General features: G+C 39.6%; 2 protein-coding genes and 2 pseudogenes across 11 annotated transcripts; 3 read left to right on the top strand and 1 right to left on the bottom strand.

The window, feature by feature from the left end:
• Positions 1–21,305: 21,305 nt before the first annotated feature.
• LOC699192 (insulin-like growth factor 2 mRNA-binding protein 2 pseudogene) lies at positions 21,306–22,669 on the bottom strand (annotated as a pseudogene).
• Positions 22,670–70,816: 48,147 nt separating this feature from the next.
• On the top strand, positions 70,817–149,416 carry YAF2 (YY1 associated factor 2). 9 transcript variants are annotated; one of them, XM_077952495.1, is made up of 6 exons: positions 73,235–73,621; positions 92,755–92,788; positions 93,986–94,062; positions 95,913–95,984; positions 146,695–146,847; positions 147,631–149,416. In XM_077952495.1, the coding sequence occupies exons 3-6, from the start codon at positions 94,055–94,057 to the stop codon at positions 147,866–147,868; spliced, it is 471 nt and encodes a 156-aa protein (XP_077808621.1). In that variant the 5' UTR covers positions 73,235–73,621; positions 92,755–92,788; positions 93,986–94,054; the 3' UTR covers positions 147,869–149,416.
• Positions 149,417–163,384: 13,968 nt separating this feature from the next.
• GXYLT1 (glucoside xylosyltransferase 1) lies at positions 163,385–223,638 on the top strand. 2 transcript variants are annotated; one of them, NM_001193857.2, is given in 8 exon segments: positions 163,421–163,874; positions 182,403–182,495; positions 193,803–193,974; positions 197,172–197,297; positions 201,125–201,376; positions 209,149–209,272; positions 209,567–209,739; positions 218,927–219,629. In NM_001193857.2, coding segments are annotated over 8 exon segments (1,323 nt in total). In that variant the 5' UTR covers positions 163,421–163,653; the 3' UTR covers positions 219,089–219,629.
• An 8,489-nt stretch (positions 223,639–232,127) lies between these two features.
• LOC100429744 (ATP synthase subunit C lysine N-methyltransferase pseudogene) lies at positions 232,128–237,049 on the top strand (annotated as a pseudogene).
• The last annotated feature ends 35,052 nt before the right edge of the window (positions 237,050–272,101 follow it).

Here is a 272,101-nt window from a genome sequence, read left to right as displayed (position 1 = left end):
AGATACTCTGTCAGTTTGAGCATTCTTCCTCCTGGTTTGTTTTCCTCCCTCCCGTCCTCCTTCCCTCCTCCCTCACTCCTTCACTCTTCCTTCCCTCCTTCCCTCCTCCCTTCCTCCTTCTTTCCTCCTTCTTTCCTCCTTTCTTCCTTCCGCCTTCCTCCTTCCTTCCCCACCATGCCCCACTATCCTGTACCCATATAAACCCCAAACCCTAGAATCGGATGAGGAGATGACAGGACAACCAGATGAACAGCAGAACGACATGGCAGAGAAAGAGAAGAGAAGGAACATCTGAATGACAAGAGGAGTTCTGCTGGGGGTGGTTGGACAGGAGTTCAGCAGCTGGACAGCCAAACTCCAGTGGGAGATCATCGTCCCACTCCATCCCCACTTCTGGCTCCCCATCCATCCCACTGAGAGCCACCTCCACTGCTCAATAAAACCCCTGCATTCAGGGGTGTTCATGTGTGACCTGATTCTTCTGGGATGCTGGACAAGAGCCTGGGATATAGAGAGCTGTCACACTGGCCCTGTGCCCTTGCAGAAAGGCAGAGGATCCACTGAGCTGGTTAACACTGAAGTTGTCCACGGACCGCAAGGCCAAAAGGGCACACTGTAACACACACCCACTTGGGCTCCTGCACCTGTCTGTGTGCTCCCTTTCCTATAAAGGGTTTAGCCATGGCAGTGACTGAACAGATGAGCCACACCCCTGTCGCATGTCCTGTGAGGGGGGTCAGATAATTCTCCAGTTTCATCTGGGGGCTTGTCCAGGATACAATTGAAGAATGGTGAGCTGAAATGTGATACTAGGCTGGCCACAGTGGCTCACACCTTTAATCCCAGCACTTTGGGAGCCTAGGTGGGCGGATCACGAGGTCAGGAGATTGAGACCATCCTGGCTAACATGGTGAAACCCCATCTCTACCAAAAATACAAAAAAATTAGCCAGGATTGATGGCGGGTGCCTATAGTCGCAGCTACTCCAGAGGCGGAGGTAAGAGAATGGCGCGAACCTGGGAGGCGGAGCTTGCAGTGAGCCGAGATCGCACCACTGCACTCCAGCCTGGGGCACAGAGGGAGACTCTGTCTCCAAAAAAAAAAAAAAAAAAAAAAGTGAAACTGTCAGATCTGCCTCTTTTCCAAGACCCTGCCACCCCTGTCTTTCCTGCTCTGTTTCCCTCCACGGAGGTCTAGTTGCCTAGTTGACACATGGGACTGGAGTAAAGCTCTAGGGCAACCGAAGGCATTTTTGCTGGAAGATCCCAAGACTTAACTCCAGTGGCCAGGACCTCCAGACTTCACTTGGTATCTTTTCTTCTCTCACAGTTTGAAATGGCTCTTATCTCTTCCTTTATAATGTTAAGGTTTTGCTACAGACTGCAGCAATGATATTAAATAGAATGAGTGTTTGGCTCAGTCATCAAAGGTGCAATTCAGAACAATGTGGTTTCCATTTATTCTTAGAGTTGCCATCCTCACCCTTACCCCGACAGCCACAGGCGCATGCGGCACACACCTCCTCTCCTTACCCACTCCCCTCCTGGCTCAGACGTGTGGCATGTCCACAGCATGCAAAAGCCATACCCGACCGCCCGGAGAAAACCATGGCTGCCACTGGGACCCTGCGCGGCCCTACGCGGCGGACTGGCTGTTGCTTCCCACCCACTGAACCAACACCAACTTTTCCTCCCCTGGCCAAGGAGTTCAGCCCTGTCGGAACCAGGGGAAGGATACACTTATGAAAGGAATCCATTTGCACTGAGCAAGGGGTTCTTCCCGTAGGACCTCCCCCTTGCGTTCCTTAAGCTGTGTTTTCTGTTTTTCCTTTTCTAAATAAGGGTGTTCTGTGGCCAGCACTCTGCTTATGATAGGGAAAATAACAGAGGAGTGGCCCTGCTGGCTGATAACTGCAAATTCGGCAGGGCTCATTTGAGACTTAATCTAAACAGATACAGACAGCCCCTGCAAAACTTTTTTTTTTTTTTTTTGTCTCAAACTTGATTCCAAGTTTCAGGCTGAAGCCCTAGAAAGGAAAACCAGGTCTGCTGGATCCAAAGCTAGGCAATAGGCACAATGTAAATGGACAGGACCAATTCCTGCCAACTAAACCCCCCACCTCATGGAAAGAGGTCATGCTCCATGGCATAAATGAGGCCCAGGGAGCCCAAAGGTTGCCAGCAGTAGGGAGGAGGGAGGCATAGGTGAGTGTGGATAAATCCTATTCTCTAGGCCTTTCCTGCCTCATGGGTGCATGCCACGTTGGCACCCATGGGTGGCACCTGCCAAGGTCACTGGGACTTGGGGATAAGACAGAAGAAAACAGGGGGACACTCATTTTCCCTCTCACACCCCAAGCTGTCACTGAAAGAAGGAAGGGAAATGAAGGACACCTCTATTCTCTGTCTTTCAGAATGGGCAACCAGCTCTCTTCACCACCCCCAGCTTATACTCCTCAGGAGCGTATCCTGAACCACTGAGGCTGCTTTGACACTCAGAATCTGGAGGGAAAATGCCTTATAGCCCACTGCACAAAGGTTTGGCCAAATTGGGAAGGACTGGCTTGGCCTCAGGAAGGAACTACTCATTTCAATGCCATCCCGGCAGTTGGAGCTTTTCTGTAGATGTGAGGACAGATGGTCTGAGGTCCCATAGAAACAGGCAGGACAATCCAGACCTTTGCTGACAGTGTAGGATTGATCCAGCCCTCCTGTTTTGCCATCTCAGGAAAAGCTGCAAGGGGCAAGCCCAGGGAACTAAAGAATCTCAGAGGCACCCCCAGCAGAGAAGCCAGCTCTCTCTGGCCCTGCTCCTCCAGGTCCATCCCAACCTCCCTATCCAGCTTCAGCCTCTCACTTGTCCCCTCCTACAAAATCCTCACACTAGACAAGCCTCAGTCTCACTCTTGCCCCTCCAACAGACACCTGGTGAATCTGGCCCCAGTAAGATCCAGGTCCCCTTCTCTCTACAGGACTTAAGGCAAGTTAAGGGGGATCTTGGTAAGTTTTCAGATGACCCTAACAGATATATAGAGGCTTTCCAGAATTTTACCCAAGTATTTGAACTGTCCTGGAGAGACATTATGTTACTCTTGAACCAGACACTGATGGACACTGAGAAGCAAGCTGCTCTGCAAGTGGCAGAGAGATTTGGGGATGAGCTTTGTATCACATACAGTGTCAGGGAAAGGGAGAACTTTATCCAACTGTAAGAGAAGCAGTACCAATGGGTGACCCTAAATGGGACCCCAGTGACAAGCTGACAAGTACAGTTAGTACTTTAGAGAACCTCCTGAAAGTAGCCATGTCGGTTCTTTTTTTTTTTTTTTTTTTTTTTTTGAGACGGAGTCTCACGCTGTTGCCCAGGCTGGAGTGCAGTGGCGCCATCTCGGCTCACTGCAAGCTCCGCCTCCCGGGTTCACGCCATTCTCCTGCCTCAGCCTCCTGAGTAGCTGGGACTACAGGCGCCCGCCACCGCGCCCGGCTAATTTTTTTTTGTATTTTTAGTAGAGACGGGGTTTCACTGTGGTCTCGATCTCCTGACCTTGTGATCCGCCCGCCTCGGCCTCCCAAAGTGCTGGGATTACAGGCTTGAGCCACCGCGCCCGGCCTTGTCGGTTCTTTTATACCAGAGATAGGGAGGCCCAGGAGAGAGAGAGGAAATACAGGAAAGAGACAGAGGCTTTAACGGCCACCAGACAAGCCCACAAAGTCCAGAATTCCCAGGGTACACCTGTTAACTGCTAGAAGTGTGGCAAGCCATGGCATTTCAAGAAGGATTGCCCAGGCAGCATGAGGAAGCCATCTCAACCCTGACCGTATTTTCAAGAATTTGTCAGAAGCATAGCTGTTTCCTTTTAATACCGCCTGGATTTCTGGAAACTCAAAAAAGTTCTAAATTAACATTAGACTATTAGGAAAGACCACAGAATGGTTGTATGGGTACTTGAGGTATAGTTTCTACTGAATATGTATCACTTTTGCACCATCATAAAGTCAAAACATTGTTAAGTTGAACCATTGTAAATTGGTGACCATGTGTAGTTAAATAAGCTGGAGCAGACTTACCAGCTTGGTTCACAACCTAATCTTTGTCTCATTCCCCAAGGAAAAAAATGGAAAAATACTATGCTAAATGCTGTTCATAGTGACAAATAATTCAAATTACAAAGGCAGAAGTGTGGTCAGGATATATAGAAGTTGCACGATCACTGTTCTATATTCAGGTTGTAGTTATGGGGAAAAGTCTGTATACTAAGTTTCCACATGGAGAAAACATACAATTAGAAGCAGAGTGTTACTAACTTTATAGGCAGAATATGAGGTTTGAGATTCAAGCCAAGTGCAAAGAAACTGATCATATCCAGAGGGGAAACGGTTCTGGATCCAAACTAGAGGGATGAGGTCACACAGTAATATAAGCCTGGACTAATACACCTGTCCACTGCTCTCTTAGTAGTTTAATAGGTTGAACAGATTAATCCTAGTGAGTGTAAATTACTCCTTAGAACAGAACATGTTTCAGGAGATGTCATCTGATGTATTTGTTTGTTTGAGACAGGGTCTGTCTCTGTCACCCTGGCTGGAGTGCCGTGACATGATCACAGCTCACTGTAGCCTTGGATACCTGGGCTCAGGTGATCCTCCCACCTCACCCTCCTGAGTAGCTGAGATTATAGATGCATGCGACTATGCCCAGCTTCTTTTTTAATTTTTTGTAAAGACAGGGTCCCACTTCATTGCCCAGGCTGGTCTCAAACTCCTGGCCTCAAGCAATGCTCCCGCCTTGGTTTCCCAAAGTGTTGGGTTTACAGGCGTGAGCCACTGCACACAGCCTTATGTGTATTTTATTTTATTTGTATTTATTTATATATGTATTATTTATTTATTTTTTAGATGGAGTCTCACTCTGTCACCCAGGCTGGAGTGCAGTGGCATGATCTCTGCTCACTGCAGCCTCCACCTCCTGGGTTCAAGCAATTCTCATGCCCCAGTCTCCCTAGTGGCTAGGATTACAGGCATGAGCCACCATGCCTGGCTAATTTTTGTATTTTTAGTGGAGATGGGGTCTTGCCATGTTGTCCAGGTTGGTCTTGAGCTCCTGACCTCAGGTGATTCGCCCGCCTCAGTCTCCCAAAGTGCTGGGATTACAAGCATGAGCCACCGCACCCAGCCTATTTATTTATTTTTTTTTAGACAGCGTTTCACTCTTGTTGCCCAGGCTGGAGTGCAATGGTGCGATCTCAGCTCACTGCAACCTCTGCCTTCTGGATTCACGCAATTCTCATGCCTCAGCCTCCAGAGTAACTGGGGTTATAGGCGCCTGCCACCACTCCCGGCTAATTTTTTGTATTTTTAGTTTCACCATGTTGGCCAGGCGGGTCTTGAATTCCTGACCTCAGATGATCAGCCCACTTTGGCCTCCCAAAGTGCTGGGATTACAGGCATGAACCACTGTCCCTGGCCATATATTTTAAAAAGAAGTAATGAGGATCCTTTAAAAAAATGTTTTATCACTTATTCTCTTTATCTCTAATAATACTGAAAATAAGAATTCAGAGGTTTCTTCTAAATTAGGGCTTTGTATGTGTGAAAACTACTTACCAGATAACTACAAGATGACTCAGAAATACAAATACACATACAGAGCGCGCGCGCGCACACACACACACACACACACACACACACACACACCACAGAGAGAGAGAGACAGAGAGAGAGAGAGAGAAAGAGAGAGAGATACACAGAATTTCCATATGACTCAGGGCCTCTTGCAGACAGATCCTAGCAGAAAAACAACCAGCAAAGAAATGTGGTTTGCAGAATCCCGGAACCAACATCACAAAACAGGTCTAAAGGTGAAAGACAATAGCTTAATAACCAGCATGCTTTAATCCCTATACTTTTTGCTATCCACTGAATGTTTCTGTCCCCCACCCCAAAATTCATACGTTGAAGCCCCCACCCAATGTGATGGTATTTGAGGTGGGGCCTTTGGGAGGTGATTAGGGTTAGATGAGGTTATGAGGATAAAGCCCCCATCACAAGGTTTGTACCCTTAGAAGGAACCTGCGCTTGCTCTCTCTGTCTCCACTACGTGTGGATATAGTAAGAAGGCAGCTGTCTGTGAACCACTGGGAGGGCCCTTACCATGTTGGCACCCTCATCTCAGACTTCCAGCCACCAGAACTGTGAGAAACAAATATTTGTTGTTTAAGCCACCCAGTCTATGAGTTTTTTTGTTTTGTTTTGTTTTGTTTGTTTTTTCTGAGATGGAGTCTTGCTCTGTCCCCCAGGCTGGAGTGCAGTGGCATGATCTTAGCTCACTGCAACCTCCACCTCCCGGGTTCAGGCAATTCTCCTGCCTCAGCCTTCTGAGTAGCTGGGATTACAGGTGCGCGCCACCACACCTGGCAAATTTTTGTGTTTTTAGTAGAGTCGAGGTTTCACCATGTTGGCCAGGCTGGTCTCAAACTCCTGACCTTGTGATCCACTCCTGACCTTGTGATCCGCCTGCCTCGGCCTCCCAAAGTGATGGGATTACAGGCGTGAGCCACTGTGCCTGGCCCAGTCTATGGTATTTTATTACAGAATTCTGTCTGGCACTATGACAGCATTTTTTTTTTTTTGGTGGGGTTGGGGGGGGCTTGTTTTACTGCTCTCACTAGAGCCACCACAACACTAAACAGAAGTAGCAATAGGTAACTTTGTCTTACTGCTGAGATTAAAAGGAAAGGTTTCACCATTTCACCATTAACTATGTTGCTTACTGTTCATTTTTGGTTGGTTATGAAGATTCCTGGGCTGGGCATGGTGGCTCACACCTTTAATCTCAGTACTTTAGGAGGCCGAAGTGGGTTGATCGCTTGAGCCCAGGAGTTCGATGGAGGTCAGCCTGGGGAACATAGCAAGACCCTGTCTCTACTAAAAAATAAAAAAATAATCAGGCATGGTGGCACACATCTGTAGTTCCAGCTACTCAGGAGGCTGAGGCAGGAAGATCCCTCAAGCCCAGAAGTTCAAGGCTATAGTGAGCTATGATCACTCCACTGCACTCCAGCCTGGTGACACCAGTGACAGACCCTGTCGCAAAAAAAAAAAAAAAAAAAAAGAAAGAAAGAAATTTCCCTTACATTCCTAGTTTTCTAAGAAATGTTAAGTTTTATCAACTAATGGATACTGAATAGCATCATATGCTATTTTTGTGCCTCTGTTGAAAGGATCCTATACTCTTTTATTCTGATAATGTGTGAATTACACTGCATTCCTTGAATAAATCCCACTTGATGTAATGTTGGTCATGATGTAATGTTATGGATTGAATGTGCACCTGCAAAATTTATTCTTATGTTCGAGGCCAGCCTGGGGAACATACAAGACCCTGTCTCTACTAGAAAATAAAAATAAAAATAAATTAGGCACGGTGGTACACACCTGTAGTTTGTTAATATTATCATTATTAGTATATGTACAAACCCTAATCTTCAAGGCAGCTGTATTTGGAAATGGGGCCTCTTAGGAAGTAGTAAAGGGTAAATGAGGTCATAAGGATGGGTAGGGGTAATCCCATAATATTACAGTCCTTATAAGACGAGACATCACAGGCCAGGCACAGTGGCTCACGCCTGTAATCCGAGCACTTTGGGAGGCCGAGGCAGGTGGATCACCTGAGGTCAGGAGTTGGAGACCAGCCTGGCCAATATGGAGAAACCCCATCTCTACTAAAAATACAAAAATTAGCCAGGCATGGTGGCAGGTGCCTGTAATCCCAGCTACTCAGGAGGCTGAAACAGGAGAATCGCTTGAACCCGGGAGGTGGAGGTTGCAGTGAGCTGAGATCTTGCCATTGCACTCCAGCCTGGGGGACAAGAGCGAGACTTCCTCTCAAAAAAAAAAAAAAAAGAAGAGACATCATCTCTCTTGTGCTTTCTGTCTTCCCACATGCTTGCTCTCAGAGAAGAGGCCTTGTGAGGATAAAGCCTCCATCTACAAACCAGGAAGAAAGTTATCACCAAAAACCAAACCCTGCTGGAACCTTTCCCTTGAACTTTGTAGCCTCCAGAACTCTGAGAAAATAAATTTCTGTTTTTTAAGCCACAGAGTCTCTCTGGTATTTTGCTATGGCAGCCTGAGCAGACTAATATAATGTATTATCTTATTTATGTCTTGCTGAGTTTGGTTTGTGAATATTTTGTTTAGGCGGCTGGATCGCCTGAGGTCGGGAGTTTGAGACCACCTGGCCAACATGGCAAAACCCCATCTCTACTAAAAATAACAAAAATATGCTGGGCGTGATGGCAGGCACCTGTAATCCCAGCGACTCCGGAGGCTGAGGCAGGAGAATCGCTTGAACCCAGGAGGCAGAAGCTGCAGTGAGCTGAGGTCACGCCATTGCACTCTAGCCTGGGCAACAAGAGCGAAACTCCATCTAAAAAAAAAAAATTTCTTCACCTACTTTCTGAAAGGATTTTAGTTTCTCATAATAGTCTTGCCATTTTCATTTCTCATTATATTCTTGCTGAGTTTTGGTGTCAAGGTTATTACATTGGTCTTGTATCCTGTAATACAGATTTTTTTTTAATTGGCATTATTTCTTTCTTAAATGTTGCATGAAAGTATACAGGACTTGACTTGAAGCTTTTTTCTGTGGCAATTAATTATGGGCTTAATTTGTTTAACAGCTATAAGGTTATTTTGATTATCTAGTTTTCTTTTCTTTCTTTCTTTTCTTTTTTTTAGACAGAGTCTTGCTACAGTGCAGTGGCACGAACATGGCTCATGGCAGCCATGACCTCCCGAATTGAAGTGATCCTCCCACCTCAGCCACCCTAGTAGATGGGACTACAGGCATGTGCCACCACACAGAGAGATGGGATCTCATCATGTTGCCCAAACTGGTCTTGAATTCCTGGGCTTAAGCAATCGGCCTGCCTCAGTCTCCCAAAGTGTTGTGATTACAGGTGTGACCCACCATGCCTGGCCTGATTATCTAGTTTTCTTGTATCATAGTAGATAAGTTATATTTTTCTAGGAATTTGATCATTTTTTCTAACATTCCAAAATTGTTAGTATAAATTGTTCATAATTGCCTCAGCGACTTTTTAAAAGCTTAGAACAAACGGTTATTTGTGTCTTCTCTTTGTTTTTATTTATCAGTTTCACCAGAAGTTTATGAATTGAATTTTAGCTGTGTCGATCTTTTCAACTCTATGGGTTTTTTTATTTTGTTAATTTCTACTCTTATCTGCATTTTTTCCTACTCTGACCTTTTGGGGTTTATTTTGTCGTATTTTTCCCTACCTTCCTGAAATGAATGAATAGATTCATTTCCTGTTTCATAATATACACATTCAGCTTAGAAATTAACTTCTAACTACTCTTTAGCTGCATCACACAGCCTTTTAATAAGCTATATTTTTATTATCATTCAGTTCAAAATATTATTTAATTTCCACTGTGATTTCTTCTTTGATCTATGAGTTATTTGGTAATGTATTTCTAAATTTCCAAACATATTAATATTTTCTATTATCTTGTATAATAAATTGCTAGATTAGGTTAATTTTGGTCAGAAAATGTACTATACATCACTTCAATCCTTTGAAATGTGTTTAGGCACTACTGCACCACACATAGTCAGCTTTTATAAATGATCTTTTTATCTTTGAAAAAAATGTGAGGGCCGAGTGTGGTGGCTCATGCCTGTAATCCCAGCACTTTGGGAGGCAGAGGCGGATGGATCATTTGAGGTCAGGAGTTCAAGACCAGCCTGGCCAACATGGTGAAACCCCGTCTCTACTAAAAATACACAAATTAGCTGGGCGTGGTGGCCAGCACCTGTAATCTCAGCTACTCAGGAGGCTGAGGCAGGAGAATCACTTGAACCTGGGAGACAGAGGCTGCAGTGAGCCCAGATCATGCCACTGCACTCCAGCCTGGGCAACAGAGTGAGACTCCATCTCAAAAAAAAAAAAAAAAAAAAGAAAGAAAAAGAAAAAATGTGAATTCCACAAGCAATTAAAGCAAGTAATAAAAGCAAGTTTGTTAATTATATTTTTTGAATCTAGGAACTGATTTTCTTTTCTGTTTATCAATTACTGAGAGAGGAGTATTAAGATCTTCCATTATGATTAAGGATTTATCTATTTATTCTTATGGTTCTGTCCATATTTGCTATATATTTTGTTAAGGCCATGTTACTAGTCACCATAGAAATTCAGAATTTTTTATACCTTCCTGTAAATTGAACCTTTTTATCATTATAAAGTGCTCCTCTTTATAATGGTAGTTACTTTCGCTTAACAGCTGGAACAGCTTCTTTCGGTCAGCCATTTTGTAGTATATATTTTTCCATATTTTTACTCCCAATCCTTCTGTATCATTATGTTTCAGCTATGCCTCTTGTATGCAAAATACATCTGGGTATTTTTTTAATTGGGTCTGAAATTTTCTGTCTTTAATTAGAACATTTTAGTCCATGTATCTGTCTAGGTCCAATCAAGAGTCAGAGACCACGATGGTAATTTGAAGAGGAAGTATAATATAAAGAAGTATTAAATAAAATGGGCGACAGAGCCGACCCTGTCCCAAAATAATAATACTATTAAATGTTATTTAATGGTACTAAATAAAGTTGAGGTAATAGGGGTGGATTAGTAAGAAGCAAAGATAATTCTAATAAATATAGCAGGTAAAAGGAATAACCAAGGCCAGGTTCCGTGGCTCACTCCTGTAATCCCAGCACTTTGGGAGGCTGAGGCAGGCGGATCACTTCAGGTCAGGAGTTCAAGACCAGCCTGGCCAACACGTGTCATTGCACTACACCCTAGGCAAAAGAGCGAGACTCTGACTCAAAGAGGAAAAAAAAAGGAACAGCCACTACTCTAGACCCCGAGGTAGAACGTCCAAGGAAAAGTACACTTCACACCCCTGCCACTCTAGGGCAAAGAGATCATGACCATGGCTCACCAGATTGCAAAAAAAAAAAAAAGCAAGTCTCTCTGGTACCAGATGAGTGGAACTTTCTAGAAATCCACCCTCTGTAACTTACCAGAATTCCTCACACCAGGGTGCCAGGGAAAGGGAAAGCTGTTTGCAGGAGGCATTTGACATGAGCCATTCTGCCTCAAAGGCACACACGAAAGACGACTCTGCCTGCCACGGTACACTGCGGGAACCTGGCGCCGGAGAAGCGGCCAGGGCATCACTCTGGGGAGGTCATGTATGCCGCAGAAGCTGGATGCTAGGAACGGGCGCATGCTGCAGGAGCCTCAGGATGGAGTGTAGCAGCCCCAGGAAGTAAAAACGTTTTCTTTTTGCAATGTCTGTCTAGCGCCCTCTACTGATAGTTTCTGTGCCGTCTGGCAAGAGAAAACTTAAAAGGCCCAGAATCATTTTCCCAGAGCAGAAAACAGGGTGAATTTGGAGCTGAGAGACCATAGATAAATAACACACAGTCCATTTATATTTTAACATTATTACTAATATATTTGATCTTAAATCTATGTGTTTTGTATTTGTCCTACTTGTTTTATGTTCCTTTTTGTCCCCTTTCTTGCCCTTTTTTTTTTTTTTTTTTTTTTTTTTGATACAGAGTCTCGCTCTGTCCCCCAGGCTGGAGTGCAGTGGTGTGATCTTAGCTAATTGTATCCTCTTCCTCCCAGGTTCAAGCGATTCTCCTGCCTCAGCCTGCCGAGTAGCTGGGACTACAGGTGCCTGCCACCACACCTGGCTAATTTTTCTATTTTTAGTAGAGATGGGGTTTCACCGTGGATGGTCTCCATCTCCTAACCTCGCGATCTGCCCACCTTGGCCTCCCAAAGTTTTGGGATTACAAGCATGAGCCACCGCACCTGGCCGTCTTTTTAAAAAAACTTATTTTTGTAGGCTGGACTCGGTGGCTCACGCCTGTAAACCCAGCACTTCGGGAGGTGGAAGCAGGTGGATTACCTGAGCTCAAGAGTTCAAGACCAGTCTGGGCAACGTGACAAAACCTTGTCTCTACAAAAAATACAAAAATTAGCTGGTTGTGATGGTGTACAACAGTAGTTACAGCAACTTGGGAGGCTGAGGTGGGAAGATCGCTTAAGCCTAGGAGATGGAGGTTGCAGTGGGCAGAGATCAGCCACAACACTCCAGCCTGGGCAACAGAGTTAGACTCTGTCTCAAAAATAGTAGAAGTAAATAAATATAAAACAAAAATTACTTTTGTAATTCTATTTCCGTTCCTCTATTAGTCTGGAAAATATGCATTATTTTGCTTCTGTTTTAGATATTATCCTCTAGAGTATAGAATAATTATTTTCCTTAAAAATTTTTAACAGCCTTATTGATTTTGTGTGTTTGTTTTGAGACAAGGTCTTGCTCTGTCGCCCAGGTAGGAATGCAGTGGCACAATCTTGGTCCACTGCAGCCTGGAACTCCCAGGCTCAAGCCATCCTCCCAAGTGGCTGGGACTACAGGCCTGTGCCAGAACGCCTGGCTACTTATTTAAAATTTTCTGCAGAGAGGAGGTCTCCCTATGTTGCCCAGACTTCTCTTGAACTCCTGGACTCAACGGATCCTTCTGTTTTGGGCTCCAAAAGTGGTGGGATTATGAGTGTGAGACACTGTGCTGGGTATTAACAGCTTTATTGAAGTAAAATATACATATCATAAAATTCACTCATTTTGGCGGGTGTGGTGTAGTGTAAAATGGTGTGATCACTTTACAAAACCGTTTTGCAGTTTCTTAAAATATCAAACATAGATAGATTTATATGTTTTATCAAATTTTGATATCAAATCTAGATTTATCTTTGACCCAGCAGATTTACTGCTACATATTTACCCCCAAAATAAAAATGTATGTCCACTCAGAGTCTTGTACATAAATGGTCATAGAAACATTATTCATAGTGGCTGAAAAAGTGGAAGCAATCCAAATATGATTTTTTCACAACTCTGTAAAATCACTAAGAAATTATTCAATTGTACAGTTAAGATGAGTGAATTTTTCTTTTCTTTCTTTCTTTTTTTTTTTTTGCTGGAGTCTTGCTCTGTTACCAGACTGCAATCGTGCAATGGCACGATCTCAGCTCACTGCAACGTCCTGCTCACTGCAATGTCCGACTCCCTGATTCAAGTGATTTTCCTGCCTCAGCCTTCCGAGTAGCTGGGATTACAGGCACGCGCCACCACGCCCAGCTAATTTTTGTATTATTAGTAGAGACGGGGTTTCACGATGTTGGCCAGGATGTTCTCGATCTCCTGACCTCGTGATCTGCCCGCCTTGTCCTCCCAAAGTGCTGGGATTACAGGCGTGAGCCACCACGCCCAGCCTATTTGTCTTCTTATCACTGAGGTGTAAGAGTTCTTTATATATTCTGGTTATGAGTCCCTTCTTAGTTATATGATTTACAAATATTTCTCCAGATTTGTGGCTTTTCACTTCCTTACTGTGTCCTTTGAAGGACGAAAGTTTTTAATTTTGAAGTTCAGTTTATTAATATTTTTATCTTATTATTTGTGCTTTTGATGTTTTGCCTTAACTCAAGCCCATGAAAATTTACTTCTATGTTTTCTTTTTTTTTTACTTCTATATTTTCTTGCAGAATTTTCATAGTTCTAGCTCTTACATTTATGTTTATGATCCATTTTGAGTTTATTTATTTATTTATTTTGAGACAGGGTCTCACTCTGTTACCCAGGAGTGCAGTGGAGCAATCTCGGCTCACTGCAACCTCTGTCTCATAGGCTCAAGCCATTCTCCCACCTCAGTCTCCCAAGTAGCTGGGACTACAGGTGGGTGCCACCAAGCCCAGCTAATTTTTTTGTGTTTTTAGTAGAGACGGGGTTTCACCATTTGGCCAGGCTGGTCACGAACTCCTGACCTCAGGTGATCCTCCCACCTCGGCCTTTCAAAGGACTGGGATTACAGGCGTGAACTATTGCGCCCGACCATTTTGAATTTATTTTTGTGTATGGTATGAGGCAAAGGTCTAAATTCATTGTCTTGCATGTGGGTATCCAATTGTTCCAGCATCATTTGTTGATTAAAAACTATCCTATTCTGCGGGGCGCGGTGGCTCACTCCTGTAATCCCAGCACTTTGGGAGGCAGAGGTGGGCGGATCACCTGAGGCCTGCAGTTGGAGACCAGCTTGGCAAACACGGTGAAAACTCCGACTCTACTAATAATACAAAAATTACCCCGGCGTGGTGGCAGGTGCCTCTAATCCCAGCTATTCAGGAGGCTGAGGCAGGAGAATTGCTTGAACCCAGGAGGGGTTCAGTGGAGGGGTTCAGAATTGCTGGAACCCAGAGGTTGCAGTGAGCCGAGATCACGCCACTGCACCACTCCAGACTGGGAAACAGAGCTAGACTCTGTCTCAAACAAACAAACAAACAAAAACAAAAACAAAAAAAAACTATCATTTCCCTTATTGAATCACCTCAGCACTTTTGTTGAAAATCAATTTACAGTAAGTATAAGGGCTTCTATCTGGACTTGAAAAATGACATATTATATTCTAATGGTAATTAGTACTTTATTTACCTTTTATTTTATTTGTTTGTTTGGTTGGTTTTGGTTTTTGGGGTTTTTTTTGTTTGAGACTCCATGTCTCGCTCTGTCGCCCAGGCTGGAGTGCAGTGGCACAATCTCGGCTCACCGCAACTTCTGCCTCCTGGGTTCAAGTGATTCTCCTACCTCAGCTTCCCTAGTGGGAAGGGAAAGGATTTTTTTGGCTGGGATTACAGGCATGCAGTCACCATTCCCGGCTAATTTTGTATTTTTAGTAGAGACGGGATTCCTCCATGTTGCTCAGGCTGGTCTTGAACTGACCTCAGGTGATCTGCCCACCTCGGCCTCCCAAACCTGCCTTGTTTATACGCTAGTGTTATCATGGATTTCCATTTCTGCATATTGTTTCTTGTAAGTCCAATAAATGAGGAAAGAAATTTGTATCATTGTTTTATATAGTCCATGTTTATATTTAGATCTACCCATACCTTTACCACTTTTGTGCTCTTCATTCCTTCTTGCACCTGGGAACTTTCTATCTAGGATCATTTTCTTTTTTGCCTACAGAATATCCTTTAGTACTTCCTTTAATTTGGGTCTGCTGGTGATAGACTATGTTAATTTTTGTTTGTGTAAAACATTCTTGAAGAATATTTTCACTGGTCATAAAATGTTATATTGACAATTATTACTATTATTATTATTATTAGTTCATTGAAAAAATTATTTCATTCTTTTCTGGTTTCTATCATTTTAAAATTTTTATTTTTTCTTTTTTGAGACAGAGTCTGGCTCTGCTGCCCAAGCTGGAGTGCAGTGATATGATCTCCACTCACTGCAACCTCTGCCTCCTGGGTTCAAGCAATTCTCCTGCCTCAGCCTCCCCAGTAGCTAGGACTACAGGCACCCACCACCATGCCTGGCTAATGTTTTGTATTTTTAGTAGAGACAGGAATTTTACCATGTTGGCCAGGCTGGTCTTGAACTCCTGACTTTAAGTGATCTGCCTGCCAATGTGCTGAGACTACAGGCATGAGCTACCGCAGCCAGCCAAAAAAAAAAAAAAAAAAAATTTTTAAGCTTTGGGATGTTATATTCCGGGAGCTCAGCCTTCAACTTTGTCAAAAATTCCATGAAACTCATGCACTGAGTGCCTAATTTTGATTATAATGATGTTCATTTCTAGAGATTTTTTTTTTTTCATATTTGCAGTTGATTAAGGATAGCTGCAAACTCTTTGTCACTCTTCCAGTTGAGAGATGGGGTCCAACTGCTCCATGAACCTGGGCTGACTTTAGTGATTTGCTTGACCAATAGAATGCATTGGAAATGATGTTCTGTGATTTCCGAGGCTAGATCATAAAAAGTTTTATGATTTCTACCTGAGCTTTTTGAAATGCTTGTTGTGGAAATTCCAGCACTTAAGACGCTCTCTTTGGGATCCCAGCCATCTTGCTATAAAAGGCAAGAAACATGTAGGCACTTGAAAGTTCTAGCTGAGCTCCCAGCAGCCAGCCAACACTACTACGTGAAGCCATGCAAATGAATTATTTTGTATATCTAATCCATTTACATTGTCAGATAACTGTCACCCCAGCAGACAATTCCAAGGTTTGTAGTCAGACAGGAGAGCAGATTAGGATCGGTACTGGGTTGTACTCAGTGCTTTTCTTTCTACTCTGTTTTATGCCATCATTTTCCCATCTCATTTTTTTTTTCTTATTAATCCCCACAGTTTTGGAAATCCCATTTTTCTACCCCTTTTGCTGCTTTTTTTTTTTTTTTTTTTTTAAAGACAGGGTCTTGCTTTGTCACCCAGGCTGGAGTGTAGTGACACAATCATAGCTCACTGCAGCCTCAACCTCTCGGGCTCAAGTGATTCTCCCACCTCAGCCTCCCAGGTAGCTGGGACTACACGTGCATGCCACCACACCTAGCTAATGTTTTCATTTTTTCTAGACCTGGGGGTCTTGCTATGTTGCTCAGGCTGGTCTCAATCTCCTGGGCTAAGGCAATCCTCCCACCTTGGTCTCTCAAAGTCCTGGGATTACAGGCACAAACCACTGCACCCAGCAAGCTGCCACTCTTATTCTTCTCTCTCTGGACATGAAAACATCCATTTTAAACTCTAAAGAGAGGATAAGAAATGGGGCTGAATGCATATTAATACAGTTGGAATTAATGAGAGAAAACAATGTATGCAGGATGGACAAAAGACCATGTTTTAAGACTAAAATTTATGAAGTTATCCTGCAGAGTTAATAATAAATCACCAGGTACAGTGACTTATGCCCATAATTCCAGCACTTTGGGAGGCCAAGGCAGAAGGATTTCTTGAGGACAAGTGTTCAAGATCAGCCTGGGCAATATATTGAGACCCCATCTCTACAAAAGATAAAAACATTCGCCAGATGTGGTGGTGAGTGCTTGTAGTTCCAGCTACTCTGGAGGCTAAGGCAGGAGGATCTCTTAAGCATAGGAGTTTGAGATTACAATGAGCTATGATCACACCACTGCACTCCAGCTTGAATGACAGAGTGAGACTCTGTCTCTTAAAATTTTTTTTTCAGAATGATTAATAACTTATGCAAGTCTGGAAAAATAATTATGCCCATTATACTGCTATAGTTTTTTGGAAATTATTTGTCTTACCAAATATAAAAGTATATGAAAATCCTGGTGTTGGAGAGGATGATCAATACCTCTTTTAGCCTAACACTGTAATATTTTAGTATTTGTTTTTCAGGGAAATGTTATTTGACCCATTGCTTAAAGTAATAAATCAGTGAGATACAATGATAAGCAGTACTTTATGAATTATGTATAACATCTTAAGTTTTTTTTTTTGTTTTCTATGCTTAATGGGCATTAATTATACATTACTGAATATTCACTAAATGTTAATCATGCATTGGGTATTTTTCAGAAATTTTATTTTGTTGATTAGGAAATATAACATCGTTCCTTCAAATTTTGGGTGGCTAAATTATAAAACAATATGCCCTTTGTTTACTTTCATATAACTACATATTAAGCCATTATTTTCCATATAAGCCATTATTTCCATATTATTGCTACTTACAACACATATCCTACATTGAATGCTTACAGTGTGCCAAGAACCATTCTCAGCACTTTATTTTTTTTCTTGTTAGCTGGATATATTTCTTTTTCTTTTTCTTTTTGTGACAGCACACTGTTTGCAGTGGAGGAAACTGGCATTGCAGTCTGGTGGTATAATGGCTTGTTCACATAAACCAGGACACGTTCATCTTTTAGCACAAAAAGCCCTAATGGCGCATATCCTATTAAAATTCAGGACATCTCCAATATTCTCTCTCTCTGTTTTTCTTTGTCATCTTTTTTTTTTTTAAAATAAACATTGTCAAGGTTTGTCCAAAAGAATGCCATGTAGGTTCTTGGCTAGCGGAAGACAATTCAGAACAGCTGTTGCACATTTGGACTGTCACCTTCTCCAGGCTGGCAGTTGATATCTTCTTTTTTTTTCAACTCATTTTTATTAAAAAACATTTTAAAAGTGCTCCAACTATCAGTTTTGCAAAATCTCTAAGGGAAACACAAGAGTAAGGTGCTGAGGTAAAAAACAACTGAGGTAGCTTTATTTCTGTGTGTTTTTCTTGTTAAAAAAAATCTGTAAATTTAATGCTACAATAAACATACGTATGCATGTGTCTTTATAGTAGCATGATTTATAATCCTTTGGATATATACCCAGTAATGGTATGGCTGGATCAAATGGTATTTCTAGTTCTAGATCCTTGAGGAATCACCACACTGTCTTCCACAATGGTTGAACTAGTTTACAGTCGGACCAACGGTGTAAAAATGTTCCTATTTCTCCACATCCTCTCCAGCACCTGTTGTTTCCTGACTTTTTAATGATCGCCATTCTAACTGGTGTGAGATGGTATCTCATTGTGGTTTTGATTTGCATTTCTCTGATGACCAGTGATGATGAGCATTTTTTCATGTGTCTGTTGGCTGCATAAATGTCTTCTTTTGAGAAGTGTCTGTTCATATCCTTTGCCCACTTTTTGATGGAGTTGTTTGTTTTCTGCTTGTAAATTTGTTTGAGTTCTTTGTAGATTCTGTATATTAGCCATTTGTCAGATGAGTAGAGGGCAAAAATTTTCTCCCATTCTGTAGGTTGCCTGTTCACTCTGATGGTAGTTTCTTTTGCTGTGCAGAAGCTCTTTAGTTTAATTAGATCCCATTTGTCAATTTTGGCTTTTGTTGCCATTGCTTTTGGTGTTTTAGACATGAAGTCCTTGCCCATGCCTATGTCCTGAATGGTATTGCCTAGGTTTTCTTCTAGGGTTTTTATGGTTTTAGGTCTAACATTTAAGTCTTTGATCAATCTTGAATTTATTTTTGTATAAGGTGTAAGGAAGGGATCCAGTTTATTGCAGCACTATTCACAATAGCAATGACTTGGAACAAACCCAAATGTCCATCATTGATGGAGAAATGTGGCACATACACAAGAAAGTGTGGCACATATACACCATGGAATACTATGCAGCCATAAAAAAAGGATGAATTCATGTCCTTTGTAGGGACATGGATGAAGCTGGAAACCATCATTCTCAGCAAACTATCGCAAGGACAGAAAACCAAACACTGCATGTTCTCACTCATAGGTGGGAATTGAACAATGAGAACACTTGGTCACAGGAAGGGGAACATCACACACCGGGGCCTGTTGTGAGGTGGAGGGAGTGGGGAGGGATAGCATTAGGAGATATACCTACTGTAAATGATGAGTTAATGGGTGCAGCACACCAACATGGCGCATGTATACATATATACCAAACATGCACGTTGTGCACATGTACCCTAGAACTTAAAGTATAATAATAAAAAAAAATCTGTAAATTTAATGCCCTGGGCCAACAACCTTGTATAAATTTCTACTTTCCTCCACATTTTTTTTAAAGAAAGAAATCATTTTGCTGAATATTGATGGTTTATACACCAAAATGCAAAAGACAAAATACATTCTTTCATTGTGGAATTTTTTCTTTGTTTGGTTGATTGGTTGGTTTGATGGGTTCCTGTTTTCCTCTTCCAAAACGCTAGGACAAGTACCATTGACTCTTGTTCTTTTGAGTAACCAAGTGTAAGTTGAGGCTCGTTTGTGCGTTTTGGTTTTGTTCCTTTTGTGTGATATGATACTCAGAGCACTGCTTTGCCTGGCAGGGGGTGTGTTGGGGGTGGGTGGGGGGGTGAGGGGGGTGAATAGATATGGGATTGAGATTGAGGGATAAGGGAGTTCAAAAGAATGGAGATGGAGAAGAAGGAGAGGGGAGGGATAAACAGAGAGAGACAGATAATTATATAGCAGTATACAAAAAACCAGTTTAAAACCTGTGAAGCACTCCTGTAATCCCAGCACTTTGGGAGGCTGAGGCGGGGGGATCACGAGGTCCGGAGATCGAGAGCATCCTGGCTAACACGGTGAAACCCTGTCTCTACTAAACACACACACACACACACACACACACACACACACACACACACACACAAAGCCGGGCATGGTGGCAGGCGCCTGTAGTCCCTGCTACTAGGGAGGCTGAGGCAGGAGAATGGCGCGAACCCAGGAGGCGGAGCTTGTAGTGAGCCGAGATCGCGCCACTGCACTCCAGCCTGGGAGACAGAGCGAGACTCCGTTTAAAAAACAAACAAACAAACAAACAAAAAACAAAAAAACCCTGGGAGAAATGGGTGTATGAGCTAGACACTCAGGAGGAGTGTCTCCTTCAAGGAGACGGCGGTATCCCTTCTGTTGATGTACACAGGTGATCCAGAACTGCTGTGAGTGTCCTTTCGACGAGATTTCCCTCTGGGTGAATTTTGTGTGGGTGGCCTCGAAGCTCTCTACACCGTGAGACCTTCCAAAGACTTTATTCTTTAAAGTCTAGAAAAGCCTGCTTTGTCTTTAAAAAGAAAAAAAAAGTAATAAATGGGCCCGGCGCGGTGGCTCAAGCCTGTAATCCCAGCACTTTGGGAGGCCAAGACGGGCGGATCACGAGGTCAGGAGTTGGAGACCATCCTGGCTAACACGGTGAAACCCCGTCTCTACTAAAAAAAAATACGAAAAACTAGGCGGGCGCCTGTAGTCCAAGCTACTCCGGAGGCTGAGGCAGCGTAAACCCGAGAGGCGGAGTTTGCAGTGAGCTGAGATCTGGCCACTGCACTCCAGCCCGGGCGACAGAGCGAGTCTCCGTCTCAAAAAAAATAAAATAAAATAAAATAAGTAATAAATGACTAAAAATTGGAGTTAGTTGAGTTCTTTGATATATTATTTCTAAAATATATGACCACTGCAGGCACCCTGTGTAACCTGGAGGACACATGTCTTAACATCTTCCCCTTCTAATATGTATACACATGTACAGAGACTATTTGCCACAAAAAAGGGCGTGCATTTTGCTTGGCTTTGAACACGTTCACCTTTGTTAGTTCAACCAAAAGGGATAGCGTCGTGGGAGTTAAGGAGAGATCCGAGTGGATGGTGAAGTGGATGGTGAAGCCTGCAGAAGCCCTGCGGGGCGGGAGGCGGCCGGGTGGTTCTGGCAAACCTGACTGACCCTACCCAACCCTTCTCGGCCCCTGGGATTGTCAGGGCCTCTGCAGAGTCCCTGGCCGCCTCTGCAGACTTCTCATTCCTCAGATGGTCTTTGGTTTGCTCTTGATCTGGCTGGCTGTGTTTGGTCCCATTCTGTCAGGTGTTGGAAGGGCTCCATTCATCCGTTGTTTTGCTGGTGCCTGTGTGTGGGACCCTCACTTGCTGCTCTGTGAGGCGACTCCCTGAGGGTATTTCTGCTCCTGCTGCTTCACCTGTTGTACAGTTCCCCTGATCTTGCGCTGTGCAGTCTGGCACAGAAGCGCCCGATAATTCTGATGATCACTTCCTCATTTTCATCTGGCCTTTGGTCAGGAGGCAAGATGACTTCTGCACTGGTTAAGTTCTGCAGTTCACTCACAGTCTTGCCACCTTTGCCAATCACCCGGCCAGCTGTGGAAGAGGGCACTCTGACATGGGCTTCCAGCTTCACTTCTTCCTTGGGGTTAAAAAAGTTTTCTTCTTTCACTTTCCCAAAGATCCATCCCTCGCCCTGAACTGGGCTTCCGGTGGCCCGGTGATGATGACGATCCTTTCGCTGATGTCTGGGCCTTCCACAGGGGCGACCTTGATGGAGGCTCCAGCGAATCTCGCCAGCTGTTTGATGTGTGCCCCTTTCTTCCCGATGATGGTGCCCACACTTTGGGTTGGGATGAAGAGATTCACAATCTCCTGCTCTGGATAAGAGTGATGATGCGGGAACAGGCCAAACTGGTGAGGAGGGTACAGGTGGAGAAGTATCCGGAGTGGGTATTAACAGCCAGCATATCATTTTCGAAGGCCTCACGCAACTTCTTCACAATCTCTATCTCAGCACTGGCACAGGCCTCAAATGTGCCCTTCACAGTGACGGTTCCGGGTTGTATATGCTCAAATCCTGCAAAGATGAGATTGTTATCTTGGTCCCTGTTTCATGTTCCTTTTTCTTCCAATTTCAGCCTTCTTTTCCAATCAGTCTTCCAACCAAGCCATTGTGGGCCGAGATTTTCTTCAGCTAGTTTGGCCTCATCTGCCTCTTTCTGCATGATTTCAAGAATCACACGGCCTGCTTCAGAAGTCCCCCCTGGGGTAGCACGGATGGTGACAGGCTTCTCTGCAGCTCTAGAGCTCTCTTTTCTATAGATGTCTACCTGGGACTGGGTCTACTTAGTGATGTTCTTTATGGTCAAGCCCTCCTTTCCGATGACGGCACCAACACACTTTGTGGGGACCAGGATCCGCAGCGGGAAATCGATCTGTCTGGCCTAAGAAGAGCCCCCAGGGGCGTGGCCTTGCTCCCAGGAAGAGAGGTCCCCAGGCTTGGCTCGCTGAGGCGGCGAAGGGGAGCTCACCTCTTCATCCGGGAAGTAGGAAATCTTGAAGGAGGAGTTCTCAAACTGATGCCTGCTTAGCTTCTCCATGGCTATTTTTGCTTCTTCTCTTGTTGCAAATGTGACGTTGACAACGGCGGTTTCTGTGTCTGTGTTGACTTGTTCCACATTCTCCACCGTCCCATATTGAGCCAAAAGTCCATCCAACACCTCCCACTTCGGGAGAGGAGGGATATTTCGAATCTGAATGTTCCTGCTCCTTAGCTTTTTAGAGACTGAATAATCAACTTCCATGATTTTCCCATGCAATTACACTTGAGCCGAGAGAGTCTCGATGGCGCGGATGGCCCAGGTCTGGTCCGGGTAGTCTACGAAGGTGTAGCCGGACTTGAGCAGGACCTGTCCCGCCAGGGGCAGCTTCCTGTACCCAAAGAGCTGCAGGAGGTCGTCGGCGGTGACGGCGGGGCTCGGGTTCCCGATGAAAACTTGTTCATCATCCGTCTCTTCCCCCAGAGCCCGCGGCTCCCCCGGCCCGGTACCCGGCGCTCCTCGCCCCCTCCGCTGCCCTGGTCTCTCCTCCTCCTCCTCCGCCCCGCCTCCCCGCCCTCCGCCCTCCGCCCTCCCGCCACCCACCCCCACCCTCAGCCTGGCTCCCCGCTCAAAGCACTTTAAATGTGTTTTCTACTTTAATCTTTACAAGAATTGAATGAGGTATGTCCATTTTACAAATGAGGAAACAAAGTCACAAAGACGTTAAGTCATCTACATGTTTTATGGCTGCAAAATCAGATGACGCTTAAGTTTATGCAGAATCAGTCTAAATAACTCACCTTATTTAAACTGTATGAATTAGATTTATCTTACTAGTCTCTTTTTCTATTTTTTTTTTTTTAATTAAGGGAATCACAATTAACTTCAGTACAATGCCAGATGCTGTTACTCAGAGGTGATGATAACTTTAAAGATTAAAGATTAAATTGGCAGGGCGCGGTGGCTCACGCCTGTAATCCCAACACTTTGGGAGGCCGAGACGGGCGGATCACGAGGTCAGAAGATCGAGACCATCTTGGCTAACACGGTGAAACCCCGTTTCTACTAAAAATACAAAAAATTAGCCAGGCGTGGTGGCGGGCGCCTGTAGTCCCAGCTAGTCGGGAGGCTGAGGCAGGAGAATGGCGTGAACCCGGGAGGCGGAGCTTTCAGTGAGCCGAGATCGCACCACTGCACTCCAGCCTGGGCGACAGAGCGAGACTCTGTCTCAAAAAAAAAAAAAAAAAAAAAAAAAAGATTAAATTGATTTACTGTGAAAGTTTAGCCAACCAAAAATTCCAGAATAAATGAAAAAATATCTAGTAACCCTGATACAATCTTACTGGACTAATCTTTTAAAACCTGTATTTTCATCTTCAACACAAACATCAGGACTTCTAAAGTTGGACTTAAATGTCTTATGCCTGCAGTATTAGATGATGATCTCAGAATAAGTTTTCCCAACATTCTGTACTTGTCTTATACTGTCAAAAACATGATAATTCATTTTAAAAATCTTTGCTCATAAAGATATCTATCTATATTTTCTTTCATAACCATGTTTATATAGAACATAAAAATGCAGATAGTTTGGCCAAACTACCTGTATTTGAGTTTTGGTCAAACTATTTGTATTTTTATGTTCTATATTGTCTAAATGATAGCTTAGCCTGGAAAAATGTCAAGCCATTACCTTTGCCTCCTTATATTTCATTTTATTTATTTATTTATTCATTCATTCATTCATTCATTTTGAGTCAGAGTCTTGCTTTGTTACCCAGGCTGGAGTGCAATCATAGCTCACTGCAGCCTCGAACTCCTGGGCTCAAGTGATGCTTTTGCCTCAGCCTCCCAAATAGCTCGGACTACAGGCGTGCGCCACCATGCCCAACTGATTTTTTTTTTTTTTTAATATAGAGATGGGAGTCTGGCTAGGTTGCCACAGCTGGTCTTGAACCCTTGGCTTCAAGCAATCCTCCAGCCTTGGCCTCCTAAAGTGCTGCAATTACAGGCATGAGCCACCATGTCTGGCCTGACTCCTTTTAAATAGAAAATATATATATATGTATTTGCATGCCTTCACTTAGTTCTCATCTGATAAACCCAAAAATGTGCTTTAGATAAGGTATGTTCTCTCTACCATACCGCTTGAAATCAAAGACTCAAATTGCAGAAACACATATACATCAAATTATGAACTGTGTTTGTCTTTAAAATATCCTTTGGAAAAAATCTTTACTTGAAGAGGCTAGAGATATGATGATTCATGCTATAATTTTATCTCATGAAACTATAGCAAATTTCTTTGGCTAACATCCCAGTCAAATTCTAAATATGACTTAATTCTACATGGAACATAGCTGTCAAACTCTGTATTCGTTTTAAGTTTCTTAAATCTATACCCAAGTACTGTATTTGACCACCCCTAGCCACCAATTTCAGAGAAAACAGTTTAAAATCACTCTTAAAATTTTAAGTTCTAAGTAGTCAATCACTTTTTGCTACAGTTCTGGGAGATAAAATTATTATATCAAGCACTATATAAATTTCACTTTTCATTCAATTTTGTACATTTCTGTGTCTAGCATACAGATTTTTCTTTCATAATAGCAAAACAAAGAAAAATAACCAATTTGAGAGCCTACTATGTGCCATGTACATTACATACATTATTGTCAATCAGCTTCACAATCTTGGAAGACAGTTGTTGCCCATGGGCAAAGGTAGTACTCTTTGTTCTATTCCTTTGTCCTTTGACTCAATCTGCAAGGAGCAGTTTTCTACGGTTTGATTTGGTTTGGTTAATGAACATTTCATGATCTGCAGCTAGCAGCTTGGTGCATGGCCATTTATCAAATGCCCTAAGAAGACTGGTATGGCAATAAGAGCTAGTGCTATATTTTCAAAACTGAATTTGGCTCTTTCCCTTCTTTTCAATTCTGTACCCATGTGGATATGGAAGGAACACTTAGGACTTGGTAGAAGTCTAAACCACTTCCCTTTTCTCTGTTCTCTCTCTCTCTTTTTTTTTTCCCCCTCACAAACCTAGTGTCTTGCCCTGACACAGGAAGGTCACTTTTTGCTCATATTTGTCCCTTGTTCTCTAGATCTGGCAGATGTTCTTTTCATACCACTGGAAAGGCAAATTTCAAAACTTGAGGGTGAATGAGGTGATGAGGCAGGAAGGAGAGACTAGATGTGCCATTTGACTTGCTTTGGGTGTTGGCGTTTGTAGCCTCCAACCTAAGGAAGTGGAATTCTACACTTCTTCTGGACCAGCTCTCTGGAGTTTTGCATTAGGGTTTGGAGCCAAAGATACAACTAGCAATGAAATATGACTTTGTCTTGATTTGCCCCATTGTGCAATAGCTTCCTCAACACTGTCACAGAAAGGAGTGACAGGCCCAAGACTAATTCAGACATTCCTGGCCAAATACCATTCAGCACCATCTTGATGCTAATCCATTTTTATAATTTTAACATATAATAGCAAAGATCAGCCGGTTGCTGTGGTTCATGTCTGCAATCCCAGCATTGAGGGAGGCCAAGGTAGGAGGATAACTTGAGCCCAGGAGTTTGAGACCAGCCTGGGCAACATAGTGAGATCCCGTCTCTACAAAAAATTAAAAAAATTAGTCAAATGTGGTGGTGTGCACCTGTAGTTCCAGCTACTCAGGAGGCTGAGGTAGGAGGATCAATTGAGCCTGGGAGGTTGAGGATGCAGTGAGTCATGACAGTGCCATTGCACTCCAGCCTGGGCAACAAAGCGAGACCTAGTCTCAAAAAAAATTGCAGGCTGGGTGCAGTGATTCACGCCTATAATCCCAGCTCTTTGGGAGGCTGAGGCGGCAGATCACTTGAGGTCAGGTGTTCAAGACCAGCCTGGCCAACATGGTGAAACCTCATCTCTACTAAACATACAAAAATTAGTCAGGCATGCTGGCAGATGCCTGTAATCCCAGCTACTCAGGAGGCTGAGGTATGAGAATCACTTGAATCTGGGAAGCGGAGTTTGCAGTGAGCTGAGATTGCCCCATTGTACTCCAGTCTGGGTAACAGAGTGAGACTCCGCCTCAAAAAAAAAATTGCAAAAGCATGTACTATGTGCTAGGCTCTGTTGTGACTGCTTTAATAATGCCACAACAAACACATTGAAATTAACACCGGAAAAAAAACTGTGCTGAATGTTGGCAGTAATGAAAGAGTTAAAATATATGAAATTTTATAATTTCCCTGTAAGGGTACAGGTCTCCTTAGTGCTGCTATGAACAGTTTTAGCTCTTAGCTGAGACCAAATCTGCAAATTATAGAAATGACTTAGCTTCACATATGGTGTCATTAATTACTTGAAGAAAAAATATTGAGACTTTTTTCTCCTGAATTTCTGTCTTTTAATTAATGGGTCTATCATTCCACATTTGTTTTTATGAAATAACAACTTCAAATTATTTGAAAAAGGCTGCTTCAGCTTGCATTCGTTTAGTAAATTAAACACTATCTTCCATGGATATTCAGCGTTCATGGTAAAAAATGTGAAGGATGGGAACTGAGTGAAGAAACATTACTTTCTATCCAATCCCATAGCAAGATTCTTACTTGAAGGTCATAATACAAGGTTGTCAGCCAGCTTCAACTAACAAGCCTACAAATAAAATCATTTTTAGAAGATGGGAGGTCAGAGGGGCTGATAAACCAGCTGACAGTGTTCTAACGTGGCTCCCCTTATCTTGTGCTACATGATGAATCAAAGTCTCTGCAGACTGTTAGGGAAGAGCCAAAACAAAAGCAGGACAAATGTTGAAACCAGATTCAGAGGAGGGTACAAGCAGGTCAATGAGACCTAGTAAAATAAAGCAAAAGCAGAATCAGAGATTGGGCAAGGACAGAAGCCAAGTTGCACAACGACACAGTAAAAACTAGTGGAGATAAATAGAAAAGGCAGAGTCCTTAAAGATAATTAAGATTTAGATCAGCTTGAGCTAAAAGAAGTAAATCAAGGGAGAGCCGAATAGAGGTCTCTATGAAATCCAACAAAGATGTGCTATGTAGCAGGCCCAGTTTTGGTACATAAAGCCTTATAGATGTTCCTCCACTAATTTGAAAGGTTGCAGACATGGCATTTGACAGAAGCTAAGGTCACGTCACTTGGTTTTGTTCTCAAAATATGAACATCACCCTTCTGTCTCTTAAGTGCATTCAGGTGGTTGCAAAAGGCACTGAGCCAGAAAGCATAAGAATGGATGTAAATCTGTCTCCGCTAATATGAAACAATTCAAGGTACGTGACAAACCGCATTAAATCAGCAAAGCTTTATTTGTATCCTGATACTAAGAGCAGGAATTGGCCCATTTGCAAAGGTTCTGCTAATTGGCTTCTTTTTTTTTTTTTTTTTTTTGAGACGGAGTTTTGCTCATTGCCCAGGCTGGAGTGCAATGGTGCAATCTCGGCTCACAGCAACCTCCACCTCCCAGGTTCAAATGATTCTCCTGCCTCAGCCTCCTGAGTAGCTAGGATTACAGGCATGTACCACCACCCCCGGCTAATTTTCTATTTTTAGTAGAGACAGGGTTTCTCCATGTTGGTCAGGCTGGTCTCGAACTCCTGACCTCACATGATCCGCCTGCCTCGGCCTCCCAAAGTGCTGGGATTACAGGCGCGAGCCACTGCGCCAGCCTTAATTGGCTGTTTTTAAATGTGGAAAAACAGTTATCATCATCCTGGGATCATTGGGATTATTGGTTCTGCCTTCAGATAAGCAGAATAAACACGCCTCAGTTCCGATGGAAAGTACTTGTGTTGCATTCTTCCACACTAGGCTCTCACAGCCAATTCTAATTGGTTATTTGCTTTTCTCCTGTGTCTGTATCTTCACATCTACCTAGGCCAGTGGACAGCTCCTGAGAATATTGTCACTTAAAATGTTTCCAAAAACTATTTGCCCTATGTTAGCAGAGCTCATCAGCTCACTTGCAGATAGGGTTGTCCGTTGGATTTAGTTTTTGCTTTCATTTCAGGAAGGGGTCAAGTAGCTTGTGATAGACCTTTTAAAAAGTATAAGTGATATATCTACTTAAATATATTCCTACTTCAGTAAACTTAATATCAGGGGTAGGAGGGACAAGTACATACCAAGCCCACTGATTTCACATGATCTTGCCACTAAATATTATTATATAGGAAAGTAAAGGCATTATACTTAATCTTTTTTATTTATTTTTTGAGATACAATCATAGCTTACTGCAGCCTCGACCCCCCAGGCTCAAGTGATCCTCACACTTCAGCCTCCCTAGTAGCTGGGACTATAGGCATGTACCACCACACCCAGCTGCATTACACTTTGTCTAGTCTTCTCTTTAACGGTTATATACATTGACCTGCGCCCACCATTTTATTCTTGAGATTGCAGTGATAGGAAAGTAGGATAAAAAAGGACTGGGGATAAACTGAGAAATGGAATGAATGAGAGAGTCATTCATAACTTACTCAGATTTAAGTATTGGGTTATTGATTTATATATAGTCTAGTTCTCCCACATAGAAACTATAGCCTTAGCTGACATAAATAATTTTTATTGCTGTATGTGATTATACTTCACTTGTCTAAAAGACATTGGTCCAACAACTTCTCTTCTCTATAATATGACCAAGAAGTAGGAAATAAGGGGGGTCACTGTGATAAATGAGAAGTAATATTTCTGCACTAATACTCATGAACTTGGCCGAAAAGACAGCCCTTTGGATTTCCAGTCAGTCCCTGTTTTCCCTGCCTGTAGAAGCAACATGGAAGTAACAGATTTGAAAGGAGGACAAGGCAGGTGGTAGCAAGCACGATGGTAGCATAAGAAGTGGCAGTGGATGGCCAGGCATAGTGGCTCATGCCTGTAATCCCAGCACTTTGGGAGGCTGAAGTGGATGGACTACTTGAGTCAAGAATTCAAGACCAGCCTAACATGGTGAAACCCCATCTCTACTAAAAATACAAAAATTAGCCAGGTGTGGCCATGCACATCTGCAATCCCAGCTACTCAGGAGGCTGAGGCAGGAGAATCGCTTGGACCCGGGAGGTGGAGGTTGCAGTGAGCCGAGATTGCACCACTGCACTCTAGCTTGAGTGACAGAGTGAGACTCCGTCTCAAAAAAAAAAAAAAAAAGTGGCAGTGGACAACTGGACAATGAAGGAAGTAACAGAGAAAATGTAAAAGCAGATTGAAGACCTTACAAAATTTAGGCTTCTGGGCCTATCTGTTATATGGACAAGCACATCTACATATTCAAATAAATGGAATATCTTTTACAGGCTACTAAGGAGTTTGGATAAATAATTAGAAATTATTAAGGACATCTAAGCACTAGCATAGCACTAAATTTTAGTTTTGAGCAGCCAGACAAGAAATATTTAGAAAGAACCGTATCACCTGGGTCAGTGCCAGGGCTATGGAAGTTAACAAGGTACATTCCCCATCCTCCTGGGATTTATAATGTGGAGGAGACATTACTGAGGGAGTAAAAAATGATAGAACAGGCAGAAGAATGACTAGAATACAAAAGGAATGAAAGTGACCAGACCTAGGGCCTCACTGGATGTGGATGGTGACAGAAAGTCAAGATTCTGAGATGAATCTTGATTTCCCACACGAGCAGTTGGGTAGGTCGTTGTTGTTAACCAGGAAACAAAAAGCAAGAAGACAAATATATTAGAGAGAAAGGAGGAGTTCACTTTTGAGACGTTTGTGGGATAGCCAGAAGTCAGAAATATGTTTGTAACTTTTGGCTGTCCCACAAACATCTCAAAAGTGAAAATTATTTGGCATTCTAATGTATTTGTGATAATGGAAGCTGTAGGTGAAGATGAGAATACTGTATAAAGATCAAGAAGAATAAGAACTATAGGAACTTAAAAACCATCTACTTTTAAAATATGGGTAGATTAAGAGGAGCTAGGAAAGAGTATGGAAAAGGATTTGATCTGAGGAATAGGAATAAAATCAGGAGAGAGTGCTGTTATGAAAGCTAAGTAAAGGGTCGAATAAGGTGAGTAGTGACAAGTGATTTTTGGATCTGACAATAAGAGCATCTGTAGTAATTGTTGAAAGGGGAAAACAAAATCTAAAGGTTTGAAAAGTGGGGAGTGTTTATTTAGGGAAAGTTGAATCTCTGGGTTAAAGAGAAAAGAAAAGTGAAGAAAGTTGACAGAATGGAGAGAGCAAGCATAGATTTTTTTCGAGAGGCCTGGCCTTGAAGGCATGGTAGACAGCCTTTAGGATGGCTCCCAGTGATCCCTGCCACCTGGTTTTCATGCCTTTGTGCAATATCCTCCCGTTGAGTGTGGGCTGGACTTAGTGACTTGCTTCTAAAGAATAGACTACAGGCCGGGCGCGGTGGCTTACACCTGTAATCCCAGCACTTTGGGAGGCTGAGGCGGGCGGATCACGAGATCAGGAGATCGAGACCATCCTGACTAACACAGTGAAACCCCGTCTCTACTAAAAACACAAAAATTAGCTGTGTATGGTGGCGGGCACCTGTAGTCTCAGCTACTCAGGAGGCTGAGGCAGGAGAATGGTGTGAACCCGGGAGGCAGAGGGTGCAGTGAGCCGAGATCGAGTCACTGCACTCCAGCCTGGGTGACAGAGCGAGACTCCGTCTCAAAAAAAAAAAAAAAAAAAAAAAAAAGAATAGACGAATAGACTACAGCAAAGTGATAGGATGTCACTTCCGAGGGTTACAGAAGACTAGATTCCATCTTGCTTGCCCTTTCATACAGTCTCTGCTCACTCAGATGGAAGCCAGCTGCCACATTGCGAGCTGCCCTAGAGAGACCCACATGGCAAAGAAGTGATGGAAAATTCCAGTTAATAGCCAGTAAGGAACTAAGGCCCTCAGTTCAACAACCTGCAAGGAATTGAGTTCTGCCAACAACCAGATGAATGAGTTCAGAAATGGTTCCTCCCTCAGACAAATTTGAAATGACTATACCCCCAGCTGACATCCTGATTGTAGTCTTGTAAGAGACTCCAAGGTGGAGTACCTAGCTAAGGCACACCCAGAATCTTTTTTTTTTTTCAGCTTCCATCTTTTTAGACATGTTTTATTTATTTATTTTCTATTTTATTTATTTTTTTGAGACAGTCTCATTCCGTTGCCCAGGCTGGAGTACAGTGGCGCAATCTTGGCTCACTGCCACCTCCTCCATCCCCTGGGTTCAAATGATTTTCACACCTCAGGCTTTGGAGTAGCTGGGATTACAGGCATGCACCATCTCATCCGGCTGATTTTTGTATTTTTGGTAGAAACATGGTTCGCTGTGTTGGCCATAATAGTCTCAACCTTTTGACCTCAAGTGATCCCCCTGCCTTGGCCTCCCAGAGTGCTGGGATTACAGGTGTGAGCCCGCACCCAGCTGACACCAGATTCTTGATCTACAGAAACTTATTTTCAGCTAAGCTTCAGGGTAATTTGTAATGCAGCAATGGATAAATTGAAAATGCAGCTATGAAAGTGAATGGAGGCGGGAACTGAATCCAAATGGTAAGGTATGAGACTGGGTGATGACTTTAGAAAATGTTTTGGAGAAAGGCTTTTTTTTTTTTTTAATTATACTTTAAGTTGTGAGATGTATGTGCAGAATGTGGAGGTTTGTTACATAGGTATACATGTGTCATGGTGGTTTGCTGCACCCATCATCCCATCACCTAGGTTTTAAGCCCCTCATGCATTAGGTATTTGTCCTAATGCTCTCCCTCCCCTTGCCCCGCACCCCCGACAGGCCCCAGTGTGTGACATTCCCTTCCCTGTGTCCATGTGTTCTCATTGTTCAACTCCTACTTACGAGTAAGAACATGTGGTGTTTGGTTTTCTGTTCCTGTATTAGTTTGCTGAGAATGATGCTTTCCAGCTTCATCCATGTCCCTGCAAAGGACATTAACTCATTCTTTGTTTATGGCTGCATAGTGTTCTGTGGTGTATATGTGCCACATTTTCTTTATCCAGTCTATCATTGATGGGCATTTGGGTTGGTTCAAAGTCTTTGCTATTGTGAATAGTGCTGCAATAAACACAGATGTGCATGTGTCTTTATAGTAGAATGATTCATAATCCTTTGGGTATATACCCAGTAATGGGAGGGCTGGGTCAAATGGTATTTCTGGTTCTAGATCCTTGAGGAATCGCCACACTGTCTTCCACAATGGTTGAAGTAATTTACACTCCCATCAACAGTGTAAAAGTGTTCCTATTTTGGAGAAAGACTTTTTAAGATAAGACAAATTCAAACATTTTATATCCTGAAAAGCCATTAGAGAATTTGAAAATAAAGCAAGGAGAAAGGATAATTGGTAGAGCAAAAGGAGATAAGGGAATGTCAAATAACAGCCTTTCTACTCTAAATGTGGTCTATGAACCACTAGCATCAGCATCATGTGTTGGAAATGCACAATCTCAGGCCCCACCCTAGACCTACTGAATCAAAATCTGCATTTTAATAAGAACCACTAGTAATGCCTGCAGACTGACTCAGAACACAAGTGAACAGAATAGATTCATCCAGGAGGAAATAATCTCTACGCGAGGCAAGAGGGAATAGGGAAGGAGATGGAGATATTAATACATTTGTAGATAGAACTGAGAAGGAGAGAACTTGGTGACAAAAACTGCTTCCCTCCCTCCCTCCCTCCCTCCCTCCTGCCCTCCCTCCCTTCCTTCCTTCCTCTCTTTCTCTCTTTCTTTCTTTTTTTTTTTGACAGGGTCTTGCTCTGTTGCCCAGGTGGGAGTGCAGTGGCGCAATCATGAGTCACTACAGCCTCAGCCTCCCAGGCTCAAGATTCTCCCACCTAAGCCTCCCAAATAGCTTGGACTACAGGCACACACTACTATGCCAGGCTAGGTTTTTGGATTTTTTTTTGTAGAGACAGGGTTTTTTCACGTTGCTCAGGCTGGTCTTGAATTTCTGGTCTCAAGCGATCTGCCTGTGTCAGACTCTCAAAGTGCTGGGATTATAGGCATGAGCCACTGTGCCCAGCCACTTCAGTGCTTTCTATGAAGTACAAATTCATTCAGGGCACAGAGCTTGAAATGAGTGGGAAAAAATTACAATAGCTATGAAAGTGAATGGAGGAGGGAACAGATTCAATAATATATATAAATGTCTGCAAATAATTACTAGGAGTACAGCTGAGTTTGGAGACTAGGAATTTGCCAGGTGTGGGATTAAATAATTTTTTTTTCTTTTAGTGTTGTACAGCAGCCCGCATGTAGACTAGAAAAGGCAGATTGCAGAATTAATGCAAGGATGAGATACAGTGAATTCTGGAAATGGGATAGTAAGTCAAAATGCACTAGAGCATCTTGGATAGAAAAGAAAGAAGTTGAGTCCAAGTTGAGGAAAAACAGATTTATTAGGCTGGCAGATAAGAAGTAAAAATGGGGAAAGGGTAAGAATCCTGGAAAATTAGGAAGGCATTTTCAGAAATCAGAGTAAAATAAGATTTCAGAGGTAAAAAGGTTATTTAAATCCTCCAGCATCTCCTTCGTTTTTTTAAAAACACATCTCATGAGCAGTAACATCCTCCATTTTTAAATCTCTAGAAATAACAACAGATACGGAAATTGTAACCATATTATTTAACATGCTCAACCCAAGGGTTGTAATTGATGAACTAGCTTTATGTGGTTTACCACTATCCCTTTAACATTTATTAAATGAGGACAGTAGTTTTGCTGCCCCCTTGAGAGCTCCAAGAGGCCCCCAGGACTTTTTAGGTATCCCTTAGAAAATAGACAGTTTTATGCTCACTTTAAGTTGCAAAACACAGTCCAAATATGGAAATTAGCATCTCCAGTTTTTTGGTAAGCATTATAATCTAAAGTTGATTTAGAATGAAATCTTCACTCTTACTGTTAGAATCAACTTCAGGCCAGCCTCCCCTACACCTGGAAGAGGAGATGTGATGAGTTTCTTTTCTCTCTTTGTTTCTTCTCCCTCAGCTTGATACTCATAGCTTCTGGCCCCTTGAGAGTTGAGGCATAAGGAGAGATGAAAGGAGAGGGGGTGCGGAGAGTTCTTATGTGACTGATACCACTCTAGGATGACAGTATGCTCTCTAGGCTTGCAAGTATTTAAAGCAGATTCTCTTGCAGGTGTGTTTTTAGGTTCTTAGGTTTATGTTTACTCAACTGCCTGTGCTATGATGAAATCGTTTTCCTCAGTGGCCATTGCTGCTTCTGTAAATTCTCAGTCCACTCACACAGACCATCTCTTGGGGCTGGGGGAGAACCTCCTTTACCTTTGACAGAAGCCCTCCCAGGCCAGAACACTTTTTCTTTTGTTTGTTTTTTTTTTTTTGTTTTATTTGGCGGAGTCTTGTTCTGTCACCCAGGCTGGAGTGCAGTGGTGCGATCTCGGCTCACTGCAACCTCCGCCTCCCGAGTTCAATCTATCCTCCTGCCTCAGCCTCCCGAGTAGCTGTTCACCACCATGCTCGGCTAATTTTTGTATTTTTAGTAGAGACAAGGTTTCACCATGTTGGTTGCGAACTCCTGACCTCAAGTGATCTGCCCACCTTGGCCTCCCAAAGTGCTGGAATTACAGGTGTGAGCCACCGTGCCCGGCCACCAGAGCACTTTTTAAGTGACCCTCGGCTGATAATTCTCCCAAGGGCTCCACACCTCATCCCTGATAGTCATGCACCTTTGGCTTCTGTCAGAGGGGAATGTAGTTACTTCTCCAAGCAGAAGCATCTCTTTTGCATCTCTGCCCTGCCTCCTCAGCCAGTTGCTATAGGTTCTCATCTTTCAATTCCTCAGGCCTATCAAACACCAAGCCACCATTTAGTGTTGTTATAAAGGAACCTGAGGCTGGGTAAAGAAAAAGAGTTTATTTGGTTCACAGTTCTGCTGGCTAGAAGACTGGGCATCCAGCAAAAGCCTCAGGCCACTTCCACTCATGGCAGAAGGTGAAGGGGAGCTGGCACTGTAGAGATCACATAGAGAGAGAAGGAAGAGAGAGGGCAGGGTGAGGAGGGAGTGGGGTGCGGTGCCAGTTCATTTTAACAACCGGTTCTTGCTGGAACTAATACAATGAGAACTCACTCATTACCACAAGGATGACACCAAGACATTCATGAGGGATCCTTCCCTGTGACCAAAACACTGTACATTAGGCCCCATCTCTAACACTGAGGATAAAATTTCAGTATGAGGTTTGGGGGGGACAAATATCCAAACTATAGCGACATTCATAGCAACATTATTCATAATAGCCAAGAATTGGGAAAAAATCCAAATATCCATCAGTTGATGAATAAACAAGAATGGTATATCCATACTGAATCCTATTCAGCAATAAACAGGAGTGAATGACTGATATAGCCAATGACATGGATGAGCCTCAAATGACTATGCTAAGGCCAGACGTGTGGCTCACGCCTGTAATCTCAGCACTTTGGGAGGCCGAGGCAGGTGGGCCAACTGGGGTCAGGAGTTCGAGACCAGCCTGATCAAAATGGTGAAACCCCGTCTCTACTAAAAATGCAAAAAATTAGCCAGACGCGGTGGCATGTGCCTGTAATCCCAGCTACTTTAGAGGCAGAAGCAGGAGAATTGCTTGAACCGGGGAGGCAGAGGTTGCAGTAAGCTGAGATTGCACCATTGCACTCCAGCCTGGGCAACAAGAGCGAAACTCTGTCTCAAAAAAAAAAAAAAATTATTATGCTAAATGAGAGAAGCTAGATACAAATGAGTATACGTCGTATGACTGCACTTATGTGAAATTACTAGAAAAAGCAAAACTGTAGAAATGGAAAGAAAATCAGTGTGTGCTTAAGATTGAGCAGAGGGCAGATTGAACATGAACACAAAGAAACTTCAGAGGACAATGGAAGAGTTCTAAAAGTGAATTGTAGTGATGGTTGTGCAACTGTATAAACGTAGTAAAAATCATCAAAGAATAATCCACTTACAATGAGTAAATCATACAACATATAATTATACCTCAATAAAACTGTGAAGAAAAACCTTATTGGTTACTACTAAAACAGAAATAGAATCTATAACCCCTAAACAGTTAAAATAAAAATCAAATTAATAGATTTAACTACTCTAACAAAAAGCAAAATAGGGAGAAAAACAATAAAAGAAAAACACACATAGTAAATGCAAAATAAAGTGGTAAGCCTGGGCGCAGTGGCTCACGCCTGTAACCTCAGCACTTCAGGAGGCCAAGGCAGGCAGATCACTTGAGGCCAGGAGTTTGAGACCAGCGTGGCCTCATCTCTACTAATGGCAAAAACCCATCTCTACTAATAATACAAAAATTAGCAGGCATGGTGGCACACGCCTGTAATCCCAGCTACTCAGAAGACTGAGGCAGGAGAATCCCCTGAACCCAGGAGGTGGAGGTTGCAGTGAGCCAAGATCGCGCTATTGTACTCCAGCCTGGGTGACAGATCATAACTCCATCTCAAAATAAATAAAGTGGTAAGATTTGTCCACACCTATCATAACTGCAAACATTGTAAATAAATATTTGCTGATTTTTAAAAATCTTTAAAAAATTAACTTTATACTGAATTTCTAAGATATATCTTTATTTTAAAAACATCACAGATTGGAGCTCAAGGAGATGGCACAGCCCAGAATGTGGCTTTGAGAACGGGCTGTTGGAATGATTGAAGGAAGTCAAGAAACTTCAAGATCAAGACTGAATATCAGGCCGGGCGTGATGGCTCACACCTGTAATCCCAACACTTTGGGAGGCCTGGGCAGGAGGGTTCCTTGAGTCCAGAGTTCAAGACCAGCCTGGGCAACCTGGCAAAAACCCATCTCTACAAAAAATTAAAAAATTAGCTGGGTGTAGTGGCTTGTGCCTGTAGTTCCAGCTACTCATGGGGCTGAGGCAGGAAGACTGATTGAGCTTGCGGGAGGTCAAGGCTGTAGTGAGCCAGATCATGCCACTGCACTCCAGCCAGAGCGACAGAGACAGACCCTGTCTCAAACAAGGAAGGAATGAAGGAATGAAGGAAGGAAGGAAGGAAGGAAGGAAGGAAGGAAAGAAAGAAGGAAGGAAGAAGGGAGGGAGGGAGAAGCCGGGTGTGGTGGCTCACACCTGTAATCCTAGCACTTTGGGAGGCTGAGGCAGGTGGATCACCTGAGGTCAAGAGTTTGAGACCAGCCTGGCCAACCATGTTGGCGAAACCCCGTCTCTACTAAAGATACAAAAAATTAGCCGGGTGTGGTGGTAGATGCCTGTAATCCCAGCAACTCAGGAGGCTGAGGCAGGAGAATCGCTCGAACCCAGGAGGCAGAGGTTGCAGTGAGCCGAGATCGTGCCACCGCACTCCAGCCCGGGCAACAGAGCAAAAACCTTAATCTCAAACAAAAATAAAAACAAAAACAAAAAACCACACACACACAAAAGAAAGGAAGGAAGGGAGGAAGGGAGGAAGGGAGGAAGGAAGGAAGGAAGGAAGGAAGGAAGGAAGGAAGGAAGGAAGGAAGGAGAAGGAAGGAGAAAAAAGAAAAAAAGATTGAATATCAATATTGAAACTATCTAGAATGATTATGAAATTATGGATAGAGAGTAAGATTGAGGAGCATATCCTGAGAGGTCGGGTAATGACAATGCTGCTGAGTGTTGGAGGATGAAAACAATGGTGTGAACCTTGAAGAAGAAAGTGATTTTACATAGGAGAGGCAGAATAAAAGTCTAAAATTGACAAAATAAAAAAAAAAGGAAGATTGATGACCCTTCTCCGTGGCATTTGTTTCATAGGGTGTGAGAGGATGAACAACGTATTCTCAATGGGTTGTAGACAAAGTGTGGTAAGAGGGCAGCCAGTGAAGTCAAGAGCAGGGCGAGGCACATTCAGGGGAAAATTGAGATAGAGAATATGTAAGAGTTAGGTTTGTATCTGGTTGTATGTAATAGAGTCATGACCTAGAGTGAATTAACCAAATAGGGAGTTTCCTGACCTTATGAAATAAAAAGTCTAAGAATAAGCATTTCAGGGTTGGCACTGCAGTTTCCTGAGATCATCAGGGAAGCATACTGCTTGCTTCCTGTGATACTATTCTTAGCATGTGGCTTTCAATTTTATGGTACCAAGATGCTTTCTGTAAAGCCAAGCATCATGTTCTCGATATGGACAGGAAGAAGAGGTGGAGAAAAGGGCAAAGCGTGTGCCTACTTGACTCTGCCTCCCTCCCCGTCCTCCCCACCTCCAGCTTTTTTTTTTTTTTTTTTTTTTTTTTTTTTTTTGAGACAGAGCTGTTGCCCAGGCTAGAGTGCAGTGGTGCGATCTCAGCTCACTGCAACCTCCGCTTCCCGGGTTCAAATGATTCTCCTGCCTCAGCCTCCCAAGTGACGGGACTACAGGAACACAGCATCACACTCGGCTAATTTTTGTAATTTTAGTCGAGATAGGTTTCACCATGTTGGCCAGGCTGGTCTTGAACTCCTGACCTCAAGTGATCTACCTGCCTCAACCTCCCAAAGTGCTGGAATTACAGGAATGAGCCACCACACCCAGCCTGACTCTGCCCCCTTTTAATAGTAAAACAATAGTTTTTCTGGAAACTCTGAAGTAGACTTCTGTTTATATCTCATTGGCTAAAATCATGTCAACTACGACCACTCCCAACTTTATGTTTGATTTAGGGCACATTGATCAAAATAAATGAGCAAAATCAGTGTTACATTAGTAAAGAAAGAGAGATGACTGGGCACGGTAGCTCATGCTTGTAATCCCAGCACTTTGGGAGGCCAAGACGGATGGATCACTTGAGGCCAGGAGTTTGAGACCAGGCTGGCAAACATGGTGAAACCCTGTCTGTACTAAAAATACAAAAAAATTAACTGGGTGTGGTGGCAGGCACCTGTAGTACCAGTTACTGGGGAGGCTGAAGCAAGAGAATTGCTGGAACTCAGGAGGCAGAGGTTGCAGTGAGCTGAGTTTGTGCCACTGCACTCCAGCCTGGATGACAGAGAGAGGCTCTGTCTCAAAAAAAAAAAAAAAAAAAAAAAAGAAAGAAAGAAAGAAAAGAAAAGAAAAGGAAAAGGAAAAGAAAAAGAAAAGTAAAAAGAAAAAGAAAGAAAGCAAGTTTATATATATCAACAGAAATTGATTTGTCACAGTTCTGGAGGCCAGAAGTCCAGGATCAAGGAACCTGCATACTCAGTGTCTGGTGGGGGCCTGTTTTCTGGTTTGCAGATGGCATCTTTTCACTGTGTTCTCACATAGTGGAGATGGTTAGCTATCTAGCTCTCTGGGGGTTATTTTTTTTATTTATTTATTTTTACTTTAGATTCAGGGTGTACGTGTGCTGGCTTGTTACACAGGTATATTGCATGCTACCAAGGTTTGGGCTTCTAATGATCTCATCACCCAAGTAGTGAACATAGCATCTGATAGTTAGCTTTTTAACCCTTGCACCCCTCCATCCCTACTCTTTTTTGGAGCCCCCCGTGTCTATTGTTTCCATCTTTGTGTCTATGTATACCATCCAGTGTTTATCTCCCATTTATAGGTGAGAACATGTGGTATTTGCTTTTCTGTTTCTGCATTAACTCCCTTAGGATAATGGCCTCTAGCTGCATCCATGTTGCTTCAAAGGACATGATTTCATTTTTTTCTTATGGCTGCAAGATTTTGTATAGACAATTAGCAGCCAGTGCCAGAGTATTCATTCATTATAATCTCGTGTTGTTCTAAAAGGTACTAAGGAGGTTTTACAAATACGTTAACACAGTAAAGTTTTGTTTTGTTTTTTTAAGTATTAGAGACAAAGCAAAGAAGGGAGAATAAGATTATAAGACAAAGAAGAAAGTGAAATTTATTCACAAAATTGGCCCTGAGCTTTCTAGCAGGCAATTCAAAGAGTAAAACACTCTAAAGGAAATGCAATGTTCTTGAGAAAATAGTTTGTGTTTGTTTGTTTGTTTGTGGAGAGTGCTCCAAAAGGCATAGTAAAAAGGGATGACGTGGGTGGACAGCCACTACTGGGAGAGGGAATTATTGAGGAGAAAGTACAAAGAGGTACTTTAAAATATAGGATAGGCTGGATACCATGGCTCACACCTGTAATCCCAGCACATTGGGAGGCCAAGGCAGGAGAATCCCTCAAGTCCAGGAGTTTGAGGCCAGCCTGGGCAGGGTGAAACCCTGTCTCTACAGAAAATACAAAAATTAGCTGGACATGATGGCAAAGTGCTGGGATTACAGGCATAAGCCACCATGCCCAGCCTTCATAAACTTTTAAAAACAGCATTCTGGTAAATTCTGAATGAGGCCATAAAATGGTTATTAAAGAAATTGTTAATTTTTTTTAAAACCTGGTACAAAACCTTCCCTTTCTAGGGCTAAGGAATTTGCAATATTAGCTTTTCTTTTTGCATACTAATAAAATTACATTTAAAAAATTCTGGCCAGGCGCAGCAGCTCTTGACTGTAATCTCAGCACTTTGGGAGGCCAAGGTGGGTGGATCACCTAAGATCAAGAGTTCGAGACCAGCCTGGCCAACCATATTGGTGAAACCCCATCTCTACTAAAAATACAACAATTAGCTGGGCGTGGTGGCATGCACCTGTAGTCCCAGCTACTTGGGAAGCTGAGGCAGGAGAATTGCTTGAACCCAGCAGGCAAAGGTTGCAGTGAGCCGAGACTGCATCATTGCACTCCAGCCTGGGCAACAGAGCGAGACACCGTCTAAAAAAATAAATAAATAAAAAATAAACTCAGATGCTGACTATATCTCTCACATTAATAGAATTTTAGAAAGCAAATAATGGTTCTGTGAACATACTGCAGCTCCAGTAGTGGTGTAAGTGATGGCAGCAGTGGCTCATCTGTAGCAGCCACTGCAAAGACACAGGCTGCAGTGGGGGAGGTGTGGTCAGGGCTGTATGCTCTGTGAAGCCAGTGAGAGCTGGAAACTCTCACAGCCACAGCTGCGGACCCAGGCATCCCGTGCTCTCGGGGACCAGGAAGCCCCCTGCCCCCACAGGCTCAAAAGTGCCTGCTCCCGCTGCCTGGCCTCTCCCTGTCCCTGGCGCCTGCTCCGATTTCAGAGCAAAGTTGAGGCCAGGCCCAGGAGCTGACATACCAGTACCCTGCCACCACAGCCCCCTCCAGACTTGGGGTGCCAACAAGCATGGGAGGGAGGCCAAGGGGGGCTGAGGGTGACTCAGTGTGGGTCCAAACATCCTGGGTGCCATGGGTGACATTTAGATGGTGGCAGGAGGCAGACAGGCTCCTGGGCAGAAAGGGATGGGTCCCCAGTGAAGCCCCACCCTCAAGCCAGGGACAGTCTGAAGCCTAGGGGCCAGACTGTCAGTTTAGCGTGGAGTCCACAGCCGGGAGTGAGAACTTCTGGTCCTTTTTCCAGGCCTACTCATGGACCAATCAGCATGCACTTCCTCTCTTCTGAACCCATTAAAAGCCCTGGACTCAGCCAAACTCAGGGAAATGTCTAGACGACCTGCCTGTGGATAGGCTGTTAGAATCTACCCATATGCCGATAGGATCTACCCACTCTGGGTCTCCTCTCCGCTGAGAGCTGCACTCATTGGATGACCTGCCTGTGGAAAGGAGCTACCCACTTGAGGTCTCCTGAGACCTGTGTACTGTCATTCAATAAAGCACCTCTTTGCCTTGCTCCCCCTCCAGTTATCCCCGTACCTCATTCTTCCTAGACACAGGACAAGAACTTCGGGCCTGCTGAATGGTGGGACTGAAAGTGCTGTAACACAAACAGGGCTGTAACACGCCCCCTCACCTCCCACTGGCCACATTGTGGGCGACAAGGAGAGAAGAGCTGCAGCCCTTCTGCGAGCCCAGACCTAGGGGCTCCCCGAGCCAGGGCTGTGACACCCTCTTTGGAGCTCTGTGGTTTCTGGCATCTCCAAGCTTTTGGGCGCCACCGTGTTCCCTCGTACGGCGGAAGGTGCTTGTGGTGTATCAGATCCAGCTGCAGGCTTGCACCCAGTGGGCACCTGTGCTGCTTCCTGGAGCTGCCTGCCCCACTGCAGCAGCCAGCGTGCCTGGCTGTGAGCAGTAGCCAGACCCCGTGCTCACTCGCTCGTGCACCCTCCCTGCTCTGTGCCTGGCTCGCTTTTGGCAGGCATGGGATCTGGGCTGGTAGCATGAGACGAGCTCAGCCTGCCAGGCCAAATGGGTGGAATGAGCTCAGCAGGCTTGAGCAAAACTCAGGTAAGGGCACCACCTGCCACAGAGGCTTCCTGCTGGAAGAGTGACATTCCAATGATCCTATGACATAAGTGCAAGACGTTCGAATTCCTTCCTTGAAGAGTATCTCCTTTATATTTTTCTTGACTTTCCCCACTGTCTACAATATCATTCACTAACGTCTAAAATTCATTTCCTTTTCTACATACTACTCATAAATCTGACAATAACATAAAAAGCAATGTTAAACAAGTAGATCAAATAAGACTTTAGCTCATTAGTATGGCAGTTCCTCAAAGGATGAAACATAGGGCCAGGTGCGGTGGCTCATGGCTGTAATCCCAGCACCTTGGGAGGCTGAGGCGGGCAGATCACTGGAGGCCAGGAGTTTGAGACCAGCCTGGGCAACAGGGTGAAACCCCATCTCTACTAAAAATACAAAAATTAGCCAAGCGTGGTGGTGCCCACCTGGAGTCCCAGATACTCCCAAGGCTGAAGCAGGAGAATCATTTGAACCAGGGAGGCAGAGGTTGCAGTGAGCCAAGACGGCACCACCGCACTCCAGCCTGGGTGACAGAGCAAGACTCTGTCTCAAAAAAAATATATATATATATACACATTAAACAAAGAATTATGATATGATCTAGCAATTCTACTTTGTGGAATGCAAAGAATTGAAAGCAGGAACTGAAAAGCTGTGTATATACACCAGTGTTCATAGCAGTATTGTTCCCAATAGCCAAAAGGTGAAAGTAATCCCAAGCGTCCATGGATCCATGGACAGATCAATAGCTAAACAAAATGTAGTGTGTACATATAATGGAATATTATTCAGCCTTAAAAAGGAAGGACATTCTGACACATGCTACAATATATATGAACCTCGAAGACATGCTAACTGAAATAAGCCAGTCACAGACGGATAAATATGGTGTGACTCCACTGATATGAGGTACTTGGAGTAGTCTAATTCATAGGGATAGAAAGTGGAATGGTGGTTACCAGGGACTGAGGGAAATTGGGAGTTATTGTTTAACTGGTACAGAGTTTCAGTCTGGGGAGATGAAAAAAGTTCTGGAGATAGATGGTGGTGATGGTTGTGCAACAATGTGAATATACTTAATGCCACTGAATTTTACACTTAACAGTTAAAACGGTAACTTGTAATGTGTATTTTACCACAACAAATAAATAGATAACAACTTAAGCTCATGTAAAGATCTAAATGGTTCCAAAACAAAAAAGAGCATCATCATTTAAATAATAATGATATAACTAAATCAATAAATTAAAAATGACTATAGCTTTCTATCACTAAAACTTAGTAGCTAAAAATAATTCATTACAACACAAATCACCTGCATACAACTCAACTGATACAGAAAGAAATTGATTTCAAATACCTGTATTAGGTTCATTAAGACAAAACAATATCATGTTTTATTTAGTAGAAGTGAAGGATTTATTGCAGAAATTTTGAATCAGATAGTTGCATCCAAAAATAATCACAATGCTAAAATCAGTTCTCACCAAGTTCATCTATGTATTCACCCCAACCTCAATCCCAGCCTCAGCAGGATTTCCTATAGATATCAACAAGGTGATTCTAGAATTTATTTGTAAAGGCGAAGGAAATAGAATAGTCGAAACAATTTTGAAAAAGAAGGGAGTTGAAGGACTCACACTATCTGATGTCAAGATTTACTGTAAATCTACAGTAAATCAAGACAGTGTGGTTTTGGCAAAAGAATAGACACATAGATCAATAGAATATAGTAGAGAGTCTAGCAATAAATCCTCAAAAATATAGTCAATTGATTTTTTACTAGGAAATTCAATGGAGAAAAGTTAATGTTTCCAACAATTTGTTCTGGAACAATTTGATCCACATGTAAAACATAAGCCCAATCCATACCTTAAATTTTATATAAAAATTGGCTCAAAATGGATCAGGGACCTAAATGTAGAACTTTAAAACTTTAGAAGAAAACACAGAAAATCTTTTTGATATTGGATTAGGCAAGGAGTTCTTAAATATGACATCAAAGTCATAGTCCTTAAAAGGAAAAAAATTGATACATTGGACTTCATAAAAATTAAAATTTTTTGCCTCTTTGAAAAACTCCAAAGAAAATAATAAGACAAGGCCAGGCGCGGTGGCTCAAGCCTGTAATCCCAGCACTTTGGGAGGCCGAGACGGGCGGATCAAGAGGTCAGGAAATCGAGACCATCCTGGCTAACACGGTGAAACCCCGTCTCTACTAAAAAAATACAAAAAATTAGGCGGGCGCCTGTGGTCCCAGCTACTCCGGAGGCTGAGGCATCGTAAACCCGGGAGGCGGAGTTTGCAGTGAGCTGAGATCTGGCCACTGCACTCCAGCCGGGGCGACAGAGCGAGTCTCCCTCTCAAAAAAAAAAAAAAAAGAAAAGAAAAAAAGAAAATAATAAGACAAGCAACAGTTTGGGAGAAAATATTTAAAAATTAAATATCTGGGTCAGGCATGGTGGCTCATGCCTGTAATCCCAGCACTTTGGGAGGCTGACTTGGGAAGATAATTTGAGGCCAGGAGTTTCAAGATCCACCTGGGCAACATAGTGAGACCCTGTTTCTACAAAAAATCAAAATTTTGCCAGGCGTGGTGGTACACACCTATAGTCCTAGCTACTTGGGAGGCAAAGGTGGGAGAATTGATTGAGCCAAGGAGGTCAAGGCTGTAGTGAGCTGTTATGGCACCACTGCACTCCAGCCTAGGTGATAGGGTGAGACCCTATCTCAAAAAATATATATATATATGTATATACGTGTGTGTGTATAGATATATATGCGTGTGTGTGTATATATATATCTGAAAAAGGACTTGAAAGCAGTGCATAAAAGGAGCACTTAAGACTTGCTAAATAGATTCAGCAAAACGTTAATAAGCCATAAAGTGGAATGCAATTTTGATATATGCCACAACATGGGTGGACTTTGAAAACATGCTTAGTGAAATGAGCCAGACACAGAAGGACAAATATTGTATGATACCACTTACATGAGGTACTTAGAATTGGAAAATTAATAGACACAGAAAGTAGAATAGAGGTTACCAGGGTCTGGGAGGTGGGGTTGGGGGATACTAGGGCGAAGAGGGAGGTCATTATTTAATGAGTACAGGTTTTGGTTGGGGATGATTGAGTATAGACGTTGGTGATGGTTATAAAACATTGTGAGTATATTAATGCCACTGAATTGTATGCTTATGAAACATTAAAAAGTTAAATATTATGTTATATACATATTACCTCAATTTTCAAAAATCTCAATAGTAAGAAAACAAGCAATCTGCTGTTTTAAAATGAGCAAAAGTTTCAAATAGATGCCTCACTAAAGAAGATATATGAGCAGCTAATAAGCTGATGGAAAAATGTTCAACATTATTTGTCAAAAAGGAAATACAAATTGAAATCACAGTGAGATGCTAGTGAATGGCTATAGTAGATTGACAGTATTAAATGTTGATGAGTATTTGGGACAACTAGAACTCTCATACATAGCTAGGGGGAGTGAAAAATGGTACAGCTAGCTTGAGAAAAAGTTTGGAAGTTTCTTATAAATTTAAATATAAAATACCATGTGATCAGCAATCCCACTCCAAAATATTTACCCAAGAGAAATGAAAACTTACAGTCACACAGAATACTGCATGCAAATGTTTATTGCAGCTTTATTCATAATCACCAAAACTGGAAACAACCCAGACGTCCTTATACTGGGGAATGAATCGACAAACTGGGGTACATACATATAAAGGAATACTATTCTGCAACAAAAACGAGTAAGATATTGATACAAGCAACCCCATTAAGGAATCTCAAATGCATTATTTTAGGTGAAAGAAGCTAGACAGGAAGGGCTACATGCTGTATGATTTCATTTGAATGACATTCTGGAAAAAGCAACTCTACGGGTGGAGATCAGATCAGTAGTTGCCACTGGTTAGAGTTGGGGAAAAGGGCTGACTACAAAGGAGTAGCATGAGAGAATATTTTTGGATGATGGAATAATTTTATATCTTGACAGTGCTGGTGGTTACATGACTGAATGCATTAGTCAAAATTCATAGATGTGTGAATTTTACTATATGAATTGAAATACAAATTGTGGAAAATGATCGCATATATATGATAATGAAAACCTTGGTTAATAATAATCTAGAGATCTTCTGTAGTGATTAGTGAAAGAGTGAATATATGATCAAGAAACATATCAAAACAGATGCTGCAGAATATGTGAAGAGGTGTGCTAATGTTGTATTGTTTCAGGCATAATAGTATGGTTTTGTACAAAAAATCATATTTCAAATAAATATACATTGGTAAATAGATCACTGTATTGCTACAAAGATGAACCCAAGCCATATTTTAAAGAATACTACAGAATTAATCATTACATGATAAACTAGGGGTCATAATAATAGATCAACAAATTTTGCCAACCAATTAACCATTCTGCAATCTGAAAAAGGCAGTGGAAAAATGCCTTGCTATTAAAAACATCATAGAAATTTGTTGGGGTGGACGAGAAGTATGTGCCTCTGGCAAAGAAGCTAAAAGCAAATGTGGAAACTCAAAACCCTCAAAGTAAAGCTGCTTCTCTTCCTGGCAACTGGCATGACTTCATATACATGAAATCTTACTTGGACATCTTATTAACTAGAAATGCTTTGATGTCAGTTTAGAAGAAAGAATTTCTCTATGCTTGCTAAATAACTAGAGATTTCAATCTCCACAAGTTATTATTATAAAGCTCTTCTATTAAAATAAGACCAGATTGATTTTATACATGATCACATCTTACATTTGCAAAATGTATCAACTCTACAAAGCACTTTTACAAATATGTGTGTGTGTGTGTATGTGTGTGTAATATATGCCTCATTTAAACTTAAAATTTATGCTTGGATTTGAGACAATTTTAGAAACTTTCAGGCCTGTAACATTCTGTTGTTTTCAAGTAGTTCAGGAGTTTTATAGCAATTTAGCCATAGAAATACATATCACTGTAAAGGTTACAATTTATTTTGGTGCTTTCCCTTCATAGTAACAAGAGAGTATAAGGTTTGTTGAGATCTACAGTTTAGGCAGCTGTCACCAACAGTGGCATTTGAGTTTTGGCCTTGATTCAAATAGAAACTAAGATTTCATCTCTCCTAGGCCACACCGCACCCAAACACTATGTATCATGTGGATAGAATGCTAGAATTTTAGAATTTCATACCAAGAACAATCGTGAGAGATTTTTGAGTACAATCCTTTCCTTTCGCGAATGAGAAAATTGAGGTCCAGAAGACCTAAGTGATAAATACTTGGAGAAATATTTAGACACAAAAAATACTTAGATAAAAAACAGTTGCAGAGTAGAACTGGAGACAACTGAAATATGTTACAACCTTCAGCTGATTCTATACCTCTCTCCTTGTTGTTTTAATTTATATAAATAGGCTGGGTGCGGTGGCTTATGCCTGTAACCCCAGCATTTTGGGAGGTTAAGGCGGGTGGATTGCTTGAGCACCAGAGTTCAAGACCAGCCTGGGCAACGTGGCGAAACCCCAGCTCTCCAAAAAATACAAAAATTAGCCAGATGTGGTGGCATGAATCTGTAGCCCCAGCTAATCAAGAGGCTGAGGCAGGATGATCGCCTAAGCCTGGATGGAGGTCAGAGTGCAGTGAGCCATGTTCATGCCACTGGACTTCAGCTTGGGTGGCAAAGTGAGACTTTGTCTCTAAAATAAAATATAAATAATGATAATTGTTCTTTTGCACGAATTTTTTTTTTTTTAAATTATTGAGATAGAGTCTCACCCTGTTGCCCAGGCTGGAGTGCAGTGGTGTGATCTCGACTCACTGCAATCTCCACCTCCCGGGTTCAAGTGATTCTTGTACCTTAGCTTCTCAAGTAGCTGGGATTACAGGTGCCCACCACCACGCCAGGATAATTTTTGTACTTTTAGTAGAGACAGGGTTTTGCCATATTAGCCAGGCTTGTTTCAAACTCCTGACCTCAGGGGATTCTCCCGCCTCAGCCTCCAAAGTGCTCGGATTACAGGCGTGAGCCACCGTGCCCAGCATGAATTGTTCTTTTGCCTAGGGACAGGGCACCCTAGGCAGAACGAATCCTGGCAGTTGGCCTAGCTGTCCCATGGGAGTATTCAGTGAGTCCACGGAGGATGGGCTACCTGACAATTCCACCAAGCTGTTTGGGTTTCCATGAATCAGAGGAAAGAAAAAGAGCAATGCGCCTTTTCAAGCCCCAGTGGCACTCAGGTAAGGCAGGTAAAAGCAAACATTTGCATAGAACTTACTGTACCAGCCACAGTACTTTGTGTTATCAACCCACAATAATTCTTTTTTTTTTTTTTTTTTAACGGTGTCTCGCTCTGTTGCCCAGGCTGGAGGGCAGTTGCGTGATCTCGGCTCACTGCAACCTCTGCCTCCTGGCAAGTACTATTATCACTCCCATTTGATAGGTGAGGAAATTGAGGCACAGGATACTTAAGTAACTTCTCTAATATTCAGGTAGAAAGTGGTAGCGCTGGGATTAGAAACTGTCGGTTTGGCTCTAGAGTCTAGCTATTGTGTTGAGCTGCCTCAGAAAAACTGCTGGCACTTAGATATTACATGTAAGTGCTAGGTGCTCTTTCTTTCTTTCTTTTTCTTTCTCTCTTTCTTTCTGTCTCTCTCTTTCTTCTTTCTCTCTTTCTTTCTTTCTTTGTCTCATTCTTTCCTTCTTTCCTTCCTTCCTTCCTTCCTTCCTTCCTTCCTTCCTTCCTTTCTTTCTTTCTTCCTTCCTTCCTTCCTTCCTTCCTTCCTTCCTTCCTTCCTTCCTTCCTTCCTTCCTTTCTTTCTTTCTTTCTTTCTTTCTTTCTTTCTTTCTTTCTTTCTTTCTTTCTTTCTTTCTTTCTTTTTCGAGACAAAGTATCTCTTTGTCACCCAGGCTGAGTGCAGTGGTGCAATCTCAGCTCACTGCAACCTCCATCTCCCAGGTTCAAGAGATTTTCCTGCCTCGGCCTCCCTAGTAGCTGGTACTTCACGTGCATGTGACCACACCCAGCTAAAAGGCACTTTTCCTAAGGGCTGTACATATATTAAGTCGTTTAACCCTCGTAATAATCCTGTAAGTATGTATTATTATTAGTTTCATTTTATAGATGTGAAAGCTGGGCCGTGGGTTAAGTAATTTTCCCAAGGTTACACAGCTAATAAGTTTCAGAAGCAGAATTTGAATCCTGGCAATCTGGTGACAAAGATCCCTCGCTTGGCCAAACTTTAGTCAGGCTTCTTAACCTTCTGCTAGGCCCATTTGTCTACTTTCTTGTAAAATCCAGTTTTAGCAAAGAACCCTGCTGAGTGAATTTGGCAGGAGCCACCCTCATCCATGATATCTGATAATCTTCAATATCTGATCAAGTTCCTCATTCTCTCCATTCCCCAGGTGATATCCGGTCACCCTGGCCTGTCTTCGGCAAAATTCCTGTTAGTTTGGTTTAGCTTGAATCTTCTTTACCCCTGAGATTTCTTCTTTGTAATTTTCTACCTACTGACCCCCACTGTGCTGCTTGGCTATATATTCCCACCGTGCTGTTATTGAAGTTGAGCCCAGTCTCACTTTCCCACTGCAAGACGTCATTGTGGTGGTCCCTCTGCCTATCACAGTGGTCCTGAATAAAATCTCCCTTACTGTGCTTCAGCAGGTATCGTTGAATAATTTTTTCTTTTTACACTGGCTATAGATAATGCCCCAACCACTGGTTTTTGCCTCTTAACAAATTTATTCATATTAAAATTTTTAAATATATTTAATCCTGGCCAGGCACGGTGGCTCACATCTGTAATCCCAGCACTCTGGGAGGCTGAGGCGGGTGGATCATTTCAGGTCAGGAGTTCGAGACGAGCATGATCAACATGAAGAAACCTCATCTCTACTAAAAAAGAAAAAAAAAATAACCAGGTGGGTGGTGCACACCTGTAATCTCAGCTACTCAGGGAGGCTGAGGCAGTAGAATCTCTTGAACCTGGCAGGCAGAGGTTGCAGTGAACCAAAATCATGCCACTGCACTCCAGCCTGGGTGACAGAGAGAGACTCTGTCTCAAAAAAAAAAAAAAAAAAAAAAAAAAACCAGTGTATATATATATATGTTTAATTTAATGAATGTTAAGTAAGGCCAGGTGTGGTTGCTCATGCCTGTAATCTCAACACTTCGGGAGGCTGAGACAGGAAGGTCGCTTCAGCCCAGGAATTCCAGACTCCATGTCTACAAAAAATAAAAAAAACAATTTTTAAAAGAAATGTTAAGTAACATATAACATGTAAGATATCTTAATTATATTACTTATATGATAAGATGAGTTTGCTTCTAGAATATAATTTGCTAATGAAATGTATTATTCAAATGGCAACGTGTTTATTACAAGAAATCTTTCAGGAATCACTGGAGTTTTATTTACATTACTGCAAAAGCCAATGTTAGTTCAATTATTTTCTTGTGAAGATGTATATGACCACAGATTGAAGTTTCTCCTTAAATATCACTATCCAAGATTATGTCTCAGGAAAATATTATTTTCACTACTGAGAAATTTGATATTACAACTGTGTTTGTGCTATTGGTAGAGAAATTTTAGGTGCTTAAAAATTTTTCAGATATGTTACAGTAGACTTTTCTGGGTCAAACATCTTCATGTAAGAATGTTTAAAATATGTTTGACTTTACTAGAGGGTGTTCTAAGTGTAACTACAGTATTTATATTTTGAACTGGAAGCTTATAAAACTGCTTAATATATTATCAGAGATGAAATCTTTACAACTGTGGAGTTTATTAAAAAGCTGTGTTGTATAATAAATACAACACATTAACATACCTGGCTGTAGGGTATGCATATAGAGTTGCTTTCCCTTTTTAATATCTAAAGTTGCAGATTTGCAAGGGTGCTCAAGGTTAGTGATGCACTATGACCATAAAGAAATAAGAATTTTGCCTTTGGGGACTCTCTCTGATTTTTAGAAATATCGAACTTTGACCTTTTCAACAACTAATTCAACCACACTATATTAAATATTCACGTGTACTGAATAAGTTTTTCCACTGGTATCTTTTCCACTGGAATCCTTTAAGCTCTGCAAGGATGAATAAAAAATCTTATCGCAGGGGCATGTGTTAGATTCTTTAAATGGCAGTAGTAAGAACTAGTAGAAATAAAATGTAATTGATTAAAAAATGCAGACAGACAAAAGGGGAGGCAAGAAAGAATAGGAAGACTAAGGAGCAGAAATTAAGTGTGTCAAATAGAAAATTAACAGAAATGAGAAAAACTTGGAAAAGGTCGATGGAAAAGGCAATATCCGCAGAAACAAAAGGAGGAAAATACAAGAAAAAACACAATAGGAGAAGGAAAGTGAAGGAAAAGTTGACATAAAATAATAAGGCCAATAGAAACCGGAGTAGAATTTTGAGGAAGATCAGAAGATAAAAATAACATTTTTATTTTATTTTATTTTTTTGAGATGGAGTCTCTCTCTGTTGCCCAGGCTGGAGTGCGTGGTGCATCTCAGCTCACTGCAACCTCCACCTCCCGGGTTCAAGCAATTATCCTGCTTCAGCCTCCCGAGTAGATGGGATTACAGGCACAGGCCACTAAGCCCAGCTAACTTTTGTATTTTTAGTAGAGATGGGGTCTCACCATGTTGGCCAGGCTGATCTCAAACTCCTAACTTCAGGTGATCCACTTGCTTTGGCCTCCCAAAGTGCTGGGATTACAAGCGTGAGCCACTGCATCTGACTAAAATAGCACTTTTTTTTGAGACGGAGTTTTGCTTGTGTTGCCCAGGCTGGAGAGCAGTGGTGCGATCTCGGCTCACTGCAACTTCTGCCTTTAAGGTTCAAATAATTTTCCTGCCTCAGCCTCCCAAGTAGCTGGGATTACAGGCTCCTGCCGCTATGCCCAGTTAAATTTTGCATTTTTAGTAGAAACAGGGTTTCACCATGTTGGCCAGGTTGATCTCGAACTCCTGACCTCATGATCTGCTTTGGCCTCCCAAAGTGCTAGGATTTCAGCCATGAGCCACTGCTCCTGGCCCAAAACAACATATTTTAAACAAAAGTTTTCTAACAAGAAAATAAAAATTACCCCTGGGAGTGGCGATATTGAATACTGAAATGGCTCTACATATAAAATTCTAACTCTATTATATAGTAAGCCGATACCCTTTGTATCAAAGGAAAATCATCATATAGACCTCTATGGCTTTGGACCAAATCCACGCCCTTTTCTGCAAATAATTATTTGAGCTTTTCAGAAACAGTCCTCGTCTGGCTATTTAGCCCTGGGTAGAGACTGAATGCCTAACTATGGGACATCAAGTGGCAATGTTAACTGAGCTTCCCTTTATGAAATGGGTGCTATCTGGACCACCAAGCCATAAGGTTGGATACACATGGCAGCAATCTGTCATCAAGTGGAAATGGCGTATATCAGACTTATGCAGAAATAGGAAATAGGTAATTCCATGAAGAGTCCTTCAATAGCAACTGTTCCTCTCTCAACTCATATCTATTACTTTATAAGGAGTTTCTTACAACTGATTGAGAGGGGAAAATCCCAGGCCTGGTATACAAATGGTTGTACATGATGTACTGTTACCAACCAGAGGTGGATGGTTACATCATTACGGTCCCAATGAGAGGTGGCCTTGAAGGGCAGGAGTAGAGGGAAATTCTCCTAATGAGCATAATTTAGAGCAACATGTTTTGTTGTCCACCTTGTCTGGACTGAATCATGGTCAGAAGTGTGGATCAGCACTGATTCATGGGCAGTTGCTAACATTTGGGCTGGATGATCAAGGACTCAGAGAGGACAAGATTGGAAGATTGATAGAAGAAGATCTAAGGAAGAGGTATGTGGATGGATGGACCTTTCAGGATGGTTGAAACACTCCACGTGAATACATTTGTGCCCCATGTAGATACTCATCAAACGGCACCATCTGATGAGGAAACTTTTAATGATCAGATGAACAAAATGACTCATTCTCTTGATGTCAGTCAGCCACTTTCCCCAGTCACCCTAGTGATCTCTCAATGGACCCATGTGCAAACTGGTCATGTTGTCCAGAATAGAGGCTTTGCATGGGCTCAGCAATATGATGTTCTCACAAAGGCTGACCTTATAGCCTAGCTACATTGCTACTGCTAACAATACTAACTGGCCAACAGCAAAAACCAACACTGGGTCTCTAATTTGGCACCCTTCCTTGGGGAGACAAGTTAGCCAGCCACCTGGTGGTCGGTTGATTATATTGGACTGTTTCCCTCATGGAAGTGGACAGAGATCTTTTCACTGGAATAGACACATATTCTGAATATGGACTTACCTTCCCTGCCTATAATACTGGCACCACTATTCATGGACTCATAAAACGCCCTATTCATTTTAATTGTATTCTGCACAACAGTGCTTGTGATTATTTCACAGCAAAAGAAATACAACGATGGGATTATGCCCATAAAATTTACAGGTCATACCATGTATTCCTTCACCCAGAAACATCTGGCCTAGTAGAAAAATGTAATGGCTTACGGAAGACTCAGTTGGTTTAAAGACAATGTCCTGAAAGAAAGCCATGCTATCTTACAAGAGGCAGTGTGTGTTTTGAATCAGAGACCAATATGTGGTGCTGTCTTTCCTACAGCCAGAATAAATACAAGAATCAAGAGATGGAAATGGGGCTGGGCATGGTGACTCATGCCTGTAATCCCAGCACTTTGGGAGACCAAGGTGGGCAAATCACTTGAGGTCAGGAGTTTGAGACCAGCCTGGGCAACATGGTAAAATCCTGTCTCTACTAAAAATACAAAAGCTAGCCAGGCATGGTGGTTCATGCTTGTAATCCCAGCTACTGGGGAGGCTGAGGCAGGAGAATGGCTTGAACCCAGGAGCCAGAGGTTGCAGCCAACCATGATTGTGCCACTGTGCTCCAGTCTGAGTGTCAGAGAAAGACTCCATCTCAAAAAAAAAAAAAAAAAAAAAAGGATAAGTTCCAAGATGGCTGAATAGGAACAGCTCTGGTCTGCAGCTCTCAGCGAGATTGACGCAGAAGACAGGTGATTTCTGCATTTCCAACTGAGTGTAAACAAGGAGGCCAGAAAGCTTGAACTGGGTGGAGCCCACCGCAGCTCAGCAAGGCCTACTGCCTTGCTGTAGATTCCACCTCTGTGGGCAGGGCATATCAGAACAAAAGGCAGCAGACAGTTTCAGCAGACCTAAATGTCCCTGTCTGACAGCTCTGAAGAGAGCAGCAGTTCTCCCAGCATGGTGTTTGAGCTCTGAGAACGGACAGACTGCCTCCTCAAGTGGGTCTCTGACCCCCATGTAGCCTGACTGGGAGACACGTCCCAGTAGGGGCCAACAGACACCTCATACAGGCAAGTTCCCCTCTGGGATGAAGCTTCCAGAAGAAGGATCAGGCAGCAATATTTGCTGTTCTGCAGCCTCCGTTGGTGATACCCAGGCAAACAGGGTCTGGAGTGGACCTCCAGCAAACTCCAACAGACCTGCAGCTGAGGGACCTGACTGTTAGAAGGAAAACTAACAAACAGAAAGAAACAGCATCAACATCAACAAAAAGCACATCTACACCAAAACCCCATCTGTAGATCACCAACATCAAAGACCAAAGATAAAATCACAAAGATGGGGAGAAACCAGAGCAGAAAAGCTGAAAATTCCCAAAGCCAGAGTGCCTCTTGTCCTCCAAAGGATCGCAGCTCCTCACTGGCAAGGAACAAAACTGGATGGAGATTGAGTTTGATGAATTGACAGAAGTAGGCATCAGAAGGTTGGTAATAACAAATGTCTCAGAGCTAAAGGAGCATGCTCTAACCCACCGCGAGGAAGCTAAAAACCTTGAAAAAAGGTTACATGTGTGGCTAACTAGAATAAACAGTGTAGAGAAGGTCTTAAATGACCTGATGGAGCTGAAAGTCACAGCACGAAAACTTTGTCATGCATGCATAAGCTTTAATAGCTGATTCGATGAAGTGGAAGAAAGGGTATCATTGATTGAAGATCAAATTAATGAAATAAAGCAAGAAAAAAAGATTAGAGAAAAAAGAGGGAAAAGAAACAAGCAAAGCCTCCAAGAAATATGGGACTATGTGAAAAGACCAAATCTACGTTTGATTGGTGTTCCTGAAGGTGATGGGAGAATGGAACCAAGTTGGAAAACACACTTCAGGATATTATCCAGGAGAACTTCCCAACCTCGCAAGGCAGGCCAACAGTCAAATTCAGGAAATACAGAGACCACCACAAAGACACTCATCGAGAAGAGGAACCCCAAGACACGTAGTTGTCGGATTCACCAAGGTTGAATGAAGGAAACATGTTAAGGGCAGCCAGAGAGAAAAGTCAGGTTACCCACAAAGGGAAGCCTATCAGACTAACAGTGGATCTCTCGGCAGAAACCCTACAAGCCAGAAGAGAGTGGGGGCCAACATTCAACATTCTTAAAGAAAAGAATTTTCAACCCAGAATTTCATATCCAGCCAAACTAAGCTGAAGGAGAAATAAAATCCTCTACAGACAAGCAAATGCTGAGAGATTTTGTCACCACCAGTCCTGCCTTACAAGAACTCCCAAAGGAAGCACAAAACATGGAAAGGAACAACCAGTACCAGCCACTACAAAAACACGCCAAATTGTAAAGACCATCAATGCTATGAAGAAACTGCATCAATTAATGGGCAAAATAACCAACTAACATCACAATGACAGGATCAAATTCACACATAACAATATTAACCTTAAATGTAAATGGGCTAAATGCCCCAATTAAAAGACACAGACTGGCAAATTGGATAAAGAGTCAAGACCCATCGGTGTGCTGTAATCAGGAGACCCATCTCACGTGCAAAGACACACATAGGCTCAAAATAAAGGGATGGAGGAAGATCTACCAAGCAAATGGAAAGCAAGCAAACAAAACAAAAACAAAAAGCAGGGGTTGCAATCCTAGTTTCTGATAAAACTGACTTTAAACTGACAAAGATCAAAAGAGACAAAGAAGGCCATTACATAATGGTAAAGGGATCAATTCAACAAGAAGAGCTAACTAGCCTAAATATATATGCACCCAATACAAGAGCACCCAGATTCATAAAGCAAGTCTTTAGAGACCTACAAAGAGACTTAGACTCCCAGACATTAATAATGGGAGACTTTAACACCCCACTGTCAATATTAGACAGATCAACAAGACAGAAGGTTAACAAGGATGTCCAGAACTTGAACTCAGCTCTGGACCAAGCAGACCTAATAGACATCTACAGAACTCTCCACCCCAAATCAAAGGAATATACATTCTTCTCAGCACCATATTGCACTTATTTTAAAATTGACCACATAATTGGAAGTAAAACACTCCTCAGCAAACGCAAAAGAACAGAAATCACAACAAACTGTCTCTCAGACCACAGTGAAATCAAATTAGAACTCAGGATTAAGAAACTCACTCAAAACCACATAACTATATGGCAACTGAACAACCTGCTCCTGAATGACTACTGGGTAAATAACGAAGTGAAGGAAGAAATAAAGATGTTCTTTGAAACCAATGAGAACAAAGACACAATGTACCAGAAACTCTGGGACACATTTAATGCAGTGTGTAGAGGGAAATTTATAGCACTAAATGCCCACATGAAAGATCTAAAATCAACACCATAAAGATCTAACACAGGAAAGATCTAAAATCAACACCATAACATTACGATTAAAAGAACTAGAGAAGCAAGAGCAAACAAATTCAAAGCTAGCAGAAGGCAAGAAATAACTAAGATCAGAGGAGAACTGAAGGAGATAGAGACACAAAAAAACCCATCAAAAAATCAATGAATCCAGGAGCTGTTTTTTTTTTAAATCAACAAAATAGATAGACCACTAGCAAGACTAATAAAGAAGAAACGAGAGAAGAATAAAAAAGATGCAATAAAAAATGATAGAAGGGATATCACCACCGATCCCACAGAAACACACTACCATCAGAAAATACTATTAAAAACTCTATGCAAATAAACTAGAAAATCTAGAAGAAATGGATAAATTCCTGGACACATACACCCTCCCAAAACTAAACCAGGAAGAAATTGAATCTCTGAGTAGAGCAGTAACAGGTTCTGAAATTGAGGCAATAATTAATAGCCTACCAACCAAAAAAAGTCCAGGACAAGACAGATTCACAGCCGAATTCTACCAGAGGTACAAAGAGGAGCTGGTACCATTCCTTCTGAAACTATTACAATCAATAGAAAAAAAAGGAATCCTCCCTAACTCATTTTATGAGGCCAGCATCATCCTGATACCAAAGCCTGGCAGAGACACAACAAAAAAAGAGAATTTTAGGCCAATATCCCTGATGAACATCGATGCAAAAATCCTCAATAAAATACTGGCAAACTGAATCCAGCAGCACATCAAAAAGCTTATCCACCATGATCAAGTGGGCTTCATCCCTGGGATGCAAGGCTGGTTCAACATACACAAATCAGTAAACATAATCCATCACGTAAACAGAACCAACGACAACAACCACGTGATTATCTCAATAGATGCAGAAAAGGCCCTTGACAAAATTCAACAGCGCTTCATGCTAAAAACTCTCAATAAACTAGGTATTGATGGAATGTATCTCAAAATAATAAGAGCTATTTATGACAGACCCACAGACAATATCATACTGAATGGGCAAAAACTGGAAGCATTCCTTTGAAAATCAGCACAAGACAAGGACGCCCTCTCTCACCACTCCTATTCAGCATAGTGTTGGAAGATCTGGCCAGGGAAATCAGGCAAGAGAAAGAAATAAAGGGTATTCAATTAGGAAAAGAGGAAGTAAAATTGTCTCTGTTTGCAGATGACATGATTGTATATTTAGAAAACCCCATTGTCTCAGCCCAAAATCTCCTTAGGCTGATATGCAATTTCAGCAACGTCTCAGGATACAAAATCAATGTGCAAAAATCAAACATTCCTATACACCAGTAACAGACAAACAGAGATCCAAATCATGAGTATACTCCCATTCACAATTACTGCAAAGACAATAAAATACCTAGCAATCCAACTTACAAGGGATATGAAGGACCTCTTCAAGGAGAACTACAAACCACTGCTCAATGCAATAAAAGAGGACACAAACAAATGGAAGAACATTGCATGCTCATGGATAGGAGGAATCGATATCGTGAAAATGGCCATACTGCCCAAGGTAATTTATAGATTCAATGCCATCCCCATCAAGCTACCAATGACTTTTTTCACAGAATTGGAAAAAACTACTTTAAAGTTCATATGGAACCAAAAAAAAGAGCCCACATAGCCAAGACAATCCTAAGCAAAAAGAAAAAAGCTGGAGGCATCAAGCTAGCTGACTTCAAACTATATTACAAGTCTACAGTAACCAAAACAGCATGGTACTGGTACCAAAACAAATATATAGACCAATGGAACAGAACAGAGACCTCAGAAATAACACCACACATCTATAACCATCTGATTTTTGACAAACCTGACAAAAACAAACACTGGAGAATGGATTCCCTATTTAATAAATGGCACTGGGAAAACTGGCTAGCCATATGTAGAAAGCTGAACTGGATCCTTTCCTTACACCATATACAAAAATTAATTCAAGATAGATTAAAGACTTAAATGTCAGACCTAAAACCATAAAAACCCTAGAAGAAAACCTAGGTAATAACATTTAGGACATAGGCATGGGCAAAGAATTCATGACTAAAACACCAAAAGCAATGGCAAAAAAAAAAAAAAGCCAAAATAGACAAATGGGATCTAATTAAACTAAAGAGCTTCTGCACAGCAAAAGAAACTATCATCAGAGTGAACAGGCAACCTACAGAATGGGAGAAAATTTTTGCAATCTACCCATCTGACAAAGGGCTAATATCCAGAATCTATAAAGAACTCAAACAAATTTACAAGAAAAAAACAACCCCATCAAAAAGTGGGAAAGGATATGAACAGACACTTCTCAAAAGAAAACATCTATGCAGCCAACAGACATATGAAAAAATGCTCATCATCACTGGTCATCAGAGAAATGCAAATCAAAATCACAATGAGATACCATCTCACGCCAGTTAAAATGGCGATCATTAAAAAGTCAGGAAACAGATGCTGGAGAGGATGTGGAGAAATAGGAACGCTTTTACACTGCTGGTGGGGGTGTAAATTAATTGTGGAAGACAGTGTGGCGATTCTTCAAGGATCTAGAACTAGAAATACCATTTGACCCAGCAATCCCATTACTGGGTACATACCCAAAGGATTATAAATGCTACTAAAAAGACACATGCACATGTGTGTTTATTGTGACATTATTCAGAATAGCAAAGACTTGGAACCAATCCAAATGTCCGTCAATGATAGACTGGATTAAGAAAATGTGGCACATATACACCATGGAATGCTATGCAGCTATAAAAAAGGATGAGGTCATGTTCTTTGCAGGGACATGGATGAAGCTGGAAACCATCATTCTCAGCCAACTATCACAAGGACAGAAAACCAAACACCACATGTTCTCACTCATAAATGGAAGTTGAACGATGAGAACACGTGGACACAGGGAGGGGAACATCACACACCAGGGCCTATAGAGGGGTGGGGGGCTGTGGGAGGGATAGCATTAGGATAAACACCTAATGTAAATGATGAGTTGATGGGTGCAGCAAACCAATATGGTGCATGTATACCCATGTAACAAACCTGCACGTTATGCACATGTACCCTAGAATTTAAAGTATGAAAAAAAGAGAGAGAGATGGAAATGGGAGTGGGTGTTCTCACTATTATGCCTACTTGCAGAAATTTTGCTTTCCATCCCCATAGCATTGCACCCTACTAACCTGGAGGTCTTGATTCCCAGAGTAGAAATGCTTTCATGAAAGGCCACAGCAATGGTTCTATTGAATTGGATGATGAAATTGCCACTTGGATATTGAGTACTCCTCGTGTCATCCAACTAAAGATAGATAAGAACGTTGCTTTATTGGATGGGGAGACTGAACCAGATTCAAGGCAAAATTGGGTTACTGATACACTGCAAGGATAAAAATGACTATGTCAGAGAAATGCAAACCAAACCCACAATGAGATACCATTTCACGCCATTCAGAATGGCAATTATTAAAAAGTCCAGAAACAACAGATGCTGGTGAGGTTGTGGAGAAGTAGGAATGCTTTTACACTGTTGGTGGGAGTGTAAATTAGTTTAACTACTGCAGAAGACAGTGTGGCAATTTCTCAAAGATCTAGAGGCAGAAATATCATTTGACCCAGTCATCCTATTACCGGGTATATACCCAAAGGCATATAAATCATTATATTCTAAAGATACATGCACGCTTATGTTCATGGCAGCACTATTCACAATAGCAAAGACACGGAATCAATCCAAATGTCCATCAATTATAGACTGGAGAAAGAATATGTGGTACATATACACCATGGAATACTATGAGTCATAAAAAGGAGCGAGATCATATCCTTTGCAGGGACATGGTTGGCTCTAGAAGCTGTTATCATCAACAAACTAATGCAGGAACAGAAAATCAAACATACATGTTCTCAATTATAAGTGGGAGCTGAACAATAAAAACACATGGACACAGGGAGGGGACCAACATATACTGGGGCCTGTTGGAGTGGGAATTACTGGGCAGGAGAGCATCAGGAACAATAACAGATAGATGCTGGACTTCATACCAAGGTGATCTGAGCAGGAAACCACCATGGCACACTTTACTTATGTAGCAAACCTGCATATCCTGAACGTGTACCCTGGAACTTAAAATAAAAACTGAAGGGAAAAAAAAATCACTATGTCTTCAGCCTAGGGTATTCTTCAGAGTACCTCTTAGTACTTCAATGTCCAATAGTAAAAGTTAATGGAGACTTCAGTAACCAAACCAAGTCAGGACTACTGAGCATTTAGACACTTCAGGAATGAAGGCTTGGGTCACCTCATCAGGCAAAGAACTCAGCGTTGCTAAGAGCTTGACTGAAGTAAGGGGTAACAGGGAATGGTTAGTGGGACACAGTTATAACTAACAACTGTGGTCCCATGACTAGTTACAGAAAGGAGGACGTAGCAGCTACATATATTTTCTTCATTGCTTATGTGTGTGCATGTATGTGTGTGCATTTGTAAGTATGAACTATTTTATTCTTCCTCGTCCTCCTTTTATTACTTAATATAAGTTTTGTTGGAGGTTAAACTATAACATTTAGTATTTCAGTAACAGAAAACCAGTTAAGACTGTGACTGAATTTAAGGAGTTATTAAAATAGTGTGGAGATGGACAGTGTGATTATATCCATTAGTGTGGATATAATGACTGTTGGGGCACAGTGTCTCCTCATTTTAGGGGTGGATGAGAATGTCTTTGTATATGGGATAGTTGCATCTAGGGGAATGGTAGAAATGTCTCATTGTATAGAAGTTTAAATACGTGTAGAAAAGTTTGTGTGATGCTGAGTGGTCAAAGAGGTCATCGTCCGTCAGCCCCACCCCACCCTCCATGCTACACTCGGCTTTGTGATGGGAGCTAGTACTCAGCTATACTCTGGGACACCATTTTCACTTTGTTCTCTTGCTCCACCTGGCTCAGCCAAGGGGTACCAGCAGGAGGCTGCACAGCTGGAGAAAGAAGGGACTTGTTTTTTGTTTTTTTTGTTTTTTTTTTTTTGAGACGGAGTCTCGCTCAGCCTTCCAGGCTGGAGTGCAGTGCAGTGGTAAGATCTCGGCTCACTGCAACCACCATCTCCTGGGTTCAAGCGATTCTCCTATCTCAGCCTCCTGAGTAGCTGGGATTACAGGCACTCGCCATCATGCCTGGCTAATTTTTGTATTTTAGTAGAGACGGGTTTTCACCATGTTGGCCAGACTGGTCTTGAACTCGTAACCTCAGATGATCCACCCTCCTTGGTCTCCCAAAGAGCTGGGCTTACAGGTGTGAGCCACCGCCCCCGGCAGTTGCTTTTCTTCTGTTTGCTTCTTGTTGGCTTTTTGTTGGCATCCAGTCCTCTCCCTGCTCCTCCAAGCATCGCTCCAGCAGCAGCAGTTCCTTTCTTTGGCAGAAGCAGAATCCACTTTGCAGTTTTCCTGGTATTTGCAGAACCAGCTGAATAAGACCTTGTCAGAGACACCAGCACCAGTGGGCCACAGTGCTCCCCTTTCAGAGGGGTGGGGTAAAGTCTTGAAACAATGACTCCCAGTTCCCTGTTCAAGGTTGTCCTTCATTAACGAATCTTATGTTCCCATCACACTACTTCCTGGATTTGGGAAAGGTGGATTCAAAGAGGCTACTTTGAATCTAGTGTTGGGCTGGTTTGGAGTAAAGAGGAAATGCAGGAGAAATGGAGCGCTGGTTGGTGGTGCCATTAGTTAAGGTGAGACCATGGGATACCATAGAGAGCAATTAGAAAGGGGAGTAAAAATGAGGGGAAGGCTAAAAATATAGGGGGAGAGAATTGAGAGCAAGGAAGGAACAAAAGGCTAGAGGCAAACTGTAAAAAATGGGCAATACTGTGCTGAAATGAAGTTGAGACTGGGCCAGGCATAGTGGCTCATGCATGTACATCCTAGCATTTTGGGAGGCTCCAGTGAGTGGATCACTTGGGCTTAGAAGTTTGAGACCATCCTGGGAAACATGGTGAAACCCCATCTTTACCAAAAATACAAAAATTAGCCAGGAGTAGTGGCATGCACCTATGGTCCCAGCTACGTGGGAGGCTGAGGTGGGAGGATTGGTGGAGCCTGGGAACTTAAGGCTGCAGTGAGACATGATTGTGCCACTGCACTCCAGCCTGGGTGACAGAGCAAGACCCTGTCTCAATCAAAAAAAAAAAAAAAAAAAAAAAAAAGGCTAGGCGCCGTGGCTCATGCCTGTAATCCCAGCACTTTGGGAGGCCGAGGTGGGTGGATCACCTGAGATCAGAAGTTCAAGACCAGCTTGACCAACATGGTGAAACCCTATCTCTACTAAAAATACAAAAAATTAACCCGGCCTGATGGCAGGCGCCTGTAATCCCAGCTACTCAGGAGGCTGAGGCAGGAGAAATGCTTGAACCCAGGAGGTGGAGGTTGCAGTGAGTAGAGATCACAACATTGCACTCCAGCCTGGGCGACAAGAACAAAACTCTCTGTCTTAAAGAAAAAAAAAAAAAAAAAAAAGAAAGAAAAGAAAAGAAAAAAGAACTTGAGAGACTGACAAGTTACCATTAATATTTAGGTGTGTCTCCTTGTAATGTTTTCTGTGCTTTTTATATACTTATTCAATTTTAGATTCTGCCTTTTTCACTTAACATTACAACGGAAGCATTGCCTCTTGTTACAAATTATTCACCAACATTGTTTTTAATGACTTCTTAAAATCCAGTTCTTTGGTTAGATCATACTTTATTTAACTATTTCTCTTCAGATGACCATACAGGTTGTTTTAAACGTACATTAAAATAATTTCATGGCTATTTCTGTGGAAAAACTTTTTATGCATTTCAGGTTGTCTCCTTAGGATATATTTGTCAAAATAGAATTACTGGGTCAAATAATGTGGATATTTTAAATCTTAATTTTTGTAATCTTAATTCTTACTCAAATTTTTACAGATCCATAATCCTTTGTCCACAATCCCATAATCCAAGAAGCACTGAAAATTGAAACCTTTTTTATATTTTACCTTTTATCATTTAGCAGCAAAACCTGAGTAGAACTGATGTGAGATGATTTACAGACATTAATTTTCCCACTTAGTATGAATATTTATGTTTTTCAGAAATATTAGTGTGTTTGATTAAGAGGCACTATCTCAGAACCCACTCAAAGTGTTAGGTAATTATGTATTATTTGTGTCAACTGCCTTTTGAAAATTCCCAAATGCCTTACTTATAAAACACATCCAGCTTTAAGGGTTTCAGATAAGGATTGCGAACCTGTACCAGGAGTGTTATAACAAGGCACTGGATATGTTAATTTACATATATATATACACACATATATTTGCTGAACTTGACACTAGTATTATGGGCTGAACCATGTCTTTCCCTCCCCCAAAATTCATATGTTTATGTCTTAACCCCCCAGTATCTTAGAATGTGACTGCATTTGGAGTCTTCAAAGAGTCTTTAAAGATGTGATTAAATTAAAATGTGGTCATTAGGATAGCCCTAATCCAGAGTCTTTAAAGATGTGATTAAATTAAAATGTGGTCATTAGGATAGCCCTAATCCAATTACTAGTATCCTTATAAGAAGGGGAGGTTAGGACACAGACACACAGAGAGAAGACCACTCAAGACAAAGCAGGTCATCTACAAGCCAAGGAATGAGGCCTTAGAAGAAATCACCCTGCTGTGCTGACATCTGGTTTGTTGTTGTTGTTGTTGTTTTGATGGAATCTCGTTCTGTCGCCCAGGCTGGAGTACAGTGGTGTGATCTCAGCTCACTGCAAGTTCCACCTCCTAAGTTCATGCCATTCTCCTGCCTCAGGCTCCCAAGTAGCTGGGACTACAGGTGCCTGCCACCGTGCCTGGCTAATTTTTTTGTATTTTTCGTAGAGACGGGGTTTCACCGTGTTAGCCAGGATGGTCTCGATCTTCTGACCTCATGATCTGCCAGCCTCGGCCTCCCAAAGTGCGGGATTTCAGGCGTGAACCATTGCGCCCGGCCCCCTGCTGACATCTTGACTGCAGAATTCTAAGTTTCAGAACTGTGAGCAAATAAATTTCTGTTGTTTACACCACCTAGTCTGCAGTACTTTGGTATGGCACTCTAGAAAACAAATACTGTACAACTGGTGACATATAACTTTTATAACTAACAAAATTAGATACCAGTCAACCAAACAAAAACCACACAAATCCATCTTTCAAAACATGATTGGTTTTACCATTGTAGCTTACTATTATACTTTGAGTTCCCGCTCTCAGGGAAGGTTTATAGCTCATTTCTCCCTTAGGTAACCCATTTTCTCTCAAATTCCAGTTAATAAACAAGAGGGTACTTCTCATTTCAGGTATTAGCTCCTGTTGCCTAATAACTGTATACAACATCAATACATAGTTTTTATTGCTGTTATTATGTTTGGCTAATAAACTCAAGACTAACCAGAAGATCTACGGCCTCTGAGATCCTGCTGTCTCCTTTTTTTAATTTTTAATTTTCTGAGACAGGGTCTCACTCTGTTGCCCAGGCTGCAGTGCAGTGGCACTATCATAGCTCACTGCAGCCTCGATCTTCTGGGCTCAAATGATCCTCCCAAGTAGCTGGGACTACGGATGTGCACCACCACACCAGGCTAATGTTTTTTGTTTGTTTGTTTGTTTGTTTTTTAGTAGAAACGAAGTTTCGCTATGTTGTCCAGGCTAGTGTTGAACTCCTGAGCTCAAGAGACCCTCCTGCCTTGGCCTCTGAAAGTGCTGGGATTATAGGTGTGAACCACTGCACCTGGCCCACTGTCAGTCTCTTGATCTAAGACAGACTCTCAATCTTTTTATTCATTCTCCAGAGAGAACAGATTATGGTTCACCTGTACACAGAATCACATGCACAATTTCAGTACCTACTCCAGTCTCTCCTAGGAAGCATATTGGAATGGGAGCGGATATTATTATATCAATGGCCTAGGGATTACTTTAATTTTAATTTATTTATTTTATAGAGACATAGTCCCTGCCATGTTGCCTACGCTGGAGTGCAGTGTCTATTCACAGGCATGATCCCACAGCTGATCAGCATGGGAGTTTTTTGTTTTTGTTTTTGAGATGGAGTCTCACTCTGTCCTCCAGGCTAGAGTGCAGTGGCACAATCTCAGCTCACTGCGACCTCTGCCTCCCAGGTTCAAGCAATTCTCCCTGCCCCAGAATCCTGAGTAGCTGGGATTACAGGCGTGTGCCACCACGCCTGGCTAATTTTTGTATTTTTTTAGTAGAGATGGGGTTTCACCATGTTGACCAGGCTGGTCTCAAACTCCTGACCTCAGGTGATCCGCCCATCTCAGCCTCCCAAAGTGCTGGGATTACAGGTGTGAGCCACTGCGCCTGGCGCTGCACAGGAGTTTTGACCTGCTCAGTTTCGTAATCCTCCCTGCCTCAGCTCTCAGCTTCCTCAGTAACTGGGGAAAGTAAAGATTGCTTTACCTTTTTTTTTTTTTTTTTTTTTTTTTTTTTTTGACAGAGCTTCGTTCTGTCACTGAGGATAGAGAGCAGTGGTGTGATCTTGGCTCACTGCAACCTCTGCTTCCTGGATTCAAGCGATCCTCGCACCTCAGCCTCCCGAATAGCTGGGACTACAGGTGCATGCCACCACACCCGGCTAATTTTTGTATTTTTTGTAGAGACAGGGTTTCCCCATATGACCCAGGCTGGTGTTCAACTCCTGAGCTCAAGATATTCACCCACCTCAGCCTCCCAAAGTATGGGGATTACAGGCATGAGCCACTGCGTCTGCCCTCATTTACCTTTTAAAAATTAAGGTAAGGACAGGCACAGTGGCTCATGCCTGGAATCCCAGCACTTTGGGAGGCTGAGGCAGGAGAATCGCTGGAGCCCAGAAGTTCAAGGCTGTAGTGACCTATGATGGCACCACTGTACTACAGCGCAGGCAGTAGAGTGAGACTGGCTCACACACAAAAACAAACAAAAACAAACAAACAACAACAAAAAAGTAAATAATCAGAAAACTTCAACACTTTATTGTTAAATTGTTAAAACGATTGTTAGTGTTTGTCACTTTACAAGTGACCCTAATAAATTACATTTCTAAAGTACTGAATTCTGTTAATGTATTGAAAAGACACCTGGGCCACTCTAGTAATAAAATCTTTATTCTCCACAACAGCCACTCTTACAGCTAGCAGAGAAACACTTTAGGAAAGGTGTGGCTTTTTGTGGTGAAATGGCAGGAATAGCTCTTGTACTACTGTCTCCATGTAAGCCTAGTAGAGGCAGATTTTTTTTTTTTTTTTAAGAGAAACACCAATAAATGGGAGGCAGTTGGTATAGTGCGAGGGCATGTGATTCTGTGCTCCACATAAACTAGGTTCCTGGTTCATCGACAAGGATGTGCGGAGTTGTAAAGTTCATTTTGAAGGATAAATGTTAATTCTGGCATTTATTGACCATCCACTGCAAGCAATATGCCTAACAGTTTGTAAATCCCAATATGAAAGAAAAAATCTCATTCAAGAATTGTAACACAAGTGAACATATTGATTACTTATTTTAGAAACAGGGTCTTGCTATGTTGCTCAGGCTGGTCTCGAACTCCGGGGCCCAAGTTATTTTCCTGCCTCAGCCTCCCAAGTAGCTGGGAATACTAACTATTGTATTGCCTGCTAACCTGGCTATAAGGGGATGTATTTATTCTCAGAATATTTATTGAGCGCCCACTATGTGTCACACTGTTCTAGGGGCTGGAGATGCAGCAATAAAGACAATAAAAGTTCTTGTCCCTTTTGTTCATGATTTAGAGGTGCGGCTTACTTTTTAGTGATGGAGGTTACAATCTAGTGAAATGGTGATTTGCAGCATGGGGTATTTTTAGAGTGCTTGATTTAGTTTTCTTTTTATTTAAAAATACATTGTTGCCATCACTTTTGCAAGTGGAGTAGTTCTTATCAGTCTCTTTGAGGATCCATCCAGTTGAGGCATTTAAAAACATCACAATGCCTTTGACTTGTAAGAGACCTTAGTTGTGACAGTAGTTTTAACTCCTTTATTTTACATATGAAAAAAAGGAAGTGATTTAGCTGAGTTTACCCACTGCATTACTGAGAGCTTAAAGACTAGGCCTCAAATCTCGTTCTCTTGTATACTTTCCTCAATCATACTCCTCGTGGTTCCTGGTTTCCGAATTCGGGTCTGAATCATGAGAAGCTACATTTGCAAAAAGTACAGATAGTAGAATGAGTTTAGAGACTGCTATGTAAATGGAGTGACTTGGTTAATCAGAAAGAAGGTGCGGTGAAAGACATTCGTCTCAGGATACCTGAGCTCTAACCCTGGCCTATTCATTAAAGAAAAACCATTTAACCTGGGCCCTAACTTCCTTGTCTTTAAAATGAAGGGCTAGACTATGGATTTACAACGGCTCAACTTACGATTTTTCTACTTTACGATGGGTTTATCGGTGTACCAAATGCATTTTCGATTTATGGTATTTTTTATTTAAGATGGATTTATCGGGAAGTATCCCCATTCTAAATCGAAGAGCATCTGCAGTCAATGAGGCCATGTGCATAGCACTTTGAGTCCTTTAAAATATGAATCTACGTACAGGGATTTACAAAGTGCCTGGCACATAGTGCTAAAAAAAATTATTTATTTATTTATTTAGAGGCGGAGTCTCGCTCTGTCGCCCAGGCTGGAGTGCAGTGGCACGATCTCGGCTCACTGCACCCTCCGACTCCCGGGTTCAAGCAATTCTCTCTGCCTCAGCCTCCCGAGTAGTTGAGATTACAGGCACCCGCCACCACGCCAGGCTAATTTTTGTATATTTTTTAGTAGAGATGGGGTTTCACCAAGTTGGCCAGGCTGGTCTTGAACTCCTGACCTCAGGTGATCCGCCCGCCTCCACCTCCCAAAGTGCTGGGATTACACACGTGAGCCACCGCGCCCGGCCAAAAAATATTATTTTATTATTAATCGCACAACAATCTCATATAGATGCCATTCAGAAGATGAAAACGTTGAGAATTACAGAAATTAAGCAATACTTCCAAGATCTATCAGCTAAGAAACAGGGGAAGCAGGCTGAGAACCCTGGACTTCTGACTGTACCATTTCCTTTGTAGTTTAGCTATGAAATTATCATTTTACATGAATTCGGAATTGATGTAAACCTAGAAAGATGGACAGAAACAGCACTGTTAAAGAGGGATCTAGTTTATGCAGAAGTAACCCATGTGCATTGTCAGGAGACAGCTTTTCTCATGGGAGAGGGATGCAGAGGTAGGGAAAATGTGTGAAGCCTTTAAATGCCAGGCTAAGGAGTGTGGGAGTCGTTAGTGGTTCTTGATCAGAGTGGTGGCATAATATTAACAGCATTTTATTATTCATCTGGTTGTGGACTACTGAATCGATTGGGGAGGTGGAAGTGGAGCTTCGGAGACCAGTTTGATGGCTGTTGCTGGAGTCTGGAGTATGAGGACCTTTATTTAGTATATTGAGGTAAAGAGACCTGGGAAGGTGTTCTTTTGTTAGCAGACAGCGTTGAGGGGACATGCAAACTCCTTATATTTAAAAAGGCCTTATGAGTATGTATTGGGTTTCTTTCAAAAGCAGCTACTGCAGAGGCCTGAGAGGCCAAAAGGGCGCCTTTGGAATTAGAGCAGAGTTAGACTCCTGGCTTTGTCATTTTCTAATTATGTAGCCCAGAGGAAGTCACCTAACCTCTCTTGAGTCTTGATTTCGATTCCTATAAGTTAGGGGTGACAAGCCCTACTTGTTTGAGCATCTGTGTAGCGCTTTAAGGCATCTAGCAATGGCGCTGCGTGTTGGTTCCCGCCTTCCCCGTGGTGTCCTGCAGGCGGGGACTGAGTAGCTAAGGACGGCGGCCAGGAAAGTCGTTCTACCTGGAGACCCCGGGCTGGCACTTCTGTCCAGACCTGGACAGGCCTCCGAATGCCAGACCTTGGACCAGGCTTCGCACGGGATGACTGAGCATCCCAAGCCAGTCGGTGGGACAGATATTTTCCTCCTCAGAGGGGCTCTGGAGCGCGCGGCAGTCCCTGGCAGCCGTGGGTACCGAGAAGGCGACAGGGCAACAGTGCGGAGAGGCGGCGCCGGCTCCCGAGGCCGAGGCGTCCACCTCCGCACCGCCCGCCGGCTAACTCGCCGCGGGTGCTGGGCCGCGCTGGCCGCGTTTGAAGTCTCCGGCGCGGCTGCTGGTTGGCGGGCGCGGGTCACGTGCGCCCAGGCAGGAGTTTCCCCGACAGCTGGAGGCTGCGTGGGATCCGGCGGCGGCTCCGGAGCGCGGCGGTGCGGCCTTCCCCGCCCCCTTCCTCCCTCCTCCCCCGCCCGCTTCCGCCCGGCTTATTATCCTCCTTATTGACAAACAGAGCGGCCGCGGCGGCGACTCTCAGCGTGCGTTGATAGCCAAGCCATGGGAGACAAGAAGAGCCCCACCAGGTAACAGCGCCCGGGCCCCGGGGCCCGGACTGTGCGGGCGGCAGGGCCCTGGTGCAGGGCTTCGGGTGGCTGCCTCGCTCGCCGCCCGGGCACCGGGGCGAGCACGGGGGCGGCGCCGCTGGTGTGCGAGTGCTGCCGCGTGAGGGGGCCGGCGCCGGCCGCCCCACAATGGAGCCGCGATGGCGGCGGCTACCGGAGCGGCAGCCCGGGTGTCAGAGCGGCTGTGGCGGCGGCGAGTGCGGCCGGGCTCGCGCCCTGCCTCTTCCTGACTTCCTTCCCCCTTGGAGCCGGAGCGCGGCGCGCCGAGGGCCCGCCGGGGGCCCGCCGGGCGGGGGTCGCGGAATTGGGGCGGGGGGCGGGGCGGGGGCGGCCGCGGGGCCCGGGCGCCGGGCGCGGCCTGCTGGTGACCCCGCGCCGCGTCGTGTCCGGGTTGTGTCCTGCAGGCCGAAGCGGCAGCCGAAGCCGTCCTCGGATGAGGGTTACTGGGACTGTAGCGTCTGCACCTTCCGGAACAGCGCCGAGGCCTTCAAGTGCATGATGTGCGATGTGCGGAAGGGCACCTCCACCCGGTGAGTCCCAGGCCTGCCCCGCGCGCCGCCGGCTGGCGGGGTGACGACCAGGGGACGCCCCTGCGGCTGCCGCCCCCTCCCATGACATTCGCGGACCCGGCGGGAGGAGGCGAGACGGAGGTGGCTGTGGCGATAGGAACTGGGTCACATTGATCGCAACCCAGGCGATGGTTTGCGGTGAGGGGTAATTGAAGAGGCTGTAAGGTTTTTTGCTGCCAAGAGAGAATAAATTATTTATGGGAGGCATTAGCTACTGCGATTTAATTCGTATCGCCGTGTGTAATGTCCCTCTCCCCACTCTGGGTATAAAAATGTTGGCTGCATTGTTGTGTTAGTGTGTAGGGATCAAGGAAAACCCATAAAATCCTCTTTAGGAGCAAAGGATGTAATTTAATTTCGTTCCTAAAAAAAGAAAACTATCTGATTGCAGAATACACAATATATTAAACTTCTTTTCTATATGGACTTCTGGAAGGGTCAGATCAAGGTTTTATTTAGTGTTTTTATTCCAGTTCTCTAATATTTTATAAATAAGTAGTTGGAGATGAGCCCAGTCACAGGAACAGATTTTTACTGAAAGTACCTGCATATCTTTAGTTTGATTAAATGGCAGTCTCTTAGACAAATGAGATGAAAAGATCTCTGCCCATTTTCAGACTTTATTTATTGTAAGCTTGCAGTATAATAACTCTGTTTTTTAAAAAACGACTTTGAATTAAGTGGATAAAGAAAATCATCCAGGAAATTCAGTCTGGCATTCTTAATCTGTCAGCACTTAGTTATCGAGCTCCTTGATTTTTATAGGAAGGTACCCTTTGAATTAAATATAATCCTGTGATTTATTACTTAATATGTAGAGAAGATATATATTTTGATGTTACAAAGTTCATTAGGGACTAAACTATAACAATAAGCATACTAATCTATCTTACTGTTGCTTTAAAAAAGGCATATATGATATTGACATATGCAAATATTCAGTAGACCTTAGATTTCTAAAAAATGTGATCTTGATTTTTTTTTAAAACACTACAGAATTTTATTAAGTTTGAAATGTAGAGACAGGAATGCTTGACAGTAACTTATTTGAAAATTTTCTCAGTGAAGCTCGCTGGCTTTGACATGCTTATTTTTTGTAAATATTATATGCTTTTTGTATATTCCCACAATGGATAAAATATTTTGTACATTTTTCATATTCAAAAAGCAAATTTTCAAACATATTCTAAATTTAAGGGATTACAGCAGAACATTCCAAAAAGAAAAAAGTATATACTAAAATGATTGTGGTTACTAATTTTGGACCCATTTATTCTCATTTACAGTGGATAAAATATTTTGAACATTTTTTATGCTCAGAAAGCCAACTTTTAGACATGCTAAATTTAAGGGATTACAACAGAACATTCCAAAAAGAAAAAAAGTGTTTGCTAAAATGATTGTGGTTACTATTTTTGGACCCGTGTTTTGTGATTTAAGTATTTTGAAAAGCAGAGTATCTTAATTGCTGTGTAAGGTTGGAGTTGGTTTAGAGTGTATTTGTATATCCGTGTTAGTACTTTGTGCTTTTTAAAATGCTTAGTAAACAATATTTAGAAAATTTGTTTTTTGGAGGCAGGAACATTAAAGTGGAGACAATTATTATAATCTTGATCTCTGGTACTATATATTATTGCTTTTTGTTGTTCCCTCTCTATTTTCTTGTAGCCATTAGAAAAATACTGAAACTAGAAGAGCCTATATGTTTATTTGCAGGGACAGCAAGGAAGGGGGGAAGCTGGTGTCCTACTCCACAGCCAGTCTTGGGGTTAGAGGAACCCTGAGAAATAGAGTAGGTGGTGGCAGCTCAGAAGAGAAGAAACAGGCTGAATACCTGGCACCTGGAAGAAGAAGGAATATAGTACACAGGGGAGTTGGCCCAGGACAGAGAAGTGGGCCTAGTTTAAAAGAGGCTTGAGGCCCACCTGGGGGCCCCTGACTTTTTTTTTGTTTTTAACCGGTACATCCGAGCTCTTGTAGATCCAATTTTTAGTGGTGGAAACATTACTTGAGGAGGACTCAGAGAAGCATTGTCATTTGGATTGAAACTGAAGAGGCTCTGGGCAACTCACCAGAAATCTAAGGGACACTGTGTTCCTGAAAGTAAGTGTTCTACACTACGACCCTCTCAGCTTCTTCCTTCCTCTCTCTGAATTGTCTCTTCTCTTTTGATTTTGGCTCTAAGTTAAACCTAAGAGCTCTAATTTCTCTGTTATCTGTTATTTTCCTAGTGGTTTCTGAAATTCAGGGTAGAATCCATGTTTGTATAGAACAGTGTGGAACAGGGTATTGTTAATAGAGAAGATATTGATTGCATCACAGAATATTAATATTTTTCCCTCTGGTAATGTTAGAAAAACAAGATTAAAGGACTGCAGAATGCTGTTGAGAAGCAAAAGTTTCAGTAGTTGGAAGGAATAATTCTCCATAATTGACATATTAATTAACAGTTAGGGTAATTTCCAGAGTAAGGTTGGCAAGTACTAAAGCTGGGACTGGATAGCAGCAGAGCAGAAGGATGCAGTTTGCTGATGTTTTGTTTGTGTGACCCATAGATGGGATTTGAATCCTTTGGGTCAGACTGACCTTTGAACTGATTCTGCCTCATTGCCAAATGTTAGGCCAAGTCTAAGCCATTCTAGACATTTGAAAAACTTTTTTCTTTTTAAACCTGCGGAGAAGATTGAGTCCTTGTTCTACCTTTAAAGTATTTTTTTTTCTTTTTTCTTTTTTGAGATAAGATCTCATTCTGTTGCCCTGGGTTGCAGTGGCATCATCCAGGCTCACTGCAGCCTCGAACTCCCAGGTTCAAGGGATCCTCTCACCTCAGCCTCCCAAGTAGCTGGAACTACAGATGCACGCCATCACGTGTGGCTAATTTTCTTATTTTTTTGTAGAGATGGGGATCTTTGTGTTGCCTAGGCTAGTCTCAAACTCCTGAGCTCGAGTGATCCTCCCACGTTGGCCTCCCAAAGAACTGGGATTATAGGAGTGAGCCACCATTCTGGTCCCTTTAAAGTTTTTATTGACAATATTTTTTTTTTCTTTAAGGAATATTAAGTTCAAATTCTTTATATTGCAACAGAAGCCCATTTCCTTTGGGTTATATATCCATGATAGGTCATGTCTTTCTATAGAATGAAGTTACATTCATGGCATGTATTTCAAAATAAAACAATTTGTTGTAGCTTCAGTTCCTCAATTTTTAATTTTATTTTATATTTTGGGGTACATGTGCATGTTATTGGGTATATTGCAGAGTCAGGGAATTGGGCTTCTAGTGTACCCTTTATCCAAATAGTGAACATTATATCCAACAGGTAATTATTCAGTCCCTCACTCCAAAATTTTTTACATTGTGCTTTTGTGAGAGAAACAGTAGTAAATGTCAAACTGACAGGAAAATTTTTAGAAGGAAAAAAATTCCACGGTGACAAATTATTTTCAAGATGCTGCACAGTGTTTATATCTGAAGTTTCTTTTCTGTCTTTCTTTTTTTTTTGGAGGGGGGCCAGAATTTGAGACAGAATCTTGCTCTGTCGTCCAGGCTGGAGTACAGTGGTGTGACCTCGGCTCACTGCAACCTCTGCCTCCCAGGTTCAAGCAATTTGCATGCCTCAGCCTCTGTAGTAGCTGGGATTACAGGTGCCCGCCACCACGCCAGGCTAATTTTTGTATTTGTAGTAGAGATGGGGTTTCACTATGCTGGCCAGGCTGGTCTCAAACTCCTGACCTCAGGTGATCCGTCTGCCTTGTCCTCCCGAAGTGCTGGGATTACAGGAGTGAGACACCATGCCCAGCCTGTCTGAAGTTTCTTATAAGGCAAGAAATGTCCCAAATATAAATGCAAGAAACTTTAGGAAATTAAGGATCATTCTTGACTGGGCCTAATGGCCCACATGTGTAAGCCCAGCACTTTGGGAGGCTGAGACAGGAGGATTTCTTGAGGCCAGGAGTTTGAGACCAACCTGGGCAACACAGTGAGATCTTGTCTCTACTACAAATAAAAAAAATTATCTGGGTGTGGTGGTGCACGCCTGTGGTCCCAGCTACTCAGGGGGCCGAAGTGGGAGGATCCCTTGAGCCCCAGAGTTTGAGGTTGCGGTGAACTGTGATCATACCACTGCATTCCAGCCTGGGCAACAGAGTGAGACCCTGTCTCAAGAACAAAAAACATTCTGAATCATCAGAGAAAATGAAATATTAAGGATAGTCTGTATGAGGGTGATAATCAATGTGTGATGATGAAATTAAGACTGGTGTCTTACTGCTACTTCACCTAGGAGTGGACAGTTACTTTGCTTAATTCAGGTAGCAAATATTTAGAAATGAAAATGATAGAATTATTGGTTTGGGTTTTAAACTGTGGTCTAAATGGTTCATACCAGGGTTTCAAATGTAACAGGTAATGTTACATTTTCTTAGAGGATATTGTAACAGTCCTTTAGGTTTCACATAGGTGTTATTTTAGAGAGCTATGAAAAAGATTTCACATAGTAGAAAGAGTAGAAAAAAAATATGTGAAAGAAAAGATTTCACATAATAACTAGGTGTTATTCTAGTATGAGTTTGGTAACCTGGGTTCATACTTCATTTCATATCAACCGTTTCAATATTCAGCATTCTGCAAATGTTTATTGAGCATCTTATTTAAGGGCTGAGTTGGATACTAGACATACAGTGGTGAGCAGAATGGATTTTTTTGTTTCTTTAAAATTTTACGGTTTTGCAAATCAGAACCACTTTAACTGTACCAAGCTCCATATGTGAGGTTTAGTGTTAGTAGATCTTTCCTTTAAGTGTAGGCTGAAGAGGTGGAACTTTTTCATTAAAAATATATAGTGTTTATAACTGAACACAGTATTATGGTTAGGTAAAAAGAATGAGTTATTTCAGCTTCTGTTAAAAGCAAACTATAAAATTCACATTCTGAAAGAAGCTTAAACCAACAATCATCTGGTAGAAATCTTTTCGGCATTGTTGTTTTCTTGTCATACTTGCTTTCTGTCTTCAAATTTGAGGTTTGGCACTGATTCTCCTAGACCTTTTGTGTAGGAATGGGAGAAAAAAATTGAGGACCATCTACATAAGTCCTTTTTAAAGAAATGCAGGGTTCCTGAGCCCCCTCCTGTCTATCTGAGGAGCCTTTCTAGCAACCATTTAGTTGTTCAGAGACTCCTTATTCTAGGAGGTTTCTTACTTGTTTGTTTTTTGTCCGCTGTCTTAGAGGACTCACACTAGTTAATTGTATGTGGGTAAATTTTACAAGCGATTAGTGTTTGTATAGTCCGGATATCAGAGTGGTTTTCAAAGTATAGTCTGAGGGACACTGAGAGTCCCTGATACCTTTTTAGTTGAACCTTTCTATGAGGTTCACACTGTTTTTATAATAATATGAAAATGTTATTTGCTTTTTTCACTGTGATGGTGCAGAGGCAATGGTGGGTAAAACTGCCAGCACTTTAGCATGAATCAAAGCAGCGGCACCAAATTGCTATCTTCATTGTAATTTTCACCACCATGTACATGAATGCAGTAAGAATAATGCCCGTTTGAATTAAGAATATCCTTGAAGCAGTAAAATTTACTAATTTTATTACATCTCATATTTTAAAAAATATTTTGTCTGACAAAGTGGGAACTACACATGAAGCACTTACACTGTATACCAAAGTATAGCGGTTAAGAGAAAGCACGTGTGTAGTTTATCTTGCAAGCAGAACTAGTCTTTTTGTCATACAACATCATTTTTACTTGAAAGACTACCTGAAATACCATAGTTATTCAGACTTGGATATTTAGCATATATTTTCTTGAAAGTGAATATATTCAAGAAATATATCACTTCAAGGAAAACATTTGATAGTATATGTTGCCAGTGATAATCACTCAAGTGAAAATTAGAATTTTTGAAAATTTGTAGCAACAATGAGCTTTAGAGTTTCTGTGTATAAAGACTTTTATGAGAAGATTAGTGGTGATATCAATGAATGTAATTTTTGACATTTTACCATGAAATGTGTCAGCATTTGGAAAATATGCATAACTCAGCAAACAAATGGTTCCTAGTTACCAATGTTTGATTTTATAAAACTGTAATGGGTAATCCATTCGAAGTACAAAATACCAACAGATTTTAAGGGAACACTGTAAACTTCATTGATGTGGTTTCAGATTTCACATTGCACTAACCTTTGAGAAACAACTGTGTTTTTATGTAGTATCAAAGAATAACATCTGTAATTATCTGAAAATGCTATTAAGCTACTTATCTCTTTTCAACTATATATCTGTGAGAGTGCAGATTTTCTTAATATTTTTGGACTAAAGCAGCGTATTGCAACAAATCGAATGCTGAGACAGATGTGACAATCCAGATGTCTTCTACTAAGCCAGATGTTAGAGGTTTGCAAAAATATACAGTGCCACTCTTCATACAAAATACCTTTGTTTTGGAAAATAATAAGTTTTAAAAATAAAAATATGTCATTTAATATGTGATGTGTTTATTTTTTAAATGAACTTATATATTTAGATTTTTATCAGTTTTTATTTGTAATATAGTAAATATCGATATATGACCCATATTAAGAAAAACAAAAAACAAAAAAAACTCTTAAATTTTAAAAGTGTAAATGATCCTAAGACCAAAAAGTTTGTGAACTGCTGGTCTAGAGTTTATTGGCTTGGGTTTCTACATGTAATGGATTTACTTTAGTAAGTGTTATTTTTATTTCCTTTACAGTGTGAGGCCTGACAACTAGTATCCTAGTTGTTTAACTCAGTGGCCAATCTCACTCATCTTTTGATGTCTCCTCCAAAGTATTTGATGTTATTGGCCCTTTTTTAATTGAAACTCTCCTTCCTTGATGTCTCTTAACACTCCTTTTTCGTAGATTTCTATGTATATCTCTGAAACCCATTTCTGCCTCCCCAAACCTGGTATCTGTATATTCTTTACTTTGTATGTGGCATAAACTCCTTTCTGGAACCTCAGCTAGAAACCATCATTGTCTCAACTTTGATTCTAATTTGTGGTCATCCTTCTTGTCCTTTCTCTGGATTTTTCTCTTAAATATATCCTTTTTCCAGTTTATGTAGTTACAGTTCAGAAGCCCGTATCACTTCTCTCATGAGCTATTGGACAAATTGGTCTCTCCTTTGGAATGCTACTAACATTATCTTCATTGTCTTCTTTGAAACCTATCTGATTATGTTGGTCCCTGTATATTAAAAAACAATTGAGTCCTGTTAGTGGCTGCTGAATAAAAGCTGAGATCTTGAGTATAGTGTTCAAGGCTATAATAATAATCTATCCCTACACTACCTTCCTAGCTTCATTTCCTGCTGCTTATCCCAATCCTGTGTTGTGTCAGCACTGAATTATTTTTATCATATGGTACTTTTCTTTTTCTTTTTCTTTTTTTTTGGAGACAGAGTCTCACTCTGTTGCCAGGCTGGAGTGCAGTGGCACGACCTTGGCTCACTGCAATCTCTGCCTCCCAGATTCAAGCGATTCTCCTGCCTCAGCCTCCTGAGTAGCTGGGATTACAGGCGTGCGCCACCATACCCAGCTAATTTTTGTATTTTTAGTAGAGACAGGGTTTCACCATGTTGGCCAGGATGGTCACCATCTCCTGACCTCATGATCCGCCTGCCTCAGCCTCCCAAAGTGCTGTGATTACAGGCGTGAGCCACCATATGATACTTTTCAAAGAGGCCCTCTAGGATTACTGTCCCTCCACCCCTTGGTATCATACCGATTCTATGTAGTAGAGTCAGTCACACACTCCCTAATGACATTTTGGTCAGTGGGGGACCACGTATATAGTCCCATAAAATTATAATACCATATTTTTACTCTACTTTTTCTATGTTTAGATACAAATACTTACCGTGGTGTTACAATTACCTGCAGCATTCTGTATAGTAACATCCTGTGCAGGTTTGTAACCTCAGAGCAATAGGCTCTACCATATAGCCTAGGTATGTAGTAGGCTGTACCATCTGGGTTTGTATAAGTACATTCTGTGATGTTCCCACGATGAAATCACCTAACGATGCATTTTTCAGAACATATCCCTGTCATTAAATGATGCATGGCTGTATGTGTATGTAATTATTCCTGGCGAATCACTATATTGTAGTACAATTGTCTAGACACTTACCTGCCTTACAGGGCAGAGACTGTCTTATTCACTTTGGTATTCCTAGAAGCTAATAAAATACCTGAAGTATTGTAGATATTTAAATGTTTTCAATTAATGTTTATGCACATTTGACTGTTACTATTTGACACCTGACATTGCTTTTCCAATAATTTTGAACATTATGTTTGTAAAAATATTATCAAACTTTTTTGTCTCTAAGTTGTAGGTATAAATCGTTTTAGCATTATTTATTTATTTATTTTCTGAGACAGGGTTTCACTCTATTGCCCACGGTGGAGTGCAGTGGTGTGGATATAGCTTACTGCAGTCTTAACCTCCCTGGTTCAAGTGGTTCCCCCACCTTAGCCTCCCAAGTAGCTGGGAGTATAGGAGTGTGCCACTATGTCTGGTTAATTTTTAAATTTTTGGTAAAGAGGGGGTATCTCCGTATGTTGCCCAGTCTGGTTTCGAACTCCTGGGCCAAAGCAATACTCTCACCTTGGTCTCCAAAATGTTGGGATTACAAGCATGAGCCACTGCACCCAACTGTTTTAGCATTATTTCAAGGATGATATTCTACACGAACACCTTAGCATTTTTAAGGAACAACTTTGGCAAGTTGTATATTATTGTTATGATCTCATTTGTGGCCACTTATTAGGTCTTATTTTTCAGATTGTTGAAATTTATATAATATAGCTAAAAATGAAGTATTTCTTGACTAAAACCAATGAAGTCTTGAAAGTGTACAGCGTATTAAGAAATATATTGTATATTCCATTGCTACAAGGAGAATAAAATATCTAGGAATACAACTTACAAGGGATGTGAAGGATCTCTTCAAGAAGAACTACAAACCACTGCTCAAGGAAATAAGAGAGGACATAAACAAGTGGAAAAACATTCCATGCTCGTAGATAGGAAGAATCAATATTGTGAAAATGGCCATACTTCCCAAAGTAATTTATAGATTCAGTGCTATCCCCATCCAGCTACCATTGACTTTCTTCACAGAATTAAAAAAAACTAATTTAAATTTCATATGGAACCAAAAAAAGCCTGTTTACCCAAGACGATCCTATGGAAAAACAAAACAAAACAAAACAAAAAACAAAGCTGGAGCCATCATGCTACCTGACTTCAAACTATACTTCAAGGCTACAGTAACCAAAACAGCATGGTACTGATACCAAAACAGAGATACAGACCAATGGAACAGAACAGAGGCCTCAGAAATAACACCACCCATCTACAACCATCTGATCTTTGACAAACCTGACAAAAACAAACACTGGGGAAAGGATTCCCTATTTAATAAATGGTATTGGGTAAACTGGCTAGCCATATACAGAAAACTGAAACTGGATCCCTTCCTTACACCTTAGACAAAATTAACTCAAGATGGGTTAAAGACTTAAACATAAGACCTAAAACCATAAAAACCCTAGAAGAAAACTAGGCAATACCATTCAGGACATAGACATGGGCAAAGACTTTATGACTAAAACACCAAAAGCAATGGCAAAAAAAGCCAAAATTGACAGATGAGATCTTATTGAACTAAACAGCTTCTGTACAGCAAAATAAACTATCATCAGAGTGAACAGGCAACCTATAGAATTGGAGAAAATTTTTTGCCATCTGTCCATCTGATAGCCAGAATATACAAAGAAGTTAAATTTACGAGAAAAAAACAACCCCATCAAAAACTGGGCAAAGGATATAAATAGACACTTCTCAAAAGAAGACATTTATGTGGCCGACAAACATGAAAAACTCATCACTAGTCATTAGAGAAATGCACATCAAACTACAATGAGATACTATCTCATGCCAGTTAGAATGGCGATCATTAAAAAGTCTGGAAACAACAGATGCTGGAGAGGATGTGGAGAAAAAGGAACGCTTTTATACTGTTGGTGGGAGTGTAAATTAGTTCAACCATTGTGGAAGACAATGTGGTGATTCCTCAGGGATCTAGAACCAGAAATACCATTTGACCCAGAAGTCTCATTACTGGGTATATACCTAAAGGATTATAAATCATTCTACTATAAAGACACATGCACACGTATGTTTATTGCAGCACTATTCACAAAAGCAAAGACTTGGAACCAACCCAAATGCTCATCAATGATAGACTGGATAAAGAAAATATGGCATGTATATACCATGGAATACTATGCAGCCATAAAAAGGATGAGTTCATGTCCTTTGCAAGGACGTAGATGAAACTGGAACCATCATTCTCAGCAAACTAACACAGGATCAGAAAACCAAACACCACATATTCTCACTCATAAGTGGCAGTTGAACAATGAGAACACATGGACACAGGGAGGGGAACATCACACACTGGGGCCTGTCCTGGGGTGGGAGACTAGAGGAGGGATAGCATTAGGAGAATTACCTAATGTAGATGACAGGTTGATGAGTGCAGCAAACCATTGTAGCACGTGTGTACCTGTGTAACAGACCTGCAGGTTCTGTGCATGTATCCCAGAACTAAAGTATAATAAAATAAATATGTTGTATTCTTCACCTAAATTGTTAGTTTTCTGTTGAATGATTTTTAAAGTTAAGGTAGTTAAGGTAGACATCAAGGGCCTATCAGAAACTAAAATATATTATAAATGCATGCTTACTGGGAAACATGCAATGAATTATGCTAGGACTACAAAATTGTGGATGAAACCCAATTCTAGCCTTTAAGGGTTTGAATTCTAGCACAGAAGATAGGTAATATTTGCTAGTGAGTAAATGCAAGGAGTTGATAATGGATTTTCCAACATAGTTCTAGTTTTTGGAGAAGCCTGTGCTTATATGAAATCAGGTATTGTTGTGGCTATTATTTATTTTACTTTAACATCTGGGATACATGTGCAGAAAGTGCAGGTTTGTTACATAGATACACATGTGCTGTGGTAGTTTGCTGCACCTATCAACCCATCATTTAGGTTTTAAGCCTTGCATGCATTAGGTGTTTGTCCTGATGCTCTGCCTCCTCTTGCCCCCCACTCCCCGACAGGCCCCAGCGTTTGATGTTCCCCTCCCTGTGTCCATGTGTTCTCATTGTTCAACTCCCACTTATGAGTAAGAACATTTGGTGTTTGGTTTTCTGTTTCTGTGTTAATTTGCTGAGAATGATGGTTTCCAGTTTCATCCATGTCCCTGTAAAGGACATGAACTCACCTTTTTTTATGGCCGCATGTGGCATTATTAATAAAGCACTTTTGGTGGGGTGAGGTGGCTCACACCTGATGTAATCCCAGCACTTTCGCAGGCTGGGGCAGGAGGATTGCTTGAGCCTAGGAGTTCAAGACTAGCCTGGGCAACATAGCGAGACCCTGTCTGTACAAATAAATAAATATAAATAAAGCACTTTTGGTAAAATGTGCTTTAACATCATGGCCAATTTCCAGTTTGATTACTGTCTCCCCTAAGAAATTTCAGCCAAATTATGTTCTTTGAAACAGCTGGCACTTCATTGCTGGGTAAAGCCTTTTCTTTATCTATTCATTTGTATATGTGTGTGTGTGTATGTATTTTTTTTTTTTAAAGAAACTGCTGTTTTTAAGATGATAGTTATATAATTGATGTAAAATTTCAGTAGACTGAAACTTCCTACATAGTATGTTGGCTCTATATGTAACTTTGAAGGAAGGAGGAATAAGCAAAGAAACCTTTCACTCAACTATGGTAGTTTTATGAACCTCTGTCAAACAACTCGGGTTTCAATCTAGGCTTTAATATTAATTATGTGACTGGATTTCTACCTTCCTCACCAGTTGCATAGGGTTGTTTGATGAGCACATTAAAGTATATATAGGAAAACATTCTAAGCACAGTAAAGCACTGCACAAGTGACAGATAATGAAAGACACAGCTTTTACTGAGTTTCCAACACCAGAAACTACCAATGGTAACAAAAAAAAAAAAAAAAAAAAGAATTTGATAGCAATAAATTACAAGCCACCATTTATTCTTTAACAGTAATGGCCACTATTTACTGAGCACTTACTGTGTGTCAGGCACTGTGATAATGGCTTTACCATTTAATCTTCTCAACAATGAGAATTAAAACCATTTAATCTTCTCAACAATGCTTTTGAAAGAAAAGAAAAAAAAAAACCCTGAATATCATGCTGGCGATCATTGCCAATATAACCAATAAAATAGATAACTTATGAAACATATACTAAACTTAATAATGTAACCCTAGTATAAAATTATTTTATTTACAATATAGATGATTCCTGGGATGATTTTTCAAGTATTGAATATATATAAATTTAACGATCCTGCCCTTTTATGTAAGCGCACTTGTGAAGTGCTTTACTGTATTGAGAGTGCTTTCCTCTGTATCCTATTTGCTCATCAAACCGTCCCCTGTATGGCTGGTGAGGAAGATGGTCCGCTAGTCAACGAATTAATGTTAGAGCCTAGATTGAAACCTGGGTTGTGTGATTACTGGTTGATCTTTTCACTCCTTTGTCTTTAATAAAGAGGTTTGTAAAACTGTACTAGTTGAATGAAAGGTTTTTTTGCTTATTTCTCTTTCCTTCAAGGTTAGATATAGGGCCAACATACTTGGTAGAAAGATTATCATTCTGTGGAATATCAAGCTTTCATTCAAGGATTTGGTGAAACCTTAGTCTTTTTTTCTTTAAGGTATGTTTTCCTTAAATCTTTATAGCTTGGAATAATTACTTAACAAATATTTGTTGAACACCTACAGTTTTTTGTTTATTGGCTTTCATGGTTGTTAAAACGGTACCTTTTGTTACATGAGCTGTGATTTATAATCATGTTTTAAAAGATTCTGTATGTACTTCATTCATTACTGAGAAGTTTAGAGCTATAAGGAACCTTTCAAGTGTTTCTGGAGTGTTTAGTCACATCCTGAGCCAGACAAGTTTTTATTACTTGAAACCTTAATGATAGACGGATAAGGGCATCTTCAGAGGGAAGATCTTGAGAGATTGGGAGTAGAGAGGCTTGTATTAAACTTTTGAAATGAACTGAGACTGCTATTGTTTTCAAAACCTTGTTGTCAGGATTTTCAGCTAAGTTTGGAGGATTCTTAATTGTGGAACTTGGGGAATAACATAATATTTAGCAATCTGCTGGTTGAGGTCTTTTCTATTTGTTGGAACTCATGGCTCTAGCCTCGCATCCTCTTGATAGATAAGAAAACAGGCCAGAAGTATTGTGACTTGGGTCAATAGTTGATCAGTGTGAGATTTAGAAATCTGAATTTCCAGTCCCTTAAAAAAAATTTTTTTTAAGAGACAGAGTCTTTTTTTTAAGGCCAGAGTGCAGTGGTACGATCATAGCTTACTGTAACTTCAAACTCCTGGGCTCAAACCTCAGCCTCCCAAGTAGCTAGGACTACAGGCGTGCTCCATCACACCCAGGTAATTTAAAAATTTTTTGTAGAGATGAGGTGTTGCTATGTTGCCCATCCTGCTCTCAAACTTTGCCTCAAGCCCCCCTCCTGCCTCAGCCTCCCAAAGTATTGAGATTACGGGTGTGAGCCACCATGCCCAGCCTCCAGTCCCTTGTTATAACCTTGCTGTGGTAGTATTTAATTAAATTTGCTAGCAAGTAACTTCTTAAGGATTTCTTCTTCTTATTTTCCCTATACCTAAATCTGGTGGTATACCTCTTGACAGTTTCTAACATTAGACCTACTACTTATAAATAATATAAGAACTTAAAAACAAGAACTAAATGTCAAAAATCTAGGCTAATCGTATGGTGAATAAAGAAGAAAATGACTGTCTTTTTTCCTATATTTACTAATATTTTTGAAGTACAAATGTTAACAAACTTAATTTTTATGTCTTTTATAACAACTTTTATTTTGCTGTATATCCTCACTTCTTTGATACCATAGTGTTTCTCAGGAGAAATACCAGTAAGTATATTTCTCTCTTTTATTTGTGATACAAATATTAAGAATCACTGATAGTAATATAATCACTTTGATTATATGTGAATGTGTGAATGACTGGGTGTGTGTGTATGATGTAAAGTTTGTATAGCTCCCTGACAATTTTTAGACATATGAATTAAACCATTTCATCTTTACATGTTTTATGGTCTGGTCAGGGTTCCTTTGCACAACATTACACTTTACTTTTATAGAATATACTAGGGACAGTCAACCCAGAATGGCAGCAAGTAGGTGATTTTTATGCCAGGGAGGTAGTTGCTCAACAGGTAAAGCTCTTGGTGCATTCGTGGAATAGGCAAAGTGATTTTGGGCTTCTTTCTTCTTTGTTTCATCCATTTTTGCTATTTATCTTTTGTCCACCTAGAGCCCAAAGTCTCTGCACTAATATTTATTTCTAGCCTACCTTCTAAAATGTTATGATTGCTTCATTTTTATTTACTTCACCAACAGTTCTTCCTTTACTAGAATATCTTTTATGCTTTATGTAAGTCTGAATAAAGTAATTTTTCTAAATGCTAATGTAAAGCTTTCTATTTGCTCATCAAACTGTCCCCTGTATGGCTGGTGAGGAAGATGGTCCGCTAGTCAACGAATTAATGTTAGAGCCTAGATTGAAACCTGGGTTGTGTGATTACTGGTTGATCTTTTCACTCCTTTGTCTTTAATAAAGAGGTTTGTAAAACTGTACTAGTTGAATGAAAGGTTTTTTTGCTTATTTCTCTTTCCTTCAAGGTTAGATATAGGGCCAACATACTTGGTAGAAAGATTATCATTCTGTGTGTGATGGGGGGTGTGGGGGGATGGAGTTTTATTTTTTCCTTAAGATAATAATTCTTTTTCTCATGATGGTTGAAGTATTATATATACATTAAAGATTTAAGGAAGTATAAGGAGGAAGATAGTAATGATTATCTTCATATTATCATTCCAGTCAGAAGTTAGCTACTTCTAAAATGTTGTGTTTCCACTCTGTAGTTTTGCGTAGATACTAACATTTAAAAGTGAAACTTGAGGTATCTCTCATTGGAAGAATGGGAAAAAAGTAGACTTTTTACCATTTTAGGGCCCTCTCATGACCATTCTCACCTCATCTTGGTCCTCTAAGTCTCTGAGAAGTCCTCCAGTCTCTGAGAAGGCTCCAGTTTGTTTTGTCTTGTTTAATTGAGCAGTTCTGAGTCTTATTTTTACCAGGGAACTTTGTTTTTCAATTTTAATATAGATCATGTGGAGATGTGCTGTTATGTAGGAGTTTGCTATCGAAGTGTGGTCCACAGACCAGTGGCGTTAGCATCACCTGGGAGCTTGTTAGAAATGTACAATCTCAGGCCTCACTGAGGACTTACTGCATCAGAACCTGCACTTTAATAGGATCTTTAGGTTATTTATATGCACATTGAAGTTTGAGAAACACTGCTCTTTTTTTTCCAGATAAGATAGGTGGACAGGGGTCTGAGGTATTCATCCCACTTCGAGCTGCTTTTTCCAAAGAGCTTTTCTCTCACGTTTTTGTGTGTGCATGTGTGTGTGCAGGCAGGGTTGTATGTATAGGCATGTGCCTGGGCATGCATATGTGTACAGGAATGTGGGTATGTGGGCATCTCTCTGTGTCTATATCCCTAGTCCCCCTAGTCTATTCAGCAGATACTTCTCTGAATGAGCTTAATGAACTCTCATGTCCAAAAATGCTTTTTCTGTTATACCTCCTATCTCTTACCGCTGCTCCCAATATCTGTACACAGCTGTACATTCCTTCAACCATACAGCTCATCGAAGGACATCTTTGGGAAGCCTCCTGTGAAAGAGAAAGCTTCAGGAAATAAGAGGGTAAAGAGGAGAGAGGTTTGCCTGTTAGAATCAAGTAACAAGCTTTTTGGGGTAAAAGAGACCTGACTTTCTCTCAGGAGGGCCCAGTGGTTTCAAATTGTGTTGATTGGATCCCTGTGGTTTCATGGAATTGTCTCAGTGGGAGCAAGCAAGTGGGGCTCTGTGGTTGCCCACTTCACTTCATCCAGATCATTTATACTATTATATATTTTATTAGGATTTCTCTTAATTTTTATTTTATGTGTTTTGCAAAACATTTTTTGTGGAAAATCACTGCCCTGTTTTACCACTCAAATTCTGTTCATCTCAGGCTAAGTTAATTGTGACTGGACTACCTACCCTCACATTTCAAAAAGAAGAGCTATTAGTGAGTTTTGTAGGGTGGCGGGAGAGATTTGAAGCTTTCTTTCTTGAAAGCCCTTTCTCTTTCCCTCCTTCCCTATATCTTTCTTTTTCTCCCCCCACTCATCTTCTTAGACACATTTGTTCTGTTTAAGGACCAAAATTAGTAAGACTCAGAGCTGCATAATCAACTGAGTAAATTAGTAATGAGCACTATAACTTACAGATGAAACATTTGTTAAATTCATAATGCTATCAAATAATACATTTTGATAACATTTAATAAGATTATTTTGGGAGACAACCATAATCCCAAAAGATACGGTCCTGAATGCCATAATCTCAAATGTTGAAATCCTGAAAAATCAACATCCTTAAAGTCTAAAATCCCCCAAATCACAATCCTAAAAGGTCAAAATCCCAAAAATGTATACTGGAAAAAATAATACATTTTTTAAAAGACACATAGATTTTAAAAAGGGGATTTATTTGAGAAACAGATAAAAACAGAAAAATTCATAGGCCATTTTATGCAGTAAAATAGGCAATAACATTTTTGCAAGCATAGATACTCAGATATACTAACAGTCATGCAGATACAACAGTTAAAAGCAGACAAACCATATTCGTAAGTCAAAAAGGGAAATGTATAAATGCATATCACTGTGATTGGTAATTGTGTGCACCCAGCTTTATAACTGCAGTAATCTGAAATACCATGAAATACCTAAGCCTTGATGAGATTGATAATCATCTGTGTGTGTGTGTGTGTTTCCTAGTGGCCTGATGTAGACTGTCACATAAAAATTTGGACCTTACCAGTAAGTTTTAACGTCGAGAAAGTACTCTGGTAGTGTAATAGGAGTAAGCAGTATATATAGACTTAAGAATTAAGCAGGTAAAAGCAGAATTTTTTTTACTGTTTTCCATAGTTAAAGAATACATCTGTTTTCAGGGTTGGGATTGTCTGAGCATGGTCGTGGTCTGTTTTAGGCCACTGTGCCCTTTTATATATTATGCTGTTTCTTCGGCCCTCCACTTCCCCATCCTCCACAATTTCATGGTCTTTATGATCATTCAGGCTTCATCTCTGAAGGCTAAGCATTCCCTTGTCTCTAGGTCAGAATGAATGTCCTCTCAATTACTCTTAAAGCATTCTATGCTAAAAGTGATGATGTATTTACACAGTGTATTGAAAATATTTTGTATTCGTTTCTTTCCTTCCTGAGGGCCATACCATTGGTCCATTATCACATTTCAGTTTAAATCCCCTCCTTGACATTCATATTCATGTGGTTTTTTGGTCGTAATTAAATATAAGTGATGAAATGAATTTAGCACATTTCTTAGTTAATAATAAGGATAATTGTAATAATATTTTAAAAATTCTCAATGCCTATCACAATGCCTTGTGTAGGTACTGATAATACTTAAATGAACTGCGAAAGGCCCTTTGCTATATATCTGATTCTGTTGCTGCTTTAAACTGCTTTCCACTTCTTGTTTTTTTAAGGAATATTTATGTAATTTCATAATTTTGTGAGTTAGTTGGAATATGTTTAATTATACCTATTTTACTGGATAGAAGAACTTACGTCAGTCTGAGCTACCTGCATGTTCAATTATCAGCAGTTTTAAAAATGTTTTCTTTTACCGTCAATATAATGCATGATGGAAACCACAGCCGATAGATTTTATTCTCTCTTGTGTCATGCTTGCTTACTTGCTGAATCTTAACTAGAGGCAGAGAAACCATTTAGTGGCAGCCATTTTAATAGTCTAGGCAAGAGGCACTAATGTCCTGAACAAGGGGAATGCCAGATAGGAGAGAGAAATGAATGTATAGATGTGTTTAGGAGAGATCTGTAGGACTTGATGGTTGATTGGATATGGTTGTGGGAGGGAGGAAGTTGGGTTGTAGTGAAGGGGAGGTATCAAGGATGAATGTCAGGATTCTGGCTTAAGCAGTTGAGTGAGTGGTGTGTGTTCTCGCTGAGATAGCAAATAGGAAGACAGGTTTAGGGGAAGGTAATAGTTTACCTATAGATTGGTTGAATTTGGGGTGCCTGGGGGAAAATCTGAGAGGGAAGATCTGTGAAGCAGTTTGGATATGTTGGGTAAGGCTTAGGAAGGAGGAAAGGGCTGTAAATACATATTTGATAGTCATTAGTACACATGATTTGAGTTGAAGCTGTAGGAGCGGGTAAGACAGATGAGGGAGGGAATAGATTGCATACCATGAGAAAAGAGACCTAGGAGAGACTTTTGAGGAACATCTTTATTTTTTTACAGTGGTAGGAGAAGAGCATCCCACAAAGAAGAAGAAAGAAATGGAGAAGGAAAAGAAAATTAATAGGGAGTAAGAAACCCGGGAGAGTGTAACAATACAGAAACAGAAGGAAGAGGATATTTTCAAAAAGACGGGGGCGTGTTTAGCCACGTCCAGTGGCTTTTACTTTCATCAGACAGAATCTTAATTTTTCTCTCAAGTTCCATGTAATATTTGTTTTAGTAAGTCTGGCATTTAGATTTGTATTTTTAAGTTGTAACAAGATAATAATTCTGCATAGTGCTTGTCCTCAGCTTTTCATGTTACAATAATTCTGATTTATATTTATAGGCTAAATAAAGGAGGTTAATTATTGGTAGATAGGAAGATGAGTAAAATTATGTTAGTAACTAACTTTGTTTCCTGAGGGTATAATTATCTAGTAATATCTTTAAGTCTATGCCTCTAACGATCACTTTAGATTATAGCTGCAAAATGTGATAGAATTAACAACAACAAAAATCCCAAAACATTGGGTCCTTCTTGGTGTCAAGAATTTAAGTGGTAAGTAAATGTACAGTAACTTTATTTATTTTTTGAGAGGGAATCTCACTCTGTAGCCTAGGCTGCTGGAGTGCAGTGGCGCAATCTTGGCTCACTGCAGCCTCTGCCTCCTGGTTTCAAGTGATTCTCCTGCTTCAGCCTCCGAAGTAGTTAGGACTACAGGCGCCACCATGCCTGGCTAATTTTTTTTAGGTGTTTTTAGTAGAGACAGGGTTTCGCCATGTTGGCCAGGCTGTCTTGAACTCCTGACCTCAGGTGATCCGCCCGCCTCAGCCTCCCAAAGTGCTAGGATTACCGGTGTGAGCCACTGCGCCCGGCCACTGTATGGTAGCTTTGAAAACTCCTGGGAGATTGCATACTTAATTGTGAGGGAATATGTGTAGTTTCAAGAAACCCTTATTTTCTGTTTTTAGGAGGAATGAATCATAGCACTCTTTAATGATTGGTTAACCAAGCAAATCATAGAACTTCTTTTAAAACTTCATTTGTTCTATAAAGTAACAGCTATCTGTGAAGTACAGTGGATTTTTTTTTCTTTTTTTATTTCAATTTTTTATAGATATGAGGTCTCACTATGTTACCTAGGCTGGTCTCGAACTCCTGGGCTCTTGCGATCCTCCCACCTCAGCCTCCCAAAATGCTGGAATTACAGGTGTTAGCCATTGCACCCAGCCTACAGTGGATTTCATATGATTTACAATGCCTAAAGATTCAGGTTTTAGAAGTGCTGAATAGCAAAGTTATTTAGAACATAGGCAAAATAAGAAAGGAATACTCTTTCTTATTCTAGAGTCTATAGAGTCTAGAAAGACTCTAGAACTAAAAATCAGTGAGTGGCTTTTGAATTTCACAAATATTTTAATTAACCATTAAACATTAAAATGCTATTTTGAGGCAGGTGTTGGGCTAGGTAATGGAGTTACAAAGGAGAACAAGACACATCCTTACCCTCATGAAATTTGTTTATTTATTAATTTAATTTATTTATTTAAGATGGAGGAGTCATGCTCTGTTGCCCAGGCTGCAGTGCATTGGTGCCATCTCAGCTCACTGCAACCTCTGCCTCCCAGGTTCAAACGATTCTCCTGCCTCAGCTTCCTGAGTAGCTGGGACTGCAGGCGCCAGCCACCACACCTGGTTAATTTTTGTATTTTTAGTAGGGAAGGGGTTTTACCATGTTGGCCAGGCTGGTCTCGAACTCTCGACCTCAAGTGATCCACCCGCCTCAGCCTCCCAAAGTGCTGGAATTACAGGCGTGAGCTACTGTGCCCGGCCAGCCCTCATGGAATTTAAGTTGCAAACAAAAAATACAAAAAGAAAAAATCATTGCAAACTGTGGCAATGACAGGAATTACTTGAAATAGGTGAAGAGGAGAGGCTTCTGTGAGTGGGTGGCATTTAATCAGCAGATGGATAAGAGGAGGCTGGGCATGGCGGCTCACACCTGTAATCCCAGCACTTTGGGAGGCTGAGGCCATTGGATCACTTGAGCTCAGGAGTTCGAGACCAGCCTGGGCAACGTGGCAAAACCCTGTCTCTACAAAAAGTACAAAAATTAGCCGGGCATGGTAGCATGCGCCTGGTTTCCCAGCTACTTGGAAGGCTGAGTTAAGAGAATGGCTTGAGCCCAATAAGGGGAGGTTGCAGTGAGCTGAGATTGTGCCACTGCACTCCAGCCTGGGCAAAAGCCAAACCCTATCTCAAAAAAAGGGATAAGAGGAGGTATTTGTGAAAGAGTTATGGTTAACAGCAAGTTGGAAGCCCTTTGGTTAGTTTGTTTTACCTTGAGCAAAGACTAGTGCATAGTGAGGCAGAGGGTGAGTGGCATCAGATGAAGGTGAACAACTGAGTAAAATGCCAGATCACAATTTAGTCGTAAATGATGTGACATTGAGATTTTATTGGAAGTGTAACGAGAAGCCGTTTAATGAATTTAAGTGCAGAAATGCTCTGTGGCTTCTGTAAGGAGAATAGACTGGCAGCCTGCAGTAATGTATAAATAGAAAGACTAATTGGGCTATTCTTCTAGTTAGGTGAAAGATAATGGGGCATTAATATTTTGAGATTAGATAAAAGAAAATGAGTTTCTTCCTTACTGTTACTAATACTTTTATGTTTCCATAAAAAGGTCATTAATATACACACAATGAAGACTTTTTAAGGTATGGCATTTCAGTACTTATGGTTTTATATGTACTTTTAAAATGATAATGAAATTAACTATATTAAAGCAGAACGATTTGCATGAATATGTTGAAATGTAAAAGAGGAATTTCTATTTTAAAAAGTTATTTATTCAATGGAAATAAAAAAGGATGACTTTCCCTAAGGAAGGAAAATGAGACATTTGGAGCCACTCAAGTTGGCTTGAGACAATTGAAATTTGTGATGTTAGAAAAATTTGTTATTGTTTTATAAAATCAGTTTTATACAGAAATTACTCACTTTAGAGATGGCTATTAAGAATTGACTTGAAAAGTAATGTAAGGCTTCAAAATCTGGTAAGATTAATTTAAATAATATAATAGAATTTTGTTCTTTTTCCCACCTTTTCTCTCAGAAGCCTGCAGTCATCTTAGGGCTCAACTGAGGAAAGATCCATTTGCAAGTTCACTCATGTGGTTGTCAGCAGACCTTAGAACACCTGCTTCCACATTAACTCACAGGTCTGTTGTCAGGCCTCAGGCATCTGGCTGTTGGCCAGAGACATCAGTTTATTGCTATGTGGGCTTGTCTTTTCTATAGGCTCAGAACGTGACACCTTGTTCACCCCAAAGCAAGATGTCTGGACAGTGAAAGAAAGGCCCGCCTTGGACTCCCAGAGTGCTGGGATTACAGGCGTGAGCCACAGTGCCAAGCCTCTTAATGACATCTTTTATATTAGCTTATACCATTAGGATAAAATATTTGCATTATTGCTCCTTGATCTGTTTTATCACTATAAACATATAAGACCTTTGTGCTATGTACTTACTCCAGTGACTAGGAGTCTAGACTTAGATGACCCTTTTCTGATATTTATTCCAATTAGAAATGGAGGTCTGTGTAGTACCCCTGTTTGAATGGGTCATTTAAAAGTGAATGAATTTATTACTGTTATACTTAATTCAAATTTATAGAAAAATGCTTGCATTTACCCAAGGCAATTTGTATCTTAAATTTAAGTAAGAATCTAGCACAGATCTTGACAATCTTGACAGGTGTGTTGTCAACCCTAACAAATACAAATATGACCTCATAACAGGATTGAAATACAAGATTTTTGTTAGAATTACATTTTGAATTTGATTTTGTAGAATGATTTTACAGACCATTTTATCCCTTTTTTTTTGTTTGTTTGTTTTCTTTCGTTTATTCAGTGGTTAGTTACCAGACTATTCTTAAAGGAAAAGCTGTACACTTTCTTTGTTTCCATAGAATGAAGAATCATGAAATCGTAAGTTTCTTGAAGGAAGGAGGTGATTATTTAGAAGCATGATTGTAAAGGTTATTAAAATATATCTGTATCTAGTACCTGCTAGTGTAGTTACTAGTGTTAGAAGTCATCACTGCTGTGGCACATTAAAATGAATATGATGAATATATATTGATTAATATGTATTCAGTTAAAGGTAATATAATATCTTCATGTGAGCTTGAAGAAATTTCTTTTGGAGGAATTTTTTTCTTTTGACTAGAAATAGTTTTTATATCAATGTCGGCCATTTTTAGGCAATTATTTTAAAAGTTTATTTAAAAATTTGCTATATTTCTTTTGTACAAGTGTTTAAAATTAACATTATTAATATCAATGACTGGCATACGTTTATGTGTTTGTGGTTGGTGTGTTAATAGGTGACACATGGTTAAAGACTTTTTTTTTTTGAGATGAAATCTTGCTGTGTTTCCCAAGCACGATCTTGGCTCATTGCAACCTCTGCCTCCTGGGTTCAAGCTATTCTTCTGCCTCAGCCTCCTGAGTAGCTGGGATTTTAGGCACCTGCCACTACGCCCGGCTAATTTTTGTATTTTTAGTAGAGATGGGGTTTCACCATGTTAGTCAGGCTAGTCTCGAACTCCTAACCTCAGGTGATCCGCCCGCCTTGGCCTCCCAAAGTGCTGGGATCACAGGTGCGAGCCACCGTGTCTGGCTGACTTTTTTTTTTTTTCTTTTTTCTTTTCTTTTTTTTGGAGACAGAGTCTCCCTCTGTTGCCCAGGCTGGAGTGCAATGACATGACTTGGCTCGTTGCAACCTCCACGTCCTGAGTTCAAGCAATTCTTCTGCCTCAGCCTTCCGAGTAGCTGGGATTACAGGCGCATGCCACCACGCCTGGCTGCTTTTTGTATTTCTAGCAGAGATGGGGTTTTACCATGTTGGTGAGGCTGGTCTCGAACTCCCAACCTCAGGTGATCCATCTGCCTTGGCCTCCAAAAGTGCTGGGATTACAGGCATGAGCCACGGCGCCCGGACGACTTTCTTTTTTCTTTTCTTTTTTTTTTGAGACAGAGTCTCGCTCTGTCATCCAGGCTAAAGTGAAGTGGCACGATCTCCGCTCACTGCAACCTCTGCTTCCCAGGTTCAAGCAGTTCTCGTGCCTCAGCCACCCGAGTAGCTGGGATGACAGTCGTGCACCACCCTGTCCATCTAATTTTAGTATTTTCAGTACAGATGAGGTTTTGCCATATTGGACAGGTTGGTCTCGAACTCCGGATCTCAGGTGATCTTCTTGCCTCAGCCTCCCAAAGTGCTGGGATTACAGGCATGAGCCACCACGCCTGGCCTGGTTAAGACTTGAGTGATAAAATGGGAATTGTATCGATGCATTTTATCTGAATTCTAACATATTGTTAGTCCACCGTGGTGGCTTCCATACCAAAAATCTAGTGAATGTTAATGACAGTGGCTAGTTAAGAAATGATAGATTTTGACCAACTATTCTTGTACTAATATAAAATATAATGATATTGTTCTAGCAAAATGAAATAGCCTGGTGGCTGATATTTTTGTATATTAAAATATAGCAGCCATTATAGTAGATGTTTTAAAATGAAACCATTCTAATGATTTTCTTTTCCTTATGTTTCTGATAATGTCAGAAGTTTCCCCTGACATATTTAGCAAATTGTTTCCATATTTACTTTGATATATGCATATATAGTTATCTAGTGAATTTACGCTTTCCCCTGTAGTTCTACATGTAATTATAATATCAAATAAAATGAAATAATCTTCTTATTCTGATAGAGAAGAAAAAGCTGGATCACTTACCAGTAACTGGAGTTCTCCTATTGGGTAATCTCCACAGATCCACATTGTTTGAAGTTATTGTGAGTGCCTCGAAGACCAAGGAACCGTTGAAATTTCCAATTTCAGGAAGGTAAGCAAGTGCACTGAAGCATGTCTCTAGCATCTCCCAAATCCCCTCCCCCAAACTTTCTTACATATACGTCTGTACTGCATGCCCCCTCAGTTCCAGTGGATGCCCATCAGGAAGATTCTCATGCTGGACAGAAGGGCAAGAGAGGTGGATCTGTGAGGGAAAAGACCCAATAGGATAACTCAAGTTACTGGTAAGTAATCTAGTTTTCACAAACTTGAGATTTTTTTTTCCCCCAAATTTTGTCCCTTGAGAAGGAATTTAATTGAAAAGAAAGGAAGTTATTTGGGATAGCTTCTTTTTGTATGTTTGATGTGGGTTATGGAAAGTATTGTATGGACAGTAAATACTGAGCTCTATTAATGGGTGTATGAGTAAAAAGTATGACATTAATTTTAAAGTATCTTATTTACATAATAGCTGCTTCTAAAAGATTATACATTTACTCGACCAGGGTTGGTGACTCACGCTTATAATCCCAGTACTTTCGGAGGCCAAGGTGGGTGGATCACCTGAGGTCGGGAGTTCAAGAACAGCCTGACTAACATGGAGAAACTCTGTCTCTACAAAAAATAGAAAATTAGCCGGGCATGGTGGTCCATGCCTGTAATCCCAGCTGCTTGGGAGGCTGAGGCAGGAGAATTGCTTGAACTTGGGAGGCGGAGGTTGTGGTGGGCTGAGCTTGTGCCATTGCACTCCAGCCTGCACAACAAGAGTAAAACTCTGTCTCAAAAAAATTTACACATTTACTGCCTTTTGGTAAATGGTGTAGTTGTTCTAAAGCAATATAGGGAAGCTAAACGTTGAATTCTTTTGTACATTTCTTTATGATATTGCTTTTTTGAAGTAAATATTTACACGGTAAAATTTATGGAGATGTCATATTTGGTGAATTTCTTTTGGCACAGTAGTACTAACCAGCAAGGATAGTTTAATTGATAGTTTAATTGACTAGCACTTTTTTTTTTCTTTCGAGACAAATCTGGCTCTATCGCCCAGGCTAGAGTGCAGTGGTGTGATCTTGGCCTACTGCAACTTCTACCTCCTGGGCATAAGCCAGCCTCCTACTTCAGCCTCCTAAGTAGCTGGGACTACAGTTGCATACCACCATGCTCAACTAATTTTTTTATTTTTTATAGAGATGGAGTGTTGCCATGTTGCCCAGGCTGGTCTGGAACTCATGAGCTCAAATGATCTGCCCACCTTGGCCTCCCAAAGTGTTGGGATTACAGGTGTGAGCCACCACTCCTGGCCTGACTAGCACTATTTTTTTTTTTTTTTTTTGACTAGCACTTCTTAATGACAGTTTTCAATATATCTTGAACTTCATTGAAAAATATATTTGAAAAATGATATAGGATATGTTGCAGTTATATTTACCACTTCCTTATGTGTAATGAAAAGACTTGATGTGAAGTGTAGCAGAACTGGTTCAGTTTCAGCTCTCTGATTTCCTCAGGTACCAAATAACTTACTGAATTGATATTTGTAAATGTTACTATATAATTAGTTTCTTGCTTCTCATTTTTCTCCCACTCATTTTGCATTATTACTAGGTTACTGTTTCTAAAAAGGCATTTTAAATATAAAGAGCTTGTAGTGGTGTCCTGCTTATAGCTGTTTTACAAAACTTTCATCCGTTTTCTGGATACTTGAGGCCTGCTACTATACCAATTCCATCCTGTTTATCCAGCCTTAATTTCTTCAGTTTGAAACTTTTGTTTGTTCTTACCTGGATAGTTATATTTACACTTGGTTTGTGGTTTCTGACTTTCTTCAGGTAAACTTCTCTCAGTTCTGATTTCTATACTTTAAAGTTGAGGCAAGTCTTACCCCTTTTATCAGTCCTTTTATGCTAGTATCTTTGTTATCTCCAATTCTTCAGTAGAAAAGTGGGATATCTGTAAGATTGTATTAATTCATGAAATTTACTTAATACAGTGCCTTAGCAGCACCCAGTTAATACCCTTATTGGCTAGTATTTGGCTGTAGATTGATCTTAAATGTTTTTGTGGTTATGGTTAGCTGAATGATACAGTTTAGCCATTAAATATTAGCTTTAGGTTATATTGCCATTTTTTAATTTAAATTTAAATTTAATTTAATTTTTATTTTTTATTTTTTGAGACAGTCTCACTCTGTCGCCCAGGCTAGAGTGCAGTGGCGTGATCTCCGCTCACGATTGCTCCCAGGTTCAAGCAATTCCCTTGCCTCAGCCTCCCAAGTAGCTGGGATTACAAGCATCTGCCCCCACACCTGCCTAACTTTTTTGTATTTTTAGTAGAGACAGGATTTCACCATGTTGGCCAGGTTTTGAACTTCTGACCTCAAGTGATCTGCCCGCCTTGGCCTCCCAAAGTGCTAGGATTACAGGCATGAGTCACAACGCCTGGCCATATTGCTATTTTAAAAAAATACACAGCTCTTTTTTAAAAAAAATTATTTTATTTTTTACACAGGTATGTTGTATAATAAAAATATGCAACTCTTAAACTGAGTTTTTAGGTCCTTTGAGAGCAAACATAGTTTGCCTTTTTTTTAAGATTTTTTAAAAGATGTTTATGGTTTATCTTACTAGTTCCTAACATCAGTGACTGAGATTAAATCATCCCCACTGAAACATTAGCTTTTCTTATAGATTCATGAATACACCTACCAGTTTTTTGTTTATTTGTTTTGTTTTGTTTGTTCGAGACGGAGTCTTGCTCTGTCGCCCAGGCTGGAGTGCAGTGGCGTGATCTTGGCTCACTGCAAGCTCCGCCTCCTGGGTTCCTGCCATTCTCCTGCCTCAGCCTCCCAAGTAGCTGGGACTACAGGCGCCCACCACCACGCCCAGCTAATTTTTGTAATTTTAGTAGAGACGGGGTTTCACCGTGTTAGCCAGGATGGTCTTGATCTCCTGACCTTGTGATCTGCCTGCCTCGGCCTCCCAAAGTGCTGGGATTACAGGTGTGAGCCACTGCGCCAGGCCTACACTTACCAGTTTTTTAAATCTATGAAGCAGATTCATTTGCCTCATCAATCTTATTTGTACTGTATTTTTTTCTTAAAAACAATTTTTCCCTTTAAAAACTGGTAAAGTGAAATTCTAATTATTTAATATGATAATTTATCTTGTGGCATATAAAAAAAGTGTATAGTTTTGAGAGTATAGAGTGGCTTCCGTTAAAGATTTAGTGTTGGAAAACAAACTGGAAATACAGTATCCTTGATTTTTGCAGTTTGAATATCTTAGATTATTGCTTTTTTTCAGAAATGAAGGAAGGAAATGCTCTTTGACAGATTGCCTCTTCTAAATAATCATCAGAAAGCAGTTTGTCCAATCATTAGACAAGCCAAGATAAAGAACATTTAGTCAGATGACTTAAATACTAGTTTTGAATCTACTGCTGCATGTCTTTGTACAATTCTGTTCAATCTCATAGTTTTTTTGGTATGAATGATATGGTCATTATATTGAGAGTGTTATTGAAATATGGAGAAATATATTGAAATATTCCAAGTGAAGTATCATGTTGGGCTCAGGAGTGGGTTCAGAAAAAAAAAATGTGTGGAAATTTGGGTATGGTGTGTGCATGTATATGGAGAGAGAGAAAAAAGGTAAAGCAAAAGTTGTAAATGTTAACAATTTTGAATCTAGGTAGAAGGTATATGGGTCACTGTACTTTTAACTTTTCTATGGCTTTGAAATTTTAAAAAAAGTTGGGGAGAAAGTGTTTTAAAAAGAACTTTGTGCTTCAGTTTCTCTAATTCTAAAATGGGAATAATAGAACTTTTCATGCCTTGAAGCAGGTAGGCACAGTGGGATAACATTTGGCAGAAGAGCAGCCAAGAGAATTCCTAAAAAGTGATTTTTTTTTTTTTGTCATTAAAGAAGAGCTTTATAATGGAGAACTTTTCAAAGAACATTTTGCCTAAGGTGTTTTAGCTTAAAATTTTTCAGTTACTTTTTTGTTTTTGTTTTTTTTTTTTTAAATACAGAGTCTTACTCTGTCACCCAGCCTGGAGTGCAGTGGCGTAATCTTGGCTCACTGCAACCTCTGCCTCCTGGGTTCAAGCGATTCTCCAGTCTCAGCCTTGTGAGTGGTAGGTCTACAGGTACGCACCACCGCGTCCAGTTAATTTTTGTATTTTTAGTAGAAATGGGTTTTCTCCATGTTGGCCAGGCTGGTCTCGAACTCCTGACTTCAGGTGATCTGCCCTCCTCAGCCTCCCAAAGTGCTGGGATTACAGGTGTGAGTCACTGCACCCGGCCAGACATTAGTTACTTTTTTTTTTTTTAAGAGCATATTGCATTATAATTGAACAAAAACAGTTACTTCAGAAACAATAAATATTTATGTAAAATAACCAATTAAAATCTTGAAAAACATAGCTTGTAATAAAATAACTCAATAAATGGGTAAAACAATAGAAGATTTGACACAGCTAAAGAGAGAAGTTACTAATTTGAAGAAAGAAATGAGTACTTCTCCGGACAAGCACAGAGAAATGCAGAGAAATGAAGAGGTGAAAAATATGGAAGAAAAGATGACAGAGGATAGATTGAGCAGTTCCCATACAGATCTAATTGGAGTTTTAGAAGAGCGCATACACAAAATAGTGGAGAAGCAATTTTAAAGGAAAAATGATTAAGAATTTTCAAGAATTAAAATACAAAATGGAAATTACAAAATGATTAGAACTAAATCACAACAAAAGTATTGTATCAAAATTTGAGGGATGCACAAAAAATGGTACTTGGGGATAAAGTTGTCATCCTTTTTTTTTTTTTTTTTTTGAGACAGAGTCTCGCTCTGTCGCCCAGGCTGGAGTGCAGTGGCCGGATCTCAGCTCACTGCAAGCTCCGCCTCCCGGGTTTACGCCATTCTCCTGCCTCAGCCTCCCGAGTAGCTGGGACTACAGGTGCCCGCCACCGCACCCGGCTAGTTTTTTGTATTTTTTTTTAAGTAGAGATGGGGTTTTACTGTTTTAGCCAGGATGGTCTCGATCTCCTGACCTCATGATCCGCCCGTCTCGGCCTCCCAAAGTGCTGGAATTACAGGCTTGAGCCACCGCGCCCGGCCATCATCTTTAATGAATGTATTAGATTGAAAGATTGGAAATAAATGAGCCAGCTGTTCAATTTAAAAAACTAAAAAAAGAGTAGAGCCAAAGAAAGAAGAGGAAATAATAAAAATGAAAATAGAACTAGAAAATAATCAGCAATGGCCGGGCGCGGTGGTTCATGTCTGTGATCCCAGCACTTTGGGAGGCCGAGGCAGGTGGATTACGAGGTCAGGAGTTCAAGACCAGCCTGGCCAAGATGGTGAAACCCTGTCTCTACTAAAAATACAAAAATTAGCCAGCTGTGGTGACAGGCGCCTGTAATTTCAGCTACTCGGGAGGCTGAGGCAGAGAATTGCTTGAATCTGGGAGGTGGAGGTTGCAGTGAGCTGAGATCGCACCACTGCACTCCAGCCTGGGTGACAGAGCGAGACTCTGTCTCAAAAGAGAAAGAAAATAAGCAGCAGCAATAAAGACAATGTCGCGATCAGTCAAAACTGATTATTTTCAGTTGATTCTGGAAATACCCAAGAAAAACAGATGAGACTAATAGTCAAATTTAAAAAAGAGGTATCAGTACAACTATAATGGTGATTTTTAAAATTATAAGAAATCGTTAATAATTTATATGTATATAAATTTTAAAAATGAGAGTTTCATTTTCTAGTAAATTTTTTTTTTTCAAATTTGTCTGTACAAGAAAAAGAAACCAAAAACCATTAAAGAAATTGAAGCTGTAATAAATTTCCCCAAGAGGAATAGGTGTTTTTGTTTTTAATAACAACTTATTGAGATATTCACATACCGTATTACTTACCTGGTTAAAATGTACAATTCAGTAGGTTTTAGTATTTTTACAGAGTTTTGCCAAGAATTACTATAGTCATTTTTAGAACATTTTCATCTCTCCTAACCCTCTATCCTTAGGCATCTACTAATCTACCTCTTATTTCTATAGATTGGCCTGTTCCGGACAGTTCATAAAATGGAATTATACAGTATGTGTTTTGGGAGGGGTTGATTTCTTTCCCTTAGCATGCTTTTAAGGTTTATCCACATTGTAGCATATGTCAGTACACTTCATTCTTTTTTATAGCCAAATAATACATCATTGTATGTGGATATACCACATTTTGTTTATTCATTTATCAGTTGATGGATGTTTGTATTGTTTTGCACTTTTTGGTTATTATGAATAGTCCTTCTGTGAACTGTTACAGTCCTGTGTTGTTTCCAGGACCTCCCTCAGATGCTTTAAGTCTCTGACATAAAAATGCCACAGTATTTGCATATAACCTGTATACATTCTTCTATATGCATTACATGATCTCTAGATTACTTGTAATATCTAATATAACCCAAGTGCTCTGTAAATAGTTGTTATACTACATATTGCTTAGAGAATAATGACAAGGGAAAAAAGTCTGTACATAGTATAGACACAACTTTTCCCCCCGAATATTTTCAATCTGCAGTTGGTTGAATCCATGGATATGGAGCGCTGACTATATATACCTAGGAGTGAAATTGCCGGGTCATGTGATATTCCGTGTTTAAACTTTTGAGGAACTGCAAGACTGTTTTCCAAAGTGGCTGCATCATTTTATTTTCCCACTAGCAGTGTACAAAGGTTCACATTTTTCTGTAATGTCACCAATGCTTTTCATTATCTATCTTTTTAATTATTGCCTTTCTAGTTTGTGTGAAGTGGTGTCAGAAGGAATGAGTTTTTTTTTTTTTGGTTGGTTTTGTTAGAGATGGGGTCTTGCTGTGCTGTTGAGGCTGTAGTGCAGCGGCTATTCACAGGCATGATCATAGTGTACTGCAGCTTCAAACTCCTAGCCTCAAGCAATTCTCCCACCTCAGCATCTCAAGTATGAAGGGATCGTTTTAATGATGATATTTGTAATTATAATTTTAGATATTGCTTTTGGGGAACAGTTAATCCCAATCTTATACAAATTGACTCAGAGAACAGAAAAAGAGGGAAAGTTACTTTACCTGTTTATCTGGCAAGTTTAGCATTTAAATCTAGAATGGAAAGACTATACAAAGGAAAGTATACTACATTCAGTTTTACTTATGAACACAGACATAACAATTTTAATTGGGATAGGAATTTAGGATAGTTCAATATTTGAAAACTGTATCAATTTAATTTATAAGAAAATTTAGGAAAAAATTCTAGATAAATTTGGTAAAACTATATGTTAAAACTCAATACCCATTAAAGTTTTAAAAAAACACTCTTACACTATGAGCAGAAATGAACTTTTTTTCTTACAGTAAAGGCTACCTTTCAGATAGCAAGAATCATGCTTAATAGTGAAACTTCGGAAACATTCTCATTAAAGCCAAGTATAAGACAGATATATCTCTATCAATAAACAAAAAAGAAAGAAAATCCAAAAGGATTGGAAAGGAAGAGAAATGAGATGAGATTCTTCCTAGAAATGTTAAAAGAAATGAACGTACTGTTTGTATTAATAAAAGAATTCAACATTGCTGAATACAAGGTCAGCATTCAAACTAGCAGTAGCCAATTAAAAAATAAAAAATATCTCCTTCATATGAAATTCTATAAAGTACCCAACATTTTATTGAAGGACATAAAATTAGACATGAATAAAAGGCAGGATATACTATATTTTTGGGTGGGAAGTTAAAATTTATTTAGTAGTAAATATTACTGAAAAATTGCTTTGTGAATTTTATGTAGTTTCAGACAAAAATCCCAGTATGATTTTTTTTTGTGTGTGGAAAATGACCTTCATGTGCAAAATTAAAGGTTCAAGAATAACCAAGATAGTTTTGGAAGAAGAAAAAGAATGAGGAGGAACTTGCTCTGTTGGATGTCAAGATGAATTTAAAAATTATGGTATTTAGCCCCGGGCATGGTGGCTCATGCCTGTAATCTCAGCACTTTGGGAGGCGGAGTTGGGTGGATCACCTGAGGTCAGGACCAGCTTGGCCACCATAGTGAAACCCCATCTCTACTACAAAAATTAGCTGGGCATGGTGGCATGTGCCTGTAATCCCGGCTACTTGGGAGACTGAGGTGGGAGAATCGCTTGAACCTGGGAGGTGGAGGTTGCAGTGAGCCGAGATCGTGCCATTGCACTCCAACTGGGGTGATAAGAACGACACTCCGTCTCAAAAAATAGAAATAAAAATTATGCTATTTAGATTTAAATACTACATACAATGACAAAGAACAAACTGCTATGCATAACATGGGATGAATCTCTCCCAGACTTAATGTTGAATGAAATTAGTGAGACACAAGGAATACATATTGTACGGTTTCATTTACAGGAAGCTCAAAAACAAGTAGAAATAATCTATAGTGATAGAGATGAGAATTGTGGTCATCTTGGAAGCATGGTACTCATTGGGAGGGATCATGAGGGAGCCTCCTGGAGCATGAGGAATGTTAATAGTTTGGCCTGAGCTGAATCACACAGGAGTATATGTTTTTAAAGGTCAAGCTGTACATTCAGTATTTGTGTGCTTTACGTAAGTACCTCTGTTAAAAAAATTATGGCACTTGAAGTATAGTATTAGTACAGGAAAAGACAAACTAATAAAAGAGAGAGTTCAGAAATGGATTCATACATATTTGGAACATTGGTAAAGGCTACTCCCTGGCAGTAAGGAGAGAAAAAATAGACTCTCAAATTGGTTTTCTAGATGGGGGGGAAAACTAGATCTCTGCTTCAAGCAATATGTGAAAATAAATTCCAGTTGAATTAAATAATACACGTGAAAAACTATTTTTTAGAAAAAGGATAATATAGATGAGTATGCAACTTTAGGATATGGAAGATCTTTAACAAGTCAGGAAAAGAAGAATGAACCATCAAGGATAAAGACATTAAGGGTAAATGATTTTGCTGCCTCAAAAAGAAAAACTTGAGTTTAATAGAAGACATCAGGCTGGGCTTGGTAGTTCACACCTGTAATCCCAGCAATCTGGGGAGACCAAGGCAGGTTCACTTGAGGTCAGGAGTGCAAGACCAGCCTGATCCACATGGTGAAACCCTGTCTGTACAAAAAATACAAAAATTAGCCAGGCATGGTGGCACGTGCCTGTAGTCCCAGCTACTCAGAAACCTGAGACACTAGAATCGCTTGAATCCAGGAGGCGGAGGTTGCAGTGAGCCGAGATTGTGCCACCGCCCTCCAGCCTGTGCTCGAAAAAAAAAAAAAAAGACATCATAAACCAAACTAAAAGATACATGACATACCTAGGAGGAGACACACACAATGTCTTTAATATTCGGTGGATTTGTGTCCAGACTATATAAAGATCAAAAGAATAAGATGATACACATAAAATGAACAATGGATATAAAGGCAATTAGCAGCAGAGGAAACGGAATTGGAATGGCTAATGAACTGGAAAGATGCTTAGTCTCATTTGTAGGGAAGTGCAGTTGAAAACATATGAGCTATCAATTTTCACCCATTAGATTGCAAAGCTTAGGATGGGATGTTATACAGTTGAAAATGTGCATACTCTATTATCTAGCAGTTAATTACTATTCAAGGTGTTAGTCTAGAGAAACTTGAACACTTGCCCAAGGAGGAATGTACATGGATATTCATGTGGAAAAAATAATCTAAATGCCTGTCAGTAGGAAGGCATGAATAAAGAAGATATAATTATACAATGGAGAATTACCTAGATCTATATTTAGGCTATTATTAATTAGTATTTATTTCAATTTGAGGAACACTTTGTACTTTCTATGTCCAGGTTCTGTATTGTTTTAAGCCCTTTATGAATCTTAACTGTTGTAATCCTCATGAAAAGTCAGAAAGAGGTACTATCATCATATTCATTTTGCATATGGGAATACTGAAGCATAGAGGGGTAAATAACCTCCTCACTCTCATAGCTAGTAAATAGCAGAGCCAAGATTTGAAGGTAGGATTGGAACCTAAGTTGTCTGGCTTCAGAGTCCACTATACCATGCTACCTTTTGATGTGTATGAATATGGAGATACCTCCTAAATGTAAGGAAAAGTTCATTTCAGAATGATGTGTATAATGTGATCTCATTTACCCAAACTTATGACAGTGGTTGCCTCTGGATGTGATTGCAAGGTGAGCGAGATACACTGATGATGGTGAAAGGAAACTAGCTTTATGAAACGGCATGCTTTTCCTTAAAGAAGATGTATATTACTTTATAGCTTTTAAAATACTTAAATGGAATATAGGTATGTGCTTATTTTTGCAAAAAGAAACACTGGAAAAATTGACCTTTGTTGTTTTAATCTTCATTTCTTCTTGGTACTGGTTTATGGTAGAAAAAGAAATTAGCTTGGTTCTGATGCAGTAGAGCAGCAGATAAGCACTGGGTGCTAGGGATAGGAAGGAAGAGTTTTCAGCCTCTCTCTTTAAGGAGTTCAGCTTTACAGGGAAAGAGATAAGGAAAATAATTTTGATTGAGTTGATACATGCAAATCTGTTTTCTGCCTTGTTTCTCTATCCTTGTCACTTTCCCTCCAAATACAAATAGGAGAAGGAGGAAATGTCTTGATTTGGAGCACGGGAAACAGGCAGTGAAATACTGATGAAGATCCCACTTTTATTCTTTTACAAAACTACCAGAGTGTAAACTCTGTAATGGTCAGATATCGTAGCTTGTTCACCATCTCATCTCCTACATTTAGTATAATGCCTTTTGCTTAGTAAACTCCTAGAGATGTTTGAATGGATAACTGATGCACTTTCAGATGTCACTCTCAAATTAAAGCATCTTAACCCAAAAGTTCTCCTTAAACTGTTTGAGATACCTTCCATTGATTCCATTTCTTCCATTGGTTGTCAGGCACTAAGGTAATTTAACTGAGAATGCTATATAACCTTGAATTGCTATGTGCCAAAGAATTCTGACTTGAGTAATGTTTTAATCTGTAGGAAATGTTGGGTCCCAAAAATCTATTTTATTTTTAACTGTGCTGAGTCTAATCCTTTTTTTTAAGCTAATAGTCTTTTAATATTGGAATAGTACAGTTGGTTTTCTCAGTCAGTATTACTGTATTCTGTGTATTTGAGTTAGTGTGAGCTTGTAAAACTGTTAGGTTCTGTGTTTTGAAATTCTCAACTTCCTAAAACCACATTTTCTTCAAGTTTTCTGATAGGACCATAGACTGTTTCTGGATGGTATTAGTGTTTATAATATGAGAATTCTAGTGCCTTTTGAAATCTGTTATGGTATTGCATAAAAAGTAATGGTACTATTTCATTTCATCCTAGTGAGAAAGGTGTGTGGATTTTCTGGTGGTAAATTGGAGTCCATGTATGTGTGATCCTCCCAACAGAGTGAATTTAAATATCTAAAGATTACTGAGAAAGGATAAACTTGAATAAATCATAGTGAACAATGTTTATGTCACTTTTTAAAGTTTTAACACTTGTAATTGAGTAAATCCTGAAACAAAGCATATTATTATGTTTGATAGATTTAAACTATTGGTCAAATCCTGTTCCATGTGTACATAGTGTTTCTTTCTTACTCTGTAACCCTTTTGCCAGAGATAACAGGAAGAGAGCCTGGTTACCATTGGGTGGAACAATCCTGCCGGCTCAAGCCTCTGCCTAGAAATTTGGGTCATTCTCTTTTTTGGACAGTCTGGTAAGCTGTCACTGTTTTTCACCTTAAAATCATCTTGTCGAAGAAGATGTACCCAAGAGGAAATTAATACTAAAGGAACAAACAATATTAAATTCAACGAAAACGTTAAAATAGTCAGACGAAATTAAACATGGCTAATCTAGAATTGCACTGTAAAGTGTTTTTTTATATGAAGTATTCAAAATCAGGGTATATTTTATATTTATAGCACATCTTAACTTGAACTAGCCACATTTTAAGTGGTCGGTACCCACATGTAGTTCCTGTATTGAACAGCACAGACTTAGAGCATTTGAAAAAAGCTTTGGTGTTACGTAGTTCTGCTGTTTGAAAAAAGCTTTGGTGTTACGTAGTTCTGCTGTTACTCCTCAATAAAGATGCCTCAGCTATCTTTTCTTTTTTTATTGCTTCACCTGTTCATGGGCACTCATCTTAACTATTAATCATTGGTAGTCTGAAATCCCGCTATCCATTTCTGAATTTTACAGAGCATTTAGGGCTTTCCATAAGTGTTCCCTGATACCTAGATCTACTTAATTTCTTTAGATAAAATGTGATGTTTCATTCTGATAAACTTTTGTTTTGAGACAGGGTCTCGCTCTGTTGCCCAGGCTGGAGTGCAGTGGTGCGATCTCAGTTCACTGCAACCTCTGCTTCTTGGACCAAGCAATTCTTGCACCTCAGCCTCCCAAGTAGCTGGGATTACAGGCGTGAGCCATCAACACTTGGCTAATTTTTGTATTTTTTTGTAGAGACAACAGAGTTTCGCCATGTTTCCTAGGCTGGTCTCAAACTCCTGAGCTCAAAGTGATCCACCTGCCTCAGCCTTCCAAAGTACTGGGATTATAGGCTTCATTCTGATAAGCTTTTAATCAGAATATTGGCTCTGCTTTTTGTCAGAATATCAGACCCTCTACGTGGGCTAGAGTAGGTAGGATTATAATTATCGTCATCTCTCTAAGGAAAGGTCACTAACTTCTTTTTTGCTTTAAAGTCATTGCTCTGAACCAGAAGGATTCCTTACATGATGACTTATATTTTTATAAGGTGAGGCCCAACATTTCACTCTATGGGAGTTGGATATGCTTTCCCTAGATACTAATTGCTGAGAGGTTTTCGAATCAACTCATTTTGTTTTTTACTTCTTTTCCTAGTAGATAATATTTGAGAGTGAATGTATTGCAAAGTAGAACCATATCTAGTTTGGTATACCAAGGTATAACATAAGTGACTTAATATTTTGGTAGTCTGTTGCTTTCATCTGTCCTAGATGAGGGACAGTTCAGAAGATTATTTTCAGTAAATGAATTTATAACTTCTTACACTAGTTATCCATGTATCCCAATAGCAACTGAATTTTCTATAATTTATTTCAAATACTCTCAGACTTTACTCTTGTAAGGTAAGATTAATTGGACTCTGATTATATAAATGTTAAGATTGTGAGGTTTTGGGTGTTACGTGTTTTCTTATGTTGATTATTGTTTAATTTCTATACCCATTGTTAGTGTCTAGTTTTTCTCAGCCTACCTCTTTGTTATACCACCTCTATTCCAGCAGAATCTCAAACGCAATTTTAGTTCTTCCCCACCCTGTTATCCAGGCATACATATTATTTATTGGGCATTTCCCTGCATAGTTAGTGCAGCATTTAGCTGTTACTTACCCCTGAGAAGATAGTAGTGTGGAATTAGCAGTGGCAGGATGTGGAATTAGCAACAAAGTTCCTGGCTTGGAGTTGAAGTGAAGCAAAGAATATTCTTCTTTTTCTCCCATCCACTATGATCACACATTCTATTTAACTTCATTCCCCCTAGCTAGATGAAAGCTGATAGCTGCTGATTTTTGTCACTGGGGTGTTGGACAAATTTTTGAGTTAGAGGAGGGTTCATAGCCAAAGGAAGAACAGCAGTCAGCCTAGAAAGAACACTGGGCAGCACATGGCAGCAGTGACTGCGAACAATCTGCTAAACAGTAGGCTGGGGTTAGAGCAAAGGAGCACTATAATAATTTTCTTACTTGTATTTTCTGTGCTCTAGTTCTATCTATTGTCATGACACTAATTTTTGAAAAAATTCCCCTTTTAAACTCATCACTATTTACTGAGGACAACGAAATGTGAGGTACTTTCTTAGAATTGAACAAAACAGACACTGCCTTCTCAAGTGGTGATTACTTGATACCCTCTTGAAATCTTTAGTAACTCTCCATTCCTGTTTAAATCTCCACTGCCCTCAGGTCCAAGTCAGACTCATCAGCTTTGTCTTTGAGCTTCAACAGGGACAATGACTGGTGGTATTGGTTTGCTCATAGTCTTGTTTTGTTTAGTCCCTTCAATGTTGGCCTGTACCATGTTTCAAAGAAATTTAATGGCTATCATTAAAAAATCAAGAGCTTTCACTTGGAATTTCATATTTCCATCTTCTTTTTTTTAAAAAGGAAGATGTAGCAACACTGAGCTACCTTTGTTCATTGCAACAGTCTGCACCATTTAGTTGGGGCTTTTGCTTTCCACAGTCCCTGTTGCCTCCTGGGTTTTTCTTGTACCTGGTCCTCTTTATTCCTTTTTATTACTTACCTACTCTCTGTAGATAATTCAACTTGCAACCCTTGTTCTAGATAATCTGGTCCCTCACTACTATAAACTAACTTTCTTTTCTTTATTATGAAACTCTGGTATAACCAAAGGGATATCCTCTTTAACATGTTCTACACTCCTTAACATGGCTTGCAAATCGTTTCATGTTCTGGTTCCTGTTTATTTCTTCAGCCTTACCTCTTTCCATTCACCTGTATAAAGTTATGTCCCAGCCATATGTGTCACGCACTTATAGGAGGTGTGCTCTCCTCTTTCTGGCCTTTACACACATGCTAATCTCTTAATCTCTGGGTGCTGTTTTGCCTGTCCTCCCATTCTTTTTTTTTTTTTTTTTTTTGAAATGGCACCTTGCTCTGTCACCCAGGCTGGAGTGCAGTGGCGCGATCTCGGTTCACCTTACTGCAACCTCCATCTCCTGGGCTTCATCAGTTCTTCTGCTTCAGCCTCCCAAGTAGCTGGGATTACAGGCGTGTACCACCACACTCGGCTAATTTTTGTGTCTTTAGTAGAGACGGGGTTTCACCATGTTGGCCAGGCTGTTCTCCAACTCCTGACCTCCGGTGATCCACCCACCTCGGCCTCCCAAAGTGCTGGGATTACAGATGTCAGCCACCGTGCCTGTCCCTGTTCTCCCATTCTCTGTCGCTGCCCCAGTAACCCCTGCCTTCCACTCCTACCCACCACCAGTTTAGTTAATTTCTATTCACTTCAATTCTTAATTTAGGTGTTATATCCTTCAGAAAGCCTTCTGTGCTCCTATAGGATCTGCTTAGGTACCCATCCTCTGTATTTCCATAGCTGCCTGAATTTAACCCCGTCTCAACGCACCATGACTGGTTTGATGGTCTATTCTCTACAGTGTTCTGTAGCCTTTTTGAGGGCAGAACTGTGTCTTCACCTTTGATTTCTAATGCCCATAATAAAATAGGTACATTGTAAATATGTAATGAATGGATGACTCACTAGGCTCTTTTAATAATCATTAATTCTGAGCCTATGTGGTTTCTATTGTACGGAATATTGTTTTCATCCTTTCAACTCTTCTTCATCCTCTAAGCTTCTACTAGGGGACTATCCCTAACAAGATACTTCTTTTCCTGGCCTGTTTTAGTACTAGGCCTTTTCCTTCTTTAAATTCTGGTAATACTTTTTAGAAATCTTGTTTTAGCATTTGGCATTTGTTTCCTGTATGTTACTTTAAATTGAAGTTACATTTAATGCCACAATTTCATTCTTAAGGTATTAAAATTTGTCAGTAACCTGTGCTTTACGTGATAGTATATTGCCAGCTAAAATAATGTATCCATTGATTAGATCGATTCATGAGTCAAACCTTTATTACTTTCTTGGATATTGTTCCTCATTTACAGAGAACTTGGACATCTAGCCAGAAGTTTTTCTCTCTACCTAGGTTTCTTTATCCATTTTGAACTTCTCCCATAATAGCACTTAGTGTATGTACTTCAATTGCTTGTGTATTTTTGTGTTTCTCACACTGAACTATAAGGGCTGAAACGGTATCATATTAAAACTACCTGTTGGTATAATGTTTTAACTAATATTGGAGTTTAGAAGATCTTGATGTTCAAAAGACGTGTTTGATATATGTCTATAAAGTGTTTTCAGTAAGCTAGGCATGATCATCTCATTTATTTACATGTGGACTATTAGTTACACAGCTTCATTTGCGTGTCTTCTAGACATCTCAAACTTACGCAAAATTGAACTTACGTATGTTTGCATGCGTGAGTGGGTATTTCTGTATACCTGTAACATAGGGCTTAGACCATAGGTAGTATTTAGTAAATGTTCATTAAGTGAGAATGACTGTACAACACCAAAAAATTTTTATGTTACTGATTTAGAATATTATAGGACATAGTTAGGTATATAAGAATGGCTTAGATTTATTTATTTATTTATTGTGCAGTGGCACAATCTCAGCTCACTGAAACCTCTGCTTCCTGGTTTCAGGTAATTTTCCTGCCTCAACCTCTCCTGAGTAGCTGGGATTACAGGCGCTTGCCACCACACCTGGCTGATTTTTGTATTTTTAGTAGAGACGGGTTTTCACCATGTTGACCAGACTGGTCTCAAACTCCTGACCTCAGGTGATCTGCCTGTCTCAGCCTCACAAAGTGTTAGGATTACAGGTGTGAGCCACACTGGCCAGCTTAGATTTATTTTACTTCACAACTTGTAGCGTAGAGCTTGCAGGGCTGGAAGTTGCTCTGGGTGAGTCACTGAGTGAGTAGTGAATGAATGTGAAGGAAGGCCCAGGAAATTACTGTAGATTTTATAAACACTGTACAGTTAGGCTACACTAAATTTATTTTTAAAATTTTATTTTTTCAGCAATAAATTAACATAGCTTAATGTAATGTTTTTACTTGATAAGCTTATTATTAATTTTTTTTACCATTTTCACTCTTTTGTAGTGACACTTAGCTTAAAATGTAAACTCACTATACAACAGTACAAAAATACAGGTATTTTCTTTCTTTATATCCTTATTCTGTGTGCTTTCTCCATTCAAAAATTTTTTACTTTATTACTTTTTAAACTGTTAAAAATGAAGACACGGACACATACATTAGCCTAGGCATACAGAGTCAGGATCATCAATATCACTGTCTTCTTGAGAACTCTGCTTTGTCTCACTGGAAGGTCTTCAGGAGTAATAACATGCATGGAGCCATCATCTCCTTTGATAACAATGGCTGGTCAGACGTGGTGGCTCATGCCTGTAATCCCAGCATTTTGGGAGGGCCGACACAGGCAGATCACTTGAGCCCAGGAGTTGGAAACCAGCCTGGGCAACAGGGCAAAACCCTGTCTCTACAAAAATACAAAAAAATTAGCTGGATGTTCATGCATCTGTAGTCCCAGCTACTCAGGAGGCTGAGGTGAGAGGATCACTTGAGCGCAGGAGGTCAGGGCCAGCTGCAGTGAACAATGATCGCACCATTGGATTCTAGACTGAGTGACAGAGTGAGATGCTGTCTCAGCAAAAAACAAAAACAACAATGCTTTCAGGAATACCTCCTGAGGGGCCTGCCGCAGGTTGTATACAGTTATAAATACAAGGAACATACTCTGAAATAGCAATAAAAAGTATAGTAAATACATAAACTAGTAACAGTCATTTATTATCATTGTCAAGTTTTATGGACGATACATAATTGCGTGTTTTTTTTTTTTTTTTTTTTTTTTTTTTGAGAGGGAGTCTCATTCACTCTGTCGCCTAGGCTGGGGTGCAGCAGCGCAATTTCGGTTCACTGCAGCTTCCGCTTCCCCAGTTCAAGTGATTCTTCTGCCTCAGCCTCCCAAGTAGGTGGGATTACAGGCATGCACCACCACACCTGGCTAATTTTTGTATTTTTAGGAGAGACAGGGTTTTACCATATTGACCAGGCTGGTCTCAAACTCCTGGCCTCAAGTGATCTGCCCCACTCGGCCTCCCAAAGTGCTGGGATTACAAGTGTGAGCTACCGTGCCCGGCTGGTATGTGCTATACTTTTATATGACAGGCAGCACAGTAGGTTTGTTTATATCAGCATCACTGCAAACACACGAGTACTATGTGATATGACAGCTTCTTCACTAGGAGATAAGTATTTGTCAGCTTCATTATCTTAGGGAACCACTGTCACATATGTGGTTTGTTGTTGACCAAAATGTTGTTAGGGAACATGGACTATATGTTTAAAAGTAACTTTGCAAAGAACCAGAAGTAAACTATGTAACTACAAAATTGGGTAGGAGAAGAGGAGGACTGATAGTACTGCCTTGACCAAAATCTTTAAATCCATTCACTTCTATCTCTACCATTTGTCAGCTACCCTAAGCTACCATCTCTTTTCTGGGCTACTCTAATAGTGTACTACTTAGTTTCTCCAATTCCATATGTGTTTTAAAAATTAAAATATAATGGAAGTCACTTACATCCTTAAAAGTATTTCGGCCGGGCGCGGTGGCTCAAGCCTGTAATCCCAGCACTTTGGGAGGCCGAGGTGGGCGGATCACGAGGTCAGGAGATCGAGACCATCCTGGCTGACACGGTGAAACCCCGTCTCTACTAAAAAATACAAAAAACTAGCCGGGCGAGGTGGCGGGCGCCTGTAGTCCCAGCTACTGGGGAGGCTGAGGCAGGAGAATTGCGTGAACCCGGGAGGCGGAGCCTGCAGTGAGCTGAGATCCGGCCACTGCACTCCAGCCTGGGCGGCAGAGCGAGACTCCGTCTCAAAAAAAAAAAAAAAAAAGTATTTCAAGGTACTTATTGTACCTAGAATAAAATCTGAGTTGTGTTGTTTTGTTTTGTTTGAGACAAGGTCTTACTATGTTGCCCAGGCTACAGTGCAGTGGCATGATCACAGCAGTCTTGACCTCCCAGGCTCAAGTGATCCTACCACCTCAGCCTCCTGGGTAGCTGGGCCCACAGGTGTGTGCCCCCATGCCCAACTATTTTTTTTTTTTAATTTGTAGAGATGAGGTCACGCTGTGTTGCCCAGACTGGTCTTGATTTCCTGGACTCAGGAGATCCTCCTGCCTCTGCTTCCCAAAGTGTTGGGATTACAGGCATGTGCCGCGACACTCAGCCAAAATCTAGGTTCTTTAACATGGCTCATAAAGCCCTTCTTGGCCTTGTCTGCCTGTCTCTCAAGTTTTATCTCATGTAATTTTTCCCCTTATTCAATATTCTTCAGCCTTACTAACTTTCTTTCAGTTTCTGTAACACTCTTTGTATTATTTAAATTTAATTGTATCTTTTTTTTTTTTTTTTTTTTTGAGATGGAGTCTTGCTCTGTTGCCCAGGCTGGAGTGCAGAGGCACAATCTTGGCTCACTGCAGCCTCCTCCTCCTGGGTTCAAGTGAGCACGACCGGCTAATTTTTGTATTTTTAATAGAGATGGGATTTCACCATGTTGGCCAGGCTGGTCTTGAACACTCCTGACCTCAAGTGATTCTCTCACATTGGCCTCCCTAGATGCTGGGATTATAGGCATAAGCCACCGTGCGTGGCCAAATCTTTCTTGCTTCTTATTCAGCCCCACTCCTGTTAGAACCTCTCATGGTATTGGGTAGGGTGGGGAAAAGTGAACACCACAGTTTGTAATTATATATATGTAGCTATTGTTTTTTATTACCATTGTATTCCTAACACTAAGCATGATGCTTGGCACATAGTATGTGCTCAGTGTAAAATAAGTGTATAGCAAAAGAAGGAAAACAAGGAAAAATTCAGAGAAAACATGAAAACAAGATCGGACATGCTTGTTAAAAGTGTAAAGGCCCATGATATAGCTCAGCTATTAAGGAACATTTACATTAGATTAAATACAAAGCCCACCTATACACGTAGTGTTTAGAAACACACTAGAACAGAATTACTAGGGGGATTGGAAATAAATGGATGGTCAAAACAAGATACTAGGCAAATGTAAGCAAAAAAAAAAAAATCAGTAGATTCGTATTATTAGAAAAAGTTGAATTAAAAGCAATAAACATCAGGTGAGAAAAAGAGACACTGTGATAATCCAGGGTATGGTTTCTGATATAAAGAGGGCCACAGATCTTTACTTTTTAAAGATGAAGCACAAAAGTATTTAGAGTGAAAACTATATAAATTCAGGGAAGGAGAGAGAGACAGTAATGGGAGTACTTTAACAGCAATGGTAGACTTTAAAAACATTTTCAGTCCTTGCTTCATCAAAGAAATAAATATGATATAAAGAATCGGAGTCATATAATTTGTCTGTCTGATTTATAAGGTTGATGTAATAAATGTATCATTCTGTTATTGTAAAGAGAAATAAATTCCCCTCAGAACATTTTAAAAGATAGGTTATATTTTTAAAACTTTTAAGTAGGTTACATTGTATTATAAAGAAAGCTGAAAAAATATTAAAAAGTAGAAATATTATTAACCACATCCTCTACAATGAAATTTTAGGTTGACAACAAAAGTGAGAGCCAGAAACCAAACTACCAAACCTTTCCAAATCCCAAAACAAAAACCTCAGTTACTTGAATTTAAAAATGTAAAATTATTGTCCTTGAAAAATGAAAAAACTTAATTCAAAGGTCTAAAGATACTGCAGACTGGCAACTGCAGTAGAAAATAATTACAATAGGCCGGGCGCGGTGGCTCAAGCCTGTAATCCCAGCACTTTGGGAGGCCGAGACGGGCGGATCACGAGGTCAGGAGATCAAGACCATCCTGGCTAACACGGTGAAACCCCGTCTCTACCAAAAAAGACAAAAAACTAGCCGGGCGAGGTGGCGGGCGCCTGTAGTTCCAGCTACCCGGGAGGCTGAGGCAGGAGAATGGCGGGAACCCGGGAGGCGGAGCTTGCAGTGAGCTGAGATCTGGCCACTGCACTCCAGCCTTGGCGACAGAGCGAGACTCCGTCTCAAAAAACAAAACAAAAAAAAAAAGAAAAAAGAAAATAATTACAATAAAAATGAAAGACACGAATGACATACAGGATACAAGTAAAATTATTTCTAAGAATTTCATTACTAGAAAATGAAAACAAATTAAACCCTCAATGAAAGAATTTAATACAACAATAACAAAATAAACCTAAGGAAGGCTGGAAAAGTAATTGGTGAAGATAAAGGATAGTAAATAATGAATTAGAAAACAGAAAAAATAGTTAAGATAAAACAGAACTTGTCCTTTAAGAGAAAAGTAAGACTAGCAATCTTTTTTTTAACAAAGGGAGAAAGTACAAAAAGCAAAACCATGATTATGAAAAAGAAGTAACTATAGATATAAACAGTATAAACAATTATTTTTTATTTTATTATTTATTTTTTTGAGACAGGATTGCACTCATTCTGTTGCCCAGGGTGGAGTGCCGTGGTGCTGTCACAGCTCACTGCAGCTCTGCCTCCCAGGCTCAAGAGATCCTCCTTCCTCAACTTCCAAAGTAGCTAGGACTACAGGCTCACGCCACCATGCCCAGCTCATTTCTAAAATTTTTTGTAGAGATGTGGTCTTGCTGTGTTGCCCAGGCTGGAATCAAACTCCTGGCTTCAAGTGATCCTTTGGCCTCAGTCTCTCAAAGTGCTGGATTACAGACGTAAACCACCACATGCAGCAAAAACAATCTTAATAAAATGATAAAAGTAAATTGTTACGGCATTGTATAATGTATTAAAACAGCATATTTTGATTACAATTTGTGTTCAACCCTTTCAGAATTAAATGTAGCTGCTTTTATTATTTAGAAAGTATATGCTGTAGTGAATACATACACTATTGACCTGTTTTCTTGTGCTGATCATTTTTATGTGAATTATTAACAAAATGTGCTTATCCTAGAGTAATTTTCTTCTGATGCATGTTATCTGTAGCATACACCATCAATTGGTACTTATGAAACCACATCTAATATTAGTATTAACCTAAGAAACAATCAGAAATGTAAAATTTCCTAAGATTTTATATTTGCTGCAAAAAAGGCATATACTATATGTTTAATCTATAATGTATGTATCATTTAAATATCAGATACATATAGACAATATATGTTTGTGTACCTGTGCACAGTCACATATACACAAGTCTAACTAGCAAACTTTAACATTCCTGCTACTGTGCATCATCATGCTCTCAGGCCCCCAGTGGTTCTCCTTGCTTCCGGTCTGTCCCTGATGCCCTTGCATTGTCATCGGGGTGGATTTGAAAATGAATTCAGTGTTTTAAACCTTTAATTATAGGACATTTCAAATATCTGCAAAAACAGAACAGCATTAAAAAATCCTGATAAAGATTGAATGTGTGATAGATAACTGCCTGTTGTTTCTGATTCAAATTCCAGGCTCCAGACCAGTTAATATATCATTAGAATTCTCCATATCCTGCCTCTAACTTGCCTTTCCAGCTTATCTCTTGTTATAATCTCAGTATGCAGTTGTAGTTGATTATTTACTAGTAGGTTTTCTGAAAAAGATTTGGAAATTTTATACATCTTCTTGACATGGTGACTTTGCTCATAGTGCTCTCTCTACCTTAACTGCCCTGCTTTTCAGCTCTGTCTGTTGAAATTCTACACACACTCTAGGCTCAGTTTAAAAATCATCTCTACAGGAAGGATTTCCTGACACATTTCTACTCTGACTCTCCCACTTGTAGGTATAGTCTCAGCATTACCTACCCTCTCGTATTTATTCAACAAATACTTGAAAGTATACTACGTTCTGAGTCATTACTGGATTCATCATGTGTGTTTCCCCTACTAAATTGAGACTCCATGATGTTAAGAACTATCTATCTTCATCTTTTAGTCTCCTCTTGTGTTTAGCACAGTACCTTGCACATTATAGAAGCTTTGAAGTGAGTAGTGTCTCAACAGTGAACTTTTGTGGGTTTTTTTTGTAAACAGGTTGTTGCATAATAAAATTGTACATGTGAATACTTAGAACATTTTTTAAATTAAAAAAAAAAAAACATTTCTGGCTGGGCGCTGTGGCTCACACCTGTGATCCCAGCGCTTTGGGAGGCAGAAGTAGGTGGATCACATGTGGCTAGGAGTTCAAGACTAGCCTGACCAACATGGCGAAACCCTGTCTCTACTAAAAATACAAAAATTAGTGGGCAAGGTGGTGCATACCTGTAATCCCAGCTACTCGGTAGGCTGAGGCATGAGAATTGCTTGAGTATGAGAGGCAGAGGTTTCAGTGAGCCAAGATTGTACCACTGCACTCCAGCCTGGGTGACAGAGTGAGACTCTGTCTTAAAAAAAAAAAAAAAAAAAAAAAGCAAAGTATATATATATTTCAAAGTTTAGAGCATATAACTAAGGACAAAGAAGATAATTAAATGATCTTAGAAACCAAGAAATAATGACAGACTAAAATATTTTTGGATATATTGATTTATTCTGTTCATTTGATTAACTCTACTCCCATTCCTCTCCCTTTTTCTCTCTTCTGTATTCCTCTTTCTCACATCAGAAACCACTGTCTTTTCACATGTTTTTGATAAACAGATTTATTATCTATTTTTGTGTGACAAACTACCCCAAAACATTTATTTTCTCACATTTCCTGTGAGTCAGGAATTTGGGAGCAGCTTAGCTGGGTGATTCTGGCTCTGGGTTTCTCCTGAGGGTGCAACTAAGATGACAGCTGAGGCTGCAGTTACCTGACGGCTTGACTCAGCTGGAACATTTTCTTCCAAGATGGCTCATAGGGCTGCTTGAGTGTCCCCGTGACATAAGAGCTGGCTTCCCCCAGAGTGAATGATCCAGGAGTGAACAGGGTGAAAGTCACAGTGTCTTTTATGACTTAGCCCCAGAAATCTCACTGTGTAATTTCTGCAGTGTCCTGGTTATACAAGTCAGCCATATTCAGTGTGGGAAGGCCAAGGGCATGAATGCAAGAGATGTGAGCCTCAAAGAATAAGAACAAATAGTTATTATTTATTAATACTTATTTATAAGACAATGTGTTAAGGTATTTTCATGCTGTATATATTTTACTCCTCAGAATTACTGTTTTATAAAAGAGAAATGAGGATTTTTACCTAAGTATCAGAGTAGGATTTGAATTCAAGCAATCTGACTTCAGAACCAGGCTCTTAAATGTTATGCCATTGTATCTCAATCTTTAGTATTCTTGAAACACAAAGAATATAGAAGCATACCACTAATTTTTGGTAAGTTAAAAAAAAAAAAAGATTACATCTTAAGTAATAAAAACAAGCTGGGCTTAGTGGCTCATGCCTGTAATCCCAGCACTTTGGGAGGCCAAAGCAGGAGGATGGCTTGAGGCCAGGAATTTGAAACCAGCCTGGGCAACATGACAGAACCCCATCTCTACAAAAATTTTATTAAAAATCAGCTGGGCATGGTTGTGAGCACCTGTAATACCAGTTACTTGGAAGGCTGAGGTGGGAGGATTGCTCGAGCCCAGGAGTTTGAAGTCACAGTGAGCTATGGTTGTGCCACTGCACCCCAGCCTGGGTGACACAGCAAAACCCCATTGGTCAGTCAATCAGTAAATAAATAGAATAAAAAATAAATAAAAATATAAAATAGTAATAATGAATAATTAGTACTTAAAATAATCATTATTCATAATAAACCAAATCTGTGAAACCGGTATTGTATACTAGGTTCTATGTAGGGCTCATGAGTTTGAACTGTATATATCAGGTTCCCCATTTAGTATGTTTCATTTCCTCTCAATTTCTACTACCTCCTATGCTAATTTAAAATTATAGTTTGCTGAATTGGTGGCAAGCAATGGCTTGCTCAGATAATACTGAGTATTCAGATTGAACTTTACCCAGAAATTAAGGATAATTTCCTACCGATGAGTGTTTCTTTTACCCTCAGACTCTTTATGAGCTTTGTCCCTCTAAAATGCTAGCAGTCTGAATATTCCAAATTGAGGCATTGGCAAATTTAATACTAATCTGCTTCCTGGTTACTTCTAGTGGGAAAGTTAATTTCTTTTCTTTTTTTCTTTTTTTTTTTTTCTTTTTGATATTCAGGAGTCTTGCTCTTGTCACCCATGCTAGAGTGCAATGGAGTGATCACTGCAACCTCCGCCTCCTGGGTTCAAGTGATTCTTCTGCCACAGCTTTCCTAATAGCTTGGGATTACAGGCACCCGCCACCGTACCCAGCTAATTTTTGTATTTTTAGTAGAGACAGGGTTTCACCATGTTGGTCATGCTGATCTCAAACTCCTGACCTCAGGTGATCCACCCCCTGACCGCCCTCAGGAAAGTTACTTTCTTGATCAACCCTTATACACCATATTTGATATTTATTTATTTATTTATTTATTTATTTATCTATTTATTAATTTTGAGACGGGAGTTTTTTCTGTCACCCAGGCTGGAGTGCCATAGCGCCATCTCGGCTCGCTGGCAACCTCCGCCTCCCAGGTTCAAGCTCCTGCCTCAGCCTCCCGAGTGGCTGGGATTACATGTGTGTAGCACCACGCCTGGCTAATTTTTTTTGTATTTTTAGTAGAGACAGGGTTTCACCATGTTAGCCTGGTTTCAAACTCCTGGCCTCAGGTGATATCCCTGCCTTGGCCTCCCAAAGTTCTGGGATTACAGGCATGAGCCACCACGCCCAGCATTTTTGTTTGTCTTTGGAGACAGTTTGGCTCTGTCGCCCAGGCTGGAGTACAATGGCGCAATCTCAGCTCACTGCAATCTCTGCCTCCTGGGTTCAAGCAATTGTCTTGCCTTAGCCTCCTGAGTAGATGGGATTATAGGCATGCACCACCATGCCTGGCTAATTTTGTATTTTAGGGGTTTCACCATGCTAGCCAGGCTGGTCTCAAACTCCTGACCTCAGATGACCCACCTGTCTCGGACTCCCCAAAGTGTTGGGATTGCAGGCGTGAGCCACCACTCCCGGCCCAGCCTGACTTTTTAAAATTAAAAAAATAAATTTATTGTATTGTGCCCTATATCTAGAACACTGCAGTAAAACAAATATCACAATAAAGCAAGTTATACGAAGTTTTTGGTTTCCTAGTTCATATAAAAGTTATGTTTATACCATACTGTAGTTTGTTAAATGTGTAATAATAGCCTTATGTCCAAAACAACAATGTATATACCTTAATTTAAAAATACTTTATAGCTAAAAAATTCGAATGACCATCTGAGCTTTCAGCTAGCTGTAGTCTTTCTGCTGGTAGAGGGTCTTGTCTTGATGTTGACGGCTGCTGAGTGATCATGTTGGTGATTGCTGAAGGTTGGGGTGGCTGTAGCAGTTTTAAAGATGGAAGTTTTCTGTATTGATTAACTCTCCTTTCATGAAAAGGTTTCTCTGTAGCATGCAGTGCCGTTGCATAGCATTTTACCCACAGCAAAACTTCTTTCAAAATTTGAGCCAGTCCTCTCAAGCCCTGTTGCTTCTTTGTCAATTAAGTTTATGTAATATTCTAAATCCTTTGTTGTCATTTAAACTGTGTTCACAGCATCTTCACCAGACCAGGAGTTGATTCCATATCAAGAAATCACTTTGTGTGTTAATCTGTAATAAGCAGCTCCTCATCTGTGAAAGCTTGATCTTGAGATTGCAGCAATTCAGTCACATCTTCTTGTTCTACTAATTCTAGTTCTGGTTTTTTGTTTTTGTTTTTGCTACAAAGTCTGGCTCTACTGCCCAGGCTGGAGTGCAGTGGCGCAGTCTTGGCTCACTGCAGCCTTCGCCTCCCGGGCTCAAGCCATCCTCCTGCCTCAGCTTCCCAAATAGCTGGAACTACAGCTGTGCAACACCAAGCCCAGCTAATTTTTTGCATTTTTGGTAGAGACAGGGTTTTGCTATATTGGCCAGATCTGGTCTTGAACTTGTGAGCTCAAGTGATCTACCCTCCTTGGCCTCCCAAAGTGTTGGGTTATAGGCGTGAGCCACCATACTACCCTAATTCTAGTTCTCTTGCTATTTCTACCACATCTGCTGTTACTTTCTCCACTGAAATCTTGAACCATTCAAAGTCATCCATGATAATTACCATCAACTTCTACCAAACTCCTGTTCATGTTGATATTTAGACCTCCTTCCATGATTCACAAATGTTCTTAATGACATCTAGAATGGTGAAGTCTTTCCAGAAGATTTCAATCTACTTTGCCCAGATCCATCCAAGGAATCACACTATCTGGCAGCTATAGCCTTATGAAATGTATCTCTAATATAATGAGACTTGAGGGCCGGGCGTGGTGGCTCATGCCTGTAATCCCAACACTTTGGGAGGCCACGGTGAGTGGATCACCTGAGGTCGGGAGTTCGAGACCAGCGCAGTCAACATGGTGAAACCCCGTCTCTACTAAAATATAAAAATTAGCCAGGCGTGGTGGTGCATGCCTGTAGTCCCAGCTACTTGGGAGGCTGAGGTAGGAGAATCGCTTGAACCCGGAAGGTGGAGGTTGCAGTGAGCCAAGATGGTGCCACTGCACTCCCGCCTGGGTGATAGAGTAAGACTCCGTCTCAAAAATAGTAATAATAAGACTTTAAAGTTGAAATTACTCCTGGATCCATGGGGCTGCAGAATGGATGCTGTGTTAGCAGGCATGAAAACAGCATTAATCTCCTTGTACATGTCCATTAGAGCTCTTGGGTGACCAGGTGCATTATTAAAGAGCAGTAATATTTTGAAAGGAATCTTTTTATCTGAGCATAGGTCTCAATAGTGAGCTTAAACAGTGAGCTAAATATTTTAAATTCAGGTCTTAACAGTGAGCTGAATATTTTAAATTCAGTATACTATGCTGTAAACAGATGTGCTATCATCCAGGCTTTGTTGTTTCATTTATAGAGCACAGGCAGAGTAGATTTAGCATCATTTTAAAGGGTCTAGGAATTTTGGAATGGTCGGTGAGCATTGACTTCAACTTAAAAGTTACCAACTGCATTAGCCCCTAACAAGAGAGTCAACCTGTTCTTTGAAGCTTTGAATTGAGGCATTGACTTTTCCTCTCTAGCTCTGAAAGTCCTAGATGGCATCTTCTTTCAACAGAATGCTTTTTTGTCTACATTGAAAATCTGTCATTTAGTGTAGCCACTTCTATCAGCTCTCTTAGCTAGATCTTCTGTATAACTTGATGCAGTTTTTATATAAGCACTTGCTGATTCACTTTGTAATTTTTTCATATGAAGGTGGCTTGACTTTTCTGCAGCTTCCTCACCTCTTTCAGCCTTCATAGAATGGAACTGAGTTAGGGTCTTGCTGTGGATTAGGCTTTGGTTCAATGAAATGTTGTGACTGGTTTGATCTTTTATCCAGGTGAAAACTTTTCTCCATATCACAGTAGTAAGGCTGTTTTGCTTCCTTAATATTTTTGTGTTCCCTGGAGTAGCATTCTAAATTTTCTTCAACAATTTTTCCTTTATAGTCACATCTTGGCTGACTGGCACTAAAGGCCTAGCTTTTGGTGTGTCTTGGCTTTTGACATGCCTTCCTCACTAAGCGCAATCATTTCTAGCTTTTGATTTAAAGCGAGAGATGTATGCCCCTTCCTCGCACCTGAACAATTATTAGACACCATTATTGAGTTATTAATTGGCCAAATTTTAATATCGTTGTGTCTCAGGGAAGAGGGAGGCTCAAGGAGAGGGAGAGACAGGGAACAGCTGGTCAGTGGAGCAGCCAGAACACAAACACTTACCAGTTTAGTTGACCGTCATAAACAGGTGTGGGCCTTGGCTCCTCAAAACAATTACAGCAGTAACATCAAAGATCACCAATCATAGATCACCATACCAGATGTAATAATAATGAAAACATTTTAAGAATTACAAACATGTGACACAGAGACAACTTTTACATGCTGTTGGAAAAATGGCGCTAATACCCTTGCTGGGCACAGGATTGCCACAAACCTTCAATTTGTAAAAAGTAATAATGTAATGCATAATAAAATGAGGTGTGCTCTTGTGTTCTTGCTATTTAAGATTTTTGTTGTTTGTCCTGATATGGATATCACTTAAGCAGTGGTCTAGAAATTATATATGATCATTTAAGATACTTTCAGTTTTTTGAAATGTAAATTCTTTTTCCTGCAATAGCCAGTTTATATTAAGATGGAAAATTCAATATATTCAATAATGTTTTCTTTCTGTGGAAAAAACATTACGACCATTCTGACCACATTGAGTGTGGGAAGTGTATTTTTGATTGCCAATTACATACTGAGGTTTAAAGCAACGTGAAGATTAGGCAATCATTTGCAACCTCTTCTATAACTTTGTATCTACACAGGTAAAGTTCTGATTCCAGCTCATCTTTTCCAATGATATTGTAGTTCAGTTTATGTTATAGTTTCACTCTACTAGAAATAACTTTTCTTTCAGTTTTGATGTGATAAACCAGAAGTCATTGTTCATGTCTTTCTCAAATAGATTGTCTATAGAGAGCTGATTGATTTTTTTTTTTTACATTTGTGTTTTGTTCCAACTGTAAAGCAAAAATACCTGTTACCATGTTACAGTGTTAACTCTTCTACATTGCATGCTATCAGCATTATAAAATAGCCGGCCACATCGTATGTTAACAGAATTTTGTGCCTTCTGCTTCCTCGTCAAACATGTCATGAACTTTGTGAATTTTTTTAAAAGCTTCTTTATTATGTGTTTTGTATTATAAGTACAACTATAAATGATGCTTTTGTAGTTTTAACCTTTATTTGTGAAATAATTCATCAGTTTACATAGAAGAGCATATTTTGTCCTTGTTTTATAAAACATACTGAAGTTTGGCATTACTTTGTTTGGCAGAGAGGTACTTTATGTTGAAAATTATTGAAAACCTTTGATGTTTCATGCCACTATTTGAAATAAGATTACATTAGATAACACTGGCCACTAGAAGCAAAAGGATGTTAAAGAACATCCTTTTGTTTGTAAAACAAGCAAAATGTAAAATGTAAAAAACTATTAAAAAACAGTTTTCAGATACTTGTTTGTACACTTCTCATTCACACTTTTCTAGGTACTTGGCATAAACATCAGTTATAAATTCATTTACCCAGTTCGTACTGATTGACATTCCACATTCCATTGAAGCTTTGTTTATTGTTTGCCTTCACATCATTATTTTGAATTCTGGCATCTGTTAATTATTTTCATCTCTGCTTTTATGAGTTAAAACAATTTTTATGAGTTTGGATTATTTATTACATAAGAACAGCAGGGTTTCTGTGAAAAATCATAATTACCTTTTAAATTTATGATTATACCAGGCTCCCTGTAGAGCATACAATAGACTGACAGAACCCACCCACTATTGGTATAGAGACTGTGATTTGAGAATACTGCAGTAAGCTGTTCCAGGAGCAGTTATTCAAAGAGCTACAGATCTGATCATTACGTAAGAAGTAACAGCTCTAGCTGGTAGAAGGCAGTGGAGACATAAGATGAAAGGGGCAGTAATACTGCCTGACTATGACTCTTAAAACCAGTGTCTTACCAGCACCAGGGCAGGAAGTAGAGGGAAAGCAGTAGGGGAAGTAGTAAGGAAAGAGCCCAGAGTAAACTGTGTAACAGGAATAAGTACATATTGAAATGAACATCACAAAGAAGTGAAAAACCAACTAGCACAGTTGTATTAGAATGATAAGTAAAGGGCAAATCAAGTATTATTTTTAAGTAACCTCAAACAAAGGACAGCTTGTCCCACTCTGAATGTGCTGTAACCTAACGGATGATTTGTTGCAGTCCAGTGTAAGTTAACTGAGTGCCATTAACTTCTATGTAATATATAAAGATTCAGTTGGCCAGAGCTGGGTGTATCAAAGAAGCCATCCTCCCATTATGGGCACCAGATTTTCTGTAGTGAAGGAAGGCATCTCAATACTTTTTTATTTTTATTTTTTTGAGACAGAGTCTCGCCGTGTTGCCCAGGCTGGAGTGCATTGGCGCAATCTCAGCTCACTGCAACCTCCGTCTCTTGGATTCAAGCGATTCTCATGCCTCAGCCTCCTGAGTAGCTGGGATTCCAGCTAGTTTTTGTATTTTAGTAGAGATGGGGTTTAGCCATGTTGACCAGGCTGGTCTCAAACTCTTGGCCTCAAGTGATCCACCTGCCTCAGCCTCCCAAAGTGCTGAGATTACAGGCGTGAGCCACCTGTGCCTGGCCTCAATACTTGAAATATTATAGTACAAATACATATATTACTTTTATCTACTGCTGCATAACAAATTACCCTGAATGTAGCTACTTACAGACATTTATGTCTCACAGATTTCTATGGATAAGGAATCTGGGTACTGCTCAGCTAGGTCCTCTGATTCAGGATCTCCCAATACAAGGCTGTAGCATTGTGGCCAGGGCTGCAGCTCTCTCAAGGGTCCAGACAGGAGGAATCACTCACTTCCAGGCTTATTCAGGTGGCCGTTGACCTCAGTTCCTTGCTGGCAGTTGGACCTAGGACGTTAGTTCCTGATGACCTGTTGACCAGAGGCTTCCCTCAGTTCTTTGCCACATGGGTCACTCTGTTAGGGAAGATCACAACAAGGAAAGAGTGAGGATGGAAGCTAGAGTGTTTTAGTAAGCTAATTTTGGAAATGACATCCAATCGATTTTTGCTGTATTCTATTTATTAGAAGCATCTCACTAGGTCCAGCCCACACGTAGGGAAGGGGGTTGGATAAGGGCATGAATACCGGGAAGCAGGGATTACTGGTGGCCATTTTAGAAGGCTGCCTACCACAGCCAGGCCTGGTGGCTCATGCCTGTAATCCCAGCACTTTGGGAGGTCGAGGCGGGCGGATCATGAAATCAGGAGATGGAGATTATCCTGGCTAACACAGTGAAATCCCGTTTCTACTAAAAATACAACAAAATTAGCTGGGCGCAGTGGCGGGCGCCTGTAGTCCCAGCTGCTCAGGAGGCTGAGGCAGGAGAATGGCGTGAGCCGAGATTGCGCCACTGCACTCCAGCCTGGGCGACAGATTAAGACTCCATTTCAGAAAAAAAGAAGGCTGCCTGCCACAATAAACATTTTCATGAGTGAGTAAATGAATGAAGCAAAGGAAACTTAGGAAGAATACTTTGTACTAGTAAGTCCTCCAGAATTATAGGTTGCAGAAATGGAAGCTGAATCGTAAAAGAAAAAGTTAATACCTAGAAAAGACTTACTTTGGCTAAAACTAGGCATGGTTTATTCGTGAGTATACTATCTGTCCATCCATGTTGTAAAGAACTGTTTGGAAAATTGTTTTCTGTGAACTCTAAATCAAATAACATCTTTTAATACTACTGATTTCTTTTTTCTTTTCTTTTCTTTTTTTTTTTGTTTTTTAATTTTTGTTTTTTAGACAGGGTCTCACTTCATTGCCAAGGCTGGAGTGCATTGGTGCAATCATGCTCACTGCAGCCTCAGCCTCCTGTGTTCAAGCGATTCTCCCACCTCAGCCTCCCAAGTAGCTGGGACTGCAGGCACGTGCCACCACATCTGGCTCTTTTTTTTTTTTTTTTTTTTAATTTATTTATTATTATTATACTTTAAGTTGTAGGGTACATGTGCATAACGTGCAGGTTTGTTACATATGTATACTTGTGCCATGTTGGTGTGCTGCACCCATCAACTCGTCATTTACATTAGGTATAACTCCCAATGCAATCCCTCCCCCCTCCCCCCTCCCCATGATAGGCCCCTGTGGGTGATGTTCCCCTTCCTGAGTCCAAATGATCTCATTGTTCAGTTCCCACCTATGAGTGAGAACATGCGGTGTTTGGTTTTCTGTTCTTGTGATAGTTTGCTAAGAATGATGATTCCTCAAGGATCTAGAACTAGATGTACCATACGACCCAGCCATCCCATTACTGGGTATATACCCAAAGGATTATAAATTATGCTGCTATAAAGACACATGCACACGTATGTTTATTGCAGCACTATTCACAATAGCAAAGACTTGGAATCAACCCAAATGTCCATCAGTGACAGATTGGATTAAGAAAATGTGGCACATATACACCATGGAATACTATGCAGCCATCAAAAAGGATGAGTTTGTGTCCTTTGTAGGGACATGGATACATCTGGCTCATTTTTATATTTTTTGTAGAGATGGGGTTTCACCATGTTACCTAGGCTGGTCTCAAACTCCTGAGCTCAAATGATCTGCCCACCTCAATTTCTGTATTTAGAAAACGTAGACCTTCAGATTTGATGTTTCAGTCACTGGTTCCCAACTCTCATTGCACATTAATATTATTATTTTGAGATGGAATCTCACTCTGTTGCTGAGGCTGCAGTGCATGGTGCCATCTCGGCTCACTAAAACCTCTGTCTCCTGGGTTCAAGCAATTCTCCTGCCTCAGCCTCCTTAGTAGCTGAGATTACCGGCTCACGCCACCACGCTCTGCTAATTTTTGTATTTTTAGTAGAGATGGGGTTTCACCACGTTGGCCAGGCTGATCTCGAACTCCTGACCTCAGGTGATTCAGCCGCTGTGGCCTCCCAGAGCGCTGGCCTTACAGGTGTCAGCCAACGCGCCCGGCCTCACTGCACGTTAGAATCACCTTGGATTCACAACCAAACCAAAAAGAGGATACTGGGCTCTATCCCAGTCTACATAAATCAAGTTCCTAAAGGTGGAGCCCAGACAAGTGTATTTTTTCTTTCTTTTTGAAAGAGAGAGGGTCTCACTTTGTTTCACAAGCTGGAGTGCAGAGGCACAATCATAGCTCAGTATAACCTCAAACTCCTGGCCTCAAGCCATCCTCCCGCCTCAGCCTTCTGAGTATGTAAGACTACAGGTGCGCACCACCACACCTGGCTTAAAGGGGTATTTTTTTTTAAAGCTCCTCAGATGATTCCAGTATGTCACCAGGGTGTTAGACACCTCTGATTTAAGTGGTTCTTAATAAAAGATTAGAATTATGCACCCTGTCTCTGGTTTAGTACAAATTGAAAGGGCAAATAATTTTATAAGCAAATTTTCTTCTTTTAGCATATATTTAGTATCCAGTATGCGCATAACACTTTGAGGGTGAAAAAGAAATGTAAGTAGTTTGAAAGTGTTGCTGACACATTGGACAGAAGATTTTTGTTTTTTTAATTTTAAAAAATAACGGAAATGGGAGCAAACTGTACTTGATATAGTTATATATGTATTTACAATGATTATTTGTCATTGTCTACATAGGCTGTAGTGTTTTAGAGATGGGAGAGACGACTATAATACTAGAGTAGATAAGGTTATTTGGAAAAGATGGAATCTGCAGTGGATTAGGAAAGCAAAGGTGAAATGTAATAATTTGCTTCACCTGGCAGATCCTGATTTAATCCTGTTTTATAGGCCATTAATTGCACAATAGGAGCAGCCAAGGAGATTTGAAAAATAACCTGTACCAGGCTTCATTCCTGGAGATTTTTTGTCCAATTGGTCTGGTTGGGGGCCTAATTATAGTAATTTTAAAAGGACTCCTTGTGATGCTAATGTGCAGCCAGGGTTGAAAACAAGTGCGATAGGATCACAGATCCCTGGAAATTTTTTAGTAGGATGGTTTAACATTCATTCATTTTAAAAATTAAATATTTATTTTTATTTATTGATACGTAATAGATGTACATATTTTTGGACATTAAGTATTTTTATGCCGTAGGCACAGGAGAAACAGCAGTGAACAAAATATAAGAGGAAAAATTCGCTGTTTACAATTGGGGGGTGGTAGGGAGCTTATAGTCGAAATTCTGGTAAAAGAAAACGTAATAAACTATTAATAATAATATGTAATGTAGTAGGTAGAGATAAGTGCTTTGAAGAAAAAAAAGCAAAGTCAGGAGGATAGAGTAGGGAGTGAAGTTGGAGAGTAGAGTGCTGTTTTGTGTCAGGTTAAGAAAGACTTCTCCTACACTTATGATCTGGCATTCATATGCAGTAAAAAAGGAAAAAAGTAAAAAGGAAGGCTTCTCTGACATTTGGCATTTGAACAGAGACCTGGAAGAAGTGAGGTTAGTGGGCAGAGGAACAGCAGGGGAAACCCTTGGGCAGAAGTAGAAAGGTATTGATGCAGCATGCTATGGACTCAATTGTTTCTCTCCAAAATCCACATACTGAATGAAGCCCTCACCCCAATGTGACTGTATTTGGAGATAAGGCTTGTAGGAGGCAATTATGATTAAATGAAGTCATAAAAGTGGAGTCCTAATCCAGTAGGATTGGTGGCCTTGTAAGAAGAGGGAGAGGTTTGTCTGTCTCTCCCTGTGCGTGCACTGAGGAAAGGCCATGTGAGGACACAGTGAGAAGGTGGCCATCTGTAAGCCAGAAGGAAATGTAAGTAGAAGAGAGCCCTGAGTAGAAGCTGAACCCTACTGGACCTTGGTCTTGCACTTTCCAGCCTCCAGAACTGTGGGAAAATAAATATCTGTTGTTTAAGCTACCTAGTCTATGGTATTTTGTTATGACAGCCCAAGCAGACTAAGACACTGGAATAATGGGTTCCATATAGAAGAGTATAGAAGATCAGATAGGAAGAGTCTAAATCACATAGAGACTTGTGGACTAGAGCAAGAATTTTGGATTTTGTTGATTGCCATATACTCTGGTTGCCAATGTGTAACAAGGAAGAGGATTGGTTGGGTGGAGAGGAGAAGCCCGTTGGATGGTTTTAAGCAGAGGAATAATATAATTTGATTTACATTTGGAAGGATCACAGTGACTGCTTTGTGGGAGAGTGGCCTGTAGCAGAACAATTGAGGGATGTTATTTATTTATTTTTTGAGACAAAGTTTTGCTCTTGTTGCCCAGGCTGGAGTGCAATGGCGTGATCTCGGTTCACTGCAACCTCTGCCTCCCGGGTTCGATTCCCCTGCCTCAGTCTCCCGAGTAGCTGGGATTGCAGGCACCCGCCACCACGCCCAGCTAAATTTTTTTTGTATTTTTAGTAGAGACGGGGTTTTGCCATATTGGCCAGACTGGTCTCGAACTCCTAACCTCAGGTGATCCGCCCACCTCAGCCTCCCAAAGTGCTGGGATTACAGGCATGAGCCACCACACCTGGCTGGGATGTTAGTTATGAAGATGTTACAAGGGTGGTATCAGTGGAGGTGGTAAGAAAGTATTCAATTTTAGACTTATTTTGAAGGTGGGGATGAAAAGAATTTGATGGTGAATTAGATGTGGGTATGAGAGGAAAAACGGAATAAATACTGCTTCTAAGTGTTTGGTCTAAGCAACTGGAGGAATGAAGTGCTATTTACTGAGATAAAAAGATTGTTGAAGAATGGAAGAGTGGGAGAAGGGAGAAATCAAGAGTATATTGTTGGCTGGGCATGGTGGCTTATGCCTGTAATCCCAGCACTTTGGGAGGCCAAGGCAGGAGGATCACTTGAGGCCAGAAGTTTGAGACCAGTCTGGCCAACATGGTGAAACCCCATCTCTACTTAAAATACAAAAATTAGCCGGCGTGATGGTACACTTCTGTAGTCCCAGCTACTCGTAGACATCCAGGTGGATTTTTTTTTTTTTTTTTTTTGACACAGAGTCACACTCTGTCACTTGCAACCTCTGCCTTCTGGGTTCAAATGATTCTCCTGCCTCAGCCTCCCAAGTAACTGGGATTACAGGCATGCACCACCACATTTGGCTAATTTTGTATTTTTAGTAGAGACGGAATTTTGCCATGTTGGCCAGGGTGGTCTTGAACTGCTGACCTCAAGTGATCCACCCACCTTGGCCTCCCAGAGTGCTGGGATTACAGGTGTGAGCCACCAAGCCTAGCCCCAAGGTGGATATGTTAAGTAGGCAGTTGGTTATTTAAGTCTGGAGTTAATGGGAGACATTGGGGCTGATAAAATTTTAGTATCAGTGTATAGATCAATTGTTTTCAACCTTGAATACACATCCGCTTGGGAACTTTAAAAAAATTTGAGCCTACGGATCCTCATTTAAGTGGGACCTGGGTATTCCTGTGTTAATTTTTGAGACAGAGTCTTGCTCCGTCACCAGGCTGGAGTGTAGTGGTGCGATCTTGGCTCACTGCAACCTCTGCTTCCTGGGTTCAAGCAGTTCTCCTGTCTCAGCCTCCTGAGTAGCGCCACCACACCTGGCTAATTTTGTATTTTTAGTAGAGACAGTATTTCACCATGTTGGCCAGGATGGTCTCAGTCTTTTACCTCATGATCCGCCCACCTCGACCTCCCATAGTGCTGGGGTTAACAGGCGTGAGCCACTGTCCTCCCGTTTTAATTTGATTAGTGGTTAGGTTAAAAAAATTTAGACAGCTTTTTTTTTTTGAGGTATAATTGATATACAGTAAACCACACATAAAACATGCAGTTTGTTAAGTTTTGACATATGAATATACCTGTGAAACTATCACCACAATCAAGAAAGCAGACATACATCCATTATTTTCCCGAGTTTCTTTGTGCCCGTTTTTAATTCCTCCCTCCTGTACGTACGCCCGTCCCATCTCTGGTCACTAGGCAATCACTGATCTGCTTTCTGTCACTATAAATTAGTTTGCATTTTCTAGAAATTTACATAAATGAAATCATGCAGTGTGTATTTTTTTTTTTTTTTCCAATCTCATTCACTCAGCATAATTCCTCTGGAGTGTCAGTAGTTCATTTCTTTGTGTTGCTCAGTAGTATTCCATTGTATGGATGTACCACAGTTTCTTTATCCATTCATCTGTTGATGAATATTTGGGTTATTTTCAGTTTCGGGCCATTACGAATGAAGTTGCTGTGAATATTTGTGTACAAGGTTTTGTATGGACATATATTTCCTTCTCTGAGTACATATCTTGAAATGGAAATGCCTGGATGTTATGGATCACATTGTTTTCATATGTTTCAATATGAGGGGTTTATGTATGCCTTTGAGGAAAATCTTGATGCATAGAAAATATTATTCAGGGACTACTTTCATTATTAATGTTCATTACTTTCAATGTCATAATCTAGTTTTTCCTTAAATGTTATTTTTACAAATATTATTCTATTTATAAAATTTAGCAAAATTTAACTTTTGTTTTCTAGGCATTGGTATTTTTAAAACACCATTGCAAGTGAAATCCAATGTGGAGCCACGGTTGAAAACCATTGTACAGATGATACTTAAAACTGAGGACTGAATGAGGTCACCAAGAGGAGTACTTTTAGCATGCATTAAAAAAATCACCCTAGTTCTAGGGCAAGGCCTGAGAATTTGCATTTTTAAGAGGTACCTGGTATTGCTACTCTTCATTCGTTGACTACACTTTGAGTAGCACTGGTCTGGAGGGTTAGCGTAGGTAAGAGGTATCTAAAGACTCAGTACTGAGGCACTCTGAAGTTTAGAAATTTGGGAGACTGGAAGGGAATCAGTAAATGAAACTGTGAAAGAGTAGCCAGTGAGGCAGGAGAGAAATGTGAAGAGTGTGGTGTCCTAGAGGCTGAGTGAAAAAAGTTTTTCAGGAAGGGAAGGAATGATAAACTCAGTGAAATGTTGCTGGAAAAGGCTGGGATGACTACAGTTGACTCTTGGTAAAGTGATTATCAGTGACCTTGAAATAAGTAATTTTGCTAGAGTGGAAGGACAAGAGCCTGACTAATGTGAGCCTGAGAGAGAGTGGGAAAAGTATGGAGTGAATATAGACACATTTTTTGAGGTGTCATGGAAAAGAAAACAGAAATGGGGCAGTGGCTAGACAAGGATGTGGACTCAGGAAAAAGTTTTTTTGTTTGTTTTTTCTTTTTCCTTTTTGAGGTATGAATTATCATAATATGTTTGTATGCTGACAGGAATAACCTAGTAGAGAAGGAAATATTGTTTAAGCAGGAAACAAAGGAGGTCAGTGGCAGGAGTGTGTCCTGGAGAAAGGGATCCAGTGGGCAGAGAGATGGATGGTTTAAATACGAGTAAGGGTAGTAGGGAAGTCAGACTGTGTCGGTACAGATGGAAGGTTGTGGACATTCTAATCAAATAGCTTCTCTTTTCTCTGTGAGATAAGAACTAAGGTCACCCCTTGATAAAACAGCATATGATAAAAGCAAGTTTTGTTCAGTGCTCTGTTCCCAGTACTTAGAACAGTAATTGAAATATTTAATGGAACATAGTAAATGCTTAATAAATATTTGTTAAATAAATTAATGGAAGCAAGAGTAATCTTGGGTTGGAAAGGAGAAGGTGCTGTAGAAGTCTCCTGTTGGGTTAAGCTAGAGTAGTATTAGTGGGTATGATAAAGAGGAACAGTTGGAATAATATGAAAGAAAAATGGAAAGGACTTAAATGTTTAGTTGGTTAAGAGGAAGAGAAAGTTGAGAGTGACCTATTTGTAGTCTTGAAGATGGTCCTTAGTCTTTCAAATTAAGTGAAAAGCAAATGCCAAACTGTGATGTCATTTAATGATTTGAGAGGCTTTGCTGAAAACTTTAACCTAGTTTTTATAGAAATGATGTAAGTAATCTGTTTTGTCTGTGCTTACCAAGGACTATCTTAGTGTTTGCCAAGGAATCAAGTCTTCCTGCCACCACCTTCCAGGAGTTGGGGGAAAATTGTGTTCTGGTCTGCTGCATAAGTGTTTGCTGTTGAAAATTAAATACATATAGACCTTGGAGCCTGGTTCGTGACTATAGTCTTAGCTGCTTAAGAGGCTGAGATAGAAAGATCTCTTGAGCCCAGGAGTTTGAGGCTGCAGTGACTATGACTGTGCCATTGTACTGCAGTCTGGGTAATAGAGTGAGACCCCATCTCTAGTATTTAAGAGAATTTTTATTCCAGAGTCTCTCTCTCTCTCTCTTTACCTCTCTTTTATATCCATTTGCAGTTACTCCGCATTTCATTCCTTAATTTCCTAACCCTGAGCAACCACAGGTCTACTTCCTGTTTCTATGAATTTGCCTATTTTAGACATTTTATATAAACAGAACCATGCGAGAATATGTGGTCTTTCATGACTGGTGTCTTTTACTTAGGATAATGCCATAGGCTCATCCATGTTGTAGTATCTGTCAATATTTCATTCCTTCTTATGGAGGAATAATATTTCATTTTACGAATGTACACCATATTTGATTTATCCATTCATCAGTTAGTAAACATTTGGGTTGCTTCCACTTTGGGGCTATTAAGGATAATGCTTCCGTGAACATTCATGTACACATTTTTGTGTGAACACATGTTTTCATTTCTCTTGGGTATGTGCTTGATTAATTCACTCCTGTGCAGACTTCAGAATACCACTTCTGCTATCTCTGGGCTTCTATATTTTTCAAAGCTTTTAAATGTGTTACCAATTAGGAATGTTGTAGCCCCTGTCCTAGTCGCTTAAAAAATATTCAGGTCTCATGTTGGCTTACATAAAATTGTATGACATCTAAATTAATCCACCACTGTATCGCACATGCCTCAGTTGAAGCATATTTAAGAAGGCTGTAGCCCATCTGCTGATGGTACATGCTGTCATCGTGGCTTAGTAGCCAGGTAGATGGATGGATATAAGAGATTTCAAATTATAATAATTTATAATTTTGCCTTCTGTCCTTTATTATGATAAAAATGTAAGTGCTTACTAACTACTGTTAACGATGCAACTTTAACTCAAAGTTCCTTGTATCTTTCTTTCAAGCTTCTAAATTATTTTAATTGAAGAGCTTCCCAAGATTCAAGGTGAATTTAAAGTTAAAAGATTGTCATTTGTAAGTACTTAACTGTGTGAATAAGGATTTTCTCAGCATTGTACAACTAAATCAAATATAGAAAGAGCATAGAGCACTGGAAGAATAAAAAACAGATAGCATTAACATTGGAAATGTAGTTAGAGGCTGGTTTGTTAAGAAGCCTAAATACTTGTCTTTAAATTCTTTTTTTGTTTGAGACAGGGTCTCCCTCTGTGGAGGGTCATGGCTTACTGCAGCCTCGACCTCCAAGGTTCAGGTGATCCTCTCATCTCAGCCTCCTGGGTAGCTGGGACTACAGTCATGCACCACTACACCTGGTTAATTTTTTTTTTTTTTTCTGTAGAAATGGGGTTTCACTATGTTGCCTAGCCTGGTCTTGAACTCCTGAGCTCAAATAATCCACCTACCTCAGTTTTCCAAAGTGTTAGCATTACAGGTGTGAGCTGCCATGCCCAGCCAGGTGTGAGATTTTTGTAATGAAAAAATGATCAGGAGTTATATACCCAGTTCTGGCAAGTGCTTAGTTGATTTTATTTTTAAAAGTAATTCTACAGGTAACATATTTCACTCTTTTTTTTTTTTTTTTAAAGAGATGGGGTCATACCACGTTGCCCAGGCTGAGATGCCAGTGGCTATTCACAGGTATGATCACAGTGCCCTGCAGCCCTTCTAACTCCTGGCCTCAAGTGATCCTCCTGCCTCAGCCTCCTGAGTGACTGGGACTATAGGCATGCACCACTATGCCCAGATAGTACATTATCTACTTTAAAATATTAGAATATTACAGATAAAACTAAACAGTTCCGGCTGGGTGTGGTGGCTCACACCTGTAATCCCAGCATTCTGGGAGGCCGAGGTGGGCAGATCACTTGAGGTGAGGAGTTGAGTGAGACCAGCCTGGGCAACATGGTGAAATCCCATCTCTACTAGAAATACAAAATTTGCCAGGTGTGGTGGTGCATGTCTGTAATCCCTGCTACTCAGGAGGCCGAGGCAGGAGAATTGCTTGAACCCAGGAGACGGAGGTTGCAGTTAGCCAAGATCGTGCCACTGCACTCCAGCCTGGGAGACAGAGTGAAACTCTGTCTCAAAACAAAAACAAAAACAAGAAACTAAACAATTCCTGACCACTTACATTGCTCTAGGGCTCTCTCCCACTTCCCACTATTCAACATTTAGAGCTGATATTAGGGGGAAGACAAGGAATATGTTTGTATTCTTGTTGAATACAAACATTATTCTTGAAGAATATGGGTAATAATGATACTATCGGAGAGTTGGATATACAGGCTAGAGTGCAGTGGCACAATCATGGCTCACTGCAGTCTCAACCTCCCAAGGCTCAGGTGATCCTTCTGTCCCTTACCCCCAGTAGTTGGGACTACAGGTGCTTTCCACCATGCCTAGCTAATTAATTTGTGTGTGTGTGTGTGTGTGTGTGTGTGTGTGTGTGTGTATGGTTTTTTGTTTTGTTTTGTTTTGTTTTTTTTAGTAGAGACAGGGTTTCACCATATTGCCCAGGCAGGTCTTGAACTCGTGGGATCAAGTGATCTGCCCGCCTAAGCCTCTCAAAGTGCTGAGATTACAGGCATGAGCCACCGCATCTGGCCACAGGTTTTCTATATAGAGGAAACAAATGGAACTCTTAGAGTGGATGAGCTCCCTGAAGCAGAATATAAGCCAGGAACCAACACAGATATCAAGCATTCTTTGTTATCATTAAGATATATAAGATAAATGAGCATGTTTTGAGATAAATTATTATTTTAAAAAGGGAAAGATGGAAGATTCAGAAGAGAAAAGTGCTATTTAATTCATTCAGCAAACATTTGTTGAATGCCTGTCAGGCTCTGAGCTTGTTACCAGTGTTTCAAAAATGGAAACTCACAATCCTTCAGGAGCTTGCAAGCATACCTACAATTATAGGATAATGTGACTGACTGACTTATCAAAAACACGTAACATAGCCGGTCTGGCGGCTCATGCCTATAACCCCAGCACTTTGGGAGGGTGAGGCAGGAGGATTGCTTGAGCTCAGGAATTTGAGACTGGCCTGGGCCATGTTGTGAGACCCTTATCTCTACAAAAACCAAAAAAAAAATTACCCAGGTGTGGCTCTGCGTGCCTGTGGTATCAGTTACTTGGGAGGCTGAGGTGGGAGGATCGCTTGACCCCAGAAGGTGGAGGCTGTAGTGAGTTGTGATTATGCCACTGCACTCCAGCCTGGGGGACAGAGCAAGACTCCGTCTTAAAACCAAGAAAGGAGAGAGAAAAGGAAGGGAGGAAACACTTCTACTGTATATCTCTAACCCTGTTACTTCCTAAAATTTAGTCTTGTAGCTAGCTCCACTACTCCAATAGTGTCATTATTACTGATATCCTTCAAGAATAACATTTGTATTCAACATGAAAAGAGAAGAAGTTGACTGGGCACGGTGGTTCACACCTGTAATCCCAGCACTTTGGGAGACTGAGGCAGGTGGATCTCTTGGGTCCAGGAGTTTGCGACGACCTTGGGCAACATGGTGAAACCTGTCTCTACAAAAAATACAAAAATTAGCCTGGTGTGGTGATGCATGCCTGTAGTCCTTGCTGCTTGGGAGGCTGAGGAGGGAGGATTGCTTGAGCCCAGGAGGCAGAGGCTGCAGTGAGCTGAGATTGTGCCACTGCACTCCAGCCTGGGGGGCAGTGAGACTATGTCTCCGGGGAAAAAAAAAAAAAAAGTAAAGAGAAGAGATTAAGAACAGCATGAAGTAACCTCAACATTAAAGGGGCTGAAAGAGGAAGTACTAAGAGGAGCCAGTTGAGATATAAGACGACTGAGAAGGACCTACTTACTGGAGAAGGTAGGAAGAGGAGTAAGAAGAATCTTTGTAGCTGTGGTGCAGGAGAATGTTAAATATAAGTGTCATGATACACAGAGGTCAAATAAGATGAGGACTGAAAGGTGTCCTTTGGTTTTGGCAAACTTGGTGACCTTAGTGTGATTTCTTTAGTGGAGTGGAAAGAGGTTTGGAAAGGTAGAAGTGAAGGCAAGGACATAACTGAGAGAATAGCAGACATTTCCAAAATACTGAAAGAGGAGAAAGGAAGAGCAAGTAAACAGGGGATTAAGGGAGGAGTTTTTTCCATCTAGATGGGGGAGACTTCAGTGTATTTCTATGTCTGTGAAAGAAGTGTAGTGTTCTTATGATGGGAGGGGTGGTATGAGCCCCAGAATATTTACAACATTTTAAAAGGTAATAGTGAGCTTTTAAACTTACTAAATTAAAATATTAATACTAATTATAAATTTAATTAGAAAATGTTAAGTTTTAAAAAAATATTTAGGCAGGCCATCTCAACCAAATGACATGTAAATGTGCAAATATGCTCTTAGGTCTAGAGTTTATATAGTAGATTCTGCTTACTGTAACTACTTTGAGAATAGTGGCTTGTTTCTGTGAATGGAGTGTTCTTGTGTTTTTAAAGGAGAAATTGTGTTTAAAATTATTTTGATAGTTTTGGGGACAATAGCTAAATACCAGGTTAGAATCTTTATTTTCTGCAACGTAAGATAATTTTTTTGAAAAGAATTTAAGGAAGAAGCCAAGCCTCTTCAAACTAAATCACCCTGCTTAAATTTTATGACATAAAATTTCTTTCGGCTGGGTGTGGTGGCGCATGCCTATAATCCCAGCACTTTGGGAGGCTGAGACAGGTGGATCACTTGAGGTAAGGAGTTCGAGACCAGCCTGAGCAACAGGGTGAAACCCCGTCTCTACTAAAAATACAAAAAAAAATTAGCTGGGCATGGTGGTGCACACTTGTAATCCCAGCAACTAGGGAGGCTGAGACAGGAGAATCTCTTGAACCCAAGAGGCAGAGGTTGCAGTGAGCTGAGATCACGCCATTGCACTCCAGCCTGGGCAACAAAAGCAAAGCTCCATCTCAAAAAAAAAAGAAAAAAAAAAGATAATGCTGTCTTTCTTTTCTTGAGATAGATGTGATGGGAAGGTTTGTCAGGAATGTTGTGGGATTTATGTGAGACAAAAGTGTAACAGAATCCTAGACTTAAAAATATGCCATCAAGATATATGTGTATATTCATAAATATTATTTAAAGTATTTTATAACTTACAGTATATATATTTTTAACATTCATGATTTTATTTGACTTACCCAGTAATCTTGGGAATGCAGTCAGAGCTCGAGGTATGGAAACAAAGCCAGACGATGACTTGACTGTCCTGGACTGTAGCTGGGGACTATAGGCATGCGCCACCACTCTTGGCTAACTTTTTGTAGAGACAGGGTTTTGCCATGTTGCCCAGGCTGGTCTCAGACTGCTGGACTCAAGCTCTCTGCCCGCCTTAGCCTCCCAAAGTGCTGGGATTATAGACGTGAGCTATTGAGCCTGGCCAGAAATTTTCAACAGCTTTTTGTTTATTGAATTTCTGTTGTGTGCTACTTACGAATATTTTTCAACATTGAGCTAAGAACCAGAAATGGTAATTCTAATACGGTAGTATTTAAATAATTAGTTACAGGATATGTGTATTGTTTTAATAGGTAGATACACAAACAATTTTTCTTAAGTTCAACCCAATTTTAGTTTTTGAGTCCTTTTTCAAGTGGTTCCACTTACAGAATTGATACTTTATGTTTTATTCTTTCCTTGAGGTCTTCAAAGAAGGAGAACATTTATTTTTTGAAATTACCATATGGACCTTTTGGTCCCTTTTATATTTCTGTTGTATATAACGGGATCTTACTTATTTGATTTTTCCTATATCTTGAGATAGTTTGCTATATCATCCTAGGAACTATTTTATTTATTTTAATTTTACTTTAAGTTCTGGGATACATATGCAGAATGTGCAGGCTTGTTGCATAGATAGACATGTGTCATGGTGGTTTGCTGTACCTATCAACCCGTCATCTGGGTTTTAAACCCCTCATGCATTAGGTATTTGTCCTAATGCTTTCCCTCCCCTTGTCTCCCACCCCCCCAGCAGGCCCCAGTGTGTGATGATCCCCTCCCTGTGTCCATGTGTTCTCATTGTTCAGCTCCCACTTGTGAAGAACATGCGGCGTTTGGTTTTCAGTTCCTAGGAACTATTTTATCTTTACTACTTAGTTATTTCCAACTGTATTTAAAAGAGACCAAAATAATAAGAAAGCAGAAAAGTGGTGGAGTCATCTAGAAGGATAGTGCAATTTTGGAAAAAAAAAACACTATTTTATCATCTTTCCAGAAAGTATAAAAGTGTAGAGACAGTATTTTTGTAGTGTTTGCCCTCCTTTTTCTTTTTTTAAACTTTCATTGAACACATTTGAGAATTGAGAATTTGTCATTTTCTGCTCCTAATGACAGGAAGTTTACAAGATGTTTCGGTTATTAGATGAATCAGGGGATGGTGTAAAGCCAGTGATAGTGGCACCCAAAACTGTAGTGATGTTGAAATTGACCATATAAGGGAAATCTCAGACCATGAGTTGTCAGATGACAATATTCTTGATCATTTTTCTCAAACTCAATAATTGATAAGTGAACAAATATTTCTGAGCACAAAAAGTAAATGTGGTTTCTCATATAAGTAGTCATTCAACAGAAAGGATTTTATCATGCAATATTTTGCAAAAAGAACTTGGAGCATCTTGTTTTGCTTTAGAGACGTATGACAAAATTCTTTTTCTTCTATATTTGACGCAAAAATTTACTTGAGATAGTTCATTAGTGGACTGATGCTGAAGGTAGGTGTGTGTACCTCATCTACAAATGAAAATGGTAATTTTGAAGCAGAGAGAATGTCTGTCTCTTCCAGAAATTACGAGTTGTCAAGGGTTTCAAAAGTAAAGCGTCCTATGATACAAGTGCAAGAAGTGGTAGAAGTAAAGAAAAGCTAAAACCTATTAGAAATGTATTTGAGGCCAGGCGCAATGGCTCATGCCTGTAATCCCAGCACTTTGGGAGGCCGAGGCAGGCAGATCACCTGAGGCTGGGAGTTCAAGACCAACCTGGCCAACATGGGTGAAACCCCCTAAAAATACAAAAAATTAGCCAGGCATGGTGGCACATGCTTGTAATCCCAGCTACTCGGGAGGCTGAGGTAGGAGATTCGCTTGAAGCTAGGAGGCCAGATGTTGCATTGAGCCAAGATCATGCCACCACACTCCAGCCTGGGTGACTGTCTCATTCACAGAGAGAGAGAGAGAGAGAGAGAGAGAGATAGCATTTAAAACCAAGAATCAGTACTTAAAAGATGAATGTTTCTAGGATTAGGCCTGACAGTTGATGAGGAGTTAGTTACATTTGAAAAATAAAAATAAAACCTGGCCGGGCACGGTGGCTCACACCTGCAATCCCAGCACTTTGGGAGGCTGAGGTGGGCAGATCACAAGATCAGGAGATTGAGACCATCCTGGCTAACACAGTGAAACCCTGTCTCTACTAAAAATACAAAAAAAACAAAAAAAAAACAAAAAACTAGCCGGGCGTGGTGGCGGCTGCCTGTAGTCCCAGCTACTTGGGAGGCTGAGGCAGGAGAATGGCATGAACCCAGGAGGCGGAGCTTGCAGTGAGCTGAGATCATGCCACTGCACTCCAGCCTGACAGAGTGAGATGCTATCTCAAAAAAACAAAAACAAACAAAAAAACACCTTTTGGCCATTCGAGGTCTAGATAACTTCAAAACCAAGTTATTATGGAATAAGAAATTGGGTTTACTCTCTTTTAAAGTCTTAATAAAATGCTTAATGAAGTTGTTTCATTGTTCTCTTATTAAAAGGGTCCATTGTGATGTTTGTTTCCCCTGGTATACTGATCATTTAAACATGGACAGAAGTTATTTCTTCTCTGTCTATAATAACTCCTCCTTCTGTTTTCTCTAACACAACACACAGTTCTTTTGTTTTTAATTTTTAGTGCATGAGGGCAGAGCCTGTGTTTGTCTTGTTGATGGTTAATCTCCAGCACCTTACCTAGTGCCTGACACATGTAAATGTGCAATAAAATCTGTCGGACAAGTAGTTTCTTTCCTTTTTTTTGTTCCAGAAGACAGGGTCTCACTCTGTCACCCAGGCTGGAATGCGGTGGTGTGTGTGATCGTGGCTCACTGCAACCTCCACCTCCTGGGTTCAAGGGATTTTTCCACTTCAGCCTCCTACAGGCACGTACCACTATGCTTGGCCAATTTCTGTATTTTTTTGCAGAGGTGGAGTTTCACTATGTTGCCCAGGCTGGCCTCGAACTCTTGGACTCAAATGATCTGCCTGCCTTGGCCTCCCAAAGTGCTGGGATTACAGGCGTGAGCCACCACGCCTGGCCGTAAACAGGTGGTTTTTTATAAAATCTTTCCTTGGTTAGATTTTTGGGCTTTTGTTAGCCAGGGTATCAGCAGATTCACAGTAGGTTTGGATTTAGTCCAGCCTTTTTTATTCAATGAGATTTACCACGTTGCTTCAATTTGCCATATATTTTGGTGTTACTAAGCAGATTACTTCTTTCTGAAATTTGAGTTATGCTATCTCTTTTTAGTAAAGAATCAGTCTTTGTTTTTAATATTCTTTGTCTTTCTTTCCTTTCTTTCATCTTACCTGTCCAACATGACAAAGCTCAATTATGATGAAGTTGATCAAGCCTAAAATATTATTCCTATAATATTTAGCACATGGGATTTTTGTCAGTGGGGGTGGAAGGCAGACCATAGTTGAAAACTACATATATGAAGCCAACATGTGTTGACCTCCTGCTCACACAGGTGGTCAGCTAGCCCCAAAAATATTTTGTCCTAATAAGTAATGAAATGCTCCCCCTTTTCTTACATTATAGTAAATGAATAGACTGCCAAATTTTATACAGTCTATTTGGGCTGTCTATGAAAGATACATAGGGATCCCCAAATTGGTGAATATCATAGCTGACAAATACAGTCTAATCATGGCATATGTTAATAAGTAGATGATGGACTGTAGTTGGCCAGTGGCTTAGTCAGTAGTCATTTATTAACTAGGCAACCATTTTGTGCACATCAACTCCTCATCATGGATCCTTTGGCATTACTAAAAGTGTACTGTCAAAACCATGAATGATAAATCTGTGAACATAAAAAGGTATATTTTATAAATGATACTCTGTCCTTTATTTCCTGAGTTAACTATTTCCCACCTCTAAAATTTCCTCCTATCCTGATTTTTCTCATCAAATAGAAAAGGAATCATAAACCTTAAGATACCTGGAGATAGAAGGGCTTTCTTTTTAATAGGACATGGAGTTGAGTGACTTATGACATTGTAAAAAGATCATCATAAACTGTGTTCCTCCTACCTTCAGTGAAAGCTCTTTAGCCCTACAGAGCAGCAGAGAACTTTAGTTGAATAATTAAACTATATTTGAATAATTAAACTTTATTTGAAAAGTTAAACTACATTTATGTTTTATGCTTCTTTTCTCTCAAAATTCAACCAGATGAAATAATCCTAGAATTGAGGTACAAAATCGTAATCTTTAAGTGAAAATCAACCTTCACATTAAAGTAAGAATAAAAGTGGAATAGTTGTGTAGTATACATTTAGGAAAGCCTAGGATGAAAAGAGAACGATGTACTCAAGAACAGAAAAAAAGAACCACTACAGAAAATTTGTTGATGGTTAGAAAATAACAACAAACAACACTAGGTACAGAGATTACATGATCACTTATTAGACCACTAGTCTCACATTTTTACTTCTACTGTGGTGTAGTACCTTTCTATTTCAGACTAATGCAAGTAATTGTTGTAAAATTCAAGTCTGAATTTCTTCAGTGACTTCTTATCACTTAAGAATAAAATCAGACTGCTTAGGTTTTAATCGTGGGATCCCTTCTTATCTATCCAACTTGGTTTTTTTTCACTCTCTCTACCACTCTGCTCTCCATCTCAAACTTTATCCTATAGTAGTACCAGTATTCACCAGATATATTGCACTTCTTCATGCTTCTTTTTAAAGTGTGATCCCCAGAGACCTCAGCATAACTTGGAAACTAGTTAGAAATACAGTTTCTTGGGCTCTACTTCAAGGCCTACTAAATCAGAAACCCTGAGGGCAGGCTAAGCAAGCTAAGCCTTTTAGGTGATTCTGATGTACCTTAAATTTGAAAACTGCCACCTTAACCCTTTTCTTTTTTTAACCTCAGCCATTAACTACCATACTGTCAATATCACTTTTATTTGTGCAACTCTTAATCTACATCTCAAACTCTATGTCAGTCCTATTTTTTAAGTTGTATATTGGACATCTGTCCTGGATATCCTTTCAGTACTTCAGACTATCTAGGCCCTGAGCAAAATTCATTATCCATCTCCTGAAACCTACTTTACATACTGTTTCCTATTTTCTCTCAGCCTGGCAGCTTTGATTCTTAGATTGTACAATATTTTCTCATTATTTTTTATGTTGTCTTGCTGCAGAGGAACAGGGGGAAAAAAGATTTTTAAAAAACTGTACTAACCAAAAAAGGGTCAGGATTTTTCATGCAATAAAGTTACTATTGTTTGTAGAGCCATCTGTTAAAATGTATTTTCATCTTACTTCTTCCCTCCTTCCCTCTGCCTCTTTCCTTGCTGTATCCTTCTTTCTCTCTCAAGAACTTAGAGACTGTATTTTGAATCTTAACCTCAGTTGTGCAAGTTCTGTGGTAAAGGTGGACAGGTGAAAGCTTGTACCAGCATCAGATGTTGAAGCCAGGCAACATTTCAGATATCCCTGAACAGTTCTTACAGTAGGTTCTCAATAAATACTTTCTAAATGAGTAAGTTAGCAAGTAGATGAGTCTCAAAGGACTGGGTAGATTTCCAGGGTCAAAAGAGCATAGTGAGATTGTGGCTGGAGATGTAAGAAACTTAAAGGATTTAAGCAATAAGGAGTGAGAAATTTTGATAGTAAATGTTTATTAAATGAATAAATGAAAAGCTTTAAAAAACAGATAGCCATTGTCACAAATGGTTAGGTATTTCCTTCTCTGAAGGAGGAGGGATAAATTATTATTTCAGTGTAAACTTTGAAGTTTGATTTTTAGAATTCATGTTTATATGGGTACATCCCATTTAGTTTGATATACATTTAAAATAATTTCTTATGTTGATTTATGTAACAGTATTCTAATGTTTGAACATATATCTTAGACTATAAATTTTAACTGTTACAGTTTGTTCTGTTTTTGTTGAACAGGAAAAACAATGATACATACTTGAAAGTTATTGTATTATTAATTTGTTTTCATAATGTGAGATATTCTCTCACAAAGCACTTATGTTTTAAGTTATAATTTAAAATACCTTTCTTTTTAACATGCACACAGGAAACCTCGACCTGTCTCCCAGTTGGTTGCACAGCAGGTTACTCAGCAGTTTGTGCCTCCTACACAGTCAAAGAAAGAGAAAAAAGATAAAGTAGAAAAAGAAAAAAATGAAAAAGAAACAACTAGCAAAAAGAATAGCCATAAGAAAACCAGGTAAATTTGAAGAGTGTTTTATGACATTTTTGAAATAATAAAACCATTTAATTTTTTAACCATTGATATACTAATATACACAAAGTGGAAGTAAAATATTTGGTTTCCTTTCTTTTAAGGTATCAGAAAAGGTTTTACTGAGTTTGAAAGATACATTGGAAATTAAACACAGAAGCCACAAATACAAGCTTAAATGTGGTGATGCTTTTTTCTTTGTACTAGATTGGAAGACATTGTATCTGGGTGTTTTGTTTTGTTTTGTTTTTCCCTTAAGAAGAGCTGTTTGAACCAGGAGTGGTTTTCAAAATACCGAACAGATAATTGCGTGGGTTTTAACCTATCAAAATGGTCATGTGTTCAGTCAGAACAATCATGATACCCTTATTAGTGTGTGTCAGTGGAGTAACAATCTTCCTTGCATGTAGCTCAACCTTAGTTTTTATCACCTTGCTCCATGGTGCAGCTATTTCATTGTTGTCTAAAACATCTATTTTAATAAAGTTAATAAGCTGTCTGCAAAATTATGATACAGCTATAGAAGCACAAGTTCTACTTCTAGGCTGTCACAGTTTTTGGTCGCATTGAAGAATATTCATGAATGATTGGTTTGATTAATGTTAATGAGTTGAAACATTTTACGATGTTTTTGTGGCTGGTTACACATAAATTGCTTTAAATATGTGTATTCATTTTGTTACTTTCACCTACTTTTAGTATTTATTATATGCTCAGAAATTTGGTAGAGGGAAAAGCTAGTTAAAATTTCATTTTTTTTATGTTTAGACCAAGATTGAAAAATGTGGATCGGAGTAGTGCTCAGCATTTGGAAGTTACCGTTGGAGATCTGACAGTCATTATTACAGACTTTAAGGAGAAAACAAAGTCACCACCTGCATCTAGTGCTGCTTCTGCAGATCAACACAGTCAAAGCGGCTCTAGCTCTGATAACACAGAGAGAGGAATGTCCAGGTCATCTTCACCCAGAGGAGAAGCCTCATCATTGAATGGAGAATCTCATTAAAGTTTATTTTCTCCAGTTTCTTAGTCACTTCTGTCCTACCATGCAAATACACAGATTATGCCAAGAGGTACCACATTTTCATGACAAATACATTCATGCACAATTCATAATTTGAGTTTTACATAAAATAGAAATTTGTTAGAATTTGTTAGATTTTATTGCAACTATGCCTACCAAACATTTCCAGACTTAACATTTTGGTCTCTGCAGTTAAGTGCCATGAAAATGTGGTTGAATTATTCATTATGCAGTGTTATTGGTAAGTGTATTTTCACTTTTAGTTTAGTGAATTCTAACACATAATTCTTGAATTCTCTACTATTGGCATGTAACGAATTTAAATTTTTTATAACATAGTGCAAGCTGCCTAAATATGTATTATTTGAAAATTGTGAAACAGATAGTTATATGTATACAAGTCAAAGATCAACTTAACTATTGCTGCAACAGGTTTTTCTTAATGGTTATCCTCTTAAATACACCTGCTGGTACTTGGTGTGGTTAAATAGGAAAATTGTTATTAAATAAAGAATTTGTATGAACCTTTGCCAATGTTTTTGACACGTTTTACTAATTATTGTTCCTGAATTATGTTTCTGGCTTTATCCATTTGTTGAGGTTTTTTTGTTTGCTTATTTTTCAAAACATTCATTTATTGTAATGTTTACTAGCAGACTAGTAAACAATAAAGCATTGATTATTTAGCTTTATAATTCAGGTTTAGTGCTATTGTCATTGAACACTGGTATTTTCTGTATCATATAAAACATTAAAATTCAAATAATTATAAGCATTTGGCAAAAACGAGAAAAGAAACTTGCCATATTTTACAAGCTGCAATTTTAGAAAAGCTTTAACTTAATGATAGTTTTATCACTGTTTTCTTGTCCCAAACTTATCCAGGGCCATACCTGCATGAATCTAATTAAAACAGAAATGGGAATTGTTGCACAGAAATGGGAAATAGCTAATTTTAAATCAGTCTAATTGGCCTCTTACTAAATATAACAATTCTTATGAAAATCATAGTACCCTATTTTCAGACACAACTACCAGTTTACACATTTCTCAGTATCCTGAAAGGAAAAAAGTATAGCCCCACTTATACTATGTAAAATTACCAATAAAATATTTTTATGACTACAGATTTTGCCTTTTTGTTTATGACTATTAAAGTGTTTTATTTAGTATTTAGAATTTCAACCTGGAAACCACACAGTACTTAAATTCTCCTGGGGTCTCCTGCTTTCTCTTAACCATTTGCTTAATATATATCTACCTATAGGAGACTTTTGAATTGTAAATGGACTTAAAAATAGAATGTGGATACAAAATATCACATAAGACATTATGATAACATTTGAAGAAAAAATAAAACTGTAGACCCTAACAGTTGTGATATTTGGTGGTTTCGTGTGGTAATGTAATTTTCTGTTTAATTACAGTACTTTTTACAGGCACAGTGGTACTGTCTTTTTTGTAAGATGCTAGTTGTGAAATACAATTGCATACAGTAAAAGTCTGTGATTAAAACATTTATATACCTCATTCTTTAGTGTTGTTAAATGAAAAATTAAAATTTGTGTTTGTTATAAGATACGTTCAGTGGAATACCAACTAACCAGATATGTTCCTTTAAAACATGATATTTTTGTCTTATTCTGTTTTTAACATGTTTCAAATGTTTTATATATTCATTTTTGGACAGAGTAAAAATTTAAAAATGTTAATAGGGAAAATATTTAATTTTTAAGTCAAAAACTATACTTTAAAGGCATTACATCTATGATCAAATACTTTCAGAATGTATTTTAAATGAGCTGCAAGAGAGAAAAATCTGACAGGAGATGGGATTTTACCTGAATGGAGCATACTCATATTTCTACATAGGTGGGTAGATACTCATCTTTCTACATAGGCAGGAACACAGTGTAGCATGGAGATTAAGCATGCTAACTGACACCTCATGTTTGAATCCTGTTGTAGAATGGAAATGAGCTTAAATTACCCAAGCTTACTTTCCATCTATAAAACAGGGCTAATGGTAATCACATCTAATTTATAGGGTTGTTGGGAGGATTAAGTCAATCCATGTAAAATTCTTAATTATCTGACACATACTGGTCACTCAGTAAATGTGAGCTTTTACTATTGTTATAGATAAAATCCCATTACAAAAATACAAAAATATTTTTTGTAACAATTATTTTCATGCCCTCTTGGATGACATAAAGTAATAGTGTTTTATAGATTTCACTAAATTTTCAGTATAATACCAGATGTTTTCTCTGGACGCAGAAAGACCATCTTTCCATAATTAAAGAACCTGGTGGGTGTGCACTATGAGATTGAAGAAATGAATTAAGTCGACTAGTTTGAAAGTGTTTTATTAATCACAGGTATGTCAACCTGCCTTTGTTTCACCCTACCTCAAATACTCTTCCACACCAGGAAAACAAACGCAAATTCCATAAATAGAACTGATGTTAAAATATGCAGAAAGATTCAGAACCTAGGTTTAAGGTACATATTTTGCTCTGTTTCATGAACTTACAAGGTGGGTTGAGCACTGGGTTCCTTAAGCCAAATTCCATACAAAAAGAACTTGGGTGTTTTCCAGCATTTATTACTTTACTTTGCTATAAGTAAGAGTGAAGATCCCGGGTGCGATGGCTCATGCCAATAATCCCAGCACTTTGGGCTGAAGCGGGCAGATATTTTGAGCCCAGGGCCAGCCTGGGCAACATGGTGAAAGCTCATCTCTATAATTAAATATATATATATATATTTGTGTGTGTGTGTGTGTGTGTGTGTGTGTATTTAAAAAGTGAATATACTTTGAGGCAGAAGAATAATCTTAAAACCTTTTGTATTATACAATAGAAATAGTTAAAGGTTTTATTTTTATTAAATGCTTTCCTAAAATGATAGTGGATAATAGACAAAGCGAAACATTTAAAAAGGAAGAGAAACTTCAGCCTTTCTACGTTGATAGCATGTTTATTAACTTTTAAAGATCCTTATAGCCTAAAAGAATGTAGCCTCTGCATATTACATGCATTAATGGTAACTGGTCTAGAAGTTTTTGTTTCCACTGAGGCTTTCCCCACGTGCTTTTTTAAACTTCCTACTATGGTTTGGATATGGTTTGTCCTCACCAAGATTCATGCTGAGGCCTGAGTCCCCAATTTGATTGTGTTGGTAGGTGGTGCCTTTAAGAGATGATTAGGTCATTGCGATGGATTAAGGGCTTTCTCATGAGGCTCAGTTCTGGAATGGATTCACTCTTGCAGGAATGGATGAATTCTCACAAGAGTGGGTTGTTACAAAGTGAGGATGCTTCTTGTGTTCTGTTCTCTTTGCCCTCCTCAGTTCACCATCTGCTTTCCACCATGAGTTGAAGCAGCATGAGGCCCTCATCAGATGGCCTGCCTGATCTTCGACTCCTTAGCCTTTGCAATCGTGAGCCAAAATAAATCTCTTTTCTTTACAAATTGCCCAGTCTCAGGTATTCTGTTACAGCAAAAAAAAAAAGTGGATTGAGATACTTTTTTGCTCTGCAACTTACCTCTTTTCCAGAATCTTTTAAGGACTCGATGTAGGAACTGAGCTATTTAGTAAGTCATTAGTAGACGTTTCCGCACAGTATTTTGAAAATTAAATGAAAACAGAAAAGTGAGTGTGTATATAAGAAAAGTAATAGTAAAAAAGCGCTTTGACTTCTTAGTACTCACCCTCTCCTGTATATCTCCAGGCACCTTCAGTTGTCTGGAACAAAGAATGTAGGAAAAACTGAAGAAGTTCAGAACAGTTACCAATGACAAAAATCACTGATTAGAATAAAAAGACAAGGTTACGGAATATATGTTGTTACTGATCATCTTTCAAAAGCAGAAGGAAAAGAATGCCCTCCCTGGCTACTGACGGTGATGAAAAGTAAGCCCCGCTCCTATCACAGGCAATGAAGGACAGGGATGGAAAAAAAAAGTGAAGAAGAAGGGGAAAAAGCAAAAGTTGTGAAAAAAATTAGAAAAGGGGACACTGGGACTCAGTCTGGATAATGGTAGAATCACTAGGAAGGGAAAGAACAAATAGAACTTAACAGCACATCAGTCTCTGGTGACATTTTAAAAACATGATAAAGCATCTTCATGATGTCTCTGTCATTAGCTAAAGTTTAGCTTGTGTTTAGTAGACTATTTACTAAGACAGCAGTATGTGTAATACAGAATGATGTTCATCAAAACCAGTTCGCTTTAGGAAACTGTCACAGAGAAGTTTTACCTTGAATTACAAGATAATTCAAGACCCACTAAACCTGTGTGTATTATTTCCACTCCTCAGGAATTCCAGTTGGGGAAGTATCTATTTCACTGGGTCCTTGCCCCAAAAAGTTCCCCCAGGGGTTTATTCTTACAACTTTAAGTTTTTTGTTTTTTGTTTTTTAAATATTATTTGGTGTGATTTACACTAGATATATGTGGCCATTTATAAGAACAAAAGAAAATTATTAATTACTTTCCTGAATGCACATCCTTACCAGCCCAGATAATTTAAATGTTAAGTATGTAATGTGCAGTTGACCCTTGAACAACATAGGTTTTAACTGCGTGGGTGCACTTACACATGGATTTTCTTCCAACTCTGCCACGTTGAAGACAGCAAAATCAACCATTCCTCTTTTTCCTCAGCCTACTCAATATGAAGACTATGAGGATGAAGACCTTTATGATGATCAACTTCCACTTAATGAATAGTAAATATATTTTTCCTTCCTAATGATTTAACAATTTCCTTGGTTACTTTATTGAAGAATACAGTATATAATACATATACAAAATATGTGTTAATCAACTGTTTATGTTATCAGTAAGACTTCTGGTCAACAGTAGGCTTTTAGTAGTTACGTTTTGGGGAGTCAAAAGTTGTATGCGAGTTTCTGACTGCTTGAGGGTTGGTGTCTCTAACCGCCACATGTTTAAAGGTCAACTGAATTAGGCTTTGTGCTTAGCCAGTGCAGATATTCCTGTCTTTATGGAATGGTCTAATTCTGGAGCACATGAAATGCTGTAAGACTAAATACTTCAATGGAAAAAATCAGGTAGCTATCTGGAAGGCTTCAGTGCTCTGGGACATGTTTTACATTCTTAGTCTCCCCTGTTGGTGGGAGTTATGGACTGTAATAGCTCTCTCACTGTTGTAATACAGCATTTTGTTGACTTTGGTTTTATTTACATCGGTGTTATTTAATTCAGTGAACACTTATTGAGTATTCGGTGAACACTTATTGAATACATACTCAATAAGATGTGGAATGCACATCTTAGAGACTGTAAATTACAGTGCTGTAACTATAATAATAAAAACATGTATGAGATACGAGAGAGTGCTTGTTACCCATTTGTTTCTAGAAAATTCACCTAGGCTTAAGTATCTACTACAAGTCCACATTGAAAATGTTAGGGCCTCATCTTGATGTTTGAAGCTGATAACGTTGGGTGTCACCAGCAGTTTTAGCCAACTCTTGTTTTATTTACTCTAGCTTGAATTTTCAAAAGTTTAAGACTTTAAGCCATGTAAAGTGAGATAATTTATCATTTTCCTGCACTAATTTTTAAAAATCACACAACAACTGAATGAGGTCTGCTATGTCATTTTTGTAGATGAAGAAGCATATTACATCAGTCTGTCCAAAAGAAATTTTATTCAGATTTATTTCAGAAAGAGCTTTGCTTCACCTGAGAAATTGCCTTTTCCTTATGGACAAAGCAGATTATGAATTGCCCGAAATTTTTGCTGTAGTTGTGAGAAATCTCCTATTAAAATTGGGTTCAGGCTGGGTGCGGTGGCTCACACCTATAATCCCAGCACTTTGGGAGGCCGAGGTGGGCAGAACCCCGTCTCTACTAAAAATACAAAAAATTAGCCGGTCATAGTGGCGGGCACCTGTGATCCCAGCTACTTGGGAGACTGAGGCAGGAGAATTGCTTGAAACCAGGAGCTGGAGGTGGCAGTGAGCAGAGATCCTACCCCTGCACTCCAGCCTGGGTGACAGAGCGAGACTCCGTCTCAAAAAAAAAAAAAAAAAAAAAAAAATTGAGTTCAGTTTTAATAATTATGTGGGCTTGGTTGTCTGCTTATCTGTATTCTAATGTTTTAGTATTTTTCTGTCAAAGGAAAAAGATTTAATATAAAGATTCAAGCTTCACATCATGACAAATAATAAATTGTGAAATATAATTTTTTCTTCTTCTTCTTGTATTTTTTATAAATATTGGGTTTCCCAACATTTCCCTGGCTGGTCTTGAAATCCTGGGCTCAAGCCATCCTCTTGCGTTGGGCTCCTAAAGTTTTTGGGATTATAGGTGTGAGCCACGGAGCCTGGTGGTTACTCTTTTTCTATTTTAATCTCATTTCTTATTCTTGATCTTTTTTGTATTTTTCCAGAGTTTGATTTTTATCTACTTGTTTTTCTTTTGTTCTTATAAATGGCCACAAATCCTAGTGTAAATCAGGCCAGATAGTATTTTTTTAAAAAAATTCTTTATTTCAAGTTGTAAGAATAAACTCAGAGGGAACTTTTTGGGGCAAGGACCCAGTGAGATACATACCTCCCCAGCTGGAATTCCTGAGGAGTGGAAATACTACATACAGTTTTAGTAGGTCTTGAGATTACATCTAGATTTAAATTGGCTGACCTACCTGGAAGAAGGGAGTTTGGATGAAAGCTACCACCTCATCATCATTTTTCTAATAAATCTTTTAGCAAGAAAATTCAGAAACGAAAATAGAAACCAAGATTTATTAACTTAGATTTTATGGATATTACTTTCATTATCCTCTTTTAATTCATAATAATGCCGACAAGAAAATGGTCCTGTGTTTACTTTTGGAGTCAGCAAGAATGGGAAGAGTTGGAAGATTATAAAACTAGTTTGGGAGAAGACTTCTAAAGGACAAACAAAATGACAGTGAACACATTTTGTTTAATAATTTTTAATTTTTGTGGGTACATAGGAGGTATATATATTTACAGGGTACATGAGATGTTTTGATATGTAATGCATAATAATCACATCATGGAGATTGGAGTATCCATCTCCTCAAGCATTTATCCTTTGTGTTACTGACAATCCAATTATACTCTTTTAGTTATTTTTAAATGTACAATTATGTTATCAAATAGAAGGTCTTATTCTATTTTTTTTTGTACTCATTAACATCCTCCCCACCCCCACCACCTACCCTTCCCAGCCTCTAGTAACCATCCTTCTACTGTCTGTCTCCATGAGTTTAACCATTTTAATTGTTAGATCCCACAAATAAGTGAGAACATAGGATTTTTGTCTTTCTGACCCTGGCTTATTTCATTTAACATAACGATCTCCAGTTCCATCCATGTTGTTGCAAATGACTGGATCTCATTTTTTTATGGCTAAATAGTACTCCATTGTTTGTATGTACCACATTTCCTTTATCCAATCATCTATTGATGGACATTTACATTGCTTCCAAATCTTAGCTATTGTAAACAGTGCTGTAATAAACACGGGAGTACAGATATCTCTTCAATATACTGATTTCCTTTCTTTTGGGTATATACCTAGCAGTGGGATTGCTGGATCCTATGGTAGCTCGTTTTTTAGTTTTTTGAGGAACCTCCAAACTGTTCTCCATAGTGGTTGTACTAATTTACATTCCCATCAACAATGTACAACGGTTCCCTTTTCTCCACATCCTTGCCAGCATTTGTTACTGCCTGTTTTTTGGATATAAGCCATTTTAATTGGGGTGAGATGATATCTCATTGTAGTTTTGGTTTGCATTTCTCTGATGATCAATGATGTTGAGCACCTTTTCATATGCCCATTTGCCATTTGTACATCTTCTTTTGAGAAATGTGTATTCAAACATTTGGCCTATATTTTGATTGAATTATTAGATTTTTTTTTCTTACAGAGTGTTGCTTGAGCTCCTGATGTATTCTGGTTATGAATCCCTGGTCAGAGGGGTGGGTTGCAAATATTTTCTCCAATTCTGTGGGTTTCCTCATGTTGTTGAGTGTTTCCTTTGCTGTGCAGAAGCTTTTCAACTTGATATGATTCCATTTGTCCATTTTTGCTTTGGTTGCCTGTGCTTATGGGGTGTTACTCAAGAAATTTTTCCCCAGACTAAGGTCCTGGAGATTTTCCCCCCATGTTTTCTTTTACTAATTTCATAATGTGAGTCTTAAAGTTAAGTCTTTAATCCAGTTTGATTTGATTTCTGTATATGGTGAGAGATAGGGGTCTAGTTTCATTCTTCTGCATATGGATATCCAGTTTTCCCAGCACGATTTATTGAAGAGATTGTCTTTTCCAGTGTATATTCTTGGCACTTTTGTCAAATATGAATTCATTGTAGGTGTGTGGACTTTTTTCTGGGTTCTCTACTATTTTCTATTAATTTTTTTTGGAGACAGAATCTCACTGTGTCACCCAGACTAGAGTGCAGTGGTGCAGTCTTGGCTCACTGCAACCTCTACCTCCTGGGTTCAAGAATTCTCATGCCTCAACCTCCTGAGTAGCTGGGATTACAGGTGTGCACCATCACACCCAGCTAATTTTTGTATATTTAGCAGAGACGGGTTTCGTCATGTTGGCCAGGTTGGTCTCTAACTCCTGGCCTCAAGTGATCCACCTGCCTTGGCCTCCCAAAGTGCTGGGATTACAGGTGTGAGCCACTGAGCCTGGCTTCTGGGTTCTATTCATTGATCTGTGTGTCTAATTTTATGCCACTACCATGCTGTTTGGTTACTATAGCTCTGTAGTACAATTTGAAGTCAGGTAATGTGTTTCCTCTAGTTTTGTTCTTTTTGCTTATTAGGACAGCTTTGGTTATTCTGTGTCTTTTGTGATTCCATATAAATTTTAGGATTGTTATTTATATTTCTGCGAAGAATGTCATTAGTATTCTGATAGAGATTGCATTGAATCTGCATATTTCTTTGGGTAGGTAGTATGAACATTCTAACAATATGATTGTTCTAATCCATTAACTTGGAATCTCTTCATTTTTTTGTGTGTCCTCTAAATTTCTTTCATCAATGTTTTATAGTTTTCATTGCAGAGATCCTTCACTTCTTTGTTTAATTCCTAGATATTTAATTTTATTTGTGGCTCTTTTAATTGGGATTACTTTTGTTATTTTTCAGATTGTTCACTTTTGGTATATTGAAATGCTACTGATTTTTATATGTTGATTTTTTATCCTGAAACTTTAGTGAATTTGTTTATCAGTTCTAATAGTTTTCTGGTGGAGTCTTTAGGTTTTTCCAAATATAAGATTATAATTATCTGCAAACAAGGATAATTCAGCTTCTGTTCCAATTTGGATGCCCTTTATTTATTTCTCTTGTCTGATTGCTCTAGCTAGGACTTCCAGTAGTATGTTGAATAACAGTGGTGAAAGTGGGTGGTGTTGAATGCATTTTTAAAAAGAAACTAGGTTGAGTTCCCAGAAGAAAAGAGCAGTGATCTGGCCTTAGCCTAAGAGGTAGTTTTTGGTTTTTATTTATTTATTTATTTTTAGATGGAGTCTTGTTCTGTTGCCAGGCTGGAGTGCAGTGGCGCGATCTCTGCTCACTGCAACCTCCACCTCCCGGGTTCACGGGATCCTCCTGCCTCACCCTCCAGAGTAGCTGGGACTACAGGCGCGTGCCATCACACCCAGCTAATTTTTGTATTTTTAGTAGGGACAGGGTTTCACCATGTTCGCCAGGATGGTTTCAATCTCCTGACCTGTGATCCGCCTGCCTCGGTGTCCCGAAGTGCTGGATTTTTTGGTATTTAATAAGGGAAAATTTAAAACGCCTATGTTTTCTAGCACAGAATAAGATAAATAATTTAAGGAACACTTTCACTTAATTGGAAAAGAGAGCAAAAAATAATATTTCCTTTATTAAAAATAAAATATATAAATGTAAAAATAAACCAAACATAACAGGATTACCTAGTGATGTAATTTCTGTATAGAAAGGAATATGAGGGAACAATAAGAATTCTGAGTTCAGCCAAGCTTCAGACAGAAGTGTGATAGTAGCAGAATTCTTAATTATTTTCAGTCTTCAATTTTTGGGAACGTGGGTCAAAAGAGTCTTGAAACCCTCCCTCCCTCCCTTCCTTCCTTCCTTCCTTCTTTTTTCCTCCTTTCCTTTCCTTTCTTCCTTCCTTTCTTCCTATGCTTATTTCCTTTTTAAAGTTTAAAAAAATTTTTTGGGGGTACATAGTATGTGTATATATTTACAGGGTACATAAGATGTTTTGATAAAGGCAGGCAATGCAAAATAATCACATCATGGAGAATAGGGTATCCCTTCCTTCAAGCATTTATCCTCTGTGTTACAAACAATTCAATTACATACACTTTTAGTTATTTTTAAAATGTACCATTATGCTATTGACTATAGTCACCCTGTTGTGCTATCAAATAGTAGGTCTGTTCTTTAATATAATTATGAGCCTTGACTTATCACAATAATTTGCATATGGGTGTTTTCTTTTTTTTATATATTTTTTATTTTTTGAGATGGCTTTTCGCTCTTGTTGCCCAGGATGGAGTGCAGTGGCGCAATCTCAGCTCACTGTAACCTCTGCCTCCAGGGTTCAAGTGATTCTCCTGCCCCAGCCTCCCAAGTAGCTGGGATTACAGGCATGCACCACCATGCCTGGCTAATTTTGTATTTTTAGTAGAGACAGGGTTTTACTATGTTGGTCAGGCTGGTCTCAAACTCTTGACCTCAGGTGATCCACCCACCTCGGCTTCCCAGAGTGCTGGGATTACAGGCATGAGCCACACACCTGGCCTATGAGTGTTTTAATTCAAAATTTCCTCGTGACTAAATTTCCCTACAAATCTAGCTTTATATTTTACTGACTTTTTTTTTTTTTGAGACGGAGTCTCACTGTCACCCAGGCTGGCATTCAGTGGTGCGATTTTAGCTCACTGCAACCTCCACCTCCTGGGCCCAAGTGATCCTCCCATTTCAGCCTCCCACGTAGCTGGGACCACAGATGCACAGCACCATGCCCAGCTAATTTTTGTATTTTTTGTAGAGATGGTTTTTCACCATGTTGCCCAGGCTCATCTTGAATTCCTAAGCTCAAGTGACCTTCCTGCCTTGGCCTCCCAAAGTGCTGGGATTACAGGCATGAGCCATTGCGCCTGGCCGTTACTATTTTTTTAAAAATAATATATTTTGTTTTACTAATTGGTATGCAGGGTTCTTGAAGTTTGAACCAGGGAGAAACAGAGGGTTGTCCAGAGGATATTCCTTGCTCTCTTTCCCACCTAGCCCACTCTACACTTTCCCTACCTTGTAGATGGAAATGTCAGCGAAATTCTGGTATCATATAGGAGGTTAAGACATCCTCATGAATTGGCTTTCCACCGCTTCTTTTTTTTTTTCAATTTAAATTATTTATTTATTCTTAATCTTTCACTACTACTTTTTCTACTCTTGTGGCCTGTAGCAACGTGTTTTTGAGAATGAAGAGCATCACTTTACTCTTTCATTCTTCCCCGACTCTTTCCCTAGAGTTACTCCTCTGAATGAACACATGAGATTTTTGTTCAAACTAAACATTATTTTCCAACTTTTCCTCCAGTCCAACAAAATCTCTAGGAATCGGACTGTGGAAAATCGGGAAATACACTAGAAGACCACTAGGGGAGAGAATGAATTTTACTTTTAGCCTGAGTTTCTGAATCTTTGTGCTCTGCTACTAATCTGACTTATATTTCACTGATTGTAAATTTTACTTTAGACTCCAAGACCAGTCTGAAAGATTTTCATATAACATTGGTTCCCTTTTTGCTTTCAATTTGAATTTGTACCACTCCATTTAGTGCTTATTTGTTCCTAGTGAGATAGCATGGTGTAATGGAAAAGAACAAGAAATAGAAATCTTAGAGGATTTCTATTTGAATTTTGGATCTTATTATTAACCATGTGGTAAATGAATATCTCCGAATTTCAGGCTGTTTGCTTTTTGAGGGGAAGTTGTTTTTTATTTTTAAATTTTTCTTACTATCTGGGGTCATCAGGCTCGTTGTTTATTTAAAAGAATAGAATAACATCTCCTACTTCATAGCAATGTTATAAAGATTAAATTAAACATTTATTTATTTATTTGTAGAAAGAGGGGTCTCATTATATTACCCAAGTTGTTTTCGATCTCCTGGCCTCAAGCAATCCTCCCAGCTCTTCCTCCCAAAGCGCTGGGATTACAGGTGTGAGCCACTGTGTCCAGCCAAGGATTAAATTCCATTGTGTATAGACCTTTATAAAATGGAAGTCATGCAAAAAGGTTTTTTTTTTTCCCTGCAAAAAGTTTTTGAATTTTACTCCGAAAAGGTGTAGAATTTAACTCTTTCTCCATAAGATGTCTTTTTTTTTTTTTTTTTAATTAAGGAATCAAGTACTTAAGGTAGAAGTGTAAAGAAAATGCTGAGCAGGCCCCCAAATCTGCTCCAGAGTGATTTAGAGAAGATATTTAAACAAAATGAAAACGGCGGCCGGGCGCAGTGGCTCATGCCTGTAATCCCAGCACTTTGGGAGGCCAAGGCGGGTGGATCACGAGGTCAAGAGATAGAGGCTATACTGGCCAACATGGTGAAACCCCGGCTCTACTAAAAATACAAAAAATTAGCTGGGCGTGATGGCAGGCACACGCCTCTAGTCCCAGCTAATCGGGAGGCTGAGGCAGGAGAATCACTCACTTGAACCCGGGAGGCGGAGGTTGCAGTGAGCCGAGATTGCGCCACTGCACTCCAGCCTGGAGAGAGAGCAAAAGTCCATCTCAAAAAAATTAAATAAATAAATAAAGAAAAAAAGAAAACGCCCATTGATTGAATGCCTATTGTATATCCAAGATGTACTAGGAGCTATACGAAAAATCAAGATTAATCTTTTAAATATAAAATTATTGAGATATGGCTTAATTCTGAATCAGAGAATTTTCCAGATCATGGAGATCTCTATCTCCTAAACAACAAATTTTGATACTCTTAAATTACTTTTTCTCCACCTAAATTTACCTATTTGATAGGATGAATGAAGGTCAACATGGGTTAAAAATTTGGATATCAGTCTATCAGAGAATTAAGAGACTGGCATAGAGAAAAAAATAGATTTAGGAATACATACCTTCACGCAGTACATGAAAGAAACACCTAACTGTTGTGACATCAAATATGTTAAAGCGTCTTCATAACTTAATTTTAGCAATATCAAAATGCAATGTGTAAATCCGGTTAATAATTAGAGGGGATGCCAGCATGCACACAGCTCCTTAAAGATAGCCAGTTAAGATGGTGTATAATAGAAAAATCATTTCTATTTTTGGAATGGTTTATATAATTTTTCAACAGAAAATTACAGGATTAGAAGGAACCTAAAGGGATAATATGGTCCAGTACCCTGATGTCAATAAATGAGTGGCTATTCTTCCCGATATGCTCTTTTCATAAAATTGTTGCAGAAATGAAAATTGCTTGCCTTCTCTTTTTGCCATTCCATTATTTTAACCATCTGTGGGTCAAGGAGTTATTCTTAATTATTACTACGTTTAGTTTCTTTGTTGAAATAGATAAGTTACAGTTAGTATCTTTTAAATTAAACATTTTTTGAGTACCAGTCCTTACTCTAGTTTCTTGGTACCATATCCTTCAGCTTTCTCTCAAAAGGTATTTTCATTATTATCAATGCTTTTCCTATCATTCTGGGTACTTCGTTAAGTTTATCTTCATTTCTCTAAGAAGTGTAAGTTGTAGTGGAAGGATTTAGCATTCTCGTGATTCTTATTTGCCTGTCCTGCCTTTGAGAGCAGTACACTCCTTTATTTCTGAATACTCTGCATCCGAGCCCCTTGTCTGGCATGTAGAATATGTTCAATAAATGTTTATTGAATGCATAAATGTATGTTCTCATTCTCTTTACACATCTCGATAGCATGCTAATTTTCATTTTTTATCAGGTAAAGTAAGAAGGGGAGGAAGTTGAACCTTAAATTTGTTCAGTGACTTTCTCATGGTCACAGAACCACTACTTTTTTGGTATAGGGAGCCAAGGATCCAAATGGAAACTGCTACTATATTGAGCATTTCCCCACCTTGTATTTCATGGTGAAACTTGTCAACTCCCCAGATGCAATTTCAGCAGTTAAACGCATGATTTTTCCCTATGAATGTGTGTTTGTGTGTGTGTGTGTATTTTGAAGCCTCCCTTCCCTCACTTTTTGGCACTGGTGCTGCTTTCTGCTTCCAATCTCTCCTCTAGCTGTTTCAGCCTCCACACTACAGCCAGAGTCTGCTCTCTAAAATGCAAATGTGATCATGTTACTTCCCTATTTAAAAACCCTTCAATGGTTCACTAGTGTCTTGCAGATTAAATTCAAACTCCTAGGTGTGCTAAACAAAGCATTCAAATATCTGGCCACTTCTACGCTCTTATCGCTCGTCATATCCTCTCTTGCATTCACTTAGCTGGTGGTATCAAACTTCTCACGGTTCCCTACACAGGAGCCTGTTTATTGATCCTTCAGCCTGGAATTACTTCCCTTAACCGACTCAAGACTCTAGCGGCACCTTTGCTATGAAGTCTCTCTTGACCACACTCGCAGACAGAACTGATTGTTCCTTTGTGTGTGTCCCTTACAGGCCTGGATCTTAAGTCTGTATCATTGTGTTGCGCTTATTTACAAGTATCCGCTGTCCCACCCACGCTCCAGTTAGGCTTCTTTATACCCCTAGGTACTCACACAGCGCTTGGCCCAAGTGATGCTTTATAAATGGTCAATGAATGAACGTAGTGGAAACAGCTGAAGAAGAGGGAGAAGAACTGGGGAAGAAAGGAGAAGCTCTGTGGGGAGAATACTAATTGTTTTGCACATGCAAATAATGAGTTGTGAGGGAGGTCAAAAAGGTCAAAGGGAAGAGCCCTGCAGTACAGGAACTGTCTGCTGGCAGGCAAGGTCCGCATACCAAACACACGAAGCAATGAGCTTATCTGAGTGAAAATGGCTCGTGCACATTCTAGTATCACAGAAACTTACAGGCTGGGGGAGGATGGAGAGGAAAGTGGCCTAGTCAAGTGCCTTCTAAGTGCTAGGCGGTTTTCGTGCGTTAAACAGTTTAATCTTTACAACCACCCCACGATGAGGATAGTAGCTCCATTTTAGGGACGAAGAAACATGCTCAGAGAATTTAGGTTACCCAGTGTCACAAACCACCATGTGGAAGGACCATAATTAGAATTTAGGTCAACTGCCTCCAGAGCCGAGGCTTTCGCTCCACCTCTCTCGGCGGTCGAGACCCACTGGGCTCCAAGTCACCTGCGCGTCAGCCTGCGCTCACTCTTCCCCGCAAGCGCGCCGCGTTCCGCGCGCCCACTCCGCCCCAGGCGCGCCAGCCCTGCGTCCCTCCCACGCGATCTGCGCCGGCGCGTCCAGCCCTCCCGCCCGGGGGAGAGGCGGGGCTGCGTCGCTGCGGCTGACCCATGGGCGCACGGCGGCAGAGGCGGCGTCCGGGCTTCCGGGCGGGTTGTCAGCCGGCTCTGGCGCCGCGGCTGCGCTCGCCTAGGTGGTGGGCGGGGAGGGAAGGAAGGGAGCGGGTGCAAGGCGGCGGCCGCGGCGGCGGCGGCGGGGGAGGAACTTGTTGCGCCCGCAGCTGCGCGGTGCCGCTCCCTCAGCTCCAGTTCGCCCGGGCGGGCGCGGCGGCGGCGGAGACTGAGGATCGCGGCCGGGGCGATGCGGCGCTACCTGCGCGTCGTCGTGCTGTGTTTGGCCTGCGGCTTCTGCTCGCTTCTTTACGCTTTCAGTCAGCTCGCCGTTTCCCTGGAAGAAGGAGCGGGTGGCGGTGGCGGGAAGCCGCAGGCCGCGGTGGCTTCCTGGCTCGCGGGCGGCGGACGCGGCGCCGTGAGAGGCACGGGCGGCGCGGGCCCCGCAGCGCATCCCGGCGGGTCGGGCAGGTACGGGCAGTTCCCGGTGGGGGACGCGGCGGGCGCAGGGCGCGGGCTCGGCCTGGCCCGGGCTGCTCGCGGGTCGGCGCCGCGCCTCCCGCGTCTTTCCTGCGGTTTCTGACCCCTCACTGATTTCCCTCCTTCCCCTCCGGCCGGGACTAAACCAGCGCTGCTCCCGCCTGAGAGTGTCCCACACTTTTTGTGTTTGTCTTTTGACCCAGTCATGCGCCCTTTAAAGCAGTTAGAAATTAATTTTCAGTTTTTTAAAAAAAGGATTCTTTGAAAATAAGAAGTGTTCACAAAAGCCTTGCTGCTGCCTGGCTAGTGAGAATTCCTTCTTGTTTCAGTGGAGTTCAAGTTGAGATATTTAAACATGAGGCTGGCGCCCTAGTTCAGTGTTGAAGGATTGTGCGTGTATGTGTGTGTGTTTTGTCTCTCATGCTGATTTTGCTGTGTTAACGCTTACACTTTTAAGCATTAGCCACGGTTAAATTTGGAAATGGCATTTGTGCGGGTTGTGAAATTTTCTTTTGGAAACACTATCTTTCTTGACAAATCGGTATTTAAAAAGCGACGTAATGACCTAGGTGGCTTTGCACAAATCACTGCCAGAGTAGGAATCGACACGAGATTTAAATAGAAAAAAAAATGTTTCTGTCAACGCATTATGAATGCTTGAAATCTGAGCGTTTACACTGCCTTGCAACATGGACACTTCCACCTTATGTATGGGCACCTCTCTGGCAACGACTGAAGTGCTCCCTACCAAGACTTGGCAAATGCTGCTTTGATACAGAAAAGTATAGGATTTGTCTGGAGAGGGAGTGTAGGTCAGCTGTGGGCTGTTTAACATCATTTTGAGAGTCGATGGTCATTCCCAGAATGAAAAGGGGAAGTTTGGGCAGAGTAGCAGCGTGGAAAGCGGACTTGTCGTGTTTTTACCCTGCAATTTGATTACAGTCAGGGTAATTCCTACATCAGGACCCTCAGTTGTCTGTCTTGGGAGAAAGCATTCACTGAAAACTTGAATGAGCTCGTGAAAAATGACAGGTTGAAGCTAAACTGTTTATGGCCTAGTACGTTATTGTGAAGCATTTGCAATTATGGAAAATGGATTATATTGGGCAAAATTGTAAGGAGGCAACATTTTAATTAAATATTTAATGAAGTTAGACTGATGCTAGCATTGCATTTTTAGTGCCTTGGTCTTAGATATTTTATTTTGTGACAAAAATTTACAAATTTTGTTTACTTGACCTAAAGTTAACTTTAATAAAATTATTTGAAATTTTTGAAAATAAGAGCCTCAGTTTCAATAAACATCCAATAGAATCATTACTTAAATGTTAAGTTTTATGTGTCAGGATTGAGTCAGCTGAAATGCTGTACTTTTTTAGGTCTTTTGAGTAGCATGACTCTATTTTAAACGAGGTGTACATCTAAGTTAGAACTAAAGGTGTATCTATCTGTCTTTGTAAAAATGTGATGAAGAACAACATGTCACCACATTTGTGTGCATAAGAAACCATTTGGGCAGAGGAACAAGGTGGAAAAGTTGGATTGTCAAGTTTTACCCTATGGTTTGATTAAGGTCATGCAAATTACTAAGACCTCAGGACTCTATTTTACGTATCGTCATTTATGACATCTTTATAGAAATCTCGTAGAGTTAAATCAACTTTTGGCAACGCTTGGTAGGTAGCTCACACCTGTAACCCCAGAATTTGGGGAGGCCGAGTGGGGATGATTGATTGCTGGAGACCAGGAGTTTGACACCAGCCTGGTCAACAACCCATCTCTACAAAAAATAAAAAAATTTTAAAAAATTAACTGAATGTGGTGTTTCACACCTGTAATCACAGCACTTTGGGAGGCCGAGGTGGGAGGATCACTGGAGCCCAGGAGTTCAAGGCTACAGTGAGCTATGATTGTACTAGTGTAATCCAACCTGGGTGACAGAGCAAGATCCGGTCTCCAAAAAAACAGAACCAAACCAAAACTTTTTTGGCCACCATGAGATACGGTATAGAAATCCCTAAGCTCTTCATGTATAAATCATTTGGCCAAGATCGAAAGCGAATCATTATTGGAGGAGGATTAGAAACCGTGTATCCTTTGATTGTTATACAAGAGCTCTTTCTGTAAAGAGAGATAAGGGTCTAATTTAGATAGTGGACTCAGTGCGCAGTGGGGCTATGGGGCAAGCCAGCAGCTTCCTGTTTTCAGTAGTACTTAGGTATTATTGCATTTTTGTCTTTTTTGATAACATCTTACTTGAAAGATTATAACTATTATTTCTCTTATTTTAAACATGGAATCTAGGTTTGTACCCAGTTAAGTTCCGTTGTTTAGATCTTATAAAAACTATTCATAGTATAGAATTTCATGGCAACAAAATACTTGGAAAAGTGTTTCCAAGTCCTTGAAATAAGAACTTTAAAATGAAAGGAACAGTTTTTCAGTGGAATCTCTTATCCATTAGTGTATTCTATTTGAAGCCATGATTTTAATAATCAGAAAATACATAGGTCTTGGAGTCAGATAAACCCGTGTTCTCAGTATTCTGGCTCTGGTTGCTGTGAGACTTTGCCTAAATTGTGTCAGTTGCCTGTGTTTTAATTTCCTCACTTGTAAAATGTAGATAATACTTATTTTTTTAAAGCTTTATTAGGGTATAATTGATAAATAGAAATTGTATATGGTTAAGGCATACAACTTGATAGTTTGACATACACGTACATTGAGAAATGATCACAGTCAAGCTAGTTAAACATCATTCATCACCTCACGTAGGGTTTTTTTTTTTTTTTGTGGTGAAAGCACTTAAGATCTACTGTCATAGCACATTTTAGATATACAATACAGGTTGTTTAGTCACCAGGCTGTACATTAGATTACCTTACTTAATTTATAATGGAATTCTTAGTTGTCTTTGGTAAAATTCAATAAAACGATCTCAAGCAAAACATATTTATAGGCTTATACAGTTTTTGAATTGAAGGAAAAACTGCAGATAGCAGGGCAGCTCAAAGGACCTTAAGGAATGGGTACTCTTTTCCACTAACGACATAACTTTCTTCATGGGGTTTTTCTATTCTTGCAGGTTTTATTCTCTAATCTCAAATACAAAATCCTAGGAAAAGGCTGTCATTGGACTTGCTTGGATTGCATGCCCATTTGTGGACCAGTCAGTGTTAACTTGGGATGGGGAGCTCTGATTTGTTGACTGTGTCACTTGCACATGCCTGGTGCAGACAGAATAACATGATTGGTGTTGGAGAGGAGGGGTGCCTCAAAGGAGAAGAAATGCTGGGTAGGCAGTGGCTCTTCTACAAGAAGAGACTCAGGCTCTTCAGTGTGGACAGACTGTATTAATTAAGGTGTTGGACACAAAGCAGTAGTTATTACCGGACATCAGTACTTCATATCACTTAGTTGCATTTTGGTTCCTTTTTGCGTTTTAGTTACTCAGGGTGATTAAATTATCATATTTCACTGATGAGTCCTGACATTGATTATCAAAATTTTACGTGTGGCTATACAGCAGTATTGGTAGTGGGGAATCAAGAAATTACTAAATGTTTCGGTGATACCATTTCTGGACCTATCATGCCCTTGGAGTCTCCTCGTGTGTCTCCTTGTCACACAGGGAGGTAATTACCTCACTTTCTTTTTTAGATCTGGTTAGGCCATAGACTTATCATTTCTGCTGGATCCTGGGAACCCTAGTGTTGTATACTGAGAACTTAAAGAATAGAAAGTAAGGGTTTTGGAGTGACAGACTTCAGCTTTGCCACTTACTGACTGTTGACCTTGAACTTGTTTTCTTCATCAGAGAGAAGAGTATGATATTGAGTTGTTTGTGAGAATTGAAATTAAATATTAAATAGCTGGCGTAGAGTACCTAGTATGGTGCCTGACACAACAACATTTTAGCAAATATCATTTTGGTAATTTAAATTTTAAGTTGGGATTTTTTTTTTTTTCTTTCCAATTTCTGACCTCTGGGAAAAATTCTGGTCGTTGGGCTCCAGTTAAGACCTGTTAAATCAAAATGCCCTGGCAATGGGGTCCAGGAATTTATATTTTACATATGTGCCCCAGCTTGTTGTGATAAAACCAAAAATTGAGAATAGTTTGGGCACTATTTTCACACTACTGTTTTTAATGAAGTTCCCCCTGCCCATTTTTTTTTTCTCTTTCTCTTTTTCTTTTTTTTCCCTTTTTCCTTTTTTTTTTTTTTTTTGAGGCAGAGTCTCTCTTTGTCGCCCAGACTGGAGTGCAGTGGAGCCATCTCTGCTCGCTGCAAGCTCCGTCTCCGGGATTCACGCCATTCTCCTGCCTCAGCCTCTGAGTAGCTGGGACTATAGGCGCCCACCACCACACCCGGCTAATTTTTTGTATTTTTAGTAGAGGCGGGGTTTCACCGTATTAGTCAGGATGGTCTGGAAATCCTGACCTGGTGATCCGCCTGCCTCAGCTTCCCAAAGTGCTGAAATTACAGGCGTGAGCCACCTGCCCAGCCCATTTCCTCCCTTTTTTCTGCAGTTATGTTTGAAGAAGAGAGTTGAGTCGGTGAACAGTAAAGAGAGTTGAATTACTTACTAAAGCCATTTTAATCTCTGCTTTGTTATTGCAAAAACATCTTACTTAAAACCAGTGCCCTGTACCTTGTATTTTAGGTCATTGAAGGATCATAGTGTCTACGTTACGTATTTGTGAAGTGTTATCTTAGTTTGATTGGGCTGCTATAACAAAATACCATCGACTAGAGAGCTTAGAAACTACAGAAATTTATTTCTTTCGGTTCTGGAGACTAGAAATCCAAGTCAAGGCACCAGCAGGTTCAGTGTCTGATGAGGACCCACTTCCTGGTTCATACCATAGATGGCGCCTTCTCCCTGTGTTCTCACATGGTAGAAGACATGAGGCAGACCCCTTTTATAAGGGCCCCCCACTAATCCCATTCGTGGAGGCTTTGCTCTCATGACCTAATCACCTACCCAGAGGCCCTACCTCGTAACATCATGTTGGTAATTAGATTTCAACATATGAATTTTGAGGGGACACAAACATTCAGATCATAGCAAAGCTTAGTGCAGACCTGACACATAGTATTTAATAAATACTAGTAATTAATTAAAATATTCCGTGCTTTTGGGGGGGAAACTTACTTGGCTTATGAAAAAATAATAGGTACTTTTGATTTAGAAATCTTATTTTTTAATTTCTGAGACAAGGTCTCACTCTGTCATCCAAGGTGGAGTACAGTGGCCTGAGATCATGGCTCACTGCAGCCTTGACTTTCTGGGCTCAAGTGATCCTCCCACCTTAGCTTCCCGAGTAGCTGTGACTACAGGCGTGCACACCATACCTGGCTTTTTTTTTTTTTTTTTTGTGACAGAGTCTCGCTCCGTTGCCCAGGCTGGCGTGCAGTGGCATAATCTCGGCTCAGTGTAACCTCCGCCTCCTGGGTTCAACCAATTCTCCTGCCTCAGCCTCACAAGTAGCTGGGATTACAGGTGTGTGCCAATCTGCCCAGCTTTTTTTTTTTTTTTTTTTTGTATTTTTTGGTAGAGGTGGGATTTCACCATGTTGGCCAGCCTGGTCTTGAACTCCTGACCTCAGGTGATCCGCCTGCCTCGGCCTCCCAAAGTGCAGGCATGAGCCACCATACCCTGCTTAGAAAATCTTATTTTAAAGCAGTAAGATCATTATCTTTATGCCATACCTATTGAAAGTACTTCCCCCTAGGTATAAACTTAAATTTTATTAATTATGTGTGTACTGTATGAGGTGTACGTTTTGTTTTTAGATTGGCTACTTTTTGCTTTATCGTTTTTTACCTTTGTTATGCATGGGAAAGCTTTCTACCAATTTTTTTTTTCCCTCCTTTTTTTACATTTAAATCAATCTGGTTTTGTGGGGAAGCTACGCGGGTAGAGGAGGTATATTGTGTGACGCTAACTGTTTCTTTGAAATGGTTAATTGTTTCAGTGTCATTTATATATAAACAGCCCTTTTCCTACTTGCCGAGGATTAATGAAATTAGAAATTTAAGAAAAAGGTCTTGGAGCTAGAAATTAAGTTGTCTGGAAACTATTTATTTATTTTCTTTTTTTCTTTTTGAGAGGGAGTCTCTGTCGCCCAGGCTGGAGTGCAGTGGTGTGATCTCGGCTCACTGCAGCCTCCGCCTCCTAGGTTCAAGCGTTTCTCCTGCCTCAGCCTCCTGAGTAGCTGGGACTACAGGCGTGTGCCACCATACCTGGCTAATTTTTTATTTTTAGTAAAGATGGGGTTTCCCCATGTTGGCCAGGCTGGCCTTGAACTCCTGACCTCAGGTGATCTGCCTGCCTCGGACTCCCAAAGTGCTGGGATTACAGGTGTGAGCCACTGTGCCTGATCTGGAAACAATTTGGTTGAAAATTAAATAACAGTAATTTGGCATATCATGGGAATGGCCTCCTTTAGTATGTCTGTAAGCATCTTTGCTTCTCTTGCACAGTCACAGGGTGGGGATACATGTCTTGAAGTTGCATTGCTGCTTTGCAGCAGCACTTCATTCATACTGTCATGTATTTATGCTGAATATGCCTAAATTTGTCACTGACTTTTTTTTTTTTTTTTTTAAATTTGAGATGGAGTCTTGCTCTGTCACCCAGGCTGGAGTGCAGTGGCACGATCTTGGCTCACTGCAAGCTCCGCCTCCCGGGTTCACACCATTCTCCTGCCTCAGCCTCCCGAGTAGCTGGTACTGGTGCCCACTACCACGCCCAGCTAATGTTTTGTGTTTTTAGTAGAGATGGGGTTTCACCGTGTTAGCCAGGATGGTCTTGACCTCTTGACCTCGTAATCCGCTTTTTTTTTTTTTCAAGATGGACACTCTGTTGCCCAGGTGGGAGTGCAATGGTGTGATCTCGGCTCACTGTAACCTCCGCCTCCCGAGTTCAAGCGATTCTCCTGCCTCATCCTCCCAAGTAGCTGGGAGTACAGGTGGATGCCACCAGGCCTGGCTAATTTTTTGTGTTTTTAGTAGAGATGGGGTTTTACCGTGTTAGGTAGGATGGTCTCGATCTCCTGATTTTGTGATCCTCCCGCCTCGGCCTCCCAAAATGCTGGGATTACAGGTGTAAGCCACTGCACCTGGCCTAATTTTTCTATTTTTAGTAGAGACAGGGTTTCACCATGTTGGTCAGGCTGGTCTCGTATCACTGACTCTTTAAGTTTTGCATGGTTTTCACTGAAGCCTCCTATCATGGACATTTTGAAATGAAAATTACTTTTTCTAGTTTGACTTAAAAGTGTAACCAGGCACGGTGGCTCATACCTGTAATCCTAGCAAGGAGGCCACGGTGGGTGGATTGCTTGAATCCAGAAGTTCTAGACCAACCTTGGCAATATGGCAAAACACTCTCTCAACAACAACAAAAATACAAAAAATTAATTGGGCATAGTGGTGTGCACCTGTGGCCCCAGCTACTCCAGAGGTTGAGATGGGAGGATCGCTTGAGCCCAGGAGGTTGAGGCTGCAATGAACCGTGTTCGCACCACTGCACTCCAGCCTGGGCGACTTGCTTATTTATGTGTGTGTGTGTGTATGTATGTATAAAAAACATTTTGTAATTGGATTTAAGTAAACTTCAAGTTCGACAACTGTTATTGTGCCGAGTGTTGTTTTATCACATGTAAATATATGTAACCACCCCCACAGTCAGGATACAGAATTGTTTCATCACCACGAAGATACCTTGTGCTACCCCTTAGTCAGTTGTAGACAAGCTTTAATCTTTATGCCTTGTTAAATTTGAGGATGAGCCATAGTAACGTTTTATTTGTTTGATCCACAGTGAAAAACATTCCCTTTTAGGACTTCAGTGCTTTTGAATGTCAGTATGGGTATAGTGAAGACATATCCACCAACTCATATTAACACTTTGCCCCATTAAAATTATTTAAGAGTTACCTCTTTGAATGTTGGATTTTAGTATTCTGCTTTCAACAGTTTTAAGCAACTAATAGCCAGAACCTAGATAACGACCTTTACTTTTCCAATATTTTCAAACTTTATTTTTTGGCCTGAAAGTACACGTGCTGTCTTCAGATGAGTTGCTTTTGCTAATTTATCTTATTGCTTCTAATAAGCCACTGATACGTCGTAAATTCTCAGTGTGAGTTTCTCCTCTTTAAGTTCTCAGTGTGAGTTTCTACTCTTTATCTTAACCTCCAAAACCAGTTTTTCAAAGTGGGATAATGGATATTTGGGAGTTAAGAAACTGTAAACAAATTACTTCACTCCTTACAGCAGTACCTAACTGTTTTACGATTTTTTTTAATGCCATGCAGCATATGTATTCACTGGTGCATGTGTTCTTATATTTCCAGTAAAGAAAGAAAAACAACTTTCCTATATACTGTGTGGTTTTTGACATTGAATTATGATCAAGAAATTTACCTGTAACTTGATTTTTCCCATCCAATTTTGACTGCATTAAACCTTTGTGAAGTTAATCATTACCCCTAAAGAAACCCTGTATCTGTTAGCAGTAACTCCCACCTTGCACTCCTCAGTCCCCCAGTCCTAAGCAACCACGAATCTATTTTCTGTCTGTAGAGGTTTGCCTGTTCGGGGCATTTTACATAAAGGAATCACACAGTATGTGGCCTTTTGAGTCTTTCTTCTTGGTATAATGTTTCAAGGTTTATCCGCTGTAACATGTATCACTGTATTTCATTCCTTTTTATGGACAAATAATAGTCCATTGTATGGATATACCACATTTTGCTCATTATTTGGTGGACATTTGAGTTTTTTCATACTTTTTGGCTATTATGAGTGATGCTGCTATGAGCATTCATGCTCAGTTTTTCTGTGAACATGTTTTCAGTTCTCTTGAGTATATACTGAGGAATTTAATTGGTGAGTCATGGTTGCACAACTCTGAATATACTAAAAACCATTGAATTATACACTGTAAAAGGGAATTATGTTTGCATTATTCTGCTTTGCTTTGTAACAACCCCACACATCTTAGCAGTTGACAATAGCAAGCATTTATTTCTTGCACACATTACATGTCTATGGCTATGACTTTGCTTGATATATCTTCTCATTCTGGGATCCAAGCTGAAGGAGCAGTCCATACATGCCTGGTCTCATGGTAGTGGATGAGGAAGAAGCCAGATTGAACAGCACAATCCCATGTGAAGCTTCTACTTTGATGCCACAGTAATCATGTCTTTTTGTATTACTTTGGCCAAAGCAAGTCACTCGAATAAGGTCAAAGTCCATAAATGATGCAGGGATATATGCCTCCCCTATCAGGCAGGCAAGGCCCATGGTAATGAATAGGGTTGTATAATCCTTTTACAGTTAAATGTGGGGAGTAAATAACTGAACAGTAATACAGTCTACTACACAAATAGAGATTGCCAGTTAAGGAGAAAGAAAGAGTAATTGATGCAAGAAGGTCTTTAAGGACCCCTGAGAAGAAGATGGGCAACAAGGGGATGCGTATGGAGTTGGTAGTAGGCATGAGACTAGCTAAGAGGAAGACAGTTAATTTATATTTCTACTAATCAGCATAGTCATGTCATTAACTGTTCTTCAGTATTCATCTGAGAATGTGAGTGAATGGCTCAGTTTCAACTGAAGATTGTGCTGAAAAGGTACGGTGAAAGGAGGTGGTGCAAGTTGTAGGTATAGGAACATGAATGGATGAACCATATGACGTCTGAGTAGGGAGGGAAATGGGTAAAGGAGGAAGCTTATACTTAGGAAGCATGTGATTGGAGGGCTGAGTGATTTCCACACATGTAACGGGATATAAATAATAAGCCTAGGCAGCAAAGCGAGACTTTGTCTCTACAAAAAATTTCTAAAAAATTAGCCAGGTGTGTTGGCACATGCTTATAGTCCTAGATACTTGGGGACTGAGGCAGGAGGATGGCTTGAGCCCAGGAGATTGAGGCTGTAGTAAGCTGTGTTTATACCACTGCACTCCACCCTGAGGGACAGAGCAAGACCCTGTCTAAGAAAAAAGAACCATAATTATTAGATCAGAGACTAGTCTGAGATGAGGTATTGGATTGCAGTTTCAGGTGATGACAAGGTCCAGGGTTTGCCATTTTTTACTTTTCTCTCTCTTTTTTTGTCAGAGAGGGTCTGTGTCACCCAGACCTGGTGTACGTTGGCGTGATCACAATCACTGCAGCTTCAAACTCCTGGGCTCAAACTATCCTCCCAACTCAGCCTCCCAAGTAACTGGGACTACAGGCACACACCACCATGCCCGGCTAATTTTTTTTTTAATTCTTTGTAGAGATGGAGTTTCGCCATGTTGCCCGGGCTGGTCTTGAACTCCTGGGCTCAAGCGATCCACCCACCTCGGCCTCCTAAAGTGCTGAGATTACAGGTGTGAGCCACTGTGCCTGGCCGGCATTTGCCATTTTTAACTGAAGGGAAAAGGAGGTAAGAGTTACTGGAGTTAAACAATTGTGTAACCTGGGTGTTGGTTAGGTCTCCCACATTGCAGTATGTGAGATGACATTCTGTTGTTCCCCACTAGACAGTATGATCCATGTCCATTTTACTCACTATTGTGTTGCCAGTGTTTGGCCTGTAAACGTAGTCATTCAGTAGAAAATTTATTGATTTACCAAATGAATGGTTAGAGGAAAGTAGGATTTGGTACTGAGACAAGGACTGTGAACCAGATGCTAGTCTTCTGTGAGTTGGGGAGGAACCAGTAGGTTGGTAGATCAGAATGGTGTGGCATTGTGGCCCTATTACATGGCTAGCAGTTGATGCTGGCTTTTGACTAGGAGCTCAGTGGAGGCTGTTGATCTGCATTCTCTCAAGTGGCTTTTCCATGTGCCTTGGGCTTCTTACAATCTAAAGATCAGGTTCAAAGAGTGTTCCAAGAAATAGGATGTAGAAGTTTTAAGGCAAGGGCCTGAACATTGGCACAGTATTATATTCAGTATTCTATTTGTCAAAGCAATCACAGAGCCCACTTAGATTCTGGATAAGGGGAGTTAGATCCTACTTTTTTTTTTTTTTTTTTTTTTTGAGACAGAGTCTTGCTCTGTCGCCCAGGCTGGAGTGCAATGGCACGATCTTGGTTTACTGCAACCTCCACCTCCTGGGTTCAAGCGATTCTCCTGCCTCAGCCTCCTGAGTAGCTGGGATTACAGGCAACCACCACCACACCTGACTGATTTTTTTTAGTAGAGATGGGGCTTCACCATGTTGGCCAGGGCATTCTCTAACTCCTGACCTCAAGGGATCTGCCTACCTTGGCCTCCCAAAGTGCTGGGATTAGAGGCATGAACCGCTGCGCCCAGCAGATCTTACTTCTTAATAGAAGTGTCAGATGTGTGATCATCTTGGCACCTAGTTCTGTGTCCGGAATTAGTGGGTTCTTGGTCTCGCTGACTTCAAGAATGAAGCCGTGGACCCTCACGGTGTTACAGCTCTTGAAGATGGTAGTCTGGAGTTTGTTCCTTCAGATGTTCAGATGTGTCCACAGTTTCTTCCTTTTGGTGGGTTCGTGGTCTCGTTGACTTCAGGAGTGAAGCTGCAGACCTTCGCGGTGAGTGTTACAGCTCATAGAGGCGGCATGGACCCAAAGAGTGAGCAGCAGCAAGATTTATTGTAAAGAGTGAAAGAACAAAGCTTCCACAGTGTGGAAGAGGACCTGAGCTGGTTGCCGCTGGCTGGCTCGGGCAGCCTGCTTTTGTTTCCTTATCTGACCCCACCCACATCCTGCTGATTGGTCCATTTTACAGAGAGCTGATTGGACCGTTTTCACAGGGTGCTGATTGGTGCATTTACAATCCCTGAGCTAGACACAGAGTGCTGATTGGTGCATTTACAATCCTCTAGCTGGACATAAAAGTTCTTCAAGTCCCCACTAGACTCAGGAGCCCAGCTGGCTTCACCTAGTGGGTCCCGCACTGGGGCTGCAGGCGGAGCTGCCCACCAGTCCCGAGCCAGGCCTATGCTCCTCAGCCCTTGGGTGGTCGATGGGACCGGGTGCCATGGAGCAGGTGGCAGTGCCCGTCAAGGAGGCTTGGGCTGTGCGGGAGCCTACTGTGGAGGCAGAGCTTGGACATGGCGGGCTGTAGGTCGTGAGCCCTGCCCTGCGAGGAGGCAGCTGAGGCCCAGCGAGAATTCGAGCACAGCGCTGGCAGTCTGGCAGTGCTGGGGGACCTGGCGCACCCTCTGCAGCTGCCGGCCCAGGTGCTAAGCACCTCACTGCCGTGGGCCGGCGGCGCTGGCCGGCTGGCCGCTTCCAGTGTGGGGCCCACGGAGCCCGCACCTGCCAGAACTTGCGCTGGCCTGTGAGCACTGTGTGCAGCCCTGGCCTGCGCCTCTCACTCCACACCTCCCCGCAAGCAGAGGGAGCCGGCTCTGGCCTCAGCCAGCTCAGAGAGGGGCTCCCACAGTGCAGTGGCGGGCTGAAGGGCTCCTCAAGTGCTGCCAGAGTGGATGCCGAGGCCGAGGAGGTGCCAAGAGTGAAGGCTGCTAGCACATAGTCACCTCTCAATCCCTCCTCTAAAGAGGACACCCCAACTGCTGTTGGGAATTTGGCCGATGACCACTCTAGCTACTTCCTGCTGGATAGGTGCAATGAAGGGACCCTGCAGTTGTAGTGTCCCCCAGAGGGGAGCTCTCTAGGCCAGTGAAAGTGCCAGTGGGTCGGTCCAGGGGTCCTCGGTAGAAGTTGTTGAGCTCATTTGGGGTTCCATTTGTAAGACCATCTGTGTAGCTTGATGACCTTGATTTTAGAAGAAACAAATTTGACAAGAAGGTTAAAGATACAGGGCCCAAAGGTGAGTAACAGCAAGATGGCTGCCATGGGACCTAGAAAGGGGCAAAGCCATGTTGCCTAACTCCAGAGATTGGTATAAGAATTTGAAAGGCGTTGTCTGATTTCAGAAGCCTTTTCCTGTTAACACCAGGCAGCATCTTAAGCTATCCCTGACTGGTTAGTGTAAAAACAACACTCTTCCCCTAAGAAGGTGCAGAGTCCTCCTTTCTCAGCAGTGAGGAGGTCTAGCCCTCGGCGGTTTTGGAGAGTCCCTGCTGCTAAAGAGTCTATTTGAGATTGTAAAGCAAGGATAGATATCGTTATTTCTTGCAAACTGTTTGAGAAATCCTTTGAGAGTGTGTGGTAGTATGATAATGAAGTAGATAAACCAGCTATCCCAGTTCCTGTAGCAGTAGCCATTCCTAACCCTATAAGTAGGGGTACTAGTTGTATGGCTCTGTGCTGACGGACTTAAGCTTTGATGGGTACTGATAAGGTGTGATTTCCTGGGGCAATATTAATGTTGGGACTTAGAAAGACTAAAGTGCAGGTGCCTGTCCAGTTAGTGGGGAGGCAGATATAGGTCGATGTTCCACATAAGAATATACCTTGGCTGGGTAGATAGAACTGGTTATGTATGTTAAAAAGGTGTGTGAGTTTGTTGTTTTCATTTTGCCATCCTCCTAGAGTACTTGCCAAGGTAGCTCTGATGAGTGGCTGGAAAGGGGTGTTGGGAGCAAACTGAGTGACTCCCTGTGTTCTGTTTTCCTATTGGAGAAAAAAACATTTTGTATCTACTAGGAACTTTCGAGAGAGTGATTGAAAGAGCGGATAAGAAGGCATTCACTAGTGGTGGGGACACTGCTGCAGGGGGTCCAAGGGTGAATAGTCATGCAGGGACTATGTTTGCCATTACAAAACCTGGACTGTTTGTTAAGCAGGGAGGAGGTGATGATTTTGTGGGGCCCTGAGAAGCAGACAAGCCGTCTGAATGGAGCTGTTTGGGTGACTCGGAAGTTACTATGATCAGTTGGGGTTTTTGAAGGAATAGGGTACTCTGTTGTTTCTTTACTGCTTCCATCTCTCTTTCTTCCTCTTTGACTTCTTTGTCTCTCTTTTTCTGACTCTGTCTTTCTTTGACTGTCTCTCTGTCTCTTCCTCTGCCTCCTTCTCTTTGTCTCTTCTGTTCTTCCTCTCTCTCTCTCTGACTTCCTGTCTCTTTCTCTCTTTCCTTTCTGCTGGTCTTTCCCTGCCTCTGCCAGCCGTGTATGCTGCTGTTCTCCTTTCTTTTTCCCCTTTTTGATGGCTTTGGCAGTATAAGACTGTCACCTTCTTTGGTTTTTGCACTGCACGCAGTAACTCCATGATTTCCTTGTGGTATTTAATGGGGGTTCCTGGAGGTTAGGAATTCCCTTTCTTTCCATATTGCAGCATGGGCATGTAGGATTAGATAACCGTACTTGGTGTCTGTATACACATTTTTCTTTTTCCCTTTCCCAGTTCTAAGGCTCGGGTAGGTGCCACTAGTTCTGCTAATTGGGCACTGGTCCCTGGGGGAAGAGGCTTAGTGATGTTTAGGTACGGTTACATCACTAACTATGGCGAGTTCGTGGTCTCGCTGGCTTCAGGAGTGAAACTGCAGACCTTCGCTGTGTTATAGCTTATAGAGGCGGCATGGACCCAAACAGTGAACAGCAGCAAGATTTATTTTTAAAGAGTGAAAGAACAAAGCTTCCACAGTGTGGAAGAGGAGTTGCTGCTGGCTGGCTCAGGCAGCCTGCTTTTATTCTCTTATCTGACCCCACCCACATCCTGCTGATTGGTCCATTTTACAGAGAGCTGATCCACCGTTTTGACAGTGTGCTGACTGTTGCATTTATAATCCCTGAGCTAGACACAGAGTGCTGATTGGTGCATTTACAATCCTCTAGCTAGACATAAAAGTTCTCTAAGTACCCACTAGACTCAGGAGCCCAGCTGGCTTCACTTAGTGGATCCCACACTGGGGCTGCAGGCGGAGCTGCCCACCAGTCCCGAGCCAGGCCTACGCTCCTCAGCCCTTGGGCGGTTGATGGGACCAGGCGCCATGGAGCAGGGGGCGGTACCCGTCATGGGCGCTGGGGCTGTGTGGGAGCTCACCGCGGAGGCAGGGCTCGGACATGGTGGGCTGTAGGTCCTGAGCCCTGTCCCATGGGGAGGCAGCTGAGGCCTGGCGAGAATTCGAGTGCAGCGCCAGCAGGCTGGCACTCCTGGGGGACCCGGCACACCCTCTGCAGCTGCTGGCCCAGGTGCTAAGCCCCTCACTGCCCTGGGCTGGTGGTGCGGGCCAGGCGCTCTGAGTGTGGGGCCCACCGAGCCTGCGCCGGTCAGAACTCACACTGGCCTGTGCGCACGGTTCCCGCCTGCGCCTGTCCCTGTCCCTCCACACCCCCGCGCAAGCAGAGGGAGCCGGCTCCGGCCTCGGCCAGCCCAGAGAGGGGCTCCTGCAATGCAGTGGCGGGCTGAAGGGCTCCTCAAGCGCTGCCAGATTGGATGCGGTGGCCGAGGAGGCACTGAGAGCGGGGGCTGCTAGCACATTGTCACCTCTCAGTTTGATATTAGCAAAAGTATAGGGCTCTTGGTATGGCTCAAAGCTTCACAAAATTTAAACTCATTACTAAGTTGTTCAATGTGTTGGTCTTGTTGAATTTAATTCTCATGTCTGTGGCTTTGTCATCTTGCATCAACTTGGTGTGGCTCAAAGCTTCACAAAATTTAAACTCATTACTAAGTTGTTCAATGTGTTGGTCTTGTTGAATTTAATTCTCATGTCTGTGGCTTTGTCATCTTGCATCAACTTAAAAAAAAGCAAAACATTGCCCAGAAGTACAGTTTAATTGTAATACTGCAAGAGGGTCCTTTGAGTTAGAAGCTCCCTGGTGGATATTTCCTGAGAACAGGGAGTTTGAGGTGTGCTGTCTAGCTCACATGGTTTCTTGAGACTAACGAAGATCAAGTAGTTTCAGCAACTTCTGCATGTTGGCAACATGCATGTTAACTTTTCTAGTCAAATATTTGTAGGAAGATATTTTTGAAATATGGGGTAGTAAAGATATGAAAATGTTAATAGTGGTGGGTAATTACTTTCATAGGCTTTAAAAAATTTTCTAAATGGTACTTAATAACCTGTATTGATTGAAGTATTCATAGAAACACAAATTTTCAAAATTTAATCCTTCTTAAGTTGTAGTAAATAAACAGGATTATCATAAGTAATTATCAGTATTTTGATAAAAAATTTCAAGTTGACTCTAGATATCCCTTGATATAGCGTTTCTCATTCAGGTCTGATTTTAAGACTTATCTGGGGATATTGCTGAAAAATTGAGCTTCTTAGGCCACTTCTCTGGGGGAGGCTTGATTAACTGGATATGGGATAGGATCCTATATCTGTATTTTTGACAAGTGACCTGAAGACCAGGCAGGTTTGGAAAACAACACATAACTGATTTGTAACTTAAAGTACAAGTTGAGGCTGCAAATGGTATTGTTAAATATATATAATTTTAATTAATTTTATAGAAAAATTGAATTTGTCTTTGAGATTTCCATTTCCATTTTTCACTGTTGTAGAGTTTGACAGGGGATATGGAATAACCTGATTAGTTATCTTCTTAGAACAAAGGTACACATTAGGTGTTGATTGTAAATAAATTGTGGATTTGTTGAAATAAAGCTGTGATATCGTCAGTGTCTGAAAGACGGAGATTGTATGTATCTACCTTAAAACGTTTCTTGTGAGTCTAAATGGGTGTGAAAGTGCCTGAATCTGAGAAGAACTCTGTGTTCGTTGTTATTACCATCACTGAGTCTGACTATGTGGTATGAAATCAAAGACTTAAGAAAATACATAGCCATGCTTGAGAGGGTACAAACACAGATTTTCTAATCAAGTCATGTACACATTTTCTTCTCTTTCTGGTTCAGCCTTTTAAATGAAGATATGTAGCCTTTTGTGCTATGCTAGAAAATGGTGTTTCTTTACAGGAAAACAGTTAAAATGTAACTTTTTTCTGTTAAGAAATTCCAACCTTGTTCTTTATGCAGTAGTATACAGAATTACTTAGGCAGCATTTTAAAAACCACCAGTGCCAGACCCTGTTTCTAGATTCTGATTTAATAGGTCTTGTGTGGCACCTCTACCAGAGCTGAGAACCTCTGCCTTAGACTGTTGCCATTTGTGAGAGATGTGATCAGATTTTTGCAAATCAGAAATTTCGTAGGCCATTTGATATAAGCGTAGTAACTCATAATTGAATTCATAGTGAGAGAAAAAGCTGCATAGTGATGAGATAATGAAGTGGCCTGGTTTAGTGACTCACCCTGACTTCATACGTACTTTAGTACCCAGTGACTTTTAGACTATTATTTTGAAAATAAATCACGATGAAAAACAATTTTTTTTGTAATATAAGGTGTTTTCTTTTTTCCTTTTTGGCTCCAACATGCAACCTAACAAGAAAGACCAGACTTGATCCTCCATTTTAGCTTGTATAATGTGGAACCGAGATAATGTAGATAGTGATACTAGGCTGTGAATATCAGCATGATTTCCGGGTTTTTTTGAGGGGAGGGCAGGTCAATTTTTTTTGTTTTTTTTTTTTTTGTTCGAGACAGAGTCTTGCTCTGTTCAGCCAGGTTGGAGTGAAGTAGCACAATCACAGCTTATTGCAACATCAAACTCCTGGGCTCATGCCATCCTCCCACCTCAGCCTCTCGAGTAGCTGGAACTTACAGGTAAATGCCACCATGTCCAGCTAATTTTTTATTTTTAGAGACGGGGTCTTGTTATGTTGACCAGGCTAGTCTTGAACTCCAGCCTCAAGCAATCCACCTACCTCAGCCTCCCAAAGTGCTGGGATTATAGATGGGAGCCACTGTGCCCATCTATGTATGTGTGTATGCATGTGTGAATATGTATGTATATATACATACACAGAGCATGGGGTTGCTGGATCATGGTAGTTCTATTTTCAGTTTTTTTAGGAATCTCTATACTGTTTATTTATAGTGGTTGTAATTTATGTTCCTACTGTCAGTGTATGAGTGTTTCCTTTTCTGTCTTTGCCAGGATTTATTGTTTTTTGCCTTTTTGATAATAACCGTTTTAACTGAGTGAGTTGTTATCTCATTGCGGTTTTAATGTGCATTTCCCTGATGATTAGTGATGTTGACCATTTTCATATACATCTTGGCCATTATGATTTCTTTTTTGGTTTGAAACACCATACAAGTAGTTTGGGTTGAAGATTAATTTAAAAGTATTTAAAGATCTTTTCCCTTTCTGCTAGCATTTGTGGCATTTTTATTATGTTTGAGGATAAGGAAATATTTTGTTTTTCCCAAAGGGATTTTGTTCTAGGGGTATATGTGTAGCCTATGAAGAAAATTTTAGAAGATATATTTATGTGTGTTATCTGAGGAGGGGATTTTAATATCCGATGGAAAAACTCTTTCCCAATCTATAGTATAGTTTACCTTCAAGGTTATAAAGTTCTATTTAAAATAATGGTGCCCTAAGTAAGGGAGAAATCAGTTTTCCAAAATCTTTATCATAGCAATTTGGATTTTCAATTTTATTTGCTTTAAAATAGAACAGTAAGTGACCGTGTTACTGAGTAAATTCCTTGTTAGTTCCAAACCGAAATACTCACATAGGACTCTTATTTCTGTCTTACTCTGTTAGGTGTAAAGATTTCTCTCTGTGTTACTGGAATCCCTATTGGATGCTGCCCTCTGATGTTTGTGGAATGAACTGCTTTTGGGAAGCGGCTTTTAGGTAGGCACTTAATATTTAATTGGTAGATCAGTGTAGGTAAGGTTAGATAGTTGATAATAAAACCTTTGACTGTAATAGGATGTAAAAATGTTTCTTATGATATTATACAAATAATTTATTTTCTGATTGGGTTTTCCATTTTTCCCATTTTGTAGTTATCACTATTTTTTAGTACATACTGTGTATAAATGCTTTAAATTTTCTTAGATGTTAAGATAAGCCACTGTTCTTAAGAAAATTTATGATCTAACTTTTGGAAACAGTTGTTAAAATGATAAACTGGGATAAAAATAGGCTTCTACTGATGTTTACAGATCTATATAATATATTACCATCTATAATATATAATATAATTATATATGATATAAATAATATATATAAGGCACATATCTAAATTAAAGCTGGTATACTGTAGTGGATAGGGACAACTGGAGAAGGATTATATTAGTTATTATTAGAGAGGTCGAATATTGGGGAATAGGAGGATAAAGATAAGTATTTAATGGAGGAGCAAACAGAGGAGCAGCTTCTGGCTACTACTTCCTTTAATGTTTATTGACCTTTTAAGTTACTGACTAGTTTAGCTTTATTTGCTTCTCTGGATAATGAAGGTATTGGGTTGCCTGACCTCTTAGGTCCTTTCCTGCTCTTATCTTCAGTGAAAGAAACAAGTATTGATAAGAATAGGATAAGGCGGTGACTCTCAGACTGTCTCCTTGATACAGTGGCAGAGGGGAGTGGGACAAAGGGTTGAAATGCTGTTCCCAAGAGTAAAATTTATTTGAAGAGCATCTACTTTTACTGCATCTTTATGATTCATTTAAATAGTCTAGGCTGGGTATGGTGGCTCACGCCTGTAATCTCAGCATTTTGGGAGACTGAGGTGGGAGCATTGCTTGAACCCAGGAGTTCAAGACCACCCAGGCAACAAAAGCAAGACCCTGTCTCTAAAATTAAAAAAAAAATTTTTTTTTAAATTTTAAAAATTAGCCAGGCATGTTGGCATGTGGGCTCAGGTGGGAGGATTGCTTGAGCCCTGGAGGTTGAGGTTGCAGTGAACTGTGATCATGCCACTGCACTTCAGCCCAGAGCAAGACTCTGTCTCAAAAAAACAAATAAAATAAATATTAATTCTCATTATATTTGCAACATGCTGTGCTAGGTGGTAAGCACCAGACTTTTGGGTCAGGTTAATGTGGCTCCATCCTTCTGGAGGATGGAGTTTACATTCTGGTGGGAGTTTCACACTAGTAAACCTGAAATTACAATACAGTGTGACAAGTTGTTGCTGTGATGAGTCATCTTAAGGCATCAGGGAAGACTTCCTGGAGGTAGTGACTAGATAATGATCTGGAAATTAGCTAGTTTCAAGGACAGTAGGTGAAGTGTTTCAGATAGGAAGAACTTCATTTTTAAAAACTCTTAATTAAAAAATTTATTTTTAATTGACAATAATTGTAGGAATTTATGGGGCATAAAGCAATGTTTTGATGTCTGTATACATTGTGGACTGATTACATCAAGCTCATTAACATATTTATCATCTTACATATTTATCTTTTTTTTGTAATGGGCACATTTGAAACCTGTTCTCTTAGCAGTTTTGAAATAAACATAATTATCTGTAGTCACCTTGCTGTGCAGTAGATCTTGAGAACTTATTCTTTCTCACTGGAAGTTTGTGTTGTATTCTTTGATCAACATCTTTCCATCACCTACTCTCTCCCACCCCTTCACCTCCAGTGCCTGGTGACCACCATTCTACTCTCTGTAAGAACTGCATTTTAAATATCTATTAATTGTACATATTTTGTAAATTCTTGCATTCTCAATACAGTGTGCATCCCATGAAGAACTGGAAGGGAATAGGTTCAAATCAGATAGTTTAATTATATCCTGTTGCTGTGGAAGAGATTGGGTGATTGAAATTTTAATATGAGCCAAGTGATAATATTCCAATTTTTAAAAATTAACTTTTAAAGATAATCTAACCTTTCAGTTTGGTTGTAATTTTAGATAATTGAAGCTTTTTATGTTTTCATTCTTATGAATATTTGCAAATGAATATAGTATTGACAAGAGCCACTTTGCCTTGCCACGTAATTCCACTAGCTCAAAGCTGGGTAAACTTGAAAACTTCAGCATACTCTGATTTGTACAACCCAGACCTTTTTGTAAATTACAGCTTGAGTAATAATAGTCTTTCCTCCTTATTGACAGCAGGAATGTCCCAGGGAAATTTACCTAGTCAGAATCCTGGTCTCTCTGCTTACCATTCCTTTTGTTTTGGCTCCTCTTACTCATTTTTCTAATGCTCCCAAGTATTCCATGGAATAAATTATATGTGCATGGATACATAATGTTGTAAACCTTGTGCCTGTAACCTAAATTTGAGACTTCAGAAATTATATGCCTTTTCTCTGTTATATTTTCTACCCGTAACGTTGCATCCATTATATCATGCTATTACACACAAAAAAGTAAATATTTTGTGTCATATAATTATGTAATAATCTCTCACACTTAGTTTCTTATTTAGAACTAAGGATTCCCTCACATTTAATCACCCTGTTTCAAATACGCATACAAGCCCAAATGCCATACAACTGCCAAATCATTCTTGCCCTCCATCTCAGTATCTACTTTAATACTGGTAAAGCTTCTTTGGAATCCCCCTTTTGATGTCACATTCTGCCTGGCACCAGGGGGCCCTTAGTTGGGTACCTTACTTTCCCAACTTGAATTGTTTGTATAACTTAGATCAAATCTTACCTGGGGGATCATATTCTCCCGATTAATTTATTATACAGTGAACATAAAATAATAAAAAAAATAAAATTGCCTCAACTTCTATTACAAGTGTTTTCATCATTCATACACATCTTGTGTTTTCATCATTCATATACATCATATGCTTTTACACACTTGTGATTCTGGTGGAGACTAATCTTGAATTTTTTTTTTTCCTTGAGACAGGATTTCACTGTCTCCCAGGCTGGAGTGCAATGGCATGATCTTGGCTCACTGCAACCACTGCTTTCTGGGCTCAAGCGATTCTCCTGCCTCAGTCTCCTGAGCTGGGACTACAGGCACCTGCCACTGCGCCCGGCTGTTTTTTGTAGAGACGGGGTTTCACCATGTTGCTCAGGCTGGTCTCAAACTCCCGATCTCAGGTGATCTGGCCACCTCGGCCTCCCAAAATGCTGAAATTACAGGCGTGAGCCACCACCCCCGGCCTAATTTTGAATTCTGAGCTTAAAATTTTAATACTTTTCAGTGTAGTATGGTCTTCATATTTCTCATGTCAATGGCATCACACTATTCCATTGCCTCTCAAAGTGCTGGGATTATAGACATGAGCCACTGTGCCTGGCTTTATGGCCTTAAAACAAAGGCCATAAACAAAATCAGAAATTCCCACAACAGTTTGCTTTCAATCCTCTCTTTCCCTTCATCAGCAAGCTTCTTTTAAGAGTACCTACCTGCTGGCTGGAGGGGTGTGGCTCATGCCTGTAATTCCAGCACTTTAGGAGGACAAGGCATGCAGATCACTTGAGGTCAGGAGTTTGAGAACCAGCCTGGTCAAAATGGTGAAACCCCATCTCTACTAAAAATACAAAAATCAGCCAGGCATGGAGGCGCACACCTGTAGTCCAAGCTGCTTGGGAGACTGAGGCATGAGAATCGCTTGAACCTGGGAGGGAGAGGTTGCAGTGAACCAATATCACATCGCTGCACTCCAGCCTGGGCGCAAGAGTACCTACCGGTTTTACTTCTGGGTTTTGTTTGGTTTGTTCATTTTTTTGCGATGGTCTCACTTTGTTGCCCAGGCTGGAGTGCAGTAGCACCACCAGGGCTCACTGCTGCCTGGACCTCCTGGGCTCAAGTGATCCTCCTGCCTGAGTCCCCTAAGTAGCTGGGACTACAGGTGCATGCCACCATACCCGAATCTTTTTTTTTTTTTTTTTATATTAGTCAAGACGAGGTCTCGCTATGTTGCCCAGGCTGGTCATGAACAACTGAGCTCAAGTGATCCTGCTGCCTCGGCTTCCCAAAGTGCTGGGATTACAGACGTGAGCTACCGTGGTCAGCCTTGGTTTTACTTCTTTAAATAAAAAGAACTTCACACCTCAACTATCTACCACCTGACTCTTATTCCCATCACCCCACCTCTGAATTATTGTTTTGGGGCTTAATCTTACTTTTCTTACCCGTTTGGCACTGTTTACTACTTCCTTTTTCTGTCAGCTCTGTTAGCCTCTGGCTTTTGAGACCAGACCAGTTACTCAGCTCTTTGATCTCTCTCCTGGACTCCTCTAACTCTGCTTTCTAAATAATCTGCATTTCTTAGGATTCTGCTCTTTTCTCTCCCCATTCCCTGAATAGTTATAGGATAATTTGTTTAACTGATAGCTCCAATTCAGAGTTCTTTTCTGAGAGCCAGACCTGTATTTCCAGTTGCATATTGGTCATTTTTACCTTGCTGATTCAGATGCCTCAGAGACTCATGTTCAAACCTGAACTGATAGTCTAGCTCCTCAGACTTTCCTTCATCTGTGTTTTGTATCATGTTTACAACGGACTTTCTCCACATGTCAGTCTACATTAACTCTTCTTGTCTCCTTTCACACTGTTGCTCCTGGCTACTACTTCTTTCCTTCTCCCTTAACGGTTGTACTCATCACTTCCCATCACTTCTCAAACGATTGTAGTTTCCTCTCACTGCTCACTTCATCTCCCTTCTCTGTCTCCTCTTGGTTATTGTATTTACCACATCTGTTGTGATTGTGAATCTTCACTTCTAGACCTTTAACTCTGCAGGCTGATACTATGTGGTGTTATCATTTAAGTCCCATGCCTAGCAAGGTGTTTGGGAACCAGTGAGAAACAAATGATTAACAGGATCATTTGGGAAGCTTTCCCCAATACCAGGTTAGACTAGGTCACAGTAGGTTAGATGTTTGTGTTGTGAGCCTCTTTAGCAATCTCAGTTTTTTCTATGAAAACAATTACCATGCTTTCTTATTGTTTTAAAAATCAGTCTTTTCACAACAGGCTGCAAATTGTGTGAGGTGAAGATTGTGGCTTTCTTGCCTACCCCAGTGCCTATATGAAAGGAGTTCAAATATTTGTTAAAAAGAATGAATTATATCACTAAATTGTGTTTTAAAAATTATCTGGCTATAAGCATGCACCAGCATTGTGTGAGTGTATTTGGGGTCATCATAACCTTAGCATTATTGGGAATTATAATTTTATCACTTATTAAAATGATAGCTTTTTGTTGATTATTTGTTGAATGTATTTCCACATTTATTTATCTTTTTTCTTTTGTTCTGTATATCATCTATTTGATATTGATATTGAATTTTTAATGTTTATTTTATGAACTCTTAGAATAATATATTTGGTTTTGCCATTGATTGTGAATAAGTTTCTAATTTTTTATTTTACTTTCATTATACAAACTCTAAATTTTAGAATTATCAAAATATAAAAAATATTTTGTTTTAATGTACTAATTTTTCTATGACTTGAGCTTTTTAAAAAATCAGTTATTTAAAATATTTAATCTTCTTTATGGTGGGAATTGATTTTAGATTTGTGAATTATGTGGTCACAGGTGAATTTAATCTTAGCTGTATTATTTTGAGTAGTTCATACTAGTTTTAAGAGATATATTTTTACTGGTAATTTAAAATTATATTTTAGAAATTAATACTTATATTTCATGTTGGATTTTTAGATTTTATTTTTTAATACTTTATATAAAAATCCTAGAGTTTTTTTTAAGTATTTTGTTTTGAAAGTGTTTTACATGCAACTCATGAAAGTAATTTTGCCCGGTGTGATAATTTAACACAACTCTTTTTTTTTTTTTTTTCTTTCTTTCTTTCTTTTAGTCCATTGTGTATTGCTGGGAACAACTCTTTTAATAGTAAGAGAAGAAGGTGTTGTTTTTCTTTTTAAGCACAACAGGCTAAGCAAAAAAGCTTTCCATTTTTGTTCAACTGCAGGTTTTTAAAGATAGCTTCATGGCATTTCTCTTTTAGTTTGAGTAGATGGTTATTTGAAATTTGTTTAGTTTGACTTTATATACGTCAGTGGGAGTTTGTAGTCTAATTATGTATCTTTTTTTTTTTTTTTTTTTTTAGACGGAGTCTTGCTTTGTTGCCCAGGCTGGAGTGCAGTGGCGTGATCTCGGTTCACTGCAAGCTCCGCCTCCCGGGTTTTCGCCATTCTCCTGCCTCAGCCTCCCCTGTAGCTGGGACTACAGGCGCCCGCCATCACGCCTGGCTAATTTTTTGTATTTTTAGTAGAGACAGGGTTTCACCGTGTTAGCCAGGATGGTCTCGATCTGCTGACCTCGTGATCCACCCGCCTCGGCCTCCCAAAGTGCTGGGATTACAGGCTTGAGCCACCGCGCCCGACCTTATGTATCTTTTTATTTTTTATTTTTTATTTTTTTTTGAGATGAGTCTCGGTCTGTGGCCCGCGCTGGAGTGCAGTGGCCGGATCTCAGCTCACGGCAAACTCCGCCTCCCGGGTTTGCGCCATTCTCCTGCCTCAGCCTCCCGAGTAGCTGGGACTATAGGTGCCCGCCACCTCGCCCGGCTAGTTTTTTGTATTTTTTAGTAGAGACGGGGTTTCACTGTGTTAGCCAGGATGGTCTCGATCTGCTGACCTCGTGATCCGCCCGTCTCGGCCTCCCAAAGTGCTGGGATTACAGGCTTGAGCCACGGCGCCCGGCCTATGTATCTTTTTAAATAGAGAATACTAATTTAATAATAGGCTATAAGAACACACTGGAGATTATACTGTGAAATAAAACAAAATGGAAAAAAGTTATTATTATTCCTTTATAGCAGAAATTTGCTTAAAATCAGAAGTTAATTCCTAAGATTTAGAAATTTGTTAACAGTATTTGCATCTAAATTTGTTATGTAAAGCATTCTTTAAGTTTTTTTAATGATAAACCCCTACCTCCCAACTTTTTACTTTGATAAATTCCAAATATACAAAGGTTACAAGAATAGTACAGTAAGCATACCATACATTTTTCACCTAGATATTTATTACTAACATTTTACCACTTTTCTTTTTCTGCCAAACCATTTGAGAGACAGCAGGCATTATGACACACCCCTAAATACATAGATTCATCATGTGTCTCCTAAGAACAGGGACGTACTATAATACAGCCATAATTGTCACTTTAAGTTATTTAACACTTTTCATAGAATATATATTCCTATTCCTATTTTCTTATTTTCCTGTTAATGTACTTTGTATCTTTTCTTCCCCATTCAGGACCCAGCCAAGGACCATACATTGCATTCAACTCAGGCTGAGTTAGTCTCCTTTATTCTAGAACTGTTCCCTAGCCTTTTTTGGGGTGAGAAGGGGCGCTGTTTTTGGTATCTTTTGTGATATTTTTGTTTTTATTTTGCAGAATGTCCCTTAATTTTGATTTGCCGACTGTCCACTTATTATTAGATTCAGGATTTTTGGCAAGATTACTGCATGAGATACTGTGTTGTTCTTTGGGCATGCTATCAGGAGACTTCTGAAGCCATAAGTTTAATATTAAGTTTGATCAAAGGTTAAGGTGATGTTCTCGCATTTCTACACTGTACTAGTACTTTTATCTCCTGTATAATATATGGGGGAAATATTTTGTTAGTATGTGGTTTTAGCATCCACTGATTATTTTTGTCTACTGTTACAGTGGTGATTGCAAAATAGTGAATTTTATAATTCTCTCATTTCTTCTGCATTTATTGGTTGGTATTCATCTTTAAAAAAAGAAGAGTTCCCTCTCCTTACCCCTTTATTTAATATCATTTTTTGACTGATGTGTTCACTTTGTATTTATTTTTTTGAAACACAATCTTGCTCTGTTGCCCAGACTGTAGTGCAGGGGCATGATCGCAGATCACTGCAACCTCTGCCTCCTGGGTTCATGCAATTCTCCTGCCTCAGTCTCCCGAGTAGCTGGGACTACAAGTGTGTGCCACCACGCCCAGCTAATTATTGTATTTTTAGTAGAGACGGGGTTTCACCATGTTGGCCAGCCTAATCTCAAACTCTTGACCTCAAATGATTCACCCACTTCGGCCTGTCAAAGTGCTGGGATTACAGGTGTGAGCCACCGTGCCCGGCCAGGGTTCACTTTATAAATTTAATACGCTATCATTCATTACTGTCATACTTTTCATACGCAGGTTATGTCAGCTTTAACCATGGGAGCCCTCAGATATTATCTTTGAATCATCTGAAGAATTTCTTCTAATCGTATATCTGTAGAAAAATAAGTTTGACTTTAAAATCTCCTTTTCTATTTACATTTCTTTAAATCCACATAGACTTTTCTCCTGTTCATATTGTGATCAAAAGAAAGATTTTTGTAGACCCTGGCAAGATTCCGCCATTCAATTGGGGCCAACATAATTTGAATGACTGCTTCCCTATAACTGCTTAGAAGGTTTTAGTTATCACTTCTTATCATGTAGAAGCTTACTTTAGATTTTTTTCCAGTTGCAATTGATTTTCCTGTCTTTTAGGTCTAGGGGTAGGGTGGTTGTCAGAGACATATTTTAACTGTGTTTTTTGTGGTCAGTTTAGGAGTTGAGCCTGTACTGTATATAATACTTTCACTCAAAAGGATCCCAAACAGAAAAGGAAATGTGATGTAGTTGACAGTACTCCTGTAGAAATTGGTGAAAGGAGTGCTGGCAGTGTGACCAAAATGATCCTTGCTAAAATACCTGGGAGGAGTTCCTGAGACTGATTTTTAGAGGGACTTTTTTTTCTTGAGAAACATTTGGGTATATTATTATTTAAGGCATCACCCAGCACCCAGGCTGGAGTGCACTGTGACATGATCACAGCTCTCTGCAATCTTGAACTGCTGGACTCAAGCAACCCTCCTGCCTCAGCCTTTGAGTAGCTAGGTGTACACGTGTGCACCACCACACCCAGCTAGTTTTTTTGTGTGTGTGGATGCTGGGTCTCACTGTGTTACCCAGGCTGGTCTCAAACTCCGGACCTCAAACTCTCCTCTCAACTTGGCCTCCCAAAGTACTGGAATTACAGGTGTTAGCCACCATACCAGGACTTGAGGCTGTTTTTTCTTAAGGTTTAATATACTTCTTATCTGTGTATGTAGTTGATGCTGTACAAAACAGCGTATGACTATCATGCCTTACTTTTAAAATATTCTCTTGGCCTTTGACTTTGGGGCAAGATCTAGCTATGGGCCAGTAAAGCAATCTGAGCCCATTAATGATTCTTAAATCATGATGCTGTAGAGAGAAGTAGGATCTGGAGGCAGTCACTAGAAAGATGAGGTAATTTAGAATTCTCTTAAAATTGTTGTGTCTTTATTGCTTAGTTTTTAACTTGTCATTGTGGCTTCCACTGTTTTTGAGATGAACTGGATTCATGTCCCTGCTTTATAGACGTAGAAAGCGTAGATAGTCTCCCCTCCACCGATAGTTTAAGTATCCCCTCCGTCATTAGTTTCAGTGTTATGAACTGATGGGCTCAGCACAAAAGAAGGCAAAGGATAGAGGGTACAAACAAGGGAAGAGACATTGCTTGTTTCAAATTACTGTCAACGGAAAATAATAGAGAGCTTTAAAAAGACCCAAGCTGGCCAGGTGTGCTGGCTCATGCCTGTAATCCCAGCACTTTGGGAGGCTGAGGTGGGAGGATCCCTTGAGGCCAGGAGTTCGAGGCTAGTCTGGGCAACATAGTGAGACCCCATCTCTACAAAAAATGAAAAAAAAAATTAGTTGGACATGTTGCACGTCTGTGGTCCCAGCTACTTGGGAGGCTGAGATGGGAAGATGGCTTGAGCCTGGGAGGTTGAGGCTGCAGTTAGCTATGAATGTGCCACTGCACTCCATCGTAGGTGATAGAGTGAGGAGACCCTGTCTCTAAAAAGAAGAAAAAAAAGTAGAAAGAGCGGAGCTTATGCTAACACCAGACATGTGAAAGAAGTGGTACAGCAGAAGCAAGAGGTATTAAAGGTTACTTAAGCCTGTTGGTATACACTGCTGCTCTGTGTTAGAAGTAGATTCCAAAGACGTACTAGTGTTCGACTAGCATGTTTTAGACCATCTTAGAAGTGTTTACATCTTGCTGGGTATTTGGTAAATGGGACTGAATGTGTATTATTAATGTGAAGGAAATTTTTTCTTGTCAGCATGGTTTAAGATTGGATGTAATACTGAAATATTTATGGATGAAATTATGACTGGGTTTGCTTTACAGTGAACTGTTGGTTGGTGAGAGGTGGTATGGGGAGAGGTTTCAGATGAAGTAAGAATGTTTTTAAGGTTTTTTTTTTTTTAATAACAATGTTTTTAAAAAATTGAATGAAAGACTTCAAATCAACCTTTCTCAGTGGGTTCCTTGAGAGAATTAAGCTCTAATTTCCTAAGGCATCTAATGTGAGTAATGAATTTATTTACTGGCAGCCACAATGGTACTAGTTTTGTATTCTCGGGAGAATTGAGAAAGTAGTCATTTTTTGTGTGTTCTGTAGTTTGAAAGGAGGAAAATTGGTGAGAAGAGCTGGTTGAGAGTGTGGAAATACATGATTGATTCAACATTTTAAAAATATTTTGTAATTTGACCTTTGCCCTTTACTTATTTTTTAAATAAATACGTTATTTTTTTTCGAGACAGGATCTTGCTCTGTCTGGAGTAAAGTGGCACGATTACAGCTCACTGCAGCTTCTATCTTCTGGGCTCAAAATATCCTCCCATGTCAGCCTCCTGAGTAGCTGGGGCTACAGGCGCATGCCACCACTCCTGGGTAATTTTTGTATGTTTTGTAGGGATGAGATCTCGGTATGTTGCCTAGGCTGGTCTTGAACTCCTGGCCTGAAGTGACCCTTCTGCCTTGGCCTCTCAAAGCTCTGGGATTGCAGACTTGGCCTCGTTTGTTTTATAAATACAAATTTTGAACTTCAGTTTTTCTTTCTTTCTTTTTTTCCCCTTCCTTCTCTCCCTTTCCCCTTTCCTTTCTTTTTCCATCCTCATCCTTTCTTTCTTCTCTGTCTTTCACAGGGTCTGGCTCTGTTGCCCACGCTGGAGTGTAGTGATGTAGTCATAGCTTACTGCAGCATTGAACTCTTGATTTGAAGTGATCCTCCCGCCTTAGCTTCCCAAGTAGCTGGGACTAAAGGCGTGAGTCACCACATCTGGCCTTGAACTTCACTTTTTGAACATGATGGAAGTACCATGTTGTAAACATATACTAAAACTGTTGGAAAATGTGGTTTTCTTTCCAATTAGGTACAGTCTGAAAATACAGCCTGTTGAGAAAATGCATCTAGCTGTAGTTGCCTGTGGTGAAAGACTGGAAGAAACTATGACCATGTTGAAGTCAGCTATCATTTTCAGCATGAAACCTCTTCAATTCCATATTTTTGCTGAAGATCAGCTACATCATAGCTTTAAAGACAGAGTAAGTATTTGAGACGTAGTCAAGGTTGTACAGTTGAATATTTAATAATATACTATAAGAGAATGTTGTTGTAATAGTCTGTTTTCACATTGCTAGAAAGAACTACCTGAGACTTGGTAATTTATAAAGAAAAGAAGTTTAATTGACTCACAGTTCAGCATTGCTGGAGAGGCCTCAGGAAACTTAGAGTCATGGCGGAAGGCAAAGGGGGAAGTAAGGCATGTCTTACATGGCAGCAGAAGAGAGAGAAAGAGAAAGAATACCACACTTTTAAACCATCAGATCTCATGAGAACTGATGGTTATCACGAGAACAGTAAGGGGGAAACAGCCCTCATGATCAAATCATCTCCCACTAGGTCCTTCCCTCGACACGTGGGAATTACAGTTCGAGATGAGATTTGAGTGGCAACGCAGAGCTATACCATATCAGTTGTTTTATTTCTTCACTGCACAAAAATATTTGTTCTGTAACACCACCCTTTTAAAGTGGGGAGTGCTCCTTGAACCACTTCCATCTGAGTCCAGGTCTAAGGTGAAAGAGGAAGGTTCATTTTTGAACGGCGGTGGGCTACTTAAAAGTAAGTTCTTGGTGAAACATGGAGGTTTTATTTTAGTGACTCTAGTTCCAGGATGCTTTGACTAAGAAGTTCTATGATTTATTTTGTCTGTATCCTTTCCTTGGGAGTGCCTGAATCAGAGCTTATATAAAGGTTTTAATCCTGTTTTGAGAGGAGAGAATTCTTGATTAATAATATGGCGGGAAGTGGCTTCTGGTTCTGATAAGTAAGTTATTTATTTTGGTTTTGTATTAGTTAAAATCAATTTGGCAACAGTGGCAGAAAACCCAAAATAACAGTGGCTTAAACAGGATTTAAGTTTATTTCTCTCTCCCATGAAAGTAGGTTGTCTGGATTATATGGCAGTTCTTTATCTTCAGATACTCTGGCTTCGTCTGACTGTGGCTAAGCCATTTTCAACATGAGGCTTCTGCTTGATGGTCCATGATGACTACTCGGACTCCAACCAATGCACCCATATTCTATTCAACTTGAGGACAGGGAGTGAAAAAGGGCAGTATCCTTCTCTTAAGGGTACTTTCTAGAAGTCATTGTGACATTTCTGCCAGTATCCCATTGGTCTGAATTTAGTCATATGACCATACCTAGCTGTTACAATGGAATATATACTCTTTAATCAGGTCAGCCTTGTAACTTCCTTAACAACAACAACAACAACAACAACAACAACAACAACAAAATATTACTAAACAATAAGAGAACAGATACAGGCAGAAGAAAACATATAAGAAAAAGAAAATTCACCTGAAATCTCACTACCTTTTGTTCTGAGATGGTGGTAAAGGTGATGCTAATGATCATTCATATTTTTGTTCTCCTCCCTCTCTATCGTCTGTTTACATCTATCTACTTAAGCTTTTAAATTCATTTGGATTTTTATGCTTGGTCTAACTGTAAAAAATATATATGATGTTTTTTCAGGTTAAATCAGTTCATTTTGCATATTTAGTGCAAAAATACTAGTTATGAGCTCAGATCTTTTAGTTTTCTGCCAAAAACGTCTATACCTTTTAGTTTTCGGCAGAAAACTAGAAGGTGTAAAAGTTTTCTTACTGTTTAAGTGTTACATGAAAGTATACCTTTTTACTTATTGTTTAAAAATATTTTTAGTGTCTATATTTTTGTTAGATAATTTTGTGAACTTGGTCTCTATCTGGATTGTTTTTTAAAATATTGAGGAATTAATCTTGTCCTAGGGGTTAAGAGAATAGTAATAGACTGCTGCCAATTATGGAAATCTTTGAAAATGTAATAGAAAAGTAAAACATTTATTGCATTATCTTAGATGCAGCCTCTGTGTTGTGTTTACACCTGGCTGAATTGTTTGTGTAACGTATACTATATTTTTAAACTTAGTTTTCCTTTGACTGTAATCATCACTGAGAATGTTTGGTTTTGCTTTTGATGAAAGTATATCAAATATTTTATGGAACATGCTTTTAGTACATGAAAGAACACTGTTACATGTTAAAGTGACTAAGATTTTATTTTGAAGTTGGTATTGAAAAGATCTTTAAGTGATTAATAAGTGGAGCCAGGAAATTACAGTGCTAGTATTTTAAAATAATTCGTAGATAGCTGGGTGTGGTGGTGTGCACCCGTAGTCCCAGCTACTTGAGAGGCCTGAGGTGGGAGGACCACCCGAGCCTGGGAAGTCAAGGCTGCAGTGAACCATAATCATGTTACTGCACTTGAGCCCAGCCTGGGTGACAGAGTGAGACCCTGTCTCAAAAAAATAATAAAATAAAATAAATAAAATAAAATAATCAGAGACAACAAAGCAGAGTGTTGGAAGTAAAGGCATTCCCTTAAACTATGTTGGAAGATACTGTTTTAAAAATGACTTAAACACAATCATAATTCAAAAGAGATCATATTCAGCCTGTACATAAACTACTTAGTTTTTCCCCCCATAGATTGTTTCTTACTGCTCTTTAGGAAATTTGAATCAGTAATTCTGTTGAAATAAGAATGAGAGATATTACTTAAACTGAATTTGAAACAATTCAGTATCTTGAAATCCATTTAGGGTACTAAGTGTAAACATGTTCATCATAGATTTTCAGATATATTTTGCTTTTTGTAGTAATTTTTTTAAAATTGGCATTGGCTATGTATTTATCAGAATGTTTTATCAGAAATATTCAGGCATATTAAAGCTGTGAATTGATGGACAAATTTTTTAACTAGTTTCACATTTGGTATGACTTTGAATGGAAGCATCTGTCATATATACGGTGGTAATAAAATTAGTGCTTAATTTTTCTGATTTTAGCTTGTTAATGGGTTAAGAGAATTTATACATTGGGTAAAGCTGAGGAAGACAAATTTGCAAGGGTCTTTCACCTTTCTGATTTGGGGAGTTGGACCCTGATAACTTTCATTATGCTTCAGATCTTAATGGTGAAGTCTTTCCAGGATCTTATTTTGATTTTTAGATTTTAAATGAAAACAAATACCATAGTGGAACAGAAGAATCTTTCCCTTAATTTTACAGCATAAAATGTATATTATCTTAATTTTTAGCTGTTTTGTTTTATAATCTGTTGTTTTATGATTTTGCAGAGAAAATTCAGGGTGAAACTATACTGGTTTTTTGTTTTTTTAATTGTTTTAGCTTGACAGCTGGTCATTTCTACAAACATTTAATTATACGTTATACCCCATAACCTTTCCAAGTGAGAATGCAGCAGAGTGGAAAAAACTCTTTAAACCATGTGCTTCACAGAGATTGTTCTTGCCGGTAAGTTTTTTCCCCTGGTGTCCTTTTTTTTTTTTTTTAAAATTTGAACCTCACTTTTACACATATGAGTCTCTGAAGAGTTACATATAATTCCAGTTAAATAATTAAATTAATAAATAGAAATCAATACGGGTACTATTTGCCTTTTGAACATGAAAAAATATTCCTGTGGAACAAGTAAAATAAAAACCCTGTTAAGAATGAAAAATTTTTAGTAATTTCTGTTGAGATACCAGTTTAATATATTCAGTTGTGTGGAACTCTTTTATCTATAAGAAGGAATAGAGGTTGCCAGGTCTTAATGGAGCCAAGTCTGTTGCCAGCAGAAGTGCAGTGGCGTTATCACCTTCAACTTGTAGGCAGCATTTCGAGTTTGAGAAATGAGATAGAGTGCATCATTAAATAGCAATTTGTGTCTTATACCAAGCCAATTTATCTATTGTAACTGATACTTAAACAGAAACAAATTTAAGGCATATGAACTCAAAGGGAAAATGGGAACTATTTATTCAGTGGGGCTGTTCTTTGGTAGTGTTCTATGGTGATAAACCTTGATTTTGTTTTTTTTTTTTATATACAAATGTTCTGAAGCAAGGTTACGTCTTTAATTTTGATTTGATTTTACCCAGTTTTAAAATTCACAGTTTAGACCATTATGATACTTAAATACTTACAGTTTTGCAGCTTAAACACATAGAGAATACTTATGGTAGAAATATTGAATTTAAGAAGCACACAAGTTTCCAGAAAGTATATAAATTATGGGGAAGAACCTTCAGTTACTTCTTATTGCTAAGTGGATTAAGGCAATCCCTAGCCACTGCACTCCAGCCTGGGCAACAGAGCTAGACTCCGTCTCAAAAAAAACAAAACAAAACAAAACAAAACAAAAAACTTGGAACCATGGCACTTTGTTAGCACTTTATTAACAAGTTTATTATTGATGTTGTTATATGAAATTTGCCAGATAATTTAATGATGTAATCTAGTTAAATCCCTAAATGGAATTTTAAGTACAAGAACTACTTGAAACCTGTCAAATTGACCTCATACTTTACTGTTACTTCTAATCTTTTTAACCAGATTTAAGTAAATTGGTGCTTTATTTTTTTATAGTGATAAACTTTTTTTTTTTTTTTTTTTTTTTTGAGACGGAGTCTCGCTCTGTCGCCCAGGCTGGAGTGCAGTGGCCGGATCTCAGCTCACTGCAAGCTCCGCCTCCCGGGTTCACGCCATTCTCCTGCCTCAGCCTCCCGAGTAGCTGGGACTACAGGCGCCCGCCACCTCGCCCGGCTAGTTTTTTGTATTTTTTAGTAGAGACGGGGTTTCACTGTGTTAGCCAGGATAGTCTCGATCTCCTGACCTCGTGATCCACCCGTCTCGGCCTCCCAAAGTGCTGGGATTACAGGCTTGAGCCACCGCGCCCGGCCCTATAGTGATAAACTTTTTTGCTGAGTTTTTCTTCCTTTAAAATAGATGCATGAAAAGAACTAATGTAAACTGTAGCAATGCCTTCTTCACCTGAAAGGAATCAGAACTATACATAGGTGATTATTATTTAACCATATGTCTGATTTCCAGCTGGTAGTGGCTCCCAGCATTGAACTTGAAGCTTTATGCAGGTTCTTCCTACTCTGTTAACAATATAGTAATCTGTAAACAGATGTGACACAGATGTAGAATGTTGCTATTAAAAACAATTCTCACTTCACCACCCCTCAAAAAAGTGAGACAGACATACAGATTCCATCCCTTCACACACACCTTTTTTTTTTTTTTTTTTTTTTTTGAGACAAAGTCTTGCTCTGTTGCCTAGCCTGGAGTGCACTGGCACAGTCTCGGCTCACTGCAACCTCTGCCTCTCGGACTAAAGCGGTTCTCCTGCCTCAGCCTCCTGAGTAGCTGGGATTACAGGCATGTGCCACCGCACCTGGCTAATTTTTGTATTTTCAGTAGAGACAGGGTTTTGCCATGTTGGCCAGGCTGGTCTCGAACTCCTGACCTCAGGTAATCTGCCTGCCTCAGCCTCCCAGAGTGCTGGGGTTACAGGTGTGAGCCACCATGCCTGGCCACAGATTCCCTTTTTTTTTTTTTTTTTTTTTTTGAGACGGAGTCTCGCTCTGTAGCCCAGGCTGGAGTGCAGTGGCCGGATCTCAGCTCACTGCAAGCTCTGCCTCCCGGGTTCACGCCATTCTCCGGCCTCAGCCTCCCGAGTAGCTGGGACTACAGGCGCTGCCACCTCGCCCGGCTATTTTTTGTATTTCTTAGTAGAGACGGGGTTTCACCGTGTTAGCCAGGATGGTCTCGATCTCCTGACCTCGTGATCCGCCCATCTCGGCCTCCCAAAGTGCTGGGATTACAGGCTTGAGCCACCGCGCCAGATTCCCTTTTAGTTGAGGTCTTTGACCAAGTGTACTTTCCCTACTCAGGCCCTGCAGTCAACCATCAGTTTTTTTTCCCCAGTCTGATGTTAAATCCGCTGATAGATAAGGGAGGAATGAGGTGATTTCAGCCTAGTAGCTGCTCATGAAGGTGATGGCTTTAGTTGCAGGAGGAAGTAGCAGCTTTGAAAAGTAGCAGAACTAGGATCAAGCTCCTATTATATTCTTAACTAAAAAGGTTTAGATTCACCTATTTATTGAATCTTACTAATAGACCAGGATAGGCAGTAAATTTAAATTTGTAGGAGTCAGAATCTAAAGTTCATGGGTAAGGCAGAAATGAAAAATTATCCTTGGTTGGGCGCAGTGGCTCGTGCCTGTAACCCCAGCACTTGGGGGAGGCCGAGGTGGGTGAATCACTTGAGGTCAGGGATTTAAGACCAGCTTGACCAACATGGTGAAACCCCGTCTCTACTAAAAATACAAAAAATTAGCCGGGTGTGGTGGTGCATGCCTGTAATCCTAGTTCCTCAGGAGGCTGAGGTAGGAGAATGGCTAGAACCCAGGAGGTGGAGGTTGCAGTGAGTTGAGATTGCGCTACCGCACTCCAGCCTGGGTGACAGAGTGAGACTCTGTCTCAAAAAATAAAAAATAAATAAATAAATAATAATTATCCTTAAAGTTCCCCAGGGAAGTCACATGTTGGAGATTTATCTCTTAGAAAGTGCAACATAGCCGGTCTTTCTTCTAAGTCAAGCCTTTACCCTTGCTAGGTGCACATTTTGTTTTGATTCATTGGGATACAGCCTGGAAATAAGAGCATGGACTCTGAATCTGGGTTGTCTGGGTTCCAGTTTGGCTCTACCACTTACTAGTTGAAACTGAAATGATGTAAAGATGCCAGTGTTACAGGCCAAGGGGAATAAGTTCAGAAGATCTTTATTTGTATTGGTTTATTTCTGTATTTATCTCAGGAAATTAGGATTCAAGATATAAATTTACCTAAGCTAATATTATTGCCCATTATGAAAAACATTTCCTCCCTGATCTTTGAAGATTTGGTATTCTCTCAGTTTTTATAATTGAGTATTTGTTTTGGTTTGCTTTTATATCTTCTCAATTTTTATAATTCTCTCAATTTTTATAATTGAGTGTTTGTTTTATATTCTCTCAATTTTTTATTCTCTCATTTTTATATTCTCTCAATTTTTGTAATTGAGTATTTGTTTTGGTTTGTTTTTATATCTTCTCTGAAAGTTAATGTGAAGGTTAGCATAGTATCTTTATATATATGCTATTGTTAAAAAATGACAGATTTAGGAAAGATTACCTTAAAATAATATAAATTAGCTAATCTCTTAGGTGTATCTTATACAATTAGAGGTGCTTTTATGTTTCTTTTTAAAATAGAATTATAGTTAATCATTCAAATATCTCTCCTTGTAGTTAATCCTGAAAGAAGTTGACTCACTATTGTATGTCGACACTGATATCCTTTTTTTACGACCAGTTGATGATATTTGGTCTTTACTAAAGAAATTTAATTCCACACAAATTGCTGCAATGGCACCAGAACATGAGGAACCTCGAATAGGATGGTATAATCGCTTTGCTAGGCATCCATACTATGGAAAAACTGGAGTAAACTCTGGAGTTATGTTGATGAATATGACTCGAATGAGAAGGAAGTATTTTAAGGTAAGTCACTAATACGGGTAGTTGTTAACATTTCTCTAAAAACCTTCTAAATTGTTGGCTTTTCAATTTAGTTTTTAATTGATAAAGAATTTTTCTATTTAGAATAATCTAGAATATTAGAGGAATCTAGATATCTAGATTTATCTAGAAGTGTGTTCATATTATTCTGTTTAACAGCATTACAGTAGGTCAAACCAGTTGACATGACAATGAAGTAAAATAACAGTGCACTAAGTGGTGAACATCATCTCCCTAGATTGCCATTCCAGGAAGCAGATGTTATTTTGTAGTTGTACATTCATAGAATACATAGAATCTAAATTATGATATACCTTAGGGACAACATGGAGTTGCAGTTAAGAGCATAGACTCTGCAACCTGTTTGTTCTCAACCTGTAAAATGGAAATGATAGCACTACCAATGTCTTGGGACTTTTGGGAGGAGTAAATGAGTTAGAACAGTGGCTGACACATGGTAAATGTTATCTATTATGGTGTTATTGGAAGTTAACTTTAAAAATTCCTGCATGTTTCCAGTATTTCAAATTGTGGGGTCAGTAGAAAAGTCAGACTATTTAAATTCTCTGAGTGCGCACTTAGACGACATCAGTATGTGCTACCGTTTACCAGTTTTATGTAGATTAGTTTTATATCTAAATTGCAAGTCACTGTAGTTTGCTTGCTCTGGAATCAAACTGGCTTTCTGTGTAGCTTTGCCTCTTGTGCAGTACTTAACTACTAGCCATTTAGTTAACTTTCAAGTATAAGTTCTCTCAGCTGAATAAGATAATAAACAGACTTAACTAAGTTAATTTAAAAGAGATCTGTTGAAAATTCTTAGTAGATCCTGGCATGAAGTAAGCATTAAAATGTTAGCTAAAAACAGTGACTTCTGAGCAAACACTGTTCCCTCTAGGAGTATAGACTTACTGTTTATTCCTTTATGTCTCATTAGGACTCAGTTAAATATTAAGGGATATCATGTCTTTTATGGTATGAGTATATGTGTACATTTATATGTATATATTTTTGTCATGTATTTTTGATATGGTATCTGGTGGGATGGAATTTATTCTTCCTACATGTCTGATTTAAGCCTTTGCCTCATTTGGAACTGTTTCCTCTTACCTTTGGTATAGGCAGCAGTACTGCTGTAGCCATTACCGTATGCCAACACTTCAGTCTTAGAAGTCTGACAGCTATTACCGGTCACTGTTCTATTCTGTTGATCTGGTAAACTTAGTTTTTTTTTTAGCCTTCCCTTTTCCGAACCTTTTTAAAGTCCTGTTTTAAATTTAGTTTTGTCTCCCACAACTGATTGCATTAATAAGCCCATAATAGGCCCAGTGTTAGGTAACCTTTGCCCTTGTTTAACAGAGAACATCTCTCTTTGGTTACCAAGTTTGTTATTATATATCTTGAATTTTTAAATTTCATGTACTATAAAGTTGTACTAAATATAATAAAACTAGGATAGTAACATGATTGTTATTTTCTGATTGTTAGACTATGCACAGTGATCTTATACCAGAAGATGGTGCTGTAAGATTATCTGCAAAAAAATAATGTGACTTCTCAATAACTGCGTTTGAAATTTATGAAATTAATAGAAGTTTAGTGTTGCAAAGAACTATAGGGATAATATAACACCCTTTGATTACAACTTAAAAATAGCTATATAGTTCAAATCCATTGTTTTTAAAATTATTTTATTCTTATTTTACTTTTTTGTAGAGAACAGTCTCTACAAAAAAAAGAGTTGCCCAGACTGGTCTTTAACTCCTGGCCTCAAGTGATCCTCCCGTCCTGGGATTAGAGGCATGAACCACTGCGCTTGGCTAGATTTACTGTTTTTTTACTTACCTATTACTTATTTAAATATCATTCATAAATACTTTAATAGTTTCTCCCTTTCCCTTTTTCTTTTGTTTTTCTCTGACATGTTCTAAACTACCTAGAGATGTAGTTATGGGGGTTGGAATAATTTCTAAACTTTCAAACCTTTTTTTCTTCTGTACATTACTGACTATGAAAAAAAATACAAGATGATTGGTTGTACATTAATTCAGCAGGTATAATTTACTTCACACCTACTATTCCTATGTTACAAACAACCCTATTCTTGCTCCTTGGAACATACTCAGATTTGCTTCGTTTTCAAATATTATTATACTTAGGATTGTCGAGATGGTCCTACAAAATTTATTGATTTTTAATTCCTTTTCTCATATATTTTTATTTTTCTTGATCTCTATGTCTATAGCAAACATTGTCTTGGTTTTTTTCCTGCCATCTACAGTTTCTAGCACAGGTCTTAAATTTTAGAAATTTAGCAATATAACTGAGTTACTTATAATCGCTTTCCAAACTGTTTTATACAGATTCGCGACTATTGCTTCATGGTTCTTAACCCATGTACAGCCACAATACAAATTTAGGACAAAGGCCATAGTTTAAGTTATTTATTTGTTTTGCTGTCACCTGGTTCTTACCACTCATGGCTGTTCATTTCCAACCTGATGTATTATAGTTATGTATATTAAAAAGTTAAAATAGGACCAGGTGTGGTGGCTCAACGCCTGTAATTCCAAGACTTTGGAAGGCCGAGGTGGGCAGATCACTTGAGGCCAGGAGTGTGAGACCAGTCTGACCAACACGGTGAAACCCCATCTCTACTAAAAATAGAAAAAATTAGCTGTGCATAGTGGTGCATGCCTGTATTCCCAGCTACTTGGGAGGCTGGGACAGAATCACTTGAACCAGGGAGCAGTGAGCAGGGAGCAGGTATCACGCCACTGCACTCCAGCCTGAGTGACAGAGCTACAGTGTGAGTGAGACTGTTTGTCTCAAAAGAAAAAAATTTACATTCAAATACTTTAATAATTAATTATTTAATTAAATAAATATTTTAATTTAAAATTAATTTAAAAATTCTTTTTAAAAAGCATATAATTTTTAATCTCATAATTGTATATTTGTTAGACAATGAATAACATTGATTAAATGATTATGTTCTATTTTACATAATCATATTTGCAGTGTTGAATCCCTATTAGGGTATTTATTTTCTCTCCTTCTAAAAAATGTATTACTGTATTTCTTAACCTTTTCCTGTTTATTAGAGAAAAACCAAAGAGTATAAATTAGACATGGTGGGAATCTTTTCTTTGTTAGTTTACTTTGCCCTTTTCAAATGTCTGTATATTACTTTGTATTTTTTTGTCTGTTTGCTCCACCTACTGAGGGCAGGATGTGTCTTTTGTACAGCTTTTTATTAAGAATATTTAGCATGGTGTCTGACATAAAGTAGCAACTTGATAGATAATTGCTAGCAAAGGAGAGTCAGATGAAGGTTTTAGAAACTAGGCCATGAATGAATTATTGAAAAATACTGGAAAAGAGAACACTGTGTGTGAAGTAGTTACAGTGTTTTTACATATTTGTAAGATGTATGTGATAGAAGACTTTTCTTGTGTTAGTACATAGCTTATGAGAGCAGAATAGTAACAGTGTACATCTTGCCAAAGGACTTTTTAAAGTGAAGTAACTAGTTTTTGGGAATTGATGAGTTCCCACTTTTTTGTTGGATGCTCTTTAATTTTATATGTATGTATAGGACAGGCTGATAATGATAGTCCATACATTTTCAAAGCATGCTTAATTTAAAAAATGAAACTAATTTATCTTAATGTAACATACATGTATTTGGTCATAGGTTTGCTAAATTTTGTAAAATTAGAACATTTTCTGTTTTAAATGTTATGAAACTAAATTATGTTTATAAATATTCAAAAAATTCATTGTAGAATAAAAAGACAGATTTGCTCTTGACATATCTCTCCACACTTTCATGCCTCCACCCAGAGTGACACTATAAACTTGGCTGTGTGTTCTTTGGACCTTTTAAAAAGTGTATTTTGAGGCTAGGTGCAGTGGCTTATGTGTGTAATCCCAGCACTTTGGGAGGCCGAGGCAGGTGGATCACTTGAGGTCAGGAGTTCGAGACCAGCCTGGCTAATATGGTGAAACCCCATCTCTACTAAAAACACAAAAATTAGCCAGACATGGTGGCAGGTGCCTGTAATTCCAGCTACTTGGGAGCCTGAGACATGAGAATCACTTGAACCCAGAAGGTGGAGTTTGCAGTGAGCCGAGATTGTGCCACTGCACTCCAGCCTGGGCGACAGAGTGAGACTCCATCTCAAAAAAAAAAAAAAGATATTTTGAAACAAGCATATGCGTGTATTAGCATTTAGATATAGGATTCTTTTATACATTTTCAGCTTGCTTTTTTCATTTAGTAAATAGTTGACTGGTTGACTGACTTCTATGTCATTATACATAATCACATTTTTAATGTGTGTATGATATGGAGAATGGATGATTTTATTTTCTTTTTTTGTGTGTACCTAGTATGGATATGTAGTTGTATGGCTGAAAATATATTTTAAATTTTGTATTTTCTTGACTATACTACCGGTGTGGTTAAAAATATTTTCTTACAATTTGTAGCCATTTCTGTTTCTTCTTTTGTGAATGGCTGCTTGCCCATATCCTTTGCCCACTTCTTGGTTTTCTCTTTCTTATTCACTTGAACTCTTTTTATATGTAATGCCTCTTAATTAAACTCATTTCTCATACTTTTCATTGGTTGTCTTGGATAGTCTAGGTTATATCATTAGCAGATAATACTAGCGTTATCTCTTCTTTTCCAAATAGTTTTCTAATAGGACTTTTTTCTTTAAGGTTTTTTTCTTTTTTAATTTTTTTCCTAAGACTGCACTGGCCTCTTAATTTTGTCTTTCGTTGATTTTCTTTGAATAGATACATTTCTTGTAAGATATATATTCAAATATATATATTTGATTCATACTGGTTTTTAAAATTTAAATATATATCTATATTTCTCTGTATATTTGAATAGATAGAATCACTTGAAGACTTTAACGTGGTGTTGTGCAAGGGCTCCACCAGTTCTGCCTGTTGAAAGTGTTGCTGGTTTTTGTCCTTGTGTAATTGATATTTTTCTTTTCAGATCCTAAGAATGTTTCCTTAACATACTCAATGACTTATTTCTAAGAGTTATCTTTTCAAATTGTTTCCTTAAGTAAAACTTGTTTTAGTTGTTTTCCAGATTAAAAAAAATTCTGGTTATAATTACTGTTTACTGTGTTCTAAGAAATTTCACACAAGGATAATACAATTGTAGCAGATCAATTTAAGTATGTGGATTTTTTTTTCCACGAATTCTGGCCTTCTCTTTTTTGAAGGATAGATTGTTTATATCATCACTGAATTTACTATAAATTATACAGTAGCTTATAACAGTGTTTCTCAAACTGTGTCAAATAATAAATTTTTAAAAAATATTCAGTATTTTATGAGCCAATACTTTTGTAAAAGATAGATTGCTAGAAAAATAAGTAGACATAAAACTATTCTATTAACTTGCTGTAAAAGTTTCAGAATCTTACTCTTAATTTCTGTACTTAATTACTTAATCTTATTGAGGACATAGAAAAAATTTACATATTAGCACACTATGTGAACTGCACTATGAAGAATACTGGTTTTTACTCTGGATAGTTTAAAAGGGTCACATAGATCTAAAAGGCCCAGTATTCAAGTCTACCCCTTCCAACACCAGGTTCTCAATGGACTCAGTTACTTGCTTCCTTAAGTATTTAACTTTGGGTTTTCAAATAACAAGTTTTGAGCATTAAAAAAAACAAGCATTACATTCAGTATCTGAAAAAGCATTAAATTCAGTACCTTCTTTATTTAAAAAAAACGAAATATAAATTGATGGATTATTGGTATAATATTTTTATTTCAAAAGGCAGCATTGTGCTTAATGGCTAAACAGTAGGAGCTTCCCAGTTAAAATGAAGATAAGGATATCTGTTAATATTACCATAACTTTTTTTTTTTTTTTTTGGAGACAGGGTCTCATTCTGTCACCCACGCTGGAGTGCAGTGGTGTGATCTTGGCTCACTGCAAACGTTCACCTCCCAGACTCGAGTGATCCTCCCACCTCAACCTTCCAAGTGGCTGGGACCACAGGCGTGTACCACCACGCGTGGCTAATATTTTGTACTTTCGGTACAGGGTTTCACCATATTGCCCAGGCTGGTCTCGAATTCCTGAACTCAAGTGATGTGTCTGCCTAGGCCTCCCAAAGTGCCGGGATTACAGGCGTGAGCCACTGTGCCTGTCACTATAACTATTAAGTAATATTTAAATGGCAGTTTTCAGCATGGAGGAATAATAAGCTCCCATGTTAGACAAGTGAAAGAAATAGGTATAAAAAATTAGATAGGATGTAAAATTATTATTTGCATGACATATTTATATCCCTGAAAAACTTCAACCTATTAAAACTACTGTAAACATTAAGGACATGTAATTAATTTGGCTGGGTTGAAAATTAAAATACAGAAATTGCTGTTTTTAAAAGGAGAGTCAAACCGTTTACTGGCTGACTCCAGGGGTTCTTTCTTAAGTAACCTATATGGTCTCCTCCTGAAAACAGTGTTGATATGCCAATTAGTTGATATCCAAGAATAGGAAAATACTTTTGCTAGCAGGGTTGTAATTCTGATAGCAAAGCTTACAGTCATTAAAATGGGTTGGGTGAATCTGTTAGCTCTTCAATAGTATGAGAGGCATCAGGAGACTAGGGTCTCTTTCTTGGAGTGCAGTCGTAATACTGCCAAAGATGCCAGTCCTAACTTGCCTCCCTCTGGGACGGTGAGAGTTTATGGGACTACATACATCTGCTAGACTGGACCCAGTTATTTTCCTTAGCAAATCTTCTTTGACTTTGTATGTCATTCATGTCTTCTTTGACTTTGTATGACATATGACTTTGTATGTCATACATTCATGTATGACATGTATGTCATTGACATGACAGTCATTTGTATGTCATTCTTTACAGAATTCTTTGCGTGCATTTTCTAATGTACAAGTAGCAACCTTTTAGAAGATAAAATGGAATCCTCTCAAAAGAGATAGTATACATAGGAACAAACTTGAAAGAAATTGGCAGTATATATGTATATACACACACATATATATATTTTTTAAATGTAATAAGATAAATGAACACTTAAATAAGTAGGAAGACATATTATGTTTTTGGATAGGAAAATCCATCATAAAAAGGCCAGTTCTCTATGAGAATTTTTTACTACAAGTAGACACAAAGCTCATAAATTTCTGCTGCTTTGTTCATCTTCCCCACTCCCTCTGCAGCCTTGATTTTTGTCAATCATACTGTTTTTTAGTGTTTAACTTTAGTTATGTATGCATTTTTTAACTTGATTTATCAATTTCAGAATGATCTATTTGAACTGCCAATTATAAAAGTTAAGCAAATCAATCTGAGAATAATAGCCATCATGGTAAAAAAATAATAATAGCTAACACTGAATATTTACCATGTGTCAGGTGCTATTCCAAGCACTTTAAATTTATATGTTAACAGTTTTAATCATCAACAACTCTGACGTAGGCACAGACATAGGTACCAAAACTATCTTCATTTTAAGATAAGGACACAGTTACTTTTGCTTTCTTTCCTGACTTACTAGTTTTATCACTGCCACATACAACTTCCTTTTGTTATCTTCTCTTTTACTGGACAGCCCTTCTCACATTTAGGGTTGGAAATGTCACTTGATATTGTGAGGAGTTTGCATTTCTCTTTGTGGCTTTGTAATGGTTACTGTGGGTTACTGTAATATCTTTTGAATGTTTTTATCAACAGAATGATATGACAACTGTACGACTACAATGGGGAGATATACTTATGCCATTGCTTAAAAAATACAAACTGAACATCACATGGGGTGATCAAGATCTATTGAATATTGTGTTTTTTCATAATCCAGGTAATTATCTAAATTCCTTTTATTTGCATTAAAAAATCACAGATAATACTGAGTGAAAAAGGAATACATGCACTTATCTGATTCTGTCTTATATTAATGATTATTGCTATTTATGTTTAAGACAGAGTAAAACTTTTCTTGAATTTTGCTTTAATTGGAAGAGATCTAAATGCCGAACATTTTTCATTAATTCTTACTTGTAAGAGCTGTATTTTTTAACTAAAAGTTTTGCATAATGTTACATTTGTGGAATTAGGGGTATTTGCTTCATTGTCTGGTCTTTTCTTTATGTAGAAAGCCTTTTTGTTTTTCCGTGTCAATGGAATTATCGACCAGATCATTGTATATATGGAAGCAATTGCCAAGAAGCAGAAGAAGAAGGAATCTTTATTCTTCATGGGAACAGAGGTGTTTACCATGATGATAAGCAACCAGCATTTAGAGCTGTTTATGAAGCACTAAGAAATGTAAGATTTGCCTTTTCTGTTTTTTTAACTTTGTGTTTGAAAATACTTTCAAGCTAATGGTTAGTTTACAAAAATAGTACAAAGAATTTTTATACACCCTCAGCCTCATCTGTTACTAACATTTTGCCTTACTTGCTTTGTCATTGATTCTCTCTCTACTTTTTTTTCTGAAAACAATGTAGTTGTTTTTTCAGAAAACTTAAATTTGATTGTAAGTTGCATACATTAAGGTCTTTTACCCCTAAAAACTTCGGTTTTTTTTTTAAACTAATTAAAGGACATTCTCTTATTAACCACAGTACATATATCAAGCTAGAAAATTTAATACTGATGGAATACATTAATCTGCCATCCATATGGCTTTACTCTCTTTGAACTAGAACAGTTTCTCAGTCTTTGTCTTATATGACATTGGCATATTTCGACAATAGAGCCTCTTCACCCCTTTTTTTTTATTAGAATGTTCTTCATTTTGGCCTAATGCTTCCTTACAATTAGATTCAGGATATACATATCTGCTCAGAATACTCTATAGGTGGTGAGATGTCCTTCTCAGGCTCTCATAGTCATAGTCCCCTTTGTCTGCCCCTTGCTGGTGATGTTGATTTTGATCAGTCAGTCAAAATGTCGTTAATTTTCTCCACAGTGTAGTTATTTTTCCTTTTATAAGCAGCCTATGGGGAGAACCTTTTAAAATCATGTAAATATTCTGCTTCTCATTAAAATTTTCCTACAAGATTTAGCATCTGTTGTTCTTGCTCAAAACAATCTTCACTATGTTATTTGCAAATTGATGATTGTTCAATACTAGCATTCCTTCCACATACATCATTTGACACTTGGCATGCATCTGTAAGGAAGAGCTCTCCCTTTTGCACATATATTGACGTTTATATAATCAGTATGAACCCTTTGATACTTATTTTCTCCAGTGATTTATAATTCCTTATTTCCTTCTAATTATGTTGATGCTAAAGTTGTTCCAGATATGGCCACTGGGAGCCCCAGTGGCTACTTCTTGTGCCCCTTTGACATGTGCTCATGACTTTTTTTGAGTACCTCCTTTATTTTCTGTTCCAACAAAATATTCCAGGTTTATTTTATACTTTCCCTGCCCTACCCTTGAAATTAGTCATCTGTCAAAGGAGCTCTGCTTCCCTTTAGTAGGCTCTGGATGTTAAGCATGTTTATTGCTACCATGGTCTCATTGCTTCTGAGCTTTCTCAGTGGCAGAGCTAGGAAGTATAAGCATGCACACATGATGTTATGTGTTCACACCTGATTCTCTAATTCCAGGCCATTCTTCCAAGGCTCTTCTTTGCTTTCTTCTACTCTATATTTTATCTCCTTTCTTCCACAGTTAGAATCCTGACTTCTGTCAATAACACATTTTCTCATTTGCTTAATCCTACAATTATTTAAAATAATTTCAGAAATGTTGCATTCATACCATTGTCTCCACCCCCAAACCAACTTACTAAAAATGGCTTAGGATTTGTTTTCAGTCCTTCCTCTTCCTCTCCTCTGCTCCCAGACAAGGGTGTGTACTCAATACTGTATTCATAAGTTACTTGGATTAGTTCTTTTTTTCTGATCTTTCAGTGTGATTATTTCATTCATTTGAAATACAGTTGGATTCATTTGTTTCCGTATGCTTTCAGTTTTAGTTTTTTTTCCACTATCTTTGTTGATATAATTGCATTTTTTGATAGGGGGATATTAATACACTTCACAAAGTCAGAATTACATAAGAGTTTACTCTCATGTAACCTGTTATCTTAGCCCTTTCATTCTAACTGCCCCCTACCTCTATAGGGTACCAATTTCATTGTTTTCTGGTTTATCCTTCCTGTGTTTTTAATAAGATGAGCAGATGTATGTTTTGTTATTTCCATTTTTTTACACAAAAGGTAGTTTAGTGTATATCTTCCTTCATTCTTTGCTTTCTATACTTAAAATATTCTGGAGATATTTCTCTCTCTCTTTTTTTTTTTTTTTTTTAAAAAAAAAAACAACTGTATGGTACTGTATTTTATGTATGTACCAGAGTTTATTCAACCATTCTCTATGTTTGGACATTTTGGTAGTTTCCAGTAGCTTGAATTATAAATAATGCAGCAATGTACAGTAAGCTGTGTCATATATATATTTGTATTGTTGGAAGGCGAGTCTTCATGGTAAATTCCTGGAAGTGGGATTATTGGATTGAAATTATTACCTGTGTTCCTCCGTAGGGATTGTTTGTATTCCTGCCAATGATTTATGAGACAGTCTGTTCCCCACATCCTCATCAACAGAGTATAGTATTAGGCTTTTAAAATTTTGTCATTCTGATGGGTGAGAAATTGAATCTTAGTGTAGTTTTAATTTGCATTTCTCTTTTGAGTGAAGTTTAATCTTTTTATATATTTATGAACTATTTTTATATCTTTCTGGGGGTAAATTTTCTTTTAAATGTTTCACCTATACTTCTATAGGTTTTTAAAAAATAACTAATGAAACATAATTTATATGCCGCAAAGTTCACCCATTTAAAAAATATAATTCAGTAGCTTTTAGCATGTTTGCAGAATTATACAACCATCATTATTACCATGAGGGCGTTTGGGCTTTGTCGCCCTCTCCTTCCTTTAATTGTTAAAAGTTCTTTGTATGTTAGGAATATTAGTACTTTTCCTGTGATACATATTGTGAATATTTTTCTACCAATTTGACTTATTGTATTTGATGCCATTCACTTGTATAATATTTTTCATGTAATAAGTTTATCTTTTTTTTTTTTTTTTTTTAATTAACAACTGGGTCTTGCTCTGTCACCCAGGCTGGAGTGCAGTGGCACAGTCATGACTCATTGTAACCTCTACCCCCTGGACTCAAGCGATCCTCCCACCTCAGCCTCCTAAGTAGCTGGCACTATAGGCACGTGCCACCACACTCAGCTAACTTAAGTATTTTTTATGGAGATGGGGATGTTGCTGTGTTTCTCTGGCTGGTCTTGAATTACTGGACTTAAGCAATCTGCCAGCATCAGCCTCCATAGTGGCTGAGATTACAGGCATGTATCACCCAGGCTGGCGTGCAGTAGTGCGATCACAGCTTACTGCAGCCTCGACCTTCTGGGTTCAGTTGATTCTGTCACCTCACCCTCCCGAATATCTGGGACTATAGGTGCATGTCACCAGGCTTGGCTAATTTTTGTATTTTTTGTAGAGATGAGGTTTTGCCATGTTGGCTCAGGCTAGTCTTGAATTCCTGGGCTCAAGCAATCCTCCTACCTTGGCCTCCCAAAGTGCTGGGTTTACTGGGATAACTCACCACACCTAGCCTAAAACCCTTTTTTTTTTTTTTTTTTTGTTTAAAGTCGTTATCAGAAAGCTTTTTCCAATCTACACTTGGGTTACAGAACAGGTTATAGAATAATTCCTCCATATGCTGTTTCATTTATTACATTCAGACCTTTGCTCTGTTTGGAATTTACTCTTTTGTATTGGGTGAGGAATGGATACTATTTGACTTTTTTCTAAATGGCTATCCTTTTGTCTCAACACCATTTACTTAAAAAATCTATCTTTGGGTGGGTGCACTGGCTCATATCTGTAATCCTAGCACTTTGGGAGGCCAAAGTGGGCAAGGTCAGGAATTCAAGACCAGCTCAGGCAACTCCTTCAGCCCAGCAGTTTGAGACCAGCCTGGGCAACATAGTGAGACTTTGTCTCTAAAAAACAAAATAAAATAAAAGGCTGTCTTTAACCAAAAGATTTGAGATACTGACATTATCATAAATTCCATTTGTAATTTCTGACTTTTCTGTTTTGTTCCATTGGTCCGTTCATTTGTACACTAATAACACACTATTTTAATTATAAAGGTGCTTTGCTATGTTTTAATATCTGATGGGGCTACTCTCTCTTTATAGCCTGTTTTTTTCAGTGTTTTCTTAGCTATTGTATATTTATTTTTCCATAAGTATCAAATCCATTAAAAAATTAAATCTTGTTGGTATTTTTAGGCTGGGCACAGTGGCTCACGCCTGTAATCCCAGCACTTTCGGAGACTGAGGTGGGCGGATCACCTGAGGTCGGGAGTTGGAGACCAGCCTGGCTGCCAAAGTGGTGAAACCCTGTCTCTACTGAAAATACAAAAATTAGCCGGGTGTCGTGGCACGTGCCTGTAATCCTAGCTACTCGGGAGGCTGAGGCAGGAGAATTGCTTGAATCTGGTGGGTGGAGGTTTCAGTGAGCCGAGATCGCTCCCTTGCACCATAGCCTGGACAAGAAGAGCGAAACTTTGTCTCAAAAAAAAAAAAAAAAAAATTGGTATTTTTATTGGGAGTGTATTAGCTTCATATATTAACTCAGGGACTGCTAACGTTTTGATGGTGTTGAGACATCCCAACTAAGAACAAGGGCTGTCTTTACATTTGTCTTTTAGGAATGTTTTATAGCAAGCCTGTCCAGCCTGTGGCCAGTGGGCCGCATGCAGCCCAGGACAACTTTGAATGTGGCCCAACACAAGTTCGTGAAGTTTCTTAAAACATTATGACATTTATTTTGTGATTTTTTTTTTTTTCTTAGCTCATTATTGTTAGCGTTAGTGTATTTTATGTGTGGTCCAAGACAATTCTTCCAATGTGGCCTAGGGAAGCCAAAAGATCGGACACCCCTGTTTTACAGGTTTTTTCCTGTAGGTTTTGAATATAACTTAAGTTTATGCTTAAGTATTGTCTTTCCGTTGCTTTCGTAAATAAAGTTTTGTCTTTTAAGCATTTGCTTTAAAAGTTTGGAAAAAAATTATACTGCCCCTCTTTCCCCCATCCCCCAATTGTCTGTTTTCTCTTTTCTTCATGTTCTCATTAGTTACCTTTTATGTAATTAGGGTGGATTGATGGGGGACATGATTAATACTTCATATACCTCTCGATGGGTGCATGAACCAGATCTCTGTGAATGTTAAGGACCAAGACTTGGGGCAAATTCAGGGGAGGTTTGGATGTATGCTGTTACTTAACAAGTTGTATCACTATCTATGTTAGCTGTTTCACTGTTACTAAGGAAGAAGTATTAATACATGTGATCACGCAACTCTCATTTAGATATGCTGTCTGTTCTGCTAGACTGTTTAATCTTACATGGGTGGAAACAAAGCAAATAATGGGAGTGCTACTTTGGTTTAAATGTGGAGGTCAGGAGAAAAGCCGATGACCCCTGTTTACTAGGTTCTCATTATTTGATAGTGTGAAATCCTCTGGTCTATATAGCCTCATCGATAGCAGTGAGAATAAAAACACATAACTACAATCCATGGTGACAGAGATTGTTCTAGAACTGTGAAACAGAGTGTCTCAGTTTTGCCTTGAAGGGCCAGGGAATGCCTTCTTGAAGAGGAGGCTTTTGAAGTGGGCCCTGAAGAATAAGTAAGAGTTTGCCAGGTGGGTGGAGGCAGTCTGGGCTGAGAACTGCCTGAGAAAAAGGTTCAGAGGCTGTGAAAAGATCCACGGAGAGGTCAGGCATCCATCTGTTAAGTGTGACTGGAGTGATGGATGAAAGTCAGCAGGGTCCGAAATGAAGTGGATGTGGAGATGATATGCCATGTTAAGGTGATGATCTGCCATGAAAAGGAATTAAAGTTTTCTCCCAGAAATCTGTTTCTTAAACTTGATGGTAGACAAAATGCTAGCAGCATTGTGGGCTACGGTTTTAGTGTATTATTAGCTAAGTTTCTCCTATAAATTTGACAGATGCAGCTTCTAAACAATCAGTTTGTCATGGTATGACTATACTCACTGATGAATTATAAAATTTAGTGTTGATGTTCATTTTAATGTAGCAGGCCTCGTATGCCTTCAGAAATTAATACTGTATTTTAATAATGCTTTTTTATGGGTTGTCAGAAGGTGATAAAAATGAAGAAAAGTGCTTGTGGGGTTCTGAGACTTTGCAGGATAGAAGAGAAATGCATTCCTATAAAAATGAGATTCCTTTGTTTCCTTTGAGTATTAAAAAAATCTACTATTAGAGAATTAAATTTCCCTAGTTTTATTTGATCTTTTCTTTGGTTTATAAGTGTATACCTTTAAAAATCCGAGTAATAGTTTTAAGTTGATTAATTACACTTGATTTTTTAAAAAGAAATCTTATTTTTTAAAGGATTTCAGATGATTAATTATCTTTTGTGTTTGTTTTGGGTCTGTGTTAACTACAGCTTACATCTATTCATTTTTCAACTTAATGAAGTTAATCAGTCTTTTATGGTGCTCCTGCTTAGTGTTTTTATATTTCCTTATCTATAATTCAGTGAGAAGTGTAATTTTTAAAAGAATTGTGTTCAGAAAAGGATATTTATGCAAGTTTCAGACAGAGGCTTAGTCATAGCCATGGAATGCAGTGAACAGTATGAATTATAAAGGATGTGAACCATCTTTAAAGTGTGAATTCATGGCTATGTCTGCCAGCAAATCTGTTTTTATAGTCCATGCATATTTGTTAAATATTAGTTGTTGAGTGAATAAAAATATTGTTTAAAAATTGCAAATTCAAAATCAGAACAAAACATTTTATGGCTCTATAAGATATTTTCTGCATCATGCATTTCATTCTGAATTATATTATCTTTACACCTTGTGTATATTTGCATAACTATCTCTGCAAAGCAGTCTTGAATGTTTTCCTTCCCATAGTGCTGGCTTGCATATAGTTAACACTTAGGATTTGTTGGATTGAACTGCCATTCTCCTATATTTTCCAAAGATGTACTATTCTTTGAAAATACCTCAAATTGCCTAATTATGGTCATCACAGCCTCACTGTTTCCTGTTCTTCAACTGACAGTATAAAGCATGAGCTTCCTAAAAATTAATGTACTGGGTCCTGTGCCAGTGAAAAGAGGGAATGATTAACTGTACATGGAAAGGCTTCTCAGAGGAGCTGACATTTGAACTAAGTTGTAAGGATGATGAGTACCAGGCAGAGAAGGAAAGGTAAGGACAAGTCAGGCATATAGTATGAAAAAAGGTCTGGAGTCAGGTAAGGGCATGCGTGGCCTCTGGGAAAGGGACACCCAGATGTAGGTTATGTACTGCACAAATATGCAGGCACTGCAGATTATGTAAATGGCAGAATGCAGTGTCTTTAGACTATATTTATATAGGTGGAAATTTATCTTCTTCCTTAGATTCAAATTGCTTTTGTCATATGGGCAGAAAGAGGTCTAATGAGACACTGTTTTTATTTAAGAAAATATTCATCAAAGGGCTTTTTTTTCCCCCAGTGAAGAAGAAAATATTTTTTAACCACAAACACTGGGATTTAAATCACATGAAAACAAAGAAACTGAATCTCGAGTACTCCATACTCCTGGGAATCAATAGTCTTCCTCTATTCTTAAATGCTTTCATGGTGTTTTCACTTTATTATATAGTAAAAATAATGATCACAGTAGTTTGGGCTTCCCGTAATTTTCCGCCACTCAACCAGTTGTTCATGTGTTTTTTGTACACGTTGAACTATTTCTTGACAGTATCACTTGATGAAGTTTACCTTCTTCAGCCTGGCTACACTTTTAACCCAAACAAATTTGTGTATCTATTTACAGTACAGCACTTTCCCCAGATTTCCACCATTCACTGAGCTTTCATCCTTCAACAGGATTTTTTAACTGAGTTGGCATGATGTTGTTTGCTTAATGTTTGGATAAGTAGTGCTGTCTGGTGGTTAATTAAGTGCATGGACTTTTGGAGCTAGACTGCTGGGACAGAATCCTGGCTTAACCACTTACTGGATTTATAACTGAGAAAATCCTCTCTCCTTGTCTTAGTTGTTTCATTGTCAGATGGAGATAATATTACCTATATTGTAAAGTTATTGTGAGGCTTAAATGTGTTAATACATATACAACTCTTAGAATGGTGCCTGGCATGTAGGTAGCAAGCACTCTATGTGCTATTGTTATTTTCATGACATTGTTCCTGGCTAAGTTTCCCCGCCTCTTTTTAAAAATTTTATCTTCAAAACAATTTTAGACGTTTATCTGGAGTATGTGTGATTGATTTTTAAAAATCACTCCAAGGGTGATGGTTTTATGCAGTTAATACTTACGATTTTTCTTGCTCAAAAGATGTCAAAGTTTAGGATCTCTTTGCATCTCTACAGTGACAAAACCCATGTTTTAAACAAACATCCAAGTTCATCCTCTTCTCCATAGATTGACTGCAGCTTCCTGCAGACTCACTAATTGTGCTTGGGGTGATGCTTTCATTTCCTCTCCCTCAGCGTGCTAGTGAACCTTAGGGATAACCTGGGAGATTTCTGGTTCTGAATTTCCTTTGTGATTTTGCATTTTTCACCAACTTCAACTTCCATGTAAAATGTTCTACTTTTAAGCCCCATCCATCTTTCTAATTGAAAATATACCTAGTTGAAAATACTAAATCACAAAATACCTGGTTGAAGATACAAAGATTACACATTATTTCCACTTTAGTACCACAGCCTTTTCCAAAATATATTTCTTGATACTAGTATATTTTATAGTAAGAGAAGGACTCTAGGCAAAAATATATCTTGGGACAAACAGTCAAACAACACTCAACAGATTTATTTTCTGTTTTAGTTTTTAGACTTTTGCCTGTGCCAGTCTGAATCCCCATGAGGAGTGCCTAATATTTAGCGGTTTTCGAATGTGTTTATTGTTGGGATCTTTCTGTGCAGTTAGGGTTCTGTGGGAAATGCTGAACTGTGTTATCATCTTGCATTCCTCCTGCCATATGCCTCTACTTCATTTCCTTCAATTCCAGCCTCAGCAGTATTATTACCAGAGTGGTTTTTAAAAGGTGGGACGTGGGTGTGGTGTGTGGTCAAGCTCTTCTTTTAGCCAGTCTAGCTTTTATTAGTTTCGCCCAGATACTTGTAGGGCTTTTGGTTGTCTTCTTAACCAGTATTTCAGAGTCTTCTCTGCCCCTGTGCACGTTCTCCAGGATTCCCCCGGAGATTTACCATGGCTGTCTTTCTTTAATGGGAGATAATAGTTCTGTTTAATTTATTGAAAATATTTGTTAAACATCTAATTTCTGTGAGACGTTAAATGGAGATCGTTCATATTAAACTGATTGAAGAAGTTTGGAAAATAATTGAATTTATATACGTACTTTTGCCTTTTAAATTTTTTATTTTTTAAAATTTTCTTTCTCTAGTGCTCTTTTGAAGATGACAACATCCGTTCCTTATTAAAACCTTTAGAACTGGAACTACAAAAAACAGTGCATACATACTGTGGAAAAATTTACAAAATATTTATCAAACAACTAGCAAAAAGTGTAAGAGATCGTTATGCCACATCACCAAAGGAAAAGTGATTCTTGGTGACTGCTAAATCAAATGAATGAAAACAACAAAGAATCAGAGGATAAGTGTGAAGGAATCGTCTTGGATGAAGTATTCAGGAAGGAATTATTCATCTCCAGAATAATTTTTTTTCCCTAAAGAAGTTAAATGAGCAGTATTTTCAGGTAATGAAGAATAAGTTAAAATCTTGGGCCTCAACAATGAAACATTTTTTATCTCTGATATTTTGTAATGTAACTATCATTCCAGTATTGATGAAAATATTATTGAATGGTTTTAACCTGCAGACTTCTGTTGACTCATACTCTCAAGAGTGGTAGGGGTGTGTAGATGGAGAAAATGTACCTCAAACAGTGCAAACACTCAGACTGTGAGTAGAGCAATAATTTTATGTCAGCACTAACCTCACTTTAAATGTGTGAGAAAAAAGTTTGTTTACAGGAGCAGAAACAGTTCTGTTTCTAAAGAAATGTGACGTAACTGATGTAACCATTGACAATCCATGTGTGCCTTTATACATTTCATCTCTGTTTTAAAATATTTTTATGACAATCATGTTTAAAATTATTTTTAGATTATAAGTAAGCTGCATGTTAAAAATTGAACTGTGTAAGGTAGAGGAAAAATACTGAAAACTTTGGGGTTTTAATCTGTGTGTGCGCATTTGTGTGAGAGAGCGAGCGAGCGGGAAATGTAGTGTTTCATTTTGTATGCATTAAACTGTCTTGCCAAAACTCAGATTTAAGATTGTTAAATAGATATTTGGGAATTTGTTTTAAATCACTTTAAATGAAAAATGTCAGCTTTACTGGGCATTCTGGAAGCAAAATGTATTATGCTGATGATAAAGTGAGAACCTTAAGAGTATACTCATATGATGGTGGAAAATGTGATGGACCAAAATACATAAGCTATATACTTTCTGTGAGTAGTAATTTTAGTTACAATGGAGTAGAAAAATGTGGTCCATTTAAACTTGTCTTCTACCTCATAATGGCCTTGCAAGATACTTTTGAAGAAGCAAATATCTAGAGTCTTACTTTAAGTAAGTTAAACAACTTAAGTGGATGATTTGGATTAAGATTGTTACATCCACCTATAGAAAATGTGTTTTTAATTGGGTTGATGTACATATCTTCCTTTTTTGAGTGTCACTTAAGACAGTTAATTTTTTTTTAAATCTTGAGAAAAATATTGTTTCTTTGGCATTCTTGACCTGTTATCTAATATAAATATAGATTCTGAACACTTAGCATATACTATGCTGGGGCACATATCTTATTTTACCAACAGCATGATTATCTATATGGTTATCTTCTTTTTCTCTCTGATATTTTAATGCTTAAGTAGAAAATCGAAAATCATGAAGGAAAAATATCACCAGTGAAAATCGTGGCAGTTAGTTTTGTGAAGACACAGTGACCTCTGTGGAGACATGGAATGTGCAGAAAGAGATGGTTAGTACAGTTGTTCTGTTGTCTGCAGTTCAGTCAGGGGCAAATTGAGAGAGGAAAGTTTAAGCAAGGTGCATTAGAAGTTGATAACCAGCCCAGCATTCTTAGAACAGATGGGTTTAGAGAACACAAGTTGTAGTTCCTTGGCAGAATGCCGTGGTGGATATAAGAAACTGTGAAATTGAGCGTACTGAGTAGAAAATGAGAATACTAAAAATGTAAAGTTTGGAGGGTATGTATTAGATCTTTTCTAATGGTCCTCAAATAGATCATTGCCTGCCTGACTATATAAGATTCTTGTTGGGAGCTTAAGAGTAGATTCCTGAGCTAGGACTTTGGAGACTGTGGCATGCTGTATCTAGGATGGAGTCTGTAAAAAAGTTTCTAATGAAGAGATTTAAAAATTATACAAAACTAGAATAGTGCATTGATAACTCAACATCCAGATCTGACACTTACCACTATCTTACCATGTTTGCGTCGTCATTTTTTTCTTTGCTTAAGTATCTTAAAATCCCAGACATCGTGTTATTTCACTGCTGTGAACACTTTAAGTAGATACCATGATATCACACCTAACAAAAGCAGCAGCAGTCCTTCAGCTTCATCTCATAGCCAAATTTCCCTGATTATCTCAAATATGCCATCTTCTAGTTGGTTTGTTAGAATCAGGGTACAGAATATAAGTCACATGATGATTTTGTTTTTAACAATCACCTCAGACGACTTTGATGTTAGCTACTTTGGGAACCACTGGAAATTATTTTGCCAACTTGAAGTTAGGATACCACAATTCTTGGCACAGTTGGTAGATTATAAATGTGATTTTGAAATATTAGAGGAAGCATTTGGGGTTAATGACAAGATATGAATTTATATTAGTAAGTTTGATAAGATTTAATTTCCTCAGTGAACGGAGAATCTCAGCCCCATGGGCTCTAGTTGATTGGGACTTGTATAGAGCGTGGTCACAGTTGAATCCAACTGGACTGTATGCTGTGGTCTCACTCATGGTGTGGATTATTTACACTGTCACACACTCTACATGGTGGATCAGTTGGAAGGTTCTTCATCTGGTTTATTTAGACCTGACCTGATTGATCGTTTTACCATAAATTGAATTAATAGTGAAAGCTCTCTTTTAGGTACTGTTTCTACCTAAAATTAAAGGTATCACAAAATGTGTATAATAATTTTTAAATGAATTTTCTGAATTTATCTTTAGACAAGGTAATTCTTCTTTTGAATTCTAAAGAAATGCAGTTCTTGGAGTTGATGAGAGGTTGAATTATAGATGGACAACTTAGAGAATGTATTCCATTTTCATATAAATGGTCTTTCATAAAACATATATCTATGCAGTTTATATAAATTACATGATTTATTATTTGAGTCTATGTATTTTGACCTCAGAACTATCTCTGGGCTACAGTATTACCAAAGTGGGATGCCTTTAAAATGCAGTCAGACTTCATTTGTGTGAAGTAGAAAAGAACTTGGGAAACCTTTAAAAATATATATTGTGATTTACGCTTTAAGAAAGTGCATACTTTTTTCTAATGAAGAGTAGTTCATAATATATAAGGGTTTTAAGGCCCTGAAATAATAATAGTGCTTACTCATTGCTCTCTCATCTTGCCTCCAGTCAGATGTTATTGGTATAGTGAAAAGAAGACCAGATTGTGAACTAGATCTGGATTCTCTTCTTAGTTACTCAGGCATGTTATTTAACCTTCTCTGTGCCTTAGGTTTTAAAGTACAATCAGTGTACCCTTCAAACCTCACAAGATGAGACTCAGAAGAGATAATGGATTTGGAAGCATTCTTTGTGGCTTATGTTAGGCCACACCAGTGTTACTTTTGAAGTTCTGTTTTGTTCTGTTGTTTTCTGTACAGAGCGTTCAGTTTACTCAGGCTGAATGTTTTCTGACATATCTCCAGTATGAATTTGTTTATTTTATGTAAGGAAGAGTTTTTCAGGAAGAGAAAGTAGAGAAGAAAAGAATGATGTAACTAAATCAAAAAAGAAGGAAAAGAGAGGAAGTGAGAAAAGGGGTGAGGAAAGAGAAAGGAGTAAGAATGGGAATGGCAAAGGGCAGAGGAAGAGAAAAGATGGAATGCGTGTATGGAAAATTGAGAAGTAGAGATGGAGAGAAATGGTGTGGAAACATTTACTTTTTGAGTTGTAGCCCTCATGCTACATCCGTTTGTTTGCTTGCCTAGGCTCTCTGGGGTCAGGAAAGGTGCTGACTTCCATGGAATGGGGCAGCAGGACCTGCTGTATTTGGTTTGTTAGTACTAGAGTTGTCTCCCAATCACCCAACTTACTGATCATTTAGTCCCAATTCAACATTTTGTGTGTGTGTGTTTTTTATTTTAAAATTTTTATTATTTTTATGTTTTATTTTTTACTGGATCCCAGTTTGTGAGCTAGGACCTGTGGAAATACAAGTATCTTCCTTTTTAGCTTTATCGTTTTATCTATCCCAAGTGTTAGACTGCAAGACTAACTACATATTCCCCAGTGGAGGTTGGAAGTGGAGGGGACTGCTTCATTAGGTCTGAAGGTGGCCCAGGAATGTGTTGCAGCAGTTTTCCCAGATGATACTGATGAGAGGCCAGGTTTGGGAATCACTGCCCAACCTTGGATGGCAAATTAAACAATAAATTACACCAATTTATTCCTCAGTCAGGATACTTTCAGTTGAACCATTCTGAGTAGATATAAGAGGACAAAAGACAGCAGAAATACCTTAAAAGATATTATTCGTTGTCTTATTTTTCACATATTTGTATTTAATAAATACCTTAACAGTAATCAGAACTTCTTTGAGATGTTTTTAGGAAGGCCACTGATTTGTTTCTTAAAATAATTTTTTTGGTTCCTTAGAGTAGAGAAGAAAAGTAGGGGTGCAGTATGTCAGGTGTGGGGCCAGTTACCCATTTATTAAATGCAGTTTCAAATGTCTTAAAACAATAATTGCCTTATTGCATTTTAATATTTAATAAAGTAGATTAAATAAAGATTTGTATTATAACAGTTATTCTTTTATACAATGCCAAAGCAACCCTTTTTTGCCTATTAAAGTCTGGCTAAACTGTTCTGATGTTGTTGTTTCTTAATTCATTAAACGTGAAACTAGGTTTTACAAAATTATATAAACTTAAGACAGAAATCTAAAAATGGTACAAGAAAATTCTTTTTTTAAAAAACAAATTAATATGTTATTCAAATATTTAGCAATTAAAGACTAATGAGAAAAACAGAATAGCATATTGGATGTAACAGTTTAAAATGGATTGCATATCAATGTCAGACTTTTAAATAGAAAATATTTATTATCACCTCATTTCTACCAGTAATTTCAAATGTTTAATGGGACTTTGAAAAAGATAAGAAAAAATAGAAATGAAAATTTCTCTCATCATTAATACTGTGAATACTATTTGGAAGGTCCCTGGTCAGACATTTAAATATCAAACTGAAGAACTGATTTGGAGCCTTTGATTATATTTAGTTTATATACAGAATCTGAATATTTACACACATAGCACACTATAGCAACCTCTTGTAAAAAATCGTGAAGATAATGCAGCAGTATAGTCTATTAAAAAGTAAATTGGCTGGGTGTGGTGGCTCATGCGTGTAATCCCAGCACTTTGGGAGGCCGAGGAAGGAGGATTGCTTGAGCCCAGGAGTTTGAGACCACCCTAGGTGACAAAGTGAGACCCCATCTCTACAAAAAAGTTAAAAAATTAAAAAATTATCCAGGTGTGGTGCCATGTGCCTGCGGTCCTAGCTACACGTTAAGGTGAGGCAGGAGGATTGCTTGAGTGCAAGACTTTGAGGCTGCATGAGCCAAGATTGCACTGTTGCACTCCAGCCTGGGTGACAGAGTGAGACTCTGTCTCAAAAAATAAAGGAAATTGGCTTTGACTATGAAAAATAGCCATTTTCAACCTTTTTATAAAACTTCAGGGAATATTGGAATATTATTTTGTCAGGCAAAAATAATCCAGGGCTTGAGCATTGCTGTAGAATATGTTATCTGTTCAAAACTTAGCAGAGCACACATGCATCACATGCATTGTCATCAATATTTGAGAGCTCTACCAATGGTTTTTGATGGATGCTGTAACAGAAGGTCTATGAAGAGGATGGTGGTTTGCACCTATTCCTCAAGTCAGAAACTGGAAAAGGTTGCAGGTATTTCAATTTTCCCAATCATTTTGCATAAATGTATTAATATTTTGAGTAGTAATAGTTCTAAAGCTGCAGGAAGGCATCATTGTATACTGTGATATGTAGAGAATACTACTCTTACACTGCTCTTTATCTTAAAATGTTTTGGTATACTGTGAACATTTTCCTCTATTTGGTGTATTTTGACAGTTTTTAAAGGAGAATATAAAATTACAGATTCTGGTCTAAACTAAGAATAATGGAAAGTTGCTTCATCCTGCCTTAGAGGAGTTTTCAGTTCATCCTCTTCTTGAGGAACGATGTGTTGCTGTTACTAAATAAACATTTACTCAATAAACATTTTATTTCCTTAAATTATGTGTCTGGATTATTTTAGCAATCAAAAACAATTGTAGAATCTTTGGGATTGAGGTGCTTGAGAACCAGGAGTCTAGGTGGAGGGCGGTTCCCAGATTGGCTAATTCAGCAGCTGAACAGTGTCATCAAGAGCCTTAGTACCTTCTGCTTTTCATTGCCATTCTCACCAAGTGAGTCTGATGTCTCCCCTTACGGCTCCAAAGTGACCACAAAGGTTCCAGGTGGTGGATGATAAGAGGCTGAAATATATATATATACACACACACATACATACATATATTTTTTTTCTTTTTTATAAGAGGAAGGTTTCTCCAGCCCCCATTCACTTGCTCTCATGGCCACAGCAATGTGCATTATCTCCAAAGCAATCACTTTTCAAAGGGAATAAAGCTCCTATGATTGGCTCTGACCATGAAGATTTGCCCTTGAAATTAAAAATGACCTCCCCTTAATGAATAGCTGCTCAGACAAAGGGGAACAACTTCCAGGTTCTGGATAAAGTTGGTGGGGTAGGAGTTTATAGGGAGTTTGGAACATAGCTGTTCGGTGGGCAACAGACCATGTGTTGTTTTACTGACCCAAGTATTTCCTATAATTTTCAGGTGGATCAAATTTCACATCTAGAGAAGAGCACCCTTTTCCGTCACAGAAACTAGTTTTGCTTTTAAAAGTCTCTGTAGGCTGGGCATGGTGGCTCATGCCTGTAATCCCAGCACTCTGGGAGGCTGAGGCGGGCGGATCTCAAGTCAGGAGATCAAGACCATCCTGGCCAACATGTTGAAATCCCATGTCTACTAAAATACAGAAGATTAGCCAGGTGTGGTGGCATGTGCCTATAGTCCCAGCTACTCGGGAGGCTGAGGCAGGGGAATAGCTTGAACCTGGAAGGCAGAGGTTGCAGTGAGCTTGGATCATGCCACTGCACTCCAGCCTGGCGACAGAGCAAGACTCTGCCCCCCTCCCAAAAAAAAAAAAAAAAAAAAGGTAGCTGTAAGGCCAGGCAAGGTGGCTCAAACCTGTAATTCCAGGACTTTGAGGGGTTTGAGGTGGGAGGATCACTTGAGCCCTGGAGTTCGAGACCAGCCTGGGCATCATAGTGAGACCTCCCCTGTGTACAAAAAATACAAAAATTAGCCCAGTGTGGGTGGTGGCACACGTCCGTAGTCCCAGCTACTTGGGAGGCTGAGGCCAGAGAATTGCTTGAACCCAGGAGGCAGAGGTTGCAGTGAGCCGAGATCATGCCACTGCACTCCAGCCTGGGCTACAGAGTCAGACTTTGTCTCAACTAAGATGAGAATCATGTGTACTAAAGAAAATTTAATAGAAAATAAGTCTCTATAATGTTACAATCGATCAGTTTTCAGTTTTGTATATTTTAATTTTTATACTTTTTTCGTCGCAATCATAAAAGGTTTCAAAAGACTGGAGGTGATGATGGCTTCTGAGGAGAGTTTAAAAGTCCCTTTAAATTTGTGATGAAAATGTATTTGCAATCTTTGTCATGTTTTTAAAATTCTTTTTGTAAATTAAAAGTTCCAATTGAAACAATAAAAAAATACAGAAGAGTTAAAAGTATATTATGTGAAATATGAAGGAACTTCCTCACTATCTACAACTAAAACATTTGGTATCTTCCCAGTCTTGTGTTATGTACGTGTACATACAGGAACACAAAAATGTGGCTGTAAAATGGTTTCTGCTTTATGCACTGTTGTATAATTTGCCTTTTTTCACATCATCTGTGACATCTTAATATATTAGATCCACCTCACTCTTCTTCATAGCTGTGATTATTGTATAGTAGTGTCCTTAAATAGAGTACTACACAGATTTCTGAAGTACAAAAGTGTAAGTAAATGAGTTAACTTGATAGGGGAAGTAGAAACGAACCAGTTTCTCATTTTTTGCTTAAATTTGATTTAACTTAAGGAACATCAGAGTAAAACTGTAGTGTAAGTATCAAATGTTAAATTTTTTAAAATTAAAAGTGAAATTTTCTACAGTTTGATACATACCAATAGGTTAGTGCAAAAGTTATTTTTTTATTTTGCCATTTTAATGTTTAATGGCAAAAACCGCAGTTACTTTTGCACCAACCTAGTAGGTAGCAATACTTGATTTTGTGAAACTGGTGTGGCTGATAAATGTTACTTCAACGTTCTTTTCCATATATATTTTTAAAATATTTTGAACAGTTTAAAAACTATTTGTGGTCTGGATGTGGTGGCTCATGCCTGTAATCCCAAGCACATTAGGAGGCTGAGGCAGGAGGATTGCTTGAGACTAGGAGTTTGAGACTAGCCTGGGCAGCAAAGTGAGATCCCATCTCTATAAAAAAAAGTTTTAAATGAGCTGGGTATGGTGACTTGCACCTGTAATCCCAGCTACTCTGGAGGCTGGGGCAGGAGGATTGCTTAAGCCCAGGAGTTTGAGGCTGCAGTGAGCTGTGATCATGCCATTGAACTCCAGCCTGGGCAACAGAGTGAGATCTTGTCTCTTTTTAGATAGATAGATAGATAGATAGAAAAAAATTAAAAATTGACCACCAAATGTGTCTTTGTCCACTGTTCTTTAACATTTAAAAATATTAAGAGAGTCACTTGAATGGTTAAAAGATATTTTTAATATGTAAAAAATATATATGTGTATTCAAAATTCCAGAAACATATTTTATTTAACCCAGTGTATCTAAAATACATGGACATGTCAGTATAAAATAAGGTATTTCATATTTTTTCCCCATACCAAGCACATATTTTTCATTTACAGTGCACTTCTCAATTTGAACTTGCCACAGTTCAAGTGTTCAATGTCCACTTGTGGCTGGTGGCTATCATATTGGACTATGCCTCTCTAGAATGTAAAGTCTCAAAGCAGACACCATTTCTGTTTTTACCGTAGTATCTGTCACTTACTACCCTGACGACAGTACTGTACATGGTAAACACTAACATTTGAATTTTAATCGAGAAGTGTTAGAATCTTTTTTGTGAATTTGGAAGAGTTTGAACTCTAGCCATTTAAAAAACAAAAACATTAAGTAAAATGCTTCAGAAGATGCCCATCCTCATTGATTGTGAAATAAACCAGAAGAGTTTCATTTTTTAAAAATTGTAATGAGTGGAGCTTGTATTTTTTAATGTAAGCTCAGTACTGAAAAGTTACAGTGAATCTACTGTGCAGGAACTATAGATGGAAATGTAAGGTTGGTATGTTTTATGTACCCTCTTAGTTCACTTTTTGGAATCATTGATGATTCATGCACATAACATCTCAAATCTGTAATAAACATGGGAACAACCTAAATGTCCAGAGATAGGGAAATGGTTAGAAAATGATACATTTTTCTAGGTCAGTGGTTCTCACCTGGAGGCAGTTTTGGCCCCCAGGGGACATAAGACAATGTTTGGAGACATGATTGTCACAAACACAACTATACAGGTGGGAGGAAAGAAAAGAGTGAGTACTACTGGCATATAGTGGGTAGAAGCCAGGAATGCTGCTAAACATCTTATTCATTGGACAGTCCCCCACAACTAAGAATTACCTAATCCAGAATGTCAATGCCACTGTTGAGAAACTGGGATATGGGTAAATAATAATTGCAAGATGTGATTTGATACAGATAAGCACAGGAGGCGATAGCCACACAGGGAAGTCAAGCTGCTCTTGAGGCGTAAGAAATGTTTCCCAGAGAAAATCACATCTGTACTGAAATCTAAAGGAAAAGTAAGGGCTAGGCAAGAAGGGTGAGGAAGAACTTTATGTATGTATGTATTTATTTATGCTTTAGGTTCAGGGATACATGTGCAGAACGTGAAGTTTTGTTACATAGGTATACATGTGCCATGGTGGTTTGCTGCACCCATCAACCCGTCATCTACATTAGGAATTTCTCCTAATGCTATCCCTCCCATACCCCGCCACCCCATGACAGGATCCTGTGTGTGAGGTTCCCCTCCATGTGTCCATGTGTTCAACCATTGTGGAAGAAAGTGTGGCGATTCCTCAAGGATCTAGAACCTGAAATACCATTTGACCCAGCAATCCCGTTACTGGATATATACCCAAAATATTATAAATCATTTTATAAAGACACATGCACATGTATGCTTATTGCAGCACTATTCGCGATAGCAAAGACTTGGAACCAACCCAAATGCCCATCAATGATAGACTGGATAAAGAAAATGTGGCACATATACACCATGGAATACTATATAGCCATAAAAAAGGATGAATTCATGTCCTTTGTGGGAACATTGATGAAGCTGGAAACCATCATTCTCAGCAAACTAAACACAGGAACAGAAAATCAAAGATCTCGTGTTCTTACTCATAAGTGGAAATTGAACAATGAGGAAGAATTTTCTAAGCAGAAGATTTAACTGCAAATGCCCAGATGAGAAAGATTAACATGAGTTCTGGAAACCAGAATTAATTTGGAATGTCTTTATCCTGCTTCCACAGCCACCAGCCTAGATCAATCTAGGTAAGCTGTCTCTTAACTTAGATTATGGCCACAGCTACTTAGTTTGTCTCCCTGCCTCCATTCTTGCTCCTCTAAGCTGTTTTCCAAAATGTAACCAGAATGGTCTTCCTAATGCATTAATCTAGTAAACATGCCTGTTGTGCTTACAACTTTACCATGGCATTGCTGGTGATAAGCAAACTGAGCAGGTGTCTTATCTCTTCCTGCTTTTGACTTCAGGGTAATGGAAGTGGCTGTTGGTGAGAGAAGTTTGTACTATGAGAAAATAGGATGGATCTTCTGATGAAAGTAGGCTCCAGAGCCAATGAATCAGGTGACTGTTCTGAGGCTGAAGATATTCCTTATAGAACTGGGGTGCATTCCGAGAACAGGAAGTCTGGGCCTTTGTGAACGACATATGAAACATCAGGAGACATAGGAGAGCCTCAGGATTTTGATAACGACTGCAGATCTCCAGAATTGAAATTTTCTTCCAGTAGGGAAAAAGTACATAAGTTGCAAAATGCCTATGTTTAGTCTGTTGATAAGAGAGAAAAACCTGTCAACAGATACAGCAACAGCAGATACAGTGGGATCAGGAGACCTTCATTCTATCACCCATTCCCTCTCATTTCATGATCATTTTAGAGTCTGACTCGTTAATCTTACCAAAACTACTACTATCATATTCTAGGTGATTTCAGTAAATACATAAATGATATTTTAAACACCTTAAACTCTTCCTGACCCTACCTCAACACTCATAGTCACAGTCTAACTTTGTCATTACAACTGCTTCAACCTCTTTATAATTTTGGACTTGTACATCTCACTGATCACCACCTCCTCCACCTTCCTTTCCAGTTCACTTCCTCTAGTATCCTGACTTTAACAGTTTTCCTATTCCATGGGGATTCCAGTCTACTCATCTACCACTTTTCATTGCCGCTTGTCCACTTGATGTCCTCCTCTCTTCCCTTTCTTGCCAAATTACATGCTATTTGATCATTATAATTATTTACTTGTGCCTGGGCGTGGCGGCTCACACCTGTAATCCCAGCACTTTGAGAGGCCAAAGTGGGCGGAACACCTTAGCTCAGGAGTTTGAGACCAGCCTGGGCAACATGGTGAAACCCCATCTCTACAAAAAAATACAAAACAATTAGCTGGGCATGGTGGCATAGACCTGTAGCCTCAGCTACTCACGGGGCCGAGGTGGGAGAATCGCTTGAGCCCGGGAGGTTGAGGCTGCAGTGAGCCAAGATCTGAGATTGCACCACTGCACTCCAGCCTCCTGGGTGACACAGCAAGATCCTGTCTCAAACAACAACAACAACAACAAAAATTATTTACATGCATATGCCCTCAACTTTGCCCTCTCTCACTTCGTCATAGTACTTTGGCAAAACCACAACCTTGGTTAAATCCAACTCTAGATCTATTCTTTATCTGCACTAGTGTAGCTGAAGATGGCTGAAGGAAAAACAAAACTGCTTACTGGTCCTACTTTAAATTCATGGCCATGAACCTTGTAAACATTAAAAAAAAAAAAAACCCACACACAATATATAATTTTAAAAAAAGAAGACTTTTATTTTCTGTAAAGGATTACAGTTGCCATCCTACAGGCTGGGAAGCATGCCTCAGGCCAAGATCAGAGACAAGCTCTTCAAAGAAGGTGGGGTTGGGGTAAGAGCTTTTTGCCAAACAGTTGGCTAAACATATGTATTCAAATTACTGGAGGAGCTATGAATGTTCATGAAGGTCGTCCTGAGACATTTTTTATTGAACATACATGTAATATGTGGTCCATGTTCACGTTGGGGTGGGGGCTTAAGGTCTTTTCAGGACATGAAGGCATGCAAGTGCACAGCCTCTCTAAACCATCCAGAACCAGCCCATGGTCCAGTTGGTCGTCTTTTTACATGGAGAAAATTTCTGAAATTGTCTCCTGTTTGATAAAAGCAGTGGTTATGGCTGGTGGAACGGGTTCAGTCAGCGTCTGGCAATGGATGAGCTGCAACTGTTTTAATATTGCTTATCAAGGCCAGTGCTTGTTTAGCTGCTAGCGAAAAAAACCTTGTGGTCATTAGAACATAGTTTATTCTTGTAAATATGGAGTGCATGACTTAACCCTTGTGACGTGGCCTTAGGTCCTCTTTATAATTTGGTATCTTTTTGCCATAAAGAGTCTGTTCTGTCAGTCTCATGATCTCTATTTTACTAATGCTGGTCAATTGTGTCTAAACTGCGAAAGGGAGAGGGTATAACGAGGTATGTCCAACTTCCTGTCCCATCTTAGCTGGGAACTGTTTTAAGGCTTTTCTGGGGTCCCCTTGGCCAAGGTAAGTATCCATTCAGTTGATGGAGGGCTTAGGATTTTTTTTGTAGTTTGCAACCTCAAGGGGCTCTTAATGTTGCCAGCAGTTATGCTGTATATCTCCCTGTATTAATCTGTTTTCACACTGCTATAAAGAACTTCCCTGAGACTGGGTACTTTATAAAGGAAAGAGGTTTAATTCACAGTTCTGCATGGCTGGGGAGGCCTCAGGAAACTTACGGTCATGGTGGAAGGGGAAGCAGGTACCTTCTGCAGAAGGTGGCAGGAGAGAGAGCATGAAGGAAGAACGGTCAAACACTTATAAAACCTTCAGATCTCATGAGAACTCACCATGATGAGAACCGGATGGGGGAAACTGCCCCATGATCCAATCACTTTCCTCCCTTGATACATGAGGATTATAGGTCCCTCCCTTGGCACGTGGGGATTACAATTCGAGATGAGATTTGGGTGGGGACACAAGAGTCAAACCATAGCACTCCCTGATCTATTGAGTCTCCCATTTTCCTATGATAGTTTACACCTTCCCCTTTCTCTTCAAACCAAGCAGCACCTCTTCCTCTATCCTCATATTCAGCTGACACCATTGTTTCTTCTTTCAACAATTAGAATTTTCACATATTCCTAGCATTAGATCTATTAAAACCAATGTTCCTGAGTCTGCACCCATAGATTATATCTTCCCTATGTTACTACAGCTCCCATCTAAAGCCATTTTCTTCATTTTGCCCTAGACTCAAGCGCTCTGTTTATTCAAAAACATTGTCCATCAATTCTTCCCTCTTTCTCTTACCTTGCAGTTTTTTCCACTCTGCTGAATTTTTCCCAGCAAAATTCTTTGAAAGAGTTATCCATATTCTTTGTCCCCAGTTCCTCTCTTGTCAAGGTCACCTGTGACGTGTGTGCTGTTGATTCCAATATCCAATTGCTAATTCTCTTATTTGACCTGTGAGCAGAGTTTGACATAATTTGATGAGGCACTTTTTTCATTGAAATACTTTCTTGATTTGACCCCCCATTTCATCACACTCTTTGTTTTCCTCTTTCCTCATTCAATACTTCTTTTCGTCTCTATTCTGATATTCCATTTTCTTCTACCCTCTTAATGCTGAAATATACCACAGCCTCTCTGTGATCTCATCCAGTCTATGCCTTTAAAAACATGGACCATCTATCATATTTTTAATATCATCAGTCAAGAGTGTCTTCCAAATTCCACACTCTTCTGTCTTCCTTGTTCCTGACATCTCTCCTAGGATAGCTAACATCCATCCCAAATTTAACATGTCCAAAACAGAATCCTCAATTTTTCTCTTAAACTTACTCTATCTGGAATTTTCTTTATTTAGATGATTGTAAATTAATTCTTCCAGCTGCTACGGCTAATTTTTTTTTTTTTTTTTTTTTTGAGAATGAGTCTGTCTCTATCACCCAGGCTGGAGTGCAGTGGCGTGATCTGGGCTCACTGCAACCTTCACCTCCTGTGTTGAAGCGCTTCTCCTGCCTCAGCCTCCCGAGTAGGTGAGACTATAGGAATGCGACACCATGCCAGGCTAATTTTTTTGTATTTTTTGTAGAGACGGGGTTTTACCATGTTGGTCAGGCTGGTCTCAAACTCCTGACCTCAAATGATCTGCCCACCTTGGCCTCCCAACGTGCTGGGATTGCAAGCATGACCCATGCACCCAGCCAGGTATGGCTAAAATCTTTGTAATCATTTTTTACTTTTCCCTTGATCATATACATTCCACATTCAAGCCATTAAAAATCCTATATCAATCTTCAAATTGTTAATAAATCCAGAATCCAATCACTCATCACTACCTCTGTTTCTACTATGCTTGTCTAAGCAAGTGTGATCTCTTGCTTAAATTACTGCAACAGACTATTAACATATCAGCTAGAATAATCCTTTTAAAAGGTAAGTCATATGTCACACCTCTGTTCAATTCTCAGTGATCCACCATTCACTCATGGTAAAATCCAAAGTCCTTAAATGGCTACAAGACTCGCAGGATCTGCTGGAAGTCCATCCCCTCCCCGTTCTCTCTCATATTCCATTTAATATTCTTCCCCTGCACATTCTATTTCAGTCACATTGAAATGCCTGACACACTATTGACTAGGGAATGTTGCCCTGTTGTTTTCTCTCTGCAACTCTATTCTCCCAAATATCCCCTGGCCAATTCTCTCATCTTCTTCAAGTCTTTAGTGAAATGTCATTTCCTAATGATTCCTGCTAGGTAAAGGCATAGCCACAAAATTTTTGACATTTCTCCTATCAAGGTAAAAATCCATATCCCATCCCCTTGAATAATGGATGGTGTATGACTGCTTGGACCAACAGAGTTTGGCAGACTTAGCTTTGAGACTAGCAGTTTCCACCTGGGACTCTTAGAATCCTCAGTTTCCTTGTAAGAAGTCTGATACCTTGCTTAGAAACCACCTGGAGACATCCTGACACTCCATGGAGGAAGGAGAGGGTCCCAGTTGAACCTAGGCTTCTGGTCCTCCCTGTCAAGTCCAGGCATGTGAGTAAAGTCAACTTGAACCCTCTTGGACCAGTGAAGTCATGTTGGATTTTGCAGCCCAGCCTAGCTACCAGTTGACACCAGGCAGAACAGAAGAATTGCACAGTTAAGCCCTAGCCAAATTCCTTACCCACAAAATCATGTGATATAATAAAATGGTTGTTGCTTTGAGCCATTAAAGTCTTGGGGTAGTTCATTACACAACAATCACGAAAACATTTATCCTGACTACTAATGTACAGTTGCAATTTGAGACTATATGTCTCACTTCTCACCTTGCTCTTTTTTTTCCTTCATAGTACTTATCAGCTTCTAACATATAACATATTTATTTACCATGTTTATTGTCTTTCTGTTAGTCAACATCTTTTCCCCCGATTCACCATAGTATAAACAGGAATTTATTTTTTTTCTGTTTTATTACTGATACATACCTGGCACGTAGAAATGTTCAATGTGATGGATGAGAAGTAACATATACTTTATCAGAACATATTAAAGATCTCAACAGAGCTGTCCAATAATGAGCAAGATATTTTTTAAATGATATGGTAACTATGTGGTCATACTATAGGAAAAAATAATCCAGCAATTAGCTTCATGTTCTTTGCAAAAGACATACCTGGTGACTTTCATAACAAAATGATGATGTGATTGGTGGAAAAAATTCCAATGTTATTAAAGGATATAATGTTTTTTATAGGAAAGAATATGGAAACGTATGGACTCAATTCCACAAAGTCAGGATATGACATAACATGCTACCTAATGGTGGTGTGGACTTGCCAGTCTCCAAAGATTTCCATAGGGAAACAGAGTTGTGTTTATTACCAACAGCACTAAGTGAAGATTCTGCTACACAAGGGAATCTCACCTTACCATTCTCACAGGATTTTCATCTCCTTTTTACAACCTCTGCCTATTGCCTTGTAACCTGACTATTCTAGAGACCTGAGCTATATAACTGCGCATAAGTCAGAGGCAAAATGATCCCAACATTTTCTGAATGCTTACCATGAGAGTGATGAGGCTAATGGCAATTTCCCAGGTCTAGCATCCCTCAAAAAAAGTCTGTCTGGCTGGGCGCGGTGTCTCACACCTGTAATCCCAACACTTTGGGAGGCCAAGGCGGGCGGATCACCAGATCAGGAGATCGAAACCATCCTGGCTAACATGGTGAAACCCGTCTCCACTAAAAATACCAAAAAATAGCCGGGCATGGTGGCGGGCACCTGCAGTCCCCGCTACCCGGGAGGCTGAGGCAGGAGAATGGCGTGAACCCGGGAAGCAGAGCTGGCAGTGAGCTGAGACCATGCCACTACACTCCAGCCTGGGCGACAGAGCGAGACTCCATCTCAAAAAAACAAAACAAAACAAAACAAAACAAAACAAAAAACAACCTTCAGAATCCTCTGAGATCAATTCTGCAATACTCAAGCAAGTGACAACTGAAGTTTGAAAATAAGCAAGTGGGGAAAGACACAGCAGAAAAATAAAAACGGAAGAAGCCAAATGTAGTATTATCAGAAAAAATCAAAACTCAAAGTTTAAAATGTGGCAAAGGGCTAGTTTATAATGGTTTTGTATACACACATAAAAATCTCCCCCAAAATATAAGAAATTGATAAAGCCACCATCATAGTGTCACTTTAATAAACTTGTTTCATAATTTGCATATCAAGAAGACAAAACAGATGTATACAGAAGATTTAAATAATGCAATCAACAAATATGTTATATATGTATCCATATTTATAGAACTTAATAATTTACAAAGAAAACCTTCATAAACTTATACATTAGGTAGGATTAGCCAGGATAAGGTTGACTACAGTGACAGAAACCCAAAATAATGGTGGCGTAAAGAAGATAGAAACTCCCAAAAGAGGGAAGGGGAGGCACATCCCTAGAAACACTTAAAAAAGAAAGTCAGTCAAGAAATATTCTACCTTCGACTTTTGAAGCCAACAGTTTGAAGAAATGGGACTCTCGTGGCTGTATGCTGTAGCTATGCCATTTATAGCACCAATCCTCTGAGAAGTCTGTTTGCCTTTTGTACCTGCAACTACAAAGCAGATCAAAAATGTGAAAATGTTGCTATGCAGAGGAGGATCCCTGGTAGACATTGGTAATGGCGATGGACACATTAATAACACAGTAATAGCAGCTGCAAAGCAAAGATTCACAGCAGTTGGTTGTGAATTAAATCAGTGGCTAGTTTGGTATTCCAAGTATCATGCTTGGCAAGAAAGTGTGCATGACTCTGCCAAATTTTATATTTCAGATTTGTGGGCAGTTACTTTTTCATAGTACTCAAACACTGTTATTTTTGGTGTGCTTCTCAGATGATGCTGCAGTTGGAGAAGAAACTTGAACTTGAGGATGATGCCAGAGTCATTGCTTGCCAGTTCCCTTTTCCCCACTGGTCCGTAGACCATGTCACCGGGGAGGGGATAGAGACAGTGTGGGCTTATGACCTGTGCACTTTTAGAGCAGGTGAAGCCCTGAACATCGATGCATTTCCAGCCAGTCATTCAAATATAAGCTTTAGTAAGAGTGCTCTTCTGAAATGTTCATGGTCTTCCCTGATTTCATGGAAACTTAACAGCTGTGCACCAGAGCATACTTGTCTTTGGTGTGTGACATGGTTTGGCTTTGTGTTCCCACCCAAATCTCACCTTGAATTGTAGCCTCAATAATCCCCATGTGTCAAGGAGGTAATTGGATCATGGGGGAGGTTTCCCCCATGCTGTTCTCATGATAATAAGTGAGTCTCACGAGATCTGATGGTTTTGTATGTGTCTGGCATTTCCCCTGCTTGCACTCACTCTGCGCTGCCACCCTGTGAAAAAGGTGCCTACTTCTTCTTTGCCTTCTGCTGTGATTGTAAGTTTCCTGAGGCCTCCCCAGCAATTCGGAACTGTGAGTCAATTAAACCTCTTTCCTTCATAAATTACCCAGTCTCGGGTATTTCTTCATGGTTGTGTGAAAACAGATTAATACAGTGGGAATGTATTACACACTGTATTAGTGTGAAAAATTACTAGTGTGATTAGAATGAAATGAAAAATTATTATTACTTTCCTTAACTGTGGGAGAAAACAAACAGAAGTTAAGAAAAACAGGTAGATTTAAAATCTGCTTTTAATTGTATATTCTAAGAAATGTACTTACTGCCTTTTTATGCACTTGGATGCATGAAAATATGAGTAAGTGATGGTCATATGGTCATGTTTATGGGTAGGAAAGATGTCAACAGCTCTTCATATTATAAGCAATATGGCTTAATGCCACAGATGAGGAGAAATGATTTTCTTTTTTTTTTTTGAGAGGGGATCTCACTCTGTCACCCAGGCTGGAATGCAGTGGTGTGATCTTGGCTCACAGCAACTTCCGCCTCCCTGGCTCAAGCAATCCTCCCATCTCAGCCTCCTGAGTAGCTGGGACCATAGGTGTGTGCCACCATACCCAGCTAATGTTTTGTATTTTTGATAGAGATGGGATTTCACCATGTTGCCCAGGCTGGTCTCAAACTCCTAAGCCCAAGTGATCCACCCACCTAGGCCTCCAAAAGTCCTGGGATTATAGGTATGACCCATCGCGCCTGGCCCCGAGAAATGATTTTAAAAAGTAGCAAATGTGAATGTGAATATGAGTCAACAAGCTTCATGTTTCTGAAAAATGAATATTGAATGATAGCTCAAATAATCCATGCTTATCACAAAAGAGAATTGAACTCCCAGTCATATACCTGTAACCTAAATACTGAACTATCTTAATGGAGATGTAATAAAGTAAGATGGTCACATCTTTAAACTTATAAAAATATGATCAATTTGATAATTTTCTTTTAAATGAGAAAAAAGAAGATAGGAGCTTATTCTCTCACATAAATGTAGTCAAAGCTGATTTGGAAGTTCTATTATTATCAGGGACTCAATCTCCTTTTAGCCTGCTCTTTGTCATTCCTAACAAATGGCTTCCACCAGTAGTATAAGAATGCCATTCTGGTTCCATCTACCATTTCCTTTTTAGCTATGGAGGAAAAAATGGAAGGAAAAGGGCCTGCTTTTAGCTTTTAATAAAACTTTTGGGGAGTACCATCAATTACTTCTACTTACATACTTTTGGCCCAAGAACTTAGTCACATGGACACATCTAGCTGCAGAGGAAGTTGGAAAATTTTTGCATATTCTGGATGTTCAAGGGTCCAGATAGAATTTGTCATGTTTACTGCAGAAGGCAAAGGAGAAGGAGAAGAAGAAGAAGAATAAAAAGAAGGAGGAGGAGGAGGACAGAAAGAAGAAGAAAGATATTGCAGGGCAACAATTAATGTCCTATCTTGCACATCTAAACTAAATGTGTTCTAGAGTTCCCCTTTTGAATAATTTGGCTGTGTATAGAATTCTAATTTGGACAGCAACTGGCCTTTAAATTTGGAAGGCATATGTTCTGTTGTCTTCTAAATTGTTAATATTATTATTGAGATGTCTGATGGAACTCTGATTCTTGAACTCTTGTATATGGCCTGTCTTTCTGGAAACCATTAAAGTATTTTCTTCCTGGATGTCTTCATTCTGCTGTGTAATTCTCCCTGGAATTCTGAAATTTCATGATGATGAACATGGGGATGAGCCTTTTCTCCTTCATTGTGCTGGGTACTTAAAAAACTCTTTTGATTTGGACATTTGACATTTGATCCTTTATTTCTGGGAAATTGTCTTGAATCCTTTCACCTTTTATCTCTCTTTCTGGAACATGTATTTTTCAAACATTTCATAGCCTGGACTAGTTCTCTAATATACCTATCATTTCTCTCCTACCTCCAAACTTCTATTGAGTTTTTTTTTTTTTTTTTTTTTTTTTTCCCATTCTTTTTGGGACAGAGTCTCACTCTGCTGCCCAGGCTGGAGTGCAGTGGCACAATCTCGGCTCACTGCAACCCCCGCCTCCCAGGTTTAAGCAATTCTCCTGCCTCAGCCTCCTGAGTAGCTAGGACTACAGGTGTGCACCACCACACCCATCTAATTTTTGTATTTTTAGTAGAGATGGGGTTTCAACATGTTGGCCAAGCTGGTCTTGAACTCCTGACCTCAGGTGATCTGCCTGCCTCGGCCTCCTAAAGTGCTGGGTTTACAGGCATGAGTTACTGCCCCTGGCCTCTACTGAGTTTTTCATTTGTTTTCATATTTTTAATTTCCAAGAATAGTTTTTTTTGTTGTTGTTTTCTGAATGTCCTTTTTAATAGCATATTGTTCTTGTTTCAAAGATGCACTCTTATCTCTCCACGGATATTAATGATTTCGTATTAGCTCAGTCACAGTTTCTTTTTATTCTTTGTTTTGACCTCTGTCTTTCATGTTAGATTGAATATTTCTGACTGATGATTCTTGACTATCTTCTCATATTTAATATCCAGCTAACTAAAAGCTGATGGGAAACTCTATGCATGGGTGGGATTTATCACCTGATAGACTCTATAACACAGTAATCTATTTGTGCTGTTTTATTGGGAGCCCCTGACTCTCTATGTATAAGTATTTTTTGGGGGGTGGAGGGTAATGGTCAGATTCCTAAGAAACTCTTGTTTATGTGGTTTGAAACTGACTGCCATATTTTGGAATCTAAGTAGGGGAAAGGGATTGTTGCCTTTCACTTAAACTACCCCCACCTTTTTTTGGTAGAATACCTGTCATTCTCTGTGAAGCACAGTGTACCCAAATTCAGTCTTTTTGGTCAAACTCTAACCAGTTAAACTCCAGGCTCTGCCGTAGTGGAGGAATGGTGTTGCATGGTGCCAAAGGGTGGAGGGCAGGTGTGGGAGTCGGGGGGCGGGGTGGGGGGTGAAGGGAGAGGAGGGGTGAAAAAGATGGCTGTGGTCTAGCAGCATCTTATATGAACTTTCAGCTAATTCTCATGCATTAAGTCTAGCAGTTCCCTTACTTTCAGTGGCACCTTGGGCTTCAATTCCTGATATTTCCCCAGGATTTTAGAAATTCAAATAGCTTGTTTCTGGGATTTCCCCATTGCCTGCTTACATTTAGGCAGAGAAGAGGATAATAACTTCTTCATTTGCTTTCCAGTTTTCAAATTTTTGTTGCTGCATTTATCTCTTTTCCAGTTTTCTTTGTTCGTGTGGGTTTATGTCTTTCCTCTTTTACTATCCGTGTTTATCAGAGTTCTCCAGAGAGACAGAACCAATAGGGATTATATATAAGGAAATTTATTATGGCAATTAGCTTACACAATAACGGAGGCTGAGAAGTGCCATCACTTGCCCTCTGCAAGCTGGAGAACCTGGAGCCAGTGGTGCAATTTAGTCCGAGGCTGAAGACCTGAGAATTGGGAGCTCCATTGTCTAAAAGCAAGAGAAAATGGATGTCCCAGCTCAAGAAGAGAGAATTTGCCTTTCCTCTACATTTCTTTTTTTTTTTTCCCCCCCCTATTTGAGCCCTTAATGGATTGGATCCTGGCCATCCACATTGCTGAAGGCAATTTTCCTTACTCATTCTACTGATTCAAATGCTAACCTCTTTCAGAAACACCCTCACAGGCACACACAGATACAATGTTTTACTAGCTATCTGGGCATTACTTAGCCCACCCAAGTTGACACATAAAATTAACCATCACACTTTCATTTTAGTGGAAGTTAGTGAAGACGCAAAGGTAAATATGTGAGTTCAACTTACTATGTTTAATTCAACAATTTGTTGCTGTTTTTAACATAAGGAGTTTTAATTCTCTTTTCTATCTGTTCTTCTCAATTTACTATCTAATGTCTAGTGATGCTAATTAGCATATTAGCTTAAAAATGTGCAAAAGACTCATTTAGCTAATTTCTGGCTATTTTAAGCTCTATCTTCCATAAAGTCCCTTTTCCTACCCCACACATATCAGTTTATTAAAGGAGATAAGCTTTTTCCAATGGTTCATACTTATTGAGCAGTATGTATGATGCTTTTTGCTTTATGTTAATTAGCTCATCAAATATTTATGGTAGTACTATGGGTTAGATAGTACTATCCTCAGTTTATAGATGAGAACACTGAGTGATAGAAACATATATTTTGCCTAAGACAATAAGTGGCAAGACCAGACTTCAGTGGTCTTATTCTTTTTTTTTTTTTTCTTTTTTTGAGACAGAGTCTCACTCTGTCACCCAGGCTGGAGTGCAATGGCGTGATCTCAGCTCACTGCAACCTTCGCCCCCTACAAGGTTCAAGCGATTCTCCCTGCCTCAGCCTCCAGAGTAGCTGGGATTACAGACACCTGCCACCACGCCCAGCTAATTTTTGTATTTTTAGTAGAGATGGAGTTTCACCATGTTGGTCAGGCTGGTCTCAAACTCCTGACCTCAGGTGATCTGCCCTCCTCGGGCTTCCAAAATGTTGGGATTATAGGCATGAGCCATCGCACCTGGCCTAGTGGTCTTATTCTTAACCTCAGAACATCAAACATGCATCCTTTTGTTTTTCTATTTTCCCCTTTGCTATATTGTCTTGTTTGGGGAAATGTAGTTAATTACTGGAAGAATTATTTAACTTTTATTTTTAAAGAGAATTTCTCTTGACTTTTATATTAGTATTTGCCCATTTGACATAGGTAATTTTTTTTTTTTTCCCGAGACAGGGTTTCACAGTGTCACCCAGGCTGGAATACAGTGGTATGATTTCAGCTCAGCCTTGACCTCGCTCAAGTGATCCCATTCAGCCTCCTGAATAGCTGGGACTACAGGTGTGTGCCATTATGCCCAGCTAATTAAAATTTTTTTTTTTGTAGAGATGAAGTCACACTATGTTGCCCAAGCTGGTGACATAAGTAATTTATTAGAGTGCTGTAATGTACTTCTCACTACCCTCATGCTCCAGGAGGCCAATTTAGAGCATACTTTTCCTTTTGATAGCTTAGCACCTTATCTACAGTGCTGTAATTATATGCTGCACACAACAGATTCATTTGCTACAATGTTCATTTTTAAATAATTGTCAAGTCTGCTGATCATTTGCCAACTTTTTGTGCCAAAATGTTGTCTACGAAGTTAATTTATAATAATTATTAATTATGAATACTTTATAAAATATCAATTATTCTAAACACTTGCCCACTTTGCCTGCAGATAAATCAGTCTGCTTTGTGAAAGCAAACAAACAAAAAATCCTTGACAACCACTTCCTTGCCAAGACTGACCAAAAACATACAGAATTTTTATATGTTCACAAATACCTTAATCTTTATTTGGAATGGTTTTTAGAAAAACATTAAGCACAAAACATTTGTATTATAAATTCTTCAGTTGACTCCTATTTGTCCTATGTGTCAGTCCCTCTCCTTGTAAAACTAAGATTTATATATCTGCCTTGCCAGGGTGGGAAAAGACTCAGTAAAGAAATGTGAAAGTGAATCAAAAGTCTGAAAATGTATAATTCTGTCTCTTTCCTTTTTTAACAAAAATCCACAGTATTTCAGAGATTCCTTACTCATCTCAGGGAATAAATTGAGTACTTCGGGCTGCTTACATTGAAGAGAAGGTTCTCATATGAATGCCAGGCAGTCTGTGTCCCATTCATTGCTACCAGGGTTCTTGTTTAAGAATGGGTTGCTACTCAATTGTCGTAATGTAAATAGATATTTTTCTGTCTGTAGTCATTTCAGCTTAGTTAATCCACAGTTATTCTTTTAAAAACTAGGAAATGCAAACAAGTAAAAGGTAAAAAAAATTCACATAAGTTCAGAGATAACCAGGGTTTACATTTGGTTTGTATCTTTTCAGACATTTTTCTACACACATACATATATTGTGAAGGGAACCAGAATATGCCACTTTGGCATGAGGATTATTTTGAACTGAAGGCAATTAAGAAATAGCTTATGCAGAAAAAACTCTCTGCCCTCCTCCATCTGACTAAAAACAGGACATAAATTTCCACTTGTAAAGGTGTTTACCTCTTTTTTATAAGAAAGAAGAGAACAACTCTTTTTTTTTTTTTCTAAAGAGATGGGGTCTTTCTCTGTCTTCTGAGTAGCTGGGACTACAGGTGTGCACCACCACACCTGGCTAATTTATTTTTGTAGAGACAGGGTCTCGCTATGTTGCCCAGGCAGGTCTTGAACTTTTGGTCTCAAATGATCCTTCTGCTTTGGTCTCCCAAAGTGCTGAGATTACCAGTGTGTGAGCCACAGCTCCCAGGAGAACAAATCTTAATCACCAGGACTCTTAATTATTTGAGAGGACTCTAGAACTCTTATCAGCCCTGAGATGCACCAAGACAAATCTGCAGAACAAATCTTACTAAACAACCTTTATTTCCCATTAATTTCCTCATATATTTACTGTCTCACAATTTACCAACCCTAGGAAATTCCCTAGCCTCCTTTTCCTTTGACCTGTCGTAGCTCCAGAATTTAGCATTCTTTGTTGAAATGGTATATAAGTGCTCACACCTATTTACTTCTTTGAATCTTCATTTCTTTTATACAAAGGCCTCCGTGGGCATGTAAACATATTAATATCAAATAGCATTTGTATGTCTTTTCTCCTATTAATCTGTCTTTTGTCAATTTTATTGGCAGGGCCCCAGCTGCTGAACTTAGAAAGGTGGAGGGAAATTGTTTTTCTTTCTCTACCATTGTATCAGTTGGTGTTCAGTCAGGGAAGCAGAACCACCAAAAATGTCACAGAATAAGGAAGTAATTATAGGAATTAGACCTTGCCCAATTGTGAGGGAAGCTGAGGAAGTGAAAGTCTGAAGGGAGGAGGATCAAGAAAGAGCTACTAACCAGTTCTCCCTAAGTGCTGGTGTGGGTGAAGAATTTGGAGCTTGCAGGGAAATATGAGTGAGAGCTTGTGGCGAGGTGTCTGGGTTGCTGGGTTTGGTGGTGTGAGCCTGTAGTCCTAGCTATTTGGGAGCTGAGGTGGGAGGATAGCTTGAGCCCAGGAGGTGGAGGCTGCAGTGAGCCAAGATTGTGCCACAGCGCTCCAGCCTGGGTGACCCTGTCTGAAAAAATAAAATAATAAAATAAATAAAATGCCAACAAAGAATGAATCTAAAATGATTTTTAACAAGAGAAAGAGCTACACTGGCCAATACAAATGCTGAGGAGGATGTAGAGAGTGTTGAGTAGGATTAGGATTAGGAATATCAAGGAGCCTGATGTTTAGGAAAAGAATGGAGATGAGTATGGCAAAGCTAAGAGCTTGAGAGGGCAGGGTGACAGAGCAGGTGACGCGACTTCCCAGAGGCGGAAAACTGATGGCGATGATGAGACAGCACTAAAGGGAAATTAAACAGGGTTTTCTTAAAAGGATATAGTTTCCAGGGACTGGGAGGGTGGGAATGAGAGTTGTTTAATGCGTATACAGTTTCAGTTTGGCAAAAGGAAAAGAGTTCTTGAGATTGATAGCATGACAATGTGAATATATTTAACACAATTGAACTGTACACTTAAAAATGGTTAAGATGGCAAATTTTATGGTATGTGTATTTTAACACAATTTTAAAAAAAGGACATAGTGATCCATACAGCTTCAGCTTCTCAGTTTGAAATCCAATTGGAGTAGAGGGTCCCTCCTGCATTACCACCCTATTAGATAATATGATGCTTTTTAATTACTTTTAAAATTTTATTTTCTTTAGACTATATTGCCCAGGCTGATCTCAAGCTCTTGGGCTCAAATGATCCTTCTGCTTAGACTTCTCAAAGTGCTTGGATTACTGGCATGAGCCACCATGCCCAGCCCAATGATGCTTTTTAAATAAGATCCCATAAAACCAGCTTAGATGAACATTTCCAGCAGAGGAAGGAAAAGGCAAAGATTGCAAGGCCAGGCTTTGTTCTCAAAAATTACTTTTAAAGGGAAAGTTTTATTTGTACTTTAACTTATATTAATTTACAATTGCATTTAAAAAATTAAGTTGTTGAGTTCATTTGATGAGCAAAACCATCTTTGAAGTATTCTGAATCTTACTGAACTATTACTGTGATGTAACCATGTTTGTTATAATTTCAAAAAACAAACTTATTTTGCAAAAGGAAAAGAAAAACAACAAAAATATTTTATTTGGAACATTTTGTTAGCCTTTTTACTTCCAAGTCTAAAACATCTGCAATTTGTCCTTCTCTTTTCCCCTCCTACCTCTACCACCAACACTTGCTGCCTGAATGCAGTTTTATACATAGACAAAATGTAATTGCCTAGTTATGGAGCCGTGTGTATATTTTGGCAGATGGTCCTGTGTATGTTAGACCAGTAAAAAGCAGGACTAAATTAACAGCAGTATCAGGAAAAAAGAAAAGGTCTCAGCCAACATTCTGTTAAAAAAAAAAATTGTGTGACACAAAGATCTGAGAAGGTTTGAATTTTACATCTTTGGGTAACATATATGGAAACAATTCTCTACTTATAAATTATATTATAGCACTGTATTATACTTCTTTTAAGTGCTTAATGAGTACTGAACAACAGAAAGCTCATCATGTAGTGAAAACCAAATAAACAGTCAAGATTTTAGAAAGTGCTTCCTTCCATCATCACAGAAACAGATGGAGCCAGGTAGCAGAAATAATGGGAATCTCTTAATGGCTGAGTCAGTATGATACCACAGAGGCATATTTGTAACTTCGTATTGCTCCTTCTGAGGCCAGATTAAGAACGTATTAAGATACCAATTGCACATTCCAGGTTCAAGGGGGAAAACCCCAAAATGTAATAAAATGTGAGGTAAATCATATGTTTTAGAATTAGCAATAAAGGAGGCAGATGCTCTGACAATAATGCTGAGATATCCAGGGAGGCATCAAGGAACTTGCAAGATGATTCTTTCTTAGATTAGCACCACCTAATTAAGAATAATTGAATTATAGGCACTGCTTGTGAGGCCTATAGCATTTGTCTTGTTGAAAGTAACTCCAAAACACACCCACACTTGAATTAATTAACTGGTGGCTATTGAAAGGAGTAAAATGGTTTAGCAAGCTAATCAGAAGGGCTGGACAGGTGGGGCTGAAAACTGTAATGTCAGTTTTCCATCATGGCCTCATTATATTGTGTAATATGTTATCGAGCAGGTAGGTTGACCCTTCTGCCTCAGTTTCTTAGTGGTGAAGCTGGAAAACACACACAACTCAGATCTACGTAGCCTTCTGGTCTTCCTGGTTCTGCTAATCCCAACAATCCAAACTAAATACCAGTGTCAAATGTATTGATCCCTAATTCTACTTTGATCATATGGAAGTGAAAATGACACTTTGCCCTGCTTTCAATATAACTAAGCACTTCACATACGGCAGCCAGAGAAAACATGCAACTATCAGACATAAATCAAAATTAACAAGGTCACTCTGGCTGGGTGTGGTCTCTATAGTGGTAAAACCTTGAATATTTTCTGTAAACCATTTTCTATTTGACAATTGGCATGGTGGTGTCTGAAGATATATCATGACCTTTGTGAATATGAAAATCATGTGAGAAAGCTACTGTTTTTCCTGCTTGTGCAAACTAATGCTAACTTAGAAACCTGGGTAATTTTTCTGCTTTCAAATGTAAATACTCATGTTTGGCTAGCCAGTTCTGCCGAAGTCTGTCTGTCTTGGAAAATAAATGTTTTCTTTCCTTTTCTAAATGCTCCCTTCTCTGAGTCTTCATTTGACAATCATCTCAAAGCCTTTGTACAAAACCTCTAATTTTTTTTATTGCTTATGCAATGAAATCCTAATTCCTTTGGCTGACATGTCATAGCTTCAAATCTGACCTTTTCCTTCTCCAAACATATGTCCCTTTGTTCCTTCATGTGAATTCTGCAGCAGTCAGGTAGACCATGATGCCTGGATTTTCATTTCTGCATCTTTGTTCATGATAGTCCTTTTACCTGCAAAATCCCCCGCACACCTCTTTATCACTGCAAACGATACCCGTCTCTCCAGGTGCAGCACAGGTCCTGTGTTGGCCATGAAACCTCACCAGTAGCTCACAGGGCTTTTCCTTCTCTCATCTCATAGTCTGTGCCATGCAGTCAGCCCATAGTCATTTGTTGTTATGTGAAGTATTTTGCATTAACATTTTATGTTCGCATAGCCCATCTCTCTAGATAGATTTTGAACTTCTGTTCATAAATAAAATTGGCTTTTCTAATTTTTCTAATGCAGGTCTGAAAAGCATCTTGGGGCTTGAAAGCTGAGTACAGTACTCTTCTGCCTTTTACATATATGTAACTGCATTAGTGAGATGTGAAATAAATGGGGGTATAAACTGCTTTTAATAATTCTATGCTGTGTGAGTCCATTCTTGCATTGCTATAAAGAAATACCTGAGACTGGGTAATTTATAAGAAAAGAAGTTTAGTTGGCTCACTGTTCTGCAGGCTGTATAGGAAGCATAATGCCGGCATCTTCTTCTGGGGAGGCCTCAGGAAACTTATAGTCATGGTGGAAAGCAAAGAAGGAGCAGGCTGCCACATGGTGGGGGCAGGAGTGAGAGAGAGAGAGGGAGAGAGAGAGAGAGCAAGAGAGAGAGCAAGCAGGGGGGAAGTGCTGCACACTTTTAAATGACCAGATCTCACAAGAACTCACTCACATCAGGAAGACAGCACCAAGCCATAAGGGATCCATCCCATGATGCAGACATCTCCCACCAGGTCCCACCTCCATCACTGGAGATTACATTTCAACATGAAATTTCAGTGGGGACAAATATTCAAATTATATCACATGCCAAATCTCACTTTACAACCTCCTAACAATACCTTGGGCGGATTCCAAAATTTTCAGTTTTCTTTTTGTTATTAAAACAATCTAGTCCAGGCCAGGCATGTGTCTCACACCTATAAATCCCAGCCACTTGGGAGGCTGAGGTGGGAGAATCGCTTGAGCCCAGGCAGGATGAGGCTGGATGCAGTGAGCTGTGATTGCACCACTGCACTCCAGCCTGGGCAATAGAGTGAGACCAAAAAGTAGCCAAAAGCTACTTTTCTAACAGGGGCTCTTTGCAAATATTAATCTTGTTCAAATTGTAAAGTGAATAGCTGCTTCATTTCTAAATAAGGTAATTCTAATGAAAGTCTAAGATTTCAGGCATCCCATTATGTTATGTATTAAAAGCACAGATTTCTTTACTTCACTAAAGATGAGACTATTCCAATAGTGTATTTTCAGTCCCCAACCTTTCTAAAATTTGTGATATATAAATTCATTCTATTACAGATCTTTTGGGATACTTGACTAAATTTCAGGCATTTTTCAGACAATTTATATATATATATATTCATATGTGTATATATATATTTTATATATATATATATATATATTTTTTTTTTGAGACGGAGTCCCACTCAGGCGCACACCATCACACCCAGCTAATTTTTGTAGTTTTAGTAGAGACGGGGTTTCACCATGTTGGCCAGGATGGTCTTGATCTCTTGACCTTGTGATCTGCCCACCTTGGCCTCCCAAAGTATTGGGATTACAGACGTCAGCCTCCATGCCCGGCCTCCATTATATTTTTATAGTTGATAATTGTCCCTATATTTTATTTCAGTTTAGTTTTTATTTATAACTTTATTTTGTGTGTTCTACTCCATTGTCAGTGTAATCTTTTATTATGGATTTTTACTTTTAGTCACTATATGCTTCTTTTACAATTCTCATTTTGTATTTTGTACCTGTATCTGATATTTCCAATAGCTGAAGTCCTTGAGGCCCTAATTTCTTATTTCTGCTGATTTTTACTCATGGTGACTTGTTTGCTGATGTGGTTTGTAATTTTGGATTGTGAAATCATATTTGTCTGACCTTTATCTGTTAATGTCTTGTTTTGGAGCTTTTAAAACCAGAGACAGAATTTTAATCTTAACTGCATGACATTAAGGCTGTAGTTATAAATCTCAGGAGAGATTTTTATTTTTAAGCACATTGAATCTGGGTCAAGACTGACAAATCTTGTTTCTCCTTTCTGCTGTTGGGTAGACAACTTTTTTTCAGCCTTCTGTTAAGCTGAATGTGAGGATTTTATTTTTAATTTTTAATTTTAGAGACAGGGTGTCCCTCTGTCACCCAGGCTGGAGTGGCTCCCTGCTGCCTCAACATGTTGGTCTCAAGCAATCTTTTTGCCTCTGTCTCCTGAATGGTTGGGACTATAGCCACACCCCACCATGCCTGGCTAATTTAAAAAAAAAAAAAAAAAGGTTTTTTTTTGAGAGATGGGACCTCATTGTGTTGCCCTGGCTGGTCTCAAATTCCTGGGCTCAAGCAGTCCTGCCTCAGCTTTCCAAAGTGCTGATATTGCAGGTGTGAGCCACTGCACTTAGATAGGTGTGAACACTTTATGTGAGGCTTCAATTCCAGATCCCTACCTTATGCAAGCTCACTGCCTTGTTTCCTGTTCCCAAGCAGCCATTAAAATCCAAGACTTTAGATAATGGAAACTGGCAATTGCTTTGAGGCCAACTGCTCCTTCAGTGTCAGTCTATAACTATGGGCTACAGCTTGCTTGTGAGTCTTTGCCCTTGGGAGTTTCCTTTACCTTTTTTTTTTTTTTTTTTTTTTTTTTTTTTTTAAGTGAACTCAACTATGCATGAGAAAAGATTGATGTTATATTGTATTCAGTTTATCTAGGTATCTTGTAGGAGAATTTTTGAAAATATCTAGGCTGCCATTCCTTTAAATGTCACATTCTACCAATTTTATTCCAGAATTTTCTCCGTGTCTTATTCTGAAGTAATACTACATAATAAAAACTACTGTTTACTGAATGCCTTTTGTGTGTCAAGTGCTTTTTCTGTTATCTCATTTTGTTGTCATCTTTCCTGTAACACTGATCACTTTGTATAATTAGGACCCTATCTGTTGCTCTCTGTTTCTACCCCTGTGTATTTCCTGTATAGCAGCCGTCATGATATATAATTATTTCTTTTTCTGCTTTCTTATCCTTGTGTTCCACTATAATATAAGTTTCATGAGGATAGGGACCATGTCTATCTCGTTCTTAGTTCTTAATTGAATTTCTAACATTTATGTGAGCAGCTCCTAGTGATCTTTTGATAATTATTTGCCATATAGATGAACATAATCTGTAATGTAGGTAATATTGTGCCTATTTTCACATGAGAACCTGTGCCTAGAGAGGTGAAGTAACTTGTCCAAGGTTACAGAAGTAGTCAGTGACAAATGGGAAATGATCAGATGCCAAAGTCCGTCCCCCCTGCCATTTGAGAAGCTATTTCTTTCATTAGTTTCTGGAAAGCCAAGGTGAATAGTTATATTATGAAAGTGGCTTGATTAAATGATAATGGAAATAAATTGCTCACATCATTAATTTCAAATTATGTTTAATTCTAATACTGTTAGATGATTTATATTATATAGAATTAAGGAAATTTCATAGTCAGCACATCAGGGTAAAATGTCCAAGACCTATTGATTATACTTTGTGCCAATTTTTGGCATATTTCTGAAAACTGGATTTCTTGTTTATTTTGGAAAGTGTATTTTTTTTAAATGAACTTAGCTATGCATTAGGAAGTTATCACCCCGGCCAAGAGAAATACTGAAAATTGTTTATCTTTCTTTCTTCCCTCCTCAGCTCTCCTTACTCCCTAATATAAAAGAGAAGGTTGACAAAGCTATTGTTTTTATTGAGCATATTATAAAAATCAGTTTATTATTTTAAAAACACAAAAATTAGTAAGTTCAAAATGTCATAGCCTTAAAAGTCTGTAAAGATTAAAAAATATATAAAATTGGCTTGCTTTGAATAATCTTTGTTTAAGACTATACTTTTATTTAATTTTAATTTTTAAATTATTATTTTTAATTAATTGATTTTTAAGAGACAGGGTAATGCTCTGTTGCCCGGACTGGGGTGCAGTGATTTGTAGTCTTCAACTACTGGGCCAAACGATCATTTTGCCTCAACTTCCCAAGTAGTTGGGACTGCAAGAGTGAGCCACCCCTCTTGGCTAATTTCAAACTTTTTTGTAGGGACGGGATCTCACTATGTTGCCCAGACTGGTCTTGAACTTCTAGACTCTAGCAATCCTCCCACCTTAGCCTCCCAAAGTGCTGAGATGACAGGTGTGAGCCACCATGCCTGGCTAAGACTATATTTTTAAACTGAAGAACATTTTCTGCAATAGAAACTGAATGATCAAACTGGTGATCAAAGTCAGGTGAATATTGCAAAGAATATCCTTAGCCTGGACAAAGTATACATCAGAGATGATATTCTCACAATATAAGAGTAGATGTGCGCTGAGTAGAAGGGCCATTTTGGATATTTTCACAATAAATCTGTCTGCGAGAAATTGTAGGTCGCCACAGCTATAGTTCAGTCTTAGATGGACGTTGAATTAAATGCATATATGTGCTCTCCGAGTATAATGACTTTGACTTATAGTACTTTTTCAGCTTGGTGCTGTGAAGAAAAGTGGCTACTATAGTCTGAAAGAGTAGTTTTCTGTAGAGTCTGGAAAATGTTCTTATACCTTTAATGGTAACTTAAAAAATGTTGTCTACAGGGTTCTATATTATACAGCTGGAGGCAAAATCTGAGTCCATTTCACAGAAAACATGGAGCCTTGATCATTAGATTAGTTCCCATGGCGGTATGCACAATGAACAACTTTTCAATCTTAAGAGTCAAAGTGTGGGTTTGAGTATGTTGGGTAAATCAATGCCATTTTAACTGCAAAAATGGAATGCAAAATATTTTGAAGATTTTTTTTAGTACATAAGGAGTTGTAATGCTAGTATTTAGGGGAAATAACATTTCAAAAATAGGATGATTTTGAGGGAAAGTAAAAATTTAGTACATTGTGTTGATTTCCAAGTACCTATGAATGTAGAGTATGGTATCATAGATTGTGAGCTCCTAAAGGCAGAGGATACCTCTTATCCATTTTTTATCTTCCCATTGCCACTACACCTAGTCAACACTAGATAAAGCTCTTTGGAGACACCCATCCAAAGGATCACAGACAAGCCTCGTTTGAAAACGTTTCAACAGGTAACTCCCTATCACACCAATCAGCTCATGCCGGTTTCGACAGCTGAGGCAGAATTTCTTCTCTTGAGTGAATATGTGCTTTTCTCTAACTTCCTCATGCTAGGTCTGTTCTCTGAAGCCTCACAGAACAAATCTGATCCATTTTTTTTTTTATCATGTCAGAAAACCCTTTAGACATTTGAAGGCAAATAGAATGATGCAAAATTTTAATGATGGTATGGCAAGCATCATGCTATAAAGTCATATTCCGACTTCTCCCTTTTAGGACACATTGGGTCTTACAGCAACCCCACCCCTACCCTGAGATAGAGAGAGAATATTCATACAACATAAATTTTGTGTCAATTTTAGGGGGTTTCTACATTCCCTAAGAACCCTCCTGTGCTCCCAGGTTAGGACTTCTGCTCCAAAATCTATTTCACAACATGACACTCCTTCCAGGACTGGAGAAAGAATTTTCCCATGTGTGGACAAGGAACACTGTGAATTCTTGATCTTGAGCTGAGTGACTATCAATGTTGAAAATCATATGAATGTTAATCATAGTAGAGCATGTAGTGAAACTGCCTTTGCAGAGAGTATGACAGTGGGAGAAGTCTAGCATGACTGACTCCATCTTGCTTCTGCCCTCACAGGTTGGTTCTCCTTGCTCATTCCTGGGTGTAGGCCAAGCTAACCATGGGAGGAAATTAGTTTATAGTTTAACTTTGAAGCAGAGATGATAATATTCTCTCTCTAAAACGGACCCCCTCCTTGTGTGGGGTCTGAAACTGCCTTTCTAAGACTAATGAAAGGCCACAAGATTATGGGAGGGGGCTGAATTCTGCTATAATGTAGGTGTAGTTTTGAAGAATCCGTTATTGCTCAGGGGTCTTGTGGCCAGAGGTGACAAGATTTGTGACTTTCTCAATTGCTCCTATAAATAACATTACTATTGTGGAACCTGAGATTGGCCTTTTGAGGTGTTTTTCAAACGTTTGCATTCTGGCAACCAACTGACTCCACCAGGACCCATGACTCATGAATCAATTGGCTCTGTGCCTCCACCCAGAGGCTGACTCAGTACATGAGGACTGTTTTCCACCTTCCTTATGATATAATTCCCAACCAATCAGCAGCACCCATCCCCTACCCCCATGCCTGCCAAATTATCCATAAAAACCTTAGCCTCTGAGTTCTCAGGGAGTCTGATTTGAGTAGTAAGCCCCATCCTTCGGCTTGACTGGCTCTGTGATTATTAAACTCTTTCTTTGCTGCAAAACCCTGCTATTCTCAGTGCATTGGCTTTTCTGGGCAGCTGGCAAAATGAACCCATTGGGGGATTACAGTAGTGTCTGTGGAATAGTGAAATATTCAAAGAGAGATTTTGTTAAGTGAGTAGACCCCGGAGGTTGGAAAATGGTTGGAGCTGGAGGCTTGGGAGTTATCAACATAGAGGCAGAAATTGAATTTAATTAATACAACAAATATATATTGAGCACCTGCATGAACTGGGTGTTCTGTTAAGCATAGGGATAAAATTATGAGCATTAGCATGTGTTACTAGCTTTAGAGTTTGTATCTACTTGTTGGAGCCTCAGGGAGAACAGGTAGATAGAGTAAAAGAGACACCCCTATAGTAATAATTAAAAGGATATGTTCATTTATGTAAATATGACTTTCTAATTTTTTAGGAATTGAATTGAAATTCTGTCATTTTACTAAAGTTCGGAAATAGTAAAATGTCATCTAAATTTTGGGGGGGCTATTAAAAATGGCATTTAAATTTATGTACGAAATGAAAAATGAAGCAAGTGTTGTCATAGTTTGACAGGTATAATAACTTATCCTGTAATGCAAACAGTAACCTAATAGCAAGATGCTAATGTTGCTTTGGTGCAGGTGTTGCTAATTAGCTATTGGATTAGCCTGTATCATATTCTTTTCTCTCACCTATGCATAATATTTGTGCAAAATGCAAATGGAAGCTCTAAGCTGAAATGTTTAAGTGCCAATCTTAAACACTGGTTTGACCTTGAAACAATGAGAATTTTGAATTGGGCAGTGATTATGACTTAGTTGTAGTTTCGGTCTCAGTTAGATTCCTGGTTCTCCTCCCGACAGTCAAGGTTTACTGTCAAACAGGAAGTTAAACTCGTTTGGGGTCTGGCCAAGTGACTAGGTGAGAAGAAAGCCAGAAGTCATTTCTTTCTTTTCTAATTTTAAAATTTTTAATTTTTTGTGGGTACATAGTAGATGTATATATTTATGAGGTACATGATATATTTTGATACAGGCATATAATGTGTAATAATCACATCAGGGTAAATGGGTTATCTGTCACCTCAAGCATTTATCCTTTGTGTTACAAACAATACAAATATACTACTTTAGTTAATTAAAAATGTACAATTGAATTGTTATTGACAATGGTCACCCTATTGTGTTAGCAAATGCTAAGTCCTATTCATTCTTTCTAATTATTTTTTGTACCTATTAACCATCCCCACTTCCCTGCTCCCTGCCCTTGCCAATCTCTGGTAACCATAATTCTACTATCTCCATGATTTCAACTGTTTTGATTTTTCTCTCCCACAAAAAAGTGAGAACATGTAAAGTTTGTCTTTCTGTCCCTGGCTTATTTCACTTAACTTAATGACCTCCAGTTCATCCATGTTGTTGCAAGTGACAGAATCTCATTCTTCTTTATGGCTGCATAGTACTCCATTGTATATTTGCACTACATTTTCCTTATCCATTCATCTGTTGACAGATGTTTGCCCATTTTTATTTGGATTAATAGATTTTTTCCTTTAGAGTTGTTTGAGCTCCTTATATATTCTGGTTATCACTCCCTTGTCAGATGGGAATATTTTCTCCCATTCTGTGGGTTGTCTGCTCACTTTGTTGATTGTATCCTTTTCTGTAAAGATTTTTTAACTTGGCCAGGTGCGGTGGGTCACGCCTGTAATCCCAGCACTTTGGGAGGCCGAGGCAGGTGGATCACCTGAGATCAGGAGTTTGAGACTAGCCTGATCAACATGGAGAAACCTCGTCTCTACTAAAAACACAAAATTAGCCAGGCATGGTGGCACATGCCTGTTATCCCAGCTACTCAGGAGGCTGAGACAGGAGAATTGCTTGAACCCAGGAGGCGGAGGTTATGGTAAGCCAAGATTGTGCCATTGCACTCCAGCTTCGGCAACAGAGCAAGACTTTGTCTCAAAAAAAAAAAAAAAAAAAAAAAAGATTTTTTAACTTGATGTGATCCCATTTGTCCATTTTTGCTTTGGTTGCCTGTGCTTGTGGGGTATTATGCAAGAAATCTTTGCCCAGTCCAACATCCTAGAGAGTTTCCTCAATGTTTTCTTTTAGTATTTTACAGTTTGAGGACTTAGATTTAAGTCTGTAATCCATTTTGATTTAATTTTTGTGTATGGTGAGCGATAGGGGTCTAGTTTCATTCTTCTGCATATGGATCTCCAATTTTCCCAGAACCATTTACTGAAGAGACTGTCCTTTCCCCAGTGTATGTTCTTGGCATCTTTGTTGAAAATGAGTTCACTGTAGATGTATGGATTTTTTTTGGGGTTCTCTATTCTGTTCTATTGGTCTGTGTGTTTGCTTTTATGCCAGTACTATGCTGTTTTAGTTACTATAGCTCTGCACTATAATTTGAAGTCAGGTAATGTGATTCCTCCAGTTTTGTTCTTTTTGCTCAGGATAGCTTTGGCTATTCTGGGTCCTTTGTGATTTCATATAAATTTTAGGATTGTTTTTCTATTTCTATGAAGAATGTCATTGGTATTTTGATAGGGATTGCTTTGAATCTGTAGATTTCTTTGGATAGTATGGCCATTTTAATAATATTGATTCTTCCAGTCCATGAACATGGAATATCTTTCCATTTTTTGTGTGTGTCTTCTTCAATTTCTTTCACCAGTGTCTTATAATTTTCATTACAGAGATCTTTCACTTCTTTGGTTAGGTTAATTTCTAGGTATTTAAGTGGAAGTCATTTCTTATTTACTCTTCCTATTTCTAGTGGTTTGATTGCTCTGAAAGAAAGAGCAGCAGTTACTAGACAAGTAGGGATTGTTTGCTTTTTGCTTAGCAAATATTTACTGAATACCTCCCGTGTGACAGCACTTAGTATGTAGTAGGAATGATAAAAATATTTTTTGAGTGAAAATTATCACTGGAGCATTACAGAAAGAATTCCATAATTAATTTGTAAAACTTTGACTTACCTATAGTGAGAAAATTTTTCTGTTTGTGCGATTGAAGTGTGGAAGAGGTAGTCATAATACTTATCAAAGAGCAAATACTAGTTTTGGATAATGAAATGAGTCTCCTTCTGGAACAAGACAGTGGAAAGCCCAATGATCAGGGAGGGAAGCTACATCTCGATGATACAGTCGGAAGATGGTAGAACCGTGTGGAGCAGAGGGCCTTGCTGACTCCTGCAGGACACGTAGCATGAGTAAGAAATAGACTCTTACGTTAAGAGAATTTGAGAGTTTTTTTCCTATTTAATGGAAGGTTTTGGGGTTGCTTTTTTAGCATCACATTACCTCATCTATCCTAATGCAAGAACTATTATGTACTTTTGATTCTCAAAAATTTTTGTTGTTGTTGCAGTTGTTGCTGTTGCAGCATTGTTTATTGTAATGAGACTGTGGACAATTAAATAATCATCATTCTCAGGTAGCTTAAATTATGGTGTCCATATCATAGAGTATCAGGAAGCTATTTAAAATAATGTACTAATATGGAATTATCCCTAAGATATGTTGTTATAAGAAGAAAAAAGATACAGAATAGTGTTTACAGCTTTGATTAGTATTGAAAATATAGTAACTATCTATACACACATATATGCACACAGATACACATGAACAAATATAGTATTTTTATTATGAAATATACATAACATAAAACTTATCATTTTAACCATAAAGTGTACATTTCAGTGGCATTAAGTACATTCACATTGTTGTGCAACCATCAGCACCATCCATCTCCAAAATTTTTTCATCTTCTCAAGTGGAAACTCTGTACCCATTAAACAAAAACTCCTTATTCCCACTTGGCCCAGCCCCTGGAAACCACCATTCTATTTTCTATCTCTATGAATTTGAGCACTCTAAGTTGCTCATTTAAATGGAGTCATATAGTATTTGTTCTTTAGTGATGGCCTATTTCACTTAGCATAATGTCTTCAAGGTTCATCTGTATTGTAGCATGTGTCAGAATTTCCTTCCTTTCTAAGGCTGAATAAAATTTCTATTGTATGTATATATGACATTTTGCTTATAAATTTATTTATTGATGGACATTGGGTTGTTTCTACCTTTTGGCTGCTATGAACATAGATGCACAAATATCTGTTAGAATACCCGCTTTCAATTCTTTTTGTTATATACCCATAAGTGGAATTGCTGGATCATATGATAATTCTATATTTACTTTTTTGAGGAATCTCCATATTGCTCTCCATAGCTGCCGCACTATTTTATGTTCCCATCAACAACGCACAAGTGTTCCAATTTTTCCATATCTTTACTAACACTTGTTAATTTCTGTTTTGCTAATTTTTTATAAATATTTTTTAGAGGTCTGGTTTTGCTATGTTGCCCAGGCTGAACTGCAGCTCCTGAGCTCAAGGAATCCTCCCACCTCAGCCCCCTGAGTACCTGGGACTATAGGTACACCACCATGATGGGCGCTTTCTTTCTTTCTTTCTTTCTTTCTTTCTTTCTTTCTTTCTTTCTTTCTTTCTTTCTTTCTTTCTTTCTTTCTTTCCTTTCTTTCTCTCAATGATGGTCATTCTAATGGGTGTGAAGTGGTGTCTCATTGTGGTTTTGATGGGAACTGATTATAGTGTATGGGATTAAAAATGTATAAATGATGATAGGAAATCTTCCCTGAGTATTTTAGTCAGCTATGGGATGATATATTAATTTAGTTTTATTCTAAATTATTTTTTCACCAAAAAACAGAAAAGTACTTACAGTTCAAAATATTGCTTTTCCTTCTTCACCTTCTGCAGATGCAGAATAATGGCCAATATTTCAATAGTTTTCATTTGCAACTTTGTTCAATGAAGTTTCTCAGGTTTCCCTTAACATTTGAGTGCTATCATCATGCAGTGGTTAAGAGTATAATTTCTAGAGCCAAGTTATTTCAGTTCAAAGCCTGACTCTGACACTTACTAGCTGTTTGACTTTGGACAAGTGACTTATTCTTTCTGTGCCTCAGTTTCCTCTTCTGTAAAATGGGGATAATATTGGTCCTACCTCAGAGGGGTGTTGTGATGATTACATAAGTTAATATATGTCAATCACTTGGAACAATTCCTGGGACATAGTAAACACTAAATGTACTAGTTGTTATTATAGTTAAATTAGAATCCCATGAATCATTTGGTAACAGTACATCATTTAAATGTACTTAGAAACTATGTTATCTTACCCGGATCTCAAGCAAGGGAGTAAAATGGTTTTTCATTATGGCTCTTGGAGAAGAGCCTATGGCTTTGAACAGAAGGGTTTATCTGGTCTGTGTTGGTCAATAAAAAGTAGTTGAAAGTCACCTTCAGGACTTCTCTTAAGAGTAACTAATCTTTTGACACCCCGGGGCCTTGAATCAATGGTTGCAGATCAATATTTTCTATATTCAGTTATTGTTTCCTTTCACCTTATACACTATGGGCTGAAAATCAACACACTGTAGCCTGAGAAAATCAATGGAGTACATTTGTGGTTTAGAGAACACTGGATAGGAGACATATGTCCTTTTGGAAAACACATACAAAGGAAATTATGTAGACACTTTCTCAGAGGAATCCTAAAGTAATTACTGGATGAATTTGTGATCCGAGAGGTTTCTCCTCAATTACACTGAGAGCGCACATCAATCACTTACCTTGCAGTAAACAGGCTATCTCAAGCATCCAAATAAAGACACCAAGGTTGTCCCTGTTAGAGTAATTGGCTCCAGTGGGCCAAAACTCAGAATTTACAAACCGCTTCTCATTTCTGGCCCATTTGGGCTTGATTTTCAGGGATGGTTACTGCTTATTGCTTTTAAAAGAATCTCATTTCAGCACTCTCAAGGAAACATGTCTGAATGGTTTTGAGCTTTCTGTTTTAGTGGAACCAGATGAATTACTATCAGAAGCTAATTCACATTGTGAGTTATGTTTCTTTACCAACATGCACTCCCTCTTGGGGAATTAAGAAAGCACTGCTTTGGTTTTAAAGTCAAGACCTCAAGAGTGCTGGTTGGCCCTTATACTAGGGAGTTAGTTCTGCAATAGCCTTCAAGAAATAAACACTTCTGTGGTTTGGATGGGGAGTGGAATTTAATACTGTGTTTTCTGAATTCCCAAATGCTGTTTACCAGGTGAAGATCATGTCAAGATAGATGTGCTATAAGATTTTCTTAAGTGAATGATCATTCCTTTCACATAGGAGAAACCTGGAGAGGCAGAATTTGTATCTGCATTTTCTGAATGTACTAGAATATTGAAGATGGGTTGCTTATATTGCCATTTGCAAATCAGAGTCACACAGTTATTTAATCTTAAACAATTAAGGCTCAGGCTAAGACTTGTCCCTACTTCACTGTGTAGCTATCAGCTAGCATCTGAGCTAGCTCAGGCTATGCTTCATTCTAGCCATGACATTGGGCAACTCATTCATTCAGTCATTTATTCATTGTGGAGATATACTATATTTTTAGTGGCAAGTAGCGGCTGGAAATACAGCAGTGAACAAAAAGAAAATCTGGTCCTTTATGTATCTCATAACCTTGTTGGAAAGAGTGACGTTGTCCAAATCTGAACCAAGGCAGTTGAGCTAACAAAATATCACAGCCTGGGTGGCTTAAACAACAGAAATTTATTTTCTGACAATTCTGGAGGCTTAGAAGTCCAAGATCAGGGTGCGGGCTGATTCCTTTCCTGGTGAAGTTTCTCTTCCTGGCTTGCAAGTGAACGCCTTCTTAATGTGTGGAGACAGGAAGGGAAGTGGGGGGTGGAGAGAGAGAAAGAGTGAGAGAAAGTTCACTGATGCCTCTTCTTGTAAGAGCACTAATCTCTTCATGAGAGCTTTACTCTCATGACTTCATCTAAACCTAATTACCTCCCAAAGGCCCCATCTCCAAATACCATCACATTGGGGGTTAGGATGTCAAGATATGAATTTGAGGGCAGGTCATAATTCTGTTCATAGCAGGGATATAAAATACTAAATAAGCAAGTACACAATGGGCCAGATGGTAATATACACTACAGAGAAAGATAAAACAAGGTCCCGGGAGAGTGTTGATGGGGCTGCTGTGTTATGTAAGATAGTCATGAAACACCTTTCTGATAATGTGACATTGTAAACTGTGACTTTAGTCTTGACTGACATGGAGAATCATTGTCAACTTTTGGGCAGAGGAGTGATGTGATCTAACTTATGTTTTAGGTGAATCCCTTTGCCTCTTGTATTGGAAATAGATGTGGAGGTGGGGTGAGTTAGAAGACCACTGCAGAAATGCAGGCAGGAGTTTACAAAGGGCTACAGAGGCAGAGGCAATGAGAAGTGGTCAGATTCTTAATATATTTTTAGCATAGAACTGATAGGATTTGGTGATGGATTGGATGTGGGATGAGAGAAAGAGAAAAATCAAGGATGATTTTGTTGACATGAGCAGCTGAAAAAAGAAAGTTGCTATTTCTTGAGATGGGGAAGAGCGAGGGACAAATTTTTGTGTGGGGGATTAGAGTTTGGTTTGGCTATTAGACATGACAGCAGAGAAGTCAAGAGGGCACTTGAATACAGGAGTACAGAGTTTTGGGGCCGAGTCTGAGCTGGGGATCTATATGTGGGAGTCATCAGAACACAGACCTACTCAAAGTCATGAGACCCAATGGCGTCAGCAAGGAGGTCCCAGGACTGTCTCTGGGAGAGGAATAGGAAGCATCAAAGCTGACAGAAAGAAAAACCAAGTAAAAGGTGATCCAAGAGAAAGTGGCATTTCAGAATCCAAGGGAAAAAAAGTATTCTGAAAAGAAAGATGTAGCCAACATGTCAAATACTAAAGGTTTTTGTTTGTTTTTTCAAGCAGGGTTTCACTCTGTCACTCAGGCTGGAGCGCAGTGCCATGGTCATGGTTAGGGAGCCTTGAGCACCCGGGTTCAAGTGATCCTCCTGCCTCAGTCTCCCAAGTAGCTGGGACCACAGGTGTGCACCACCAGGCCCAGATCTTTTTTCTTTTCTTTTTTTTTTTTTTTTTTTTTGGTAGAGATGGGGTTTAGCCATGTTGCCCAGGCTGGTCTTGAACTGAGCTCAAGCAATCCTCCTTCCTTGACCTCCCAAAGTGCTGGGATTACAGACATGAGCCATTGCACCCAGCCTGCTAAAGGTTTTAGTGAAGAAATAATAGTGAAGTTCTGTATACTAGACTGTCCATTGCCCGCCTGGCATCGTGTAAAGCTGGAACTACATTTCCCCGGAATCCCCTTCCCTGTATGGTTCTTAGTTGGGCAAGAAAGAAACTTGCATTGAGATTTGGAAGACAGTGTTGAAGCAAAAGCCATGATTCACAGGAAGTCATGGCAGCCAGTTACAGTGGCTTTGCAGGTTTCTCCAGAGCTCCCATGTGGTAGCTGTGATGTTCAGGTGCAACCTGGAAGTTACCTGGGTTTCCCTGTGAGCTTTGGTTGCTTCTCCCCATTCACTGCTTTAGTTTAGGGCCTGGCAACGTTGTCCAGTCTTTTGGCTTTCATGAGGTACATTGGAAGAAGAATTGCCTTGGGCCACACATAAGATACAGTAACAATAACGATAGCTGATGAGCTAAAAAAAAAAAAAAAGGCCCATGCATAAATTTCATAATGTTTTAAGAAAGTTAGGGACTGTTTTCCTTCTTTCGCTGCAGTCTTTAATTCCTGTGTTAAACTCCTTTTTTCTTAATACTTGTAGTAACTGTTTTCTGAGCAAATCCAGACAGATAAATTCTGTTTGGATCTTTATAGGGTCACTTCAAAAATCCTAGACACTTCTTAGGATTTAAAAGGCAGTAGAGCCCCTGACTGCCTTTATAAATTCCTCTTTTATTTTGCTCTAAGAAATGTTGAAATGAGTCAAGGACAAACATTAAGTAAACCCAAAGGCTACACAACTCCTTTACCTCAGGGAATGTACTCATTTCTCCTGTCTCTAGCTTATTGGACAATCTGCCAGCAATACAAAATACCCAAAATTTGATTGTGAGTTTCCCTTCCCTGTCAAGTAAAACCCTTTATTTCTCAGATAAGTTTAAATTCTTCCTCTTATTAAAACTGTCTTCTTCCCTGCAAAAGTTAAAGCACACCTGGCTATTAAATCTTCCTTCTGTTTTTTTTTCAACAGATAAAGTGCAAAAAGTGGATTGGCATCTTCATAAAATTACAGCTCCACAATCTCTCTCCTCCCATTTCATGTTATTTTGTTCAGTCACAGTCTGAGCATCTCCCTCATAGACCAGGAAGAGGCCTGGCTACTTCTTAGGCATGAGGGGGTGCTCAGTCTTACTCTAGATCTATTGCAGAATTTTAAAAAGGAATCTCCATGTGTTACAGTTTTCTAGTCTCACAGGTCATGCACACATAAGAACTCTGCATCAGTCCTCACCCACAGACTTTAAAAAACACAAAGAAATCTGCAGACCAAACAAGCTCAAGTAGCAGTTTACAATGTGGACACCTAATCTGTGACTGGATTTTCAAATGATTTGAGAATTTAATTGTATTACATTTTAGATCCACATGAATCTTATCAGCCATAGATTATGACAGAAACAATATTTTTTGGGGAAGAAGGTAAACAGAGGAAATGGTAGAGAGAAGATCACAAAGGTTTTTTTGGCCACAGTGTGGCCATGGAGCCAATTAAATGATGGCAGTTGGCCAGCGTAGAGAGCCTGTGAACTTAAAATTCAACTGAAAGAGAGATCAACACAAGTGGTAGCATCTGACATGTGGTATTCTGTACTTACTTTTTTAACTATAACAACTTGAAGATGATTCATCTTGGTACATATAGAACTGCATCAGTCTTTTTGACAATTGTATAGTAATCTTTTGTTTGTTTATGCTATAATTTGTTTAACCATTTCCTTACTGAGTGACACGTTGTTGTAAAATCATTTTTTAAATCAAATACAATACTGGAATGAATCACCTTTGCATCATTTGAGGTTCATTCTGAAAAACAGAATTTACTTAGTATTTCAAACAGAAAAATTCAATATAGGTAACTGATTAGAATGGTCTTAGAGGTGTTGGAAGGGCAAAAGGAAGAAGGTTTAGGGGCCCTGGGAATAAAGGAAGATGGTGTGATAATCTGAGATCAGAAGCTGCTCATCCCCCCAGGGTAGAGGTGGCACTGTAGGAGATAATGGAGTTGGTTCTGACTCTGCCAGAGTTGTGTACCTAGATTAGAACTGAAATAGCTGAAAAGATGCTGTCTATCATGCTGGGGGGTTGGAATCCTGTTGCCACTACAGTTCCTGCCAGCCTCCCCTAGCAACTGCCACACTGCCAGGGCCAGAAGCAGAATGTTTGTCTCTTCTGGGACCAAGAAAAGACAACTAGAGCCTGTTGTTGGGAGAACCAAATGGGAAGTGGCTGACAAGACAGCCTTAAAAATGTGGTCTGCACACTTCCAGCTCCAGGCATACAAGCATAGTCTAGAAGGGTGGCTGTGTGCTGAGGAGCAGTGGGTCACTGAGTAGCACAATCTGTGCCTTAGAGTCCTTGGCACCCATCCATGTTCTTCTACCCTGATATGGTATGGCTGTGTGTCCCCACTCAAATCTCATATTGAATTGTAATCCCCACATGTCAGGGGAGGGCATGGTGGAAGGTAATTTGATCATGGGGGTGGACTTCCCCGTTGCTGCTCCTGTGATAGTGAGTTCTCATGAGATCTGGTTGTTTGGAGGTGCGTGGCACTTCCCCCTTTGCTCTCTTTCTTTCTCCTGCTCTGCTATGGTAAGATGTGCTTGCTTCCCCTTCGCCTTCTGCCATGATTGTAAGTTTCCTGAGGCCTCCTAGTGATGTTTCCTGTACAGCCTGTGGAAATGTGAGTGAGTCAATTAAACCTCTCTTCTTGATAAATTACCCAGTCGCAGATAGTTCTTTATAGCAGTGAACTCATATTTTGCCATTATTTGAGTATATTTTCAGGAAAAATTTGTCATGTGGAATTGCCCCGACAGTGGATAGGCAGGAAATTTTGAAAGCTATAACCCAAACTCCTTTTCCTAGAGGCGTACTTGAGAGTGCCTATTTTTCCATGCCCTTACCAAATCTGCATCTTCACCCATTCAGTAGAACTAGCCTTTAAACCCTTATCAGTCATGCTCCAAAGCCTCTGCTCTCAGGAAACACCACGCTTATCACCCCTGGAAAAAAACCAAAAATCATTCTTAAAAATGTCTGAAATTCTTAACTTAACTAGAATCTCATGGTTTATAATATTAAAATAAGGACACACCCAGCAAGGTTAAGGCTCTCTCTCACTCATTCATACAGCCCCATGAGTTAGCTCAACAGCACGCTCTTATAAAGGGAGGTGGCAGGATTTCAAAGGTTCAGTAGACATGGCCTAGGGCTGGCTCTGCAGTGACTGGAGCAGGAAGTAACTCTTCAGAGCCGGGTGGAAGCCCGGATGCCACCTGATCAAAACTCTTCATTGTGTTGCTGGAGAAAGAGGCCTAGAGAGGTTAATGACCAATGCGCAGAGCTGACCAGAAGAACAGGCTGAAGAGGACTGAACTTTCTGGAGTCTGATGGAGCATGTCTTATTCTCAGGCAACTAACAAATCAGGAGCACCAGAATAATTCTAGGGGAGAAAGATAAAATATTTAACAAAAATATTTACTGTTCATTATGGGAAAAATAAGGACTCTTTTGGACTTAGTTTGTGGCATATGCCATTTGTATTTTGAATTTCATATTGGTGAGGGGCCACCATTCACTGTTTACAGCCTCCGTAGGGCCTGGTTCAGCCTGAAATCTAGGTCTCTTGATCCAGTGCTTTGTTCCTTCTTTCTCCACATGCCATCTCTGTTTGAGCACCACTAGACATTACAATACACCAGGAGAAAGTGATATTTCTGGTTCTTCACTATTTATTCTGATTTTAGGTGAAATGAATGGTGAAATACACACATTATCTATTATTTTATTTATTTATTTTTGAGATAGAGTCATGCTCTGTCACCCAGGCTGGAGTGCAGTGGTGTGATCTTGGCTCACTGTAACCTCTACCTCCCAGTTTCAAGTGACTTTCCTGCCTCAGCCTCCCGAGTAGCTGGGATTTACAGGCGCCCCGCTGGGATTTACAGGCACCCGCCACCATACCTGGCTACTTTTTGTATTATTATTATTATTATTATTTTTAGTAGAGACAGGGTTTTGCCATGTTGGCCAGGCTGGTCTAGTACTCCTGACCTCAAGTGATCTGCCCGCCTCAACCTCCCAAAGTGCTGGGATTACAGGTGTGAACCATTGTGCTGGACCTCAAATTATTTAAAACACATTTTTAGAATTCCTAAAAAATTTCAGTGGGACTCAAAATTTCAAACATCTCAAATATCAAAATTTATAAACCTAGAAAACCTCAAGTAATATAAAAATTTATGAAAATAAGTAAGCATACATTATAGTAGTATAAATTATTCATCGATAAAATCTATAAAATAATGTCTTTTTTTCTTTCTTCTTTTTCTTAGCTATGGGGTCTTGCTATATCGAACAGGATGGTCTCCAACTCCTGGAGATTGCTTATCTTCCTAGCTCAGCTTCCCAAGCAGCTGACACTGCAGGTACACGTCACCACTCCTGGCTCAGACATTTTCTTTTGACTCTGTCTTCAAGTCACCCCATCTCCTAAGAGTACCTTTTGAAAATTTTTGTACCCTTTTTTTTTTTTTTTAGAGTGGCACTCTTTTTATTATGGTAAGCTGTTCTATTTTGTTTTGAAGACAGCATTTCTGGCTTGTCTTTGTTTTTCTTAGTTTCATCATGCACAGACTGAGACTTATGCTTTCAGTGGAAGCTTTCCAATTGTACATCTGGCTGCTCGTTGCAACCTTGATGTGCATAGACCTGTCTAGATGTAAAAAAATGAACACAGATTTGTTTTGTTGCATAAATTAAAAATTGAGTCATTGATTTTTGAATACATAATTTAGATTTCATGTTTTTTGGAAATACGAAAATACCAGCATCGTTCAGAACTCAGTATGTGTTTCAATACTTAAGAATAACATAGTTTGCCAGAGTACTGAACATGGCATCATAAACACTAAGTACCATACTATCAGTTTTTGATCCTTTTTCTTCTTTTTTGTCTTTCTGCTTCTTGGGCTTATAATTCAGATTTGTAAAATAACATGAGTGTGGCTGAATTGTGAATTATGTAGACCCCCATGACTGGACCTGAAAACTTGACCACTTTTAGGACCACTTTTTCTTTGTGGAAGTGCTAGTTTACATTTAAGCAACTGACTTAAAAATGAGCTTTTTGTATTGCAGCATGTCTACTAGTCAATGTATGAAAATATTAATTTTATATATAGTTCTTATCTACACTACAATAAGAAAAGTTGGACAGAAACTTAACTGGTGAACAAGGATAAGAATCTAAATCTTTTTTTTTTTTTTTGAGACGGAGTCTGGCTCTGCCGCCCAGGCTAGAGTGCAGTGGCCGGATCTCAGCTCACTGCAAGCTCCGCCTCCCGGGTTTACACCATTCTCCTGCCTCAGCCTCCCGAGTAGCTGGGACTACAGGCGCCGGCCACCACGCCCGGCTAGTTTTTTGTATTTTTTTTTTAGTAGAGACGGGGTTTCACCGTGTTAGCCAGGGTGGTCTTGATCTCCTGGCCTCGTGATCCGCCCGCCTTGGCCTCCCAAAGTGCTGGGATTACAGGCTTGAGCCACCGCGCCCGGCCAAGAATCTAAATCTTAACAACCAAATCGACAGCCCCTATTGAAAGCTCATTTGAGCTAGTGCATTCTGCTAAGTGATGGTGCTCTTTTATAAAAGTCATGTCACAAACTAAAACATTTGTCCAAATTAACTTCTCATAAACCTAGCCTCAGACGTGAAGAAACATCTAGTAAAGACTGTGTTTACCAGGGATGTCATTCCCTATCACATCCATGTCAGTGCACCTATCCTTGAGTTTCCTAAGTATTAGGGTGAACTATTTGAAATTGCTTTGTTTTTGGAAAAAAACCAAAATAATCAAACAGCAGCAATTTCTTATGGCGTAACCTATACTTTGTTTCCTGAAGATGCTGCTTCTAGCATATTTTTCTTTCCAAATATTTTTGGGAATATTTGTAATAAAAAATAAGCATAGTTTACCTATTTTGGTCTCTCCTACCTGAAATTATCGTAGTAGAAGCTTAATTAATGAATATCCACTGGAATCAGATGTTGGGAGAAAGTGGCCAAAGGAAGCTGCCTCTGGTTATCACCGTCCAGGTCCCTGTCATAGTATCTTTCCAGAATCTTAGGGATGGCGGTGCCGTAGTTGAGGCTTCCGAGATATTTGTGGCTGTCCTTGACATCCTGTTCACCATTTTTTTTTTTCTGGTCATAGCACACAAGCTTCAAATAATCTACATTAAAAAGCCAATATCTAGTCCTAAACAGCACTTTTCATTCATAGTTGAAAGAACCTCAGTGTCCCACTGTCAGCTCTGAAAATAGGCTGCAGTAAAATAGAATTACATACCAAGTGCAATTAAGAACAAACCAGCCAACTTGGTGCAAAGTTTCAGCTTTTTTTTAGGAAAGCAAGACTTCTTTTGAACCATTTGCTTTAAAATTCTAATGTTATTGTAAAAATATTTACTTTAATAACTCAAAAGGTGCTGTTTATTTTATAACATAGATGAATACATTTTCCTTCATCAATAGTTCTCTTTATAGTTGTATAAATATCAGCTTGTGTGTATGCCGTTACTTTTATGGTACTTAAAATGAAAGTGAAGGAAAGCACTGTAATTGGGGTCAGATAATTTTATTACGAAATGCATGCTGTAGTTTAGTGCATACATTAAAACATCATACACTAGGTTTAAATTTCTAATTTCATTTTTGTCTGAAATCAGAGAAATTTTATCTAGACCATCAGGCCTAAAGAAAACAAAAACAAATACAAAAATACAAAAACTCGCACTATAACAAATCTCATGTATTCCTTTATAGTGGAGAGAATTGCTTTGCAAAGGAGTCCGGGTCCCACTGGAAGGACACCTTTCCATACACCGTAGCAATTCCGTAGCAGCCTCGACTCTCCCCTCGACGGACGGCAGATGGCGCTGCGCTTCTCTTTTTGCCGCCTCGATGACGGGACAGGCACCCAACTTTGGCAGAGCTGAGTTGAAGATTGCTAGCGACCTATTCGGAACTGGGTGAGCAAAGGAAACTACGCATATAGAATCACACTTTACCTTGCTTCATACCGATCTGTGCTCTGGAGAACGTGCAGTTTCTGTTATCCGTGATCCCGGGGGCTGCGTGTGTTGGATTAACCGGGCTCATTGCCTCTTACAAATTGCTTGTCAGGAGAAGGTAGCTCGGGGCAGGTTGAAAGACTGTTATCAGCAACACTCAACGAACATCAGCAAATGGACACTCTCTGCTTCCTCATAATCAATTTGTATTTATGAAAGATCCTTTGGTGCTCTTTAGTGGGCTGCGGTGAGAAGATGTGATTTGGAACTTTGAGAAGTTTGTGGTCAAGAAGGTGACCTGCAGATAGTCAGTCAAAACTAAACAACCACAGCCACACTTCTCTGCGTTCCTGCTTCATCCACTAATTGTGTCCAGGGCTCCCCAGCAATCTCTCCTCTCTTTAGTCTTTTGGTTTGTGTCTGCTTTCTCCTTCTAGGTCTGTTCATTTGGCTAAATTTGCAAACAGATATATTTAGCTTTATTTTCTTAAATAACTTTATAGAAATGCTTTTTTGGTGGGAAAATGATGACATTAAGTATAATAATCATGTAGTTTTCAGCTAGTTGGGATCTTAGGGATTATTTAACTCAACTGATTAAATAATACTATGAGAAAGTGGCACCTGGCCATGTGCAATGCCATGCTCAGTTCACGTAGAGGCAGAGTGAGAACTCTGACCCAGGTCTCTTGAGGATCAGTCTAACAACCCATCTGACGTTATGCTCGATTGTATTTTTAAACAAGTACAGATCATAAATGCCAGGGTTAATTTATTTCCCTGCCACGCAGATCGTGGATGGATTTTGGTCACACTCATCACACAGCCATACATGCAAATCCCTCCCCACCATTCCCACCAGAGTCAGTGGCTCGGTTCTCTTTGCTGCTGTTCCCTTTGTTCACACCTATACCAGGCACTAGCCCCGTTGTGCTGGAGTTTCCTCTCTAGATATGAGATTGCTGGGAACAGGCATGCCATCTCACTCATGTTTGTGCCCTCTGTGCCCTGCATAGTGCCTGACACCTCATAAGCTCTTGGAAATGTTGACTGAATGAATGAACTTTTGATGGAGACTACCTTGAACATAGCAAACCAGGGTGCGGTGAGAAGCCCTCCTCAGGCTCTGGACATAGAGACATGCTGGGAATATAAGAGAAAGCCTTGAATGTATAGCTAAGCTTGAAAGTGAGAAAAGACACCTTTACATGCTAAAAACAAAACAAAACAAAAAACAAACAAACAAACAAACAAAAAAGCAACAGCCAGAATTCAGAATGCTGCAGAGTAGAAGCAGAACAGAATCCGAGTAGGTGGCGGGAAAGGAGACATTTTCAGCAGGATGAATTGCAAGTGAGTTTGTATCCATAGAACCTTAGAGGACAGGCAGCCATTCTATGTACCTGAGCTTTGTTTTATATCTGGATGCAAGGCCCTGGCACTAGGGCATAAAAAGTTGCTTGATGACCGTGTGCTCTGGGAACCCCTTGTTTTGTGGATCTCCAAAGTGCCACATAAGCTGCTTTGGCTAAGTATTTTGGAGGGTAACTGATGCTAGAGACAATCCAGTAAGTCAGCGAAGGACAGGGGTCCCTGAAGTCACTTTAAACAACTGTGGTCTCTACAGGAAACAAAGGAAAAACCAAAAATTAGCCAACAGGTTGTTTAATAAACTAAGTGTCTTATTCCAGATGAGGCTAGCCCATTTACCTCAAATGTGTAGTTTATGGATGTTTGTCATCCTGTTCTTTTTTTATTTGTGTAATGGGAAAAATTTGCAATCACAAAATACGTTCTGCAAGAGATTTCATATTTCATTTAAAAAATTCAACAGATACATGATTGTGAGTGCTCTATATCCCAGGGTTTGGAAGAAATTTACAGTCATTATTGGGGTTCCTTCCAACTCCCTTGGGTTGTATAAGAATATGGTTTGGATTTTTGTCCCCACCCAAATCTCATGTTAAATTGGAAGAGGTTCCTGGTGGGAGGTGATTGGATCACGAAGGCTGATTTCTCCCTTGCTGTTCTCGTGGTAGTGAGTGAGTTCTCATGAGATCTGATGGGGTTTAAAAGTATGTGGCACATGGCCGGGTGCAGTAGCTCACGCTTGTAATCCCAGCACTTTGGGAGGCCGAGGCGGGCGGATCACGAGCTCAGGACATCAAGACCATCCTGGCTAACATGGTGAAACCCTGTCTCTACTAAAAATGTAAAAAATTAGCTGGGCGTGGTGGTGGGTGCCTGTAGTCCCAGCTACTCGGGAGATTGAGGCAGGAGAATGGTGAACCCAGGAGGCGGAGCTTGAAGTAAGCTGAAATTGCACCACTGCACTCCAGCCTGGGTGACAGAGCGAGACTCTGTCTCATTAAAAAAAAAAAAAAAAAAAGCATGGGGCACATCTCCCACTTTGTGCTTTCTCTCTCCTGCCACCATATGAAGAAGGTGCTTGCTTCCCCTTCACCTTCTGCTATGACTGTAAGTTACCTGAGGCCTCCCAGTCATGCTTCCTCTTAAGCCTGTGGAGCTGTGAGTCTAGTAAACCTTTTTCTTCATAAATTGCCCAGTCTCAGTTTTTTTTTTTTTTTTTTTCATGATTTCAGCTTACTGCAACCTCTGCCTCCCAGGTTCAAGTTATTCTCCTGCCTTAGCCTCTTGAGTAGCTCGGATTATAGGTATGCACCACCAAGCCTGGCTAATTTTTGTATTTTTAGTAGAGAAGAGATTTCACCATGTTGGTCAGGCTGGTCTCGAATTCCTGACCTCAAGTAATCCACCCGCCTAGACCTCCCAAAGTGCTGAGATTACAGGCATGAGCCACCACACCTGGCCTCAGGTAGTTCTTTATAGCAGTGTGAAAACGGACTAATACATATAAGAAGAAAGGCAGCTTAGTGGTGTCTTACTTTATGGGGAGGATCATCCAGCCTCAGTCCAGCATGGTCACAGCTGGCTTCTGCTCTGCCCAAGCTAGGTGCCTTGGTGGCAAGCAGCTCTGTGACTTCTGGGCTAAGCTCAGGCACAAGAAACTTGCCCAGTTCTGAGAGCCCCACATTCAGAGGCCTGACCTGAGTGAGCCTTGACTACTTCCATTCCTTCCTTTCCTGTAGCATAAAATACGGAGAGGAAACACACAGTATAGTATTTCAAAATACTATCCTGCCCCACCTATAGGATA

Source organism: Macaca mulatta, chromosome 11, assembly GCF_049350105.2.
Source record: "Macaca mulatta isolate MMU2019108-1 chromosome 11, T2T-MMU8v2.0, whole genome shotgun sequence".
NCBI classification, from domain to species: domain Eukaryota; kingdom Metazoa; phylum Chordata; class Mammalia; order Primates; family Cercopithecidae; genus Macaca; species Macaca mulatta.
This window is presented reverse-complemented; position numbering and strand designations above follow the sequence as displayed.

What these genes read in the sequence shown, in the direction of transcription:
- YAF2 (XM_077952491.1), top strand. Translation starts at nt 71,090, where the DNA reads ATGGCGGCGGCTACCGGAGCGGCAGCCCGGGTGTCAGAGCGGCTGTGG. An exon ending in TCAGAGCGGCTGTGGCGGCG is followed by an intron (nt 71,143 to 71,353) that starts GCGAGTGCGGCC and finishes TGTGTCCTGCAG; the next exon opens with GCCGAAGCGGCAGCCGAAGC. An exon ending in CGGAAGGGCACCTCCACCCG is followed by an intron (nt 71,480 to 95,912) that starts GTGAGTCCCAGG and finishes TAATCTCCACAG; the next exon opens with ATCCACATTGTTTGAAGTTA.
- GXYLT1 (XM_015151455.3), top strand. Translation starts at nt 163,654, where the DNA reads ATGCGGCGCTACCTGCGCGTCGTCGTGCTGTGTTTGGCCTGCGGCTTC. An exon ending in TGAGAAGGAAGTATTTTAAG is followed by an intron (nt 201,377 to 209,148) that starts GTAAGTCACTAA and finishes TTTTATCAACAG; the next exon opens with AATGATATGACAACTGTACG. An exon ending in TTTATGAAGCACTAAGAAAT is followed by an intron (nt 209,740 to 218,926) that starts GTAAGATTTGCC and finishes TTCTTTCTCTAG; the next exon opens with TGCTCTTTTGAAGATGACAA.